Source organism: Diplotaxodon limnothrissa, linkage group LG9 (assembly GCF_057381915.1).
Source record: "Diplotaxodon limnothrissa isolate DT_005_m linkage group LG9, D_limnothrissa_male_GT1.1, whole genome shotgun sequence".
Classification (NCBI taxonomy): Eukaryota; Metazoa; Chordata; class Actinopteri; order Cichliformes; family Cichlidae; genus Diplotaxodon; species Diplotaxodon limnothrissa.
In genome coordinates, this window is record NC_140604.1 from 31923385 (window position 1) to 32211742 (window position 288358).

A 288358-nucleotide genomic window follows, 5' to 3' on the forward strand; every position below is an offset into this window, starting at 1 on the left:
GGTGAACACCAAGGTACCTGTAGATGTCCAGTCTCAATGTCCATACCTTGGACCTCAGTGGTTGCAGTGGGGGATGTTAGTGCCTGCGGAAGTCTACCAGCAGCTCTTTGGTTTTACTAGTGTTGATCTGGAGGTAGTTCTGCTGGCACCAGTCCACAAAGCCTTGAGTCACTCCTCTTTTATAATAATAATAATAATACATTTCATTTATAGGCGCCTTTCAGACCATCAAGGTCAACTTACAGTAACATGTAAACAATACCATAAAAAACATAAGAAAAATGTATATATAGCAAACATGGCAGATAAAATTTAGACATAAACAGTCATAAAAGTATAAAAGCAAATATAAGAACTGAGCAGATCAGGTGTATGCAATTCTAAATAGATGAGTTTTGAGTAGTGATTAGGGCCCCAGAGAGCAGCCAGTTGGCTTTTCTACCTTTAAAACCCTCCTACCAGCCAAATGGCTTTTAGCTAGGCTTTAGCTTCAGCCAAGTGGAAGCTAGGCTAGTCATTCATATGTAAATTAGGTTGTTACCTGGGAATTCTGGAGGGAGGGGAGTGGGGGTGTGTGAATGAGGGGGTGGGGGAGCTGCTAAAAGCTGTGAACTTCCTTTTGTGTTCACTTTGATGCATTCTCAATCATCCAGGGAAATAAATCTCCAAAAGTCACCAACTTGGAGTGTTTCAGTTTGCCATCTTAGGGAGAAATCAACACACATGGGTGTATTTCCTTTGTTGCTGCGATTTATTGATAAAAACAGTACAAAAAAACAACCATTTGTACACATATTTACAAATAATAATAAAAAGTGAGTGAGTACATTTCAACATTTTTAGCAATCACTCACAATTCTGGCACTGCCATGGTATCTGTAGTCTGCATTTACCACATGTGTATCTGTAGCAGTGAACACATCGCACAGTGGCATGATTGTTCTTGCATTTGTGTTTGACCTGACACATGGCTCTTTTTCAATTCAATTCAATTCAATTTTATTTATATAGCGCCAAATCACAACAAAAGTCGCCTCAAGGCGCTTCATAGATACAGAGAAAAACCCAACAATCATATGACCCCCTATGAGCAAGCACTTTGGCGACAGTGGGAAGGAAAAACTCCCTTTTAACAGGAAGAAACCTCCGGCAGAACCAGGCTCAAGGAGGGGCGGCCATCTGCTGCGACCGGTTGGGGTGAGAGAAGGAAGACAGGATAAAGACATGCTGTGGAAGAGAGACAGAGGTTAATAACAGATATGATTCAATGCAGAGAGGTCTATTAATACATAATGAGTGAGAAAGGTGACTGGAAAGGAAACACTCAATGCATCATGGGAATCCCCCGGCAGCCTACATCTATTGCAGCATAACTAAGGGAGGATTCAGGGTCACCAGGTCCAGCCCTAACTATATGCTTTAGCAAAAAGGAAAGTTTTAAGCCTAATCTTAAAAGTAGAGATAGAGATAGAGATAGTTTTTCCAAGGCTAGGTGTGGAGGGTTGTGTCCAAAGCAACTGTTCTTTTCTTGCCTTCTTCTCAGCTACATGAGAGTGAGCCAACTCTCTTGCAAGCTCCACCAGGAAGTCCACCCGTCTTTCCTTCGTCCCGGTGCATGCTTGATACAGCACATGTGCATTCAGTGCTGCCATGTCAATCATGTTATAAAACACGGCAACTGGCCAGCGCCGTGTTCCTCTGCGGACAGTGTACTCCCGAACCATCTGGTCCATCACATCCACGCCACACTTTGTTTTGTTGTAAAGGGTGACAGTGTTTGGCTTCCTTTTGGTAGTGTTATCAGTCTGAACCACGCTGTGCATGCTGCTAAGAATATAGACTGTCTTCTTCCGTTTGGCCGCATACGCCGTCAGCGTGGCAGCAGAGGTTGAAAACACCTAAGAAATAAGATAAATTGTTATTTCCATAGCCCTTTTACACACAATGAAACACATAAACATAGAACCACAAAAGACCTGCAACATACCTGAGTGGTAAATTCATTGCGATCTGTCTGTCTAGTGGATTGAGGAATTTCCCTGCGAATCTTGTTGACTGTGCCGAGGATGGTGGTTTTCCGTCTAAGAAGTTTTTGCGCAAGTGAAAGCGATGTGAAAAAATTGTCCGTGGTAACATTTCTGCCCTTGTCTAGGAATAGTTCCATCAGCCTCATTACTACATTTTCAGAAAGTCTCTCCCCAGTGGGACGATTGGGGTCCTTGCCAAGATATGGGAAGACATTGCAAATGTACTTGGATTTTAGGTCGCAAGCCACCCAAAACTTGATCCCAAACTTGTCAGGTTTACTTGCAATATACTGCAGGAAACAGCACCGAGTCTTTGATGGGAAAAGCTGTTCATCAACGGTGATATGTAGACCAGGGTTGTAGCACGTGATGCTGTTGGTGACAAATGATCCCCACACACTGGAAATTGCAGCGAACTTATCAGTCTTTGCTCGATCACTGCGGGTGGACTTGTCATCAAAGCGTAGGTGTTGCATGATGTCTTGGAAGTGGTTTCGTGCCATAGTTCCAATTATCTGTGGGTTTCCCAGGTTTGCTGACCAGCAGTCACGTAGAGATGGAACCCTGTTAACCCCCCGCAAGATGACAATTGCAATAAATGCCATTAGTTCAGGGAGGTCCATGAACCAATGAACATGCTCCGTTTGCTGTGCATGTTGAATAGTCCATTCTTGAATGCTATGAAGCATGTCAAGAGTGACGAAACACAGGAAGCTCTGAAGGCGACTCGAGATACTTCTCCTGGCCTTAGCCGTTGGCTCTCCATCTGCAGCGTACGCTTCTATTGGGGTGAAAGGGAGACAGGTCCCCACCTGTTCTTCACGCCACACTGTGCCATGTTTCGCTGTCTCAGTCCCCAAAAAAGCTCTCTTTTTAGGTGGAGAAGCAGTCTCCTCATCTGCAGTGTGAACAAATTCAAATTGTGAGCAATGGGAAGGTCAACCAAAATCACAAATGCATGCATAGATACTAGGGATGGGTATTGATAAGATTTTCACAATTCCGATTCCATTTTCGATTCTGTTTAACGATTCAGAATCAGAATCAGAATCAGAATACTTTATTGATCCCTGGGGGAAATTATTTTTTGTTACAGTGCTCCATTTTAAACCAACATTAAGACAAGACAGACAATACGCTAACTAAGAATAGTACAATATATACATATATATACATACATACATACATAAGTCACTTATAAATAAATATTTGGAAAAGAAACATGTGTAGTTGTAGCAGCAAACAGTGTGTTAAGTGGATGCGTTGTACAGGGAGATGGCCACAGGCAGGAATGATTTCCTGTGTCGTTCAGTGGTGCTTTTCGGTAATCTCAGTCTCTCACTGAACGAGCTCCTGTGACTGACCAACATGTCATGGAGTGGGTGGGAGGTGTTATCCAACATTGTCTTTATCTTGGACAGCATCCGCCTCTCCGACACCACCTTGAGGGAGTCCAGCTCCATCCCCACAACATTGCTGGCCTTACGGATCAGTTTATTAAGTCTGTTGGCATCTGCGACCCTCAGCCTGCTCCCCCAGCATGCAACAGCATAGAGGATCGCACTGGCCACCACAGACTCATAGAAAATCCTCAGCATTTTCTGGCAGATGTTGAAGGACCTCAGTCGCCTCAAAAAATAGAGACGACTCTGGCCCTTCCTGTAAAGTGCTGTGGTGTTTTTAGCCCAGTCCAGTTTATTGTCAATGTGTACTCCAAGGTATTTATAGTCCTCCACAATGTCAACACTGACCCCCTGGATTGAAACAGGGGTCAAGTGTTTCCTGGTCTTCCTGAAGTCCACGATCAGTTCCTTGGTCTTTGCCACGTTGAGCTGCAGATGATTCTGCTCACACCACGTGACAAAGGAGTCGACCACAGCCCGGTACTCTGTCTCATCATCCCTGCTGATGCATCCAACCACCGCAGAGTCATCAGAAAACTTCTGAAGATGGCAGGTCTCTGTGCAGTGGCTGAAGTCTGTGGTGTAGAGGGTGAAGAGGAAGGGGGAGAGGACAGTCCCCTGTGGTGCCCCTGTGTTGCTAATCACCTTGTCAGACACACACTGTGGGAGACGTACATATTGTGGTCTTCCTGTCAGGTAATCAACAATCCAGGACACCAGAGAAGCATCCACCTGCATCGCTGCTAACTTATCACCCAGGAGGGTCGGCCTGATGGTGTTGAAAGCACTGGAAAAGTCAAAAAACATGACCCTCACAGTGCTCGCCGGCTGGTCCAGATGGGTGTAGACACGATTGAGCAGGTAGATGATGGCGTCCTCTGTTCCGAGACGAGGCTGATAAGCGAACTGAAGGGGATCCAGATGTGGTCTTACTATGGGTCGCAGCTGGTCCAGGATGAGCCTTTCCAGGGTCTTCATGATGTGGGAGGTCAGTGCCACGGGCCTGTAATCCTGGGGGCCACTGGGACGAGGCGTCTTTGGTACAGGGACGAGGCATGATGTCTTCCACATCACCGGGACCCTCTGCAGACTCAGACTCAGCATAAACAGTTTATGAAAGACTCCACACAGCTGGGGGGCACAGGTCTTGAGGACAAGGGGACTCACTCCGTCTGGTCCAGCAGACTTGCCTGAGTGAAGTCTCCTCATTTGCATCTCAACCTGGTATTGAGTGAAGGTGATGGGTGGGGGAGGGGTGTCAGGAATCTCACAGGAGGCAACATGTGAAGAGAGAGGCTGGCACAGTGGTGTGGCTCTGGATTCCAGGCTGACTGCAGGTGAGGTTGTGGGGGTGGGAGCAGACACTGTGGTGTCGAATCTATTGAAAAACAGATTCAACTCGTCGGCTCTATTCTCACCTCCCTCAGCTCCCCTGCTGTTGGTTGGCCTGAATCCAGTGATGGTCTTCATGCCCCTCCACACCTCTCTCATGCTGTTCTGCTGGAGTTTCCACTCCAGCTTCCTCCTGTAATTGTCCTTAGCCTCTCTGATCTTGTCCTTTAGTAACACCTGGACCTTCCTCACCTCCTCTTTGTTGCCCCCTCTGAAAGCCCTCTTCTTGTTGTTGAGGAGGGCTTTGATGTCCTTAGTCACCCACGGCTTGTTATTTGGGTAACAATGAACAGTCTGAGCTGGAACAATGGAGTCGGTGCAGAAAGTTATGTAGTCTGTGATACACTCAGTAAGCCCATTGATGTCCTCGGCGTGAGGCTCACAGAGTGTTTCCCAGTCGGTCACCTCGAAACAGCCCTGTAGTTCCGCTATTGCCTCCTCTGACCACCTCCTAACAGTCCTGGTGGTCACAGGTTCCCTCCTCACAATTGGCACATAGCGGGGGGTGAGGTGAATCAGGTTATGATCTGACCTACCAAGTGGGGGGAGGGAGGAGGAGCTGTATGCATCCTTGACGTTAGCATACAGTAAGTCTAAAGTTTTCTCTCCCCTGGTGGGACAGTCCACATATTGTTTGAATGTTGGTAGTGTATTGTCCAGTGATACATGGTTGAAGTCACCCGAGATCACAATAAAGGCACTCGGGTGCTGAGTCTGTAGCCGAGCTATGGCAGAGTGGATAGTGTCACATGCAGCTGTGGGGTTAGCAGAGGGGGGAACATAAACAGCCACCAAGATGACGTGAGAGAATTCCCTGGGTAAATAATACGGCCTGAGTCCAACAGCACACAGTTCAGTGTCCGGGCAACAAATCCTTTCTTTGATTGTTATGTTGGCAGGGTTACACCACCGGTTGTTAACTAAAACAGCAAGCCCACCTCCTTTACGCTTACCGCTAGCGATGCTGTCCCTGTCCGCCCGAACAGTGTGGAAGCCTTCCACGGAAGCATTCTCATCGGGAATGACCTGGTGCAGCCATGATTCGGTGAAACACATCAGGCTACACTCTCGGTATTCCCTCTGACTCCGTACCAGTGCTGAGAGCTCGTCGATTTTACTTGCCAACGATCGCACATTTCCCATCACGATAGACGGCAGACACGGTTTAAACCTCCTCCTCGCTTCGAGCCTCCGCTGTCTCACCGTCACCTTTTTTCTTCTCTTCTGTCCTTGACCTCTGCATCCCCGATGTGTTTTCCTCCAAATTTCAGCTGGTACTTCTGCGGGCACTTCTGCGGGCCTGGCCAGCGAGCCGGCCGGCATCAGGGCGATCAGCTGATCTCTGGAGTAAACAGTCCGTGCGTGTAGGAGATGTGCCGCGGTCCCGTTCCATGATAAAAGTAACAGTTCCACGGCCACCAGAAGAACAAAAACTCTCTCAATCCACATGATTGAGTAAGAGATAGAAAACGGAGGAAAATACAAGTCAGAAAAAAAAAGAATACGTAAGAAAAAAGAGCTAAACTAAGAGAAAAGCAGGAGCGACTGTAACAGGCTGCACGCTGGTTGGCGCATGCGCACTTAACATTTATCGATTCTTTATCGATTCTCTTATCGATTCTTTTTTTTTAAAAAAAAAAGGAGAACACTAAGGTCGATTAGCTTAGAACTTTGTTTTATATCTTCTCTTTGAACAAGGTAGACATTTAGGAGTAACATGGCCTTACAAACCCAACAGTGAGATCTTAAGAGATCCAGCCTACGGCTCTTCAATGGGGTGTCACAGGGTCCCCAGGAAAAAAAATTGTAAATGTAAAATAATAAAATAAATATTCGTCTGCAGCAATAACAAAGTATAACATAAATTGTTCTGTGGCAATTACACAAGAATATCCAGTAATGTCCCTGCCTACAATTAAACACATTCACTTACCGATAATCGGGGGCATCTGCTGTGGCAAATGGGTTAAAGCCTTTTACCACAAACTTAGTCACTGCTCGGTGACATTCGTCTATCCTGGCCTGAAAGGAGACGCTACCGGTAGACTGCAGCGAGAACTGCCAGCATCTGAGCCAGACTCTGTCTGTCTCTCTCATCACGGTCACCTAAATGCACAGTAATGGCAGGTTTTGTAATAAGGCAGATCGCGCTAACATAATATGCACTGTTAGTTGATTATTTACCTGCCGCATTAACGGGAGAGGACGTGCAAACGTTACCGCTGCTGCTGGGTTGAGATTCACGAGTCCGGAGCGGAATTAAAAACACGACATTCATTTAAGGTCATCGCGTGTTTTGTGAGGAAATGCTTTTGCATATTCGTAGTGTTTCCTCCCTTAAATGAAATATCTACTTTGCAAGTATTGCAAGTTGCCCTGTTGTCATCCGTTCTCGTAAAGTATAATCAAACTTTTTAGCGTTTGAGCCGCCATGTTTCCTGCCAGGTAAATGACGCTCCGCAACGTGGTGACGTCATTCGGGGCGACTGGAATCATTAAGGAAATCGTTTGCAAAAATGGCAAACAATTCCAAGGAATTGAAACAGTGGGAACCGGTTCTCAACAAGAACCGGTTTTCGATACCCATCCCTAATAGATACTAATTATAATTCCAGTATCTCCTCCTCCTCTGTATCAGAATAATGTCTGAAATATCTTACTTACTAACTACATCCACTTACTTGTTTGAAATGTATTAGGAAATAACATGAAATGAAACTAACCGGAAGACTGATCAGACAGCTCTGAGTCCGAATCCGACTGAACTTCTAGGTCTTCTCCATCCGAGTCACAAGGGTCGACTTCCCTCAGGATCATTTCCAAGGCCTGCTGAGTGGTGAGTCTTCTCTGCATTTTCTTTCCTTGGAGAGGAGGTCCGTACACCACAGAATTCTTCAGGGCAATCCATTGTGGCATCAATCAGACCACTGGTATAATGTTGAAAATGTTGAAATGTACTCACTCACTTTTTATTATTATTTGTAAATATGTGTACAAATGGTTGTTTTTTTGTACTGTTTTTATCAATAAATCGCAGCAACAAAGGAAATACACCCATGTGTGTTGATTTCTCCCTAAGATGGCAAACTGAAACACTCCAAGTTGGTGACTTTTGGAGATTTATTTCCCTGGATGATTGAGAATGCATCAAAGTGAACACAAAAGGAAGTTCACAGCTTTTAGCAGCTCCCCCACCCCCTCAATCACACACCCCCACTCCCCTCCCTCCAGAATTCCCAGGTAACAACCTAATTTACATATGAATGACTAGCCAATTTAGCTTCCACTTGGCTGAAGCTAAAGCTTAGCTAAAAGCCTACCAGCCATTTGGCTGGAAGGCGGGTTTTAAAGGTAGAAAGGTAGAAGCCTGGGACTCCTAGTGATGGGGTGATGCACTTTTGTACTGTACTCCTTGTCGTCCCCATCAGTGATGAGGCCGACTATTGCAGAGTCGTCAGAGAACTTCTGCAGGAAGCACTGGGTGGAGTTGTGGGAGAAGTCTGCAGTGTAGATGGTGAAGAGGAACAGAGCCAGAACGGTTCCCTGTGGGGCCCCCGTACTGCAGACGACCCTCTCCGACACACAGCCCTGAGTTCTCACATACTGTGGTCGGTCAGTGAGGTAGTCCAAAATCCAGGTGACTGACGATATCATTGACACGAGACAAAATACTTTACAACCTTATTAGTGCAAAAAACCCCATCAATGTATTTTCACATAAACAAGCAGCTGTTTTTATGTGCATTACAGTTATATAAAAATTAACAGTGCAAATGCAAATTCCTTGCTGACAGTTTAACCAAAAGGCATTTCCAGTGGAAAATGGCCAACATATCTTCAGCATAACCATGTAGAATATCCACAAAACTTAAAAGGAGGTTATACACACACAATACGGTAATATTATGTTGAAGCACAGTTTTTATCACCCCGCGAGGCTCCTGCCTACGATAGCCGTAATGCTCCAACAATCCATCAAGCGGTGCGGATTCGTAGCTTAGAAAAGTCATACTAAAACCTTTTCGAGCGCCGTGTACTACATAAAATCGTTTCCAGGTCAGTAAACACAACCAGAATTCATACATAAGACACACAGGATTATAAGTGGCACTGTTGATTTTCAGAAAAATCAAAGGATTGATTTTAAGTGTGCCGTATTTTCCAAAAAAACACGGTAATAACGACGGCCCGCTAGCATGTGCTACCAAAAATAGTGCTTTGTTGTGTATCTGACGGAACAAAGCCACACCACTGAAGTTGCAGCCTTTTTGCAAACCAGTTTTTGCTGCTAGGCAAACTGAAGTGGGTCCAGTGATGAGCTCACCAGGCGCCGAAGCTGAGCCAGGACCAGCCGCTCCAGGGTCTTCATCAAGTGGGATGTCAGAGCCACCGGCCCATAGCTGTTGAGGTCTTTGGCACTGGTACAACACAGGAGGTTTTCCAGAGCTGCCTCAGGCTCTGGTTGAGGAGGTGCTCCATCACCCCACACAGTTGGTCTGCGCAGGACATGACAACCCTTGAGCTGATGCCATCTAGACCTGCAGCTTTCCTGGCTTTAATCCTCCTCACTTCCCTCCTAAGCTGGGTGGTTGAGAGAGGCAGGCTGGAGCCTTGTGTTAAGTGTGTATTGGATGCTGTTGTTGGGGGTGGGGAGGAGTGACCAGGGTGAGTAGAGGAGGTGTTAAGTATCTGAGGTGTCAGAGGTGGAACAGCAGCAGTGGGTGTGGGTGAGTCTGCAGCCGATGTTGGAGACTGCCTCATGGATGAATCAAACCTGTTGAAGAAATGATGCAGTTCATTTGCCCACCTCACATCCCTGCCAGGCAGAGAGTTCTGACGTTTGTACCCTGAGATGGTTCTGAGGCCTCTCCAGACTTTGCCAACATTGTTTTGTTGTAATGCATGTCCCCAGGCTGTCGATGTCCTCTCCGTGGTTTCACAGACCACCTCCCACACAGTAGACTCAAAACGGTCATTAAGAGCCTCCTCGCTTTCCTCTGACCATCTCTGCACTGTGCGGGTGGCTGGTGGCTCCCTGTGCACTAAGGGCTTATACACAGGGACAAGGTGCACCAGGTTGTGATCAGATCAACCTCACTTTCCTCAATTACTTTGTAAATAAGTTGATGGACTTGAGATCCAAAATCTCCTCAAGTGCCTCCCCTTATGAAGATGCCCCTTGTTGTCCCAGGTCATTTACTTCTTTTTCTCCAAACACACTCAATGACTTAATTGCAGTAATAGGTAAAATGAAATCCTCATCATGCTCCTTAGATATATTACCTCCCTCTGTCCTGTCTGGGACTCTCACCAGCAATGGTCCCACACTACTATCCATCATCAACAATTCACTGAGGCAAGGCTGTGTTCCGTCCTATTTTAAACATGCTGAGGTAACCCCTCTGTTAAAAACACAGAATCTAGATCCTACCTCCCCTAGTAGTTCCTACAGAGTCTAGTTATTATCGAGTATTTCCAAGCACATTTTGACGTTTTTTTGGTTTTTTTTGATATATCAACTGTTTTGTATAGTTCCGAGACAAGAATGTTTTTGCTTTTTGCGTTTAGAATGTCGCGTAAGGTTAATAAGAGCGCAAACACCTCTCAGTCAAACTTGCGGCTTGCTGCTAACACTGCATCCCCGCCTCATGGTAAAACTTCGCCACTGCCTGGGTCGCCCAACACGCTGCTCGTCGATACGGAGACGTTCACGAAGGCTGAACTCTTCTCTGAACTTCGTAAAGAAATTTCAGCACTGTTTAAAAAGGAACTGACGGCAGCATTTGCAGAGAATCTCACGTCTATCAGGTCCAACATACAGCAACTAAAAACTGACCTTTCCTCAGACATAATGACCATGCAGCAGGAATTCGCTGGCCTCAGAAGCACAGTTACGGAGATGGAACAGTCCCCGCGCTATGATTGTGAAGCTGCACTATTACGCGGACTGTGCTAGGATTCTCCAGAAGGCCAGGGAGCTGCAGACGGTTCAGATAAATAATATGACCATTTCTGTGTTCACCAACCACACTGCTAAGACAGCGCGGGCCCGTGTGGCTTTCAATGAGGTCCTTCGCCATCTTTTAATATTGGGTGGTTACTTAAACTGTGTTATTGATCCTGCCTTAGATCGCACGAATCCTCGGACCCTGACCCAATCCTCTATGTCCAAGTCTATTGGACTTCACACACAGGTGCCATCAAATATCTATCCCTAAATCCATCTACAATCTGGACACCACAGGTTCTGTACAGCATGAGGGTTAATAAACCGTACCCAAATCAATATGATGTGTAAATTGATTTATTCTTGTACCTCCATGCCACAGTGGCTGGATTCTTCACCCCAGTGAAGAGGTTATTGTTATTGCCTGATTTTAATAAATTGAGCCGTTTGCTCTTTGGTACCAAAGCATATCACAAAAAGGTTAATTCTAAAAATCTAAATCAGCTGTGTGTTAGCGGCAATACATGAAAAATCACAAGACCCACCATACAAGCGAGTCTACGAGCAGTTTTTACAAAGATTATATTAATTTTTTAAAAAAACCATATGCAAATGCCCAAAGTCTAACAACACAACCGCTACAAAAATGTAACTTTTATACGACCAGATTTTCGTATACTTCATTTAATAGTGTATTCCTCTCCAGCAGTAACTCCTACTTTGTCTGCTATTCTTATGAGGAAAAATTCTCCTGTATGACTCGCAGTGAATCCTGGGATATGGTGGGCCACAAAGGATACACCAGACCCATCCTTGAAATGTGTGGAAAAGTAGGACACGTTCGTCACCACATTCGGAGGACTCTTCGACTTTGGAAAGCCTTCATCGCATCACTGTGACATAATTGCCTACAAATACGGCATTTCAAGTATCAGTCCCCTGAATTTGGACACAGTCTTCCTCTCCTGGTGCATGCTCACTTTTTTTGACGGTTTGCAAATAAGGAGGTGGGGCATTGCCACCACTAACTAGTGTGGACCAGAATTCACTCTTACCAAATAATAAAAAATAGATGCTAAAAAAAACCCCAACCAGACAGAAAGATGATAAATTCCCCTCTCGCCCGTGCAGGTGGTTTATCATTCAAGCTCAGGTCCTCTACCAGAGGCCTGGGGGCTGGCATCAAAGAATACAGCCAGTCAAACCGGGGTAGCATTTGTGGTCCCTGAAAAGGATCAATGGTGGACCGTCAGTACACACTGGAGAAATGCTTCCAGTACTGTCAGCTGTTCAGTGGGTAGAAGACATGTGACCGTTACAATCAGGCATTTGTTCAGACTGAAGCTCTTCATTGGCCAGTTTACAGTGTAGCCACTCAGAAAGTAGAGCAGATGTACTAACAGAGGTTCAGCAAACATTTAACGAAATACACATGATGGGACTTATAGTTGGCTTTTTATGGATTCCAGCTCACTATGGAGTCAGAGGAAATGAAACGACAGAGTTGTGAAGAAAGCCACAAAACATGGGTTAACTGAACTGGCTATTAACTTCTGTCAGACAGAGATAATGAGTATAATAAGGCGAGAAATAAAGGAAACATGACAAAAACAGTGGGAGGGAGAAAGAAATTTAAGGAGGGTAGGAGAAATGAGAAGCACAGGAAGGAGTAGGAGAGAGGAGGTGGTCATATCTGGAATAAGATTTGGAAATATTGGTTTGATCACTAGTATTGGTGACTGTCAAACCTTTGAGTCGCCGAGAAGCTGAATAGGGGGATAATGTTGACGCGCCCGCTGTTCAAAATGTAAGTTTACTGCAAAAGGGTTCAAGAAGTGAAAGTTGTCAGGCCTTATTCCAGTTTTTAAAACAGAGTATACATTGAGGGAGGATTTGTGTGTCGACGTTCCACTCCACAGCAGTTGGTGGCGGTAATGCACCATTTTGTTGTTTAACAACCGCCAAACAACAAAATGGTGCAAACAATATAAAGAAGAAGAAGCCTGTTCCGGGATCATATGCCGTACACAGTTTGCACAGACGGAGCTACCGTTTCGTCCTAAGCGAGTAAAGTAGGGAATTTGGATGATAAAACAAACTAAACCACCGTTTGGATCGATATCTGCATCGATCTGCCCACCCTTGTCTCCTGGATCGTAGCTGAGATCAGCGTGAACCACGTGGGTCTCTGCTCCCTGATCTGTTTCCTGTGTTTGGAAAGAGTTGCAGCTTCATCACGGAGTTTCTCTCGGTTTGTGGGCTCATCTAAAGGTAAGCACCGAGCTAACTTTACTGTGAGTTCAGTTCATGTTGAGTTTAGCTCCTGAATGAGGTCTTCTGCTGCTCTCCTCGGTGTCTGTTCACAGTTTATTGTGAACACGTTGAGAGAAGAGTCCAGCTGCTGTGGATGAACACATGAGAGGAAGTGAACTCCTACAAAGTCTCATTTTAATGAGTCTGGCTGCTGTAAAGTGATGCACAGGAAGATGTTAACAAAAACTAATGAAACAGAGATGAAAGTAAACAGTGTTCATATTTGAAAGCACAGAGAATAAAAATATATTGTGTTGGTTAATGTGCAGCTCTTTGTGATTTGGGAGAATCATGTTTTTAATCATGTTGTGGATTGAATGTTGGGTTTGATTTCATTTTATCTACAGAAGTTTTTCCCACTTGTGATCGTTCAGATTGATTTGTTTCTGTTGACTTGAATCATGTGAAGGTTTAAAGCTGCACTTCCCTCAAAAAGAATAAAGTATAATCATGAAGAATGTAAAAATGTCTTCCTGTGTCAAACACAGCTGCAGTCAAAGCAGGAAGGAAAGCACTTAAACCACTGATCAAAGCTCATTAATCAATGGCCATGATTACCGTTCAGTGTTGTGGTTCGAATTTGAGAAGAGACATACGACTGAAAGTCCATAGTGGGTCAACACAAATGATTTTATTAAAACACATATATGTGGTGAAGATGGGCTCTGCAAAACATCAGCCTCGATCTCCCGCGAACAATAGGTGGGTGTGATATTTATACTTGTAATATGCGTCACCGCAGATGCATGTTCCAGTAACTCCAGCGAGGACATATTCTAAAAAAGAACAGCTACTTCCTCTGTTCCTCCAGATGCTGCCTGTTATTCCACTCCCTCTGCACTTCAAAACAGAACATGAGCATGCCGTTTACAAGCAACACAAGTCTACTATGTGTGCAGGCCGACTTATGTCTGTGTTTTAACCTCAGTACATGACCTCACTCAACAAACAAAGACATTTTAGAAGTATCCGGTTGTTCAGTGATGACGCGACGAATCCTACTTCCGGGCCTAAAGTAGTCTGCGTTTAATATGGCTTTTGTGTTGTTAACATGTTTAATGTTATGTATTTTCTTCTATTTGATCTCAAAAAGCTCCTAAAACAGTCAGTGATCCCTGTTGACCTCCCTCGGCTTTTATTACCGCTAATCATTTATTTAAGCTCAGTTTTTAAAACCTTAGGATTTAACTACAGCCCAGCCCATGCAGCAGTATATGAACGACTAACCTCGTATTGTGGATGGATTATCTCAGTTGTTCTCCTGGCTGAAGTTTGGTCCTTTTACAGCATCCTGCCATGTGATTACATTTGTTCCTGACCACCGAGAACACTCACGTTAACTTTTATCGAGTGGAAAAAAAGTTAGCTTGTTTATATTATGCTAACATAGCTGTGTCGCTAGCGGTCACGTAGCACGTCATTATGTACCAGCTAGCCAAACTTCAGTAATCCTACAAACGTCACTGCTGTTTAGTTTTCTGTCTTCATTTATGTTGGAAGTGATAACAGAGCTGTACGTTTTAATTTGTTTCCAAAACCCCGCAGTCAGGACATGCTATATTGTATTTAGATAGCAGGGACTTAGCTCGCTAGCTTCTAACTTCTAACTCCGTTAAATGTCATAAATTCCATTTTCATGGATGCCTGGATGTTAAACTCAATTGTTACACCTGGTAGAGCAGAACGCTGATCATTTTATTAAAGATGAAAGACTTTAGACAGTTTTTCAACTCTCAGTAATGCCATAGTGATCGTTTGATATATGGACCTGCAGCGGAGTTTAGGCCCAGACACGGCTAGTGACGTCAGACTGAACAACCGGATACTTCCTGACTCCGTTTGAGTCATCTATTACCAGGCAAACTTCAATGCAGCAGGCTGTTGAGCATACACACCAGCCTTCAATATGTGGTAAATTGTACTGTAAACATGTAGGGCAATTCTTTCAACTTGAACTTTGCTCCATAGATCAGTCGAACTCGCGCCAGCTGTAGCTTCAAACCATTAATTAACTTGACCGAGCTTATATGTGTATATAAGATTATAATGTAGTTATACTAACACCTGAAATACAGACTTTAACATAACATCAACAGTTTCAATAAATGTGTCAATGAAGTGATAATGATAAATCATAAATGATGCAACAATAATAATAATGGCCTGTAAATGGTAAATGGCCTGTATTTTTATATAGCGCTTTACTAATGATTATGAATAGTAACAGTAAATAATATTTCATCCCGACAACAGTGAGTGAGTCGCTGCAATCACAGCATTTGATCAATGAGCTTTAATCAGTGGTTGTTGGGGAATAGTGGAGGTGGTGGGACTGAAGGTGTGGAAAGTGTGGGGTGGGGGAGTAACAGGTCTGTCCCTGTTTGTGGAAACCACAGGAGGAGCTGTTCAGGCTGTTGCTGGGTGTGAATTGTTGATGGAGTCTTTAAACTTGTAGTTGCTGTTTTCCAGACTGAAGCAGAGTCGTTAGCTGAAAACTGGTTTTAGAGGTTCATTCAGGACACCTTCTCAGGCTCTTACAGCCTTACCTGTATCATAACAAAGTGTATAAACCCCAATCCACCTTTAACATGGTCCTTCTCCCAAACCTTCAAATAGGACTTTCTGGCCCTGTCATAGTAAAGGGCTGCTTAGAATATTAGAGCCAATGTCACAAAGTTCCTCCTGAAGTATAAGTGAGTGAGAGAGTTTCCTCACTTTGCAGCACAACACGTCTCACAAGATTTCTACAAGCAATCAGAGTGAAATTTGTACTTTGTGTTGTCAGATGAACATATGAGACACTTTGACTCTTCAGTGCAGTGTGGAGCCTAACAAAGATCTGTTTTGTGTCCCAGCTGATCAGCAGGAGGAGAAGAGTCTGACGGAGCAGCAGAGGAACATTTTCAGCCATCTGGACTCAGCTGAGTCACTACAGAGGAAACAATGAGCTCAACACAGGAGGTGAGGAAAATATCACAGTTTCACCAAATAATCAGTCACGTCTAAAACTCTCATCCTCCCAACCTGTTATATGACTGTGTTGTATATTATGTTGTTTTTTAGAGACCACAGCACATGTTAAAATAAGGAAGGTTTATTCATCAACATTATTAATAATCAAATGGACATTTGTCAGAGTTTTACCCCTGATACTGCTGGATAAACAGAAACTCACTCAGGAACGAGGTCACACAGAGCTCAAGTTTTCACTCGCGAGGGGGAAGCAGTTGTCTCCAACCCACTTCAACTTGCTTTTCCCCCTGCAGGTTGTTTTTATTGGTTACACACATGAATATTCATAAAGCTTGTTGCTGTATTACCTATGAGAAACTACTATAACTGGTTACGAAGTGATTGTGCTGTGCAAGTGTGATTATACATTGTGTGTGGTTATATGATGGGAGTGCAGCTCTCCCAGATTGTTGTTGGTAGAATCTGTTCTTCTCAAGGCTGCTTGTTCCCCTTATCAATGTCATGCACGTAGTCATATGCGTGGGTTACCTAGATAGCAAACAGAAGCATTCTAGCTTTCTAAATGGCATTGTGTAGCTTTTTAAATGGCAACCTACAACACATACATTAAACCTAACAGTTTTTTCATCACCCCAAAAAATACACGTTCAAAGCACCACAACAGCAGCCCGATATCAGACAGAAGCTGTCAGCTGAGCTCTGTAGAGTGGGCAATTATAATGAAGCTCTATATTATAATTTGTAGATTCAAGCTGCTCTTCATATTTTTGGCCAGCAGATGTCACCAAAGAGGACTGTGTTGAAAAGCTTCGAGTAATGAACCTTTTTCAATAAAAGCTTCAGTGTTTCAGAAAGCTTCATTTGGCCATCACTGATATAAATAATATTATAGAAATGATCAGAGGAGGCAAAAGTACATTTACTCTATACTTAAGTAGAAGTACAGATATTAGTGTTAAAAATACTTCAGTAAAAATATTCATTCACCTTCTTTACTTAAGTAACAGTGAAAAAGAAAAAATGCTCTGAAATGTAATCAGAGTAAAAAAGTAAAAGTAGCTCCTTGAAGAACTTTTTAACCACATGTTTTTATCCAAAGTTAACTGAACCTTGTGCTTTGTTAATGTAATAATAAAATAAGATTAGTAGATCAAATACAAACTATTTATTTCTAATAAAGGTTCTCTGTTTGAATCAGTTAATTAGAAAATGAAGGAAAATAAAACATGTGTGTATTTTCTGTTGCCTACACTGTAGAGCGTGACTTTGCCTCTAAACAGGAACATGAGCAGGGAAGAGGTTAAAGTGGGATTGAGCAGGTGGGAACCCTAAAATCAGCTGTAGTGGCTCAGCGTGGGGAAAAGAATCACAGCTCACAATAATTTCTGTTGAGAGCTCCAGTAGATTTTCTTAAAGTACAGGCTGTGATCAGCTGACCTGCTGCTCTCTGTGGATGTACACAACTGAATTCAACCAGATGTCAGCAGATGTTTCATGAGCTGTCCTGGCTGATTTCCATCCTCTACACTGACAGTACACTGTCGTTATATTAGACACTATACTGTTGGTATGAAGGTGGAACTCAGTGAATGAATGTCAGCATCATGAGCTTCAGTTTAAATGAATCTCTGCTACACTTGATGTAATCTAACTGTGACATGAGCACCACAGTCACTGTGCACCAGTCACACACTGTTCTTTACTTTAAATCCATCACAGTTCAGCAAACGAACCTGTTTATCCTGCACTAACCTGCAGAGGATCTTCATGCAGTCTTTAAATAACACAGTTAGTGATTAAATGGATGCTTCTCTGGTGTCCTGGATTGTTGATTACCTGACAGGAAGACCACAATATGTACGTCTCCCACAGTGTGTGTCTGACAAGGTGATCAGCAACACAGGGGCACCACAGGGGACTGTCCTCTCCCCCTTCCTCTTCACCCTCTACACCACAGACTTCAGCCACTGCACAGAGACCTGCCATCTTCAGAAGTCTTCTGATGACTCTGCGGTGGTTGGATGCATCAGCAGGGATGATGAGACAGAGTACCGGGCTGTGATCGACTCCTTTGTCACGTGGTGTGAGCAGAATCATCTGCAGCTCAACGTGGCAAAGACCAAGGAACTGATCGTGGACTTCAGGAAGACCAGGAAACACTTGACCCCTGTTTCAATCCAGGGGGTCAGTGTTGACATTGTGGAGGACTATAAATACCTTGGAGTAAACATTGACAATAAACTGGACTGGGCTAAAAACACCACAGCACTTTACAGGAAGGGCCAGAGTCGTCTCTAGTTTTTTGAGGCGACTGAGGTCCTTCAACATCTGCCAGAAAATGCTGAGGATTTTCTATGAGTCTGTTGTGGCCAGTGCGATCCTCTATGCTGTTGCATGCTGGGGGAGCAGGCTGAGGGTCGCAGATGCCAACAGACTTAATAAACTAATCCGTAAGGCCAGCAATGTTGTGGGGATGGAGCTGGACTCCCTCAAGGTGGTGTCGGAGAGGCGGATGCTGTCCAAGATAAAGACAATGTTGGATAACACCTCCCACCCACTCCATGACATGTTGGTCAGTCACAGGAGCTCGTTCAGTGAGAGACTGAGATTACCGAAAAGCACCACTGAACGACACAGGAAATCTTTCCTGCCTGTGGCCATCTCCCTGTACAACGCATCCACTTAACACACTGGTTACTGCTACAACTACACATGTTTCTTTTCCAGCTATTTATTTATGAGTGACTTATGTATGTATGTATGTATGTATGTATGTATGTATATGTATATATTGTACTATTCTTAGTTAGCATATTGTCTGTCTTGTCTTAATGTTGGTTTATAATGGAGCACTGTAACAAAAAATAATTTCCCCCAGGGATAAATAAAGTATTCTGATTCTGATTCTGAAATAACTCTCCTCAAATTCCTCCAACCAAAAGTAAAAAGACTGTTTTGAAAATACAATGAGTAGAAAGTCCTTTTTTTTTTTAATGTGGGGAGTAAAAGTAAGGAAAAAATTATTTTACTGTTTGAACAGTCATGAATTATTTTTAACACCAGGTTGGATGTAATGTGTTTCTACTACCAGCAGGTGGGGATAAGAGACCTTTAAGGTGTTTGGTGCCACACTCCACCTTCAGGTTTAAAACTAGTGTTAATGGAGGGAGTTTGAAGGTTGAGTTTGTTCCACGACTGCATTTCACTCACTGCCTCTGTTTGTATCTCTGTCACTGCAGGACCAACATGGAGCGAGAAGTCAGCGCTCTCAGGAGGCCGACAAACCTCACAGAAGAAAGAGAGAGAAAACATACAGCTGTGACAAGTGTGGGAAGAAGTTTACTCTGAAGGAGTCACTAAAATATCATCAGGTCATCCACACTGGAGAGAAACCGTTCAGCTGTGACTTGTGTGGAAAGACTTTTTCCTGGAAGGTTGCTCTAAAAAGACACCAACTCATCCACAGTGGAGTTAAAGCGTACAGCTGTGATCAGTGTGGCAGAGCTTTTACTCACAGTAGCAGCTTACAGAATCATCTAGTTACCCACTCTGGAATTAAGGCATACAGCTGTGACATCTGTGGGAAAACTTTCAGCCGGAAAGGGTACCGAAATATACACCTACGCATTCACACCAGAGAAAATGTGTACTGCTGTGATCAGTGTGGCAAACAGTTTACAACAGGCTCACAGTTACAACAACACATGTTTACCCACACCGAGGAGAGACCTTATAAATGTGACCTGTGTGAGAAGACTTTTAAATCTCCACATTACCTGAGACTACACCAACAGATCCACACCAGAAAGAGACTCTACAAGTGCAGTTACTGTGAGGTATGTATTTATATTGTTATCTTGTCATTTTAGCCTGACTGTTTGGAACAACTCTGCTCATTAAACTGTGTTAGCATGTTAGCAATTCTACTGCCTGGAAAAGGCTGCATCTGAGGCGGCACAGTTAATCTGCCTCAGATTGTTTTGCAGCATGTTTCATAATCTGAAAAAAAAGACATAATGACACATGTACAGACCCAAGATCTGATTTCAACACATGAGGACTTACATGCTTTTCTTTCTTATTCTCATTTAAAATGTCTATCTTTTAATAAATAATTATACGAAGCTTACACCCAAAGTTTTAATCTGATATAAAATGTATAGAAGTTCATTACTGTATATCGTAACTATCAAGTCTAATATACCCTAGTAAGCTATACTACTTTTTCCTTTGGGAAGGTCTCATCTGTGCAGTCTGCAAATCTGTTGAAGATGTTGAATCTATTTAAATATTCTTGAAAAATAATTGATTTCCTTGCAAGTATCATGAGGTGGAGGGTGGGTGGTTGCCTTTTGTTTTTGTTTTTTTTTGCTGGGAGTTTTAGAGCCCTATTAGTTAGGTTGCTTACTCTTTAAAATACCAGAATAGGGAGGATGGAGTAGGTTTACATTCATTAGATTGGTCAGTATTGCTGAACTATGAAATATTTTGGGTGCAGTGTATTTTTTGCATACAGGTATAACAGAATACGTTTAGTGTTTTTTTTTGTTTGTTTTTTTACTTGATCATGATATTAAAAAATGTAAATGGTAAATGGCCTGCATTTGTATAGCGCTTTTCTAGTCCATAGGACCCCAAAGCGCTTTACACTACATTCAGTCATTCACCCATTCACACACACATTCACACACTGGCGATGGCAGCTACATTGTAGCCACAGCCACCCTGGGGCGCACTGACAGAGGCGAGGCTGCCGGACACTGGCGCCACCGGGCCCTCTGACCACCAGTGGTGGTCAGTTTTATTGATTAAAAACACACAGTATCAGATTCATATTGGTATTGGCAGATATCCAAATTTATGATATTGGTATCGGACATAACAAAGTGGTATCGTGCCATCTCTAGTACAGACCCAATATCTGATTTCAACACATGAGGACTTACATGTAAGCTTTAATCTCCAGTTGATCAAATCCCACTGAGCAGTCCTTCCCTTTAAATCTAACCTCTCTTCTTCCTCTCCTGTCCTGTGTGTCTTATCTTTCTCCATCTCTGAGTGAAGTTAGCTCTCTTTCTTTTCTCTCCCTGTGATGTACAGCAGCTGGACCTTTAGCCAGCAACACACTGTGAGACAAACTGCACACAAACAGTTTGTGTGTTTGCTGATGTTTGTTGATAGAAACGCTGCATTTGAAATTACCTGTTTGTTCAGGTGCTGTGCAAAAAAGAAAGAAGAACAACGTCTCATAGGGCTGCACGATTTTGCATAAAATGAGAATCACAATTTTTTTGCTTAGAATTGAGATCACGATTCTCTCACGATTTTCTTTTCTAATATAAATATTTATTACACTTATTAACTGCACATCAACTTCGTAATAGTTGAGACTGAACATAAGAACAATTTAGTCTCCACCGTTGCTCGACACTGCGTGTATACAGCAGGTAGTGCAACATTTGAAAAATAGTTGCAGGATGGCACTGTGTAGCGTTTGTCTAGGGTAGGGGTCAGCAACCTTTAACACCCAAAGAGCCATTTGGACCCGGGTTCCACGCAAAAGAAAACGATGGGGGCGCAAATACTTTTTGACATCTCAAATGAAGATAACACTGTATATATTGTTTTTACCTTTATGCTTTGTGTGAACAACTAAGGTGTGTTGCTTATGAAGTCCATGAAGTGCTACAGAGAAAATTACATTTTATTTCTGTAATTAACACATTTTGAACTCTTAAAGAAATATAACAAAAGGAAAGACACCCAGCTGAACTAAAATGATCCATGTAGCAAAGAAAAACTGCTGTGAGCCGCCACCCTTATATCGCCTTTGGGCTTTTGGAGCCTTGACCTGACTTTAAAAAAAAAAAACTGGAAAAAAGCACTATGCTGCTAAAAGATGAAAAATAGATATTTGCAAAATTCTGCCTAAATATGTATTTTACCTGGTTAATGTGTGTGGCGGGGCGTGGTCTGCAGCGCTGCTGCAGGGGAGGCAGATGCATCTGAGCGGGACCCGCAATCACGCCTCGCCGCCTTAAAGTCTGTGCTCTCTATGCTGTTGTGTTGGTGTGTGTCGGGCTGTGAGCTGAAAAGCTACAGCCGGCTGTATACGTACAGCAACCGTGTGTGAAAAGTGGTCAATAAAGAGATGCTGAAAAGTATGTTCATACACTGAACAAAAATATAAACGCAACACCTTTGTTACTGCTCCCATTCCCCATGGGATGGACGTAGAGACCTAAAATTCATTCCAGATACACAATATAACCATCCCTCCCAAACAGTGGTCACAAATCAGTCCAAATGTGTGGTAGTGGGCACATCTGCTATATTGAGATAATCCATCCCACCTCACAGGTGGGATGGATTATCTGACATCATGAGTAGTGCACAGGTGTACCTCAGACTGCCCACAACAAAAGGCCACCCTGGAATGTGCAGTTTTGTCTCACAGCAAAATGCCACAGATGCCACAAGCAATGAGGGAGCGTGCAATTGGCATGCTGACAGCAGGAATGTCAACCAGATCTGTCGCCCGTGCATTGAATGTTCATTTCTCAACCATAAGCCATCTCCACAGGCGTTTCAGAGAATATGGCAGCACATCCAACCGGCCTCACAACCGCAGACCTCGTGTAACCACACCAGCCCAGGACCTCCACATCCAGCAGGTTCACCTCCAAGATCGTCTGAGACCAGCCACCCAGACAGCTGCTGGAACAATTGGTTTGCACAACCAAACAATTTCTGCACAAACTGTCAGAAACCGTCTCAGGGACGCTCAACTGCATGCCCGTCGTCCTCATCGGGGTCTTGACCTGACTCCAGCTCGTCGCCATAACAGACTTGTGTGGGCAAATGCTCACATCCGATGGCGTCTGGCACGTTGGAGAGGTGTGCGCTTCACGGATGAATCATGGTTCACATTGTTCAGGGCAGATGGCAGCTGAGAATGTCCCAGTTCTTGCATGGCCAGCATACTCACCGGACATGTCACCCATTGAGCATGTTCGGGATGTGCTTGACCGGCGTATACGACAGCGTGTACCAGTTCCCACGAATATCCAACAACCTCGCACAGCCATTGAAGTGGAGTGGACCAACATTCCACAGGCCACAATTGACAATCTGATAGACTCCATGCGACGATGTGTTGCACTGCATGAGGCAAATGGTGGTCACACCAGAGACTGACCGGTTCTGGGTCCCCAGACCCCCAATAGCTCAAAGAACTGCACATTCCAGGGTGGCCTTTTGTTGTGGGCAGTCTGAGGTACACCTGTGCGCTACTCATGATGTCAGATCAGCATCCTGATGTGGCACACCTGTGAGGTGGGATGGATTATCTCAATATGGCAGATGTGCCCACTACCACATATTTGGACTGATTTGTGACCACTGTTTGGGAGGGATGGTTATATTGTGTATCTGGAATGAATTTTAGGTCTCTACGTCCATCCCATGGGGAATGGGAGCAAAGACAAAAGTGTTGCGTTTATATTTTTGTTGAGTGTACAAACATCGTCGGGTCTGCCCTGATATGTTTACAATGGGACTTCTGCTCCTGAACCTCTGCGCACAGCGTCTGCAGATCGGGGTTGTACGAAGTCACTTTCATCTTCTCGCAGGACTATAAGCTGTCATCTGTGAGGCATGAGCGGTGTTTGTTTTTAACATAGTTCACGGTGGAGAACAGCTGCTGACATAATGTGGATCCGAAGATCCATAATTGTCCTACATGGGGTTGAAAGTCTCGATAAATTGCACGGCGTTTCGGGGGGTATATCGGCTTCCGCCAGTGTGACGCTTATTTTGAGCGGGAAAAAAAAATAGAATATAATTTTATTTTTATATTTCAATATCACAATAATCTTCCAATTTAGAACTACAAGTTAACAAAGAACTAACATAAATAAAATACACTTCAGCTAAATACTTCTAATTTATTTCCCAAACCACGCGGAGCCGCACTGTAAGGACTAAAGAGCCACATGCGGCTCCGGAGCCGCAGGTTGCCGACCCCTGGTCTAGGGTGTTGATCATTTTCCTAAATCCCTCGTTTTGCACAGTGTTGATGGGAGCCATATCTTTAGCCAGGTGATAAGTGAAAGCCTCCATAATTTCTTTGTGCCTGCGGGAGTTCGACAGCGCTGTATAAGGTTCCCGTTATTGATGTTTGGGTGGTTGACCGGGACGGATTTTCTCCTGTCACTTTCTTGGCCTTTACAGCTTCATCTCTCACGTGCTCTCCGTTGTTTTTTCCCCTGCCAATTTTATCAGCAAGCTGGCTTCTGTATCTCGTGGTATAAGGCTCCGCCCATGTCATTTGTTGAGCAGGAAGAGTGAGCGCTTGTTTTCATGTCCCGGATCAAAATGCGGTACAATCGTCATCTTTTGTTTCTTCTTTTTTTTTAATCGTTGTCATTTGTAAATGAGATCGCACATAAGTATGAATTGAGATCGCGATTTTCTAACGATTAATTGTGCAGCCCTAACGTCTCACTTTAACTCCTGACTATGACTCACAGTTTTGCCTCTTTCATCTCTTTTTATGTTTCATACCCTGGTGATTAGTACACGATCAGGATTGTCTTTCATGTGTTACTTTTCAGGCTCAAATTGGTTTGATGTTTGATGCCCTTAGTGATGAAATAACTCCCCTCAAATTTCTCAAACCAAAAGTAAAAAAGTCTGTTTTGAAAATACAATGAGTAGAAAGTCCTTTTTGTGTGGGGAGTAAAAGTAAGGAAAATAAGGAAAAAATATTTTAGAGTGTTTGAAAAGTCATGAATTATTTTTAACACCAGGTTGAATGTAATGTGTCAGAACTACCAGCAGGTGGGGATAAGAGACCTTTAATGTGTTTGGTGCCACGCTCCACCTTCAGGTTTAAAACTAGTGTTAATGGAGGGAGTTTGAAGGTTGAGTTTGTTCCACGACTGCATTTCACTCACTGCCTCTGTTTGTATCTCTGTCACTGCAGGACCAACATGGAGCGAGAAGTCAGCGCTCTCAGGAGGCCGACAAACCTCAACCAAGAAAGGGAGAGAAAACACACACCTGTGATGATTGTGGGAAGGATTTTCCTGCTAAGTCTACACTAAAATGTCATCAGGTCATCCACACTGGAGAGAAACCGTACAGCTGTGACTTGTGTGAAAAGACTTTTTCCTGGAAGCGTTCCCTAAAAACACACCAACTCATCCACAGTGGAGTTAAAGCGTACAGCTGTGATCAGTGTGACAAAGCTTTTACTCACAGTAGCAGCTTACAGAATCATCTAGTTACCCACTCTGGAATTAAGGCATACAGCTGTGACATCTGTGGGAAAACCTTCAGCCGGTTAGGGAACCGAAATACACACCTACGCATTCACACCGGACATGATGTGTACTGCTGTGATCAGTGTGGCAAACAGTTTGTCACAGACAGAGACTTACAACAACACATGTTTACCCACACTGAGGAGAGACCTTATAAATGTGACCTGTGTGAGAAGACTTTTAAATCTCCACGTTACCTGAGACGACACCAACAGATCCACACCAGAAAGAGACTCAACAAGTGCAGTTACTGTGAGGTATGTATTTATATTGTTATCTTGTCATTTTAGCCTGACTGTTTGGAACAACTCTGCTCATTAAATTGTCTCAGCTAGGGGTGGGTTTTGATAATCGATTTACGATTAAAATCGATTCTGGCTTGGATAACATGACATCAATTCATTAAAATCCTGAATCGAGTTTTTTAATATAATTTTATTTTGCTCGAAATGCCCGAATCTCAGCAGCTCTGAGTGATTATTCAGATTTTCATTTCAGTTATGATTTTGTTTGTTTTTTATTTGCTCTTTATTTCAGGCGACATTCAGGATAAAAATGGTGAAGGACTGACTTACACTGTCTTTGTGTCTTTGTTTAGAAGCAGAGCGACACAGATGGATCCAGTTCTCAACCCTGTCATCACTGTGGTGGTGGGAAAGACTTTCATTGTGACCTCTCTGGAAAAACTTTCAGTTGGAAAGCTGACCTAAAAACACATCAACGTAGACACACTGGAGAAGAACTGAAATACTGCAAAGAATGTGGGAGAAGCTTCACCACATTAAGGGGATTAAAACGACATGAACTCATTCACAGTGGGACAAAAAAGCACCTCTGTGATCAGTGTGGGTCATCTTTCATTACTGCAGGTGAGCTTAAAAGACACAAACGAGTCCACACAGGGGAGAAACCATACAAGTGCAGACACTGTGACAAAAGATTCTCACAATCAGCTAATCGTAACAAGCATGAATGTGCACACATGGAAGGAAACTACAGCTGTGACCAGTGTGACAAGAGCTTCAGGAATCTCAGTTCATACTCCAAACACAAACGATCCCACGTTACTAATAAACTGTTTCACTGTTACCAATGTCCCAAAACATTCACTAAATTATCTGCTCTGTGCAAACATCAGCGTGATCACTCAGGGCTGAAATCACTCCCATCACAGTGAATATGAAGAGACAGAAAGATCCTCTTCTGGTTTCAGGGTCAGACTCAAAACCCTTGAGATCAGGCTCCACAGAGTTCAGAGTGAATCTCCTATAAAGATCTGATGAGGCAACTATGAATGAAAATGGTTCCCTAGTCTCATTTTAAGCTTTCTAAACTGTTCTGCGTCAGTGTTCATGTCGAGTGGTTCGCTTTGTTCCAGCAGTTGGATGAAGAAGTTTGAGCTGTGATTTCATTTCCTGTATTTCAGAGTAAAGGCTGAAGTGACAAATGGAAACATGTTTACAGTCAAAGTCAGATGAACTATTTTCAGTGGCACAGATGGAGGTTTATCAGAGGAGGAGACTTGGCTGCTCTCCACTCACACTGAACAGGGTTCCTGCAGCTTATTAAAAATCTGACCTGAAAGTTATGAAGTTTCCTTGTAACACTGAGTTACAGTAGGGGGGCTGCTCCATAATCCAGTTCAATAACACATCTCCTGACATTAAACATAAGCTTATTTAATAATGTGGATCCCTTTTTGTCCAGATTTTTATTCAGAGGCAGCAACTGTGGTAAGAATTGACCCGGATGTTTATATATCTTAAAGTTTAGTATCAAGTTCATTTTCTTGTTGATGCAGAGCCAGAATTTAGATATTTTTAGACAATCCCATAGAAGATGCATGTAAGTTCCATCTGCTGTTTTATATTTGAGAAAAATTTGAAACATCTTTAAAATCTTTTATTTTTCCTTAAACTTGCTGTAGGTATTAAAACTTATGATTTTGTGTTTAAGATGTCGAAACAATTAATTTTGGGAGCTCATTTTTTTAAAGTTGTGGTTTCATTTGTTCAGAGTTCATCAACGTTTTCCTGATACAAGGTGTGATGGATCCATGCTTTTATGCTGTTTAAGACAAATTCTGAAAGCTGAACGTTGCAGAGATTATAGCAATTCTTGAACTTAAAGGTGCCATGATGAATTCAGCTTTATTATGTGATAAGAACAAGTAGTCTGATGTCCTGTTATCATGATGACACTAAAATTTGAGATACAATAAATAAAATAAGTTTTTGTACTAGGTATCGTCGATACCACCCTGAAGTTTACTTGGTATCGGATCCGAAAGTAAATCAGTGGTATTGCACATCACTAGTCATGATACATCAATACAATATGCATAAGAGGGCAAACCATGTTTAATTTATACATCATTCTACCAGTAATCTAGTTCATCAGTTTGTAGCTTCACAAAACTAAACAAAAAGGAATTTTTGCAACAGGTTTTTCAATCAATTTTGTTAATTTTGTTTCCAGATAAGAGAGGCCAGACCTTTCTTATCCTCTGTGTTTAATCTGGACGTTGGGACAGCTAAGAGCTTTTAAACCACAGACTTCAGTGATCTTGCAGGAGCGAACCAATTTAAAAGATCAGAAAGGTTTGAGGGTCCTAACCCATGCAACGCCTTAAAAACACATAATAAAATCTTAAAATGAATTCAAAACCTAACTCGCAGCCAGTGTAAGGATGCCAGTATGGGAGACTCGGTTGCATAAGATAAGATAACCTTTATTAGTCCCGAGCGTGGGAAATTTATTTTGTTACAGCAGTAGACAGTGCAAATGTATAAAAGGCTCTGGGGTTTTATGTCTATGTTCTGCAATATTGTGTGGCAATAAAACAGCTGGCGGTGACAATCCAGCAAAGTGGAAGCCTGTTGTTCTCCTGTATCCTGACCGATACACCATCTTGTTAGCTGCTGAACCTAAAAGAACTAGCCCTCACCAAGTACTCCTCAACAGCAAAGTTTCATAGAAAACTTTGAGAAAAAACACTGGAGTAATATATCCATAAGATACTGTACACCAGGGGTCGGCAACCCTAGGCACGCGTGCCACAGTTGGCAGGCTGAGAAAGAAGACGTAAGGGGAAAGGTGACTGTGATATGCCAGTCTGTTCTGCCAGAACAAAATCATAGGCTGCCTGACGTCATCGACACCGTACACCGACTCGGAGCCAAGAGACAAGGTAGCACCAGACCTAGAGGCATCATCGTGCAGTTCACCTCCCAAATCTACAGAGATGCTGTATGGAAAGCAGCCAAAACATCCTCCTACCTGCAGGACAATCATTTGAGGTTCGCTGAAGATCTGTCCAGGGAGGACAGAGAACGTCGTGACAAACTGTGGCCGATGATAGACAAAGCCCGTAAGGAGGGTAAGCCGGCTTATTTCGTGGGAGGCCGAGGATTCATCAGTGGATCAGAAGTTTTCCCTCCTTCATAGAGACGCTTATTCAGTCTCCGAAATGACATTTCTGTAAGCTTGTTTACATGGTGAACTTGATAGTTTCACCCTCAGGTTAAAGCTTTATTTTGTGTTGAAGAGTGTGTTTATTTATAAAAAGCTATATTTAAACCATAGTACAGTAGATAGTTAAATACTGTGTTTTTATAAGCTTAGTCACTCAGGGTTTTTACTGTTCTACTACCTAAATTGTGCAGCACCCGGTCCCCTTATCCTATAGATCTGTTCTTAGCTGTAGAAGTTTAGAACTTACTTTTTCTCTTTCTTTTTTCTAATAACTTTGTCTTTTTCATTTGTTTCTCTTAATACCAGGGGTTTAAGACAAACATGTAAACGCAAAGCTTTGTTTTATTTGCCAAACAATTTAAAACAGATTTTTGCTTTTTCCAAGAGAGTCATTCCACACCTGCTGATACAAATTTTTGGAAATCACAATGGGGTAATGAAGTCTGGTTGTCCCATGGCTCTGAGCGTTCTGCTGGAGTTGCCACGCTTAAAAATTATTTTTCTGGAGATGTGTTACACTCTGACTGTGACACCTTAGGACACTACCTCTGCTCACTAATCAGACACAATAACAGTACTTTCATTGCAGTAAATATATATGGTTACAATAATAAAACTGAAAATGATAAATTACTTGACTCCTTAGAAGAAAGAATTAATTTCTGGCTCTCCAAATACCCAAATTCAGTCCTCTTAATTGGTGGAGACTTTAACATTGCTTTAGACAATACGGTTGATAGGTGGCCTCCAGGGCAGCAGTCTTCATACAGTGCAAACTTTAATCTTGTGGATATTTGGAGAGAAAAATTTCCAGATGATAGACTCTTTACTTGGAGCAATAAGACAGGATCCAGGCAATCACGTGTTGACTTTTGGCTTGTTTCTGACTGTATTGATAAAGATAATATTACTGTTAATATACTTGCCACCCCCCTCACTGATCATAGACCAATTCACATTAACGTCCAAATGTTTACACTGGATACTATACCTCATAAATTCTCTTACTGGAAGCTAAATAATTCTTTACTAAAAGATAAAATAGTTAACATGCAGATTAATAAAGTAATTGTTTATTATTGGAACAAAGCTAACAGAGAGAAGTCCTTTTGTACCAATTGGGAACTTTTTAAATTTGAAGCATGCAAATTCTTGAGAAGATACGGGAGTCAAATTGCTAAATTAAGGAAAGCTGAAGAACAAGAAGTAATAAGCAGAATTGCCTCTTATTACTAGAAGTCCCCAGAAGAAATCTCAGAGGAAGATAAATTAAGTTTACTAGAACTTCAAAATAAACTGGACGGTTTATATCGACGCAAGGCTGAGGGTGCTTTCATAAGATCCAGGAAGAGGTGGCTGGAGGAGGGCGAACAAAATTCTGCTTACTTTTTCAGACTTGAAAAATACAGATCAAAAACAAACTCTATTCATCAACTAAATATTAATGGCATTGTCTCTGACAATCCTAGAGAAATTTCACATTTCTGTGCCGAATTCTATACTAAACTATACGACTCAAAATATAATGAGGCTGTCTCAACAGGATTTTTCAATAATATTAAAAACCTAAAATCTATTGTTGTGGAAGATAGAAGTTATTGTGACAGCCCTCTGACTGTGGAGGAAGTTTGTAATTCCATTTCTGCACTTAAGGCCAATAAATCTCCCGGCACAGATGGTTTGACTGCAGAGTTTTATAAATCATTTTCTAATCTCCTGGCTCCATTTTTACTGCAGGTTTTTACAGAAAGTATAGAGAATAACATCGTCCCTCCTTCTCTTACTCAGGGTCTCATAACACTTATTCCAAAACCAAACAAAGACTTACTCTTTATTGATAATTGGAGACCCATCTCCCTGCTTAATAATGACAAGGTTAATAAGGTTATGGCTTTAATACTTGCTAACAGAATTAAAGAGTTTTTGGACACAATTATCGATGAGACACAATCAGGCTTTATGAGAAACAGACACATTTCTAATAACATTAGACTGGTTTTGGATTTACTTGATTACTCTGATTTGGTACCTGACAATAGCTTCATTCTCTTCCTGGATTTTTATAAGGCTTTTGATACAATTGAACATCAATTTATTTTCCACTCTTTGGAAAAATTTGGCTTCGGCAAGTTTTTCTGTAAAGCTGTCAAAACCTTATACACAAATGGCAATAGTTCTATTAAAATGATTAACGGCTCCACCCCGAGATTTGACCTGAAACGTGGTATTCGCCAAGGATGTCCTATTTCACCATATTTATTTTTACTTTGTACACAAATTCTTGCAACTAATATTTCAAACAGTGTTGTACAAGGAATCACCATAGCTGATAAGGAGCTCGTCATCAGCCAGTTAGCCGATGACACCACACTCTTCTTGAAGAATGCAAACCAAATCCCACCAGCTCTTACTGTGATTAGTGATTTCTCTGAGGCCTCTGGTTTATGCCTAAATCTTAAAAAGTGTGAGTTACTAGCAATTAAAGACTGTCCTGCAAATACTATCTGTAATATCTCTGTTAAACAAGAAGTCACATACTTGGGACTGTTAATATCCAAAGACCAAAAATCAAGATGCTTGTCAAACTTCACTCCAATTAACCCTAAAAAGGTTCAACCAGTGGCTGCAAAGGGACTTGTCTTTGAAAGGTAGAGTGTTACTTACTAAAGCTGAAGGGATATCCCGATTAACATATGCTGCTCTCTCCTTACATCTGGATAAGAAAATTAGTAAAGATATTGACCGTATGCTCTTTAATTTTATATGGAAAAACCGTACGCACTATATTAGAAAAACTGTTGTGATGAATACGTACGAATCAGGTGGGCTTAACGTCTTAGACTTTTCTACTTTAAATAACACTTTCAAAATTAACTGGGCTAAACATTTTCTTAAAACCCTATCTCTATCTGGAACTTTATACCATATCATATTTTCTCTCGTTTTGGTGGCTTTAATTTTATTTTAAATTGTAATTACAATGTTGAGAAACTCCCTGTAAAGCTTTCATCCTTCCATAAGCAGGTCCTCTTAGCGTGGACCCTCATTTATAAACACAACTTCTCACCTCACAAATACCTCATCTGGAACAACAGAGATATTTTATAGAAAAATAAATCACTTTTCCTGGAAACTTGGATCCAAAATGGGATCCTATTGGTGGCTCAGCTGGTTAGTAAAGAGGGACAACTACTTACATACGACGACTTTCTTGCACTATATAATTTTCCAATCAGTGTTCAGGAATTCTCAATGGTGCTTGGTGCCATACCCTCAGGGACTTTAATGTTATATAAAAACACTGACAGCTCGATCTCTACCTCAGTCACTCTCCCTGATCCAGCTGAGTCACCAATAGGAAAAATCTGCTTTTCACAGGAACTTGGTAACAGCAATAAGAGAATACGTAGTTTATTCCAAGAAGATATCGTCTCTCTCCCATATATAATATCTTATTGGAACCGATTTGTTCCAGATATCAAGTGGAAGACAGTCTGGATGGTCCCCCATAAATATTTGATTGTAAATAAGGTGAAAGAAGTCTCATTTAAAATTCTACATAAATGTTATCCAGCCAGTCACTACATGGTAAAATTTAAAAGGGACATAAATACTAATTGTACTTCTGTGGGGATCATCCAGAAACTGTGACACATCTTTTTTGGTACTGTTCTTTTACACAGAGATTCTGGAAGGAATTTAGCAGCTTTGTTATTGTCCATATTTTAAGGGAGTTTTCTTTACGATGGGAAAATGTTTTATTCTGTTTCTTTAAGTTCCCCAAGAAGTATGATAAATGTTTTTTTTATGATAAATTTGTTAATACCTTTAGCGAAATTCTTTATCCATAAATGTAAGTTTACTAACAAAACACCATATTTCTGTCATTATTTTAAGGATGTGGAAATGTACATACAATCAATATCAGACTCCACCAACAAAAAGGCTCTCAAAACAATATATGTATGTGAATTTTTGCGTGTATTCTTATAATTGTTACCTTCGTCTTTTACCCCTGGCTTTGTGTGTTCATGTTCTGTTGTTTTGTATACTTCATCTGTTCGTATGTTGTATACTCATTGTTTGTTAAATAAAGTTTTAAAAAAAAGATACTCTGACCCGTAACTATCGTAAAACGCTTCGACCGGAAGTAGACACCTTTCGCGCATGCGGGGTACCGATCGGTAGTGATGGGCAGATGAAGCCCCATGAAGCACTGAAGCTTTTCATCCAATTGGTTCACCCCAACGCGAAGCTTCATGAAGCTTCATTTGCTCTAGCAGGACACCTACTGGACGTAAAAATAATAGCTGGCATGAATTTGAAGAGTGTGGCATTTTGCACACAGCCTGTAAATGTCAACAACAAAAGGAGTGTGTAAAACATGTATATTGTAGTGATGGCAGTATACTGTGTATATTTATAGTGGCAGTATGGAAAATGATTATTTGGAAATGCTTGAAATGGAAATGATCATTTACTGTGAGGTGAGGTGTGGTTGGGGTGTGGACAGTAGTTGTGCTTTTGTAACGTTGAGGTATGGACAGCTACACACTGAGGCTTTGAGCCTCGGTCCTGCCTGTTCACATTTTATTCTGTAAAAACTAAATTTTCACTGCTTTTACGACCTTTTTAGTGGGGAGAACATAGCTGGGATTTAATGATTTAACAAATCTTTTGAATCCTTTGTCCTCCACAATGCTAAATGGCTGTGAGTCCTCAATCACCATGCTGACCAGGTCTTCATCTATTTGAGATTGTTCTCCTGAGGAAAGACAATAAAGATAAAGCACAAATATAAATATCACACACGTAACTTATAACAGTTGTATAATATTGTTATATCATTTAGTAACATTACTGCATGCTATATTATCATTGCATTTGATGGCTCACCTGGTCTTGCTCCACAATCGGTGTTCCCCTTATTCTCATGCAAAGCTCTGTAGTGCCTAAGCATGGATGAGGTGTTGTTGTTATATCCCAGCTCCCTGGCACATAGCAAACACTTCACCTTGTACAAAAGTAAAGACAGCTTAACATAAATTGTATTGCACCATCAGTATCATGACAATACATCTTCTGTAGAAATTTACATACCTTGTTGGGAGGAATAAGATCAAAATGTTCCCACACAGGGGAGGACATCCTCCTCTTCTTAGCTGGCTCCATTCTCTCCTGACTTTCTCTCCTCACTCTCATAAACCTCCAAACGGTCTCCAAACTCTCACTAACCGCAACTCTCCATCAAACACCCACATTTTTGAATGAAGTCTGAGGGGTTTATATCGCTGTCATATCTCGCGGCAAAGTTCGAACCACTTCATGAACCAGTCACGTGGTACAGCCGGGCAGCGAGGCTTCGGACGTCATCATTTTCAGCTCCTCCCATAAATGAAGCAAGCCTCGATACGCGCTTCGCGGAAACGCCCCCTCCATTACTCGACACACGCTCCGAAGCCTCGATACAGAACGTCCCATCACTACCGATCGGGTTTCCGGTACGGATCGGGTAGTGATAACTCAGACGGAGCTACCGTTTCTTCCTAAGCGAGTAAAAGAGTGAATTTGGATGATAAAACAAACTAAACCAGCGTTTGGATCGATATCTGCATCGATCTGCCCACCCTTGTCTCCTGGATCGTAGCTGAGATCAGCGTGAACCACGTGGGTCTCTGCTCCCTGATCTGTTTCCTGTGTTTGGAAAGAGTTCCAGCTTCATCGCGGAGTTTCTCTCGGTTTGTGGGCTCATCTAAAGGTAAGCACCGAGCTAACTTTACTGTGAGTTCAGTTCATGTTGAGTTTAGCTCCTGAATGAGGTCTTCTGCTGCTCTCCTCGGTGTCTGTTCACAGTTTATTGTGAACACGTTGAGAGAAGAGTGAGAGAGTGTTTGGAGAAAAACACCAACTAATCATTAGCTCAGCATGCTGGGAGAAGTTGGAGCAGAAAAGTCTTTTCATTGTCCCTGCAGCTGTTTTTCTGCCTGCACCAAACCTCTACAGCCTCGTTTCTATTTGAAGTGATAACAGGAAATGGATGAGCGCGATCTGCTGCAGTATCAGGGTCACAATAAACTTTATTGTCCAGCTGCTGTGGATGAACACATGAGAGGAAGTGAACTCCTACAAAGTCTCATTTTAATGAGTCTGGCTGCTGTAAAGTGATGCACAGGAAGATGTTAACAAAAACTAATGAAACAGAGATGAAAGTAAACAGTGTTCATATTTGAAAGCACAGAGAATAAAAATATATTGTGGTGGTTAATGTGCAGGAGAGTGTGAAGAATGTAATAATGTCTTCCTGTGTCAAACACAGCTGCAGTCAAAGCAGGAAGGAAAGCACTGAAACCACTGATCAAAGCTCATTAATCAAAGACCGCTGATCAATGGCCATGAGTACCATTCAGAGAGTTGGGGAGTCGCTGCAATCACAGCATTTGATCAGTGGTTGTTGATCAATGATCATGAGAATTTGCATATTAATGCTCAATAACTGACCTCCCAGCCCATTGTTCCTTCAGTGGTGCTCGTTTCAGTCATTATGCAAATGCACTGTTGAAGATTGGGGAAAGCTGCAGTCAACTGAGACTGAAGAAGTCACTTGGATGAGGGCCGAAACGTTTTTCCTACTGCAAAAGCTACGTCAAGATGAACAGAATCAAAGTTTGGGGAATGGTGGAGGTGGTGGGACTGGGGGGCTGAAGGAGTTGAAAGTGTGGGGTGGGGGAGTGACAGGTCTGTCCCTGTTTGTGGAAACCACAGGAGGAGCTGTTCAGGCTGTTGCTGGGTGTGAATTGTTGATGGAGTCTTTAATCTTGTAGTTGCTGTTTTCCAGACTGAAGCAGAGTCGTTAGCTGAAAACTGGTTTTAGAGGTTCATTCAGGACACCTTCTCAGGCTCTTACAGCCTTACCTGTATCATAACAAAGTGTATAAACATGGTCCTTCTCCCAAACCTTCAAATAGGACTTTCTGGCCCTGTCATAGTAAAGGGCTGCTTAGAATATTAGAGCCAATGTCACAAAGTTCCTCCTGAAGTATAAGTGAGTGAGAGAGTTTCCTCACTTTGCAGCACAACACGTCTCACAAGATTTCTACAACCAATCAGAGTGAAATTTGTACTTTGTGTTGTCAGATGAACATATGAGACACTTTGACTCTTCAGTGCAGTGTGGAGCCTAACAAAGATCTGTTTTGTGTCCCAGCTGATCAGCAGGAGGAGAAGAGTCTGACGGAGCAGCAGAGGAACATTTTCAGCCATCTGGACTCAGCTGAGTCACTACAGAGGAAACAATGAGCTCAACACAGGAGGTGAGGAAAATATCACAGTTTCACCAAATAATCAGTCACGTCTAAAACTCTCATCCTCCCAACCTGTTATATGACTGTGTTGCATATTATGTTGTTTTTTAGAGACCACAGCACATGTTAAAATAAGGAAGGTTTATTCATCAAAATTATTAATAATCAAATAGACAAAACATTTTTTTCATCATCCCCAAAAATACACGTTCAAAGCACCACAACAGCAGCCCGATATCAGACAGAAGCTCTCAGCTGAGCTCTGTAGAGTGGGCAATTATAATGAAGCTCTATATTATAATTTGTAGATTCAAGCTGCTCTTCACATTTTTGGCCAGCAGATGTCACCAAAGAGGACTGTGTTGAAAAGCTTTGAGTAATGAACCTTTTTCAATACAAGCTTCAGTGTTTCAGAAAGCTTCATTTGGCCATCACTGATATAAATAATATTATAGAAATGATCAGAGGAGGCAAAAGTACATTTACTCTATACTTAAGTAGAAGTACAGATATTAGTGTTATAAATACTTCAGTAAAAGTATTCATTCAACTTCTTTACTTAAGTAACAGTGAAAAAGTACAGGCTCTGAAATGTAATCAGAGTAAAAAAGTAAAATTGCTCCTTGAAGAACTTTTTAACCACATGTTTTTTATCCAAAGTTAACTGAACCTTGTGCTTTATTAATGTAATAATAAAATAATATTAGTAAATGAAATAAGAACTATTTATTTCTAATAAAGGTTCTCTGTTTGAATCAGTTAAGTAGAAAATGAAGGAAAATAAAACATATGTGTATTTTCTGTTGCCTACACTGTAGAGGGTGACTTTGCCTCTAAACAGGAACATGAGCAGGGAAGAGGTTAAAGTGGGATTGAGCAGGTGGGAACCCTAAAATCAGCTGTAGTGGCTCAGCGTGGGGAAAAGAATCACAGCTCACAATAATTTCTGTTGAGAGCTCCAGTAGATTTTCTTAAAGTACAGGCTCTAGACTAACTTTTTGCCATGGGCGTACCGGTACGCCTAACTTTAAAAAGTTAGGCGTACGCCTAACTTTAAAAAGTTAGGCGTACCGGCACAAAAGTTAGGCGCACACAAATTATATAATAATTGACATAATATAATGTGTTTTTCTGGATACACTGTGCTTTTTCAGCTTTCAAAGATTGATGACACCGTGTCAGAGCACTGGCTATGAATTTCAGAAGGATCAGGCCTTAACTTAACAGAAAAGTTATCAATAGTTCTTTTCCTATTACAACTACATCCACTTCTGTCGTGCCTAGGCTGCTCACTATGGCTGGGTATCATCACTGATTTCTATAATCCGTTCGATTCCGGTTTTCAAAGTCCCGATTCGGTTCAACTTAGCCTCAGACAGTCAGAAATATTATAATTCTGATCATTTATCAGTACTGATACATGTGAGACTTCATCAGAATTGTGAACATCACAGCAGATGCCTTTGTGTCAAAGCAACTGAGAATAAAACACAGAAAAACATGAAGGAGATTTTTCTGGTCTGGCTTTTTATAGCAGATAACCTTAAAAACATTCTGCAATATTCTGCATATAAAGTTTAAATTACTTCAGTATTGAACAACAGAAAAATTAGGCTTTCTTGTCCGAGGTCATTTAAGTGAAAAAAAAAGAAAAAGACAGCGCTGTAAACAACGGTAGACTGCTGGGTAATAAACGAATGAATAATACAGAAAACAGAGATTGGAGACGGGAAACTGTTCTTGAAGTACAGAGAGAGAGAGAGAGCTAGCTGTGCATGAAGTGTGATTTTAATAGTCGTGGATAGGGATGGGTATCGAAAACCGGTTCTTGTTGAGAACCGGTTCCCACTGTTTCAATTCCTTGGAATCATTCGCCACTTTTATAAACGATTCCCTTATCGATTCCAGTCGCCCCGAATGACGTCATCACGTTGAGTAGCGTCTTTTACCCAGTAGGAAACACGGCGCCTGAGCGGCACAAACGCTCAAAAGTTTGGTTACACTTTATGAGAAAGGATGACAACAGGGCAACGTGCAATACTTGCAAAGTAGAGATTTCATCAAAGGGAGGAAACACTACGAACATGCAAAAGCATTTGCTCAAAAAACACGCGATTGCGTTCAACGAATGTCGTGTTTTTGATCCGCTCCGGACTAGCGAAGCTCAACCCAGCAGCAGCGGTAGCGTTTCCACGTCCTCTCCCGTTAATACTGCAGGTAACTAATCAATTAGCATTGCATATTATGTTAGCGCGATTTACCTTATTACAAAACCTGCTATTACTGTGCGTTGCATTTAGATAACCATTATGAGAGAGACAGAGTCTGGCTCAGATGCTGGCAGTTCTCGCTGCAGTCTACCGGTAGCGTCTCCTTTCAGGCCAGGATAGACGAATGTCACCGAGCAGTGTCTAAGTTTGTGGTCAAAGGCTTGCACCCATTTGCCACAGCAGATGCCCCCGATTTCACTTTGGTAAGTGAATGTGTTTAATTGTAGGCAGGGACATTACTGGATATTCTTGTGTAATTGCTACAGAATAATTTATGTTAAACTTTGTTATTGCTACAGGAGAATATTTATTTTATTATTTTACATATACATTTTTTTTTCCTGGGGACCCTGTGACACCCCATTGAAGAGCCGTAGGCTGTGGATCTCTTAAGATCTCACTGTTGGGTTTGTAAGGCCATGTTACTCCTAAATTTCTATCTTGTTCAAAGAGAACATATAAAACACAGTTCTAAGCTAATCGACCTTAGTGTTCTCCTTTTTTTTAAAAAGAATCGATAAGGAATCGAATCGTTAAACAGAATCGAAAATGGAATCGGAATCGTTAAAATCTTATCAATACCCATCCCTAGTCGTGGAAGCAAAACAGCAAAATTCATGACGACATTGATCAAATGTGAAGCGCAGTTTGCTGCTTCTTTTGCTGCTGGCTCGGTGAATTTTGGTTGGAGAGACAAAACCTGCAGCTCAGAATCGGCGCAAAAGACGTAAACACAGAGCTCTGACAGCGTGTCCATCTACGGGTCGTCGGGTGAGAAAGCTGAGAAAGACAAAGCTGATTCTGATGCGTCGGTCCGCTCTGTGTTTACGTCTTTGTGTGGAATCCGTGTACCTGCTCTCATTTGCTGTTTGGTTGTTGTTGAAATGGTTTTGTGAGCTTTAATCTGAGAATCTGGTGTTTCTGGCAAAACACAGTTATATTTAAAAGTCGATTCAGGATTTAATGAATTGATATCGCTTTATTCAAGCTACTCACCTCCCACTTCCACCTGCACTTTCAACTGGACCATGGCCAATCAGAGAGGTCCCGCCCCTTACTATCTCTGATTGGTTTAGTCCACGATAGGGGCATAATGTGTCTGTTGTTGACCACAGGGAAGGTTGCAGAGATTTTTATTTTATTTTTGTTACCCGAACAGTTGGTCGCACAGGTGCAACCAAATATTTTTTTTTTAGTCGCACCACTGAAAAATTTGGTCGCATTTGCGACCAAATTGGTCGCACTCTAGAGCCCTGTTAAAGTACAGGCTGCTGCTCTCTGTGGATGTACACAACTGAATTCAACCAGATGTCAGCAGATGTTTCATGAGCTGTCCTGGCTGATTTCCATCCTCTACACTGACAGTACACTGTCTTTATATTAGACACTATACTGTTGGTATGAAGGTGGAACTCAGTGAATGAATGTCAGCATCATGAGCTTCAGTTTAAATGAATCTCTGCTACACTTGATGTAATCTAACTGTGACATGAGCACCACAGTCACTGTGCACCAGTCACACACTGTTCTTTACTTTAAATCCATCACAGTTCAGCAAACTAACCTGTTTATCCTGCACTAACCTGCAGAGGATCTTCATGCAGTCTTTAAATAACACAGTTAATCTGCCTCAGATTGTTTTGCAGCATCTTTCACTATCTGGAAAAACACAATGTCACATGTACAGACCCAATATCTGATTTCAACACATGAGGACTTACATGTAAACTTTAATCTCCAGTTGATCAAATCCCACTGAGCAGTCCTTCCCTTTAAATCTAACTTCTCTTCTTCCTCTCCTGTCCTGTGTGTCTTATCTTTCTCCATCTCTGAGTGAAGTTAGCTCTCTTTCTTTTCTCTCCCTGTGATGTACAGCAGCTCGACCTTTAGCCAGCAACACACTGTGAGACAAACTGCACACAAACAGTTTGTGTGTTTGCTGATGTTTGTTGATAGAAACGCTGCATTTGAAATTACCTGTTTGTTCAGGTGCTGTGCAAAAAAGAAAGAAGAACAACGTCTCACTTTAACTCCTGACTATGACTCACAGTTTTGCCTCTTTCATCTCTTTTTATGTTTCAAACCCTGGTGATTAGTACACGATCAGGATTGTCTTTCATGTGTTACTTTTCAGGCTCAAATCGGTTTGATGTTCGATGCCTGCAGTGATGAAATAACTCCCCTCAAATTCCTCAAACCAAAAGTAAAAAGTCTGTTTTGAAAATGTAATGAGTAGAAAGTCTTTTTTTTCTGTGGGGAGTAAAAGTAAGGAAAAAAAGGAAAAATATTTTAGAGTGTTTGAACAGTCATGAATTATTTTTAACAGCAGGTTGGATGTAATGTGTTAGAACTACCAGCAGGTGGGGATAAGAGACCTTTAAGGTGCTTGGTGCCACACTCCACCTTCAGGTTTAAAACTAGTGTTAATGGAGGGAGTTTGAAGGTTGAGTTTGTTCCATGACTGCATTTCACTCACTGCCTCTGTTTGTATCTCTGTCACTGCAGGACCAACATGGAGCGAGAAGTCAGCGCTCTCAGGAGGCCGACAAACCTCACAGAAGAAAGGGAGAGAAAACATACACCTGTGACAAGTGTGGGAAGAAGTTTACTCTGAAGGAGTCACTAAAACATCATCAGGTCATCCACACTGGAGAGAGACCGTTCACCTGTGACTTGTGTGGAAAGTCTTTTTCCTGGAGGCTTTCCCTAAAAGCACACCAACTCATCCACAGTGGAGTTAAAGCGTACAGCTGTGATCAGTGTGGCAGAGCTTTTACTCACAGTAGCCACTTACAGAGTCATCTAGTTACCCACTCTGGAATTAAGGCATACAGCTGTGACATCTGTGGGAAAACTTTCAGCCGGATTGAGAGCAGAAATACACACCTACGCATTCACACCAGACATGATGTGTACTGCTGTGAACAGTGTGGCAAACAGTTTATAACCAACACGCAGTTACAACAACACATGTTTGCCCACACTGAGGAGAGACCTTATAAATGTGACCTGTGTGAGAAGACTTTTAAATCTCCATATCACCTGAGACGACACCAACAGATCCACACCAGAAAGAGACTCTCCAAGTGCAGTTACTGTGAGGTATGTTTTTATATTATATTTTTATCTTGTCATTTTAGCCTGACTGTTTGGAAGAACTCTGCTCATTAACCCTTTAGCGCCGATCGGAGCGGGAACGCTCTGTTATGCGTAACTATTTTTAAATCCCGGTAGCACTGCAACCACGTAAGCTAGCGCAAAAATTTTTTTTGCATATGAAACCGGAGGAGTTGTACTTACATCTGATGCCATCAGCTTGTCCTAGGTCACGGTTTCCTTCCACATAAAGCTTAGCAAAAACTGCATAAAAAGCGCTTGCAGGAACAAAAACATAATATTCCAGAAACACGCTTTGCCGGTCCGATCAGCTGTTCAAAACACTTCCTACGTTGGAATAGACGTCAGCGCGAACTTTTGCATTTCCGCCATTACCTGGCCGAAACCGGAAGTGACCTCATTTTCACGGAAATGTAGTCTTTTTTGCGATCAGGGCCTCAGGGCCTATACTGCTCTTTTTAAAAGTTATCTTTGACTTTATGACTTTCTGTGTCGTTTCTGGGATGCTTAGGACTCATATTGCACTGCTGGAAATAGTTTATTTTGATGCACATGCTGCTTTTTTGCAAATTTGCAGTATAATATTTATTTTCGTTTTTCCTGCAGTGTATAAAAATTGGTGTATTTCAAAAATAAAACTATGAAGACACTCAAAATAAATTTCCTGTGGTGGGAAACTATTTTGTGCAACTTTTTTGTATTTACAGTTTTGAGGGATAAGCCTCTTAAATTTCTCTAACTACAAATATATGTTAAAAAATCAAAAACGATTTTCAATTTTTTTGTAGTTTATTGCACTTTTTTGCAATTTATGTAATTACTATGCACTTAATGAATACATATTATTAAAATCTGGGCTATAATGGTTGTATTGATGTATAGCAACTTGAAATGCTCCCAAAAATGGCTCCACAGCATGAAAAATATAATATAAGCTCTGCCGGACTTGGTTCTATGGTAGGTCTTAAAGGGTTAAACTGTCTCAGCTAGAGGTGGGTTTTGATAATCGATTTACCGATTAAAATCGAGTCTGGCTTGGATAACGTGACATCAATTCATTAAAATCCTGAATTGAGTTTTTTAATATAATTTTATTTTTCCCAAAACGCCCGAATCTCAGGTGAAACCTCACAAAATTTTGACAACCACCAAACAGCTCAAACAGTAAACTAGAGGAGGTACACGGATTATGCACAAACCGCAGACCTGCGGATTAGAATCAGTGAGTTGTCGCCTTTCTCACCTGACAGCACGGACACAGTCGGGGCTGAAAGTTTGCAGCTCACTGATTCTGATGTTTCGGCAATTCTACTGCATGAAAAAGCAGCTCTGAGTGATTATTCAGATTTTCATTTCAGTTATGATTTTGTTTGTTTTTTATTTGCTCTTTATTTCAGGCGATGTTCAGGATAAAAATGTTGAAGGACTGACTTACACCGTCTTTGTGTCTTTGTTTAGAAGCAGAGCGACACAGATGGATCCAGTTCTCAACCCTGTCATCACTGTGGTGGTGGGAAAGACTTTCGTTGTGACCTTTGTGGAAAAACTTTCAGTCACCAATACACCCTAAAAACACATCAACGTAGACACACTGGAGAGGAACTGAAATACTGCAAAGAATGTGGGAGAAGCTTCCCCACATTAAGTGGATTAAAACAACATGAACGGATTCACAGTGGGACAAAAAAGCACCTCTGTGATCAGTGTGGGTCATCTTTCATTACTGCAGTCGACCTTAAAAGACACAAACGAGTCCACACAGGAGAGAAACCATACAAGTGCAGACACTGTGACAAAAGCTTCTCACAATCAGGTAATCAAAACAAGCATGAACGTACACACATGGAAGGAAACTACAGCTGTGACCAGTGTGACAAGAGCTTCAGGAATCTCAGTTCATACTCCGACCACAAACGATCCCACGTTACTAATAAACTGTTTCACTGTTACCAATGTGCCAAAACATTCACTTCATTGTCTGCTCTGTGCAAACATCAGCGTGATCACTCAGGGCTGAAATCACTCCCATCATAGTAAGATGCATGTCAGTGTCATCAGCTGTTTTATATTTGAGAAAAAAGGTTGAAAGATCTTTAAAATCTTTTATTTTTCCTTAAACTTGTTGTAGGTATTAAAACTTATGATTTTGTGTTTAAGATGTCGAAACAATTAATTTTGTGAATTCATTTTTTAAAGTTGTGGTTTCATTTGCTCAAAGTTCATCAACGTTTTCCTGATACAAGGTGGGATGGATCCATGCTTTTATGCTGTTTAAGACAAATTCTGAAAGCTGAACGTTGCAGAGATTGAGACCCATTAGACCAGGCAGCATTTTTCAATCTTCTATTGTCCTGAGCTGTGGCCTCAGTTTCACTGGAAGTTTAACCCAAGTACGGTGTCCAGCTGTGGACTGGTCCATGGACCCGCCTGTCCTCCAGGAACACAGGTACACATCCTGGACAGGGAGGAACGCCGGTTTGAGACCAGAGTCAAGGAGACCATTTACGTCAAAAGGGAAAGACTGAATCAAGGAGGGGGCCTAAGGGGACTGTTATTTCCTTTGCAACATCCATTTAAACACAGACAAGTAACTGGACTAAGCACAGTAGGAAATGGTTTTCCCCTTCTCATCAGCAACACCTGGACAGAATTACCCTTGACCTTAAATAACCCTGTACCTACCACTGCCATAACCAGTACATAAAATGAAATGCAACCTTCTAGTAGTGTTAAAGACAGGGAAATAAGAAAAATGGCTCCTACACACCAGCTCCTAATTACATGAGGCAGAGGACATAGTAATTACTGAACTTAAAGGAGCCATGATGAATTCAGCTTTATTATGTGATAAGAACAAGTAGTCTGATGTCCTGTAATCATGATGACGCTAAAATTTGAGATACAATAAAAAAAATATACGTTTTTCTACTAGGTATTGGTTCAGTATCGTCGATACCACCCTGAATTTTACTTGGTATTGGATCAGAAAGGAAATCAGTGGTATTGCACATCACTGGTCATGATACATCAATACAATATGCATAAGACGGCAAATCATGTTTTATTTATACATCATTCTACCAGTAATCTAGTTCATCAGTTTGTAGCTTCACAAAACAAAATAAAAAGGAATTTTTGCAACAGGTTTTTCAATCAATTTTGTTAATTTTGTTTCCAGATAAGAGAGGCCAGACCTTTCTTATCCTCTGTGTTTAATCTGGACCTTGGGACAGCTAAGAGCATCTGATCCACAGACTTCAGTGATCTTACAGGAGTGAACAAATTTAAAAGATCAGAAAGGTTTGAGGGTCCTAACCCATGCAACGCCTTAAAAACACATAATAAAATCTTAAAATGAATTCAAAACCTAACTCGCAGCCAGTGTAAGGATGCCAGTATGGGAGATATATAGTCTTGGTTGCATAAAATAAGATAACCTTTATTAGTCCCGAGCGTAGGAAATTTGTTTTGTTACAGCAGTGGACAGTGCAAAGTTGCATAGAAAATTTTAAGAAAAAACACTGGAATAATATATCCATGAGATACTGTACACAATAGAATAGAATGAAATACTACATGCAATTGAATAAAATAGAATACAAATACTATTTACAATTGAGTATAATACAACGATGCCAGAAAGAGTATTGCACATGTGTGGATGTGTGTGCTTAGTCAGTTGAAGTCTTTGTTGTGGAGTCTGACAGCAGTGGGGAGGAAAGACCTGCGAAATCTCTCCGTCCCACATCGTAGGTGCCGCAGCCACTGAAGGAGCTCCTCAGTGCCGTCAGTCTCTCCTGCATTGGGTGGGAGATGTTGTCCAACAGGGATGACAGCTTAGCCACCATTCTCCTGTCACTCACCACCTCCACTGGGTCCAGAGGGCATCCTAGAACAGAGCTGGCCCTTCTGATCAACCTGTTCAGTCTCTTCCTGTCCCCAGCAGAGATGCTGCCGCCCCAGCAGACCACACTGTAAAAGATGGCTGAGGCGACCATAGAGTCATAGAAGGTCTTCAGGAGTGGGCCCTTCACTAGGGCCCCGGAGAGCAGCCAGTTGGCTTTTCTACCTTTAAAACCCTCCTACCAGCCAAATGGCTTTTAGCTAGGCTTTAGCTTCAGCCAAGTGGAAGCTAAATTGGCTAGTCATTCATATGTAAATTAGGTTGTTACCTGGGAATTCTGGAGGGAGGGGAGTGGGGGTGTGTGAATGAGGGGGTGGGGGAGCTGCTAAAAGCTGTGAACTTCCTTTTGTGTTCACTTTGATGCATTCTCAATCATCCAGGGAAATAAATCTCCAAAAGTCACCAACTTGGAGTGTTTCAGTTTGCCATCTTAGGGAGAAATCAACACACATGGGTGTATTTCCTTTGTTGCTGCGATTTATTGATAAAAACTGTACAAAAAACCAACCATTTGTACACATATTTACAAATAATAATAAAAAGTGAGTGAGTACATTTCAACATTTTCAGCAATCACTCACAATTCTGGCACTGCCATGGTATCTGTAGTCTGCATTTACCACATGTGTATCTGTAGCAGTGAACACATTGCACAGTGGCATGACTGTTCTTGCATTTGTGTTTGACCTGACACATGGCTCTTTTTCAATTCAATTCAATTTTATTTATATAGCGCCAAATCACAACAAAAGTCGCCTCAAGGCGCTTCATAGATACAGAGAAAAACCCAAAAATCATATGACCCCCTATGAGCAAGCACTTTGGCGACAGTGGGAAGGAAAAACTCCCTTTTAACAGGAAGAAACCTCCGGCAGAACCAGGCTCAGGGAGGGGCGGGGCCATCTGCTGCGACCGGTTGGGGTGAGAGAAGGAAGACAGGATAAAGACATGCTGTGGAAGAGAGACAGAGGTTAATAACAGATATGATTCAATGCAGAGAGGTCTGTTAATACATAGTGAGTGAGAAAGGTGACTGGAAAGGAAACACTCAATGCATCATGGGAATCCCCCGGCAGCCTACATCTATTGCAGCATAACTAAGAGTGGATTCAGGGTCACCAGGTCCAGCCCTAACTATATGCTTTAGCAAAAAGGAAAGTTTTAAGCCTAATCTTAAAAGTAGAGATAGAGATAGTTTTTCCAGGGCTAGGTGTGGAGGGTTGTGTCCAAAGCAACTGTTCTTTTCTTGCCTTCTTCTCAGCTACATGAGAGTGAGCCAACTCTCTTGCAAGCTCCACCAGGAAGTCCACCCGTCTTTCCTTCGTCCCGGTGCATGCTTGATACAGCACATGTGCATTCAGTGCTGCCATGTCAATCATGTTATAAAACACGGCAACTGGCCAGCGCCGTGTTCCTCTGCGGACAGTGTACTCCCGAACCATCTGGTCCATCACATCCACGCCACACTTTGTTTTGTTGTAAAGGGTGACAGTGTTTGGCTTCCTTTTGGTAGTGTTATCAGTCTGAACCACGCTGTGCATGCTGCTAAGAATATAGACTGTCTTCTTCCGTTTGGCCGCATACGCCGTCAGCGTGGCAGCAGAGGTTGAAAACACCTAAGAAATAAGATAAATTGTTATTTCCATAGCCCTTTTACACACAATGAAACACATAAACATAGAACCACAAAAGACCTGCAACATACCTGAGTGGTGAATTCATTGCGATCTGTCTGTCTAGTGGATTGAGGAATTTCCCTGCGAATCTTGTTGACTGTGCCGAGGATGGTGGTTTTCCGTCTAAGAAGTTTTTGCGCAAGTGAAAGCGATGTGAAGAAATTGTGCGTGGTAACATTTCTGCCCTTGTCTAGGAATAGTTCCATCAGCCTCATTACTACATTTTCAGAAAGTCTCTCCCCAGTGGGACGATTGGGGTCCTTGCCAAGATATGGGAAGACATTGCAAATGTACTTGGATTTTAGGTCGCAAGCCACCCAAAACTTGATCCCAAACTTGTCAGGTTTACTTGCAATATACTGCAGGAAACAGCACTGAGTCTTTGATGGGAAAAGCTGTTCATCAACAGTGATATGTAGACCAGGGTTGCAGCACGTGATGCTGTTGGTGACAAATGATCCCCACACACTGGAAATTGCAGCGAACTTATCAGTCTTTGCTCGATCACTGCGGGTGGACTTGTCATCAAAGCGTAGGTGTTGCATGATCTCCTCCTCCTCTGTATCAGAATAATGTCTGAAATATCTTACTTACTAACTACATCCACTTACTTGTTTGAAATGTATTAGGAAATAACATGAAATGAAACTAACCGGAAGACTGATCAGACAGCTCTGAGTCCGAATCCGGCTGAACTTCTAGGTCTTCTCCATCCGAGTCACAAGGGTCGACTTCCCTCAGGATCATTTCCAAGGCCTGCTGAGTGGTGAGTCTTCTCTGCATTTTCTTTCCTTGGAGAGGAGGTCCGTACACCACAGAATTCTTCAGGGCAATCCATTGTGGCATCAATCAGACCACTGGTATAATGTTGAAAATGTTGAAATGTACTCACTCACTTTTTATTATTATTTGTAAATATGTGTACAAATGGTTGGCTTTTGGTACTGTTTTTATCAATAAATCTCAGCAACAAAGGACATACACCCATGTGTGTTGATTTCTCCCTAAGATGGCAAACTGAAACACTCCAAGTTGGGGACTTTTGGAGATTTATTTCCCTGGATGATTGAGAATGCATCAAAGCGAACACAAAAGGAAGTTCACAGCTTTTAGCAGCTCCCCCACCCCCTCAATCACATACCCCCACTCCCCTCCCTCCAGAATTCCCAGGTAACAACCTAATTTACATATGAATGACTAGCCAATTTAGCTTCCACTTGGCTGAAGCTAAAGCTTAGCTAAAAGCCTTCCAGCCATTTGGCTGGAAGGCAGGTTTTAAAGGTAGAAAGGTAGAAGCCTGGGACTCCTAGTGATGGGGTGATGCACTTTTGTACTGTACTCCTTGTCGTCCCCATCAGTGATGAGGCCGACTATTGCAGAGTCGTCAGAGAACTTCTGCAGGGTGGAGTTGTGGGAGAAGTCTGCAGTGTAGATGGTGAAGAGGAACAGAGCCAGAACGGTTCCCTGTGGGGCCCCCGTACTGCAGACGACCCTCTCCGACACACAGCCCTGAGTTCTCACATACTGTGGTCGGTCAGTGAGGTAGTCTAAAATCCAGGTGACTGACGATATCATTGACACGAGACAAAATACTTTACAACTTTATTAGTGCAAAAAACCCCATCAATGTATTTTCACATAAACAAGCAGCGGTTTTTATGTGCATTACAGTTATATAAAAATTAACAGTGCAAATGCTAATTCCTTGCTGACAGTTTAACCAAAAGGCATTTCCAGTGGAAAATGGCCAACATATCTTCAGCATAACCATGTAGAATATCCACAAAACTTAAAAGGAGGTTATACACACACAATACGGTAATATTATGTTGAAGCACAGTTTTTATCACCCCGCGAGGCTCCTGCCTACGATAGCCGTAATGCTCCAACAATCCATCAAGCGGTGCGGATTCGTAGCTTAGAAAAGTCATACTAAAACCTTTTCGAGCGCCGTGTACTACATAAAATCGTTTCCAGGTCAGTAAACACAACCAGAATTCATACATAAGACACACAGGATTATAAGTGGCACTGTTGATTTTCAGAAAAATCAAAGGATTGATTTTAAGTGTGCCGTATTTTCCAAAAAAACACGGTAATAACGACGGCCCGCTAGCATGTGCTACCAAAAATAGTGCTTTGTTGTGTATCTGACGGAACAAAGCCACACCACTGAAGTTGCAGCCTTTTTGCAAACCAGTTTTTGCTGCTAGGCAAACTGAAGTGGGTCCAGTGATGAGCTTATTAGGCGCCGAAGCTGAGCCAGGACCAGCCGCTCCAGGGTCTTCATCAAGTGGGATGTCAGAGCCACCGGCCCATAGCTGTTGAGGTCTTTGGCACTGGTACAACACAGGAGGTTTTCCAGAGCTGCCTCAGGCTCTGGTTGAGGAGGTGCTCCATCACCCCACACAGTTGGTCTGCGCAGGACATGACAACCCTTGAGCTGATGCCATCTAGACCTGCAGCTTTCCTGGCTTTAATCCTCCTCACTTCCCTCCTAAGCTGGGTGGTTGAGAGAGGCAGGCTGGAGCCTTGTGTTAAGTGTGTATTGGATGCTGTTGTTGGGGGTGGGGAGGAGTGACCAGGGTGAGTAGAGGAGGTGTTAAGTATCTGAGGTGTCAGAGGTGGAACAGCAGCAGTGGGTGTGGGTGAGTCTGCAGCCGATGTTGGAGACTGCCTCATGGATGAATCAAACCTGTTGAAGAAATGATGCAGTTCATTTGCCCACCTCACATCCCTGCCAGGCAGAGAGTTCTGACGTTTGTGCCCTTAGATGGTTCTGAGGCCTCTCCAGACTTCGCCAACATTGTTTTGTTGTAATGCATGTCCCCAGGCTGTCGATGTCAGTAGACTCAAAACAGTCATTAAGAGCCTCCTCGCTTTCCTCTGACCATCTCTGCACTGTGCGGGTGGCTGGTGGCTCCCTGTGCACTAAGGGCTCATACACAGGGACAAGGTGCACCAGGTTGTGATCAGATCTACCCAGGGAAGGGAGAAGTGATGAACTGTATGCCTCTTCTGCACTGACGTACAGTAAGTCCAGTGTTTTATTGTCTCTGGTTGAGCATGTCACATACTGTGTGAAGGTGGGCGGTGTGGAGTTCAGAGAGACATGATTAAAGTCTCCTGATATTAAACGGCTAAAGGCTCAATGTCTCTGCTGCAGAGTGGTTCTTTTACAGTGATGTGCCCGGGTTTACACCATCTGTCATTCACAAACACTGCCAGCCCCCGTCCTTTCCTCTTACCGTTGTCTCTTGTCCTGTCCACTCGCAGTAGCTGGAATCTCGGTAACGTCACGCTCGTGTCTGGAGTTAGCGGTGTTAGCCAAGAATCCATTAGAATCATGATACTACATTGCTGGTATCCCCTCTGTGACCAGGTTAGCGACGTGAACTCATCTATCTTATTGCGTGAAGATCTTATGTTTCCAATGATTACAGAAGGGAGAGATGGTCTATAGCGAGCTTAACTCACCCAAGTTTAGCCAAGTTGCTGTCATCAGAAGAAAATTAAAGCGACGAGTGGTGAAGAAGTCATTCAAAATAAAGGTTTTATATTTTTTAGCACCTCGCATTAACCAGAGCCAATCTAGCTAACACAGGGTTGCTGGCCAATTCCAATAGGTGCACCAATTCCAGGGATCGCCCGGAGATGAACAACTTCATGGGCAAATTTGTTCAGAAGAGCGTAAGGATTAGCCGTTGGTGAAGCAGCCATGAAATTTTTGAATTTTACCAATACACTGCCCCGTTTCTCTCGCCTTCTTTGGCATTTCTTCCTGGTGGGATGGCATTGTGGATCGCACCGGAGGAACAGTGGTACAGTCTCGAACACAGGTGGGATATGAAAATCTTCACGTCCTTGGGCCAGTCGGGATTGCTCTACAACAGTGGCTCTGATATTTAGTAGCGATTGGAAGTCATAAACCAGAAATGTAGAGACCTTTTTTAATTTTAAACCTTCTTCTGACGAGGTTGACATTCTTATTAATTATTTTAATGAACACTGTCTTGCCATTCTTAATCAGATTGCTCCTTTCAAAACTAGTCATTGCACTGTTAGTTCCTGCACACCATGGTTAAATAATCAAACCCGTGGTCTTCGATGCTCCTGTCGAAAAGCAGAGCGTCTCTGGAAGTCCACTGGGCTGGTTGTCCATCGGGAACACTTCAAAGAACTTCTTCACTTATATAATGAGTCAGTTAAAGAGGCCAGATCCACTTACTTCAATAATCTCATAAATCGTCATTAAAAATAACCCAAGAATTCTATTTGATACTATCAATTGTATTGTTTCTCCTCCAACTCAGCATGCTGTGTTTCTTTCTGACGAAGACTGTAGCACTTTCCTCAATTACTTTGTAAATAAGTTGATGGACTTGAGATCCAAAATCTCCTCAAGTGCCTCCCCTTATGAAGATGCCCCTTGTTGTCCCGGGTCATTTACTTCTTTTTCTCCAATCACACTCAATGACTTAATTGCAGTAATAGGTAAAATGAAATCCTCATCATGCTCCTTAGATATATTACCTCCCTCTGTCCTGTCTGGGACTCTCACCAGCAATGGTCCCACACTACTATCCATCATCAACAATTCACTGAGGCAAGGCTGTGTTCCGTCCTATTTTAAACATGCTGAGGTAACCCCTCTGTTAAAAACACAGAATCTAGATCCTACCTCCCCTAGTAGTTCCTACAGAGTCTAGTTATTAACGAGTATTTCCAAGCACATTTTTGACGTGTTTTTTTTTTTTTATATATCAACTGTTTTGTATATTTCCGAGACAAGAATGTTTTTGCTTTTTGCGTTTAGAATGTCGCGTAAGGTTAATAAGAGCGCAAACACCTCTCAGTCAAACTTGCGGCTTGCTGCTAACACTGCATCCCCGCCTCATGGTAAAACTTCGCCACTGCCTGGGTCGCCCAACACGCTGCCTACAAATACGGCATTTGAAGTATCAATCCCCTGAATTTGGACACAGTCTTCCTCTCCTGGTGCATGCTCACTTTTTTTGGTGGTTTGCAAATAAGGAGGTGGGGCATTGCCACCACTAACTAGTGTGGACCAGAATTCACTCTTACTAAATAATAAAAAACTAGATGCTAAAAAAAAAACCCAAACAGACAGAAAGATGATAAATTCCCCTCTCGCCCGTACAGGTGGTTTTTAATAATAATAGATTGGATTTATTTAGCGCTTTTCAAGGCATCCAAAGCGCTTTAAAATGCCACTATTCATTCACTCTCACATTCACACACTGGTGGAGGTAAGCTACGGTTGTAGCCACAGCTGCCCTGGGGCAGACTGACAGAAGCGAGGTTGCCATATTGCGCCATCAGCCCCTCTGGCCAACACCAGTAGGGTAGAGTGCCTTGCCCAAGGACACAACGACCAGGACAGAGAGCCCAGGGATCGAACCGGCGACCTTCCGGTTACAGATACGCTTCCCAACCCCCTGAGCCACGGTCATCATTCAAGCTCAGATCCTCTACCAGAGGCCTGGGGGCTGGCATCAAAGAATACAGCCAGTCAAACCGGGGTAGCATTTGTGGTCCCTGAAAAGGATCAATGGTGGACCGTCAGTACACACTGGAGAAATGCTTCCATCCAAATGAAACGACAGAGTTGTGAAGAAAGCCACAAAACATGGGTTAACCGAACTGGCTATTAACTTCTGTCAGACAGAGATAACGAGTATAATAAGGCAAGAAATAAAGGAAACATGACAAAAACAGTGGGAGGAAGAAAGGAGGGGACGATGGTTGTATAAAAATTTAAGGAGGGTAGGAGAAATGAGAAGCACAGGAAGGAGTAGGAGAGAGGAGGTGGTCATATCTGGAATAAGATTTGGAAATATTGGTTTGATCACTACTATTGGTGACTGTCAAACCTTTGAGTCGCCGAGAAGCTGAATAGGGGGATAATGTTGACGCGCCCGCTGTTCAAAACGTAAGTTTAATGCAAAAGGGTTCAAGAAGTGAAAGTTGTCAGGCCTTATTCCAGTTTTTAAAACAGAGTATACATTGAGGGAGGATTCTGGTGTCGACGTTTCACTCCACACCAGTTGGTGGCGGTAAGGCACCATTTTGTTGTTTGACAACCGCCAATAACCAATAAAAAGAAGAAGAAGTCTGTTCCGGGATCACATGCTGGACACAGTTTACGCAGACGGAGTTACCGTTTCATCCTAAGCGAGTAAAATCCTGATTTTGGATGATAAAACAAACTAAACCAACGTTTGGATCGATATCTGCATCGATCTGCCCACCCTTGTCTCCTGGATCGTAGCTGAGATCAGCGTGAACCACGTGGGTCTCTGCTCCCTGATCTGTTTCCTGTGTTTGGAAAGAGTTGCAGCTTCATCGCGGAGTTTCTCTCGGTTTGTGGGCTCATCTAAAGGTAAGCACCGAGCTAACTTTACTGTGAGTTCAGTTCATGTTGAGTTTAGCTCCTGAATGAGGTCTTCTGCTGCTCTCCTCGGTGTCTGTTCACAGTTTATTGTGAACACGTTGAGAGAAGAGTGAGAGAGTGTTTGGAGAAAAACACCAACTAATCATTAGCTCAGCATGCTGGGAGAAGTTGGAGCAGAAAAGTCTTTTCATTGTCCCTGCAGCTGTTTTTCTGCCTGCACCAAACCTCTACAGCCTCGTTTCTATTTGAAGTGATAACAGGAAATGGATGAGAGCGATCTGCTGCAGTATCAGGGTCACTATAAACTTTATTGTCCAGCTGCTGTGGATGAACACATGAGAGGAAGTGAACTCCTACAAAGTCTCATTTTAATGAGTGTGGCTGCTGTAAAGTGATGCACAGGAAGATGTTAACAAAACCTAATGAAACAGATGAAAGTAAACAGTGTTCATATTTGGAAGCACAGAGAATAAAATATATTGTGGTGGTTAATGTGCAGCTCCTGGTGATTTGGTAGAAGAATATGACTTTCTGGCCCTGTCATAGTAAAGGGCTGCTTAGAATATTAGAGCCAATGTCACAAAGTTCCTCCTGAAGTATAAGTGAGTGAGAGAGTTTCCTCACTTTGCAGCACAACACGTCTCACAAGATTTCTACAAGCAATCAGAGTGAAATTTGTACTTTGTGTTGTCAGATGAACATATGAGACACTTTGACTCTTCAGTGCAGTGTGGAGCCTAACAAAGATCTGTTTTGTGTCCCAGCTGATCAGCAGGAGGAGAAGAGTCTGACGGAGCAGCAGAGGAACATTTTCAGCCATCTGGACTCAGCTGAGTCACTACAGAGGAAACAATGAGCTCAACACAGGAGGTGAGGAATCTATGGCCCTTTCTCAAATCTCAAGTATGATTTGTACAATTGGAACACCAGTGTACTTGATGCGATTTTTACTGAGTTTTTACCATTATAGCAGTTACATAATAGGTCCCCTATTACATAATACATAATAATAGGTCCCCTATTATGTAACTGTGCTATAATATGTTATGAGGCTTAACTTTAATCTCAGCCAAACTGATTTACTCAGGAACAATAAAACAATGAAATAAATCTAGACACTTATATATTATGTTTAACCTGCGGGGGTCTGAAAATGGTTTGTGGGAGTCCGCTGTTCTTGCCGGGCTCAAATGATCCTCGTCTGCTATCGAGCTGGTGGGTAACAGACGTGTTCGAAAACATCTGAGCACTTTTGTAAATATGTGATGTCTTCTCGCCTAAAGAACACATATAAGTTTATTAGTAAAAGTTGAAGTACTGATTTAACTTCTTTACTCAAGATAAAGTGAAAAAGTACAGGCTCTGAAATGTAATCAGAGTAAGAAAGTAAAAGTAGCTCCTTGAAGAACATTTTTACCACCTGTTTTTCTCCAAAGCTAACTGAACCATGTGCTACATTAATGTAATAATAAAATAAGATTAGTAGATGAAATAAGAACTATTTATTTCTAATAAAGGTTCTCTGTTTGAATCAGTTAAGTGGAAAATAAAGGAAAATAAAACATATGTGTATTTTCTGTTGCCTACATTGTAGAGGGTGACTTTGCCTCTAAACAGGAACATGAGCAGGGAAGAGGTTAAAGTGGGATTGAGCAGGTGGGAACCCTAAAATCAGCTGTAGTGGCTCAGCGTGGGGAAAAGAATCACAGCCCCTCCCATGATTTTAATGAACAGCACACAGAAACACTACATATGAGTGGGTGGCGAGAGGTATGGGGTCTTCACACTCCTGTTCTCTGTTCACCATGAGGGGCCAGGAGGAGTCGCCCATCTAGTCGGGGTCTGGGATGCTGGGCCTCTCTGCTGCTGCAGGACTGGGGACGGTCTGCTTGTCTCCACCCCAGAGCACAGGGCAGCATCTCCTGGGTCTGGGAGCAGATTGCCCCTCCGTGGGTGATGGCACCTGGACCTGGGGATACAGAGTGGGGGAGTGTTAGTGTGTGCACAGTGTATATTTGTGTTTGTCTCCACGTTGGGCGAGTGCTGAGTATTTTTATGGGTGTGCATGAAGGTGGGGATGCATGATTGTGCCTGTTTGTCTATGCTTATATGTCAAGTCTGGTCTTAACTCCACCTCTCTGGGAACATCTCAGACCCCCCCCCAGGTGTGGCGGTTTAGGCGCTCAGCTGTGTACTGGCTCACTTCTGGTGGCTGCTTGGTGGTGCCTGGCACCTGTGGCTCAGTCGAGCCCCTTCCAAACATTTTCTTTGGCCTTCAGACAATAAATCTTATTGTTACGGTGCCAAACTGGACAGGGGGAAAAAACCCTCAGGAAATCACATGATAGGGTGGAGTTAAGTTTCATAATAGATTCACCTGAAACCTTGGCTGACTGTGACCCACACCTGTTTTTACACCATGGCTGGTGTGATCAGGTAGAGGATCAATAGGGGTCCATGACCCTTTTTGGGGGAAACTCCCATTAAGTTTAAAATCTGGGACTCTCCACCATTTGACCCTAGCACTGAAGAAGATTCTGGGATGAGAGATGAAACGTCTTCAAGCAAGCTTGAACATGCTTGCCTTCCAAGCTCCTTAGAGTACGGTGACCTGAATGACTAAGAACCTGTTAACTATTACAATGGATCTGTTGTCATTGAACAAACTAATATCAGGAACGGGAAATATTAAAAAAAAAGCATAGACCTGTAAACATTTTTTACTATTATGAGTGTTTTAGCATGTTAGCATTAATATTTGTGTATAAGTAGGAGGGATGGGCATGATTTTACTGTTTGAACAGTCATCCAACCTGGTCTTAATTATTTTTAACACCAGGTTGGATGTAATGTGTTAGAACTACCAGCAGGTGGGGATAAGATGCCTTTAAGGTGTTTGGTGCCACAGGTTTAAAACTAGTGTTAATGGAGGGAGTTTGAAGGTTGAGTTTGTTCCACGACTGCATTTCACTCACTGCCTCTGTTTGTATCTCTGTCACTGCAGGACCAACATGGAGCGAGAAGTCAGCGCTCTCAGGAGGCTGACAAACCTCACAGAAGAAAGGGAGAGAAAACACACACCTGTGACGAGTGTGGGAAGGAGTTTACTGTGAAGTATAAACTAGAACGTCATCAGGTCATCCACACTGGAGAGAAACCGTACAGTTGTGATGAGTGTGGAAAGACTTTTTCCTGGAAGCGTTCCCTAAAAGCACACCAACTCATCCACAGTGGAGTTAAAGCGTACAGCTGTGATCAGTGTGGCAGAGCTTTTTCTCGCAAGAGCAGCTTACAGCGGCATCTAGTTAGTCACTCTGGAATTAAGGCATACAGCTGTGAGATTTGTGGAAAAACCTTCAGCCGGCCGTTCAGCCGAACCATACACCTACGCATTCACACCAGACATGATGTGTACTGGTGTGATCAGTGTGGCAAACAGTTTACAACAGGCTCACAGTTACAACAACACATGTTGACCCACACTGAGGAGAGACCTCATAAATGTGACCTGTGTGCGAAGACTTTTAAAACTATACATTACCTGAGACGACACCAACAGATCCACACCAGAAAGAGACTCAACAAGTGCAGTTACTGTGAGGTATGTATTTATATTGTTATCTTGTCATTTTAGCCTGACTGTTTGGAACAACTCTGCTCATTAAACTGTGTTAGCATGTTAGCAATTCTACTGCATGGAAAAGCAGCTCTGAGTGATTATTCAGATTTTCATGTCAGTTATGATTTTTGTTTACACGATCATGAAAAACTAAAAGTGCTGAAAATAGATATGATGGCGTTATTTAATGTTCAGGTAGTTTCGTGCCTTATCGTGGCATTAGGGCGGGACAATATGGCCCAAAAATATTTTTCACGATATATATATATATATATATATATATATATATATATATATATATATATATTTGAAAATTTGCAATAGCAACTAGAGATGGCACGATACCACTTTTTTATGTCCGATACCGATATCATAAATTTGGATATCTGCCGATACCGATATGAATCCGATATAGTGTTTTTTTACTCAACAAAACTGTTTTTTAAATATCTTGCTGCATTTTGTATAAGTTCATACTCAAGTTTAAAACAACAACTACACTAAAGCTATTCTGTTATACCTGTATGCAAAAAAAAAATAATTTCATAGTTCAGCAATACTGATCAATCTAATAAACTTAAACCTACACCATCCTCCCTATTCTGGTATTTTAAAGAGTACTTAGCATAAATATTAAGCAACCTAACTAATAGGGTTCCAACTCCCAGCAACAACAAAAATAAATAAATAAAAAATAGGGAACCACCCCTCACGCTCCACCTCATGATGCTTAATCGACGTAATCAACCTTAATTTGATGCAGTGTGAAAAAAATGCACAGAAATCAATTATTTTTCAAGAAATATTAAATAGATTCAACATCTTTCTTCAACAAAATTGCAGACTGCACAGATGGTACCTTCCCAAAGGAAAAAGTACTATAGCTTACTAGAGTGTATATATATTAGACTTAATAGTTACTATATACAGTAATGGACTTCTATTCATTTTGCATCAAATTAAAACTTTGGGTGTCAGATAATTATTTATTAAAAGCTTGACATTTTAAATGAGAATAAGAAAGAAAAGTATGTCTTTGTGCCCCCTTTTCCCTGTTAATGCCCTATCGGCCCCCCTGGCTAAACTTTGCTAGATCCGCCCCTGCACAGTTACCAGCGTCAGCTACGTAGAAAAAGATCCTGGTGTAGAAAGTAATATTAAATACATTCAAAAAACAGCTGATCAAGCTTAAACGTGCTGCTGTTGTTCAGCCGCTGGTTTCCTCTTTCTGGTGCAAAGTAGGCCAAAAGCAAACTAGAGACACGGACTCGTGACAGAAAAGCCGATCAGCTGATCGTTAAGCAGTTTCATGATTGAAGTAGCAGCAAGAAGAGGCAGTCGCTTGTTAAGCTTAACGCAGGAATGCTTTACAAACATTCAGAGATGGACTTACACACTTGCTTTACTTCTCTCGGGATAACTTTGTCGGAGATGAAATGCCGGGTTGCTAGCGAAGCTCCAAATGCTATCCAGACCACCGACAGGTCCTGCATGCCACAGCCGCTCTATCACGTGATGCATACTGCTCCGACGTGCTAACGTTCTGAGGTGAGTTACGGCGTGTTGCAAGTTTTGTGAGGTGCTTTCGTGATATTTAATGGATCGGATTACATTTTTTATTTTTCTCCGATATCCGATCCAGTAATTTAGGTCAGTATTGGACCGATACGTAATATCGGATCGGTCCATCTCTAATAGCAACATAACTGATGATATAATTGACGTGAGACAAAATACTTTACAACTCCACAACATTATTAGTGAAAAAAAAGACATGAATTTATTTTGTATATAAAAATTTAACAGTGCAAATGCAAATTCCTTGCTAACATTTTAACCAAATGGCATTTCTAGTGGAAATTGGCTGACATATCCTCAGCATAACCATGTATAATATCCACAAAACTTTGTATCATAAAACTGAAGTGTCCCGTATTCTCTGGACCATAAGGTGCATTAAGCAAAACAAAACGGTCAGATAAGTCAAGCTTTACTCAACTCATTCTTCTTGCTTCCTCCACTTCCGTACCATTGATTCATTAATGTTGAATTCTCTTGCAGCTGCTCTATTCCCATGTTCTAATGCGTGGCTGACAGCCTTGACTTTGAAATCAGTTTCATAAGCATGTCTCTTAACAGGTGCCATTTTGGGGTCCTTATACACACAACATATGGCAATATTATGTTAAAGCACTGTACGTATCACTCTGCAAGGCTCCTGACTACAGTAGCCCGTAGTGCTCCAACAATCCATCAAGGATGTGGCTTCGTACTGACTTACACTGTCTTTGTGTCTTTGTTTAGAAGCAGAGCGACACAGGTGGATCCAGTTCTCAACCCTGTCATCACTGTGGTGGTGGGAAAGACTTCCTCTGTGACCTTTGTGGGAGAACTTTCATTCTTCAGGGAAGCCTAATACTACATCAACGTAGACACACTGGAGAAAAACTGAACTACTGCAAAGAATGTGGGAGAGGCTTCCCCAAACCAAGTGACTTAAAACAACATGAACTGATTCACAGTGGGGTTAAAAATCACCTCTGTGATCAGTGTGGGTCATCCTTCATTAGTGCCAGTAGCCTTAAAATACACAAACGTGTCCACACAGGAGAGAAACCATACAAGTGCAGACACTGTGACAGAAGCTTCTCATGTTCATCTGCTTGTAACCATCATGAACGTACACACATGGAAGGAAACTACAGCTGTGACCAGTGTGACAAGAGCTTCAGGAATCTCAGTTCATACTCCAAACACAAACGATCCCACGTTACTAATAAACTGTTTCACTGTTACCAATGTGCCCAAACATTCACCTCATTGTCTGCTCTGTGCAAACATCAGCGTGATCACTCAGGGCTGAAATCACTCCCATCACTGGATCACAATGAATCTGCAGAGACAGAAAGATCCTCTGGTTTCAGGGTCAGACTCAAAACCCTTGAGATCAGGCTCCACAGAGTTCAGATGGAATCTCCTGTAAAGATCTAATCAGGTAACTTTGAATGAAAATGTTCTGCTACTTAAATTTTAAGCTTTCTACACTGTTCTGCGTCAGTGTTCGTGGCGAATGGTTAGCTTTGTTCCAGCAGTTGGATGAACAAAACTGTTGTCATGTTATCAAGTTTTTATTGCATGTGTTTTAAAACATGTTCTGCAGATGTTTTCTTGTTCAGGCTGTGCTCTGAAATTCTGGAACGGTAAAATAAAAAATTAAAATAAACTGTTTGAGCCGTGATTTCACTTCCTGTATTTCAGAGTGAAGACTGAATTGACAAATGGAAACATGTTTACAGTCAGATGAACTGTTTTCACTAGCACAGATGGAGGTTTATTAGAGGAGACTTGGCTGTTCTCTACTCGCACTGAACAGGGTTCCTGCAGCTTATTAAAAATCTGACCTAAAATAAGATCTTTAAAATCATCACTTTTTTATTTAGTTTTAGACTATAGAACAAAGAAAAAAGGTAATGCTCATACACACCCAGCACACTGAGCAAACAAAATTTCAGTAACTTAATCTCTGATTTAACAGCTATACACTGTTGCAGTCAAATTGTTAAATGTTGCCATTATTGTACTTAAACTTGTAAGTCTTGGTTCAAACTAGAGATGGCACGATACCACTTTTTTATGTCCGATACCGATATCATAAATTTGGATATCTACCGATACCGATATGAATCCGATATAGTGTTTTTTAATCAACAAAACTGTTTTTTTAAATATCTTGCTGCATTTTGTATAAGTTCATACTCAAGTTTAAAACAACAACTACACTAAAGCTATTCTGTTATACCTGTATGCAAAAAAAAATATTTCATAGTTCAGCAATACTGATCAATCTAATAAACTTAAACCTGCACCATCCTCCCTATTCTGGTATTTTAAAGAGTACTTAGCATAAATATTAAGCAACCTAACTAATAGGGTTAAGCTTAACGCAGGAATGCTTTACAAACATTCAGAGATGAACTTACACACTTGCTTTACTTCTCTCGGGATAACTTTGTCGGAGATGAAATGCCGGGTTGCTAGCGAAGCTCCAAATGCTATCCAGACCACCGACAGGTCCCGCATGCCACAGCCGCTCTATCACGTGATGCATACTGCTCCGACGTGTTAACGTTCTGAGGTGAGTTACGGCGTGTTGCAAGTTTTGTGAGGTGCTTTCGTGATATTTAATGGATCGGATTACATTTTTTATTTTTCTCCGATATCCGATCCAGTAATTTAGGTCAGTATCGGACCGATACCGATACGTAATATCGGATCAGTCCATCTCTAATGCATACATTTGAATGCTTGTATACTCCATACATGCATGTATACATATGCATGTAGGAACATAATTTCTTTATAGTTTTCCATTACTTAACAGCATAAATTGATATTTTGTTGTTCATACCAGTTTTGTTTTGAGGTTCAAATCCTGAAAATTGGGCCTTCAATTGCATTTTAAAATCTTTGTAAGGTCGTCTCATTAAAAAGTGTTTCAGAGGCAAAGAAGCTAAAAAAAAATTGACAGCACCTTATAAAAACACATTAAATTACATTGTAAATGTAAGTAATTTATGTAGTTTGTAACTTCTAAATAAGTACAAACACTGGGTCACCCTCAGTACCATGCCATAACCTTACCATCTATTATAATAATTTACTATATTATAGAGTTGCTTGCATCATAACTGTGATTTATTTTGGTGTGCACAATGAATTTTCCACTGCTTAAATATCAAATAACAGAATTTGTAACATTTTCCACCACTATTATGAGCCTGAAGGATTAGATGCAAACAACTTCGTTACCTAACTCAGCATACCTGTTTTCAGTGACGCAGGGTGAGGTTTATCAAATGAGGCGACTTGGCTATTTTCCAGATTGAAATTCCTCTTCGTGCAGGTGTTCTATAGGAGTGGCAAAGTTAACTTGGCAAATGATCAAAAATCTCAAGTGTCAAAGAACCAGTTGAAAAGAGCAGAAAACTGAGGACATTTCTGATTTGGCTTTGGGATGTCGGAGGAGAAGCTGAAATCCAAACTACAACTGAGGGTAAGTGCTGACAATAGTGCAGTCAGAGCGGTATCACAGTGTGTTTGTGTAAAGTTTGCTTCCTGTGATTCTCTTCTTTATCAGGAACCATTTTTGAAAGAAGAATGAAACTGTTATTATTAGTTTTATTGCCAGATTTACTAAAACTCTATCATCAGCCACACTTCAAATCCCAGAAAGGCCCAAAAGCCTGAGCTCATAAGTATGTATGAGATGGTTTATGTTACACAATTTGAAACTGGCAAAGTTCAAACCTACTGAAACAGACTTTGGAGTATCAAAATGTTCTATAGTTAAATTACAGGATCAGAGATTCAAGATTTTTATTTGCCATTTGCGCAGAGCTCTCCGGGTCAAGTTACATTTTTACAAGATAAAAACAAAGCAACTAATGGATCAATCATATCAATCATCATGTTTACTATATACAAAAACACTGTACAGAGAGGATGGTAATGCACTTCTTAGTACTGCAAACATAACATTGCACATTTACACAAATCTGTTTCAGTGAGTATACTGCAACATCAGTCAGTGACTTAATCCCAATGTACATTTGAAGTGAGGTAGTGTTGTGTTATTTTAAGTGTTCAGTGTTTTTTGTTTTGCCATCAGTCGTACAGTGCCGGGGAGGAAGCTGAAAAACCTTGTTCTGTGTGTGACGATGCTGACCGATCTGTTGTGTCTCACGTTGTATGTGCCGTTTTTGTGTCGGAGCAGAGGGTGAGCTGGATGGTGTGAGGAAGAAAGAAAGTAATAATTTCTGCAAATCTCATGTTTTCCAGCTAAATCTGTGACTTTTAACATCTTACGCACTAATGTGCATCAGTTTCTGTGGTGCAACAAATGGGTGAAGTTTGTGAACCACAGTTTTGCTTTGTCTGTTTTGCCGTTATTTGTGTTGGGCATTGTGGATCAGCACCTGCCCTCTTTGCTTAAATAAGATCAAATCTCTTTATCTCTGGCTCTTTATAGCCTGATCCCACTTTCAGAGTCCAGAGTACAATGAAGCAAATTCAACTTTTCCAAGGTTTCTTTTAATAATAATAATGGATTGCATTTATATAGCACTTTTCGAGACCCTAAAAGCACTTTACAGTTGCACTATTCATTCACACACTGGTGGAGGTAAGTTACAGTTGCCACAGGACAAATTGACAGAAGCGAGGCTGCCATATCACACCATCAGCCCCTCTGGCCAACACCAGTGGGCAGTAGGTGAAATGTCTTGCCCAAGGACACAACAACCAAGACAAACACAGCTGGGGATCGAACCAGCAACATTCTGGTTACAAGAGGAGCATATCAACCCCTGAACCACTTTTCCATAGATGGCTTTACTGACCTACCTTAGTTTTGCTGTGCAGCTCCTTTTGTAATCTAGCTAACTCAGTTTTGTCTGCTGCTCAGTGGGAACACTAAATTACAGCAGTTCAACGAGCTTTTCGTGACCTGTGGTGCACTCCCACGCTTCTCTTATTTCTTTAAAAGTAAAACCTACACAGGTGCACATCCACTCAAAATTTGTACTTAGGAATAAAGTTGCTTCTAAGAGAGTTTTGTATCGGTGAAAGACAAAAACCTACAACCAGGCGTTCGTGTTACCTGTGCAAAAGATGGTGACGACAACTTTTTCCAGCAATGCGATTGGAAAATATAAATGCTGGGAAAAAAGTAGAAATTCTTGTGGCTATAGGAAAATCATTATTGATTTCTAAAGCTGGACAAACATGAGGAATTCAAATGAGAGCAGAGGAAAGAAAGGCAAGCTGCGCTTAATTGTTCAGCACCTTTCAGACACGAGCTCGACATTCTTTACATAACCTGAGGTGGAAAATAATGATCTTATCTAGAAGAAGCACGAATTGGATGGATGGAATTTATGTGAGAGTTTAGGCTTGAGTTTCCGTGACAGCCTTCGCTTTAAGAGTATTATTTGTTTTGTTTTGTTTTGTTCTTTTTTTTTACTTCTCTGTCTGGAAAGTGAAGTTAGGGGCGTGGCCAATTGGATTAACACTTGTCCTAACCAGACCTGGACTGGCACCTTTTTAATGTGATCTTTTAGTTTATTAGGGCCCGAGCAGTGAGAGTGCGAATTTTGCACACATGTCAGGTCTGGTGAAATATTTTGTATTTTAATGGTTTTACATATGAGCATTGGAAAATGGCTCTGGAGCGCCACCTATGCATTGTTAAATGCAGCCCTACGAAAACATTGATTGAGCTACATGAATGTATTTTGGCACACACGTGTATCATGCTGTGACGGACAAAAAGTCAGTGGGACCACTGACGCAAACACAACATGTTGGATTGAAGGTGACATTTTGGCTCCGTTTTTCCCATTTCCACGTCTCGTACTTTTGCGAACTCCTCCTTGGGATTTGATCGTATAAGCTTCATATTTGGTCAGTGTCAACTACACACCTGGGCCATGTTAAATTGCGGAGCTTTTGAGTTTTTGGGATACGGCGTGATCGTGGCGCCACAGCAAATTTCGATGATTTGCCATCAAAATCTTATTGCCTCTCATTCTTTCATACATTGTGCGATCTGGACCAAAGAGCACACATATGATAAGGCTCCAGCCCTGAACAAATTTCAACTGCCATATTTGACATCAAGTAGAGCGCCACCTATTGGGAACAGGAAGTGTCATGTTTTACACTTTGGGGTACAGTATATTGATGGGTAACATCTGCAGCCTCAAATTTTTCCAGGAAAGCCTTAAGGAGTTGGTCTTGGGTTACAATGAAAACTGTGAGTTTTTGTGAAAGGGTGTGAACCCTGCAGCATGGCGAACTTTGATGTCACGCCATGAAAAACAAATTAGTATAACTCAATAAAATCCAGGCTGATCAGTACCAGACTTTACAGGCATGATGTCAGACCCGCCCTGAACAGATTGATGTGCCCATTGTCAGGAATACGCAGAACGCCACCTAGTGGCAACAGGAAATATCATGTCTTTTATTTTGTTGCACTGATTTTTACAGGTTCATCAGGTCCACCTCAAAAGCGGTGGATATTAACATCAGTTCCTCGTGATGCTTCAGTGAGAAAATTGTGACTTTAAACTGAACAACGCACCCTGGTGGCAACGCGGTTCATGATGAAAGATGAAGTAGCTTTAGAGGGGCTTGGAAAGTTTAAAAGCTCTTGAAATTTGACGCACACCTCCAATGTGATGAAGTCTTCCTTGTTATGTGATCATTTTCATGGAATATTGGAAAATGGCTCCACAGCGCCCCTTACAAAATTTCAAAACATCAGCCCCTGCTCTGTGTTTCATCTATGAGTCTGAGACCTGGTAAGCTTATTGAAGATATCAAGATGTACAAAAAAGTCTCTTGGAGCAATATCCCAAATCCAACAGGAAGTCAGCCATTTTAAAATTAAAGTGTCATTTTCGCGACATTTTCCCCTCTTTTCAGGCCTCATACTTAGACGAACTCCTCCAAGGGATTTCATCAAAATGACGTGATCTCCGGTGCAGGGACTCTAAAGACCTTTGTGATATTAAATTGCGACGCTTTTTACGTTTAGGGAAACGGGGTGGTCATGGCGGCACGTGGAGTTTCAATCACTCGCCAAAGAGCAGTAATCTGCTGTCACTCAAAAACACAATGCCCAGTATCTCCCAGACATCGCAGGCTGATTTCTCGATTTCTCAGTAATAGTTAGAGCGCCACCTAGTGGGACGACTATAATCATCATTGAACAAGATGAAATTTTAGCTCGTGGTTCTACGCATGAATTCCATCAATGTGACATCAGATCAGACGTGATGGGTGTAGGTGTTGGGTGTGGCTCGATGCGCCGGGGTGCGAGGGCCCTCATAACGCCTCTTGCAGCTTTAATTATAAATGTAACGGAGAAAAATGGAGCATCTAAGAAATAACAATTTGCAACTGATGAAAATATAAAAGTATAAATATAAAAATATCAAATGAATATAAAATTGCTTTTGTATGGGCTCGTGTTTACTGACAGTCATGTTTCCGACCACCTGTTTAAATTTTGTGTCTGAAGAAAACGTTGTCCAGGGTGAAAGCAGGTGTGGGAACTTAATTGTGCTGTCAGTGAAAATGAAACAGTTTCTACTTGTTTCTACCTGATGCATGACCAAAGAACTCTGCTCTTCATTCATCTGTGTAAAATGAAACGGACATTTTGTGTGTTGACTTTTTTTTTTAATGTTTTTTTCGTTTGTTTGTTTAGTTTGCTTGTAGTCTCTCGTAGAGCAGTTCTGGCCTCCGCAGCCCATATTTAACACCCCTGCTCTGAATCATTGCAGTCAGTGAGTGTGACGCTATCAGTGTGAAGTACTTAGCTGCCTTTACTCAGTTACTCCTCTGTTTTTTTTCTATTTTTTACATTTAATATGTTAAATGCAAAAAATAGAAGAAGAAAAAAGAAGATAAAAAATACAGTTGTTGTTTCGGCAGGCAGCACGGTGCTGTGGTGGTTAGCACTGTTGTCTCACAGCAGGAATGTCCTGAGTGTGACTCCACTGGCTGGGTCCTCCTGTGTGGAGATGGCATGTTCTCCCCATGTGTCCAAAAACATGCATTTAGTGGGGTTAGGTTAATTGGTGATTCTAAATAATAATGAAAGGGCATGCATATAAAAAATATTATTAATAAACCAACAAAATGTATTTTTTTTTTAATGAATAACTACATGGATGAGAATGAATGGTTGTCTCTTTCTATGCGACGGACGCAGCTTTATCTCAGAAATACTTAGATGCTATGCTGTAACTATAATTATTCGTGGAGCTCATAAGATGTAATGAATGTTTGAAGTGGTTCCACATTCTTACAGACTAAACCATCTGCCTACTTTCTCTAACAGTGAACAGTTTTGCTCAGTTGTTTATCTTCCTGATCTCATTCAGGTGCTTTGAACCAGTCAAAATGGCGCCCCGTGAAGGATACCAGGATGGAAACATCGCAGAGAAGCACATAGCAGAGACTGGAGCGACCAGCTGGTCCACATTCACAAAGCGTCCCATCAGTCGGTGCTTCAGTTATTACCACAAACATACAGAGTGAGACAACATTTAACATTCAGCTGTTACAGTGACACGAGAAGCTGGCTGTTCCGAACGTGGATCCGTACATGTGTAAAATCACTTAATACCAACCAGTCTTGAGAATAAATGCACTAAATGTAAAGGATGATTAAGAGCTGGTGGTCACAGTGCCCGTGCACGATATTCTTGACTTTCTATTTGAAACTATCTGCAACTGACTATAGATTGATGCCAGCTGTATGTAGAAAATGTCCCAAAGAAGTAACATGGTGCAAACTGTTAAATATAGCTTATAACTTCTAAGTAATAAAACACAAACTTGTTTCAGTTCAGCACACTCCGAGGGCAGCTGCTAAATCCTCAACCCTCGAATGACTGACTTTATTGATCTTCTGTACTTTTACTGCAGCCAGGCTACATTTTTCTCTTTTAGCCAAAGTGACTGAGTGAATCTGTCTTTCAGTGATGAGCTACAGATGGACGCACCGAAGTTTCCCACAGCCAAGTTTCTGCTGATGAAACACAACTGCAACCAGGAGCTGATCGGATCTAAATTGGAGAATGAAAATGTGAAGTAAGCATGATTAAAGGTGCCTTAATTCCCTGTCTTTGTCTTGCTTTCTGATACCTTTATTAAGAAAATGCTAGCTGGTCTAAAATTAGAGGTAACTCCAAGTGTACAAAGTTCATGAAGCAAAACAACAACCAAACTCCAGCAAACACCAGGATCAAACAGGCACAAAGTCAAAGTAAAATAGGACGTGACCTAAAAAGGGTTTGAGGACAAGATTCAGTGTGACTCTGTGGGGAGACTAAAACATAATACAAAGAAAGAGATATAAATACAAATCTCAACCACTCTTAACTAATACAACAACTCAGTGCTGATGGCTGCTCCTCCCTGAGCCTGGTTCTATTGGAGGTTTCTTCCTGTTAAAAGGCAGTTTTTCCTTCCCCGCTGTCGCCAAGTGCTTGCTGTGATTTTCTTTAGGATAAATTACCTTTTAGTAGAAAGTCCTGTTGTGATTTAGCGCTGTATAAATAAACCTGTACTGAACTGAACTTTCTTCACTGTTTGCTTAGTTCACGTGTTTCCCTGTTGTTTTCAGATTTTGTGCAATGCTAAGCTAACCGGCTTCTAGCTGGAACGTCATATTGACAAACTGCGTTGTGTAACAGTTTCAGTGCACTGTTTATAAATGCATGACTTCTTCTTTTTACAGAACTCAGTGTGTGAGGACAAACAGTAGAGGTTTTCCCCCCGATTTATAGAGTCCAACCTGAACCTTTGAAAAGACACGTAAGTTTACTTCCTCCTGATCACATTAAACCATGTTGTCTTTTTAATCATATATGCATAATGGAAATATATTTCACAGGTCATGCCTAAGATGAGGAATGAAATCCTTGAGAAGCTCGATCGATTCTTGTAAATCTCCTGCCAAACTCAGAGGGGCATGAAAAGCGAGACTGCCGTTACAGTTGCTGTAAAAAGTAACTAGAAAAAGACGTAAATGCCAACAAAAACAGAGGTGATGCTGTTCAGTTTTGATTGTGTAGATTGTATTTTTCTACATCTGTATTCTCAAGTGTCAAACGTGCATTTGAAACACATCCAAGAATTGGGCCTTAAAGGTTTATTTAACACTGCGAATGCAAAGATAGAACTGGACCAACATGCAGATGACCTGTAGTTATTTAAAGCCTCTGTGGTTTATTTCCATAAAATATGTAAAAACCTGTGAAGTACTGCAGGTGTCTCTTTATGGTGGATAGTCTTTGATACCAGGGTCACGGTTTCCTACCAACAGATTGATTTCCATCATCTTTCCTTATAAGGCAGTGTTGGATGTTTGTTTGTTATGTGTTTTTCATTTCATGTCAACAAATTCCATAAGATTTCTTTAATACTTCAGGTGATTGCTGTGAGTTTTATCAAACAGGGAGAATTTGTCAGTGCTCACTTTCACATCTGGAGTAATCCACATCTGAGTTTTTTGACAATGATCAGCCCAGCGTCACAGAGGAGTGAGTGTTTATGGGCTTCTTATGGAATTTAAATTGTAGCCATCTGAACGTTTCCACTCGATTTCACTGATATGCCGTTTTTCTTTCATAGAGTTTGTTTGTTCTTGTTGTGGATTCAGTTCAACTGATGTTTGTATTGCGCATCACAGTTTTGTTCCATTTGACGGGAGATTTTTAAAAAGTAGTCATGTAAATAAAAACATTTAAACTGGTGTGTGTCACAGTAGATTTGAGTAAAAAGAAACTAAAGCATTGGTTTGTAACAGGGACTCAATCTTAAATGAGCTGTGGGTCCCTGCTGGCCACTTTAGTGCTAAAGTAGTACAAATAAATAAGAAAACATCCAGAAATCCAAAAATGTAGTGTTTGTTTTTTTTCTTTTCGCCGTTTCTTTCATTTTAAACTGCAAATGTAAACTTGTATTTTGCCTTCATATTAAATCATTTTTTGCTTTTTAAAGAAGAACAACAAACAAATCCCCCTAACAAAAAAAGCAGCTTCAAGGGCCAGATTGCATTGTATTCCTTCACATACACGAGCCACAAGTAGGGGTGATTTTCTTTAGGATAAATTACCTTTCAGTAGAAAGTCCTGTTGTGATTTAGTGCTGTATAAATAAACCTGTACTGAACTGAACTTGTGTGTTTTCCTGGTGCTTTCAAATTTTGTGCAATGCTAAGCTAACCGGCGTCTAGCTGGAGTTTCAGACCCCTGGTTTGAAAGAAAGGATTTTTTTTTTTTAAGTAACACTTCCATCATGTGACAAAAGAAAGGCAGGGAAACAGAATGAAATGATTAATATTTAAACAAGTTTCCAAACATTTACCAATAAATGAAGCCATAAAACTACTCACATTAATCACATTAATTTCAGCATTTCATGTTATGAATTTAGCATTTTTGTCAGTTTTAAAGACATTTGTGCATTTTATAACTTTGAGAAATAGATGATGAGAATTTAAAAATGTATACCATGTTATTAAGAAATAAAAGGTGTTTTTAAAATTTATTTAAAATGTATTTTTCTACAGTGGATTCTTAGCTGGACGTTCCTATTTCACAAACTTTAAACTTTCCATTTTAATTACAGGAAACATTTTTTAATCTTTTATGAATAAAAAGAAATTTTGAATTTCATTCAACAAAAAAGAACAATTGTGATATCATGAAAAAGTATGTATGTATTTCCATATAAGGGTTTAAATCCTAAAGAATTAGACTTTGATAATGAAAACATTTTAATATTTAACATCGTAGGTGCTGAACAGCCCATATAGATCCAGCACAGTGAGTGCTTGTGCCTCTGTGTAGATTGACAGAAAACTCTAAAGAAGATGCTACTGAGCGTCTCAGTATAAGTCTGAGTTGAACTGAACTAAGGAATCACTGAACAACACGATCAGATGCTTTTCAATGACTTGTTAACACCTCATTTATTTAATCCATCATTTCAAAAAGCAACACATGATGTGCAGATCACTTTAAGGGGCTGCCACAAAGAAACAAACTGTGCAAATAGTGCATTTTTATAGAGATACAGCAAAAACAAAGGCAGACGAGAGAAAAGCTGAGATTCAAAGAACACGAGCAAACAGTCAGATTTCAGATATATTTCTGTGTTTAAGTTGATTGATTTGAGCTCAGCCTTTTATATTTTAAGCTTCTGATTTAGATTTAATCTGATATCACAAAAGCTGAAAAGGTGAGGAGCTGAGAAAGCGCTGGACCAGGAGGTAGAAACACAGGGAGGTAGAGAGGAAGACTAAACAGAAAGAGCACACTTAAGGTCCAATTTCCAACAACATTAAAGTATCAGGTCTATCTTACAGACAGACACACGATTAGCTTCAACAATGGCTTTAAAGAAAACTGTTCAGCTTATAAAGTTCACACGTTTGTCCGTGACGGTTTAATGGCAACGAGCTGCTGTCATGCTGTCAGCTGCAGTCAGTAAAGATCCTTACATTTCAAATTTACAGCACAAAACAGCATCATGCAGAGGAACAGACCAACGAGCAAGACACTAATAGTGATGCTGCGTTCCAGATGTGTTAGAAGATCAGAAGATTCTGATGCATGAGGCTTCATGCATCAGAATCTGGTTAATCAGAAGGTATTTAACTGTAAATATTCCAAACCTGCAATAATATCTTTTGGCAACTTGAGGGGAGCAGAAACAAAGTACAAAGACAAAGCTGGTGTAATATCTTCTTGATAACGCACTTAAAGACATATTTTCCACAAGGTGAAGCCATGTTTGCATCCACAAAAGTCCTCTTTTAATCACCAGAAGTTAGGGCTGATTTGAGCAATAAAAAGGTTAAAACTGAAATTGTCTATTTTGACATGGACATGGTCACGGTGATATTTACCCAAATTTTGACATAAATCAGTCAAAGTCCACAAAGTCAATATGAAATCATGAAAGTCTTGTGGTCTGACTTCGTCGCACTTTACACCAAAGTGCAGTTCTGTTCCAAATAGGACCAACACTTAATCCAATTTCAAAGGAACGCCACAAGCATTGAAGGCTTTTGTTTGTTGGATTCTCCTCAACTCTACACAGACTATCCAAGTAGCCGATCAGTATAGTGTTACATGTAGCAGCTGAACTGTAAGAGGCAATTCTTAGAGTAGGTGGAGACCAAATATGCAGCTGAAAGAGTGAAAGTTTGACTTTTGGGGTGAATAGTTGATTCAGGATTGTGAAAATGTGACAGAAGCTACTCTTTTAGATCCCCCATGACTTAACACCGGATAATTTAAAATGACTAAAAGGCAGAATGCAAATAGTATCACAAGTATCACAGGCAGACGTCCTGATCTAAGATAAGAGAGCTTTGATTGACTTCATGGTAGCAAAAACATGTGACTGCAGTGTCTCATGGTAGCAACGCTGCACACACAAGTTCACCAAGGGGAGATCTATCCAAGCACCACAGTTCAATCGTTCAGTCAACCAAACATTGGGAATCACCATCTGGAACAGTGACAGACTTTGGCATCATAACTTTCCGAATTAGATTTGATGGATATTCAGCAGGTGAACGCAGTAATGGACAGTCACGTGTCTTTATTCCTGCTGCTTGTCTAAACTGGCAACAGTTTGCAGACACAGTCATCACAACAACTTACTAAAGTGGTAACATGTTGTTCTACCGCCCCCTGGTGGACATAAAACATCCATTATACCAGTGACAAACCAGTATTACCTTTTAATGCAAAGTTAGCCATTGTGGGAAATTTCCGCTTTCTGACACAAAAGGAAATGCAGCAATTTAATAAACTCTTCATGCATGCTTCTCCAAAATAAAATAGCTTTGTACAAGTCTATAATTTCCTAATAGTTTCCTGGAAATAGTGACACGTTGTATGAATTGATCTCAATAACTGGAGTCTTTCTAAAAGTCAACCAATGAAATAATTTATTACATCTAGAAAAATGTTCCCAATTACACACAAGTAATAAATAAATATTTATTATTATTTAAATCCCCCAATCACCAAGTTACAGTAGTGGTTTCCAGAAAATTATTATTAGGAAATTAGAAACCAGCAACATAGAGCTATATCAGTACAGCTGGTATAAACGTAGGTCACTTGAGGCTTAAGTCATGCAGAATCCACAGTATGAGGAATGTGTGTTAACATCAGCGTACAGTCCGTCATCTTTGGCACGTTTGATTTCCTGTTTGACATAAATATTAAAAGCAGCCACATGAGACAAGTTTAAAAGGAAAACATGTGCAGAGACGCCCGACAGCTCGATCCGGCTCTTCATCCCCGCCTCTGCTCTGCTGGATTTAACGATTTAGTGTCTTTTGAAAGCAGAAGAGTCAGAGCTGGACGTTGCATAGTGTTGTTAGAGAACGGAGGCTCAAGCTGTACTTAAAAAACAAACAAAAAAGGTAGAGTAATAGCTTCACGGTGACAGGGGAATTTCATTTTTTCCTGTAAACACGAGGCCTAGATTTTCAGGCACTGTAGAGTCCATCACTCCCTCTGTTGCTGGTTTGTACGCCCATGTCTGTTGCTTCTGTTCAGAAGCAACCTGTGTGCACATATGAGCTCTGGGAAGCTGTGGAGTCTCTCTCAGTCTTTGAACATTGTAAGGTTAGGTTCATAGATGTTACATCACAGCTGACGCCATGCTGGAGTTGACGTTTACAAGGCTGTAAACAAAACTGCTGTATGTCTGTAACAAAGAGTCAATTCTGGTTTTTGGAGCTACTAAACACAGAAAGTAACACACACCAAAGAGCCACAACATTTAGGTCTGTCCACCTTCTGTCATAAATCAGATGGTGGATAGTCATGTTAAACATGGCTGAGCCCAAAACTCACACTGCTCCAAACCCTCCGTTTATAAAAATGTTTCCACTATTGGCTCTGTATGATGTCACAAAGTGGGGACAGTCATGATGTGGTCACCCCAGGCTGTGAGAACAGAAGTCCTGGCAGTTTAAATGAATAACATTTGTAATTTTGATGCAATTAAAGATTCTGCCCCAGGGCCCTGGTATGTATCACGATTTCTGCAGACCAAGCTCATGCACATCTACATGCTACCACCCGTTGCAACAGCAGTGGTCTCCTCCACAAAGCAAAAACTGCCCAGGACTTGAGGTCCATGCCCGACCCTAATGACTGTCCTTTAATAATGTGGGCTGCATTGATTGCTCTGCCTGCTCTGGCTCATCCTGCTGATGGTCGACCAGATTTTAGTGGAGTTTAGAAGTTTTGGCCTCTAGGTGGAGATCGTGTTCCCGGGAAGGTTTTGCGTCATGTTTCATCATGCTGGGACGAGACCGCTGCTGTCAGGGAGTGTTGGTAACATAAAAGGGTGTATGCATTTAGTCTGCAACTATCTTTTGATGGGATGCCAGGACTCAAAGCTTCTCAGCAAAGCACTGTTTTTTCACAAGATGTGATTCACCTGTCAGAAGGTTTAATGTTGTGGCTGCTTGATGTATGTTCAGGTGTGGTCTCGTATATTCGTTTAGAAACTGGAGCTTATTAGAGTTTTTTCAGATTAGTGTAACTCAAACAAATGTGGGTTTGAACAAACACACAAAAGCCTGCTTGGACAAAATTTGGGGAACTGACCGCATTTTAGTTCCTGCTTTATTGACATGAGTATCCAGAAATATTTCTGCCTTAAGGGCAGACATTCCTCTAAAGCTGCAGCTTAAAGCTCATCACAGTAATTAGTAGGTGTTTCTAAATAATCTCCGATTTCTGTGATTTCCTTGTGTGACACAACCATTTTAAACGGTTTTGACCACACCTGTTTTCCTGTGGCACGCCTGTTGAGGCTGCCAGGTAATCTATTTAAATCACATAAATTGCCTGTTGTCAAATCATTTATTTATCATTTAAACTTCATGTATGATTTTATCTATGATTACTTCATTTTTCCAGTCTCTGCTCTCTGTGAACATGTCAGCATTTTTGACATCGGTCTGTGTGTTTGTGGAGAGTCTCAACTCAGGGAGATGCTGTCTTCTTAACATGCAATCATGAGCTATAATCTATGATGTGAAACAGAGATCATAACATTTAAAAAGCTCCAGCATGACCTCATCTGTTTTTGGTCAGAGCCCCGTCAGACCTCCAGAATGGCGTCAGAGTGTTTTCTATCCACCTTCCACTCAACGAACACAGACGTGCCCCCTCTGCCTCAGGTCCAGACCTCCATGGGCACCATAGCCTCCTTGGAGCCGATGGGTGGAAGCAGGTTTTGTTCAGACAGGAACTGAAGAGGAAACTGAACGAGGAAGCCACGGATCTTCTTCAGCTCCTCCTGAGCCCGAGCCGGGTCCTCCTTGTCCAGGCCGGCCTTGGCCAGGTAGCCCTCCAACTCCATTATGTTACGGACGTCGCTGGATGGCAGACAGCGGAAAACCTGGAGGAGCAGGAGAGAAACAGGAGCTTGGAGCAATTTTTTCATGTCATTATTCAGGATCTATGACTGATTATGTAGTTATAGTATTCCTCCATGACTGTGTGACAGCAAGTGGAAAAGTTCAGCTTTACCTTCAGCTGATATGCTTGTAGTTTTAATATTGACTAAATCATCCATTAAATAATAGAAAACTCATGTAAAAAATATACTTTAGAAAAAGAAAGAAAAAGTTGAGCTGAATACAAAGGAGTACACTCACTCGCTGGTAGATGGAGGCGTTGCGAGCGCTGGTGGACATCCAGACCTCCTTGTAGAAGTGATCGCTGATTGGATCCGAAACATCGATGGTGGGATCTGTGTAAGTGCCGAGGATCGTCCTGATGGACACAGGAGGAGGGTGAGACACACAAAGATATACTGAACAATATAATAAGTAAAAACAGAGCAACAACCTGCTTTAAAATCTTTACATTTCATCATAACATTAAACAACCGAGAGACTTAAAGGGTAGAAAATGAATATAATAGTCATACAAAAATTACACATTTACTTCGAGACAAACTTGAAAAGAATTTAAAAGGCAAATAAGGACTATGTATAAAAATGGATACAATATAGCATAACTTAAAGCTTAAAGGCTGCACTTCAGTCACATCTGGATTGTTTAATTTCATGGATTGAACCACATATTAAGAAGCAGTGACTGTGTGGATGTTTGCACTATCACACCTCTTTTTATCTGTTCTCTGGTTTCTTTTTTTCTTTTTGAAAGACAACAATGTAACTAACTAATCAGGATCTAGATGTCAGTATGGATGCAGAAACTCAAGTCGTGCGTGATGTGAAGGGAAATTTCCAAACTGGCAGAGGTGTGCAGTCTGAGAAGTTTGAAATCTGCACCCAGTGAGAGGTGGTGAAGAGCAGAATCCATGTCAGAAAACAAGGAGGTTAAGAGAGCAGTAATGCACTAATATTAAATTAATCTGAAAGAAGGGTTTTGCCTCAAACACGCTCCTTCAGGCTGGGACTGAACCTCCCATTCTTTCACCACGTTAGCGTTGGACAGCTGATTTGAGAATGTATGTTTCCAGTTATCATCATCATTAAATAATCAGTGTTTCTGTCAAATAAGCCTTTCTAATGTGTAATTGCACATTTTTCAGTACTTGAAGCACTCGAGCCGGAGCTGCAGGGCGTATTTTCCCGCCTTATACGGCTCTCCGTCCATCACCGAGTCCACCATCTCCGAGTCCTCCACGATCACCGCCACCTCGCTGTCCCGCTTTCCCAACATGCTCCGGTCGTTGATGTTGGCAGAACCTGAAGAAACCGAGGATCAAACCAGGCGTCAGGGGACAGAAAGCACCAGCAGGGGGCGCTGCAACACTGGATTTTAGACTGTTTAGGTTTCTGCTGTTCAGGCTGTTTGCAGCTCTCTCACAGCCAGTTTGAGTGTACTGGAGGTTTTCACTTCACTTTATGTTAGAATCACATCCTAATCATAAGACCTGCAGCTAAACAAATACATTTCACTAAAACTACCACGAGACACTAAAAGACTTAATTACAATTAATTCAACAGGAGAGTTTTTGTTAAATAAAAGTTTACTTTTACTTTCTTGTGCTAATTCAGCTTTTTAGGGAAATGTTTTTCTTTTAAACTTGTCTTTGTGGGTGTGGGCAAAATAAAAGCACCAACTTTCCATTTAAAAACAGAGAAAAACGCATTTATTCCTAAATTTACTTACGATGCAAACAGCAACAAAACAGTCAAGACATCAGCAACATATCCTGACAGTATTATAGGATGCTGACACTGTTCAGTGGTCAAGAGTTACTGCCAACTATCACCTAAGCTTAGAGATGATTCACAGAAAAGAGATCTTGAGATGAAGTTTGGAGGAGGAAGTTCTGCTCCCTCAGATTATCTCTTTATTCTGGCCGAGTATTTTTGTTATTTTAACCATCACTTCCCCACATTGTCAACCAATATTTATAATACTGATGTCACCACATTATCAGATAATTCTGCCTTTGAAATCTACTGTACTAACTCTCCTCCCCATCACCACCACATCCGTCCGGGTGTCAACGACTCTCAGATTATCCGTACACAACACTCTGGGCCTTTCTTATGAAAACATCTGAGAAACTCAATCATTGCCTCCCAAATTAACCCATCAGTCTCATTTTATATCTCGATATATAAAAAAGTGGCTTTAGATGACGCCACTTGTGGCCACAAGTGGTGCTCTCCCACAGTGGGTTTAAAACCTGAACTAAAACCTCGAGATTTTAATTCAAGCGCCTGAAACTCTGAAACTGTCCACAGTAAGAAGGTAACATTTTTAAACAGCATCATTTAATATTAAAACAAACAAACAAAAATGTAATACCCTGCGTTTGGTTGTTTACATGAAATGATCCTGATGATTTTATAACACACAAACCAAGAAGTCAAATCTAAGGAATCCACTTCAGTAATTTCCTTAGATTCACTCATTTTTGTCTTTTACTTCAAACATTTATTTGCAAAAATAAGAAAACTTATTGTCTTTTACAGCTACTATGTCATCAGTGATCAAAATAATGTATAAATTATACTATTTATTGGAAATTCTGTAATTCTGAATTAAATTATTAAAACTCTTATAGCAATTTCCAAATAAAACCAGAGTTGTGGAAGCACGCGTCTTTAAATGAACTTATAAACCGAATAGATCATCAGCTTCCTGTAAAGCACAGCATCTTCCACTAATCTGCACAAAAGACAAACTCTCATCAGAAACAGGTGTTTGATTTCATCTCTCTCCATCTTTGAAAACGGTCTTATCTTGTGGAAACTGAGTCGTGACTTTGTTTTGAACCATTTTAAAAACATCTAAAATCTTCTGACACGTCTCACTCTGCAGCTCTCATTTCTCGCTTCTCTATTATACATGTTCAGGGTGGAATTTAATTCCTATACTCAGTTGAAGCTGCTCACCGATGACGACGGTGTTGTCGTCCGCGATGAGCATCTTGCTGTGGACATAGATGAGCTCAGTGACGAGCTTCCCCTCCAGATCAGTGTGAGTCCTCAGACCAGCGATGGAGATGTAGTTTATCCAGTTATCTCCCACTGCAAGCAAACACCACACAGTTACAATCACATCAGTATTTTAGCAGTTTGGGGGTTTTGATCATTGAAATTGTATAGAAAGAGCAGAAAATCCACACCGTCACCTAGTGTTTGCTCATAAGGAACCGACTGATGCGCTTCTCTGGCTAATACTATCGATTATTTATCTTACAATATAAAAGTGTGAGTTGGTGATATACAAATGAAACCGAAGTGAGCGAGGGAACTACGAATAAAATGTTCAAACCGACTCAGGTAAGAGCTTCATTGCTACAACTACAATTTACAGGAAAACATTGCTGAAGTTACTGTAACTGTAACAATCTACACTGTAACTGGAATCCCATTTTAACACTGCGCTGCAATGACTTGAATGGCATGGACGGTGTCATTTTAGGGATAAAAGGAGTTTCTGGTTACTACACAAGTTAGGACGTAGATTTCCCGCAGAAGTATAAACCAAGCTTTAGGCATTACTGCACAAATATACACGATAAACAGGATTTGAGATTAAAAGTCTATCTAAGATTCAGCTGACTGTAAATAAACTGCTTTTTTCAGAACTAATTTATTAACTTAACCCTACATATGTTAAAGGCTGTGACACAATGATGGAAAATACAGTGCATACAGTGCAAAGAGAGCTCATAGTCCCAACCAGAGCGGCTACGTGACACCCTGTAACCATCAGGGTGTTGCAGTTAGTGCTGACTTACTCTCTTTCTTGAGCTGGGAAATGATGGAGTGGTCTCCTCTGTTCATGGTCCTGCAGGGACAGAGAGACAGAGGAGGATTAGCAGCAAGTCCACATTCCACACAACACAAGGCTCTGTGTGTGTCAGCATGTTTGAACAGGAAGCGCTGCCTGTTTACTCAAGAATGTGGGCGAGAAAAAAATGCTTCAACAAAAAAAGGAACGGAGTGAAGGCACACAGCACCCACACACACGGCAGATCTAACAGGTGTGTGTGTTAAAAGGTAAGGTGTGGCAGTGGTTTAACGTGGCTCATTCTTTGTTACTTACAAACACACACACACCTGTAGTTGAAGTGCATGACAGCCTGGATGGCGCTGCCGCCTCCAGTGTTGATGTCTCCTTCAAAGCCCGGCAACAGCGGCGTCACCACATAAACACGATACGTTTTACCCGCCCTAAAAATCACACATAGAAAATCACAACATTTCAGTGTATTTATGAAGCTTTTCACAATATTTTAGACTCGTTTGTCTTTATTTGATGACATCCAATGATTGGCAGCTTTTCCCTCAACTGCAGAGTTCGCTACCAGGCTTGACACTTCAGGTGGTGATTAAACATCCATCAACTGTCCATCCGTTTGGCAACCTTATCCAAGATGCCATCAAACAAAGATCAGTGCCTCCAGGACCAGAACATCCGAAATATCCAATAGTTTGGTAGAGGGTTATATTCGCGCTTCACTCATTAAAGGCTATTTTAACGAGCTCAGTAACTTGAGAGGAGGAAGAGGTACTTCAGTCCTTCTAAACATGACTATAAAATCAAAACAATCCTCTAAATAACTGTACAACAACAAGCAGTCCGTGAATTTTCCAGAATGGACATTGTTCTTGTGCACAACTTTGACTTTGAGCCCAGGAAGTTGGTGCAAAAACGGATGTGAAGCATAAACTCAGATAAAAACGTATCTATGCGGGTAAAAAAAACCCACATCTGCTATAGTGTAAATAAAAAGATTTGATTAAGAATTTGAACTTCAAAGTGTGGCCATTTTAAAGATCTTTAAATGAATTATGCATTAATTATGCTACACATGTTTTCCTGCGTATGCATCCACTAAAGCTGGAAGGTTCATCAAAAACCCATCCTGGACTGTTTATAAACTGAAGCCACAGAGACGTCGGGGCAGGTTTGTGTTTCTGCAGGATAGAATAAACTTCCCGCCAGCAAAACATCACAGAGAGGAGAACCAAAAGGAAAGTATCCAAAGAGCTCTTTGACTGTGTCAGACCGAGTTCATCTGTTAAACATGTGGAAGGTACACAGAGCAACACAAACACTGTGTTTCTAGGAAATAATGTCACAATAAACCAGAGCGAGTGTCGAGTCCATTGGAGTGTTTTTACTCTAAACACACAGCAGCCACACAAACATCGACAAACTGTGTGTTCTTTCAGCGTTACGCTGTGTGCGTGTGCATCTGTGTTTTACCTGTACGCACGAATGATGCGCTCTGCAATCGCGTCTCCTATCTGGTTGAAAACATATTTGTTGTCGGCACAGCTGATGAAGAACTGATTCTGGGAGATAAAAACAGAAACATTCTTATATCCTGTACAAAGGTCACAAATATTTTCTGCACAGTGAAGAAAAGCGAAGTGCTCCTATGGATATCAAAGCTTCATGCTGCATACGCAGACCTGATTCTGCAAGAACATGAAGCCAAAATAAGGCTGAAGCTTTAAAAATCAAGTTGGTATCTTTCTATGTTGCAGCGTTTAGAAACAATTTCTACTTTTGTTGTTATACTTCTACTACAGGAAGGTGTTATATGTGTAAAAATGAAAACCTCTATGTAGATGAAGTGCTGGCTGTTCTTGATGACGTGAACGTAGGCATTGTGGATGGACTCTTCATGGTATTTGATGCCAGCAGACCAATCTGAAGCTGAGCGCAGGATCTGAGGGAACACAGATTAGCGATGGGAATAAGTCACAGACTCTGTTTCCTGTCACTCAGAGGAAACTTCACAGACAAGATTTATTACCTTTTTATGTTTATTTCAGCTTTTACAAAAAAGTTGGAAACTGTTCCTTGTGAACATGTTTCTATATTTGGTTATCAGCTAGTTGGCATTCCCATTTATTCCCATATTTTGATTTTATTCTGCTCAATTTTTCCATGCTGAATAACCTGATGTGGGTTAGCAAATAAATTACAAACAAATAACTATGTAGAAAATTTATAACATTTTTAACATTCCTTTTTTATGTTTTGGGAACCTCTGAACTGTATCTCAGATGATGTTTTGTTGGTTTGATTTCAGTGTGATCTTCAGCAGGTATTTTGCAGTTGAACGTGAAGCAGCTGGAATGAGAGTCAGCACCTCCAAGTCTGACCTTGTACAGTTTCCAAGTACGAGGTCTTGGTTCTCTGCCAGAAAACAGTGGATTTCTACCTCTGAGTTGGGGAAGAACCCCAAGCAAGGACAATAAAGATCTTATTCACAACTGATGTGATCCTAAACTGACCACAAGACAATGCAGTCAAACTCTACGAAGGTTATTTGATATGAATCACTGAATATTATCTTCATGGAAATGAAAGGATGTGTGTGCAAAAGGAATCGTGTACAATTGTACGATCTACTGTACAATATGAAGCGCCTTGAGGCGACTGCTGTTGTGATTTGGCGCTATATACATAAAACTGAATTGACTTGAATAGAAACATAATTGGACCTAAGGCAGAGCTCTGGGGGACGCCACGTCAGTTCAAGTGGCAAAGTTCTGGCCTAATACCGTATTTTCACAACCATAAGGCGCACTTAAAAGTCTTAGATTTTCTTCAAAAAGTACGGCGCGCCCTATAGCGCAGTGCGCCCTATGTGTTGTAAGGAGGACGTAGTAGAGAACATCATGAGAACGCTAAAGGGTGAAGTGTGTGCGTTGACTTTATTGCACATACGTGTATAAAAGAACAGGTATGTGCGTTATGCAGCACATCGTTGTTTTAACAACCCTGAAAATGGCAAAGAGACACGCTTACGAAGCACAGTTTAAACTGAAGGCCATCAGCTACGCGGAGGAACATGGAAATCGAGCAGCGGCGAGAGAATTTAAGATTAATGAATCGATGGTTCGCAAGTGGAGGAAGCTGGAAAACAAGCTCCGACAGGTCAAGAAGACGCAGCTGAGTTTCCGCGGACATAAGGCGATCATCGAGCAAAGAACAAGCGGGAGAAGCGTTTCGACGGTCACCATTCGGCTAAAAGCAGTTTCACTTTCACTTTTTATGAAACGGTGCCATTTTTCCATCCGGACCAGGACTACGGTAGCGCAGCAACTTCCAGCGGATTATAAGGAAAAGCTGGCCATCTTCCGCTCCTACTGCAGCAAACACATCGGCGACAAACACATCCAGCGATGGATGACCGATGGAGACCAGTTTCACCAAGAGTGGAAGGCAGCGCCGGGCGAGTTACGCCACAATTTGCCAATGGATTGTAGATGCTTGGGCTAACATGTCTGCTGGCACTGTTGTTCGAGCTTTCGCAAAAGCCGGCATCATTTCCGAGGAGCCGCACGGCACGGAAAGTGACTCTGACAGTGAAGAAAGTGAACCTGGCATGTTTGATGGAGATTTAGCGCAGCTGTTCAATTCAGACACAGAGGATGAGGACTTCGATGGGTTTGATTGATGATAAAAATGTGAGTACCAAACTTTGTTTTGCTCCTGCTTTATTTTTAAATACGCACACTTGTATGCTTGTGTGTTGTTGATGATGACGATTACTGGTAATAAAAATGTGAGTAAGGTACCGAACTCAGGTTTGCTCCCGCTTTATTTTTAAATACGCATACGGTACTTGTATGCGCCCTATGATCCAGTGCGCCTTATGTGTGTGTTAAATACAGTAATGGCACACATAACTGAGACTGCGCCTTTTAGCACAGTGCGTCTTATGGTCGTGAAAATACGGTAATTATAAAGCTCCTGTCTGAAAAGTGAGAAACCGGCTGATCCGGACACAACAAACTACATAATAATGTATATTACAGTATATAAACCAATGTTTGTAGCTTCAACTTTTTACAATTAATGTAAAACTAATTAATTCACCGAAGATTAAGGCACATAACTGACACCAGATGACTATTAGCTAAGCCAGCAAAAATAACAACAACCCCAAAATAGCCTACTTGGGGGTTAGTACCTCTACTAACCTGTACTTTGGTGGGGATGCAGTTGGGGACTTGGTATCGCTGTTCTCCAGCAGTGGTGTGAGACTTGGGCAGCAGATATGGGTATGACAGGGAGCGGTACTTTGGCTTCACAAGCTGGTAATGCAACAGAAAAGAGATCTCATCAACTTTTTCTTCTACAGTCATGAAAATCAAGCAGACTTTGTTTAGTGCAAGTCAGTTCAACCAGGGATCACATAATTTTTGATCACAACTTTCCCAGTTCTGTCATTTTTATTCAGACTGAAGCAGCAGCAGCATGACCCCCAACCTTAGTGAAATTCCACCGCTGGATGAAGTGTCTGGCCACATCCCGAGCTGCTTTCCCATGAACCACTGAGGCGATGTCATGCCAAGGCATTCTGGGAGTTTTGTGCCTGTCTATGAAATCTAAAGAAGCAGAAACAGGAAGTTCAGACCTAAAGAAAAGCATCCTGCATCAAGAGTGAGACCATCAATGATGTGCTTACCATCGAAAGGCTTATCTAGCTGAATCCAGTCCTTGTGCACAAAGTTGCAGTAGTCTTTCCCGTGCCAGAATCGCGTGTTCCCATGCAACTCTCTGACCCCCGCAGGCTCATTTTGCACTGGGTCAGAGGCTAAAAAACAATTGATATTGATCAATTATCTATCATCAAAAGAAGACAATGAACTATTCTTATAAAAGCTATTTCAGTGAGTTCACCCAACCTGGGGAGTTCATTTTTGACCAGTTCTTATTATACTTATTTGAAACCATTATATGGTCAATATACAATGATAACAACGGTCTCTTCTTTGAGCATTTCAGTTTTCCTGATGTTGCACCTGTGCTGTTTAAACAACGCACCATTTTCATGGTGGGATTTTCAAAGATACTGCTGCTGACAAAAATACACATCCAAGCACACACCACAGTTAAACTGTATATCAGAGATGGATGGAGTCAGCACGGTACGTGAGATTTATTGTCCAAAGTGATACAAATAAGGACCATATTTTAATAGTGGCCGTGGATCAATAGAGGCCATGAACTGATCTGGAAAGTGTTTACTGAGGTCATAGATCAAATGAAAAGTACACTTTCATACAATCAAACAAAAAAAAAGCCTGCCATTTAAAAATAGTTTTAATACCTTTACATGAGCATTGGCTTTTTATTAAATTATTAAATGTTGTTTATGTAGCGCCAATTAACAACAACAGTTCTTTCCAAGCTCCTTAGACAACAGTCACCTGAAGTCGTTTTATACATTTTTATGTGGGATAAAGATCCCACAAGTTGGACATGGACTCTTTTAACAAGCATGTAATCATTACATTAAAAAATAAAACCACCTAATTTAACACACATATCTCTTTAGGCCTAAACTGACAGTGCCAATAACACACATTCAGACACAGCAATAGATGATGTTTTTAATACTAAATGTGTTAGTCTAATGTGGTTGTATGGGGTCTGCACAGCTATTAAGGATCAAATCAGCTTCTAAATGGTTTTTCTCCCTCTGCTTGCTTCTTACAGTCTTTGAGGCTCAGGACCAGCACAGCACACATTACATCAAACTCTTACTTATCAAACTGAGTCTAGAAAAGCAGCTGCTGGACAGAGAGACATAACCTGAGTGGGAAGTATTTTGGTTTTCCAATATATTAGTAATTGTCAGTGACAATTGCTAATAACTGCAACTGTAATTATACTGCAGATCAACCTGTTTTACTTCTTGTTTCATTTGATCTTTGCTTTGGGGAACTTGTTTCTTTATTGATCGTTTCCTGCCTTCTGATATTAGAGTTGCGTTATGACTGCACTATGCAGTCACTGATGAGTTAATTCCACAAGACATCCTGTGTAAGTAAATACAAACAACGACAGTTTAATCTGCATTTCTTGAAAAATCATATCGCACAAACTTAGTTTAGAGCAGAGGTGTCTACACCAGAGGCCTGATAATGAACTAATCACTGGATTCAGGTGTGTTGACTCTGGGTGAGATCTAAAACCTGCAGGACACTGGCCCTCGAGGCCTGGAGTTACCCAGCCCTGGTTTAGAGGGTCCACACTGTCTGCACAATATATAATGAAGTCTGCAAGTTTTTGAACAGTTAAATTTGCTTTGTGTCCAAATTATTATACAAATAATCACAATGAAAAGTTCTTGAACATAGCTCTTTTTAAAAATATGCTTTCCTGACATTAATGTGTGTTGGGTGGTGGTCAGGGCTATCCAGACTGACAGGTGGGACATTGAATGTCGCCTCTCCGGTGGGGAGGGAGCCTGAGATTGTCTACTTTGAGGTCTGTTCTACAGCAAATGCAGGAAAAAAATGTTTAAGAAAGCAAATGAGTTCTTTTTGAATGATACTTGTATTCAGTGTTATATTAATATAAATGCTGCACTAGAAATTTCAAGGATTGTAAAAAAATAGTGTGATTTTTTTTAAGTTGGCACAAATTATTTTTTAATTTAGTAGAACTTGAAATGATTATCAGAGGGTAAACATTTAGTATTGTGCCAGAAACACCTGGCTATTCTTAGTACTGTATACCTGCAATGAACGTTATCTTAAGTAAACTTCACTTTGTTTTTTGAGGCAATGAGTTTGCATAGTCTTTTTAAGTTCTGGGAACTAATTCAATTTTACAGTGCAGCTTATCTTAGAGAGCCATGGAGACTCTGTCAGTGATATATGGGTGTTGAAAATGCTTCAACAGCCATTTTAAAGACATGAAACAGCAGCTGGAAGGAGGACAGGACATAGAGGCTGCAAGCAGACTGAACTCCACTCACCCTGTTTGCACTACAATCACTTCACCTACCCGCCAGGCTGGAGGCTCATTTCAAAAACATATTCATACGGTCAACTGTATCAGATGTGCAAACAAAGAGAAGAAGCAACAGCAGGGGTGATTTTTCTGCCCTTATTGTTTAATTTGCATCACGTTCCCTGTGATATGACATCAGCAGGATTAACGTAGATGAACGTGGCAAACAAACAAAATGCCTCCTGCAGCTAAAAACACAAAGCCTGCAGCAGCTGTTTTACTGCAGGAACGAAACACGCTCAGAAACGTGTTTGTTTAAAAAAATAAATAAATGGAGTGAAAGTGATTATTAAAGGGAAAATCTGAAACAGGCCACAATCAGACTGAGCTGTGAGTTATTTAAGAGAAGGCTGGTTGATTCCTTATCATTAAACTCACAAATACACGTTTTCACCCTCTGTGTGTGCGTTTTTTCCCCTTACTCCCCCATTTCTTAGCTTTTTTTGACGTTTATGAATGTATTCATGCTCTCAGCTCACTGCGTGTGCAGGTGCAATGGACTAGATAACAGCACTGAGAACCTTTGGTCGTTTGATCAAAACGTGTTATTGCATGCCCTTGTATACAGCCCCACAATGTTTCTGTTTCAATGTCTCCAATGCATACACCATGTATATAGTTCACTCACATATATGTATATATGTACACATACATATTGCTTTTTATTTTTCCCTCGTTGTATATTGTTTTCTCTTTTTTTTTTTTTTTTTTACTTTTGCACCTTTGTAGTCCAGCTACCCAATTTCGCTGTGCAAGAAACTGCACAGTGACAATAAAAAGCTCCAAGTCTCTCTAAGTCAGTCGATCGGGAACATTAAACTGTGACTTTTGAGTGAGATTTTAGTTTTGTTTAGAAAATCAACGGGACTTATGGTTCACATAGAGGCCCGTTAGGTGGAAGCATTAAATCAGGTCTGTTAATGCTTGCTTGTTAGTGATAACTCATACAGTAGCGACTGCATTGGCACACAAAAATTTCTACTAATTGTTTTCCTGGTATAACATTTATTCTTTTGATTAAATGTCGTGTCTTAATTAAAGTTAAATAAAAAAATAGAAGCTTAGATTGACCTTTGACAAACAGAATCAAATGTCAGTCAAGCTGAAACCACAGCAAAGCACACTGCAAAACAGGCGATCTAGCAGCCACCCTGCCTCCAACTCACCAGCCTGGCACAGGCCGAGCGGTATGGCCACCCTCGGCTCTGACAGCCTGCCGGGGATCAGAGCCTGATGGCTGCTGATGCTGTCAGACCAACCTAAACGCAGCGCCCATGAAAACACACATCAAATCACCTTCTTCCCTCTAAGCAGGAGCATTTGAGTTCATGTTAATTAATAACACCTCATTAATTACAGGTTAATTTCAGCTGTTCTTGATGCAGTTCTGACGGCCACATAATACGAGAGACTGACGAGACCGAGGCAGATAAAAAAGCATCAGCACGAATGCCACCATCAAATATGATGAAAACAATGGAAGAAATGTTTTAATTTAACAAAAAGAGAGTAAAGAAATAGCTAACAAGAAAGAATGCATGTATTGATTTAATAAAGATAAACAGATAATAATAAATGTTCTTATTAAAGTAATAGAAAGAAAGGAAATAAAAAAATAAATAAAATAAAAGCAAGGAATAAATAAACCTAGTAAAAATTTACATTTTAAGATGAAATGTATTTAAAAGAGATTAACATAGAAAGACAAAAAACAACCTAAACTAATAGTTTTAGATTCATTTGTCTTTAATTCCTGTTTTCTATTTCATTAATCTTTGCAAAGTTTTATGGGGGCAAAGCTGATGCTTTGATTATTGATGATTACCTCACTCTGTCACCTATCATCTTCCATAGCACTGTCATTCCCAAAATGGCATGAATCGTACACCAGTAACACACAGTACTGTTTACCTAACCCATGTGTCGGCAACCTCCAACATCAAAAGAGCCACTTTAGATCATCCTATGAAACTACATTTAAAAAGAGCAGCATGTGATGGAGACATGGAGGCAGCAGATACCAATATCATTAGCCGATAGAGTCCCATGTGGCTCACAGTCTGTCTTACCATGCCTAAGCTAACGTAAACAAATTGCATCTGTTCCATCAAAACGTTGTGAAAATACTGAAGGCAAGGATGAAAACACAACATAATTTAAGCGCCGGTGAGCAAAAATCTTTTATTTTTGCAGAGACACACACTCTGCACATAAAGTCGACTAAGCAGTTTTTGTTTTTTTAAAGTGAAAGTACACCCATGCACCCTGACATAAGCGTGTTCTGTGCATCTGCTGTGTTGTGCATGCACTTTTGCGAAACTCACACTCTTCGTGCTCCAGGTCGCTGTCGCTATCGGGATGGGCCAGCCCGTGTTTCTGCAGGTGTCTTCTGATGCTCATCCTGGTCCTCCTCAACCTCCCGTGACTCTTTAGCCTTGGCTGGTCCATCGAGTCTGCCACAGTGAATACGCCTTCTCCGTTGCTCTGGGAAAACGTACCACTGCCGTTGGCTTGGGCAGCCATGCTGGGAGAGGCAGCTGCAGCCTAATAAACAGTAATAAAACAGATGTATTATCACTCTTGTGCTGCTTTCTTTAATGTAAGTCTGATCCAGTTAATTCAGTTAATTTATATTAATTATGACTATTAGGTTCATTTTTAGATCATTTTCCCTCTGTTCTTTTTGGGTTTTTAATATTTTTTACTAAGAAAAGTTTTTAAAAGGTTATTCAGTTGATAGAAAGCTTGGTTAGAAGAAGACTTTGAGCAGCAGATCACTCTATCAGAAACATAAAAGTTGGAGTAGGCATTTGTGATATTGTGGCTAAGAGTGTTATTAATTTGAGAGGCCCTAGAATGGTTCCCTGGGGAACACCCTTGGTTATAAGGAGGTTAATTAGCACCTAATATCAGAACATGGGAGGAGGGTTCTAAACACCTGTCTGGGTATGTTTCTGTGCAGGGTTTTCTCAATGTGAGCAGAGCATTAATTCCTTTAGTCTATTTGAAAGAAACGAGATAAGTATCTGTGGAGAGTGATGATGGGAAAATAGGTCTATAAAATGTTTTGATTCTTGCACAAAGTGACACTAAATTGAAGAAGTAACCTGCTCCAAGTGAGAGAGCGTCACACTCCCAACATCGGTGAGCCGGTGTTCCCTGTCATCCCAACGTCCATAAGCAAGGTCAATCCCACCCACAAAGGCCACCGACTGATCAATGACGATGATCTTCTCATGATGTGCCCACAGGTACACAGCGGAGGAGACGTGGTCTGGGTGGCGCATCACCTGGTGAACAAAATATCCCAAAATTTAGAGAAGAAATGCAACGTTTCAGCCATTATGAACCTGCAGAAGGCCTTTACACTTGTGTACTTGCCTTGATGTTGGGGTGGAGGCGCAGCAGTGTTCTCTTGCTGTATCCTGAGTTAATGCCCAGAGCTAACTCCACCTCCTTGTAGAGCATCACAAAGATTCGAACTCCTTGTTGCTGTGGAGGAGAGCAGGGAAACAATGAATCAGGACACAACCTTAAATTTAGCTTTCGGATGAAATAAGAGGGAAAAATACTTTGTATTATATCAATATGGAGAAATTGACATGACAGCTTTACTTTTGCTATAAAAACTAAGAAAAACGTCCTTCTTACCGCTTTGCGTTTTAGTATGCAGTCGAGACGCCATCGGTTTCCTTCAACAACTGGCCTTTTCAAAAAGATCTCTGGACTCAGCCTGCGGGACGAAACAGGCCAAAAAGGTTTTTCCCCTCAGTTCACTCTCACTGTTACGCTTCCTCCTCCTTTCCTTTCATTCATCTTTTCTGTTCCTTACTTTGCTTGTTTTCTGGTTTCCCTTTTCTCTTTCCCTTTACTTCCTCTCTAGCTAATCCAGAAGCATACCAGTAGACTTAAAACTGCGGACTCCGGCCTCCAGGATACTTGATTACACTTACACACACTTATTTTTTTATATACATATATATTAGGGGTGCAACGATACACAAAATTCACGGTTCGGTTCGGTTCGATACTTTGGTGTCACGGTTCGATATTTTTTCGATACAAAAAAAATGTTCATGCCTTTTTAATTTGTCATTTATTAAAATTATAAATATATATTTTAACTCAAAAGTACAGTTTTTAAATTTAACCCTAACCCTTGTGCGTGTTTTTTATTTTGACAGCGAATGCGCACCTGCGGACCACTTATGTGCAGCCCCGGTTATTTAGCTCGTCATATTGCAGCCACAGAAATTATTTTGTCCATGAAACCATAAAGCTGCACTTTCTTTTTGCCTTATAGTCTGATTTGTCATAACTTCTCCTGCTGCTTTTACACACGCACTCACATAAGCTCAGCGATTCTCTGCGCGATCAACCTCTCACATGTTTAAGCTTGCTGCGGGAGATTTCACTTGTCATGTTTGCATAGTAAGCTAACGATTAATAAGACGATGTCAGAGGAATTGGTGCACAAATTATCATCACTCACAGATCAGTGCTGTCGCTCTCTATACACAGTTCGCACGATTGCAAAGTGAAAGCAAAAAAACAAGCGCAAATTCAAACGCGATTTCAATATGTCACATATTGACAGTGGCTCACCGATGCCAATGACATAATTACCCAGCTACATTTCTGAAAGAATGCAAAAGCATTGACATATATTTTTCCTACAATAGCCCGACGGGCAGGGAAGAGATAGATTTTGGTAGCCCGACTGGAAAAATCGCTAGCTCCGGGACGTCGGGCTAACGATATTGCGAGCCCTGTATCTGATTGAGGAATCACTCATATTTGGAAAAGAGAGTTTATTACAGAGAAATGTCTCTTTCCAAAATAAAAGCTATACTATCCGCTTCTTCTGGGCTATATTCTCAGCAGCATAAGGAGAATCATGTGCTAACAGCTGTCTAAATGACTCGGCTAAAGTTAGTAGCATGCTTGTTGTTTTTGTCTTTGCACTAGGATGATGTCGGCGTAAATGTGCAGTCATATTCGTTGTGTTCCCACTAGTGCTTTCAGGTTAATCTCGTTGAAATGACCTTAACGCCACAACACGGCAAATCTCCGTTAACGAGCTACCGCCGATCGCCCCGTGCATGGGGCTAGACGGCCAACACGTTAACGAGCTAACTGCGCTAACACACTAGTTCACACCAATATAATTGAGCATTGCATGGCACATCCAACATACTGTTTTACTTTAGTCCATGACTCGCTTACCTTCAGGGTCATACGTCACATGAAAACCAAAATAATTCCAAACGCCAGATCTGAATGAGGGTGGGGGAGGTCCATGTTGTAAGGAGAGCTTAACTTCTGTCTCGCTAGCTTGCCCTGCGCTCTTCCTTCTGACTATGCTGTCTGTGTGGAGCGCTCAGTGGATCTGCGCTCGACAGTGCAGCCTAGGCGGAGTAGTCGAACACAGATTCACTGAGCGCTCAACACAGACAGCATCGTCAGAAGGAAAGTTGATAAAATAAATTACAAATGTTGTATTGTTCGATACATATGCGTACAGAACCGAAAGCACTGTATCGAACGGTTCAATATCGTTGCACCCCTAATATATATATATATATATATATATATATATATATATATATATATATATATATATATATATATATATATATATATATATATATATATATATATATATATATATATATACACACACACACACGTAAAATGTAGTATTTTTGTTTAGTGGTAAGACTGATTTATAAAAACAAATACTGTCTGTAGAGTTAGTGTGTGTGTGTGTGTGTGTGTGTGTGTGTGTGTGTGTGTGTGTAAGTAACAGTAGCTAGACTGTAACTGATCTATTTGACCAGAAACCTCTCTTAGAGGTGACCGCCACATGCACTCAGTGCACTATGAAACACACACACAGACACACTCACAGCTCTGTGTGCGCTGAACACTCACCACCAGTCGGTGATAAAGATTTCCTCCTTGGCTTCTTCGAGAGCATTGGCCACATCCTCCATGTATGTTTTCCCGTTCACGTACCTTCAGAAGAACCACAAACAAACCCACAAATTACACTTCAATCATCGCCTTCTCAAAATGGGAAAATCAGTCCAAAACAGTTTTTTTTTTTAAATTTCATATTAAAAAGTACAAAAAAAAAGAAATAATCGAAGGAGCACAAGACAAGACGTCCATGAAATCTGTTTTTTTTCTCCCATTCAACACTTTGTTTATTTTCTTTCCTACTGTGAACAACAACACAGAAGGCATCAGAACTAGTTCACCACATATAAAATTATAAAATATTCTGGATTCTTTTATTTTGAAGGTGTGCCCTTCATAAACGGAATTGTCCTTCCTTTACTTTGCACTCCAACTCATTCCAAACTGTCTCAGCTGATTTTAACCTGGGGGATTATGAGTTATGAGTCGAGCCTGGAGGGGTTTCTAATCAGGGTCCTGATGAAGGGTCCCACTTATCTATAACCTGACTGGTCATCATGTTGCTGTAGGACAGGGGTGGGGCAACTCCAGGCCTCGAGGGCCGGTGTCCTGCAGGTTTTAGATATCAGCCTGGGTCAGCACACCTGAATCAAATGATTAGTTCATTATCCGGCCTCTGGAGAACTTCAAGACATGGTGAAGAGGTAATTTAGCCATTTAGATCAGCTGTGTGGGATCAAGGACGCATCTAAAACCTACAGGACGCCGGCCCTCGAGGCCTGGAGTTCCCCACCCCTGCTGTAGGATGTTGTGGAAGCCATGCATGCTGAATTAAACTGCAACACTATCCTCACATCTCCTCCTGCATGTAATTACCATCTGTCCACCTTCTCTGACAAAGACACAGCTGCGGAGGTTGTGATGTGTCTGCTGCTTTAACTCGCTGAGATTGACTCTTATTTAAGTTGCTTTTATTTCTATTTGACTCGTGAGTGGAGTGCTAACTTTTTTATTTATGTAGGAGGAGTGAATCAGAGTAGGAATAGTTTTTTCTTGTGCTATTTGAATTATAACCTGCGACGTAGCCTGACGTGCACTTCTTGCCCTCCCTCCTCTTTGTTCCCTCTCCCTGTCACACCCTTCCTCATGTCCTTCCTCCAACTTCACTTCTTCGTTTTTCTCTCTCTCGTGCACCAGGTGGGAAAACTTGCTGATTGCTCTGTCTTCTGTTTAACAGAGAATGGGAGCGTGTTCTCATCCCTCCTCAAACCCAGCTGTTCCAGCTTTCCCTGACCTTTGATCCTGTCTAAGAGACAAAACAGTTTCTGCAGGAGGCTGTAAACATGTTTACTTCTGCTGTAAAATTAGGCATTTTAACATGGGAGTCTGTAGGGAACTGACTCACTTTTGAAGCCAGCCCCAGTGGACATTAGAGGACCTGCAGTTATTGGAACTTGAGCACTAGGTTCATTTTTCAGCCTCCGAGGTTTCAGCTTTAGCCGTCCTCTGGTTTCATTGCAGTGTTTGATGCTTTTTGCTCTTGTTTGGACAGAAAGAAAAATGAAACGAACACTTCTCCTCTCACTTTTCAATCTGTCCATTGCCTGTTGAATCCTTATGCTCTTGACAGCAGGCACACACTCACTCACAGTGTGTCTCACAGATGGTATAGGGTTCCCCAGCGGGAGGACAGGTGATGAGCAGGTGAGTCTCACTTTCCCTTGCTTTGTGTCGGGTTACTCCAGCGCGAGACACACATTTGTGCATCTACCTTGTGAGGATTGCCTCTTACATAATGCTTTTTCTTTGTGTAACCTCGCAGCTACAGTCTTTAAATCTCTAAAAGTGGCTCATCACTTTCTATAAATGTCCTCATGTTTAAAGTCTAAACCTCAAAGCAGTTCCCACAAAGGCAGAAGTACACAAACACACACTAACCTGCACACTGTGCCAGCTGGACCGGGTATTGTCTAGACTTTTTTTTAAAGTGATCCTGGGTCTGGTGATTGGCACTAAAGTGCTTCAGTTTAAGGTTAAGAGGAAGACGTGAGGCTGTTTTTTACTGCTTGTTAATAAATAAAAGAAGCTCAGTTCATACACAGATCAGCTCGTATCCATTTAAGTTTAAATCTCTAAGTTCCAACTGTGTCTGCTTGCTGCCGAGTTTTAAGTTGCCTGAAGCATCAGCGTCACAGCAGTGAAGAAAAAACTGACCTGTATCCACATCTTGTTCGCTTGCTTTTATGGAAACTGTACTGTAATGCTTTATAATGGCAGTGGATTTTACCCGCTGTTATCCAGAAGTTCAGTTTAAATGGTGATGTGTTCACTTGCAGCTGAACTTTGCAGCCTTCACTCACTCTTTCACTTGAGAGCATCATTAAATAGCATTTTAACAGCTCTGCATTCACTTTCTGTATCAGGCGCTGAGAGCTTTCCAGTTATGATGCATTTACCTATTGCAGCAGAATAGTGATGTGTGTTTTGGAGGTATCCATTACTGAGGTTCTCTTATATTGTTTTGCTGCTTTTAAACTGAAGTAAACACAGAACAACAAAGAACTGAAATAAAGAAATCGTCTAAGAGTCTGTCAACAAGATCGGCCCGATGCACAGTCCACAAATGTAGATCGGTGTATCCCTAACTCGGTCTAATGTGACTCAGGAACTGAAACTACTTTGACTAGAAGTGATCTGAATGTTAAATAACGGGTTTTAAGGTGTCAAATGTGAGTGTAACTACAGCAGAAAGAGTAAGTGTGGTTACCATTTGGCAGGGATGTTCACTTCCACTCTAGCGAAAGATCCAAAGCGGTGATCTTTGAGGAAGGCTGAGCCATTCTTCTGGACAAAGCCTTCAATGGACTGACCCCACCAGCGGGCATGTCTGTAGCTGTTGCACTTGAGCACCAAAGACCTGCACAAACACTACTTCAGTTTCTGATTTTCTTCAAGCCTTAAAATATTGAACATAAGCAGTAAAAATAGCCATCGCAGACCTGGAGAGACTGTCCACACGGACGCCGTGTTTGGTATCCGTGTCCTTGGAGTCCATCTTGATGCCAAACTCTTTGTCAAACAGCATTACAAAGGAGATGGCGCCTGAATCCATCTTCATGTACAGCAGAAACGAGTCCTTCACCACCAACCAGCTGCACACACACACACACAGGCAGTATTTTAAGTAAAACTTTTTTATTGTCATATACTTCCTTAAACACCATTTGGCTTATGTAAACATAATGGCTCCCCTTTAAAATAAATACATAAATAAATAAAGCTGACGAGCTTCTTAGATTCAAAATGTTTATCTGTTATGATGGATCACGGCATTTTAAAAAGGTTAAATACCCCATTTGGCGTGCCACATATTTAACTGGTTAAATGTCAACTCTTCCTACTTGTAATGAACCAAGCAGGATGGTTCAGGAAACCCCCTATGAAGCGCAACAAATACACAGAGCAATGTTTCTAATATTAATATTCTTCTGTTCACCATTTCACACCCAGGAGTTCATGCAATTAGTTCCTATCCTTGCGTGATTGAGTGTGGATTTGCATTTAACTTATGATGCACATCCTGGGAATAAGATGAAGGATTTAAATAAAAAGAATCAAAGGTGAATTCTACTGTTTGCTAAAGAAAATGAATCTAAAGCTAAATGGAAAGAACTTTACTGTTTTTGAGTCAGTCAGCTGTGGCAACACTGACGATCCTAATCAACGTTTCCTCTTGTTGTTTAGTGGACTTACCTGTTAACCCTTCTTTCCTGCCATTAATAAGAGGCTCTGTTAAAATGACGTGTCAGCATTTTACTCCGTATCCAAGGCGTTAACGATTCTGAACTGCAGTTGTACAATTTGCAGACCGTTACAGTGATTTTAACACTAATTTCAAGTATAAATCTAAGGAAGGTTTGTACAGATAAGGTTCCAGATAAGATAGCATAACATAAAACATTGCTTTAAATGCTTTATATTTAAATCTCATCTTCAGGACGTTTGGTTTGTCAGCTACATAGATAGATTCAAATGTTTTTCTTAAATCGAGTACTAACTTTTCACTTCAGAACCCCCAAGAATTGAACCCTTTCCTCAGATTAAACAGCCAATAAATACAGCATTGCATCTTCTGCATAGACGAGGTGATGCACCGGTAAGATGTCTCTAAGCTTCCCCATCATTTCCTGTTTTACCTAAGCTGCTGTGTATTTGTGACATATCACAAGCTCACATTGAAAATGACCAAGACTATTAAGGCTAAGCAAACATCCTGTAAGAATCCTGATTATTTACTGACCGTTTGGACCAGCGGTAGCACATTCTGCTGCGACCACAGCAGTTCATGCCGGGGATCCGATGGCCGCCGGATCTCTTCAGCACCATTCCCTCTCTAAAAGACAAAAGGACAGTTCATAATATAGAAAAATACTTAGAAAGGACTGGTTAGGAGAACCTTATTATACAAAGCAAGACAAGATTAAATATTTTGCCATCAACTTTAACCTGCACTCCCCACCTACACCATCTTTGAGTAGAAATTTCAGAATTTCACTGGATATATTTCTTAAAGTGCAAGATTTCAGTGAAAAATTGACACATTGATAACAAATGATTCTTACAGTCCTTTTGGTCCCAGGTCGTGAATGAAAGACAATTGACTAACATCAATGAACTCCATCTGAAAATCAAGCAAAAATATTTATAAACTCACTTTCACAAGATTGTTGTCTACTTATCATCTTCTAAGTTGACCTGAAAAGGTCGTCAGTGTTTTCCAAAATATATTGAAACCTTTCAAGGTTAACTGTTATGCTTTTCTCTATTATGTACAGTGTTACTACAGTGGATGTTCATATTAAGCATTGCCAAAGTTTTTAAAAATGAAGCTCTGATTCCAGAATACTCTAAACACTCAGTTTCTTTCTCTCTTTTTTAACCCGGTCATGTTAGATAAAGAAGCCCTGCCCACTTCTTACTTAAACCTGTTTGCAAGATGTAGCCAATCAGAAGTTGGCTTAGAGGGGGTTGGACCTAAAACTGAGGGGCCAAGTTTAAGGTAAGAAGGATTATTTGGAACTGTGAATTATGCAAAGTGACTCTGATAGAATCCAAAAACAAAAACATGGAGCTGAAAATGAGCAGAATGTAATTACTTTGTAACTTTTGTGTCCTTACCGTAGCGTGGTAGTTCCTATACATCTGCATCGCTAGCACAGTATTCAAGTAATCTTCCAGTTGTTTCTAGATCAAGGAAACAATGAGAAATATTCAGTACAATTTAATATACGTAGTACATAAATCTGGTACCATAAAATTAAATATCGGCCATCAGGAGCAATTTACCCTTCGACTGGAAACTCCTCTGTCCAGTTCGCCATCGCCTCCTCTGGGGAGTTCTGGGATCTGGCTCACCTCACTCCTCAACGGTATGTTCCTCTTCACCGTGTGACTGCAGAGAGAGAAATAAAATAAAGTTTTGTTAGGAGGCTGTGTGTTCAAATCCAAGAACATGCAGTGGAAATACAGGCAGAAAAATGAGCTCTGCAAAGCACAGTGAAGATAAAATATGAACTGTGAATAGGCACAGGAGGCACTGAGGTACCTGCGTGGAAGTGGAATCTTCATGAAGGTCTTGTATGTTCTCAGTTCTCTGTGGAGATCGATGAAGTGCTTCTCCTTCCTCTTCACCAACCATGTAAACTCTCCATGTTTCATCTCAATTTTATACACAGCTGGCATTGACTGCACACACAGCAGGGCCTCCAGTTATTTACATTCAGTGTTTATCATTTCAAAAAGCTCATCAAATAAATGGGATTAGAATAAAGTTTGGGATTTAGTCTAAAATTTTGACATCATTTCTTTTGTTTCTGGTTGATAAACTGCCAACTTTTACTACGTTGTTGGAATCTTTAAGTAATCGAGTCACCTGGTTTTCCTAAGCAGCTAAAAGTTTCCCTGGGACACTGGAATAATGACTTCTTCTGCTTTATCCATGACTGTAGATGCCATCTCAGCTGCTGCTACACCCAACCTCAGCTACATCAAGTTACTAAAATGGACCTTTTCAGTGCATTTTTACTGCTGGTGCTTTTAAGAGCATTTTAATGGACAGATATTCACCCATCACCTATGTTACAGTATTGGTAAGTAAAACTCTGGTACCCAGTTTCTTGCTTAGCCCTAATCAGCAGGTATCTGTGCCTGTGTTGCATCCACACAATATACAGATGCAGCTTGCTAACCATCTAGCTGCAGCTTAGCACACCATCCTCTTCTACAAATATAGTCCCTTCTGGCTCAAACTGTGACGTCACAGTGGCTACCTCCATGTTTCATGTATAGTGTACGGCTAAATGCATTTTCTTCCCTACAGTGACAAAAAGCTCTTCACCTTGTTGACGCTCCTCTGCGTGGTGAGGTTGAAGCGGTCCTGAACTGAGGTGAAACGCTCCACCTCCAGGATTTTGACAGTGATGGGAGAGGAAAGGTAGACTTTGGCCTCTGTCTCCTTGAAACCCACTGTGTTGTAAATCTCTTTAAAAGGCAAACCCTCTGCTATTGAAAAAATATAAACAGTTACACAAACAAATCGCTTACACAACAAGTAGAGAAACACCTGTACAGAGTGCAGTGATGGCAGGTACCAGGTGCATTGGTGTCTGTCGTGTCATAATCTCCATCGCCTAAATCGAGATCGCGGGTGTCCAGATTGTCCATGATGTCGCTCATATCACTGGCAACCAGCTGCAGGGTGCTGGACGATGGCTCAATCTGCTGCAGCATAGCTAGCACTCAGTCTGGAGCCCGGGGCTCACCTGGCAGGTAATGAGGGAATATGGTGGTTAAGTCAAAGATAAGGAACAAAACTGGATGTGGTCATCTAGAGTAAAACAGATCAGAATGTGCCAATTAAACTTTTAGATTTTAAAAGCAACCGTCTCTGTGGATAAAACTAGCTCTAAGAATCCTGTTCTGATGTGTTTTTAAAACTCTTTATCTGACATTAATTGCTTATTACAGACTTCAGGTTCAGTTGCTGTGGGGGGAAAATAATCAGGAAGCCTTGAGTCTGGTCTAAACCAACAGAGAAACATTTGATCTCAGAGTCAACATGTAACCACTCGCTGCTTGTGCACTGAAAAGAAATGTCAGGGTATCATTAACGGCAGCACAGCGACCAACATCAGAGCGCTCTAAACCCATTACAGTTCCTGTCTGACGGTCAGTTCAGTTCATTAAATGGATCATTTCATGTTGCCTGAAAAGAACTTCAGGTGAATTTCTTAATTGGAATTATGCAAAATTCCCGGTCCACATCCCAAATTTTGGATGAGTCATCCAGCCAACATGACAAGCTCACTGGTGTGTTTCACCCACGCACAGCATTTCTCTTCACATTCATGTTTCTGGGTCAGTTTGTGTGAAAATCCTCTCCAGTGAATCCTCTTCATTCATGAGTGCACACGTGAACACCACTGACCCCTTTTTGTTTGTTTTTCCTTTTTTTCCCCAACTCTTGCTCCGCATGCTAACACATACAATTGTACAGGGGAATATGTGCTTCCTGTGCTTCTCCTCTGTTAATCCTGATCTTTGGATTAGTGTCTTATGTGAGGTTAACTGCCGCTGCGGGAGAATAAAGGAGGAGGAGAATGGACCGGTAGGCTGTAGTACAAGAAAGGGGATTAAAGAGGAATCCAGGAAAAGAAAAGATGTGTATAGAGGTTAAAAAATGGATAAGAGCGCTTATAAGAAAGCACGAGAAAAGGTTTCTGAAGTAAAGCAATGCTTTACCGTGTGGCAATCCTGAAATCCTGACTGACATCACTGATATAAACATCCACATTATCATATCCAGGTTCCATCTATCTGCCGTTTGGAGCTGAGTAAAGCCCACTTAGATTAAAGCTGTAATGTTTAAAGATCTTTCAGGTGAAGTGTGAACTTTATTTTATCAGGTGATCAGCCTGTGGTCAGAGGATTGTTCCACAGTCTTGATGCATGCTCAATTATCCAGGGAAGGACATCCCGAAAAGTTGATTCTGTGCATTTGGATGTAATGCTACGTCCAGATGAACAGAATCAACCTTTTGGGATTGTCCCACAGATTTTTTTGCAAACATTTTAGCAATGATGACAGATTAACTGTTGGGTTTAGGTCACACGAATCAAAATCAGATATTTTCTCTCTTTTAGCTCAACTTTTGGTCTCCACCACATCCTCAGGCTGAACACTGACCCCCAACTCATGTTCCAACCGTGTCTGCTTGCTGCCTAAAATGAGATTTGTTCAATAAGAATGAAAAATAGTATCGTTGTGGGCTATAAAACTCAAACATTGAACTGAAAGATGCCGTAAATCTTTCAGCATGCTGTAATTCTATAAATATCTTGATGTGTGCTGAATTGTATACAGTTTTCATGTGAGCAAATAAGAATTAAACACTAGTTGACATTGACCTCCAGAACCACCACAGGAGCCCCTAATGAATTCTCACAGTCTCCATAGCTTTTAATATACCCAGCACCTTGCTTTACTATGATACATATGACATCCATCCATTTTCTGATGCTTAATGGGTCCAGGTTTTGGAGGCAGCAGTCCAAGCAGAGATGCCAAGACCTCCCTATTACCAGCATGAATAGTCGTCTCTGTGGTGGCCCTGTGACAGGCTACAGACGTGCCCAGGGTGCAGCCAACCTCTCACCCTGTTAAATGTGGCTGTTAAATAGATAACTTGAAGAAAATGGACGGCTTGATTTACTGTCCATCATTTTTATTGATCATCCTGAACCAGCTTCTACTTCAAACTCAATGCTGTACGTCATTACATTTTGTGGGCATCTCCAGGGTGATGCAGAGGAGGCTTAAAAGCAGGAAATAACTACACAGCTTCCTTGTTTTTAATGTGTTTTAATGGACAAGTTTGACGCCGACTCATCTGAAATAAGGTCTGGGGTTAAGACGAGCTTAAAAATATGAAGCTTAAGTAAAAATCTCAGCTGTCAATTATGAAGCTTTTATATTGTGAGACATTTTCAGTGTCATCACGCTAAAAATAGGAAGTTATTCGTGGTTATGCTGACATCATGCGGTGTAGTTTATAGTTTAACGTTAGTGCTTTGCTTTTAGGAAGATCTCAGTTAAGTTGCAAATAATATGTTACTGATAAACTTCTTTATTATTGCAAAAAAGGTATTTTCTTTCAATCAAAGGAACCAAGGCAATGCTAACCAACTTCCTGGCTGGCCTTCAAAAAAAAAACAAAAAAAACAAAAACCAAAACAAAACAAAACATTAAATAAACTGCAAAGAATTCCGGGTCCATGATTTCCTTCTTTTTTCTTTTTTCTCTGTTCATAAACAATAATTTTAATGTTCAAATCTAACAAAGATTGATCTTAGATTTACGATATGTTTATTAATTGGATACCTTCAGATTGCAGAGGACTTCCCCTTTTAAATTTAACCCAAAGAAAGAAAAATATTTTTAATTCACTTTCACCTCATCTCTGCTTATATTTTAACAGAAACATTAAACCAGTGATATCACACATTTAGGTCCGTCAAGGTCTCTGGTGTGAAGCTTATTTGTAAAACTGTCATCATGTTTGACTAAAAACACGTCTATCTAAAGGTAGCACATTCTAAGAGGCAGCAGAAATACAGTCGATAATAAGATTGTGCTTCATTACTGTTCTCTATTTAAAAAAATAAACCACGCAGGAGTCAGATTTCTGACATTATGATGCAATTCCTGCCGGACAAAGTCTAACAGCTCATTCTTAGGAAGAACATGGGTTATGTTTGGGTTTAGTCAGAACTGGTTTCACTGTGGTCTGTCTGCTTTCACTTCCTGCGCCAACAAAACACCAAGAACAACCACACAAGCAGGAAAACCGCACCCCGCTGAACCCCAAAGAGCATTTCTTTGCTTGCAATGTTTATTCACAGATAAAAAATCTGGCTAAATAACCGTTAATCCAACTCTCCCACAGCCACGCAAGCCATCACAGTTTACACACACACACACACACACCCACACACACAAATCATGCATTTTAAAATAAATGATTTAATCCAAATCCTTTTTTATTAAATTTGAGGATTTCACACAAAGCCCCCTATTAAACTATCCACAAATAAACAATAACAAAAAATAAACAGCAGCCAAGTACAGAACTAAAGCATGAAGGAGTTACATAATGATTTGCTATTCAAACTCCATCAGTACGTTGGAATTATCACTCCAGCCCTGACCTTTGCATTTTTAGTTAGAAAAACTGTCTGAACAGCTGCTTTGCAATATTAGGAGAAATATGAGCAAAGCTTCTTGTTTCATACTGAAAGTCTAGTAGGAAAGGGAAGGAAAGACGACGACTCACTGAAGTGTCATTTGCAGAATCAGAAGGAACACGAACACGAACACACACACACACACACACACACACACACACACACACAAACAGAAAAAACTGTACTGTCCGTCACTAAGCACTAACTTACTAAAGGAGAAGTGCAGATTAAGTAACCAACTTTGAAGTTACCAACTTGGGTCATGCATGAGCCTGGAGGGGTGCAACTATAAAGCTAGATTTATGGGTTAATGAGATATGTCCAGTTTACAGTCAGACTGGTTAGTGTCACAAAGTTGCTGGCTCTGTTTTATCGAGCTAGATCACTATGGTAACTTATGCTGTACACATATCCCAGACTGGAGCAGGTTTCATTTGATTTTGGTTTAAAAATCACCCCAAAGTGCCAAATTTGAGCGAAATCCTATTTTTTCTGCTTCCAGAGTATGTTTTGTAAATGCAACATGTTGAGCAGTAACTTACTAATATCGCTGAACAACAACCAGCTGCACAGTTAGAGCCGTCAAAACAGCTTAACTGACAGATATTAACCATTATTAATGAAACTGAGCAAATATAAAAAGAAATATTGTCAATAATGTTTGTTATAAACATGTCTCCAGTCGATCTCTGAGGTAAATAAAGATCCACTATTGGAGCATTTATGATCGCCCACATAAAGTTTTTAAGGACACTGAGATCATCGTGGATCATCAGTGCATTCTCAATGTGAAAATACCTTTTTTCTAATTACTAAGATTGAATGGAGTTTTGTGGGTGTTTATGGTCCTCTGCTGCTGTGAATTTCTACTGTAGTTGCAGATTTTTGTTTCTAATTTGTCGGTTTCATCCACCCAAACATTTCATCTCCAGTTTGAAAATATGTTGTAAAGAAAAAAATATTATAGCGTTATATAGTTATCAAACAATCCTGACTGATTCACGTCACACAAACACACCAACTTTGAGGTGGATGGAGTACAATAAAGTGCCGTGTCAGGTTTCTGAAACTGGAGGTTGTGAAGAGCATCGGTTCACTAAATCTGGACAGAAAAACTTCTAACAAAACTTCATTTATGCTGAGACTGCAGACAGCAGGGTCATTGGGCTTTAAAAAGATGACTCCATGCTGTTGCCAACAATACAGATAGACTGGGGAATGTTTTCTTGGCACACTTTGAACACTTAATTTACCAGTAAATCGTGGTTTGACTGCTACGACATGAGTGTTTCTGCTGACTCTGTACAGTTTTCTTTATTGCCACAGTTTACTATCGTCTAATGGCTTCCAACACGAAGTCAGAAGTCAAATTTTATGAACATGGAAATGCAATCAGTGACTTCCGTCTCAAGAGAAGACGTCTAATAAACTGTATGCATGTTGAGATATTATGTACTAATTATGTACTAATAAGTTAATTAGCTTTCCCTTTAGCAGTCATGTACAGAATCACCTCTCACTTGTCAAATCTCATTAAAAAGATGCTGAAAAACTTTGTTTACTCAGCCCCAAAATAAGTATTTAATTTTGCTCATTTAAAGCAATGGTTCTCAAATCTTTTGTTTACCCTTACCCCCCTGAAGCCCCACTTCAGGAGCCATAAAAAGCTCACGCACAGCTTGCACAGGCTGAAAAGCTTGGTTCATTTATAGGAATGGGTACCGGTATCCGTGCCGTCATTCTTCTCGGGCGAGTAGCTTAATGTTGTTCGTGTGTAATTTACGTTGAGTAGGCCAACTATGTTATTAAATTAATGCATGTAGGGTGAACTAGCAAACACCGTCGTAGTTATATGCGGCTGTCTTCATGTTTGATGGCAGATACATCCTTCACTCTGGCCAAAAAGGCTAAAATGACCAAAGAAAAAGTGGTCGAAATTCATAGGGCAGTGACAAAATTTAAAGTCAAAGATCTCCATCCATTTTCAACGGTGGAGTCAAAAAAAAAGACGGCTAAAAAAAAAAAAAACAAAAAAAAACAAAAAAAAAAAACAAACATAAGACGACAACGTTTGTGTTCTCCATTCGTTAAGCATGAGCACTGTTTCAAAAATACCGATTTGGCACCGGTATCGGATAAAACCTAAACGATACCCATCCCTATTCATTTAGCACCAGTCACACAGGCCTGGAGACTGGTCTGCAACCATTTGGCAACCATGGGTTAGTAGATTAAGTGTACCTTGGGGTTTAGCAGTCGCTGGGTTGCAAAAAGGTGCTGCCCCAAAAATCTTCTTACAATCTTTTTAAGTGGAAGATGCCGACAAGCAGACAAGTCAACATCTTCCAAGCAAACTACCAACCACAGGACCCTGCTAAATTCACCCAGCAGACTACAGCAACAACTTGTCAACTGCTTAGGGAATACCTACAGACAACAGAGGTTGCCAGAGGGTTGACAACCAATCAGTAGGCCTCTGAGCTGTTTGATAAACTGGTTTAAAACCAACGTAAACAAAACGTCCATATACAATGTTTCCTTGTCACCACTTATATTTAGCTATTAGATACTAACCTTTCACCCCAATAATTTAAAAAGCTTAAGAAGGTAGAGCATCATGATTCTACTAGTACATCCTGCATATTAGACTTTCCCCTTAGTACACTACTGAGTTAAAAAGTACACACTCTTAATTATATGTTCAGTTGCAAACTAAAAGCAAATTTCACGCAAATACTGTGGCCTTTACTGAACCATAACACCACAAACAAAGAAAGTTACACAGTCCTCACAGAAAGATAGACAAGCGCAGTACACTGCATGTATTATGCAAACTAGCTACGGAACAAAGATCGTGAGTGTTTCTGGGTTTTTTTCCTCCATCAGAGTCGGATTGAAAGTGTGTATCTGAGGTGTGTCTCAATAACAATAGCTGCTGGTGGAACCGGTGGTGCAGGGATGGAACAAGAGGGGAAGAAATAAAGGAGAGGTTAACTAAAGTGAGGAAAAGTGGCCTACAGTCAGATTAAATCAATAATCTGAGGTGTGATGGCATAAAAGAAAATTTTAGCCTAGAGTTTTTACACTTAATAAAATCAGAAATGGCTTCAGTTCTGCTAAATTTTTCATCCACTCTCATGTCTGTGCAGGAATAACACAATAAGAAATCTTCACTTCTAAAAATTAAAGAGGAGCTGAAACTTGTACTGTGTGCCATTTCTTTTCAGTTTCTATATGAACTGAATCTGACATGTTCTGGGTTTGAAATATCCAGTAAAACAATCAACATCTAATTAACTCGCTGCGCTGGTTTCAAGAATATTAAAACGTTTTATTTTATGATGTTTAAACCTTAATTTTTCCATATCAGAATTTTAAAAAGTTTTGGTTCAACTTTGACTATGGAGCCATTTAACAATCTTCATCTGAAAATAATACTCAGCACACAAGGAAAAAGTTACGGCAAATCTGTTGAAATATACTTGAAATAAACTTGAACAGGGGCAGCACGGTGGCACGGTGGTTAGCACTGGTGCCGCACAGCAAGAAGGTCCTGAGTTCAATTCCACCATCAGGCCGGGGTCTTTCTGTGTGGAGTTTGCATGTTCTCCCCGTGTTTGCGTGGGTTCTCTCCGGGTACTCCGGCTTCCTCCCACCATCCAAAGACATGCAGCTTGTGGGGATAGGTTAATTGATTAATCCAAATTGTCACTAGGTGTGAATGGTTGTCTGTCCCTGTGTGTTAGCCCTGCGACAGACTGGCGACCTGTCCAGGGTGTACCCCGCCTTTCGCCCTATGACAGCTGGGATAGGCTCCAGCGCCCCCCGCGACCCTGAAAAGGATAAGCGGAAGCGAATGGATGGATGGATGGATAAACTTGAACAGACAGTGAAACCCAGATTGTGCGGATTCATTTTTGTGTAATAGACTGACGTACCACCTGTTGTTGTACTGCTACCTATAGCACAGCATGTGTTACTTAATCACAGTAATATTATGTAGTTCAAAGGCTTATCACAGTTTCTCTTAAGTGGAAAATAAATGTCATAACACACATACAATATCACAATATGACTCATTCATGCTTTAAATACCTGCAGGTATTTGTGACAAATTGTCTACAAGCCGTGTGGTTTATTTCTGCCAACATGCCAATGTTGGTAACATCAATGTTAGCAGAAGTTAATTAAACTTAGAGGTTTGCAGTCACAGTGCAATTTAAAACCATGTTACACTGACATTTATCTGAAAGTGGCGGTAAATTTGAACAGTCCCAACTCCAAACCAAATAAAAAAAATATAACATTTCATATTCCTGTCTCAGGGTGCTGGATTTGGGGCAAAACCATCCATTATTTACAAGTTATTGTAAGGACTTGTCTTGATGTCAGTGGTTTTTTGTCATCATGTGTCATTATGTTTATAATTTTTTAGATATTAGATCATTTCTAAATTAAAGACAAGTATCAGATTACTTTTAATAATGATTCCTATGATATTAATATATCTAAGAAGATCCACCTTAACCTCTTTGTTTTTCATAAAGTTATTTTAATGTTTTAAATACAGTTTATTGAAGAAGTGACACATTACATTTTCTTTGTATTAATACTTTAAAAAGATCTGAGTATTTTATTTCATGCAAACATATTCAGCAGTTCGAGAGCAATCTTATCTTTAATATGTAGTGCTAGTTATGGCCATCTGACTATTATAATTCCTCAGTTTTTGCTCCAATTTTGGTCTCCTCCACCTCCTAAAAACAACATTACCAATAAGACTGGCTGCTTTCTTCCCCAGCTTGTCTGTACCTGCCTCCACCTGCAGATTTATAGGTTTTCTCTCTGTAGGTTAGAACTAAAAGTGAGCTCTGTGTTAATATAAGACTATAGATTAATGGGGCTTGCAGAATAAATCCTCTCCATTTAAGGCTGTTTTGTGAGGACATGCCCAGAGCTGCATTGTAATAAATCTCAGAATCAGGGGAGGAAACTGGGCTTGAAGGCCCACTGTTGACCTTGGAAATAACAAAAGAGTATTTTAAATTGATTAATGCAGACAGTGTGTGTGTGGATGTGTGTATACATTATGTCTGGCCCACTGAGCACTCACATTAATTGGGTACAGTGTGGCCCATTACCCCCACACAGCATCACTCGCCAGCCAGGTGGCAGGATGCTGAGCCCTCTCTCACACAAACACACTTTACTCAGATAATATAAGAGTGTTCTTTGTTATTTAAAATGATATTAGAATGTATCAGAGCTCTTATGCTAAAGAAAAAAATAATGTCAGGATTGCCTAAAATATTTGTTATCTGCACTCAGAAACTAGCCTGAACTTAAAGGAATTTCATAACAATTCAAATAAAGTTACTTTAAGTTGAATGAATACAAAGTTGGTAGACTGACAGCTTCAGACAGTGAGATGCATGATGTCTGTACAAAGGCAGGGACTGAGTTCAGTCCCAACCTTCATCACGGTTTGCATTAGGATGAAAATAAGCCATCGGACCAAATCTAAACAAACACAGCATGTTTCTGTTGTGCCAAGTCATGATAAACAATAGTCTCTGGGGAGTTTAAATGTGCTTTAATCCTGCTTTCACAAACTCAGTTTAATGAAACGAGTGATTGCTCACCTTATCTTAAAGTCAGAAGAGAAGAAAAACACTTAAATAATAATGAGAAAACGATTCAATAACTAAATAGTATAAAATAAGGACCTTAAATGTAAAATGAATGCAGGTAATTGGGGATGATATTATTTTTAGATTATATGTTGGAGAAGACAAGGAGTCAACTGCCTGTTCAGTAAGTGATGAGCTGGGTGGTCTGGATACACTAATTATCCACCAGAGTCACACTGCTGATCAAACTGGATTCAAACACCAACACGAACTTCACAGCTTTTCTCACTTTTCTATCACAAGTCCAGTCCCTCCACATTTTTTCTTTCTATTTAGATTGATGTCTCTGTCAGCCCAAAAAGCACAGCTGCACAGACTAAAGATAAACCCAAATATATCATCACACCGGTAGAAACATTTCAGAAGCTGCACCTGGTTTCCTCTTTGGACACAATTGTTTCAGCTTCTTCAGTCTGACTTTCTCCTGCTTGTGCAAGCTCATCACTACTTTCACTGCTTCACCTGGAAGTAAACGTGTCTCCTTAAATAGAGAAATGGAGCTGCAGAAGCCTGCTGGTTCATAAACCCAGTGGTAATTTTGCATACACACTTTAAGTTCACACACACATTCATACTGCACTTTATTCCCTGATTAAGCACCTTCTGTAACATTCACACACTCTAATGAATGCATTCAGTTCAGTATCTTGTTAAAGGATACATCTCCATGCAGACTAAAGAAGCCGAACACTGAACTGTTGACTTTCCGATTAGGAAACGACATTCTAAGAAGACTTTAGCCTCTGATATTAGTTAACAAAGCTTTATGAGCCAGTTATTGACATTCGGCCAACATGTGAGTGGATCTCTATGAAAAACTCTTGGATTGACTGTTTGGCAGCCTCTTACAGCGCAGATGCACACATACACTGGTGCCATTTAATCTCAGCTGCTACTCAACCAAATCTGGTGCACTAGAAGTGAAGTACAACACTGCTGCATCCGGGTGTAAAACTCATACAAAACATGCAACAAACAAAAAATGGAGAGGAAACTGGGAACCAGAAACAGGCTGTTTGTGACAATAGGAGGATCCTGAGGAGCACGCACACATAAATGCCACAAAACAGCTCTACAGAGTATCAGCATCCACTGACCTGAGCCCGCGGAGGTCGAGGGACACCCATCATCATCTTTAACGTCTTTATAACCATCATCATCATCATGTCTTTTCTTCCCAGCGAGAAAATACACTTCCTCTCAGAAGAAGAAAAAAGAAGCTGCCACTTCACTTCTAAATCTGTTCACACGTTCATGCACACGCTCGCTGCGGTGTGCAGTACACACACACACACACACACACACACACCTCCACACGATCCTGACAGCCAGTCTGCAGGTTGAGAGCAGAGTGCCACAACCAGGCAGACGGACAAGGGAGAGATTCAAGAGGGTGGGACAAAGGGGGGAGGGATGAGATCGTATTGGCCAGGGGGACACTTGGTAGCCAATGAGAGGGCTGCTCTTATTCCAGTTTGCATTAAAGGGCCAAACAGTTAACATGAGAACCAAATTACATAATTTTCACGTTTTGCCTTTTCAATTCAGGCTACAGCTGAAAAAGCCCATCAGTTTTTAATCAGAAAGTTTTAAATTGTTGACAATTAATTAATTGTTAGCTCTCTAAGCCTTTTTTAAAAGAAAAACAAAATTCAATCATAATTCAACAACGCAGCGTTTGATGAGAGCCAACTCTCTGTACTCTTCTCACAGGAGTGGGAATGAAAATGAACCAGTGCAGGTGTTGAACTCCAGGCCTCGAGAGCCGGTGTCCTGCAGGTTCTAGATGTGTCCTTGATCCATCACAGCTGATAAATGGCGAAATTACCTCCTCAACATTTCTTGAAGTTCTCCAGAGGCCTGGTAATGAACTAATCATTTGATTCAGGTGTGTTGAACCAGGGTGTCATCTAAAACCTGCAGGACACCGGCTCTCGAGGCCTGTAGTTCGACACCCCTGAACCAGGAAGGGTGCTTATGAAGGTTTTCTTTGTCATATGTAGTTCTTTAAAGTCTGAACGCCTAAAATCACCACACCTAAATCTGCACTGCACAGCCTATTATTGTGTTAAGACACACCTTGTTAACACAGGTTATAATATAACATCCAGCTCCACCCTTTTGACCTGAAAAACCCAGTTTATACCAGAACACTGAGCTTTCAGAGAAATGAACCAGTTTAGGTTGAAGCTGTAGTTCTGCTGCTTTACAAAGCATTAACTGTCATGTTAAAGGCGATGGCTACACAACACACGTGGATGTTTGTGCTGTAAATACATCTTAGGGTAGTGTGTGTGTCCTTTTCCAAAACCTCTGCCAGTCAATGAGCGTGCATTAGTAGGACATGCTAGTATTTTTTGGATGACACCAGCTTCACTGTATTCTTCCATTGTGAATGAAATACGTGTGTGGGTTTGTAAAAAAATCTGTTTTTTTGACATCTTCAGAAGATAGCACAGACACCTGCACGGTCACATTTTTCTCTGAGTGAATGAGAAATTGTTTCAGGCTAAAAAATAATAAAAATTCTTGAACTAAGTGAGAGTAAAGTTGAAAGCCGGAGCAGCTTTCAACCGGAACAAGCAGTGACTCATTTTTGACATTCCAGAAAAGGACCAAAACATTCAGACTCCCACCCACATGTGAGCCACTGCAACACACGCACGCACGCAGACGCACACACACACACAAAGCTGGGCAGGAAGATGTATGAAGCCTGAGCCTAAATTGCAGCATTTCTCTATGGAGTCTGGTGCCTGTCACTTCCACCCCCAAATGTACAAACTAGTCCTTAAAATTACGGTGCTTGTTATTCATTTCCTGCCCGCTGTATTTTATAATCTCACATCACTAATTAATATATTTTAGTCCTGAGTTTTTTTATGAGCTGATCAATATTTATTTAAGCCCGAATGAGAAACAATGTTTTATCCAGATTAAAGTTAATGATTAAGAGTTTATAACCCAAAAGACATTCATAGATTATCTTAAGAGAATTAGAGAATCAAGGGCACATAAAACATAGCTGACAGCAAACTAATGACTCAATGACACAATATTCTGAGTTTATACAGTGACATAGAGGTAATCTAAAAGTAGTGGTACTAGGGCTGGGCCATATCATACCATTCAGGTAATATCAGTATAATGTTAGGCAATGATAAGAGAATGAAATATCGCGAAAGAATGTGGGTAAAACGCGCATGCGCAGTGCCTTTGTTTTCATACGCACATGGTGGAAAAAGCATTTCGGTGACGCAGTATGAGAAGAGCGAAAGCAGATCGTTGAATGAAACAGATGAACCAGAACTGGTTTGTAAAAATGCTGCAACTTCAGTGATGTGGAGCCGGTTTAGCTTTCGTCCCTCAGATACACAACAAAGCACTATTTTTGGTAGAGCATGCAAGCGGCCGTCGTTATTACCAAACCGATTTTATGTGGCACACTGCGCTCAAAAATCTGCCAAAAAATGTTTTCGTACGACTTTGCTAAGCTACGAACCCGCACCGCTTGATGGATTGTTGAAACATTATGGCTGCCGTAGTCGGGAGCCTCGTGGAGTGATACGTGCTTCAACATAATATTACCGTACTGTGTGTGGATACGTTTTGTGGATATTCTACATGGTTATGTTGAGGATATGTCGGCCAGTTTCCACTGGAAATGCCTTTTGGTTAAACTGTCAGCGAGGAATTTGCACTGTTACGTTTTTATATAACTTTAATGAACATAAAAAAGCTGCTTGTTTAAGTGAAAATACATTGATGGGGTTTTTCTTGCACTAATAAAGTTGTGGAGTTGTAAAGCATTTTGTCTGGTCAATTATATCGTCAGTTATATCGTTATCGCAAATTTTCAAATGTACATCGTGATAAATATTTTTGGCCATATCGCCCTGCCCTAAGTGGTACTGCAACAAAATGATTCCTGTGCAGCCCGATAAGCATTTTCCGTCGCAGAATGATTATGAAGGACGCCACCAGCTGCACACAAGGTTGATTATTGCAGTCTCTAATTATTCTGTTTGTTTTTGGGGAGTATTTAAGTTACAACGCTATGAAAACACAGCTAACATGAATAACAAACGTGGTCCATATCCATGTTTGAATATCTCAGGTTGAACTCAGGGCAAGATGGACGCTACACTGACTCGCTGTACCATCTTGTGGATTAAAATGGTATTACATGAGATTACAGCCCCGTCCCAGTTCAACTTTAGTCGATATCTCAGCAACACATAACATCACAGCCGCTGTTTCTTCACACTCTAATGGTATTTTAGGTAATGTAGATTTAGCAAAGTATTTTAAACAGAAAATGTTGACTTTAAGCCCTGAATTAGTAAACCATGACTTCAAAGTCAAACCATCTGTTTTTCATGAATTGTAATTTTGGTGACAGATAAAAACATTCTTATGAAAGTAGCTTTGAAATTAATTTAAAAAAAAAAAAAGAAAATCAGCTGCAGTATTAATAGGATGATGTTGAACGCTGGAAAGCGTGCAGCTATTTTAATCTCGTCTTTTTAATAAGCATGTAGGGCGGCCGTTGCACTGAAACACTCTCTTGCAGAGGTGTCATGTCAGCTGCTGAAAAAAGAAGAAGAAGAAGAGAGTGAGAAAAGTCACAGGATCCTGTGAAATGATCTTGTGAAACCCAGGCCTCTGAAAACAGAAGAATGTTTGAATGTTTATGAACCAACTACAAGGTCCTAAAATAAGAAACCGACTGAACACAATCTGCCTTAAAAAGGTCATTAACAAGTTACATCAAAGGCAAACACCTGGCACGATAACAGGTCTGCGTGTAGAGCAGCCCCTGCACCGCATGCTGCTATTTTCTGATGCAGCTCAATGCTCTGACAGCTCGTCCTTGTAAAAGACGATCATTAGGCGACAACCGGCTCCACTATTCCTCTTAGCTGACACGGTGATGATGTTCCTGGCTGATCTTACAGGCCATTAAAGACACCCAGCTCCGCCCTGAAACACTTTGATGAAACACAGCCTTAACTTGTAGAGAGGCCAAAGCATACCTGAATTCATATCTGAGCAAAAACAGCCGCTTCTAATTTGACAGTTCAATTTGTTATTGCAAGATGAAAGAAATGTCAGCATGTGGGGTTTCCAGACAATAAGGCAGTTCTTGTTTGTTTTTTAGGTGGTGGACAGTCTGCACTGGTGGTTAGCTACACACAAGGAAGTTACACATTTTCCCCTTATTAACATGTTCACTGTCACATAGAGCCATTAATGTGTCACACTCTCATAATTCCCACCAGCAACTGTACGAACAGGCCGGGGTTAACTTTGACAGATATTAGGAAGCACAGAAGGCCATCAAGACTACCAACAGGCTATAATGACCCTACATTTTTTTTAAGGATCATATTATTTTAATTTAAAGACAATAAAATCTCTTTTATATCCAAAATCCGGAAAACTCATCACATATGCATGGGCATGTAATAATAATGATAATTCCAACGGGGCTTTAATAATTCACGGCTGTGTACCATGCAGGGTTTGGTTTGTCACTCCTTTTGAATTAACAATAAGACAATAACGGTATTTCATGTGCTGCAGCTGCCTTTGGTTTCTGTATTTCTCTCTTTGTTTTTTATTGCTTTTAATGGTTTTAAAGAACAAAATGTTGAAATAAGGCAGCGGTTCTTTCACTGACTTCCCAGCATGCATGTGGAAAGTTCCGTTTTAGGAATCAGAGCCTCTCAGCGGTCTAAAACAATGACCTGCTTAAGTGATTTCCTTCCACAATGCACATGTCATCCTGTAATTACTGGGTAGAGCTGTTGCAGGAAGCTCAGCTCCTCCATGACTCAGACACAAAACACACAAGGTAATAAAATCACACTGTTAACATACACAGACCCAGGACATGGTGATAATTACACTTTACTGAAAGCCTTTAAAGTGCAGGAGAAACATAACTGTTCACTAAATGCGATGACAATGAAGACAACACGACAGTGACACTTAGTGGTCAGCTCTGACAGCTGCATCACCTGTCACACCGATCAGGTCTGCACACACACTTGGGCAACATTTCCTTCTGGAAGGACAAAGAGGCAAAGATGGCATAAACACGGGGCCGCACATCATTGCTCACATGTCCAGGACTGCACTGCTCTGTTATTATCAGCATGTTCCAAACACGGCATGAAAACCCGTCAGTTGTTCTACAAAGCGTAAAGAGTATTAACAGGAACTACAAAGAGAGATCGAATTTCTTCCATATAAGCTTCTCTTCACTGCCTCCCATTAGACTCAGAACTGAATTTAAACTCTTCGTCAATCAGGAGACAGACACCTTTAAAGATTAGGTTTTCCTCTTCAAGTTAGGCCTGGGTCAGGTGACTTTAACCCTTAGTAATTCTCCTATAGGTTCAGACTGTTGATGAACTCTCATCAAGTCCCCCACTGAGCACTTCACTCATTTTTATCTGCCACCCATGCATGAGTTTCTATGCTCTTCTTTTTTGGTCTGAAAGGAACAACTCGGGATCCCTGGGAGGAGCTAGAAAACATCGCTGGGAAAAGAAACATGTCTTATTAGCCTGCAGCCAGCATGAAATAATGGATCTGAATTCTCCGATTATCTGAATGACCCTTAAATGTTGCAGCTTTTATCAGAATAACAGACTGTTTTAACCGGGCTTGACAGAATAGGAGGAAGTGATATTGTGGACGTTTGTCTCAAAGGAGGTCAGATTTAAAACCACAAACTATGCAGGTTACAGGTTATCTGTCCAATCTCTCTCTCTAGGTGAAGAGGGTCCTTTTTTTCTATCCGTCTGTAGTTTCCATCATTTTCCACAGATTTCTGTGGAAAATGATGGACTGTCTGCTGACTCAATTCCCCCTCTTAGGCAGCCAAAGACAGCGACATGTTAACCCTGCTTTCTTCACAGCCATCGGCTAAAAGCCAGACTTTAGAAACGTGTCAGTCCTGTCGTTCTTCTGTAAACTAAAGTCAATCAAATTGGACAAGGAAGACAACACTCACATATAAAGCAGGATAACCTGTTAATCTTCTGATAGAGTTGAGTTAAACAGCAGCACAGAGCCAGAGTCCATCAGTCGACTAGTTTTATTAACACGTCGCTCCCTTTTATTTATCACGGGTCGTCCTCTTTTCCTGCTAAACGCTAAAAAACGAGTGAACGTGCGCCTGTTTGAGCTGATTTAACAGAACACACTGGAAGGTGTGCACCATCTGATCACCATTATTACTTAAATAACTATCACTGTTTGATAAATGCTAAATGCTTAGAGCCAGAAAACAAACACACAAACAAACAGCAGACTGTCTGGTTTAGCGTTTCCTCTGGGCTGGTTTACGACCTCACTAAACTATTTCCTGGTGAGTTTATGATCGCTGTCACTAGATTTGAGTCTTATTAATCAGCGTGTTGTTTATTTTGCAAAATGTGGTCCCATTAGATGCAAAAAGCATGTTAAAGCAGGGCATGCTTCACAGCACGCAGCATCAGATCCAGCTCGCTCTACTGAAGTCTGATTTTTGAACATCTCCAACCGAGGACTTGATATATAGAAAGTGATTTCTCTTTCTTTATCTCCTACAAAGTTGGGAGCGTGGAACTGTCCAAATTGTCTTGATATGCTGAAGCATTAAGAGTTTGTTTGGCTGAATCTAAGGGGCTGAGCCCAACATGTGAAAACAAACCCCTCACGCTAAACTCCCCCCTCAACCAAACTTTACATGTACCGGTCTCCTGGCAACCGCCAAACCCAGACTCATCCATCAGACTGCCAGACAGAAAAGTGTGATTCATCACGTCAGAGAACGCGTCTCCGCTGCTCCAGAGTCCTGTAGCAGCATGTTTTACATCACTGCATCGGACACTTTGCGTTGCCGTTGGTGATGTAAGACTTGGGTGCAGCTGCTCGGTCGTGGAAACTCTTGAGCTAATTGTGAAGCTTGGAGGTCTGTAGTGGTTGACTGCAGAAAGTTGGCGACCTCGACCCCACTCTGTGATTTCACGTAGCCCAGCACTTCGTGACTTCTGTCCCAGATGTTTGTAGAAGCAGTCTGCACGCCTACATGCTGGCTTTTATACACCTGTGGCCATGAGAGTAATGGGAACACCTGAATTCAACTATTTGGATGGGTGGAGTAAATACTTTTTGAACTGTAGCATAGATTGTTTGAGCAACATTGGAGAGCTCAGATGAAGACGAACTGCATCTGGGCTCAAGGTTGCAACACACTTCCTTTTTCTCGCAGTAGAAATGTGTCGCTGAGAGTGTGTGTGTTTGTGTGTGTGTGAGTCTTATCGCTGAAGTAAGAACGAGTAGGAAAGACGCCCGATTTGTATCCGTCTCTTTCAGCATCAGAACACTCAGCATTTCGTTCTCGATAACATTTCTTGACGCCATCTTTCACCACTATCACATGATCATAATCTCCTGACACAGATCATGAGAGCTCACCAGCCAAACCAGTGGCACAACGGACTCTGTGTACAACTCGATTTACTAAGAGATGTCAGGCATCCAGCTGACACTCCCACAGCAAACTGAGTCACCGTCATGAAAAGGATTTTAAAAAAAAACACATTTCCAGTCAGAACTGAAGTGAAATAACTGGATTTCATCAGGATATCCAGCAAATGTATCCATTTGACAGAAAACTGCTCAGAAACTACAAGCCTGAGTAATTTTTTGAGGCCAGTGATTCTTTTTATGACACCACCAAACTTATTCTGCATTTTCTGTTGCACTGTTACAGATGCTCATATTAAAATGCCGGTTAAGAGCAGCGAGACTATAAAATCAGCAATAGAATAATAGTTAACAGATGCGTGTAACGTCTTCAAGCTTCTCCAGTTATTTTTAGTTAGCTATAGAAGGAGTGATGTCGAAGATAAAGGTCCAAAAATAGAAAGAAATCACCAGGCCAACAAAAAGCACCAGCTGAAACATGCATACTTTTCCTGTTTGCGCAATGAAAGGCTTGATGCATGTGCAGGTTCAGGAAACGTGTGCAGTTTCTGAGTTTGGCTTGATTCACAGGAGTTAAAGTCATGTTAGTAAAACACATGTAGCCCAAGCTCATCCTCTAACCCATCATTTTATAAATCAAAAGCCTAAAAGATCTCACAGTTTTGTCCCATTACAAAGAAATCCTGCTGCACCTTTCTTTCACCTCACACTCAGCAAAGAATCAATCAGTGAAATTAGAGAACAAGCACAGAACAAGTAAAAGCAGAAGTTATTTGTTGCACCACAGCAAATGTCTTGCATTATTTAAAAAAATGAAAATAAATAAATGGAGATTTAATGCTGCATCTGTAGATGGAAAAACAGGAACTTTTCAGTCAAGTAATTGAATACTGACGATGAAAATATATCTCACTTTGTTATTTAATGGTTTAAGCATTACTTCGTCCTTTCTGAAGAACAGAATACAGTGAAAAAAATGTTTTTAATCTAGTGGCTCAGATTGGACTCTTCAGCGAGCTGGTTCGGGCACATATGAAGAACTAGCTGCTTAGCATGGACCAGTTAGTTTGTGCGTCTTGTCTTTGTATAGGTAAATAGTCAGAGTGAGGTTTACTGTTACACCTGCAGATACAACATGAACACAAAATCAACAATCTGTTGGTCTGCCTGGGATGGAGTCAGATTCCCAGCTTGAGTTATTCTTTTAGTCAGCCAACAGCTACAGTTTCTAATAACGAGGTCAGTGCATGTACAAATACTCCCTGGGAGCCAAAAGCTCATTTTTCAGCATCCTCTGAAAACTTTTTCCTTGTCTGAGCTCTGAATGATGTCAGCGAGGGAGGTTATCCTGTATATGGTAAACTCAGGCTGAAACGCTCCACCCGTCTGTTGCTCAGACCTACGAGGAGCTAAAACAGCCTGTTTCACACAGATCATAAACTGCATCAAGGCTCAGTATTCGATTAGAAAGGTTTATTCTGAATGTGAATCATGCAAAGCTACTCTAGTAGAGTCCACGAATGTAAACAGGGACCAGAAAATGAGCACTGGAAGAATAAAATATGGTAAATGGCCTGTATTTGTATAGCGCTTTTCTAGTCCCTGAGGACCCCAAAGCGCTTTACACAACATCCAGGCATCCACACATTCACACTGGTGATGGCAGCTACATTGTAGCCACAGCTGCCCTGGGGCGCACTGACAGAGGCGAGGCTGCCGGACACTGGCGCCACGGGCCCTCTGTCTTGCCCAAGGACACAACAACCGAGCCGGGACTCGAGCCGGGACTCGAACCGGCAACCTTCCGATTACAAGACGAACTGCCGCCAATAACCCCAAATCTTTTATTTTCTGTATGATATGCATCTAAAATAAAAGTACTCATTAAGGAGTGAACCTTTTTAAAAGGAGATCCTCCGGGTGACCTTTGTGTTAACCTCCTCTCCCAGTCTAACTCAATGGTAGGTTAGAAGGTTTTCTGCATGTTCGTTGCTTACAGGCCAGAAGATTAAAAAAGGGTTCAATTGATTCTGAAATAAAGTCCCTTTAAATTAATCTGTTAAATATATGCTAGTGTAACTTATACTGCTTTTTTAAACTCATACGGCTTAAACACATTAATATAAAGAAGGGATTTTAAATGTTTTAATGGCCCTGTCCCACTTTCCTCTCGTTTCCAGAATCATAGACTGCTGCTGGTTTGTTTAACACCTTCAGCTTTACCGAAAAGCTCAGCAGCAGATTAATGTCAGGAGCTTCAGGCGAGTCTCTGATTTCTAACAGGTTTGCTCACGGCGTTGATTAAATCTTCCTCTGATGGCTGTCTCGACTGCAAACAGACACAGGCCACATTTTCCTTCACGGTGATTAGATTCTCCTGAAAACACCAAATAACTGCAGTTTGTGCGACTCCTGGCTATTCAGATTCGACTCGATGGCACTGATGGGAGCAGACTTAATTCAAGTCGACGTGCTCCTGAGGTGAAGCTCAAGCTTGCGACCTTTCAGCTACAAGATCATCTCTTTAACTCTGAGACACAGTCAAGTCACATTAATAAATCAGAATTTGTTTTGCTCCCGTCTCAGCAAATTCAGTGTGCTTTATTCAAAAAGAGACGTGACTAACTGTGACTTGACGGGCAGCTCTCCTTCAGGGATATCTTGACTGATCGCCAAGTCCCTCTAGATGAAAGTCTCAACACTTGTTTAAAACATCTCTGTGCGGCTATTTGAAGCTTCGATCTAAATGAATCGTCTTTCCTCATTATCATATCCGTAACAAAGACACAAAGACTAAACTAGCTCTACCTCAAACAGATGCAGCAGTACTGACATAAATCCGGGGATTTTAATACTTGAAGCATATTCACTTCTGTATTTGTTCAGGGCCTTTTGTTCCAGTGAAGAGACAACATGACGTTACTTGAGACAAGAGTGCTTCCAGCTCTGCATCGACAGTCTGCCCTGTGCGGCCATCAAGCGCACAGCCAGCTCCTTAAAGAAAGGCTTTGCCCAGTTTGGTGCGAAGGAGTGTAGTAGAGCTGTGACCAAAGACTGTATATAATAGATGGCTGCAGCCACTGTCACTTTACCCACCATCATATCTTATACTGAAGCCTTGGATCACTTTGAGCTTTGTCATGTGGTTGTTCTCAAACCAAATGTGCTGAGAAAGGGCTCACAGGGCAGCCACGCTGTAAATCACACCCCGCTTTATCCTGCTCCATAACTCTAAGGAGACCTTAACTACCAAAACAAGCATCACGATGTCTTAATAAGACTTTAAAATAGCAACTGAGGCCATAAACCCATAAGGAACATGTGTCCTGGTGTCATAAATCAAGTGAGAAGTCGGGTCATTTTATCATTGACTTCTATAGGATCTGACTTCTTTTTGCAAACAGAGGAGCCGACACGTTGCAGCAGCACAAACTCATTTTTTAATATCACTGATGGATTTTTCAAATATTTAAATTACACTCAAAGGTTTGTCAGCTATTTTGCAAGATATTTAAAGAAAAGCATAAAATTAAATTAAAATTATTTTAATTTATCTAAAAAAAATAATTAAAGACACAGAATTTTAAAAATAAATGTACATTTTTTCATTTAATTAGAAATAAATCAGAATATTGTTAAGTTGTGGGTTTCATTGAATAAACTAAAAAGAAAAACATAATACAAAGCCTCCCTTTAAAACACACCTGGGGGGTTGTATTAACAAAATAATACAAAACATTTAATAAACTGAAAAATGAGAAAGATTGTTTATTGGCTAATCAGCTGATCCATGTGTGTATATTTTGCTCCGTGTTATCAGTTGTTTTATGAGCCAGATGTATTTGAACTTCAGCAGCTGTATCTTACTGCACTTTACTGTATCGGTCTTCAGTTCTGCAAAGTCATGACATTTAGCTACTGATAATATTGATTAAAGGCTGGACCAAACCCACCGCTCCCAGTGCCCCTTGAGCTCTCTATCAGCATGTGTGTGTGTTGGCTGGAAAAGCACACACGCCCACGCCCACAAAGTCAATTAAGCACTCCCCACGCTGTGGCCTGTGTTTTGCTGGAAGCGCCAATAAACACAGCATATCCTACCTGCGTACAAGCCGGTCCTATTAATCAGCCTCGACAGTCTCCATGGAAGCGAGCGAGTCAACTCTGCTCCGTTTAAATCAGACCAACAAAAATAAAACCCTCCGACACACTGGAGAAGCAGGTCTGTGTGAAACAACACAAGAACAGACACCACGTGTCACTTTTCCCGCACTTGTCTTCAGACTTCCTGCTTACACTTCCTGTCCATCTCATCGCATCCTAGCAGTGTCTCAACAAACTTCATCACTGACCTGAACTGTAATTTTGTTGCCCCACAACAATCTTGCAGCAGCAGCGATGATGCAACTTTGTTAAAAGGAACTCTCTGCAGGCTTTCTGAACTGTGAAACCTTAAACACTGGAATCTTTTAAAAACAGGAAGGTGATGGTGAACTTAAACGTTGAATTAACTATTTTGATTACGAACTACAGGTACTGTTTAAATACGCTTAAATAACCAGGTGGAGTCATTTGTGACTTTTTGATGGTTCTGTTTGTTTAACACTGAAGGTCATTTATGCATCAGTCACGTTCTGCAGCAGTAAATCTTTCTATTCCAGGTCCATCATCCACAGCAGAGGTGGGACCAAGTCATTGTTTTGCAAGTCTCAAGTAAGTCTCAAGTCTTTATCCTCAAGTCTCAAGTCAAGTCTCAAGTAATGTCAGGCAAGTCAGAGTCGAGTCTCAAGTCACTGGTGTAAAAGTCCGAGTCAAGTCACAAGTCTGAAATTTTGAATTTCAAGTCCTTTCGAGTCATTAAAAAAAACGAAAAAAGCATGTTGCAGTTATGCTAAATGTAAATATTAGACCATGTAATTTTTAAATCTGTGTTTTTCTCAACACATGACAAAATAGTGAACTTAGAAAATATACACAAATTGTGAAATTGCACCTCTTTAAAATGCAGCTCAATTAAACTTAGCTCCAAGAATAATTTTCACCGACATTTCTGAGATAAGCTGCATGTTATTCTTGGATGCGCTTGTAGGACCGGCTTTAAAATCGCATGACAAAAATATCATACACATTAAAAAAAACTGTATCACCAACGTAGCCTGGACAACATTTGCTAGTTAGATGAAGTCAGCTATCTCATCTTAGCATATTTATATGCATATTTATAATCATACGGTTCTTGGAGTGAGTGCATACACTCATGAAGTTTAGTAACTTCCGGTCACTGCAACAAGCCCAGGTACAGTTTACCGCCGGATGGGTGCAGGACCTTGAAATGCACCGTGTAGAACGAAAGACCATCGTACGTATCATAAGTTTACCAGTCTCACAAATCGTCTTCATAAATACACATTCCTTAACCGTTTATTAATAGGACCTTTGAGCTCAACGGTAATTAATTAGTAGTGGAAATAATTTCTGGTACCCATCACAGAAATGTAGCAGTGACAATAATATTGTATGCTGTAATCATACTGGGCAATTAGTGATACAAAAAAACTGTTTTATCCTGTGAATAAAAGCATATGTTTTTGTCAATGTACCATAATAACAGAAGCGAAACGCAATATTGTGTCAGGACAATTCACTATTTATGCACAATAAATAAAGGAGCATAGCGCGATAATTTCTGTTCAGCGCCAGACTTGCTTGTAACCTATATCACCAGTTATGTTATGAAAATGACGCATTAACTACAACAGCAGACTGACCTTTGTGGAAATGCTTGGAGCAGACTAACCTGTGAGCTGGAGTGTTCTGGGACGTTATATTTGATCTTTGAATGGCTGCAATCCAGGCCATCCGTCGCCTGTTTGTCACTTCGGAAACATGGCTCGAACAATTTCTCTTAAACGTCGTAATCCGATAACAACCGATCTCTTTACCCGTCGGCTTCCCGTGGCTGTCATGCGACCGGCTATTGCAGTTAATAATACAACAGCTTCTTGACATTTTTGTGTTTCTTTTTATCGCTGTGTAACTGATTTTAATTGAAAGCCTGCGTGCGCTAGTACTTCTTGCCATGAGTTCCCAGAATCCTTTGCGGTTCTACCCGTGAATGACGTCACATTTTCAATCTCTATATAATATGCGTGTTAAATTTTATATTTGGGGTGAAATATCAAGTCTTTTCAAGTAAACCGGTTCAAGTCCAATTCAAGTCCCAAGTCATTGGTGTAAAAGTCCAAGTCAAGTCACAAGTCTTAGAACATTTTTTCAAGTCAAGTCTAAAGTCATAAAATTAATGACTCGAGTCTGACTCGAGTCCAAGTCATGTGACTCGAGTCCACACCTCTGATCCACAGGTCACAGCAAACTATCACAATGCAGTCGTGAAAAGTGGAAACTTTAAAGCAATCTGAGTGTATAATGTCAAACTTCTTTACATATAGATATTTTTGGAACACTAATGATCCAATTCCCTATAAAAGTACCTTACAGCTGGCCTCATATATTAACCCACTTGCAGGTTAAAGAGAAAAAAGCTTATTATCTCAACTCAAATGGTTTCACCTGATATTCTGCTTAGTTTAGATACTATACACTCACAATGCTGTGACACACTCACTCTGGACACAGCAACACTGCTGAAAAAGTGCGGACTATATCAGACATGCAATCTGTAAAGTGATGACGTATCGACCCCGTTTCCTGCTTTGGATGAGCCTTTCGTCGTGTGTCTCATTTTTCTGAGCAAACATGAACTTCCAAAACCTGTTTAGCTATTCTCTGTGTTTTAAGCATTTTTTATGATTATTATGGGATGGGATTATTTATGAGCAGGATGTCTTTAAGTTTCTAAAAACTCATCGTTTATATGACAGCATCAAATGTTTGAACGCTTTCAGTGTGGACATTAAGCTTAGGATCAGGACTTTTTCATAATTCAAATCATGCAGCAACATATTAATGTCTGAGCTCATGTTGCAGACACTCAGACACTCTCTTGACTCGAGTTTGGTCATTTTTCAGGGACCTTTAACCTCCTCTGCCTTAGCTGTGCTAATATGTTTATCTCAGCCTAAATGTAGCCCTGTTAGCTGCATCACGCACACATCATAATCTGCCAACTACCATACCCAGAGCCCTTCTGCCTCTGTGTCCATCCAGCGTTACATACTTCAGTCAGAACACAGCATATCATCTTTAAAATCGACCTTCTTGCTTAGCTAAAGCTCATAAATCCTCGTTTTCATGCATCTCTGGATGTTAAACACCAGGGAGCAAAGCCACACTCATTATTTTATTATAGCTGAACATTTTTAACGCTCAGGCACCTCAGCGTTTGATAGATTTTGAGGGCTAATTGAGCATTTGGACTGGAAATGGTTAAAATGTTAACAAGCAGATACTCACATTTAAGCAGGCGTTATCTAACACGACAGAGGCTGGCTCAACCCCAAAAAGAAAAAGAAATCTCTAAGTTTACACAACCTAACCGGTTTGATTTCTCTGAGCATGTGTGTTTAAAGTGTGGAAGCTGTCCCTTAGGGTACCTGAAGCACCGGCTGAGTGTGTGTGTAATGTTGTGTTACAGTGCCACATAAGCTGTGGAAACAGACACGCAAACAAGAAGCAGAGAGCGTAAACTTTCGCGCTTTAACCAGGAAAATTGGCCCTAAAGGCGACTGAAAGGTAATTTTGCTTATTACAAGGTGCTGGGTGAGGATGGTGAGTTGTGTTACACACTGACTGGTATGGAGGAAGTGTTTCGCTGCAAAATAGATCGACGGCTGAAAAAGGAAGAAGTGCGCAGTGACAGGTCGGCGGAGTGACGCACCGACACGCCGCAGCTGCAGCAGCTGAGTCGCTCCTCGGTACTGGTCTGACCCGTTCCCCGTGCTTCCCTGAGCCCTCCTCCGGGCCAACGTTACGCTCTGTGGATCTCCTCATTCGATTCAAGCGACACTGAGAGCAACACATGGCTCATAAGTGCTCGCTGCCTCCCAGGGCAAACTGCTGATGATGTGCACGGGCACTGCGGTGAGGAGGACGGATGCCAAGACATGCCAAAAAATCCCAAAACAAACAGCGCATCCACCCACGTCTACCCCGCGCTTCCACCACATCACATTTTACGCGCAAAGCCACGGTTCCACTCTTTACGCGTTTACGCACCTGCGCGACCACATCAGGAGTAAACTTTGCCGACAGTCACAGATTTAATCTTACACACAAACATCTGGATGAGCCACAAACGGCACAGCTGGACCCCAAAACGAAGGCTGAGTGTTCGTCTTACCTCCTGATGTGATGTGAAGCGACGGCAGCCGGAGATCTGCTGTGGTGCCGCGAGCCGGTGACCAAAAACCACCAAAGTGCAAAGACTTACAAGACTTCCTGTTCAGTTCCTGTCAAAATAAAATCCGCACAGGCAGGACGGTGAGCTTTCTTCCATGTATTTCCAACTTGGTGACATAAAGCTACTATGGTAGTTCTATTAAAAAATAAATACATCTAAAATAAAATACGAACTCACAGAATACAACTAAAGCTTGTTTTAATAACATTTCAAATAAATACAAATTAAAAAAAATAATTAGCAAAGCACAATTAAAAGACTATAATTAAATGAATAATCGATTATGTTTTATTAAAAATAAAATAAAATAAACAGTAACATGATCAAGCTGAGGGGTTTGTTTTGACTCATCACACATGAGTCTGACTGTTTGTCAGTCTGCATACTTTACAGCCGGTATTGAATGTAAAAAGGTAAGAAGGTAAATGTGAGTCCTGAGATGACCCACTGGCAGGAAAGAAGGACAAAACACCAGTGTGCTGTCATTTTGATTACTTTCTTTTCCTTTTAAAAGTAGTTAGTAATTAAGAATAATGTCATTTTATCTCCAATTGTTGAGTATTTTAAAAAGCTACACACAGTGTTGCCTTTCACTCAACTTCCAGTCTTCAGTTTGTCAGCACGTATTAAGATCTCTGAAGACACTGGAGTAAAACAGTGTAAACAGTAATAGACACAATTTAAAGTGCCACACTGAAGGTGTTTACAAGAACTTTACTTAATTTAAATCACTCTATTAAACTGAATTTACAAAGGTTACCTAAATATACTCAGACATATGTCTGCGTACTGATGAGTATGTTTGGGTCACATTCATCCATCCATCCATTCACTTCTATATTTCAGTTTGTGCTGTTTTAAAATGCCAGTCTGGTGTTTATGATTGAGAAATACATTTTTTGGCAACAGGAGTGACACAGACTCAGTCAGAGAGAGCATTAAAAGGGACTTCGGGTTTAGGTGGCTTGCAAGTGTGCACAAATTATAACAAAGGCTAAAGGAAATTAATTAGCATATCCTATATGAGATTTTCCTGCTTAAAATAAGAATATGTCGAGTTGTTCCCTTTTTTGTGTTTTCAGTTTTGTGGAATGACGTCAAGGAAACAACGTTCAAATTTATTTCTGACTTTACTTTGAAGAGCACACTGCGATACTTCCGGATCACACAGTTTTTCTGTCTTTACCTTGATGAAGTTGATAAGACACAGTGGCTTCCTCTGTGAAACCACGCCTGAAAACCTCTGTAGCTCATTGCACTCAAGAACAAAAGTTACTTGCCATGAATTTAGAAAAAAAACAGACAAACTTCATGTAAAGACTGAAATATAGAAACAATGAAGAGTTACTCACAAACTGAAATGCTGACTTATTCAGGCTGATTGCCACACATGCACTCTGCAGCTGGGCCACATGATCTGTGTTTATGTGGGAGAAGAGGAGGAGGATAGCACAGAAACACAGTACTCATTTCTGGGTAACTGTGTCGTTCCTTCCCTTTTTTGGTTACGTCCCTTTATCTGTAGGATATGGGAGAAGTTCGGTCTCTGATGGTAATCAAATATGCAAATACTCCCACGGGAAAGTGAGAGATTACTGCACCTAATTAGAGGGTTTGAGACCAGAGTTTCTGGGTAAAAAAGAAACTGATATCATCATTTTGTGGTGCAATGCCACATTTGTTGCACTCATATGTAGTTGGGGGCAAAGATTTGGACAGATGTTTACAGTTTTACTAAGTGTAGAACCAAATTAAAAGAATCATAAACATGTCTGTTTATACATGGCCACAGGGGGCAGAAGTCTAAGCAGAAACTGGCCTTTCCCTGACCACTTCCTCCAGCTCCTCCAGGGGAACTCCAAGCCAGCCGAGAGACGCACCCTCAGACCTGAGGGTGTCCCTGAAAACCCTCTCGTGCTCCCCTCAGCTTTCTGGCCAGCGGTATTATCTGACCAAAACATCTGATGTGTTTTGTTAATATGTCCAGACCACATCAGATGGTCCTCATTCTGGAGAAAGCCCTGGACCCCTTTATATTGCATAAGGGAAGAAAGCATTTAAGGGGCCACTGTTCCCCTGAAAGTGCTCCCATCCGACATGGGAGAGGCATAAAAATGTGTATACTGTAATTAAAAGTTGGACATGTATTCTTTCTAAAGCCCAGCTGTGGAAACTCTGCTGGATTCAAGTAAAAGTTAGATTTCACTCTATGGTGGGCTGGAGCTACTCTTCACCTGTTCTGTGATCTCAGTAAACTCTTCCATGGTGATGTCAAGGTGCCTACGTGCATCTGCACACGTCAAATCTTTCTACACATTCAGATGACAAATCTCATATTTATCATTCATCTTATATTTAACCTCATTGATTCTGTTTACAGATAATACCACAAACATAAAAGATCATTAACGGGCCACAAGACGAGGCCCCAAAACAAGGCAGGAGAAAAACCTCCAGAAACACGAACAAACAAAAAGTAAGAAAATTGGCAAACTTAAGGAAATGCCTGAAAACTCCCGTAGGTGTTTGGGGGGGGCAAACAGGGGCGTAGATATCATGGAAAGCGATTAACTGATTAACATCAGAAAACTGGAGTAAAATAACAAAGGGAGCGCAGGCTCAGCCAGAAACTGTTTATGAAGGAGGAGCTCGGGTGGAGGTGACTTAATAAATGGCTGAAATGTGTGGAGCAATGGTAGGTGTAGGCTAAAGCACCTGAAATATTGTACCCATATGAGATTTGGCTCGGCGATCGTGGCTCAAGAGTTGGGAGTTCGCCTTGTAATCGGAAGGTTGCCGGTTTGAGCCCCGGCTCCGACAGTCTGGGTCGTTGTGTCCAAGGCCCGGTGGCGCCAGTGTCCGGCAGCCTCGCCTCTGTCAGTGGGCCCCAGGGTGGCTACAATGTAGCTTCACCAGTGCGTGAATGGGTGGATGACTGGATGTGTAAAGCGCTTTGGGGTCCTTAGGGACTAGAAAAGTGCTATACAAATACAGACCATTTGCCCTCCTGACTAAGGCTATGCTGGATCCGTTCACAGTTTGGATGCTTCCTGCATTGTTTCTGTCATGAAGTTGACCTTTGTTACTCTTCATTTCCTGTTTTGTTTTTGCCTGCTTTTCCACCTCTGTTTCCCTGTCAGTCATCTCTGAGTATGTCAGTCGCTTCTGCACAGGGAGTTTGCTAATGAAATGTAGTATCTGCAGTCAAAATAGGAGCCGGTTGACTTCTCTAATTACTACAGATGGGCAGGTCAGTGCTTTTTTTATTACCTCCTTTAGCAGAGGACAGACTGGATCGACCCACACCTGATAAGTCACACGGATCAATAAAATGTTAATTAACCATCTGTTTCCCATTTCATGCATTGACCTGCTGCTGAACTTTAGATGGATGAACTTTGAAATCAGCTTCTCAGTGTTGTTTTGTGTGAATAAAGATTATTAGCTATTTTAAAAAATGCTTAAAGTAAGTCTCATATTTGGTTTGACCAATTTGGTTGTGAATTTATATTTTTCAGTGGTGCTCTGTGTTATGAACTGCATGAAATAACACAGCAAGAACTCACAACAACTGTGCCCACTGTACAGTTGTTTTCCATTTGTTTCCCTTTCTAAGCTGTTTTAATATATATCACAGTCTGACTAAAATAGATTTCATCTATCAACCTCATATTTCCGGGGGGAGGGGGGGGGGAATCATCATAATTAAGTTTTGGCATAAAGGTGTGACATTGCTTCAGTCACAGAAAAGAGCATAAGGACCTCAAGTGGTAGTGGGCTGCAAGCCACTTTGCATTAACTGAGCAAGCTAAGTCTCCTCTGTGTAGCCTCCTCTTCTTGAGCCAAGTTGGTAACATTCTTTAATTCTATTATTTATGCACATGACAATAATTCAAATTCATGTATCTCAAATGCAGGCTGCACAGCTTCTGATCAGGATATTTTCTGTCTCTGCTTTGATGTAGTTGAGTGGCTTCCTCTGCAAAACCACATCTGAACCTTTGCAGCTCTTTGCTCTGAAGAAGAAAAGTTGCCCAGCTTGAAAAACAATGACCATGTGACAGGAAAAAAAACTGTACGCAGCTTCAACCCTCCGTCACATTCTTAACCTTCTGAGGTCTGTGTGGTAGGTCCTAACCATGACTCTAACTAACATTACACTTTCATCCAAAACATCCTTTTGCTACTCTCCGAAATATAACAATGTAAGATTAACACCAGTGCTGATTTAGAGCTCGGGTGAATGAGGAGCCTGGTGTAAGAGGAGTCTGTCCTTGACCTCATGATGTGAGCTAAAGCGATTAGGAGGAGACCCAGGAGGTGATTTCTCGACTACTGACTGGAGCCGTTGTCTTAACGTTTCTTTGCCGGTCCTTGTGTGCCCATTTATTCTTTCCTCTGATTTCTAAACTGGTTTTCCAGCCTGTCAGACAGTTTGTCCCGTTGATGCCTGCGTATTTGTTAGTAATAGAGGAGTTTGGTAAAAGCTCACCTCTACATCTCTTTGGATTCATTTGCACTGGTTTGAGAGTAGGGTTGCAGTGAGCCAGTGGCTCTGGTGCTGTGCTTGGATCAGGATAACTGATGGCAGGTGTGTTTTATTGTGCTTCCTGCCTCTTCTGTTTATGCTCCAGACTGCAAACAATGCTGTTACATGATCTCGTTTCTGTGTGCAGGCGAGGACCGGCTTGTTCGGCAGTCTGTGCAGGGAGGTAGTCTTGTCCCTTCTGAAAAGATGCCGGGCTCCCCCTGAAAAGAAATTCCTCAGATCCTTATTTATTAGAAGACTCTGCAAGTTGGTCTTAGATCCCAATCTGATCTCCATAACAACAAACCCTGGAAACAATAGGCGTGTATCTATTTGCACTGTAATATTCAAACACTGCTTCCTCTTCCCACTGCAGCAGGATTCCCAGCCTCTGCGTCTATAAAATCCTGGTTCCAGCCCTGCGGTCTGTGGACAGACCTGCCACATGGCTCCACATCAGCAGCCTCCTGTCTCACACAAAGCCACTGTTATGGCTGCACTATAAACCCTGAGCTATCTCACATTCAAACTCTCCCTCTGTGTGCTCATTAATAACACACACATTGACCTGAAGGCGTTTATTTGCTGTGCTGTGCAAACACCGGGGCCTGTTATGCACAGGCTCATGCAAACACACAGTGAATTAAAGCACATTGGATTCTTCCTTCATAGCGAGCCTGTGCTGTGTTTATTTACCGGACAGTGTCATGATTTCTGGACCAGCTGCTGAAATATTTCTCTTTCGTGTCCAGCCTCACTCGAGTCCCTCGTTCGCATTTGCAACTCAAACACCGCAACTGCAGGGACTGATAACCCATCAAATAATGCAAATTACATTTTCCTACTCATGCTGTTATTTAAGTTGGTTACCTTCTAGGCACACTTACCTCCACTGTACATCGTGTGTAGCTGATAAATACATTTTGAGTGCTTTGCAGTGATGATACAAGAAAACTTTGAACTGAATTGTTAAGAGAGAAGCGTCAGTCAGATCAAAATGAGACTGACCGACTCGTCTATCTGCTGCACATAGAGATCAATAATTATCACTTATTCATTCCTCCAGTTGAGGAAATTGATTTTGCCAAATGGACACTCACCTGCTAGGCAACTATCATTTTCTAACTGCATTAACATTCACATCAAATGAAGAACATTATCTCTAAGACAGCCTGAATGTATCTTGTTACTGGAAAGACGTTTATTCTCCACCACGAGCAGTTTCTTCTTTTCCTTTTGCCTTTCATAAATATTTTGTCAATTACTTTATTGTTTACTTGAGTAGAGCTTTTAGGCATGTGTGCTTTGCTTGAGTCTTTCTTTTTCTGACGATCAATTTGAGGAGAGTTATTTCATATCACTGTTCACCTCCTGGACATCAAACTAATTTGAACATAAACTGGAGGCAACAGTAACACATAAAACAGGATGCTATCTCCTCCTGGACTATTGTGACTATTGTAAAGTGTAATATCTCCCATGCATGACTTTTCCTAACCTAGCGAGGTGATCTCGAGGACCTTTTTTAACTGAAGAGTTTACAATTTCTATCTTTCATATTCATATTTAAGTCAAAATAGAGATAGAGAATGATGTAAGAAAGGAAGGACAGGAGAGGAAGAGGAAGAAGATTTTATTCAAAGGTAAGGACTGCTCAGTGACGTCTGATTAACTAGAAATGTAAAGTTTGCATGTAATATCCTCATTCATTTTAATATCCCCACTTTTTTTAGAGTTGTTGTTTTCCTTACATTCGATCTATTGCTTACATGAACGTTCATATTGTGAAACGTCTTGCAAAGCAAATATTGTCATGGTTGGCTGTGTGGCAGGCAGGCAAGCAGGAGTGACGGACCCAAAATGCAGAACTCGGCTGTACCACGTGACTGGTTCAGGAAGTGGTTCGAACTTTGCCGCGAGCTATGACAGCGATATAAACCCCTCAGACTTCAGTCAAAATGTGGGTGTTTGATGGAGAGTTGCGGTTAGTGAGAGTTTGGAGACCGTTTGGAGGTTTATGAGAGTGAGGAGAGAAAGTCAGGAGAGAATGGAGCCAGCTAAGAAGAGGAGGATGTCCTCCCCTGTGTGGGAACATTTTGATCTTATTCCTCCCAACAAGGTATGTAAATTTCTACAGAAGATGTATTTTCATGATACTGATGGTGCAATACAATTTATGTTAAGCTGTCTTTACTTTTGTACAAGGTGAAGTGTTTGCTATGTGCCAGGGAGCTGGGATATAACAACAACACCTCATCCATGCTTAGGCACTACAGAGCTTTGCATGAGAATAAGGGGAACACCGATTCTGGAGCAAGACCAGGTGAGCTCTCCTCAGGAGAACAATCTCAAATAGATGAAGACCTGGTTAGCATGGTGATTGAGGACTCCCAGCCATTTAGCATTGTGGAGGACAAAGGATTCAAAAGAGTTGTTAAATCATTAAATCCCAGCTATGTTCTCCCCACTAAAGGTTATAAAAGCAGTGAAAATCTAGTTTTTACAGAATAAAATGTGAACAGGCAGGACTGAGGCCTCAGTGTGTAGCTGTCCACACCTCAACGTTACAAAAGCACAACTACTGTCCACACCCCAACCACACCTCACCTCACAGTAAATGATCATTTCCATTTTAAGCATTTCCAAATAATCATTTTCCATACTGCCACTATAAATATACACAGTATGCTGCCATCACTACAATATACATGTTTTACACACTCCTTTTGTTGGAGGCTGTGTGCAAAATGCCACACTCTTCAAATTCATGCCAACTAATATTTTTACGTCCAGTAAGTGTCCTACTAGAGCAAATGAAGCTTCAAGAAGCTTTGCACTGGGGTGAACCAATTGGATGAAAATTGGAATGGAAAACAGGAGGGAGACACAGCTGGGAGGGTTCAGGCTAACGAGACACGGGGAGCAACGCTAGACACACTGAGATGAGGCACAACCTTTCACAATAAAATGGGAAACAAGAAACAGACACAGACTTGACACTGAACTGAACTTGTACTAAACGAGAGACACAACCTAAGAACTAATCCCTCACAAAGAATAACTGAAACATAGAATAATACTAATAAACAAAGCATGACAAAGTGATCAGAATACAAACCATAATACAAAGGAATATAAGAACTGAAAATGCTGGGTCAAAATGACCCAGGACCGTGACAAATACAGGTATATTAACTTTGTGGTATTCAAAGGTTGCATTAAAAACTGGTGAGTTTAGTGCAGGATAAGCTGGTTACTGTGCAGTACTGTGATATAGTTTACGGTAATGTTGGGCTGGTGCAGAGCAGCTGTGCGGATCATGCTCAGTAGAAGCAGAAATCAAATGAAACTTAATGTGATGATGCTCATTCACTCACTGATTTCTGTCTTTAAACTAGCTTTCTACTGTCTGCAGGCAGCAGCTGTGACAGCTCGTGTCACTTCTGCTCATATTGAATTCAGTTGGCTAAATCCACAATGATCAAGGAAGGGAGCAGAAGCAGCTGCGCAGCTCAGCTGATCACAGCCTGTACACCACAGCTCCTACGACAGGAAAGGAATCGTTTTCCCTCAGAAGTCCCTGAACTTGCCATAGACTCAAAAAGATGCAGGAAGGGCCCAAAGAGTGCCAAGAAAATAATCCCACACCATTACACCTCCAACAGTCTGAACTGCTGATACAAGAAATGATGGATTCATGCTTTCATGCACCAAATTCTGACCCTAAAATCTGGACTTGCAGCAGAACTTGAGACTCATCAGTCCAGGAGACATTTTCCAGCCCTCTGTTGTGAACGTTTGGTGAACCCGTGTGAGCTGCAGCCTCAGCTCCTGTTCTCAGCTGACAGGAGTGGCACCCACTGTGGTCGTCTGCCGCTGCAGCATGTCTGCTTACAGTTTTCACATGTTGTTGACTGGATATCAAACACTTGTATATCGGTAGATTTCTTTTACTATATTTTATTAATATTTTGCTCTTTACTATTTTCTTTTCTACTGTAGCATTCTGCTGAGTGACTGTCTTCTGCTCGTCAAATACATTTCATTGCAATGCTGACCGTGTGCTAACCTGCATGTGACAAATACAACTGAAAACTGAAAGCTGATAAGATTGTTGCGTTGGGGTTGTATTGGAATAGCATGATGGCATGTTGAATTGATAAAAAAGAAAAGAGTACAGCTCATATCTTTGTGTTTGTGGGTTCTTTATGTGTTTATTGTGTGGATGCTTTAAGCATCCACACTATTGAGTTCCTGTTTCTCTTTATTCTTTATTATTGTGTGGATGCTTTAAGCATCCACACTATTGAGTTCCTGTTTCTCTTTATTCTTTATTATTATTATTCTAGTTGCTTCCGTACACTTTTTGGCACTTAACTACTTCCACAATTTTCAGCCGATTTTCACCGTTCAAATTTTAAACTATTCTGCTATTTCTGCTAATTTACGCTACGATTTTTGCTATTTTTAACTATTATACTTTTTAAAATATTAAGCTTTTTTCCTTTAATTTGTCCCATTGAAATGAATGGGAAACTTCTGCAATTCTGCTAAAATTTGCTTGTTTTTGAAACTTAACTACTTCCTCATATTTTCACCTAGAACAACCATTCAAACTTTAAAATGTTCACAAATTATTGGGCTATTCAGGTATGATTCAGCTTTTTCAAATGTTTTACTGTTTTACTTTTATGCCTCTTAAAGTTTTGAGTTGCAAAATTGTGATTTTTCACAAAATACATGCGTTGTTATGGTTGCTATGCTCTTGGCTTCCAGTGTGCCACTGAAGGTTTTGCAATTTTCACTTCATGTCCGAACAACTTCTTGCTACTTGCTCAATTTTCACTCAACTTCCACAAATTATACATCAAAACGTAGGTATTTTTGCTGGCTTTCAGAAAATGTCACTATCATTGTTGTGGGATTTATAGAATTTTTGCAAATCTCCTCAGACCAACACAAGGTCTCAAAACTCTCCATATAAAGTCAATGGAGAGCTTGTTCAAAATCATCGCTGGATTTCTGTAATGAGAGGCATATTCGAATCGTCATATCTCCTTAACGAAGCGACTTTAAGACATGAGGCTTGTCCCCGAATATCTTCAGACACCCCTGACGCTCACAATTCAAGAATTTCTTTCTCACCTATTACCGTTCTGAAATGAGTTGGACTTGTTTGAGGGTAGGAAATTCGTCCTTCGCTCAGATTTCTTCAGATTTAAAACTCTGGAAATGAACCACTTTTTTCTCTCGTCATAATTTTTTTTTGGATTTCCACAGAGACCTGAAAATTTCCATGACTGTTCACCAAAGCCTGCTGTCTCTTACGGTGAAAGAATGATATCGATACTCCAAATAGATTTCGAGTTACAAAGCGTTGTTTGAGGGCAAGTCAAGGCAGTTTTTGCTTCGCTCTACTCAGTTATGGTGCATTAGAAGTCAAATATCTTTAATAATTCATATTTTAATGATAAATTGTAAACACTGGAAGATTCCCCCATCTCTTCTGAACAAAACGGTGTAAGAATGACCGCTCTAGCCCCTACGGTTTGGGAATTATGGTCATTTGTTTGAGGGGAATCCTCACTATGAGAAATAGGCTGCAATAATCCTGTGCCTCTCTGTGCTGCGTGTGTAAAAAGAGGCACATGTTTTGGCGGGAAAAAGTACACAGGCTCTCTGATTGGTGGATTCAAATTCAGCAGCTCCCAGGCTGACCTAGAAACTTACTTCTCTCTCCCTGTGCATTTTTTTGCTGATTTTTTCATTTAACAAGTATATTTGAGGGACCCTCAGCATGTTCAGCATTTTTTCAGCTGTCCATTTTGCTTTTCCAATTTTTCTGTTTAACTGATTACTATTGTGCTAAATCATACTGTTTCTGCTATTTTATAAGATTTGTGCCTAATATAGTATTTCTGCTAAATTACAGTATTTCTGCTTTTTATACTATTTGTGCTAAAACATAGTATTTCTACTAAATGTAGTATTTATGCTTAATCATACTATTTCTGCTTTTTATGGGATTTGTGCCTAATATAGTATTTCTGCTTTTCATAGGATTTGTGCCTAATATAGTATTTCTGCTAAATATAGTATTTCTGCTTTTTATAGGATTTGTGCCTAACATAGTATTTCTGCTTTTTATATGATTTGTGCCTAATATAGTATTTCTGCTTTTTATAGGATTTGTGCCTAATATAGTATTTCTGCTTTTTATAGGATTTGTGCTTAATATAGTATTTCTACTAAATTATAGTATTTCTGCTTTTTATACTATTTGTGCTAAATTATAATATTTCTGCTTTTTATACTATTTGTGCTAAATTATAATATTTCTGCTTTTTATACTATTTGTGCTAAAACATAGTATTTCTACTAAATGTAGTATTTATGCTTAATCATAGTATTTCTATATATTTCTGCCAGGTCCCCAGGCAGCCAATCCTCTGTGAGGACTTAGACATTCAAATTTTCAAATCAGGTCCTGCACGGTTTCCCAGCCAATCATATATGTGTCCTGAGGCATTCAAATTTGCATATTGGGGCCTTCATGGCTTCTAAGCCAGCCAATCATATCTGAGGGCTGAGGAATTCAAATCCACAAATCAGGGCCTGCACGGCTTCCCAGGCAGCCAATCATATATGTGGCCTCAGGCATTCAAATTTGCATATTGGGGGAATTCGTGGCTTCTAAGTCAACAAGTCATCCATGTCGTATATCTCTAAAAATTCACATTTTAATGATAAATTGTTAACACTGGAAGATTCCCCCATCTCTTCTGAACAAAACGGTGTAAGAATGACCGCTCTAGCCCCTACGGTTAGGAAATTATGGTCATTTGTTTGAGGGGAGTCCTCACTATGAGAAATAGGCTGCAATAATCCTGTGCCTCTCTCTGCTGCGTGTGTAAAAAGATGCACCTGTTTTGGCGGGAAAAAGTACACAGGCTCTCTGATTGGTGGATTCAAATTCAGCAGCTCCCAGGCTGACCTAGAAACTTACTTCTCTCTCCCTGTGCATTTTTATGCTGATTTTTTCATTTAACAAGTATATTTGAGGGACCCTCAGCATGTTCAGCATTTTTTCAGCTGTCCATTTTGCTTTTCCAATTTTTCTGTTTAACTTATTACTATTGTGCTAAATCATACTGTTTCTGCTATTTCATAAGATTTGTGCTTAATATAGTATTTCTGCTTTTAATAGGATTTGTGCTTAATATAGTATTTCTGCTTTTTATAGAATTTGTGCTTAATATAGTATTTCTGCTTTTTATATGATTTGTGCTTAATATGGTATTTCTGCTAAATTATAGTATTTCTGCTTTTTATATGATTTGTGCTAAAACATAGTATTTCTACTAAATGTAGTATTTATGCTTAATCATACTATTTCTGCTTTTTATAGGATTTGTGCTTAATATAGTATTTCTGCTAAATTATAGTATTTCTGCTTTTTATACTATTTGTGCTAAAACATAGTATTTCTACTAAATGTAGTATTTATGCTTAATCATAGTATTTCTATATATTTCTGCCTGGTCCCCAGGCAGCCAATCCTCTGTGAGGACTTAGACATTCAAATTTTCAAATCAGGTCCTGCACGGTTTCCCAGCCAATCATATATGTGTCCTGAGGCATTCAAATTTGCATATTGGGGACTTCATGGCTTCTAAGCCAGCCAATCATATCTGAGGGCTGAGGAATTCAAATCCACAAATCAGGGCCTGCACAGCTTCCCAGCCAGCCAATCATGTATGTGGGCTCCAGGTATTCAAATTTGCATATTGGGGAATTCGTGGCTTCTAAGTCAACAAGTCATCCGTGTCATATATCTCTAAAAATTCATATTTTAATGATAAATTGTCAACACTTGAAGATTCCCCCATCTCTTCTGAACAAAACGGTGTAAGAATGACCGTTCTAGCTCCTACGGTTAGGAAATTATGGTCATTTGTTTGAGGGGAGTCGTCATTATGAGAAATAGACTGCAATGATCCTGTGTCTCTCTGTGCTGCGTGTGTAAAAAGGATGCACCTGTTTTGGAGGGAAAGAGTGCACAGGCTCTCTGATTGGTGGATTCAAATTCAGCAGCTCCCAGGCTGACCTAGAAACTCACTTTTCTCTCCCTGTGTGTGTGTGTGTGTGTGTGTGTGTGTGTGTGTGTGTGTGTGTGTGTGTGTGTGTGTGTGTGTGTGACAGAGAGAGAGAGAGAGAAAGGCTTTTAATGGGATGATCTCATTCTAAGATTCAAATTCAATATATTTAGACTGGTTGACTGAATTGGATCTTGTGTGTGTGTGTCTCTCTGTGCATGTGTGTTTTCTTATGTGTACATATTTGTGATTGTGTGGCTGTTATAGATTTTTTTGCTGATTTTTTTCATTTAACAAGTATAGTTGAGGGACCTTCAGCATGTTCATCATTTTTTCAGCTGTCCATTTTTGCTTTTCCAATTTTTCTGTTTAAGTTATTACTATTGTGCTAAATCATACTATTTCTGCTATTTTATAAGATTTGTGCCAAATACCGTATTTCTGCCAAATATAGTATTTCTGATTAATTATAGTTTTTTCTACCAAATCATAGTACAGTATTTCTGCTTTTTATAGGGTTTGTGCTTAATATAGTATTTCTGCTAAATTATAGTATTTCTGCTTTTTATAGTATTTGTGCTAAATTATAGTATTTCTGCCAAATTATAATATTTGTGCTAAAACATAGTCTTAATTTAAAATTACAATATTCATAGTTCATCACAGTGTCTCTGGTAAATCACAATATTTCTGCTCTGTTGTACTATTTTTCTAAATCATAGTGTTTCTGTAATGTTTAAGTATTTTTGGCTAAATATATTCTTTCTGTTATCTTATACTATTTCTCCTAAATTCTTGTATTTTTGAGAAGTTATCATGTTTCTGGTAAGTTACAATATTTCTGCTAAATTCTGCTATGCTATTGTATTTCTGCCAAGTATTATGTTTCTTCTAAGATATTGCAGTTCTGCTAAGTTATTCCATTTTAGCAAACTTCTTTTGCTTCTGCAAAGTTTTTACAATTTCTGCAACTTTTCAGCTTTTTCAGCTACTTTTTGCATACAGCTTCAGCTTTAAGCATCCACACTGCATTTTCGCAGGAAATGCAAATTTTTCTAGTTGTGTGGATGCTTTAAGCATCCACACTATTGAGTTCCTGTTTCTCTTTATTCTTTATTATTCTAGTTGCTTCCGTACACTTTTTGGCACTTAACTACTTCCACAATTTTCAGCCGATTTTCACCGTTCAAATTTTAAACTATTCTGCTATTTCTGCTAATGTGCGCTATGACTTTTGGTATTTTTTGCTATTATACTTTTTAAAATATTAAGCTTTTTTCCTTTAATTTGTCCCATTGAAATGAATGGGAAACTTCTGCAATTCTGCTAAAATTTGCTTGTTTTTGAAACTTAACTACTTCCTCATATTTTCACCTAGAACAACCATTCAAATTTTAAAATGTTCACAAATTATTGGGCTATTCAGGTATGATTCAGCTTTTTCAAATCTTCTACTGTTTTACTTTTATGCCTCTTAAAGTTTTGAGTTGCAAAATTGTGATTTTTCACAAAATACATGCGTTGTTATGGTTGCTATGCTCTTGGCTTCCAGTGTGTCACTGAAGGTTTTGCAGTCTTCTCTTCATGTCCGAACAACTGTTTGCTACTTGCTCAATTTTCACTCAACTTCCACAAATTATACATCAAAACGTAGGTATTTTTGCTGGCTTTCAGGAAATGTCACTATCATTGTTGTGGGATTTATAGAATTTTGGCAAATCTCCTCAGACCAACACAATGTCAGAAAACTCTCCATATAAAGTCAATGGAGAGCTTGTTCAAAATCACCGCTGGATTTCTGTAATGAGAGGCATATTCGAATCGTCATATCTCCTTAACAAAGCAAAGTTAAGACATGAGGCTTGTCCCCGAATATCTTCAGACACCCCTGACGCTCACAATTCAAGAATTTCTTTCTCACCTATTACCGTTCTGAAATGAGTTGGACTTGTTTGAGGGTAGGAAATTCGTCCTTCGCTCAGATTTCTTCAGATTTCAAACTGTGGAAATGAACCACTTTTTTCTCTCGTCATAACTTTTTGTTGGATTTCCACAGAGACCTGAAAATTTCCATGATTGTTCACCAAAGCCTGCTGTCTCTTACGGTGAAAGAATGATATCGATACTCCAAATAGATTTCAAGTCACAAAGCGTTGTTTGAGGGCAAGTCAAGGCAGTTTTTGCTTCGCTCTACTCAGTTATGGTGCATTAGAAGTCAAATATCTTTAATAATTCATATTTTAATGATAAATTGTAAACACTGGAAGATTCCCCCATCTCTTCTGAACAAAACGGCGTAAGAATGACCGCTCTAGCCCCTACGGTTTGGAAATTATGGTCATTTGTTTGAGGGGAGTCCTCACTATGAGAAATAGGCTGCAATAATCCTGTGCCTCTCTGTGCTGCGTGTGTAAAAAGAGGCACATGTTTTGGCGGGAAAAAGTACACAGGCTCTCTGATTGGTGGATTCAAATTCAGCAGCTCCCAGGCTGACCTAGAAACTTACTTCTCTCTCCCTGTGCATTTTTTTGCTGATTTTTTCATTTAACAAGTATATTTGAGGGACCCTCAGCATGTTCAGCATTTTTTCAGCTGTCCATTTTGCTTTTCCAATTTTTCTGTTTAACTTATTACTATTGTGCTAAATCATACTATTTCTGCTATTTTATAAGATTTGTGCCTAATATAGTATTTCTGCTAAATTACAGTATTTCTGCTTTTTATACTATTTGTGCTAAAACATAGTATTTCTACTAAATGTAGTATTTATGCTTAATCATACTATTTCTGCTTTTTATGGGATTTGTGCCTAATATAGTATTTCTGCTTTTTATAGGATTTTTGCTCAAACATAGTATTTCTACTAAATGTAGTGTTTATGCTTAATCATGCTATTTCTGCTTTTTATAGGATTTGTGCTTAATATAGTATTTCTGCTAAATTATAGTATTTCTGCTTTTTATAGTATTTGTGCTAAAACATAGTATTTCTACTAAATGTAGTATTTATGCTTAATCATAGTATTTCTATATATTATATCTGCCAGGTCCCCAGGCAGCCAATCCTCTCTGAGGACTGAGACATTCAAATTTTCAAATCAGGGCCTGCACGGCTTCCCAGCCAATCATATATGTGTCCTGAGGCATTCAAATTTGCATATTGGGGCCTTCATGGCTTCTAAGCCAGCCAATCATATCAGGGCTGAGGAATTCAAATCCACAAATCAGGGCCTGCATGGCTTCCCAGCCAGCCAATCATATATGTGGCCTGAGCCATTCAAATTTGCATATTGGGGAATTTGTGGCTTCTAAGTCAATAAGTCATCCATGTCATATATCTCTAAAAATTCATATTTTAATGATAAATTGTCAACACTTGAAGATTCCCCAATCACTTCTGAACAAAACGGTGTAAGAATGACCGCTCTAGCCCCTACGGTTAGGAAATTATGGTCATTTGTTTGTGGGGAGTCCTCACTATGAGAAATAGGCTGCAATAATCCTGTGCCTCTCTGTGCTGCGTGTGTAAAAAGATGCACCTGTTTTGGCGGGAAAACGTAAACAGCCACTCTGATTGGTGGATTTAAATTCGGCAGCTCTCTCCCTCTGTGTCTGTCTGTGTGTGTGTGTGTGTGTGTGTGTGTGTGTGTGTGTGTGTGTGTGTGTGTGTGTTTAGTGGGAGAGAGAGGACCCTGCCCTTATTTGGCAGCATGTCATTGTAGGATTTAAATTGAATATAGTTAGACTGGTTGACTGGATTAGAGCCTGTGTTTGTGTGTCCCTCTGTGCATTTCTGTTTCAATATGCCTCCATATTTGTAATTTTGTAAGTTATTACTATTCTGCTAAATCATAGTATTTCTGGTACTTTTCGGTACTTGTGCTAAATACAGTATTTCTGCTAAATCATACTATTTCTGCTTTTCATAAGATTTGTGACTAATATAGTATTTCTGCTAAATTATAGTATTTATTCTTTTTGTAAGATTTGTGCCTAACATAGTATTTCTGCTAAATTATAGTATTTCTGCTTTTTATACTATTTGTGCCTAATATAGTATTTCTGCTTTTTATAGGATTTGTGCCTAATATAGTATTTCTGCTTTTTATAGGATTTGTACCTAATATGGTATTTCTGCTTTTTATACTATTTGTGCCTAATATAGTATTTCTGCTAAATTATAGTATTTCTGCTTTTTATAGTATTTGTGCAAAAACATAGTATTTCTACTAAATGTAGTATTTATGCTTAATCATAGTATTTCTATATATTATATCTGCCAGGTCCCCAGGCAGCCAATCCTCTCTGAGGACTGAGACATTCAAATTTTCAAATCAGGGCCTGCACGGCTTCCCAGCCAATCATATATGTGTCCTGAGGCATTCAAATTTGCATATTGGGGCCTTCATGGCTTCTAAGCCAGCCAATCATATCAGGGCTGAGGAATTCAAATCCACAAATCAGGGCCTGCATGGCTTCCCAGCCAGCCAATCATATATGTGGCCTGAGCCATTCAAATTTGCATATTGGGGAATTCGTGGCTTCTAAGTCAATAAGTCATCCATGTCATATATCTCTAAAAATTCATATTTTAATGATAAATTGTCAACACTTGAAGATTCCCCAATCACTTCTGAACAAAACGGTGTAAGAATGACCGCTCTAGCCCCTACGGTTAGGAAATTATGGTCATTTGTTTGAGGGGAGTCCTCACTATGAGAAATAGGCTGCAATAATCCTGTGCCTCTCTGTGCTGCGTGTGTAAAAAGATGCACCTGTTTTGGCGGGAAAACGTAAACAGCCACTCTGATTGGTGGATTTAAATTCGGCAGCTCTCTCCCTCTGTGTGTGTGTGTGTGTGTGTGTGTGTGTGTGTGTGTGTGTGTTTAGTGGGAGAGAGAGGACCCTGCCCTTATTTGGCAGCATGTCATTGTAGGATTTAAATTGAATATAGTTAGACTGGTTGACTGAATTGGATCTTGTGTGTGTGTCTCTCTGTGCATGTGTGTTTCCTCATGTGTACATATTTGTAATTGTGTGGCTGTCATAAATTTTTTTTCAGATTTTTGTCATTTAACAAGTATATTTGAGGGACCCTCAGCATGTTCAGCATTTTTTCAGCTGTCCATTTTGCTTTTCCAATTTTTCTGTTTAACTTATTACTATTGTGCTAAATCATACTATTTCTGCTATTTTATAAGATTTGTGCTTAATATACTATTTCTGCTTTTATAGGATTTGTGCTTAATATAGTATTTCTGCTTTTTATAAGATTTGTGCTTAATATAGTATTTCTGCTAAATGTAGTATTTATGCTTAATCATATTATTTCTGCTTTTCATAGGATTTGTGCGCTAATATAGTATTTCTGCTAAATTTAGTATTTCTGATTAATTATAGTTTTTCTACTAAATCATAGTACAGTATTTCTGCTTTTTATGGGATTTGTGCTAAAACAAAGTATTTCTACTAAATGTAGTATTTATGCTTAATCATACCATTTCTGCTTTTTATAGGATTTGTGCTTAATATAGTATTTCTGCTAAATTATAGTATTTCTGCCAAATTATAATATTTGTGCTAAAACATAGTCTTAATTTAAAATTACAATATTCATAGTTCATCACAGTGTCTCTGGTAAATCACAATATTTCTGCTCTGTTGTACTATTTTTCTAAATCATAGTGTTTCTGTAATGTTTAAGTATTTTTGGCTAAATATATTCTTTCTGTTATCTTATACTATTTCTCCTAAATTCTTGTATTTTTGAGAAGTTATCATGTTTCTGGTAAGTTACAATATTTCTGCTAAATTCTGATATGCTATTGTATCTCTGCCAAGTATTATGTTTCCTCTAAGATATTGCAGTTCTGCTAAGTTATTCCATTTTAGCAAACTTCTTTTGCTTCTGCAAAGTTTTTACAATTTCTGCAACTTTTCAGCTTTTTCAGCTAGTTTTTGCATACAGCTTCAGCTTTAAGCATCCACACTGCATTTTCGCAGGAAATGCAAATTTTTCTAGTTATTATTCTAGTTGCTTCCGTACACTTTTTGGCACTTAACTACTTCCACAATTTTCAGCCGATTTTCACCGTTCAAATTTTAAACTATTCTGCTATTTCTGCTAATGTGCGCTATGACTTTTGGTATTTTTTGCTATTATACTTTTTAAAATATTAAGCTTTTTTCCTTTAATTTGTCCCATTGAAATGAATGGGAAACTTCAGCAATTCTGCTAAAATTTGCTTGTTTTTGAAACTTAACTACTTCCTCATATTTTCACCTAGAACAACCATTCAAATTTTAAAATGTTCACAAATTATTGGGCTATTCAGGTATGATTCAGCTTTTTCAAATCTTCTACTGTTTTACTTTTATGCCTCTTAAAGTTTTGAGTTGCAAAATTGTGATTTTTCACAAAATACATGCGTTGTTATGGTTGCTATGCTCTTGGCTTCCAGTGTGTCACTGAAGGTTTTGCAGTCTTCTCTTCATGTCCGAACAACTTCCTGCTACTTGCTCAATTTTCACTCAACTTCCACAAATTATACATCAAAACGTAGGTAGTTTTGCTGGCTTTCAGGAAATGTCACCATCATTGTTGTGGGATTTATAGAATTTTTGCAAATCTCCTCAGACTAACACAAGGTCAGAAAACTCTCCATATAAAGTGAATGGAGAGCTTGTTCAAAATCACCGCTGGATTTCTGTAATGAGAGGCATATTCGAATCGTCATATCTCCTTAACGAAGCAAAGTTAAGACATGAGGCTTGTCCCCGAATATCTTCAGACACCCCTGACGCTCACAATTCAAGAATTTCTTTCTCACCTATTACCGTTCTGAAATGAGTTGGACTTGTTTGAGGGTAGGAAATTCGTCCTTCGCTCAGATTTCTTCAGATTTCAAACTGTGGAAATGAACCACTTTTTTCTCTCGTCATAACTTTTTGTTGGATTTCCACAGAGACCTGAAAATTTCCATGATTGTTCACCAAAGCCTGCTGTCTCTTACGGTGAAAGAATGATATCGATACTCCAAATAGATTTCAAGTCACAAAGCGTTGTTTGAGGGCAAGTCAAGGCAGTTTTTGCTTCGCTCTACTCAGTTATGGTGCATTACAAGTCAAATATCTTTAATAATTCATATTTTAATGATAAATTGTAAACACTGGAAGATTCCCCCATCTCTTCTGAACAAAACGGTGTAAGAATGACCGCTCTAGCCCCTACGGTTTGGAAATTATGGTCATTTGTTTGAGGGGAGTCCTCACTATGAGAAATAGGCTGCAATAATCCTGTGCCTCTCTGTGCTGCGTGTGTAAAAAGAGGCACATGTTTTGGCGGGAAAAAGTACACAGGCTCTCTGATTGGTGGATTCAAATTCAGCAGCTCCCAGGCTGACCTAGAAACTTACTTCTCTCTCCCTGTGCAGTTTTTTTGCTGATTTTTTCATTTAACAAGTATATTTGAGGGACCCTCAGCATGTTCAGCATTTTTTCAGCTGTCCATTTTGCTTTTCCAATTTTTCTGTTTAACTTATTACTATTGTGCTAAATCATACTATTTCTGCTATTTTATAAGATTTGTGCCTAATATACTATTTCTGCTAAATTACAGTATTTCTGCTTTTTATACTATTTGTGCTAAAACATAGTATTTCTACTAAATGTAGTATTTATGCTTAATCATACTATTTCTGCTTTTTATGGGATTTGTGCCTAATATAGTATTTCTGCTTTTTATAGGATTTTTGCTCAAACATAGTATTTCTACTAAATGTAGTGTTTATGCTTAATCATGCTATTTCTGCTTTTTATAGGATTTGTGCCTAATATAGTATTTCTGCTTTTTATAGGATTTTTGCTCAAACATAGTATATCTACTAAATGTAGTATTTATGCTTAATCATAGTATTTCTATATATATCTGCCAGGTCCCCAGGCAGCCAATCCTCTCTGAGGACTGAGACATTCAAATTTTCAAATCAGGGCCTGCACGGCTTCCCAGCCAATCATATATGTGTCCTGAGGCATTCAAATTTGCATATTGGGGCCTTCATGGCTTCTAAGCCAGCCAATCATATCAGGGCTGAGGAATTCAAATCCACAAATCAGGGCCTGCACGGCTTCCCAGCCAGCCAATCATATATGTGGCCTCAGCCATTCAAATTTGCATATTGGGGAATTCGTGGCTTCTAAGTCAATAAGTCATCCATGTCATATATCTCTAAAAATTCATATTTGAATGATAAATTGTCAACACTTGAAGATTCCCCAATCACTTCTGAACAAAACGGTGTAAGAATGACCGCTCTAGCCCCTACGGTTAGGAAATTATGGTCATTTGTTTGAGGGGAGTCCTCACTATGAGAAATAATCCTGTGCCTCTCTGTGCTGCGTGTGTAAAAAGATGCACCTGTTTTGGCGGGAAAACGTAAACAGCCACTCTGATTGGTGGATTTAAATTCGGCAGCTCTCTCCCTCTGTGTCTGTCTGTGTGTGTGTGTGTGTGTGTGTGTGTGTGTGTGTGTGTGTGTTTAGTGGGAGAGAGAGGACCCTGCCCTTATTTGGCAGCATGTCATTGTAGGATTTAAATTGAATATAGTTAGACTGGTTGACTGAATTGGATCTTGTGTGTGTGTCTCTCTGTGCATGTGTGTTTCCTCATGTGTACATATTTGTAATTGTGTGGCTGTCATAAATTTTTTTTCAGATTTTTGTCATTTAACAAGTATATTTGAGGGACCCTCAGCATGTTCAGCATTTTTTCAGCTGTCCATTTTGCTTTTCCAATTTTTCTGTTTAACTTATTACTATTGTGCTAAATCATACTATTTCTGCTATTTTATAAGATTTGTGCTTAATATACTATTTCTGCTTTTATAGGATTTGTGCTTAATATAGTATTTCTGCTTTTTATAAGATTTGTGCTTAATATAGTATTTCTGCTAAATGTAGTATTTATGCTTAATCATAGTATTTCTGCTTTTCATAGGATTTGTGCTTAATATAGTATTTCTGCTAAATTTAGTATTTCTGATTAATTATAGTTTTTCTACTAAATCATAGTACAGTATTTCTGCTTTTTATGGGATTTGTGCTAAAACAAAGTATTTCTACTAAATGTAGTATTTATGCTTAATCATACCATTTCTGCTTTTTATAGGATTTGTGCTTAATATAGTATTTCTGCTAAATTATAGTATTTCTGCCAAATTATAATATTTGTGCTAAAACATAGTCTTAATTTAAAATTACAATATTCATAGTTCATCACAGTGTCTCTGGTAAATCACAATATTTCTGCTCTGTTGTACTATTTTTCTAAATCATAGTGTTTCTGTAATGTTTAAGTATTTTTGGCTAAATATATTCTTTCTGTTATCTTATACTATTTCTCCTAAATTCTTGTATTTTTGAGAAGTTATCATGTTTCTGGTAAGTTACAATATTTCTGCTAAATTCTGCTATGCTATTGTATCTCTGCCAAGTATTATGTTTCCTCTAAGATATTGCAGTTCTGCTAAGTTATTCCATTTTAGCAAACTTCTTTTGCTTCTGCAAAGTTTTTACAATTTCTGCAACTTTTCAGCTTTTTCAGCTACTTTTTGCATACAGCTTCAGCTTTAAGCATCCACACTGCATTTTCGCAGGAAATGCAAATTTTTCTAGTGTTTGTTTGTGTTCTGTATGTGTTTTTTAACTAAAAAGTGGCAACAGCTGTCAGATAACTGCAGAAAGAAAGTAGTAGAAAGTATAAAATGTTACACCAAGCTGTTTCTGTTATTGTGTCTGTCCTGTTTTACATGAATGACACAAGACAGAGAAAGATCTCTGCAGAGCTTATCATTCAACAACTTCCTGCTTCAGTGTCTTTTTTCAGCATCACTTATCACAGATGTTAGCGATCCCACGGCTCACGGACGCAGGTGGTGCGGGCGATGCAGGTGATGTCACATTCCAGGGAAGCCGAACGTTCCTGCAGATCCCGCATGAGGTGGAAGGAATGTTCATCTGTAATCCTCCAACATTTACATTAAACGTGTGGCGTAAAAATGTGGCTGCGCTCTTAAAGGAGAATGACACAGTACGTGGACTCAGACCCGCGTCTTTAGCGCACACTTAATGTTAACATGTATGTGTAGATGACATGTGTTAAGCATAAATTACTACGATATTGATTTAATACAGTGGTTCCATCAGGCCCTCCAACATGGGCTGGTAAAGTGGACTGGTACTTAACACTACTCTATTTGAGCACTCAAAGCACTTTCATACTGTAAGCTTCATTCAACCATCTACCTTCCAGGCATCAGGGGATAAAGCTGACCTTCCAATTAGTGGACAAGCTGCTCTACCTCCTGAGCCCCAGCAGCCCCAGCTGAGTAACAAAAATGACCACACAGGACCATCGTGGTGCAGTACAGAGACAAAGTACACACAAAAATAACTTTTAATAATAATGGATTTATATAGCGCTTTTCAAGGCACCCAAAGCGCTTTACAATGCCACTATTCATTCACTCCCACATTCATACACTGGTGGAGGCAAGCTACAGTTGTAGCCACAGCTGCCCTGGGGCAGAATGACAGAATGACAGGCTGCCATTTCACGCCATTGGCCCCTCTGGCCAACACCAGTAGGCGGTAGGGTAAAGTGTCTTGCCCAAGGACACAACGACCAGAACAGAGAGCCCAGGGATCGAACTGGCGACCTTCCGGTTACAGATACGCTTCCCAACCCCCTGAGCCACGGTCGCCCCGTAAAAAGTCCTTGACTGAATATTTAGAAGCTAACTGAGGAACAATTTTATTTTCTCTCTTTTTTACGAGTTGAATGATTGAGTGTGTCGTTACTGAAAGTGGATGTTTTATAGGTTTGGCATTTAAGTGTGTGACAACCTCAGCCCTCGCTTCTGTCCCTCACCCATTTTGGACTAAAATAAAAGGAAAATAGCTTTTTGATGTGTCAGTCTGAATTATTTTTTACATTTTAAAAGATGCACATTTCTGATAGCGTAAAGAAAGAGCAATCACTGACAGTGCTTTAGATGTGGTGCATTATATCAGTGCACAGGGTGCAGAGGTTAACACTGTCCTCTCACAGCGAGGTTTTTCTTTGGAACATCCTGGCGAGCCGGGGCCTTTCTGCATGGTTTGCATTTTCTGCCTGTCCCTGCGTGGATTCTCTCCGGACTTCCTCCCTCAATCCGGAGACATGCGTGCCAGGTTAAATGTTTCTAAACCGTGAGTGTGGGTGTGAGTGCACGATGGACTGGTGACCTGTCCGGGGTGTGACAGCTGGGAAAGGCTCCAGCTCTCTCTATGATCGAAAGGTGGATAAGCGGTTAAAGAAACAGAGCGATGCATTATATCCACTGCATGTGTTTTACAACGAAGTGAAGAAAATACAAAGAAACAGGATGTGAGCCCTGTTTCAAAGTGTGCACCATCTTTGATATATTTATCTTCCTGTATAGAAAAACATCCGAGGAAGCATCGATCCACCTCTCCGTCTTTGAATGGAAAGATTTTTAGGCGTTTTCATAAACATTAAAAAAAAACGTTTTCTTTTTTATTGCTCAGACATCGTGTTTTTACAGAGTCCGCTTTTTGGCACATTTAAGGGCCACATATTCTTGTAATGAACTTTCATCACTAACCATGATGTGGCCTCATGTGGACAGCCATGAGAGGAAGTTTGTGTGCCAGCAAGCGGTAAATAATAATGCAGTAAAACTCAGCTGTATTGCTATAAAATGTCTTCATCGAATGGTGCTTTCAAACGGTTTATGGGTGTAACTGTCGCCAGTACGAAAACATCAAGACCATAAAACAATGTTTCTGTCTTTCTTTCTTAACTACATGACTACTGCATTTATATTAAATCCATTTGTATAAGCTTTATTATTGTTGTCACAATAAATACATAAATTAATAAATACGTAAATAAATAAATAATGTTTTGAGTTCAAATCACCCTACTGTATGTCTGTGAAGGTTCTCAGTCATCCAGGTCATCGTAGTCAAAGGAGCTTGCAAACTCCTTTCACCCTACTGTAGTTGAGCCTGCAGCGCCCCCTGGTGTGGAGGCATTTTAATGCAGTGCAGAAAGGTCGGAAGTGCTACTGTAGCTTTGTTATTATCAATAAAAATATAAAATATAATCCAAACTTCCTCTATTTCCTTTTTTCTGTGCATGAACATCAGGAATCGGAGCCATGGTTTAACTTTAAAAATATTTATTCACTGTCCTCTGATGTCATTTAAATGAACGCATTTAATATTTGTATTTTACTACATGTGTCTGCCTCAGCTGTTGCTCTGTGAGGTTTATACACAAAGTTATTGCGCATTAGAGATGTGTAAAGATATGGATCTTTAGCTTTAGCTGCTGCTGAACAACCCACACACATAAAAAGATCATTTGAAAATCTATCTGAAAATATTTGCTGCCAAAAACAATCATGTTTGAGGTCAGACTCGTGGGGAAAACACTTCTCCACATTTAATACAGTCCACATTTGCCAGTTTGGGACATATTGCTTCAGGCTAGAATTTTTAATTAGCTGTCAACAAAAACAATAAACACACCTGCAGGATATTGTTTTAATCTTCTTCTTCTTTTTTTCTGAAGTGATCCCAAGAGCAGCAGTTTTCTCCTGTGAAGCTACAGAACAAATCTTCTGCTGCAGATGAATGAGTCTAATTATGGCTAAAAGCAAGAAGAATATCACACGTGAGCAGGATAATGTGCCATAATTACCCAAGCAGGATAACAGCTCACAGCAGCCTGTTGGGCTGAATGTGGGGCTGAAGGTGTTTTTCTCTGGAATAATCAGCTCCTTCACTCCATGCATGATGCATGATGAGTGCAAAACAGTGTTTTAGTGCCTGAGCTGCACACTGTTGCATACAGTTTATTATTTTCCTGCACATTATTATGGCCTCCAAATGTGATTAAGAGGAAATCTGAAGTAAGACTGTAGCTAAACATCAGTTTGATTATTTCCTAAACTATAAATTCAGTCAAAGATTTCTGAAATGACAGATTTCTTGAATAAACGTGAGTGCAAGCCAAACACTAAATAGCGCCAAACACTTGTATAAAACCAAATATCATATTGTTTTTATTTATTACTCTTATTATTTCACACCCTTCAGCCTCTCCAGCCACAAGACATAGCCAAGTCCACACCCACCCACACCCCACTTTCTGTGAAAAAGATGTGAGGCAACTCTTCAGGAGACAGAAGATCATGATGTTACCAGGCTGTGCTGATCAGCTGCCTCCCATCTTCACACTGATCTTCGACAGATCCCTGGAGCTGTGTGAAGTCCCCTGCTGTTTCAAACGATCCACAATTATCCCAGTCCCCAAGGAACCCTCTATCACTGGGTTAATGACTACAGGCCTGTGCCCCTCACGTCTGTAGTCATGAAATCCTTTGAGAGATTGATGTTGACCTACCTGCAAGACATCACATGTCCCCTGCTCCACTCCTTTAGTTTACCTACTGGTCAAATAGTTCAGTGGATGATGGTGTCAACATAGAGTGCACCTCAACACTGCAACACCTCGACATGTCCTGGAGTCCTCCGCTCCAAACTCACTCAGCTCATTGTCCCAGCCTCCGTCTGTCAGTGGATCACAAACTTTCTGAATGACAGGAAGCAGCAGGTGAGACTGGGGAGAATCACATTTCAGGACTGTGTCCTCCCTCCTCGTCTCTTCTATTCAGTTTAATTCGTTGTTATTTCTATAGCAACAAATCACAACAAGAGTTGCCTTTAAAATGCTTTATATTGTAAAGGCCCTACAATAATACAAAGAAAACCGAGAAAACCCCAACAATCATATGACCCCCTACGAGCAATCGCTTTGGTGATAGTGGGAAGGAAAAAATCACTTTTAACAGGAAGAAACCTGGAGCAGGACCAGGCTCAGGGAGGGGCGGGGCCATCTGCTGCGACCAGTTGGGGTGAGAGAAGGAAGACAGGACAAAAGACATGCTGTGGAAGAGAGACAGAGATTAATAACAAGTATGATTCACTGCAGAGAGGTCTGTTAACACATAGCAAGAAAGGTGACTGAAGGAGAAACACCCAGTGCATCATGGGAATCTCCCAGCAGCATGAGGAAGGATTCCCTTAGTTACGCTGCAATAACTCTTCTCCCTCTACACAAATGATGACACCTTAGAAGACCCATCTGTCAAAATTGTTAAGTTTCCAGATAGCAACCTGAAGCGGCCACCAGTATGGACACTATCATCAAAAGGAGAGGATTCACTTCCTGCTGCAGCTCAGGAGATGTTGATCCAGTTCTACTCTGCAATAATCCAGTCTGTTCTCTGCTCATCCATCGGCGTACGGTTTGGATCAGCCAGTAAACAGAAAAAGAGCAGACAACAACAGACAGTCAGGACTGCAGAAGAACCATTGCTCCCGACTTACCCTCGATTCACAATTTGTACAAAGCCAGAGCAAAGAAACTAGCAGACAACATCACTGCAGACCCATCACAACCTGGACACAACCTGTTCCAGCTCTTCCCTCCGGTAGGCGCTACAGAGCACTGTACACCAAAACAAGCAGACATCTGTGCAGTTTCTTTCCACAGGACATCTCTCTGACGAACACTTAAATCAGTCACACAGTGTCTGAACTTAAAAACTTCCACTATATCTAGTAGATATAGTGGAAGTCCATTATAGAAACATAAATTATTTTAGACATATTTTATATGAAAAAATCTAAAGTTAGTCAGACGTTGGTGTCTTCACTTTTTCCATTTAATAAAGTTTTTGTTCAGTATTTAATGAGTTTGAATTACTGTTATTTATTTATGGCTATTTCCTCGTGTGTTCCTTGGTCGACTGTTTAGATTAAAATGTTTCCCTCTTTGGGCTGTACACATCTGAACTTATATTTAAAATCCAAAATGAAAACATCATAAAAACGATGTTTTACGCTTGAATGTACATATAGTTGAGTCATAAATAGGCTGCACACAAAATAATGTCTTGCTCATGTTGTAAGTAAAGCAGGAAAAAGTCGAATATATTATTATATATTATCAGTGCATATTATTATTGCTATTACTACGACATAATAGTAATGATATAATATGAAATATAAAAATACATGTGCATGACTGTTGACAGATACATAGCCTACAGATACAGTCTACTTGGTAACACAGCTATGCTATTTATAAATATCAGCCAACAACAGCACTTTTGAACATTTCAAAATCAGTGTCGCTTAAAATTATTTTCTTATTTTCTAGGCAACATTTTTTTATTGGCTTCGTATGTGTATATTTCGTATTCTATAGATTAAAGGGTTAAATATAAATGAAATGAATTCTTTTATTTTTTGCTATTACTGTAATTCCGTATTAACGATAGTAACCCTCCCCAACTGTCGTCCTTTGTCAGGGAGCGACGGTGTCTATCTTGACCGAACCCAGTTTCTCTTTGAGCAATATTGTCGTCTCGCGAGAACTTCGATGTCACGTGGATTATGGCTGAAGATCGCGGATATTAGAAGGTACTTTTCTGCTTTTATTTACTTTGTTGTGGCGTAAAATCGCGCATTTACGCAATTTGTTTATTACAGCTCGAGACGTATGTGCATTAGCTGTCGCTAAAATAAGCATGTGCAGCTTTTTGTGGCCGCTTACGTCGGCACCGCCGGTACAAACCTTCGAAATAAGAGCACAATGTTTTGCGCGCTTTTTACCACTACGAAAACAGTTAGCTTCTGCTTCGTGAATGATCCGCTGTGGTTAAACACCCGTGGGCCTTGCTCTCCTGTTTGGAGGCTTCTACTACACCCAAAGTGCAGATAAGTCTGCGAAGAGACCTAAACGGCGAGCAGGAGTAAATTGAACCCAACGGCGACACCGCTGTTAGCCTTAGCCACAGCCCGAGGCCTGCTCAGGAAGCGGGCGGGAGCTTTTATTTTCCAAAACTGCTTCTTCATCTTACCTGCCAAGGCTGTAGATTCAGATCATTATACCTGTTCGCAAGCTTTTAATATTTATGTTAGACGTCCACAAGTCCGCGTTTGGATTTTGAGCTGTTAATTAGACAATTAATATGCACCGCGGTTCGTTCTCACACTCTTTGTCATTAACAGGAGAGAAATCTACAAACCGAGAGCAAAGAGGAGGCGAAGCTGTGACTCTTCAGCAGCTCTGACACACTACTCACAGTAAGTTTTCACTCTGTTATCAAGTTTTAGAAATCCACGAGAAATCTGTGTTTTTATGTGCATTGACGTTTTTTGTGATATGATTTAAATTTTGTGCAATTATTAAAAATATTAGAAACATTACACTGGATTTCCAGCAGGTGAGTCATTAATATAAACCTGCAGGGAAGGTTTATTACGTTTATGGGGTGTTTGTGGCTCTTTGTGGTGTCTTTAGTCGTTTTAGAGTAATTCAAGGCCTCACACAGGGAGATATTAAATTAAAGCTTATTTATAAAAGTGTTTTTCACAGACAAGCAGTCACAAAATACTGTACACAAAAAAACTAGGAATAAATACATTGCTATATAATTGAAATTTAACATTAAAATGAATCAAAGTCTACTGGGAGCTTCTGTAAAGAGTATAAAATAGAAAGAACTTGCTTAATAGAACTCGTTAATAGTCTGATCATCGGTTTTTGTTTTTTTATTTAATTATTCATTTTTGTTGTTGTTGTATAGCTCAGATTTATCTAAGCCAGTAAACAGGACATTACTGTAATCTAAAAAACACTGATTAATTTTCTCCAGTTCAGCCAAGGAGACCGCTTTTTTGTTACAATGTAGACATGTTCTTTATATAAAAGAAACTCTCAGGTAGAATTTGGTTAGTCTGATTTATCTCAAGAACAGTGCTGATTATTACTGATCAGAGGAGCTAGTGTGTAAAATTGTTGAAATAAATCTTGTGGTGTCAAAGTCACACCTGTGGCTCTGGTAGCAGATGTCTGTCATATGAAGCTGGATTCAGTTAGTGAGGTAACCTCAGGTTTATCTGCAATCCATCAGTTTTCAAATCAAATCACTTTTATTGTCACATCACATGTGCAGGTACACTGGTACAGTACATGTGAGTGAAATTCTTGTGCGAGCTTCACAAGCAACAGAGGTGTGCAAAGTACAATAACATAAGAACAAGCAAAATATAAGAATGGCTAAATCTGAGAGTTATATGAATAAATGTATGTACAATATAAGAGTGTATGCATATTACTGAATGTGAATACTACGTGTGTGTGTGTGTGTGTGTGTGTGTGTGCGCGTATATATGTGTGTGTGTGTGTGTGTATGTATGTATGTATGTATATATATATATATATATATATATATATATATTACAAAGTAAATAGAGTAAATAATAAAATAAAGGTTGGTAGTTGACATGTGCAAAACAGTGGCATTACTGTACAGTATGGAGTGCATAATGTTGAAGTTCCAGTAGTGAAGCTGAGGTGTCTATGACGTGTTCAGCAGTCTGATGGCCTGGTGGAAGAAGCTGTCTCTCAGTCTGCTGGTACGGGACCGGATGCTGCAGAACCTCCTTCCTGATGGAAGCAGTCTGAACAGTTTATGGCTGGGGTGACTGGAGTCCTTGATGATCCTCCCCGCTTTCCTCAGGCACCGCTTCCTGTAGATGTCTTGGAGGGAGGGAAGCTCACCTCCAATTATCCGTTCAGAGCACCGCACTACTCTCTGGAGAGCTTTGCGGTTGTAGGCGGTGCTGTTGCCATACCAGGTGGTGATGCATCCAGTGAGGATGCTCTCAATGGCACAGTGATAGAAGGTCCTGAGGATGCGGGGGCTCATGCCGAATCTTTTCAGTCTCCTGAGAAAGAAGAGGCGCTGCTGCGCCTTCTTCACTGTTTTGTTTGTGTGTACTGACCACGTAAGATCCTCAGCCAGGTGTACGCCAAGGAACCGGAAGCTGCTCACTCTCTCCACAGCAGCGCCGTTGATGGTGATGGGGGTGTGTACTTCTCTGCACCTCCGGAAGTCCACTATCAACTCCTTTGTCTTTGCGACGTTGAGGGTGAGATGGTTGTCTTGACACCTCCCTGTAAGCCGTCTCATCACCGTTGGTGATAAGACCCACCACTGTAGTGTCGTCCGCAAACTTCACAATGATGTTGGAGTTGTTAGTGGCTGTGCAGTCGTAGGTGTAGAGTGAGTACAGGAGAGGGCTCAGTACACACCCCTGTGGAGCACCAGTGTTCAGTGTGATGGGGGATGAGGTGATGCTGCCCAGTCTGACCACTTGGCGTCTGTCAGACAGGAAGCTAAGGATCCAGCTGCAGAGGGAGCTGCTCAGTCCTAGATCCTGCAGTTTCCTGTCCAGCTTCGAGGGAACGATGGTATTGAATGCTGAGCTGTAATCTACAAACAGCATTCTCACATACGTGTCTCTCTTCTCCAGGTGTGACAGGGCAGTGTGTAGTGTCAGGGCTATGGCATCATCAGTGGACCTGTTGTGGCGGTATGCGAACTGTAGAGGGTCCAGTGAGTCGGGTAGTGCAGAGCAGATGAAGTCCCTGACCAGCTTCTCGAAGCATTTGCTCACGATGGGGGTCAGGGCTACAGGTCGGCAGTCGTTTAATGAGGAGATGGTGGAGGATTTGGGTACAGGGACGATGGTGGCCATTTTGAAGCAGGCTGGGACTACAGACAGAGAGAGGGAAAGGTTGAAGATGTGTGTGAACACTCCAGCCAGCTGAGCCGCGCATGACTTGAGGACGCGGCCGGGAATCCCGTCCGGACCAGTAGCTTTGCGTGCGTTCACCTTCCTGAAGCACTTCCGCACATCCTCCTCAAACACAGTGTGCGCACTGACGTCATCCGCGGTGCGCACACTGTCCGGTCTCATGGTGTTCGCTGCGTCGAATCTAGCGTAGAATACGCTGGTGTCATCAGTGCTGGAAAAACCTATGTCCTCTGGAGTAGAAGGATCTGATGTTTTTGAAGACTGAAAGCTTTTTTCTTTCCCCAGTGAGCATAAATGTGATATTATTAGAAGTGTGTGTGTGTGGGGCGGGGGGGGGGGGATTCTAGCTTTTTTTTTTCCTGTATGTTACGAATGGATGAGCTAATATAACATCTAGCCTTACTGAAGTCGTCCCTTGATGTTCTCAGGTGTATGAGAATAATTCAAGGCCTCAAACAGGTAGTAAATACTATTCAGTCAATCTCTAAGGCAGGGGTAGGCAACGCCAGGCCTCGAGTGCCGGTGTCCTGCAGGTTTTAGATCTCACCCTGTGTCAACACACCTGAATCAAATGATTAGTTCATTACCAGGCCTCTGGAGAACTTCAAGACATGTTGAGGAGGTAATTTAGCCGTTTGAATCAGCTGTGTTTGATCAAGAACACATCTGAAACCTGCAGGACACCGACCCTCGAGGCCTGGAGTTGCCCACCCCTGCTCTAAGGTCTAATAATTCAAACAACATTGATTGCATTTACAAGCAACAGCTTTTTCCCCGCTTTGGCCTGTTTGATGGGTATTTAAGACACAGAAGCCACACCCACCGTACCAAGGCTCGCTTCATGTAAAGCTATAAAATAATTGGGCTTTTCATGGTTGACTCCACAAGTTTAGTCCATTTTGAGTGTTTATAATCATTTAGTAAAAATGCCTCGATGACCAAAGTTAGTTTTTGAAAAAATCTGTTATATTATATAAAAACAGGTTATTTTCCTTGGACTCGGTTAAAGCTATTTTTGGTGGACTGTGTGGGAAAAAACTCTGGATAAAAGTGTTGTAGCTGCAGTAATTTGTTTACATCGCTCCTGGAGCAGGAGAAACGTCTCCCTTCATGCAAAGTTGTATTTTCCCGTTGCTAATGCGTTAGTGATGAGGATGCCCTCGCCTGTTTTCCAGCAGCAGTGATGGCGCATGTCTTCAACCATGGGAAGCTGCTCCTGCAGCGCCTGCACCAGCAGCGGGAGATGGACTTTCTGTGTGACATCACCATAATGGTGAAGGACGTGGAGTTCAGGGCTCACCGTAACATCCTCGCTGCGTTCAGTGAGTATTTCTCCTCCCATGCTGAAAAGGGGGAAGAGATCACGACTTTGGACCCCGACAAGGTCAGCCGGTACTCGCTGGAGAAGCTCCTGGAGTTCGTCTACACGGGACACATGAACCTCAGCAGGTAAGCGTGAGGGTTTAGAAGCCAGCATCAGCCAAAACACGGATAGCATTTACGCAGGGTCATCCTGTACAGTTCTACATCTGTATACCCAACAACCTGAGTGTACAACATATGAACAGAATGACAGCAAAGTAGACTTGGATGTGATGAAGCCAACGTCAGATACATACACGTTATGGAAAGTAAATGTTAGTGAGACATCTTTGCTTTGTGCCTCTACGTGATTTACTGATGGCTAAAATGTGCTTATTATTAGTTGTTGTTGTGGTTCACATTAGCTCATTAAGCTTTTGTTTTTTTTAATTAAGAAAGGTAGCTAAATAGTTTTTCAGACAGTACAGGGTTAAAGTTGGCACACAAGATACAGTTAGCCTGCTAGCTGCGTGAATAAGTTCTTGGTTGTTTTGTGGCGTTAAAGGCTTCTTCATCGCTGCAAATCAAGATGGCGGCTTCGTAGTATGGTGGCTTACCTGTTCGCCAACAAGCCAAAGATCTCAGGAGGACACAAAAAACTATTTATGAAAGGTCTGCAAAATCAAACGTGTGGTGCTACACGCTGTGGAGATCTCTTTTGAAACAAGGACTGAAAGTAGCTTCTTCAAGACAGGATGTTGCTTTGTTAGCTAGGAGAGTTTTGCTAAGTGAGACGTTTGCAGTTTGGTCATTTGAGCAGAGATCTTAGTTTGGTTAATGTTGTCTGCTAATGTTGACTGTAGTTTTTTCCTGCAGTCACTCCTTTTGACCATATGTGTTAGCTAACGTTAGCTCACCTGCTTGTACAGGCAGACTGCTTGATTAAGCGCAGCACTGAGTTTGAGTTTTGCCTTGAGCCAGTTGTTTGATGATGTTGGTGATAAGTGGACTCCAGTGAGGGGCATCCGCACAGGAAGCGATCCGTTCGTCATCAGTTTGTTGCTGTTTCAGGCTCTCGTTGCTGAGTAGCACTCTGCTGCATTATCGCCTTGTCCCATGTCAGGTGTCCGTACTCACTCTCATCAGTTATTGTTTCAACCAGTTGCCTCTAAATTGACCAATTTTTCACTCCAGACTAGGGCTGCTCGATTATGGCAAAAATGATAATCACGATTATTTTCACTGAAATTGAGATCACGATTATTTGACGATATTTATTTCGTCCGCCAGAGCTTATATTATTTTTTTACATGTTGTAGTGCCATTTGTGGGAGCATTTCAAGTTGCTATACATCAATACAACTGTTATAGCCCATATTTTAAAAATGTGTATGCATTAAGTCCATAGTAACTACATTAATTGCAAAAAAGTGCAATAAACTACAAAAAAATTGAAAATCGTTTTTGTTTTTACATATATTTCTACTTGGAGAAATTGAAGAGGTTTATCCCTCAAAACTTTAAATACAAAAAAGTTGCAAAAAATAGTTTACAACAACAGGAAATTTATTTTGAGTGTCTTCATAGTTTTATTTTTGGAGATACAGCAATTTGTATATACTGCAGGAAAAACAAAAAAACAATCCTATGATGCAAATTTGCAAAGAATGTGCATGTGCATCAAAATAAACTATTTCCAGCAGTGCAATTCGAGTTCTAAGGCCTACAAGTAAAAAACTACATTTTCCGCAAAAATGACGTCACTTGCGATAGTTCACGTTGACGTCTTTTTCAATGTGGGAAGTGTTAAGAACAGCTGATCGGATCGGCAAAGCGTGTTTCTGGAATATTATGTTTTTGTTCCTGCAAGCTCTTTTTATGCAATTTTTGCAAAGCTATATGTGGAAGGAAACCGTGACCGAGGACAAGCTGATGGCATAAGATGTAAGTACAACTCCTCTGGTTTCATATGGAAAAAAATTGATTGTGCTAGCTTAGCGTTCAGGTTCTACAGGGATTTAAAAATAGTTACACAGAACGAGCATGCTGCTCTGACCGGCTTTAAAGGTTTAACAATAACAATGTATTGAATAATGACTTTAAAAAATAATATAAAATAGTGTGCAAATACTGATAACAGTGCAAATGTTTGCAATATAAGAAATAAATGAAAAATGTGAACTTTGCAGTGTTGCTCTGTGGTGCAGCTACGACACCATAGCAAAGTTTACACACTGTGTCTACTTGATCCACGTCTGACTCCGCGAAGCCATAATGTTTCCACACCACTTAAGTTTTTTTTTTTTTACCTCTCTTTTCAACCAACGGCAGTCCACTCCTCTCCAAATAACTTCTGCTTAGCTTTCCGAGCTTCCCTCGGGTCCTCTTAATTGTTGTGACGCGTGTTCGAAATGCAGAGCAGTGCGCTTGATTTGCCACATGGAGCAGCGCGAGAGTAAAGCATGAGGGAGGGGCTAATAATCGGCTCAGTCATTTTTAATGATCGTTGAAAGCCCAGATCGTAATCGTGATTAAAATTCGATTAATTGAGCAGCCCTACTCCAGACTGACTTTTTGTGGTCACTGGTTGCCATGGCACTGTTAGATACTTGTTCTGCGGACGCCCCTTTAAGGTATTCATACCTGACGTTTGGCTAGCTCTGTTGGGTGGTGCTGTTTCCATAACAACAACAAGCAATAACTTACAAGGCGAGTGTTTTAGGTTTATGTACAACGGGGGGAACAACTCCAGGCCTGGAGGGCCGGTGTCCTGCAGGTTTTAGACACACAGCTGATTTAAATGACCTCCTCAACATGTCTTAAGGTTCTTTAGAGCTCTGATAATGAACTAATCATTTGACTCAGGGGTGTTGACCCTGAGTGAGATCTAAAACCTGCAGGACACCGGCCCTTGAGGCCTGGAGTTGCCCACCGATTATTCTCTGGAGTGATCAACTTCTCCAACATTTTAGTGACATACTGCACAAGCAGCCACTTTAGTTTCTAAGGATATGTTTTTAGCGTGATTTCATTGGTTAATGCTGCAGTCAGTCCACATGATGTTAGATTATGAAAAGGTCATAGGCGTGGGACACTTGTGAACTGAATTTTGAGTTGGTACTTTGAGTAAAATGTTTTTCTTTCTGGTTCCAGCACCCGACAAGCGGCCGTACGGCGAGCTGCCATCTTCTTAGGAATGGCCGAGGCCACGAAATATCTGGAGGAGTTCCCTCACTGGTCTGAGCTCGGCGAAACGTCACAGTCGGAGGCAGATAAAGAGACGGGTCTCTCACCTCCCAGCCCCGCCTCCCCAAGCAGCCCCACCTCCCCAGTCCCACTATCCATAGTCTCTGTTGCGGGGGAATGGCACGAGGAAGGTAAGGGCAGCAGAGAGCAGGATGATGAGGGCAGAGATATGTTTGTGGAAGACGATGAAGAGTACACCCCAAGCACACCAAGGAGCACCGGGAGAGTAGGGGGCAGGAAGAGAGGTAGAAAGCCTAAAAGTTTTGGCGACGAGCAGATGGAGGCGAGCAGCTCGGCTGACGGCATGCCCAAAATCTACAGCTACAGAGGGAGAGGACGAGGGAGAGGCAGGGGCAGGGGGAGAGGAAGAGGAAGAGGAAGAGGGAGCTTAAAAAGTCAAGAACTCTATTTGGATGACTCTGATACGAGCGTGAAGGACTTTGGAGACACCTCAGCAGACTGGAGCCCCTCACAGGGGGAAGAAGATGAGGAGGAGCCTGGGATGAAGAGGCCGAGGCTGAGCACCGGAGAGGGGAGGAGAGGGCGAGGCCGCGGGAGAGGGAGAGGCCGCGGGAGAGGCAGGGGCCGAAACAGGGGACAGACCGATGAGGAGGAGGAGGAGGAGGAGGAGGCGGGGGATGACAGCATTGGCGGAGGCACAGAGGAGGAGGAGGCGGGGGAGGGAGTGGAAGAGGGCGAGATCGGGGAGATGGATGCGCTGGCTCTGGGCGAGATGTCGCTGTCGTGCACAGAGTGCAACAAACTGTTTAAAGACGTGAGCAGCCTGCGCCGCCACGAGAAGATCCACAAGGGGCTGAAGCCGTTCGCCTGCATCTTCTGCTCCAAAACCTTCAGGCAGGCCACGCAGCTGAAAACACACCTGCGCATACACACAGGTGAGCTCAGCACTGAGTGTCACGTGTTTTTGTTACTGGGTTTGTGAAGATGTGAGGCTGCTACACACCTTTTCATTTATAATTAAGTGTGTAAAGACAGGAAAATCCACCTGCAAGGTTCTTAGTCAGAATCAAACTTCAGTTACTTTGATTTGAATCTCATTAACTTTAACCCCTAATCAGCTAAAGGTTTTTTGTTTTGGTTTTGTTTGTTTCTTTGCAAAATAAAACAAAACCTCAGTCACTGCTTTCAGATACCATTAAAAGAAAAAACTTTTGAACCGTTCAGGCCTTTACAGTCGAAACATCTCCTGATGAGTTTCTGGGCTCAGATGCTACTTTGTAGTCTTACTTCCAACAGAGTCATGTTTATTGTTTTAAAAACAGGACTTCTTCCATCATTTATATACAGTCTGTAACCCTACTGCATTGTTTCTAATCAATTCTCTGTAATTTCCTGTCACCTGACTTCGAGTGTGGATGCCTGTGTGCTGGTTTTATTCATCATTTCAGTGAAAACTTTGGTTGAAATCAGCTTGATAAACAGAAGAAAAGTTTCTTACACGTATTAAACGTGTCAAACTGGCGCTCCGGTGCTTTTCTGTGACATTTAAATGCGTAAGACGTTTGCACATCCTCTGCAGCAGAATCCTCCCTCTGTGTCACAGAGCTGTCCCATACTTTCTGCTTCCTGAGCTGCAAAAACAAGCTCCGGAAGCAGGAAGACAAACATAGGATGTTGAGCACAAGCATGAGTTTAAGTTTGGAACAGAAATGCATCGTATCACTCAGCAAACCTTTGAGTTAAAATGAAAGTATGTGCAACGTGGATGTGAAGACCGGTGTCTGTCACCAGATAAGTGGAAAACCTTTTAACCCATCAGCTGGCAGTGATAATGTAACACACGTATAACAAGCGTCCTCCTTGTTTCTCTGTTGCAGGCGAGAAGCCGTTCAATTGTGCCGATTGTGACAAGTGTTTCGCTCAGAAGTGCCAGCTGGTCGCTCACCGCCGAATGCACCACGGCGAGGAGAAGCCGTACACCTGTGAGCGCTGCGGCTTCAAGTTTGCTACCTCGTCCAATTATAAAATACACATCAGGTACGTCAGTGTGGAAGGAGCTGAGGCCAGGAGGGCCAAGAGCTTGCGTATCTGCATGCAACCCACCTTTTATTACATATGACTGACGTAACGATTCAGCTGCTGCTCTGCTTCCACAGAGGAGCTAGTTAAAGATCTTTATTTTGCTCTCGCACACACGAGGGTGTTTACGAGTGGCAGAACTAATAACATTAACCTATTGTAGGTTAAACTACCCAGTAGTTTCTATAGTAACAGTTCTGCTGGTCTGAGGGCCACTGAAGAAAAATGTGGTTGCTGGGTGGCACACGTGTGTAGGTGGTTATTTAATAATAATAATAATGGATTGGATTTATATAGCGCTTTTCTAGGCACCCAAAGCGCTTTACAATACCACTATTCATTCACTCTCACATTCATACACTGGTGGAGGCAGCTACAGTTGTAGCCACAGCTGCCCTGGGGCAGACTGACAGAAGCGAGGCTGCCATATCGCGCCATCGGCCCCTCTGGCCAACACCAGTAGGCAAGTAGGGTAAAGTGTCTTGCCCAAGGACACAACGACCAGGACAGAGAGCCCAGGGATCGAACCGGCGACCTTCCGGTTACAGATGCGATTCCCAATCCCCTGAGCCACGGTCGCTGTGCTTCTATTTGCTTCTCACCTGTGACTTTTTTAAGCACTTGTTGTTTTGAGTTGTTGTTCTATAAATAAAGTTAAATTTTAACACGTTTCCCACAGACTGCACAGCGGGGAGAAACCGTACGTCTGTGACATCTGCGGCCAGGCGTTCGCTCAGTCCAGCACGCTGACGTACCACAAGCGACGACACACTGGGGAGAAACCGTACCAGTGCGACCTGTGTGGCATGTCCTTCTCTGTGTCTTCCTCTCTCATTGCCCACACACGTAAACACACTGGTGAGAGACGTGCAAATGAAAGGATGCGCTGCTCTGGTTTCCTGCCGCACTGGGCAAATAGACTTTACAGGCATTTTTCTGTATTTCTGTGCGTTTCAGGCGAGACTCCGTACAAATGTTCGCAGCCTAAATGCGACGCCAAATTTGTCACATCATCTGAACTGAAGAAACACATGCGGCGACTTCACCCAGGTGAGTTTAAAGCTTTGTTTGTTACGCCAAACATTTAAAGAGTGGTTAGATGGGACTGAAAGTCAGCAGTATCACACCAGGATCCTACTGCTAACTGCGGCTGTCTTTCAGGAGAGCTCATAACCTAAAATGTGCTTTATTGACATAATGAAACTATTTTAAAAATGTGCCTCAAACGGGTGTGGAAGAGATAATGAAGTGAGTTATAAAGAGCAAGCTCTCAGCTCCACACAGTTTCTGACCAATCAGGGTATAAACAGAGCCAGAAACCGATTGGCTGCAGTATTTAAATGTGTTCTCGTGGTGTTTGCAGAGGGGAACAGCGGCGTGCAGTGCCTGCTCTGTGGAAACAGATTTGCCAGCGTGAAGAACATGATCAAACACCAGGACAAAGCTCACGCCGACGAAGTGCGGCAACACAAGGAGAGAGCCCGAGCCGGTGAGCTGTCAGCCTGTTTATTAAAATCCACCGTGTCTTAAAGTGCTGTTAAAGTTTAATTGAATAAGAACCTGAAAGTGTTTTGGCACGTGTTGATCTTTTTGCAGCTTCAGTCAGAAAAACCACCCCTCAGTGTCACTGCATGATTCAGCCCTGAGGCTGGAAGCCCATCTCTGTGTTTACATGTGCATCAGTATCCTGGTTCACATTAGCTTTTTGAAGTTTCCATGGCCTGTGCAATAAAGCAGGATGCTGCAGCATGTAAGCATCCCATTGTCTGCAGTGTGCAGGCTACCTGCAGAGGCACCACTTAGACCAGCAGCAGAAACTTCCTCTCTGGCAACAGAGGAAGTGCCTAATAGAGGAAGTGAATTCAGTGTCTTTTTTGGGGGGCGGGGGTTGCTGACCAAGTCAACACATTAAAGGCGCCAGTTTCTGGAGATTTTACATCTCTGTGCCTGTACGCTTCAGATATGTGGGGTTATTCTCCATCTTTAAACCAACGTGGCAGACTTCAGTATGTAGAGTCAGTGGAGAGTTTGAGGTCGAGCTGTGATCCCAGTGAGAATGGAATAGTATTATTGATTGATTGATTTTTTTTTTTTTTTTTTTTAAGTGGGTGTTCCAGATTTATTAACTCAAAGCCCAGTCCACTGGTGATGGCAAAGTAAAACAGACACACCAGAACACAAGCTCAAAGTCAAACAGTGTTGTGAGCCAGGACTATAAATCAGGCTTAACATGGGAGTGTTGGATCTGCCTTTAACAAGTGTGCAGTGCTGCTGCTGCCTTAAAGGCACAACAGCAAAGCTCCCAATTCTGCTTGGGGGCCTTTTAAAGAACAGGCAGTAAAACTGTGTTGTTTCCATGTTGTCTTCTGGCTGTCTGACTGGGTTTTGTGTGTTTGAGCAGTGGTCCTGCTGTCCACCAGCCATCCCGTGGCCTTCGTCCAGAGCAAGCTCTCCCAGGAGAACAAAGGTTTGGGCTCCATCCCCGAGGGCGAGCCGGCCAACCCTGAACCGGCCACTCCCAACCCCAAAGCCACCGACCCCGCCGCGGCTGCCTCCGACGTCGCCACCACTGACTCTGCTGCAACCACCGCCAGCGTGACCGCTGACAGCATCACGGACGCCGCCGCCATCATCCAGGACTTCAAGGCGGAGCCCACGCACACCCCTCTCACCACCACAGAGCAGGTGACCTTCGACGCCGATCAGGAGCAGACCATCAACTCGGACACGCTGCACGCGCTGGTGGAGCAGCTGCGGCCGCCGCCTTCGCCCGCACAGACGCTGGAGCAGATTGTCATCATCAAGACGGTGGACAACATGGACAACATGCCCCCCCAGCAGTGAGGCCTGAGTAACACTGATCAGAACTAAACTTCAGTTTTAAACAGTCACTCGCTGATTGGCATAAAGTCAGTGCTCATGTTCAGGATAAAAAAATCAACATTTGTAAAGATAATCTACAATACAAAGACAATTTGGTCCAACTCGGGCTTTATTTTCATAGTTTTGACCATCATTTCAACCTGTGGTACAAACAGGAAATGCGAGCAGTCGAGTTAGAAACTAACATCAAGGTTAGACAAAATATTTTGGACGACGGACGGCAAAATATAATCCAAACTTTTTGTCGCCACATTCAGTTAAATCCAGTAGGACAGACAGTGATGGGAGCGTTTTCAGACTTTTTAGATAAATTAATCGCATTATGTGATTATTATTTGTCAAAAAAAGTCTCAAGCAGAATCCTCAGAAGTCTTTTTTTGTCTTCCATACTTCCCAAAACCCAAAGACTTTCAGCTCTCTGTGAGTTAAAATGGAGAAAAGCACCAAGTTCTGCATTTCAGAGGCTGAAACTAGAAACATGTGATGTGGTTTCCACAATTTGTACGTGGAAAAACCAGAATAATGATTCGCCGGCGTGCACACATTTAATATTTTGCAATAATAAAAAAACTTTCCAGTATTTTTTTTTTTTTTTTTAAATTGTGACGTATGAGAAACAGACGATCAGATTCACAGCTCATGGTCTGTATTTTGGTTTATTATCAAAATCACTTAGATTCTAACATATTTACAGACGAGCGTTTCCACCAAATTAACACTGATGCAAAAAGCATCAAATGAAGCTATAAACCTCCCTCCTCCTCCTCCCAAAACATAAACCCTTAAAGAAGCAGCGTGGCTTCAGTTGAGTTGGTTTACTGGTCAAAACTATAAGAATAAAACCTGACCCAGTCATCCTTTTAAAAATGCCCATATTTTTAGTAGAAGTGAAATGAAATTCATGATCCAGCAGGATGATTTACAGCTCCTCAAGGAGAACACGGGTCATATGGCAAACAAAATGCAGTTTAACAGTGTCAGTGGCCGATACTGTTGTGTGACGCCAGTCTTGAGCTTGAGGAAAAAAAGGAGTGTGATGGAGATCTGAAAGAGGCGAAAAACAGATCAGTTATTTTTCTAATGAAGATTTTTGTTTCCTTGGCAGAGAGGAGGAAAGAGCGGCAATAAAAGGCAGAATCAAATTATTATAACCTGAAGAATCCCAATAAGATTCTCTCTTTGTGTTCAGCAGTGACGTCATGATCAGCACTGATGATTTCATGCTGTTGTGCTTAAACCCGTTTCACTTCTTTGAATGACCTGCTAACTGTTCGTGTGAGTCACAGTTAAACTACATTCTTCCTGTAAAATCCACTGTTTGGGTTTACCAGATGTAACCAGTTTTCTCCCAGCATTAACCAGCTGTACACATAAAGATAACCAGTTTGATTACTTGTGCTGTCTTTTCAATCAGCAGATGTCAGAATCAGGAGGGAAGTGAGGGGGGAAAAAGCCCAATCAGCAGATCTGTACAATTTACCGTTGTTCAGATGTCTAACGTTCTGATCCAAGTTCCTCGTTTCACTTCCCAGCTTAATGGTGAAGTGTGTGAAAAAAGAAACTGATTCTACATTTTCTTCTACTGTAGAAAGTGAAGCTTTGATTCACAGCGACTGACCTGCTTCAAACCGCTTAAAGGTGCTTTTTGTAAAAACAGCCCGTTGTGTGAAGATGATTTCCAAGTCCAAAGACGAGCGTGTTGGGTTACTGTGAGCGTGAATTGTTGTATATCTGACCAGAAGAATGATTTCAAGGGTATAAGCAGCAATGAAAAAAGGAGTTTCCTCCTGTGGATTTCTGGGATCTCCATTAGAGAGAGGGCGATTAGCTCAGGGTAGGAGGAGTCAGTTTAGGTAGTTCAGCTTCCTCCTTTAGCGAGGTGTTTAGGACTGTCTGCTGGATTAAGTGGCTGGAAGAGGAAGGTCTCCTTAGACTGCAGACCCCACAACCGTGATCTGGATACACAGACGGATGGAAATCAACATCTTTGTATTTTGTGGCAGAGATGTCAGCTAAAGCAAGGCTGAGCTGTACTCCTGTAATACCACTTTGGACCACAAGGTGGAGCAGTGAGTCAGTATAGTGTCCTCTCTGTCACACTGACCTGGCTCGTTTGGTAGCTAAAAGACTGTAGTGTTTTTATAAAGCGAACAGAAACTTTAGATAAGCTAGAGGTCTGATCAGATATCATTTTAAACTTACACAGAAGAAGGTGGCGCTGTTTGGGGCGGATAACTGTGCTTCCTGGTGAAACACCACCTCCTGGTGGTGAACGTTTGCATTACACTTTTTGTTTCTTTTTCTTTTTTTACAAAAAGTACCTTTAAAGTCCTCTAACCTCACACAACATTTTCTCCGATGTGGATGTCGTGGCGGCAGTTTTTTGTTTGTTTGTTTGTTTTTTCTATTACAGCTTCCTTTTGTTTGATGGAGTAACGCTTGTAAAGAATAACTCTGATACAGTACAACTCCGTTTTAATAGTTAGCGTAGTGAATAGGAGCTTTGGTATCACAAGATGTAACATCTTTATTTATCAAGCAATAAATGTTCCACCCTGCAGTGACATGTGATAATGGTGGCTTCATTGATGTAATAGAGGCTCTTTTTATTCTTCTTTTTTCTTTTTTAAGTAAATCAGTTGTTTCAGTGTGAAAGAGTGAAAAATGCATTTCTATTAACATGACTGTAGCTGTTTGTTTATTTCATTTGGTTTTTTTGTTTTAGGTAAAATGTCTGCATTACTTGTACAAATTTGTGAATTACATATACAAGTTCACTACTGTATGAAAAATGTACAACAGCAGCAGGAAAATAAAGACCGACAAAAAAGGGACAATCGGACTGCTGTTTGTCAGTTTATTATGACATTTTTACTTTTTTGTTCTTTATGTCACTGCAGATGTTTTTGTTGTTTTTCTCAAGCAGAACCACCTGTTTAGAGGATGTAATTTGATTTATAATCTAATCAGTATGTTCTGAAAGCATCCACATTGCAATAAAACAGTTACTGAGCAAAGTGTCTAGAACTCAGTGGATACTATTTAAGGAACTGCAGTTTCTTGTCATAAATAAATGTAATACTTATGATTGGTAATATATAAATAACAAGTCTCCGATCAATTAAAAGTATTTTAGGAGTGAGGAAATAACTGGAATTGCTCAAAAATACTGTCTAGCAAAATAATGCAAATAATTTAGATTATACATTATATTCAGTGATGATTTTAAAATATTTCATGTAGCTTCTTAAAAACCACAGAACACTGACTTAAAGACAAACTGAGGACAATCCTTTAAAGGATTAATTATTTTAAAGTTTTATCGCAATATATTTCATATTTTAAAATACAAAAAATAGACTAAAGCTCAAAATTTGTTTCAATTCTTTTTGACTATTGACTTTTATTAATTTGTGTTCTTGTAAATGCATCCATTTTGTTTCCTAAAACAATTTATTTTCTTTTACATTTCACTAACTGATCATAAAGATAAAAGCTGTAATTAAGTGTTTTGCCATTGATATTTCTTCTTAAAACGTTTTCTCTTAAATTTGAATTTGTGTTCTCCTGAATTTAAAATTGAAACTAATAAATTGGAAATATTCTTTTCTCTTAGAATGTTTATTTCTTGTTAATTAGCCACTTTTTCTTTTGATTTTCTATTATTTTTATGATTTTAAACTCAAAAGCTGAAGTTTTTTTCTTTTAATTCCACTCACATTCACCCATAATCTTTTTTTTTTATTACATACTGTAATTGTTTACTGAGATGCAAACCTACACGTTCATTTATTGTATTTCTTTAATACATTAACGTTTATCTTCTGTCAAAAATCCACCTTACGTTAAAATTTCCCTCCCGTTACTTGTTTGTACCTCCGCGGCTGCCGTCCCTCGTGTTGCCATAGCGACTCAAACAGTATCTAGTGATGGCGGCCCAAAGCATGTCAGAGCTTTATAAAGCTGTGCGCGCTGAGAGAAAGGTAAAAGTGAATCCGTACGTTTCGCAGTCATTGAAGAAGACGCCGTTAACGGGGTAAGCGTTTACACTTTAAACTCCAATGTAACTTTAGGGCACCAAAAATGAAGATTTTAGTGGGTTAACGTTACCGATTAATACTACTGTGGACTTAAACACATTTAAATCTCTTGGAAAATTCACTCACTCACTTGGCACTTTTTAGAATTATTTTATTACCACTTGATCCCCATGAAGTGTTTCATATTTCATACTAAGCACACCCAGTATGAAAATAACCACGTGGTTAAAAAAATGTTTGACCAGTTACCTGGTTAAATGTTGTGAAAATTTTATATATATATATATATATATATATATATATATATATATATATATATATATATATATACAGTGTTGTAGAGTAACGGAATACATCTACCGCCGTTACGTATTTAAAATACAAAATATGAGTAACTGTATTCCGTTACAGTTACCGTTTTAAAAGGTGGTATTTAGAATACAGTGCCTTTGTTGAAATAAATGGATTACACTGAGGTACTTTCCTGTTTCATATTGTCGCAGGTCAGGACTGTTTAGGTTTTGTTTGACAGCTACGTTCTGTAGTTCCAGGCGGCAGCGTTACGGTTGCCATGGTTACAGGGTGACGCTCTCTCTCTGCGTGTTTCCTGGGTGAGAGAGCGCCTTTTTGTTGTTGTTGTGCTAAGCTAATAGGCAGAATGCAGAATGTAGCTTCATGGGCAGTGTAGTCCGTGCTGCTGGGAGAATGGACTGCCATACCCGTTATGTGTCTGTGAGCGAGGGAGGGAGAAAAAGGAAAAGTACGAGCTGTCATCGAGGAAAAACGGGAGCTGGAAGCATGTAAATATAATAATAACCACTGCTGCCAGGAAGAGTGCCTGACGAGCCCAGTTGTAAGTACGCTATTAAGACTCGACTGTACACTGTGTTCGTGTTTTCCTCCGAAACAATAAGTTCCGTTGGAGCAGTCTTTCAACGCCTCTCTCTGTCTCTGGCTAACAAAGTTCACCCACACAACAAAGTAAAGCTAGTTTTAGGCTACGAGCCCCACACGGACCCCGCCGTATTAGTCAGAGGTCCCTTTACTACGGATTCGGAGCCGCGGACCGTCAGTAACAGTAATAAATCACAGCAATAGTACATTCGCGTAGTTTTAAACAGCATATATTAAGTAATCCAAAGTATTCAGAATACGTTACTCTCATCGAGTAACGTAACGGATTACGTTACAGAATACATTTTGGGGCATGTATTCTGTAATCTGTAATGGAATACATTTTTAAAAGTAACCTTCCCAACACTGTATGTATGTATGTATATATACATATATATATATATATATATATATATATATATATATATATATATATAAAACACCCAGCACGCCCCTGCGGGCGGTTTATCCTTCAAGCTCGGGTCCTCTACCAGAGGCCTGGGAGCTTGAGGGTCCTGCGCAGTATCTTAGCTGTTCCCAGGACTGCGCTCTTCTGGACAGAGATCTCCGATGTTATTCCCAGGATCTGCTGGAGCCACTCGCCTAGCTTGGGAGTCACCGCACCTAGTGCTCCGATTACCACGGGGACCACCGTTACCTTCACCCTCCACATCCTCTCGAGCTCTTCTCTGAGCCCTTGGTATTTCTCCAGCTTCTCGTGTTCCTTCTTCCTGATATTGCTGTCATTCGGAACCGCTACATCGATCACTACGGCCGTCTTCTTCTGTTTGTCTACCACCACTATGTCCGGTTGGTTAGCCACCACCATTTTGTCCGTCTGTATCTGGAAGTCCCACAGGATCTTAGCTCGGTCATTCTCCACCACCCTTGGGGGCATCTCCCATTTTGACCTCGGGACTTCCAGGTTATACTCGGCACAGATGTTCCTGTACACTATGCCGGCCACTTGGTTGTGGCGTTCCATTTATGCCTTGCCTGCTAGCATCTTGCACCCTGCTGTTATGTGCTGGATTGTCTCTGGGGCATCTTTACACAGCCTGCACCTGGGGTCTTGCCTGGTGTGATAGACCCCAGCCTCTATGGATCTTGTACTCAGAGCTTGTTCTTGTGCTGCCATGATTAGTGCCTCTGTGCTGTCTTTCAGTCCAGCTTTGTCCAGCCACTGGTAGGATTTCTGGATATCAGCCACCTCCTCTATCTGCCGGTGGTACATACCGTGCAGGGGCCTGTCCTTCCATGATGGTTCCTCGTCTCCCTCCTCTTTCTTGGGTTTCTGCTGCCTGAGGTATTCACTGAGCACTCGGTCAGTTGGGGCCATCTTCCCAATGTATTCTTGGATGTTCGTTGTCTCATCCTGGACTGTGGTGCTGACACTCACCAGTCCCCGGCCCCCTTCCTTCCGCTTAGCGTACAGCCTCAGGGTGCTGGACTTGGGGTGAAACCCTCCATGCATGGTAAGGAGCTTTCTTGTCTTTATGTCAGTGGCTTCTATCTCCTCCTTTGGCCAGCCTATTACCCCAGCAGGGTACCTGATCACGGGCAGGGCGTACGTGTTGATGGCCCGGATCTTGTTCTTACCATTCAGCTGACTCCTCAGGACTTGCCTGACCCTCTGCAGGTACTTGGTGGTTGCAGCCTTTCTAGCGGCCTCTTCATGGTTCCCATTTGCCTGCGGGATCCCCAGGTACTTGTAACTGTCCTCTATGTCTGCAATGTTGCCTTCTGGTAGTTCAATCCCCTCAGTTCTGACTACCTTCCCTCTCTTTGTTACCATCCGACTACACTTCTCCAGTCCGAACGACATTCCAATGTCATTGCTGTATAGCCTGGTAGTGTGGATCAGTGAATCGATGTCTCGTTCACTCTTGGCATACAGCTTGATGTCATCCATGTACAGGAGGTGGCTGACAACTGCTCCGTTTCGTAGTCGGTATCCGTAGCCAGTCTTGTTAATGATCTCACTGAGGGGGTTCAGGCCTATGCAGAACAGCAGTGGGGACAGAGCATCTCCTTGGTAGATCCCGCACTTGATGGTGACTTGTGCTATGGGCTTGGAGTTGGCCTCTAGTGTTGTACGCCACATCCCCATTGAGTTCCTGATGAAGGCTCTTAGGGTCCCATTGATCTTGTACAATTCTAGGCATTCCAGTATCCAGCTGTGGGGCATTGAGTCATAGGCCTTCTTGTAATCAATCCAGGCAGTGCACAGGTTGGTCAGTCTGGTCTTGCAGTCTCAAGACTGCAAGACCAGACATATATATATATATATATATATATATATATATATATATATATATATATATATATATATAGGGAGAGAGAGAGAGAGATTTATAGATTTCAAATATCAGGTTTTTAGAGATCTATTTGGGCCTCACATGGCTGGTTAACTAAACTGAGTGTGACAACCCTGGTTTAATGATGTGTGTTTTTTCCAATGCATTTTCCATATAAACATTGATTCTCTGCTGGCATGGAAAACTTGTCTGTGTGGCAGGAAGTTCACCCTAAAACTTCCAGGAAATGTCAGACAGGTTCAGAGACTCAGTGACGACGACGTCCTCGCTCTCTGTAAATGTCTCCAACATAACAAGTGTGTTACAGGTGAGCTGGTGGATTCACGTCAACTGATTCAGACAAGGTGTGTTTAACTGTCTTTAACTACGTGTGTGTGTGTGTGAGTGACCAGGTCTTGATCTGAGGTACAACAACATAACAAATGAAGGAGTTGAACACCTTGCTAAGCTCCTGCAAGTAGGTAACAAAATGCAATGGGTGGATCATTTTCTGTAAGTAAAATGTTTCATGTTTGATGTATTTCGTGTTTGTTTTCTCTGAGCAGGAGGAGAAATCATCTCTGAGTTGTTTGGATTTAATGTTTAATGACATCCAGGCCAATGGAGCTCAAGTCCTCGCCAGCAGCCTGCAGGTTTAACACTTAATATGTTCTCATATAAACTTTATTCTTACTCTTCCTTTAGGAATTAGGTGCTTAACCCCCCACCCCCACGCCCCATGAACTAAAATGAGCTCGATCCTGGCCAGACTCCTCTTCACTCATGAGATCCTTTTAGATTTTAGCAGAATTCATTTACAGTTGGATTTTCATTCCTTTTAATGTGGCTCCAACGTTTCTAATGTGGAAGCCACGTCCCCGCCTGTCGTTCTCTCTGCAGGGTAACAGCACCCTGCTCTCTCTCAGGCTGTCAGGTAACAAGATCGGGAGAGGAGGAGGTTTGGAACTGGCCAGCATGCTGCAGGAGAACTGCGCGCTGCAGGAGCTGGAAGTGGCCGACTGCGACCTGGTAGATGGGCTTCAGTTTTTAAAAAGGTTTGGTGCTGACATCATTCTGTTTCTGAGAGTTTTCTCGATCCCTACAGGACACCAGCAGTATTATAGCGCTCATCATCATGCTGAAGAAAAACAAGGCTCTTTGCTCTGTCGATATCAGCCGCCCGCTGCTCTTCAGCCATCAGGTGCAAACACACACCAGGTATAAAACTCAATGGGAGGCAGACTGATCTGAGCCAGCTCTTTGTGTCTCAGGAGGAGTGGGCAGTGCACTGCTCTAAGATGCTGGCAGTGAATAGCAGCCTGATGGAGCTCCACCTGGGGAGGATGGGGATGACCGACACTGGGATAGAGCAGCTCACTGAAGGCCTGGGGCGGAACAACAGCCTGCGCTACCTGGACCTGTGCAGGTAGGAAACGAGTCGAGCAGCCAGCAGAGGGCACATTTCCTCCTCTTCATACCATACATTTGTCTTTCTTGGATTTCTGTAGCAACCGTGTGACCCGTGACGGTGCGTTTCATCTCGCCATGATGCTGAAGCAGAACAGGGCCCTGGAGATTTTAGATCTGTCATCCAATCAGATTGGAGATGGTGGAGCTGGGTACCTGAGCAAAGCCATCACCTGTCCGCGCAGCACCCTCAAAGAGTGAGTCCTGCATCAACCCCAGAATCAACCACACTCTTTTGGTAAAGAGGTTGCCCAGTTTTGATACACATGGAGGTTTGCAGCAGAGACAGAATCATGTTTTCTGCTTATTTTAATGACATTTTAATGACTTTAGAAACCAGAAGCCTGATTGTTTGTTTTTTACATTGAGACAAAGTTTACACAGAAGGACTATATAGGGTCTTTTTTAAAGTGACTTTCAGGGATTTAGGATCTCTGAAGAAAAACTATCAATTTTTATTACTTAGAGATTTTTCAACATCTAACAAGGACAGACGAGGACAAAGTTAAATTGACCTGATTTTTGCATAACTTTAAGAATTTGAATGTGAAGAGAAGAAAAGATCCATGAACGTAATGATTCAAAGGGTTCAAATATCTTTGAATGTTTGTGTTTCAATATATTTTTCGGACTGAGGAAAACAGAAAAAAGGTTAAGTATTCTGAAGAGCGTAAGATTATGAAAAAACTAGAGATATGAAATATCCAGATTTTAGAGGCCCAGAGAGGTGAAGAGCAAAGCAGCAAACAGAGAAAGCTTTGTAAAGTAAACAGTTTTAGCTTCATCCTTTTTTAATCCTTTAATCTTGACCTGTTGTCACCAACCTGCGCTCTGTGCAAGGCTGTCTGTGTGCAGAAACAACATCACATCAGAGGGTTTGCTGTTGTTGGCTCAGGCTGTGAAATCCAGCTCGACTCTGACTCACATGTACATCTGGGGAAACCACCTGGAGGACCCCGTATGCCAGGTACAGCCCTCAGATGTCTGTTTCATCTTCTCCTCTAACATCCCATCACCCCTCTGACAGATAGACGCTCCCTCCCTGCTTCAGGCCTTCAAGGAGCTGATATCCAGCGGCCGGCTGCATCCAGAACAGACAGATGTAAGCCCCTATGAGGTGGATGGTCACGTGTTCCTCGCTGAGGTCTTCCAGAGTTTGAGGAAACCAGTTTACAACATCGACTGTAATGGTACAGATGTGCCTACAAAGACTGCTGCAAGCCCTGATTCCACCGCACATCATGGACAACTAAAAGATTATTTAAACTGCAAAGATTTAAGTTTATGAAAGTATTTTGTTTGTTCATCACAAACACAATTAGTGGCAATCATTTCTAATATTTTAAGACATTGACTTCTACTACACCTCCTGAAATAATTACATCCATAAACAGACATGCTTGTTGCAGAAGAGAAATGTTCAATGTGTTGTGTGATCTTTCTCAGCAAGCAATATTTTATATTTTAATAAATCTGTTTGAGCAGAGTTTCTGTTGATGCTTAAAAAGCCTTAAAGAGTGCTGAAGTCATTCACAGCAAAAGATTCTTAACCCTCTACTCTACATGTCCATAAGAAACATGTCAGGTTGCTCGTTCAATGCAGTTCTGCCATAAAAGTAGGGATAGGGTCCTATTCATGTGTACATGGTGATCCTGTCAGGGTCCTTGGGGAGTATGAGGTCCCTGTACAGCCGGGGAGAAGTCGGACCTCTTCTTTCTTTGTCATAGATTCTGTTTCTGGTTTTTATGGACACATTCTAGCGATACCAGGTTGTTGAGGGTCTCCACTGTGGTTGTCTTTTTGCAGGCTTCGTGTCAGCTTCATCAGGTGGCGACCTCCAGGGTATACTGGGACAGTATCTGATCTATGTTCCTACCTTCACTTATGGTTACAAGCTCTGGGTACTGACCAAAACAATGACATCACATATAAAACAATGAAAATGGGTTTCCTCTGATGGGTAACTGGGCTCTTTCTTAAAGGTAGGGTGAGCAGCTTGATCGACCAGAGTGAATTCGAGTTACTGCTCTGCCACATTCAAAGGAACCAGTTCTTTGGTTCAAGCATCTGACAAAGGCTTCTGCTGGGAGGAGTGTTTTGGGCATGTCCTACCAGTTGGAGGCCCAGAACAGACTCGCAGGAGGGATTACATCTATTGGCTAGCATGAGAACGCCTTCGCGTTCCCCTGGGTAAGCTGGCAGATTGGGCCCAGACTGCTTGGCAAGAAAGAGAGGGAGAGAAATAGAGGGGGAAGGAGACGGTGAGAAAGGGAGGAAGAAAAAAAGAAAAACAAACAAAACACCTGGATCACCTGTATGGAGAAGAAAAAAAACAGAAGAGAAAACAAACAAAAAAGAGCAACATAATAAATACAGCACCATCACAATAAACTAGCTAACAGTAGATAACAGTAGATACTAAATATTAAATGTTATTGTGCAGCATGTAAGATTGACAGCGCACAATGTGCTTTGAGGCAGCAGCCAAGAAAGGTGTAGTTTGTGTCTGTGAACACCCGTGTGTACACCTGTGTGCATACCTGTGTGCATCAGTACGCATGTATTCCAAAAGTTTCTCCACATAATGATCTGCTAGGGAGTGTGGGGAGCCATAGCCCCGTCCCCCAGGGCATGAAGCGGGCATGGAGGAGATCCAGGCCAGACCCAAGGAGGACCACCGGGGGGTAACCGTGCCACCCTCCTGGGAAGAGCTGAGGAGAGGCCCAAACGAGGGGTCACCCAGCAGCCATGGAGCAGAGGCCAGAGTGGGTTACAGTGACGTGCCCGTGGGGTGCCCTGAGGCCTCTGGGCCTCAGGGCACCCCACCCCAGACCCTGGAGATGTAACCCTTCTCTCTGGGGTGGAGGCAAGCAGACCGCCCCCTTATCTGCAGTAGCAGGGAGGCTCTGCATCCCAGATTCAATGTTTATTCTGTCAATTTATAGTTTAAAGTCACCGAGTGTCAGACGCTGGTCCCACCTTTCATGGTGACATCACCAAAGACAGCCCCGCCTACCTCAGAGCCTCCCCTGTCATGTATTGATCGTGATGATTATGACACCAAGCGTAACGAAGAATGTAAAAGTCTACGACCAGAATGTTTAAATACTTTCTAATTATTAATGAATATAATATTATTATATTAATAATATAATGAATATAATGAATATTATATTCATTATTAATGAATATATTATTTTTTTTTTTTTTTTCCAGTGCAGAGGAATGGCAACAAAAGGAAAGACTTCACTGAGTGAAAAAGGATGAAGATCCAATGCAGCTGGTTTCAGGAGATAATGAAAAAGCCTGAACACCTTCTCTACAAAAACAGGGTGAGTTTAATGTTGTGATTGATTAAGTCTTTGAAGATTTGTGTGTTACTTTAATTATAAAGTACTTATATTTTAACTGAACTTACAGCTCCACCTTCAATACTGTCATCCCACACAAACTCACTCACAAGCTGTTAACACTCGGCCTGCACCCCACCCTCTGTGACTGGCTACATGACTTTTTGACTGGCAGGCCCCAGACCGTCAGGATCGGCAACAGGACTTCAGCCCGCATTAGGAAACAGACATCTGAGGGGTGTACCTGGCATACGGGCTCCTCCAGGTGATTTCCCCAGATGTACATGTGAGTCAGAGTCGAGCTGGATTTCTCAGCCTGAGCCAACAACAGCAGACCCTCTGATGTGATGTTGTTTCCGCACACAGACAGCCTTGTACAGAGCGCAGGTTGGTGACAGCAGGTCAAGATTAAAGGATTAAAAAAGGATGAAGCTAAAACTGTTTACTTTACAAAGCTTTCTCTGTTTGCTGCTTTGCTCTTCACCTCTAAAATCTGGATATTTCATATCTGTAGTTTTTAGTAATTATAATAATGTGGCTATATTTTCTTCTCTAGTGATGTAAACGTTACCAAACTGGATAAAATCTGCTCATTTTTGTTATCAGGGACCTAAAAATCCTTATTATAGGAGAAATTATTCCCACTTCCTGGTGCTTTGATTCTCTAAAGCAGTGGTGGGGACCTCCACAGACTTGCAGCTACAGCAAGTTTTTATTTTTCGATAAATCACAGAGTGATGGAGCTGTAAAGGCAGGTTTCATCACAGCAGAGGATTTCATTTAATGTGCATTCTTTAGGTTTATATCTGCAACCAGAACTACTCAGACTGCATTGTGAGGCGGCTGTGCACGACCTGCATTTATGTTAAATTAAAGTACTTCATGCGAGCGTGATTTCCCTGTGCGGATATGAATGAAACGCTGTACCGGTGTCCAGCACTGGGGGCCAGTTCCTGATGTCCATCGTGGCCATGGCCTCTTTGGAGCGCAGCAGCTTACAGATGACGGCGGTGGTCATCACACACGCCGAGTGACTCACCTGCACAATTAGAAAGAGAAAGACAGAAGAAGAAATTAAGCTCCCCTTTTTCCCCAGAGGAGATCAGAAGTCAGCCAGAGCCATACGAGTCTGCAATTAGCTGGGAGCGAGAGCTTGAGCCCTGGAGGTCTGACTGAAAGAGAAACCGCATCGGTTTAACAGACAAATTAAGAGTCTGACCTCTTAACAGTGGACAGGGTGGTGGAGATGTTCTGAGGGTGAGGCGGTCCTGTGTGGTCTGAGCTCTCCACTGCAAACCTCGGACAGGAACAGAAACTGCAAGACAGACATAAACACTTCTTTTACACACACTTTGATGGCCTAACCTCTGTGTTTTTTACATTCATGTGTTTACGTGTGATGTACATGACTATTGTGCATCTGGCTCAGTGTTTGATATTGTAAAGCAAAGTCAATAACAGCAAAAATTTAATATTTTACTTTTTATTTCTGTCGCCCTCCTGCATCAATCCCAGAATCACCCACACCCTTTACCACATTTGCTTACTTTAGAGACTCCAGACACCAGGAAGTGGGAGAAATTTCTCTTATAATAAGATACGGTAATCTTTCTGACAATAGGTGAGATTGCTTTTAAATATGGAAACGGGGATAGTCACAAGAAGTTTGAGAGGCACAACTCAGACAGAAGAGCAGACAGAGAAAAGCCATGTGGATAGGAGCTACTCTCCCGAGCTAAGGTTAGCCACAGAGGGCATGGATGCAGACGAGCCCAGCCTCCTGAACATCCCGAAAGAGCTTCGTGACTTTAGGAAACACAACAACAAACAATATGCACATATTAGACGAGGGTTAAGAAGAGTTGATGCTAGAATGGAAGAAGCAGAGGGGCGATTCGACGAGACTGAGACGGTGCTACAGTTGTTTATTTTATTCATAAACTTCACTATTTCATTAATTATTTCATGGTTTCTTTGCATCTTCATCTGTAGCAGCGGTCTCCAACCTTTTTTGCGCCACGGACCGGTTTATGCCCGACAATATTTTCACGGACCGGCCTTTAAGGTGTCACGGATAAATACAACAAAATAAAACTAGTACCGGTACCGAAAAAAAGAAGATTTATTCATAACACATGTGAAAAGACCCAGGAAAACCGAGTTAACGACCAAAACGATAACAAAATAACGCTGAAAAACGATAAAAACCTTGAAAACCATACATTTCACACCTGAGACTCTACTCTCGCGGCCCGGTACCAAACGACTCACGGACCGGTACTGGTCCGAGGCCCGGGGGTTGGGGACCGCTGATCTGTAGCACTTACACATCGGTGTATGTTCCTTGTGTTTGCTTACATTAAAATACCAGCACTAATGACCAGAGCATACAAATGCAGCTTTTCATATTTGACAATATATTTTGAAAGCACAAGACAAATCACAAACAGTTTTCAATGTAGGTTTGGTTTTTTATTTTGTTTTATTTTTCAGTTCTTGATTTGATGGTGATGTGATGCTATATTACATGTTTTTAAGATTCAGCTGAATTTAATATTTGTAATATAGCATCGAATCACAACCGTCTCCTCAAGTTGCTTTATACTGTAAGATAGAGACCCTACAGTAGCAGCAAGAAAACCCCAAATATTAATAATCCCTTATGAGCAAGCACTTGGCGACAGTGGGGAGGAAAAACTACCTGTAACAGGCAGAAACCTCCGGCAGAACCAGGCTCAGAAGGGACGGCCATCTGCCTCGGCCGGTGGGGGGTGATGGTAACGATAATACGAGGAGACACGATGAAGAATATTTCTCAGTCTAATTAAAGTCGAATGAAATAGTTTTAAAATAAAATATACCTCAGATGTTAACTCTGAGGCCAGACTGCTTTAAGATTTTAAAAGAGGTATTTGAAAAAAAATCAAGATGACAATTTAGTCATCAGTACTGCCTTTAAAGCAGCAGCTGAACGGCTTCTTCAAAGCTTTTAACACTGCTGAAAAAAACCTGGCAAGTTTGGATTTCTTTGGAGGATTCACGAAGCCACCGAGATTCATTGCTATGTGCATCAGAATAGTGTCGTCAAAAGATGAATCTTCTGATATCATTACATTGAAGAACTTGTCTGCAGATCCAAACTCCTCGATAAGGCCTTTAGCTGTGGCCTTGACTAATTTATTCATGTTATTATTAAGAATTTTTAGGTATTCGGTGCATCTATCTTCAGAAAGTACCAAATCTGTCAGATGGTTGACAACTAAGTCTATTTTTCCTCGATCCAGAAGATTTCTGGCATTTTTGTGCAATTTGTGTTTTATTCTCATGACCAGAGAAACGCTAAATTGATTTGAAATTAGCCAATCATCAGGTGACACTGATGTTTCTGACAGTTCTTCCTCTGGGTTTTCAGAGGTTGCTGGCTAACTTTGACCCTCTGTGGGTCCAGAGTGAGACACTAATGCCTGATCACCAATATTCATTGCTAGGTGCTTCAGAATAGTGTCGTCAAAAGATGAATCTTCTGACAACATTACATCGAAGAACTTGTCTGCAGATCCAAACTCCTTGATAAGACCTTCAGCTGTGGCCTTGACTAATTCAACCCTGTTCATTTTAAGAATTTCCAGGGATTCGGTGCATCTCATTTCAGAAAGTACCAAATCTGTCAGATGGTTGATAACTAACTCTAATTTTTCTGGATCCAGAAGATTTCTGGTATTTTTTTGCAAATTTTGTGCGATTCTTGTGGCTAGAAGAGTACTAAATTGATTGGCAATGAGCTTAGCATGAATTGACACTGATGTTTCTGACAGCTCTTCCTCTGGGTTTTCAGAGGTTGCTGGCTGACTTTGACCCTCTGTGGGTTCAGAGTGAGACACTAATGCCTGATCACCAATATTCATTGCTAGGTGCTTCAGAATAGTGTCGTCAAAAGATGAATCTTCTGATATTACATCGAAGAACTTGTCTGCAGATCCAAACTCCTTGATAAGGCCTTCAGCTGTGGCCTTGACTAATTCAACCCTGTTAATTTTAAGAATTTCCAGGGATTCGGTGCATCTCACTTCAGAAAGTACCAAATCTATCAGATGGTTTATAGCCAAGTCTAATTTTTTTGGATCCAGAAGATTTCTGGTATTTTTGTGCAAATTTTGTGCGATTCTTGTGGCTAGAAGAGTACTAAATTGATTGGCAACAAGTTTAGCATGAATTGACACTGATGTTTCTGACAGTTCTTCCTCTGGGTTTTCAGAGGTTGCTGGCTGACTTTGACCCTCTGTGGGTTCAGAGTGAGACACTAATGCCTGATCACCAATATTCATTGCTAGGTGCTTCAGAATAGTGTCGTCAAAAGATGAATCTTCTGATATTACATCGAAGAACTTGTCTGCAGATCCAAACTCCTTGATAAGACCTTCAGCTGTGGCCTTGACTAATTCAACCCTGTTCATTTTAAGAATTTCCAGGGATTCGGTGCATCTCATTTCAGAAAGTACCAAATCTGTCAGATGGTTGATAACTAACTCTAATTTTTCTGGATCCAGAAGATTTCTGGTATTTTTTTGCAAATTTTGTGCGATTCTTGTGGCTAGAAGAGTACTAAATTGATTGGCAATGAGCTTAGCATGAATTGACACTGATGTTTCTGACAGCTCTTCCTCTGGGTTTTCAGAGGCTGCTGGCTGACTTTGACCCTCTGTGGGTTCAGAGTGAGACACTAATGCCTGATCACCAATATTCATTGCTAGGTGCTTCAGAATAGTGTCGTCAAAAGATGAATCTTCTGACAACATTACATCGAAGAACTTGTCTGCAGATCCAAACTCCTTGATAAGACCTTCAGCTGTGGCCTTGACTAATTCAACCCTGTTCATTTTAAGAATTTCCAGGTTTTCTGTGCATCTCACTTCAGAAAGTACCAAATCTATCAGATGGTTGATAGCCAAGTCTAATTTTTTTGGATCCAGAAGATTTCTGGTATTTTTGTGCAAATTTTGTGCGATTCTTGTGGCTAGAAGAGTACTAAATTGATTGGCAATGAGCTTAGCGTGAATTGACACTGATGTTTCTGACAGCTCTTCCTCTGGGTTTTCAGAGGTTGCTGGCTGACTTTGACCCTCTGTGGGGTCAGTGTCAGAGACTGATGCCTGATCACTGCTTGTATTTGAAACCAGGTCCGGGTCTTCTGCACTCACACAAACTGGCTGATTGGTGAGATCAGTAACTGGACTTGACTGTGATGTAAACAGTCTGTCGCTTGTTTCACCAGCATCTGCTCCAATCATAACTTCTTCCTTTGATGGGGTCAGCACTCTTACTATATCTTCCACGGCACCAGAAATTTTGTCATTTATAATAGTTTGGGTTAAAGTTTCATTCTCCAACCAGAAAAGAAGGTTTTGTAAGAACCTTTCCACTGAATCTTCTACGAGCACATATGGCACCTCAGGAGCAGAGGGTACATTACAGTTACCCTGTGAAGTCTTAGAGAAGTCAGACTCTGAGAGACTTTTACCCATTTGCATCGTGGGGGCTGGATATGTTGACTCGACATGGTCGTACACATTTTCTGTCAACTCCCTTGAAAACATCTCCTTACTTGTCAGGTCAAGGTTTCCTGCCTGGGTTAATTTACTAAACAGTTTATTCAGAACCGGCACAACTGTTGTAAATTTGAGCGGAGAAGAACTTTTAACTGTGGTTTCTAAGGTTGGTGATTTTCTGGGAACTTCTGAGGGATTCATGTGTTCGCTTTTCCTGTAGTCAGCTCTTTCACTCTCAGGGGAGGTTGCCTGTTGTCTCTGAAAGGTCAAAAATCCTTTGCTTTTCTTCACCTGATCTTTCAGCTCACTGTTCATTTTTTGAAATTCCTTTTTAGCAAACCTGAAGAAGTGTTGTTTTACTTCATCTGGTTTTATAATTAGGGCGCATGATGCAAAAAAGTCTTTCACCTTTTTGATCACCAGGTCCACGTCAAAAGCAGGCTTGGGTGAGCTACACTTCTCACTTAATGTGATATCTTCTGCATCAGGATACTGAATGTTTGCAATTAACACATTTACAATGTCAACTGCAGCTTTATCTGCATGATCTTCATCATGTAAATAATTCAGATTGTTGAGGATTGTTTCAACATCACTTTGAGCTTTCTCCTCAGCTTCTGCAAACTCCTCACTTTCTTTTTCCTCCACAGGTTGCAGTTCTATGTGACAGTCCTGGTCATCTTTACTTATCTCTCTGTCTGTACTCCACCTCATGAAAGCCATACTTATTTCTTTAATTGTTCCCATCTCAGAGAGCTTGGATTCAAGACTCTCATCACTTGAACTAAAGGACGTGGGTAAAGCCCCCCTCATGCACAGGCCGCTCAGCTTACCTTTATATTTCTTCAGACATGAGAAAGCATGAGAAACCATGCATCTGAGGTTTTTTATGTTTGTTATTTTTCTGGTGACATAAATAGAATCCGGGTTTTCTGGGACTAGAACCCAACCCGAGTTGACTTTATTTGAGATCTCCTCCTCAATCATCTGTGTCAGCGCCACAGCGCTTTCACACTCCTCATGGGTGACATGAAGAGCAGCAGCAAAGCTGGTTGAGAGAGAGTCTCCCAATACGGGGCTTATTTTTGTCACGGCTATCCTAAGGTATGTCTGGGATGCATCATTTAATTGGTCCTGACCTCCTAGAAGTAACGTTTTTATGGTGCTTGCACTAACTGACTGAATGACATCAGTAATCATATCAGCCAGTGCTACTTGGACATCAGAGTCCCAGATCCCATTTTCTATCAAGCGCCACTGTAATCCAGAGAGCCTATCGAAACACCCGCTGATAGCAGGTGAAAAAGGCTCTGAATTAATGCGGGTAGGGGTTCTAACACTGGATACAGACATTGTCAATGACCTAATTTCGCTACAATTACTTTGGAAATCCGTTTTCAGAAAGCTTTCAGAAAGGGAAGATCGCGGTCTGTACATTTAACGCACGACAACTAAAATGCAAAATGCAAGATTCAGGTCCCGCTGTTTCACCCCTATTTATAGACTCGAGTGGAGGTCACGTGCTGCAAGATCAAAGGCACGTACTGTGACATCAAAGCAGAAAGGAACTGAGCTGTGTGACGTCATGCCGCGAGCGTTCACCTACATGCACGTGCACACGTGAGCGATCACTAATAAATCACAGACGCATCAACGTCGGTGTTGTCAAACTTTCAATCATACCTGCAGCCAGTTCTTTGAAGCTCTCAAATGGGTTGAATGGCGGCTGTTTTCCACCATCATCGCAGAGCATTCCTCCAGCAGGTCCAACGCCTGATTCAACAAAACCCGCGACTCCGGCAGCTGTGCTCCGAAGCAGTTTGCTAATGTGATGCTAACTAGCTAATGTGATGCTAACTAGCTAAAGAATCCTAACAGGTACTTAAAAAACAAAGGGGACGAAGGAGGAGGAGGAGAAGTGGAGACAGCGACCTGACTGACTGGTTCATCTGAGGCTCTCAGTGGTTCCCTGTCTCAGCGAGATTCACAACACTTCTTGCAACAAACTCCCGTAACCATGGTTACAGGAGGACGCTCTGTTTGTGGCAGTCATTATCACAGTATGACTCACAAAGAGACGTTAATAAATATTAATTCATGCAATTTAAACACATTTTTTATTTTACTAATGAGGTGTATAATGGTTTAATATGGCACGACACCCTCGCTGATGTTGATGCCTAGGAATCTGAAGCAGCTGACTCTCCACCTCTGCTACTGCTGCTCTCCTGTAACCCACGATGAGCTCCTTGGTTTTGTTGATGTTAAGCACCAGGTTGTTGTCACGGCACCGTGATGTCACGCCCCTCACCTCTGTCCTGCATGACGTCTCATCTCCATCAGAAATGCATTCAATGAGAAGATTAGACTTTATTGATCGACGGCAGGAAAATTTGTGTGTTACCTCAGCTCAGGTAGAGATAGCAGAAGAAAATCCAAAAATCCAAATAAAATATAAACAACTACAAAATAAATAAGATAATACACTATATACAACAGTAGCATACACAGTATGTGACTATGGATAGAGTGTTGTGGAAATGCAAGAAATACATTTAATTATTCTTACATTACTATTACTATTTAAGCAATAGATATCTAAAAGTATCTATAAGTATAGACATGTACTTGCACACACATCTACACACTAAATATACACATGTATACATATACATACACATATACCTGCACACCAGGTAAATGTCCAGTGACTCATGACAGCGTGATTGAGGAGTTATAGAGTCTAACTGCTGTTGGGATCAATGATCTGTGAAAGCGCTCCTTCCTGCAGTGAGGCTGTTTTGGTCTCTGACAAGGATCTGCTCAGCTCACAGACTCATGCAGAGGATGATGTGGGTTGTTCGTGATGGATGTCAGCTTTACTAGCATTTTTAGCACACGATCAAAGTTTCTGTGGATGCTTGAAAAATCTTGAAGAACGTTGAATTCACTGAAGGTTTTAAAAATAATGCTGTAATCAGTTTCGTTACAGTTGCAGTGTTGTCTTCTGCTACTGTAGGCCACAGCAGCAGACGACAACACAGGTTGAGTAAGTGGGAGTGGGTGTTTTCAGACACAGAAGAACAACTTTAGATTAAAGCTGCAAGCAGCGTTATGAGGGCCCTCGCACCCCCGGCGTGTCGAGCCATGCCCAACACCTGAAACCAGCACCTCTGATCTGATGTCACATTGATGGAATTCATGCATTTAACCACCAGTTAACATTTCATTTGGTTCAACCATGAGTATAGTCGTCCCACTAGGTGGCGCTCTAACCATTATAGACAAAGGGCATAACAAACATTTCCGAGCTCGAGTCTCATCACGCCTGCGACGTTTGGGAGAGATTGGACATTGTGTTTTTGAGTGACAGCATATTACTGCTTTTTGGCCAGTGATTGAAACTCCACGTGCCGCCATGACCACCCCGTTTCCTTGAACGTAAAAAGCTTCGCAATTTAACATCACAAAGGTCTTTAGATTCCACACACTGGAGAATGGTTCAATATGATGAAATCCCTTGGAGGAGTTCGTCAAAGAATGAAGCCTGAAAAGAGGGGAAAATGTCGCCAAAATTACACATTAATTTTAAAATGGCTGACTTCCTGTTGGATTTGGGATATTGCTCCAAGAGACTTTTTTGTACATCTTGATATTTTCCATAAGCTTACCAGGTTTCAGATTCATAGATGAAACACAGAGCAGGGGCTGATGTTTTGAAATTTTGTAGGGGGCGCTGTGGAGCAATTTCGCGCTATTCAATGAAAATGATCACATGACAACAAAGCCTACATCCATTTGGAGGTGTGTGCCAAATTTCAAGCCTCTATAAACTTTCCAAGCCCCTCAAAATTAACTTCATCTTTCATGGTGAAATGCGCTGCCACCAGGGTGCGCCATTCAGTTTAAAGTCACAATTTTTGCACTGAAGCATCACGAGGGACTGATGTTGATATTCACCGCTTTTGAGGTGGCCACGATGAACCTGTGAAAATCAGTACAACAAAATTAAAGCCATGACATTTCCTGTTGCCAGTAGGTGGCGCTGTCCGTATTTCCGACAATGGGCACATCAATCTGTTCAGGGCGCGTCTGGCATCATGCCTGTAAAGTCTGGTACTGATCAGACTGGATTTCATTGAGTTATACTAATTTGTTTCTTCATGGCGTGACATCAAAGTTCGCCATGCTGCTGGGGTCACACCCTTTCGCGAAAACTCACAGTTTTCACTGTAACCCAAGACCAACTCCTTAAGGCTTTCCTTGAGAAATTTGAGGCTGCAGATGTCACCCATCACTATACTGTACCCCAAAGTGTAAAACATGACATTTCCTGTTCCCACTAGGTGGCGCTGTCCTTGATGTCAAATATGGCAGTTGAAATATGTTCAGGGCTGGATCCTTATCATATGTGTTCACTTTGGTCAAGGTCAGAAAATGTATGACAAAATGAGAGGCAATAAGATTTTCATGGCGAGTCATCGAAATTCGCCATGGCGCCACGGCCTCATAGTATTGTGAAAACTCAAAAGCTCCGCAATTTAACATGGCACAAGGGTGTAGTTGGCACTGACCAAATATGAAGCTTATACGACCAAATCCCAAGGAGGAGTTCGTTAAAGTTCGAGGCATGGAAATGGCAAAATTAGAGCCAAAATGTCACCTTCACTTCCAAATGGCGGACTTCCTGTTGGGTTTGCGTCAATGGGCCCACAGACTTTTTTGTTCGTCTTGGCATGATACACATGTGTGCCAAATTTCATACATGTAGCTCAAACGATGTGGTCGTAGGGCTGAATTTAACAAGGCATAGGTGGCGCTGTAGAGCCATTTCCCAGTGCTCATATGTAAAACCATTAAAATACAAAATTTTTCACCAGACCTGGCATGTGTGCAAAATTTCATGAGTTTTTGAGCATGTTTAGGCCCTCAAAAAGGCCCTTGTTTGGGGTGAATAATAATAATAATAATTAAAGCTGCAAGCAGCGTTATGAGGGCCCTCGCACCCTGGCGTGTCGAGCCACGCCCAACACCTAAAACCAGCACGTCCAATGTGATGTCACATTGATGGAATTCATGCATTTAACCACCAGCTAACATTTCATCTCATTGAACCATGATTATAGTCGTCCCACTAGGTGGCGCTCTAACTATTACTGACAAATGGCATAACAAACATTTCCGAGCTCGAGTCTCATCACACCTGCGACGTTTGGGAGAGATTGGATATTGTGTTTTTGAGTGACAGCAGATTACTGCTTTTTGGCGAGTGATTGAAACTCTAAGTGCCGCCATGACCACCCCGTTTCCCTGAACGTAAAAAGCTTCGCAATTTAACATCACAAAGGTCTTTAGATTCCACAACCTTCAGATCGGTCCAATCTGATGAAATCCCTTGGAGGAGTTCGTCAAAGTATGAAGCCTGAAAAGAGGGGAAAATGTCGCCAAAATTACACATTAATTTTAAAATGGCTGACTTCCTGTTGGATTTGGGATATTGCTCCAAGAGACTTTTTTGTACATCTTAATATCTTCCATGAGCTTACCAAGTTTCAGACTCATAGATAAAACACAGAGCAGGGGCTGATATTTTGAAACTTTGTAGGGGGCGCTGTGGAGCAATTTCGCGCTATTCAATGAAAATGATCATATGACAACAAAGCCTTCATCCATTTGGGGGTGTGTGCCAAATTTAAAGCCTCTATAAACTTTCCAAGCCCCTCAAAAGCCACTTCATCTTTCATGTTGAACCGCGTTGCCACCAGGGTGCGCCGTTCAGTGTAAAGTCACAATTTTTGCACTGAAGCATCACGAGGGACTGATGGTGATATTCACCGCTTTTGAGGTGGCCACGATGAACCTGTGAAAATCAGTACAACAAAATTAAAGCCATGACATTTCCTGTGGCCACTAGGTGGCGCTGTCCGTATTTCCGACAATGGGCACGTCAATCTGTTCAGGGCGGGTCTGACATCATGCCTGTAAAGTCTGGTACTGATCAGACTGGATTTCATTGAGTTATACTAATTTGTTTCTTCATGGCGTGACATCAAAGTTCGCCATGCTGCTGGGGTCACACCCTTTTGCGAAAACTCACAGTTTTCACTGTAACCCAAGACCAACTCGTTAAGGCTTTCCTGGAGAAATTTGAGGCTGCAGGTGTCACCCATCACTATACTGTACCCCAAAGTGTAAAACATGACATTTCCTGTTCCCACTAGGTGGCGCTGTCCCTGGTGTCAAATATGGCAGTTGAAATATGTTCAGGGGTGGAGCCTTATCATATGTGTTCACTTTGGTCAAGGTCAGAAAACGTATGACAAAATGAGAGGCAATAAGATTTTCATGGCGAGTCATCGAAATTCGCCATGGCGCCACGGCCTCATAGTATTGTGAAAACTCAAAAGCTCCGCAATTTAACATGGCACAAGGGTGTAGTTGACACTGTCCAAATTTGAAGGTTATGAAATGAAACCCCAAGGAGGAGTTCGCAAAAGTTCGAGGCATGGAAATGGCAAAATTAGAGCCAAAATGTCACCTTCTCTTCCAAATGGCGGACTTCCTGTTGGGTTTGCGTCAATGGGCCCACAGACTTTTTTGTTCGTCTTGGCATGATACACATGTATGCCAAATTTCATACATGTAGCTCAAACGATGTGGTCGTAGGGCTGCATTTAACAAGGCATAGGTGGCGCTGTAGAGCCATTTCCCAGTGCTCATATGTAAAACCATTAAAATACAAAATTTTTCACCAGACCTGGCATGTGTGCAAAATTTCATGAGTTTTTGAGCATGTTTAGGCCCTCAAAAAGGCCCTTGTTTCGCCTGAATAATAATAATAATAATAATTAAAGCTGCAAGCAGCGTTATGAGGGCCCTCGCACCCCCGGCGCGTCGAGCCACGCCCAACACCTAAAACCAGCACGTCCGATCTGATGTCACATTGATGGAATTCATGCATTTAACCACCAGCTAACATTTCAACTCATTCATTCATGATTAGTTAGTCGTTCCACTAGGTGGCGCTCTAACCATTATGTACAAATGGCATAACAAACACTTCCGAGCTCGAGTCTAATCACACCTGAGACGTTTGGGAGAGATTGGACATTGTGTTTTTGAGTGACAGCAGATTACTGCTTTTTGGCGAGTGATTCAAACTCTAAGTGCCGCCATAACCACCCCGTTTCCCTGGACGTAAAAAGCTTCGCAATTTAACATCACAAAGGTCTTTAGATTCCACAAACTGCAGATCGGTCCAATCTGATGAAATCCCTTGGAGGAGTTCGTCAAAGAACGATGCCTGAAAAGAGGGGAAAATGTTGCCAAAATTGCACATTAATTTTAAAATGGCTGACTTCCTGTTGGATTTGGGATATTGCTCCAAGAGACTTTTTTGTACATCTTGATATCTCCTATAAGCCTACCAGGTTTCAGATTCATACATAAAACACAGAGCTGGGGCTGTGGTTTTGAAATTTTGTAGGGGGCGCTGTGGAGCCATTTTGGGATATTCAATGAAAATGATCACATGACAACAAAGCCATCGTCACATTGGAGGTGTGTGCCAAATTTCAAGCCTCTATACACTTGCCAAGACCCTCAAAAGCCACTTCATCTTTCATGGTGAACAGCGTTGCCACCAGGGTGCGCCGTTCAGTTTAAAGTCACAATTTTTGCACTGAAGCATCACGAGGGACTGATGGGGATATTCACCGCTTTTCAGGTGGCCACGATGAACCTGTGAAAATCAGTACAACAAAGTGTAAGACATGACATTTCCTGTTCCCACTAGGTGGCACTGTCCGTATTTCCGACAATGGGCACATCAATCTGTTCAGGGCGGGTCTGACATCATGCCTGTAAAGTCTGGTACTGATCAGACTGGATTTCATTGAGTTATACTAATTTGTTTCTTCATGGCGTGACATCAAAGTTCGCCATGCTGCTGGGGTCACACCCTTTCGCGAAAACTCACAGTTTTCACTGTAACCCAAGACCAACTCCTTAAGGCTTTCCTGGAGAAATTTGAGGCTGCAGATGTCACCCATCACTATACTGTACCCCAAAGTGTAAAACATGACATTTCCTGTTCCCACTAGGTGGCGCTGTCCTTGATGTCAAATATGGCAGTTGAAATATGTTCAGGGGTGGAGCCTTATCATATGTGTTCACTTTGGTCAAGGTCAGAAAATGTATGACAAAATGAGAGGCAATAAGATTTTCATGGCGAGTCATCGAAATTCGCCATGGCGCCACGGCCTCATAGTATTGTGAAAACTCAAAAGCTCCGCAATTTAACATGGCACAAGGGTGTAGTTGACACTGTCCAAATTTGAAGGTTATGAAATGAAACCCCAAGGAGGAGTTCGCAAAAGTTCGAGGCATGGAAATGGCAAAATTAGAGCCAAAATGTCACCTTCTCTTCCAAATGGCGGACTTCCTGTTGGGTTTGCGTCAATGGGCCCACAGACTTTTTTGTTCGTCTTGGCATGATACACATGTGTGCCAAATTTCATACATGTAGCTCAAACGATGTGGTCGTAGGGCTGCATTTAACAAGGCATAGGTGGCGCTGTAGAGCCATTTCCCAGTGCTCATATGTAAAACCATTAAAATACAAAATTTTTCACCAGACCTGGCATGTGTGCAAAATTTCATGAGTTTTTGAGCATGTTTAGGCCCTCAAAAAGGCCCTTGTTTGGGGTGAATAATAATAATAATAATAATAATAATAATAATAATAATAATAATAAGAAACGGAGCAGATACAATAGGGCCTTCGCACTCTCGGTGCTCGGGCCCTAATAATAAGAAACGGAGCAGATACAATAGGGCCTTCGCACTCTCGGTGCTCGGGCCCTAATAATTAAAGCTGCAAGCAGCGTTATGAGGGCCCTCGCACCCCATCGCGTCGAGCTACGCCCAACACCTACAACCAGCACCTCCGATCTGATGTCACATTGATGAAATTCATGCATTCAACCACCAGCTAACATTTCATCTCATTCAATCATGATTATAGTCGTCCCACTAGGTGGCGCTCTAACCATTATGTACAAATGGCATAACAAACATTTCCGAGCTCGAGTCTCATCACGCCTGCGACCTTTGGGACATATTGGACATTTTGATTTTGAGTGACAGCAGATTACTGCTTTTTGGCGAGTGACTGAAACTCCACATGCCGCCATGACCACCCCGTTTCCCTGAACGTAAAAAGCTTCGCAATTTAACATCACAAAGGTCTTTAGATTCCACACACTGGAGATTGGTTCAATATGATGAAATCCCTTGGAGGAGTTCGTCAAAGAACGGTGCCTGGAAAGAGTGGAAAATATCACAAAAATTACACATTAATTTTAAAATGGCTGACTTCCTGTTAGATTTGGGATATTGCTCCAAGAGACTTTTTTGTACATCTTGATATCTCCTATAAGCTTACCAGGTTTCAGACTCATAGATAAAACACAGAGCTGGGGCTGATGTTTTGAAATATTGTAGGGGGCGCTGTGGAGCCATTTTGCGCTATTCAATGAAAATGATCACATAACAACAAAGCCTTAAGGACAATGGAGGTGTGCGCCAAATTTCAAGCCTCTATAAACTTTCCAAGACCCTCAAAAGCCACTTCATTTTTCACGGTGAACAGCGTTGCCACCAGGGTGCGCCGTTCAGTTTAAAGTCACAATTTTTGCACTAAAGCATCATCAAGGACTGATGGTGATATTCACCGCTTTTGAGGTGGCCACGATGAACCTGTGAAAATCAGTACAACAAAATTAAAGCCATGACATTTCCTGTTGCCACTAGGTGGCGCTGTCCGTATTTCCGACAATGGGCACATCAATCTGTTCAGGGCGGGTCTGACATCATGCCTGTAAAGTCTGGTACTGATCAGACTGGATTTCATTGAGTTATACTAATTTGTTTCTTCATGGCGTGACATCAAAGTTCGCCATGCTGCTGGGGTCACACCCTTTCGCGAAAACTCACAGTTTTCACTGTAACCCAAGACCAACTCCTTAAGGCTTTCCTGGAGAAATTTGAGGCTGCAGATGTCACCCATCACTATACTGTACCCCAAAGTGTAAAACATGACATTTCCTGTTCCCACTAGGTGGCGCTGTCCTTGATGTCAAATATGGCAGTTGAAATATGTTCAGGGGTGGAGCCTTATCATATGTGTTCACTTTGGTCAAGGTCAGAAAATGTATGACAAAATGAGAGGCAATAAGATTTTCATGGCGAGTCATCGAAATTCGCCATGGCGCCACGGCCTCATAGTATTGTGAAAACTCAAAAGCTCCGCAATTTAACATGGCACAAGGGTGTAGTTGGCACTGACCAAATATGAAGGTTATGAAATCAAACCCCAAGGAGGAGTTCGTTAAAGTTCGAGGCATGGAAACGGTAAAATCAGAGCCAAAATGTCACCTTCAATCCAAAATGGCGGACTTCCTGTTGGGTTTAGGACATTGCCATAATAGACTTTTTTGTTCGACTCTCAACGTTATATAGGTGTACCGACTTTCAAATATGTAGGTCATACCCATACCGGGGGCTCGCATTTTTCATTTTTCTAGGTGGCGCTACTGAGCTAATTTTCCCTGGCCATGTCTGAGAACATTAAAATACGTAAATTTTCACCAGACCTGATGCGTGTGCAAAATTTCATGAGTTTTCGAGCATGTTTAGGCCCTCAAAAGGCCAATTCATTTGCCGGAATAATAATAATAATAATAATAATAATAATAATAATAATAATAATAATAAACAGAGCAATTACAATAGGGCCTTCGCACTGTCAGTGCTCGGGCCCTAATTAAAGCTGCAAGCAGCGTTATGAGGGCCCTCGCACCCCTGGCACGTCGAGCCACTGCCAACACCTCAAACCGGCACGTCTGATGTGATGTCACATTGATGGATTTCATGCTTTTAATCACCAGCTAACATTTCATCTTATTCAACTAGGATTATAGTCATGCCACTAGGTGGCGCTCTAACCATTATTGACAAATAGCATAACAAACATTTCCAAGCTCGAGTCTCATCACACCTGCGACCTTTGGGAGAGATTGGACATTGTGTTTTTTACTGACAGCAGATTACTGCTTTTTGCGAGTGATTGAAACTCTACGTGCCGCCATGACCACCCCGTTTCCCTGAACGGAAAAAGCTTCGCAATTTAACATCACAAAGGTCTTTAGATTCTACACACTGAAGAATGCTTCAATATGATGAAATCCCTTGGAGGAGTTCGTCAAAGTATGAGGCCTGAAAAGGGGGGAAAATGTCATCAAAATTACACATTAATTTTAAAATGGCTGACTTCCTGTTGGATTTGGGATATTGCTCCAAGAGACTTTTTTGTACATCTTGATATCTTACACAAGCTTACCAAGTGTCAGACTCATAGATGAAACACAGAGCAGGGGCTGATGTTTTGAAATATTGTAGGGGGCGCTGTGGAGCCATTTTGCGCTATTCAAGGAAAATGGTTACATAACAACAATGCCTTCATCCATTTGGAGGTGTGTGCCAAATTTCAAGCCTCTATAAACTTTCCAAGACCCTCAAAAGCCACTTCATCTTTCATGATGAACCGCGTTGCCACCAGGGTGCGCCGTTCAGTTTAAAGTCACAATTTTTGCACTGAAGCATCACGAGGGACTGATGGTGATATTCACCGCTTTTGAGGTGGCCACGATGAACCTGTGAAAATCAGTACAACAAAGTTAAAGCCATGACATTTCCTGTTGCCACTAGGTGGCGCTGTCCGTATTTCCGACAATGGGCACATCAATCTGTTCAGGGCGGGTCTGACATCATGCCTGTAAAGTCTGGTACTGATCAGACTGGATTTCATTGAGTTATACTAATTTGTTTCTTCATGGCGTGACATCAAAGTTCGCCATGCTGCTGGGGTCACACCCTTTCGCGAAAACTCACAGTTTTCACTGTAACCCAAGACCAACTCCTTAAGGCTTTCCTGGAGAAATTTGAGGCTGCAGATGTCACCCATCACTATACTGTACCCCAAAGTGTAAAACATGACATTTCCTGTTCCCACTAGGTGGCACTGTCCTTGATGTCAAATATGGCAGTTGAAATATGTTCAGGGGTGGAGCCTTATCATATGTGTTCACTTTGGTCAAGGTCAGAAAATGTATGACAAAATGAGAGGCAATAAGATTTTCATGGCGAGTCATCGAAATTCGCCATGGCGCCACGGCCTCATAGTATTGTGAAAACTCAAAAGCTCCGCAATTTAACATGGCACAAGGGTGTAGTTGACACTGTCCAAATTTGAAGGTTATGAAATGAAACCCCAAGGAGGAGTTCGCAAAAGTTCGAGGCATGGAAATGGCAAAATTAGAGCCAAAATGTCACCTTCTCTTCCAAATGGCGGACTTCCTGTTGGGTTTGCGTCAATGGGCCCACAGACTTTTTTGTTCGTCTTGGCATGATACACATGTGTGCCAAATTTCATACATGTAGCTCAAACCATGTGGTCGTAGGGCTGCATTTAACAAGGCATAGGTGGCGCTCTAGAGCCATTTCCCAGTGCTCATATGTAAAACCATTAAAATACAAAATTTTTCACCAGACCTGGCATGTGTGCAAAATTTCATGAGTTTTTGAGCATGTTTAGGCCCTCAAAAAGGCCCTTGTTTGGGGTGAATAATAATAATAATAATAATAATAATAATAATAATTAAAGCTGCAAGCAGCGTTATGAGGGCCCTCGCACCCCCGGCGCGTCGAGCCACGCCCAACACCTAAAACCAGCACGTCCGATCTGATGTCACATTGATGGAATTCATGCATTTAACCACCAGCTAACATTTCAACTCATTCATTCATGATTAGTTAGTCGTTCCACTAGGTGGGGCTCTAACCATTATGTACAAATGGCATAACAAACATTTCCGAGCTCGAGTCTCATCCCGCCTATGAGCTTTGGGAGAGATTGGACATTGTGTTTTTGAGTGACAGCAGATTACTCCTTTTTGGCGAGTGATTGAAACTCTACGTGCCGCCATGACCACCCCGTTTCCCTGAACGTAAAAAGCTTCGCAATTTAACATCACAAAGGTCTTTAGATTCCACACACTGGAGAATGGTTCAATATGATGAAATCCCTTGGAGGAGTTCGTCAAAGTATGAAGCCTGAAAAGAGGGGAAAATGTCGCCAAAATTACACATTAATTTTAAAATGGCTGACTTCCTGTTGGATTTGGGATATTGCTCCAAGAGACTTTTTTGTACATCTTGATATTTTCCATAAGCTTACCAGGTTTCAGACTCATAGATGAAACACAGAGCAGGGGCTGTTGTTTTGAAATTTTGTAGGGGGCGCTGTGGAGCCATTTTGGGATATTCAATGAAAATGATCAGATGACAACAAAGCCTTCGTCACATTGGAGGTGTGTGCCATATTTCAAGCCTCTATAAACTTGCCAAGACCCTCAAAAGCCACTTCATCTTTCATGGTGAACAGCGTTGCCACCAGGGTGCGCCGTTCAGTTTAAAGTCACAATTTTTGCACTGAAGCATCACGAGGGACTGATGTTGATATTCACCGCTTTTGAGGTGGCCACGATGAACCTGTGAAAATCAGTACAACAAAATTAAAGCCATGACATTTCCTGTTGCCACTAGGTGGCGTTGTCCGTATTTCCGACAATGGGCACATCAATCTGTTCAGGGCGGGTCTGACATCATGCCTGTAAAGTCTGGTACTGATCAGACTGGATTTCATTGAGTTATACTAATTTGTTTCTTCATGGCGTGACATCAAAGTTCGCCATGCTGCTGGGGTCACACCCTTTGGCGAAAAGTCACAGCTTTCACTGTAACCCAAGACCAACTCCTTAAGGCTTTCCTGGAGAAATTTGAGGCTGCAGATGTCACCCATCACTATACTGTACCCCAAAGTGTAAAACATGACATTTCCTGTTCCCACTAGGTGGCGCTGTCCTTGATGTCAAATATGGCAGTTGAAATATGTTCAGGGGTGGAGCCTTATCATATGTGTGCTCTTTGGTCCAGATCGGAACATGTATGACAGAATGAGAGGCAATAAGATTTTCATGGCGAGTCATCAAAATTCGCCATGGCGCCACGGCCTCATAGTATTGTGAAAACTCAAAAGCTCCGCAATTTAACATGGCACAAGGGTGTAGTTGACACTGTCCAAATTTGAAGTATATAGGACCAAATCCCAAGGAGGAGTTCGTTAAAGTACAAGGCATGGAAACGGTAAAATCAGAGCCAAAATGTCACCTTCAATCCAAAATGGCGGACTTCCTGTTGGGTTTAAGACATTGCCATAATAGACTTTTTTGTTCGACTCTGAACGTTATAACGGTGTACCGACTTTCAAACTTGTAGGCCATACCCATACCGGGGGCTCGCGTTTTTCAATTTTCTAGGTGGCGCTACTGAGCTAATTTTCCCTGGCCATGTCTGAGAACATTAAAATACGTAAATTTTCACCAGACCGGACGCGTGTGCAAAATTTCATGAGTTTTCGAGCATGTTTAGGCCCTCAAACGGCCAATTCATTTGCCGAAATAATAATAATAATAAACAGAGCAATTACAATAGGGCCTTCGCACTGTCAGTGCTCGGGCCCTAATTAAAGCTGCAAGCAGCGTTATGAGGGCCCTCGCACCCCCGGCACGTCGAGCCACTGCCAACACCTCAAACCGGCACGTCCGATGTGATGTCACATTGATGGATTTCATGCTTTTAATCACCAGCTAACATTTCATCTTATTCAACCAGGATTATAGTCATGCCACTAGGTGGCGCTCTAACCATTATTGACAAATAGCATAACAAACATTTCCAAGCTCGAGTCTCATCACACCTGCGACCTTTGGGAGAGATTGGACATTGTGTTTTTTAGTGACAGCAGATTACTGCTTTTTGCGAGTGATTGAAACTCTACGTGCCGCCATGACCACCCCGTTTCCCTGAACGGAAAAAGCTTCGCAATTTAACATCACAAAGGTCTTTAGATTCTACACACTGAAGAATGCTTCAATATGATGAAATCCCTTGGAGGAGTTCGTCAAAGTATGAGGCCTGAAAAGGGGGGAAAATGTCATCAAAATTACACATTAATTTTAAAATGGCTGACTTCCTGTTGGATTTGGGATATTGCTCCAAGAGACTTTTTTGTACATCTTGATATCTTACACAAGCTTACCAAGTGTCAGACTCATAGATGAAACACAGAGCAGGGGCTGATGTTTTGAAATATTGTAGGGGGCGCTGTGGAGCCATTTTGCGCTATTCAAGGAAAATGGTTACATAACAACAATGCCTTCATGCATTTGGAGGTGTGTGCCAAATTTCAAGCCTCTATAAACTTTCCAAGCCCCTCAAAAGCCACTTCATCTTTCATGATGAACCGCGTTGCCACCAGGGTGCGCCGTTCAGTTTAAAGTCACAATTTTTGCACTGAAGCATCACGAGGGACTGATGGTGATATTCACCGCTTTTGAGGTGGCCACGATCAACCTGTGAAAATCAGTACAACAAAGTTAAAGCCATGACATTTCCTGTTGCCACTAGGTGGCGCTGTCCGTATTTCCGACAATGGGCACATCAATCTGTTCAGGACGGGTCTGACATCATGCCTGTAAAGTCTGGTACTGATCAGACTGGATTTCATTGAGTTATACTAATTTGTTTCTTCATGGCGTGACATCAAAGTTCGCCATGCTGCTGGGGTCACACCCTTTGGCGAAAAGTCACAGCTTTCACTGTAACCCAAGACCAACTCCTTAAGGCTTTCCTGGAGAAATTTGAGGCTACAGATGTCACCCATCACTATACTGTACCCCAAAGTGTAAAACATGACATTTCCTGTTCCCACTAGGTGGCGCTGTCCTTGATGTCAAATATGGCAGTTGAAATATGTTCAGGGGTGGAGCCTTATCATATGTGTTCACTTTGGTCAAGGTCAGAAAATGTATGACAAAATGAGAGGCAATAAGATTTTCATGGCGAGTCATCGAAATTCGCCATGGCGCCACGGCCTCATAGTATTGTGAAAACTCAAAAGCTCCGCAATTTAACATGGCACAAGGGTGTAGTTGACACTGTCCAAATTTGAAGGTTATGAAATGAAACCCCAAGGAGGAGTTCGCAAAAGTTCGAGGCATGGAAATGGCAAAATTAGAGCCAAAATGTCACCTTCTCTTCCAAATGGCGGACTTCCTGTTGGGTTTGCGTCAATGGGCCCACAGACTTTTTTGTTCGTCTTGGCATGATACACATGTGTGCCAAATTTCATACATGTAGCTCAAACGATGTGGTCGTAGGGCTGCATTTAACAAGGCATAGGTGGCGCTCTAGAGCCATTTCCCAGTGCTCATATGTAAAACCATTAAAATACAAAATTTTTCACCAGACCTGGCATGTGTGCAAAATTTCATGAGTTTTTGAGCATGTTTAGGCCCTCAAAAAGGCCCTTGTTTGGGGTGAATAATAATAATAATAATAATAAGAAACGGAGCAGATACAATAGGGCCTTCGCACTCTCGGTGCTCGGGCCCTAATAATAATAATAATAATAATAATAATAAGAAACGGAGCAGATACAATAGGGCCTTCGCACTCTCGGTGCTCGGGCCCTAATTAAAGCTGCAAGCAGCGTTATGAGGGCCCTCGCACCCCCGGCGTGTCGAGCCATGCCCAACACCTGAAACCAGCACGTCCGATCTGATGTCACATTGATGGAATTCATGCATTTAACCACCAGTTAACATTTCATTTGGTTCAACCATGAGTATAGTCGTCCCACTAGGTGGCGCTCTAACCATTATAAACAAAGGGCATAACAAACATTTCCGAACTCGAGTCTCATCACGCCTATGAGCTTTGGGAGAGATTGGACATTGTGTTTTTGAGTGACAGCAGATTACTGCTTTTTGGCGAGTGATTGAAACTCTACGTGCCGCCATGACCACCCCGTTTCCCTGAATGTAAAAAGCTTCGCAATTTAACATCACAAAGGTCTTTAGATTCCACACACAGGAGATCGCATCAATCTGATGAAATCCCTTGGAGGAGTTCGTCAAAGAAGGGTGCCTGAAAAGAGGGGAAAATGTTGCCAAAATTACAGATTAATTTTAAAATGGCTGACTTCCTGTTGGATTTGCGATATTGCTCCAAGAGACTTTTTTGTACATCTTGATATTTTCCATAAGCTTACCAAGTTTCAGACTCATAGATGAAACACAGAGCTGGGGCTGATGTTTTGAAATTTTGTAGGGGGCGCTGTGGAGCAATTTCGCGCTATTCAATGAAAATGATCACATGACAACAAAGCCTACATCCATTTGGAGGTGTGTGCTAAATTTAAAGCCTCTATAAACTTTCCAAGCCCCTCAAAAGCCACTTCATCTTTCATGGTGAACCGCATTGCCACCAGGGTGCGCCGTTCAGTTTAAAGTCACAATTTTTGCACTGAAGCATCACGAGGGACTGATGTTGATATTCACCGCTTTTGAGGTGGCCACGATGAACCTGTGAAAATCAGTACAACAAAATTAAAGCCATGACATTTCCTGTGGCCACTAGGTGGCGCTGTCCGTATTTCCGACAATGGGCACATCAATCTGTTCAGGGCGGGTCTGACATCATGCCTGTAAAGTCTGGTACTGATCAGACTGGATTTCATTGAGTTATACTAATTTGTTTCTTCATGGCGTGACATCAAAGTTCGCCATGCTGCTGGGGTCACACCCTTTTGCGAAAAGTCACAGTTTTCACTGTAACCCAAGACCAACTCCTTAAGGCTTTTCTGGAGAAATTTGAGGCTGCAGATGTCACCCATCACTATACTGTACCCCAAAGTTTAAAACATGACATTTCCTGTTCCCACTAGGTGGCGCTGTCCTTGATGTCAAATATGGCAGTTGAAATATGTTCAGGGGTGGAGCCTTATCATATGTGTTCACTTTGGTCAAGGTCAGAAAATGTATGACAAAATGAGAGACAATAAGATTTTGATGGCGAGTCATCGAAATTCGCCATGGCGCCACGGCCTCATAGTATTGTGAAAACTCAAAAGCTCCGCAATTTAACATGGCAAAAGGGTGTAGTTGACACTGTCCAAATTTGAAGTTCATAGGACCAAATCCCAAGGAGGAGTTCGTTAAAGTACAAGGCATGGAAACGGTAAAATCAGAGCCAAAATGTCACCTTCAATCCAAAATGGCGGACTTCCTGTTGGGTTTAGGATATTGCCATAATAGACTTTTTTGTTCGACTCTGAACGTTATATAGGTGTACCGACTTTCAAACTTGTAGGCCATACCCATACCGGGGGCTCGCGTTTTTCATTTTTCTAGGTGGCGCTACTGAGCTAATTTTCCCTGGCCATGTCTGAGAACATTAAAATACGTAAATTTTCACCAGACCTGACGCGTGTGCAAAATTTCATGAGTTTTCGAGCATGTTTAGGCCCTCAAACGGCCAATTCATTTGCCGAAATAATAATAATAATAATAATAATTAAAGCTGCAAGCAGCGTTACGAGGGCCCTCGCACCCCCGGCGCGTCGAGCCAAGCCCAACACCTAAAACCAGCACCTCCGATCTGATGTCACATTGATGGAATTCATGCATTTAACCACCAGCTAACATTTCAACTCATTCATTCATGATTAGTTAGTTGTTCCACTAGGTGGCGCTCTAACCATTATGTACAAATGGCATAACAAACACTTCCGAGCTCGAGTCTTATCACACCTGAGACGTTTGGGAGAGATTGGACATTGTGTTTTTGAGTGACAGCAGATTACTGCTTTTTGGCGAGTGATTCAAACTCTAAGTGCCACCATAACCACCCCGTTTCACTGAACGTAAAAAGCTTCGCAATTTAACATCACAAAGGTCTTTAGATTCCACACACTGGAGATTGGTTCAATATGATGAAATCCCTTGGAGGAGTTCGTCAAAGAACGGTGCCTGGAAAGAGGGGAAAATGTTGCCAAAATTACACATTAATTTTAAAATGGCTGACTTCCTGTTGGATTTGGGATATTGCACCAAGAGACTTTTTTGTACATCTTGATATCTCCTATAAGCCTACCAGGTTTCAGACTCATACATAAAACACAGAGCAGGGGCTGTGGTTTTGAAATTTTGTAGGGGGCGCTGTGGAGCAATTTCGCGCTATTCAATGAAAATGATCACATGCCAACAAAGCCTTCATCCATTTGGAGGTGTGTGCCAAATTTCAAGCCTCTATAAACTTGCCAAGACCCTCAAAAGCCACTTCATCTTTCATGTTGAACAGCGTTGCCACCAGGGTGCGCCGTTCAGTTTAAACTCACAATTTTTGCACTGAAGCATCACGAGGGACTGATGGTGATATTCACCGCTTTTGAGGTGGCCAAGATGAACCTGTGAAAATCAGTACAACAAAATTAAAGCCATGACATTTCCTGTTGCCACTAGGTGGCGCTGTCCGTATTTCCGACAATGGGCACATCAATCTGTTCAGGGCGGGTCTGACATCATGCCTGTAAAGTCTGGTACTGATCAGCCTGGATTTCATTGAGTTATACTAATTTGTTTCTTCATGGCGTGACATCAAAGTTCGCCACGCCGCTGGGGTCACACCCTTTTGCGAAAAGTCACAGTTTTCACTGTAACCCAAGACCAACTCCTTAAGGCTTTCCTGGAGAAATTTGAGGCTGCAGATGTCACCCATCACTATACTGTACCCCAAAGTGTAAAACATGACATTTCCTGTTCCCACTAGGTGGCGCTGTCCTTGATGTCAAATATGGCAGTTGAAATATGTTCAGGGGTGGAGCCTTATCATATGTGTGCTCTTTGGTCCAGATCGGAACATGTATGACAGAATGAGAGGCAATAAGATTTTCATGGCGAGTCATCAAAATTCGCCATGGCGCCACGGCCTCATACTATTGTGAAAACTCAAAAGCTCCGCAATTTAACATGGCAGAAGGGTATAGTTGACACTGTCCAAATTTGAAGCTTATAGGACCAAATCCCAAGGAGGAGTTCGTTAAAGTACAAGGCATGGAAACGATAAAATCAGACCCAAAATGTCACCTTCAATCCAAAATGGCGGACTTCCTGTTGGGTTTAGGACATTGCCATAATAGACTTTTTTGTTCGACTCTCAATGTTATATAGGTGTACCGACTTTCAAACTTGTAGGTCATACCCATACCGGGGGCTCGCATTTTTCATTTTTCTAGGTGGCGCTACTGAGCTAATTTTCCCTGGCCATGTCTGAGAACATTAAAATACGTAAATTTTCACCAGACCTGACGCGTGTGCAAAATTTCATGAGTTTTCGAGCATGTTTAGGCCCTCAAAAGGCCAATTCATTTGCCGGAATAATAATAATAATAATAATAATTAAAGCTGCAAGCAGCGTTATGAGGGCCCTCGCACCCCCGGCACGTCGAGCCACGCCCAACACCTAAAACCAGCACGTCCGATCTGATGTCACATTGATGGAATTCATGCATTTAACCACCAGCTAACATTTCATCTCATTCAATCATCATTATAATCGTCCCACTAGGTGGCGCTCTAACCATTACTGACAAATGGCATAACAAACATTTCCTAGCTCGAGTCTCATCACGCCTGCGACCTTTGGGAGAGTTTGGACATTTTGATTTTGAGTGACAGCAGATTACTGCTTTTTGGCGAGTGATTGAAACTCCACGTGCCGCCATGACAACCCCGTTTCCCTGAACGGAAAAAGCTTCGCAATTTAACATCACAAAGGTCTTTAGATTACACACACTGGAGATTGGTTCAATCTGATGAAATCCCTTGGAAGAGTTCGTCAAAGAACGGTGCCTGGAAAGAGGGGAAAATGTTGCCAAAATTGCACATTAATTTTAAAATGGCTGACTTCCTGTTGGATTTGGGATATTGCTCCAAGAGACTTTTTTGTACATCTTGATATCTCCTATAAGCTTACCAGGTTTCAGACTCATACATAAAACACAGAGCTGGGGCTGTGGTTTTGAAATATTGTAGGGGGCGCTGTGGAGCCATTTTGGGATATTCAATGAAAATGATCACATAACAACAAAGCCTTAAGCACATTGGAGGTGTGGGCCAAATTTCAAGACTTTTTAAACTTTCCAAGCCCCTCAAAAACCACTTCATTTTTCATGGTGAACAGCGTTGCCACCAGGGTGCACCGTTCAGTATAAAGTCACAATTTTCGCACTGCAGCATCACAAGGGACTGATGGTGATATTCACCGCTTTTGAGGTGGCCACGATGAACCTGTGAAAATCAGTACAACAAAATTAAAGCCATGACATTTCCTGTTCCCACTAGGTGGCGCTGTCCGTATTCCCGACAATGGGCACATCAATCTGTTCAGGGCGGGTCTGACATCATGCCTGTAAAGTCTGGTACTGATCAGACTGGATTTCATTGAGTTATACTAATTTGTTTCTTCATGGCGTGACATCAAAGTTCGCCATGCTGCTGGGGTCACACCCTTTCGCGAAAACTCACAGTTTTCACTGTAACCCAAGACCAACTCCTTAAGGCTTTCCTGGAGAAATTTGAGGCTGCAGATGTCACCCATCACAATACTGTACCCCAAAGTGTAAAACATGACATTTCCTGTTCCCACTAGGTGGCGCTGTCCCTGGTGTCAAATATGGCAGTTGAAATATGTTCAGGGGTGGAGCCTTATCATATGTGTTCACTTTGGTCAAGGTCAGAAAATGTATGACAAAATGAGAGGCAATAAGATTTTCATGGCGAGTCATCGAAATTCGCCATGGCGCCACGGCCTCATAGTATTGTGAAAACTCAAAAGCTCCGCAATTTAACATGGCACAAGGGTGTAGTTGACACTGTCCAAATTTGAAGTATATAGGACCAAATCCCAAGGAGGAGTTCGTTAAAGTACAAGGCATGGAAATGGCAAAATTAGAGCCAAAATGTCACCTTCTCTTCCAAATGGCGGACTTCCTGTTGGGTTTGCGTCAATGGGCCCACAGACTTTTTTGTTCGTCTTGGCATGATACACATGTGTGCCAAATTTCATACATGTAGCTCAAACGATGTGGTCGTAGGGCTGCATTTAACAAGGCATAGGTGGCGCTCTAGAGCCATTTCCCAGTGCTCATATGTAAAACCATTAAAATACAAAATTTTTCACCAAACCTGGCATGTGTGCAAAATTTCATGAGTTTTTGAGCATGTTTAGGCCCTCAAAAAGGCCCTTGTTTGGGGTGAATAATAATAATAATAATTAAAGCTGCAAGCAGCGTTACGAGGGCCCTCGCACCCCCGGCGCGTCGAGCCACGCCCAACACCTAAAACCAGCACCTCCGATCTGATGTCACATTGATGGAATTCATGCATTTAACCACCAGCTAACATTTCAACTCATTCATTCATGATTAGTTAGTCGTTCCACTAGGTGGCGCTCTAACCATTATGTACAAATGGCATAACAAACACTTCCGAGCTCGAGTCTCATCACACCTGAGACGTTTGGGAGAGATTGGACATTGTGTTTTTGAGTGACAGCAGATTACTGCTTTTTGGCGAGTGATTCAAACTCTAAGTGCCACCATAACCACCCCGTTTCCCTGAACGTAAAAAGCTTCGCAATTTAACATCACAAAGGTCTTTAGATTCCACACACTGGAGAATGGTTCAATATGATGAAATCCCTTGGAGGAGTTCGTCAAAGTATGAAGCCTGAAAAGAGGGGAAAATGTCGCCAAAATTACACATTAATTTTAAAATGGCTGACTTCCTGTTGGATTTGGGATATTGCACCAAGAGACTTTTTTGTACATCTTGATATCTCCTATAAGCCTACCAGGTTTCAGACTCATACATAAAACACAGAGCAGGGGCTGTGGTTTTGAAATTTTGTAGGGGGCGCTGTGGAGCAATTTCGCGCTATTCAATGAAAATGATCACATGCCAACAAAGCCTTCATCCATTTGGAGGTGTGTGCCAAATTTCAAGCCTCTATAAACTTGCCAAGACCCTCAAAAGCCACTTCATCTTTCATGTTGAACAGCGTTGCCACCAGGGTGCGCCGTTCAGTTTAAACTCACAATTTTTGCACTGAAGCATCACGAGGGACTGATGGTGATATTCACCGCTTTTGAGGTGGCCAAGATGAACCTGTGAAAATCAGTACAACAAAATTAAAGCCATGACATTTCCTGTTGCCACTAGGTGGCGCTGTCCGTATTTCCGACAATGGGCACATCAATCTGTTCAGGGCGGGTCTGACATCATGCCTGTAAAGTCTGGTACTGATCAGCCTGGATTTCATTGAGTTATACTAATTTGTTTCTTCATGGCGTGACATCAAAGTTCGCCACGCCGCTGGGGTCACACCCTTTTGCGAAAAGTCACAGTTTTCACTGTAACCCAAGACCAACTCCTTAAGGCTTTCCTGGAGAAATTTGAGGCTGCAGATGTCACCCATCACTATACTGTACCCCAAAGTGTAAAACATGACATTTCCTGTTCCCACTAGGTGGCGCTGTCCTTGATGTCAAATATGGCAGTTGAAATATGTTCAGGGGTGGAGCCTTATCATATGTGTGCTCTTTGGTCCAGATCGGAACATGTATGACAGAATGAGAGGCAATAAGATTTTCATGGCGAGTCATCAAAATTCGCCATGGCGCCACGGCCTCATACTATTGTGAAAACTCAAAAGCTCCGCAATTTAACATGGCAGAAGGGTATAGTTGACACTGTCCAAATTTGAAGCTTATAGGACCAAATCCCAAGGAGGAGTTCGTTAAAGTACAAGGCATGGAAACGATAAAATCAGACCCAAAATGTCACCTTCAATCCAAAATGGCGGACTTCCTGTTGGGTTTAGGACATTGCCATAATAGACTTTTTTGTTCGACTCTCAATGTTATATAGGTGTACCGACTTTCAAACTTGTAGGTCATACCCATACCGGGGGCTCGCATTTTTCATTTTTCTAGGTGGCGCTACTGAGCTAATTTTCCCTGGCCATGTCTGAGAACATTAAAATACGTAAATTTTCACCAGACCTGACGCGTGTGCAAAATTTCATGAGTTTTCGAGCATGTTTAGGCCCTCAAAAGGCCAATTCATTTGCCGGAATAATAATAATAATAATAATAATTAAAGCTGCAAGCAGCGTTATGAGGGCCCTCGCACCCCCGGCACGTCGAGCCACGCCCAACACCTAAAACCAGCACGTCCGATCTGATGTCACATTGATGGAATTCATGCATTTAACCACCAGCTAACATTTCATCTCATTCAATCATCATTATAATCGTCCCACTAGGTGGCGCTCTAACCATTACTGACAAATGGCATAACAAACATTTCCTAGCTCGAGTCTCATCACGCCTGCGACCTTTGGGAGAGTTTGGACATTTTGATTTTGAGTGACAGCAGATTACTGCTTTTTGGCGAGTGATTGAAACTCCACGTGCCGCCATGACAACCCCGTTTCCCTGAACGGAAAAAGCTTCGCAATTTAACATCACAAAGGTCTTTAGATTACACACACTGGAGATTGGTTCAATCTGATGAAATCCCTTGGAAGAGTTCGTCAAAGAACGGTGCCTGGAAAGAGGGGAAAATGTTGCCAAAATTGCACATTAATTTTAAAATGGCTGACTTCCTGTTGGATTTGGGATATTGCTCCAAGAGACTTTTTTGTACATCTTGATATCTCCTATAAGCTTACCAGGTTTCAGACTCATACATAAAACACAGAGCTGGGGCTGTGGTTTTGAAATATTGTAGGGGGCGCTGTGGAGCCATTTTGGGATATTCAATGAAAATGATCACATAACAACAAAGCCTTAAGCACATTGGAGGTGTGGGCCAAATTTCAAGACTTTTTAAACTTTCCAAGCCCCTCAAAAACCACTTCATTTTTCATGGTGAACAGCGTTGCCACCAGGGTGCACCGTTCAGTATAAAGTCACAATTTTCGCACTGCAGCATCACAAGGGACTGATGGTGATATTCACCGCTTTTGAGGTGGCCACGATGAACCTGTGAAAATCAGTACAACAAAATTAAAGCCATGACATTTCCTGTTCCCACTAGGTGGCGCTGTCCGTATTCCCGACAATGGGCACATCAATCTGTTCAGGGCGGGTCTGACATCATGCCTGTAAAGTCTGGTACTGATCAGACTGGATTTCATTGAGTTATACTAATTTGTTTCTTCATGGCGTGACATCAAAGTTCGCCATGCTGCTGGGGTCACACCCTTTCGCGAAAACTCACAGTTTTCACTGTAACCCAAGACCAACTCCTTAAGGCTTTCCTGGAGAAATTTGAGGCTGCAGATGTCACCCATCACAATACTGTACCCCAAAGTGTAAAACATGACATTTCCTGTTCCCACTAGGTGGCGCTGTCCCTGGTGTCAAATATGGCAGTTGAAATATGTTCAGGGGTGGAGCCTTATCATATGTGTTCACTTTGGTCAAGGTCAGAAAATGTATGACAAAATGAGAGGCAATAAGATTTTCATGGCGAGTCATCGAAATTCGCCATGGCGCCACGGCCTCATAGTATTGTGAAAACTCAAAAGCTCCGCAATTTAACATGGCACAAGGGTGTAGTTGACACTGTCCAAATTTGAAGTATATAGGACCAAATCCCAAGGAGGAGTTCGTTAAAGTACAAGGCATGGAAATGGCAAAATTAGAGCCAAAATGTCACCTTCTCTTCCAAATGGCGGACTTCCTGTTGGGTTTGCGTCAATGGGCCCACAGACTTTTTTGTTCGTCTTGGCATGATACACATGTGTGCCAAATTTCATACATGTAGCTCAAACGATGTGGTCGTAGGGCTGCATTTAACAAGGCATAGGTGGCGCTCTAGAGCCATTTCCCAGTGCTCATATGTAAAACCATTAAAATACAAAATTTTTCACCAAACCTGGCATGTGTGCAAAATTTCATGAGTTTTTGAGCATGTTTAGGCCCTCAAAAAGGCCCTTGTTTGGGGTGAATAATAATAATAATAATTAAAGCTGCAAGCAGCGTTATGAGGGCCCTCGCACCCCCGGCGCGTCGAGCCACGCCCAACACCTAAAACCAGCACGTCCGATCTGATGTCACATTGATGGAATTCATGCATTTAACCACCAGCTAACATTTCAACTCATTCATTCATGATTAGTTAGTCGTTCCACTAGGTGGCGCTCTAACCATTATGTACAAATGGCATAACAAACACTTCCAAGCTCGAGTCTCATCACACCTGAGACGTTTGGGAGAGATTGGACATTGTGTTTTTGAGTGACAGCAGATTACTGCTTTTTGGCGAGTGATTGAAACTCCACGTGCCGCCATAACCACCCCGTTTCCCTGGACGTAAAAAGCTTCGCAATTTAACATCACAAAGGTCTTTAGATTCCACAAACTGCAGATCGGTCCAATCTGATGAAATCCCTTGGAGGAGTTCGTCAAAGAACGATGCCTGAAAAGAGGGGAAAATGTTGCCAAAATTGCACATTAATTTTAAAATGGCTGACTTCCTGTTGGATTTGGGATATTGCTCCAAGAGACTTTTTTGTACATCTTGATATCTCCTATAAGCTTACCAGGTTTCAGACTCATACATAAAACACAGAGCTGGGGCTGTGATTTTGAAATTTTGTAGGGGGCGCTGTGGAGCCATTTTGGGATATTCAATGAAAATGATCACATAACAACAAAGCCTTAAGCACATTGGAGGTGTGCGCCAAATTTCAAGACTTTTTAAACTTTCCAAGCCCCTCAAAAGCCACTTCATCTTTCATGGTGAACCGCGTTGCCACCAGGTTGCGGCGTTCAGTTTAAAGTCACAATTTTTGCACTGAAGCATCACAAGGGACTGATGGTGATATTCACCGCTTTTGAGGTGGCCACGATGAACCTGTGAAAATCAGTACAACAAAATTAAAGCCATGACATTTCCTGTTCCCACTAGGTGGCGCTGTCCGTATTCCCGACAATGGGCACATCAATCTGTTCAGGGCGGGTCTGTCATCATGCCTGTAAAGTCTGGTACTGATCAGACTGGATTTCATTGAGTTATACTAATTTGTTTCTTCATGGCGTGACATCAAAGTTCGCCATGCTGCTGGGGTCACACCCTTTTGCGAAAAGTCACAGTTTTCACTGTAACCCAAGACCAACTCCTTAAGGCTTTTCTGGAGAAATTTGAGGCTGCAGATGTCACCCATCACTATACTGTACCCCAAAGTGTAAAACATGACATTTCCTGTTCCCACTAGGTGGCGCTGTCCTTGATGTCAAATATGGCAGTTGAAATATGTTTAGGGGTGGAGCCTTATCATATGTGTTCACTTTGGTCAAGGTCAGAAAATGTATGACAAAATGAGAGGCAATAAGATTTTCATGGCGAGTCATCGAAATTCGCCATGGCGCCACGGCCTCATAGTATTGTGAAAACTCAAAAGCTCCGCAATTTAACATGGCACAAGGGTGTAGTTGACACTGACCAAATATGAAGGTTATGAAATCAAACCCCAAGGAGGAGTTCGCAAAAGTTCGAGGCATGGAAATGGCAAAATTAGAGCCAAAATGTCACCTTCTCTTCCAAATGGCGGACTTCCTGTTGGGTTTGCGTCAATGGGCCCACTGACTTTTTTGTTCGTCTTGGCATGATACACATGTGTGCCAAATTTCATACATGTAGCTCAAACGATGTGGTCGTAGGGCTGCATTTAACAAGGCATAGGTGGCGCTCTAGAGCCATTTCCCAGTGCTCATATGTAAAACCATTAAAATACAAAATTTTTCACCAGACCTGGCATGTGTGCAAAATTTCATGAGTTTTTGAGCATGTTTAGGCCCTCAAAAAGGCCCTTGTTTCGCCTGAATAATAATAATAATAATAATAATAATAAGAAACGGAGCAGATACAATAGGGCCTTCGCACTCTCGGTGCTCGGGCCCTAATTAAAGCTGCAAGCAGCGTTACGAGGGCCCTCGCACCCCCGGCGCGTCGAGCCACGCCCAACACCTAAAACCAGCACCTCCGATCTGATGTCACATTGATGGAATTCATGCATTTAACCACCAGCTAACATTTCAACTCATTCATTCATGATTAGTTAGTCGTTCCACTAGGTGGCGCTCTAACCATTATGTACAAATGGCATAACAAACACTTCCGAGCTCGAGTCTCATCACACCTGAGACGTTTGGGAGAGATTGGACATTGTGTTTTTGAGTGACAGCAGATTACTGCTTTTTGGCGAGTGATTCAAACTCTAAGTGCCACCATAACCACCCCGTTTCCCTGAACGTAAAAAGCTTCGCAATTTAACATCACAAAGGTCTTTAGATTCCACACACTGGAGATTGGTTCAATATGATGAAATCCCTTGGAGGAGTTCGTCAAAGAACGGTGCCTGGAAAGAGGGGAAAATGTTGCCAAAATTACACATTAATATTAAAATGGCTGACTTCCTGTTGGATTTGGGATATTGCACCAAGAGACTTTTTTGTACATCTTGATATCTCCTATAAGCTTACCAGGTTTCAGAATCATACATAGAACACAGAGCAGGGGCTGTGGTTTTGAAATTTTGTAGGGGGCGCTGTGGAGCAATTTCGCGCTATTCAATGAAAATGATCACATGCCAACAAAGCCTTCATCCATTTGGAGGTGTGTGCCAAATTTCAAGCCTCTATAAACTTGCCAAGACCCTCAAAAGCCACTTCATCTTTCATGTTGAACAGCGTTGCCACCAGGGTGCGCCGTTCAGTTTAAACTCACAATTTTTGCACTGAAGCATCACGAGGGACTGATGGTGATATTCACCGCTTTTGAGGTGGCCAAGATGAACCTGTGAAAATCAGTACAACAAAATTAAAGCCATGACATTTCCTGTTGCCACTAGGTGGCGCTGTCCGTATTTCCGACAATGGGCACATCAATCTGTTCAGGGCGGGTCTGACATCATGCCTGTAAAGTCTGGTACTGATCAGACTGGATTTCATTGAGTTATACTAATTTGTTTCTTCATGGCGTGACATCAAAGTTCGCCATGCTGCTGGGGTCACACCCTTTCGCGAAAAGTCACAGTTTTCACTGTAACCCAAGACCAACTCCTTAAGGCTTTCCTGGAGAAATTTGAGGCTGCAGATGTCACCCTTCACTATACTGTACCCCAAAGTGTAAAACATGACATTTCCTGTTCCCACTAGGTGGCGCTGTCCTTGAGGTCAAATATGGCAGTTGAAATATGTTCAGGGGTGGAGCCTTATCATATGTGTGCTCTTTGGTCCAGATCGGAACATGTATGACAGAATGAGAGGCAATAAGATTTTCATGGCGAGTCATCGAAATTCGCCATGGCGCCACGGCCTCATAGTATTGTGAAAACTCAAAAGCTCCGCAATTTAACATGGCACAAGGGTGTAGTTGACACTGTCCAAATTTGAAGCTTATACGACCAAATCCCAAGGAGGAGTTCGTTAAAGTACAAGGCATGGAAACGGTAAAATCAGAGCCAAAATGTCACCTTCAATCCAAAATGGCGGACTTCCTGTTGGGTTTGCGTCAATGGGCCCACAGACTTTTTTGTTCGTCTTGGCATGATACACATGTGTGCCAAATTTCATACATGTAGCTGAAACGATGTGGTCGTAGGGCTGCATTTAACAAGGCATAGGTGGCGCTCTAGAGCCATTTCCCAGTGCTCATATGTAAAACCATTAAAATACGTAAATTTTCACCAGACCTGACGCGTGCGCAAAATTTCAAGAGTTTTCGAGCATGTTTAGGCCCTCAAAAGGCCGATTCATTTGCCGGAATAATAATAATAATAATAATAAACAGAGCAATTACAATAGGGCCTTCGCACTGTCAGTGCTCGGGCCCTAATAATAATAATAATAATAAACAGAGCAATTACAATAGGGCCTTCGCACTGTCAGTGCTCGGGCCCTAATAATAATAATAATAATAATAATAATAATAATAAACAGAGCAATTACAATAGGGCCTTCGCACTATCAGTGCTCGGGCCCTAATTAAAGCTGCAAGCAGCGTTATGAGGGCCCTCGCACCCTGGCGTGTCGAGCCACGCCCAACACCTAAAACCAGCACGTCCGATGTGATGTCACATTGATGGAATTCATGCATTTAACCACCAGCTAACATTTCATCTCATTGAACCATGATTATAGTCGTTCCACTAGGTGGCACTCTAACTATTACCGACAAATGGCATAACAAACATTTCCGAGCTCGAGTCTCATCACACCTGCGACGTTTGGGAGAGATTGGATATTGTGTTTTTGAGTGACAGCAGATTACTGCTTTTTGGTGAGTGATTGAAACTCTAAGTGCCGCCATGACCACCCCGTTTCCCTGAATGTAAAAAGCTTCGCAATTTAACATCACAAAGGTCTTTAGATTCCACAAACTTCAGATCGGTCCAATCTGATGAAATCCCTTGGAGGAGTTCGTCAAAGTATGAAGCCTGAAAAGAGGGGAAAATGTCGCCAAAATTACACATTAATTTTAAAATGGCTGACTTCCTGTTGGATTTGGGATATTGCTCCAAGAGACTTTTTTGTACATCTTGATATCTCCTATAAGCCTACCAGGTTTCAGATTCATACATAAAACACAGAGCTGGGGCTGTGGTTTTGAAATTTTGTAGGGGGCGCTGTGGAGCCATTTTGGGATATTCAATGAAAATTATCACATGACAACAAAGCCTTCGTCACATTGGAGGTGTGTGCCAAATTTCAAGCCTCTATACACTTGCCAAGACCCTCAAAAGCCACTTCATCTTTCATGATGAACAGCGTTGCCACCAGGGTGCGCCGTTCAGTTTAAAGTCACAATTTTTGCACTGAAGCATCACGAGGGACTGATGGTGATATTCACCGCTTTTCAGGTGGCCACGATGAACCTGTGAAAATCAGTACAACAAAATGAAAGCCATGACATTTCCTGTTCCCACTAGGTGGCGCTGTCCGTATTTCCGACAATGGGCACATCAATCTGTTCAGGGCGGGTCTGACATCATGCCTGTAAAGTCTGGTACTGATCAGACTGGATTTCATTGAGTTATACTAATTTGTTTCTTCATGGCGTGACATCAAAGTTCGCCATGCTGCTGGGGTCACACCCTTTCGCAAAAACTCACAGTTTTCACTGTAACCCAAGACCAACTCCTTAAGGCTTTCCTGGAGAAATTTGAGGCTGCAGATGTCACCCATCACTATACTGTACCCCAAAGTGTAAAACATGACATTTCCTGTTCCCACTAGGTGGCGCTGTCCTTGATGTCAAATATGGCAGTTGAAATATGTTCAGGGGTGGAGCCTTATCATATGTCTTCACTTTGGTCAAGGTCAGAAAATGTATGACAAAATGAGAGGCAATAAGATTTTCATGGCGAGTCATCGAAATTCGCCATGGCGCCACGGCCTCATAGTATTGTGAAAACTCAAAAGCTCCGCAATTTAACATGGCACAAGGGTGTAGTTGACACTGTCCAAATTTGAAGGTTATGAAATGAAACCCCAAGGAGGAGTTCGCAAAAGTTCGAGGCATGGAAATGGCAAAATTAGAGCCAAAATGTCACCTTCTCTTCCAAATGGCGGACTTCCTGTTGGGTTTGCGTCAATGGGCCCACAGACTTTTTTGTTCGTCTTGGCATGATACACATGTGTGCCAAATTTCATACATGTAGCTCAAACGATGTGGTCGTAGGGCTGCATTTAACAAGGCATAGGTGGCGCTCTAGAGCCATTTCCCAGTGCTCATATGTAAAACCATTAAAATACAAAATTTTTCACCAGACCTGGCATGTGTGCAAAATTTCATGAGTTTTTGAGCATGTTTAGGCCCTCAAAAAGGCCCTTGTTTGGGGTGAATAATAATAATAATTAAAGCTGCAAGCAGCGTTATGAGGGCCCTCGCACCCCATCGCGTCGAGCTACGCCCAACACCTACAACCAGCACCTCCGATCTGATGTCACATTAATGACATTCATGCATTCAACCACCAGCTAACATTTCATCTCATTCAATCATGATTATAGTCGTCCCACTAGGTGGCGCTCTAACCATTACTGACAAATGGCATAACAAACATTTCCGAGCTCGAGTCTCATCACGCCTGCGACCTTTGGGACATATTGGACATTTTGATTTTGAGTGACAGCAGATTACTGCTTTTTGGCGAGTGACTGAAACTCCACATGCCGCCATGACCACCCCGTTTCCCTGAACGTAAAAACCTTCGCAATTTAACATCACAAAGGTCTTTAGATTCCACACACTGGAGATTGGTTCAATATGATGAAATCCCTTGGAGGAGTTCGTCAAAGAACGGTGCCTGGAAAGAGGGGAAAATGTCACAAAAATTACACATTAATTTTAAAATGGCTGACTTCCTGTTGGATTTGGGATATTGCTCCAAGAGACTTTTTTGTACATCTTGATATCTCCTATAAGCTTACCAGGTTTCAGACTCCTACATAAAACACAGAGCTGGGGCTGATGTTTTGAAATTTTGTAGGGGGCGCTGTGGAGCCATTTTGTGCTATTCAATGAAAATGATCACATAACAACAAAGCCTTAAGCACAATGGAGGTGTGCGCCAAATTTCAAGCCTCTATAAACTTTCCAAGCCCCTCAAAAGCCACTTCATTTTTCATGGTGAACAGCGTTGCCACCAGGGTGCGCCGTTCAGTTTAAAGTCACAATTTTTGCACTAAAGCATCACGAGGGACTGATGGTGATATTCACCGCTTTTGAGGTGGCCACTATGAACCTGTGAAAATCAGTACAACAAAGTGTAAGACATGACATTTCCTGTTCCCACTAGGTGGCGCTCTTCATATTCCTGACAATGGGCACATCAATCTGTTCAGGGCGGGTGTGACATCATGCCTGTAAAGTCTGGTACTAATCAGACTGGATTTCATGGAGTTATACTAATTTGTTTCTTCATGGCGAGATATCAAAGTTCGCCATGCTGCTGAGGTCACACCCTTTCGTGAAAAGCCACAGTTTTCACTGTACCCCAAGACCAACTCCTTAAGGCTTTCCTGGAGAAATTTGAGGCTGCAGATGTCACCCATCACTATACTGTACCCCAAAGTGTAAAACATGACATTTCCTGTTCCCACTAGGTGGCGCTGTCCTTGATGTCAAATATGGCAGTTGAAATATGTTCAGGGGTGGAGCCTTATCATATGTGTTCACTTTGGTCAAGGTCAGAAAATGTATGACAAAATGAGAGGCAATAAGATTTTCATGGCGAGTCATCGAAATTCGCCGTGGCGTCACGGCCTCATAGTATTGTGAAAACTCAAAAGCTCCGCAATTTAACATGGCACAAGGGTGTAGTTGGCACTGACCAAATATGAAGGTTATGAAATCAAACCCCAAGGAGGAGTTCGTTAAAGTTCGAGGCATGGAAACGGTAAAATCAGAGCCAAAATGTCACCTTCAATCCAAAATGGCGGACTTCCTGTTGGGTTTAGGACATTGCCATAATAGACTTTTTTGTTCGACTCTGAACGTTATATAGGTGTACCGACTTTCAAACATGTAGGTCATACCCATATCGGGGGCTCGCGTTTTTCATTTTTCTAGGTGGCGCTACTGAGCTAATTTTCCCTGGCCATGTCTGAGAACATTAAAATACGTAAATTTTCACCAGACCTGACGCGTGTGCAAAATTTCATGAGTTTTCGAGCATGTTTAGGCCCTCAAACGGCCAATTCATTTGCCGAAATAATAATAATAATAAACAGAGCAATTACAATAGGGCCTTCGCACTGTCAGTGCTCGGGCCCTAATAATAATAATAATAATAATAATAATAAGAAACGGAGCAGATACAATAGGGCCTTCGCACTCTCAGTGCTCGGGCCCTAATTAAAGCTGCAAGCAGCGTTATGAGGGCCCTCGCACCCCCGGCGTGTCGAGCCATGCCCAACACCTGAAACCAGCACGTCCGATCTGATGTCACATTGATGGAATTCATGCATTTAACCACCAGTTAACATTTCATTTGGTTCAACCATGAGTATAGTCGTCCCACTAGGTGGCGCTCTAACCATTATAGACAAAGGGCATAACAAACATTTCCGAGCTCGAGTCTCATCACGCCTGCGACCTTTGGGAGAGATTGGACTTTGTGTCTTTGAGTGACAGCATATTACTGCTTTTTGGCGAGTGATTGAAACTCCACGTGCCGCCATGACCACCCCGTTTCCTTGAACGTAAAAAGCTTCGCAATTTAACATCACAAAGGTCTTTAGATTCCACACACTGGAGAATGGTTCAATATGATGAAATCCCTTGGAGGAGTTCGTCAAAGTATGAAGCCTGAAAAGAGGGGAAAATGTCGCCAAAATTACACATTAATTTTAAAATGGCTGACTTCCTGTTGGATTTGGGATATTGCTCCAAGAGACTTTTTTGTACATCTTGATATTTTCCATAAGCTTACCAGGTTTCAGACTCATAGATGAAACACAGAGCTGGGGCTGATGTTTTGAAATTTTGTAGGGGGCGCTGTGGAGCAATTTCGCGCTATTCAATGAAAATGATCACATGACAACAAAGCCTACATCCATTTGGAGGTGTGTGCCAAATTTCAAGCCTCTATAAACTTTCCAAGCCCCTCAAAAGCCACTTCATCTTTCATGGTGGACCGCGTTGCCACCAGGGTGCGCCGTTCAGTTTAAAGTCACAATTTTTGCACTGAAGCATCACGAGGGACTGATGGTGATATTCACTGCTTTTGAGGTGGCCACGATCAACCTGTGAAAATCAGTACAACAAAGTTAAAGCCATGACATTTCCTGTTGCCACTAGGTGGCGCTGTCCGTATTTCCGACAATGGGCACATCAATCTGTTCAGGGCGGGTCTGACATCATGCCTGTAAAGTCTGGTACTGATCAGACTGGATTTCATTGAGTTATACTAATTTGTTTCTTCATGGCGTGACATCAAAGTTCGCCATGCTGCTGGGGTCACACCCTTTCGCGAAAACTCACAGTTTTCACTGTAACCCAAGACCAACTCCTTAAGGCTTTCCTGGAGAAATTTGAGGCTGCAGATGTCACCCATCACAATACTGTACCCCAAAGTGTAAAACATGACATTTCCTGTTCCCACTAGGTGGCGCTGTCCTTGATGTCAAATATGGCAGTTGAAATATGTTCAGGGGTGGAGCCTTATCATATGTGTTCACTTTGGTCAAGGTCAGAAAATGTATGACAAAATGAGAGGCAATAAGATTTTCATGGCGAGTCATCGAAATTCGCCATGGCGCCACGGCCTCATAGTATTGTGAAAACTCAAAAGCTCCGCAATTTAACATGGCACAAGGGTGTAGTTGACACTGTCCAAATTTGAAGGTTATGAAATGAAACCCCAAGGAGGAGTTCGCAAAAGTTCGAGGCATGGAAATGGCAAAATTAGAGCCAAAATGTCACCTTCTCTTCCAAATGGCGGACTTCCTGTTGGGTTTGCGTCAATGGGCCCACAGACTTTTTTGTTCGTCTTGGCATGATACACATGTGTGCCAAATTTCATACATGTAGCTCAAACGATGTGGTCGTAGGGCTGCATTTAACAAGGCATAGGTGGCGCTGTAGAGCCATTTCCCAGTGCTCATATGTAAAACCATTAAAATACAAAATTTTTCACCAGACCTGGCATGTGTGCAAAATTTCATGAGTTTTTGAGCATGTTTAGGCCCTCAAAAAGGCCCTTGTTTGGGGTGAATAATAATAATAATAATAATAATAATAATTAAAGCTGCAAGCAGCGTTATGAGGGCCCTCGCACCCCCGGAACGTCGAGCCACTGCCAACACCTCAAACCGGCACGTCCGATGTGATGTCACATTGATGGATTTCATGCTTTTAATCACCAGCTAACATTTCATCTTATTCAACCAGGATTATAGTCATGCCACTAGGTGGCGCTCTAACCATTATTGACAAATAGCATAACAAACATTTCCAAGCTCGAGTCTCATCACACCTGCGACCTTTGGGAGAGATTGGACATTGTGTTTTTTAGTGACAGCAGATTACTGCTTTTTGCGAGTGATTGAAACTCTACGTGCCGCCATGACCACCCCGTTTCCCTGAACGGAAAAAGCTTCGCAATTTAACATCACAAAGGTCTTTAGATTCTACACACTGAAGAATGCTTCAATATGATGAAATCCCTTGGAGGAGTTCGTCAAAGTATGAGGCCTGAAAAGGGGGGAAAATGTCATCAAAATTACACATTAATTTTAAAATGGCTGACTTCCTGTTGGATTTGGGATATTGCTCCAAGAGACTTTTTTGTACATCTTGATATCTTACACAAGCTTACCAAGTGTCAGACTCATAGATGAAACACAGAGCAGGGGCTGATGTTTTGAAATATTGTAGGGGGCGCTGTGGAGCCATTTTGCGCTATTCAAGGAAAATGGTTACATAACAACAATGCCTTCATCCATTTGGAGGTGTGTGCCAAATTTCAAGCCTCTATAAACTTTCCAAGCCCCTCAAAAGCCACTTCATCTTTCATGATGAACCGCGTTGCCACCAGGGTGCGCCGTTCAGTTTAAAGTCACAATTTTTGCACTGAAGCATCACGAGGGACTGATGGTGATATTCACCGCTTTTGAGGTGGCCACGATGAACCTGTGAAAATCAGTACAACAAAATTAAAGCCATGACATTTCCTGTTGCCACTAGGTGGCGCTGTCCGTATTTCCGACAATGGGCACATCAATCTGTTCAGGGCGGGTCTGACATCATGCCTGTAAAGTCTGGTACTGATCAGACTGGATTTCATTGAGTTATACTAATTTGTTTCTTCATGGCGTGACATCAAAGTTCGCCATGCTGCTGGGGTCACACCCTTTTGCGAAAAGTCACAGTTTTCACTGTAACCCAAGACCAACTCCTTAAGGCTTTTCTGGAGAAATTTGAGGCTGCAGATGTCACCCATCACTATACTGTACCCCAAAGTGTAAAACATGACATTTCCTGTTCCCACTAGGTGGCGCTGTCCTTGATGTCAAATATGGCAGTTGAAATATGTTCAGGGGTGGAGCCTTATCATATGTGTTCACTTTGGTCAAGGTCAGAAAATGTATGACAAAATGAGAGGCAATAAGATTTTGATGGCGAGTCATCGAAATTCGCCATGGCGCCACGGCCTCATAGTATTGTGAAAACTCAAAAGCTCCGCAATTTAACATGGCACAAGGGTGTAGTTGACACTGACCAAATATGAAGGTTATGAAATGAAACCCCAAGGAGGAGTTCGCAAAAGTTCGAGGCATGGAAATGGCAAAATTAGAGCCAAAATGTCACCTTCTCTTCCAAATGGCGGACTTCCTGTTGGGTTTGCGTCAATGGGCCCACAGACTTTTTTGTTCGTCTTGGCATGATACACATGTGTGCCAAATTTCATACATGTAGCTGAAACGATGTGGTCGTAGGGCTGCATTTAACAAGGCATAGGTGGCGCTGTAGAGCCATTTCCCAGTGCTCATATGTAAAACCATTAAAATACAAAATTTTTCACCAGACCTGGCATGTGTGCAAAATTTCATGAGTTTTTGAGCATGTTTAGGCCCTCAAAAAGGCCCTTGTTTGGGGTGAATAATAATAATAATAATAATAATAAGAAACGGAGCAGATACAATAGGGCCTTCGCACTCTCAGTGCTCGGGCCCTAATAATAATAAGAAACGGAGCAGATACAATAGGGCCTTCGCACTCTCGGTGCTCGGGCCCTAATAATAATAATAATAATAATAATAATAATAATAAGAAACGGAGCAGATACAATAGGGCCTTCGCACTCTCAGTGCTCGGGCCCTAATAATAATAATAAACAGAGCAATTACAATAGGGCCTTCGCACTGTCAGTGCTCGGGCCCTAATTAAAGCTGCAAGCAGCGTTATGAGGGCCCTCGCACCCCCGGCGCGTCGAGCCACGCCCAACACCTAAAACCAGCACGTCCGATGTGATGTCACATTGATGGAATTCATGCATTTAACCACCAGCTAACATTTCATCTCATTGAACCATGATTATAGTCGTCCCAATAGGTGGCGCTCTAACTATTACCGACAAATGGCATACCAAACATTTCCGAGCTCGAGTCTCATCACACCTGAGACGTTTGGGAGAGATTGGACATTGTGTTTTTGAGTGACAGCAGATTACTGCTTTTTGGAGAGTGATTCAAACTCCACGTGCCGCCATGACCACCCCGTTTCCCTGAACGTAAAAAGCTTCGCAATTTAACATCACAAAGGTCTTTAGATTCCACACACTGGAGATTGGTTCAATATGATGAAATCCCTTGGAGGAGTTCGTCAAAGAACAATGCCTGGAAAGAGGGGAAAATGTCGCCAAAATTACACATTAATTTTAAAATGGCTGACTTCCTGTTGGATTTGGGATATTGCTCCAGGAGACTTTTTTGTACATCTTGATATCTCCTATAAGCTTACCAGGTTTCAGACTCATACATAAAACACAGAGCTGGGGCTGATGTTTTGAAATTTTGTAGGGGGCACTGTGGAGCCATTTTGCGCTATTCAATGAAAATGACCACATAACAACAAAGCGTTATGCACATTGGAGGTGTGCGCCAAATTTCAAGACTTTTTAAACTTTCCAAGCCCCTCAAAAGCCACTTCATTTTTCATGGTGAACAGCGTTGCCACCAGGGTGCGCCGTTCAGTTTAAAGTCACAATTTTCGCACTGCAGCATCATGAAGGACTGATGGTGATATTCACCGCTTTTGAGGTGGCCACGATGAACCTGTGAAAATCAGTACAACAAAATTAAAGCCATGACATTTCCTGTTGCCACTAGGTGGCGCTGTCCGTATTTCCGACAATGGGCACATCAATCTGTTCAGGGTGGGTCTGACATCATGCGTGTAAAGTCTGGTACTGATCAGACTGGATTTCATTGAGTTATACTAATTTCTTTCTTCATGGCGTGACATCAAAGTTCGCCATGCTGCTGGGGTCACACCCTTTCGCGAAAACTCACAGTTTTCACTGTAACCCAAGACCAACTCCTTAAGGCTTTCCTGGAGAAATTTGAGGCTGCAGATGTCACCCATCACTATACTGTACCCCAAAGTGTAAAACATGACATTTCCTGTTCCCACTAGGTGGTGCTGTCCTTGATGTCAAATATGGCAGTTGAAATATGTTCAGGGGTGGAGCCTTATCATATGTGTTCACTTTGGTCAAGGTCAGGAAATGTATGACAAAATGAGAGGCAATAAGATTTTCATGGCGAGTCATCGAAATTCGCCATGGCGCCACGGCCTCATGGTATTGTGAAAACTCAAAAGCTCCGCAATTTAACATGGCACAAGGGTGTAGTTGACACTGTCCAAATTTGAAGTTTATAGGACCAAATCCCAAGGAGGAGTTCGTTAAAGTTCGAGGCATGGAAATGGCAAAATTAGAGCCAAAATGTCACCTTCTCTTCCAAATGGCGGACTTCCTGTTGGGTTTGCGTCAATGGGCCCACAGACTTTTTTGTTCGTCTTGGCATGATACACATGTGTGCCAAATTTCATACATGTAGCTCAAACGATGTGGTCGTAGGGCTGCATTTAACAAGGCATAGGTGGCGCTGTAGAGCCATTTCCCAGTGCTCATATGTAAAACCATTAAAATACAAAATTTTTCACCAAACCTGGCATGTGTGCAAAATTTCATGAGTTTTTGAGCATGTTTAGGCCCTCAAAAAGGCCCTTGTTTGGGGTGAATAATAATAATAATAATAATTAAAGCTGCAAGCAGCGTTATGAGGGCCCTCGCACCCCATCGCGTCGAGCTACGCCCAACACCTACAACCAGCACCTCCGATCTGATGTCACATTGATGAAATTCATGCATTCAACCACCAGCTAACATTTCATCTCATTCAATCATCATTATAGTCGTCCCACTAGGTGGCGCTCTAACCATTACTGACAAATGGCATAACAAACATTTCCGAGCTCGAGTCTCATCACGCCTGCGACCTTTGGGAGAGATTGAACATTTTGATTTTGAGTGACAGCAGATTACTGCGTTTTGGCGAGTGATTGAGAGTCTACGTGCCGCCATAACCACCCCGTTTCCCTGAACGTAAAAAGCTTCGCAATTTAACAACACAAAGGTCTTTGGATTCCACACACTGAAGAATAGTGCAATATGATGAAATCCCTTGGAGGAGTTCGTCAAAGAACGATGCCTGAAAAGAGGGGAAAATGTTGCCAAAATTGCACATTAATTTTAAAATGGCTGACTTCCTGTTGGATTTGGGTTATTGCTCCAAGAGACTTTTTTGTACATCTTGATATCTCCTATAAGCTTACCAGGTTTCAGACTCATACATAAAACACAGAGCAGGGGCTGTGATTTTGAAATTTTGTAGGGGGCGCTGTGGAGCCATTTTGGGATATTCAATGAAAATGATCACATGACAACAAAGCCTTAACCACATTGGAGGTTTGCGCCAAATTTCAAGACTTTTTAAACTTTCCAAGCCCCTCAAAAGCCACTTCATCTTTCATGGTGAACCGCGTTGCCACCAGGGTGCGGCGTTCAGTTTAAAGTCACAATTTTTGCACTGAAGCATCACAAGGGACTGATGGTGATATTCACCGCTTTTGAGGTGGCCACGATGAACCTGTGAAAATCAGTACAACAAAATTAAAGCCATGACATTTCCTGTTCCCACTAGGTGGCGCTGTCCGTATTCCCGACAATGGGCACATCAATCTGTTCAGGGCGGGTCTGACATCATGCCTGTAAAGTCTGGTACTGATCAGACTGGATTTCATTGAGTTATACTAATTTGTTTCTTCATGGCGTGACATCAAAGTTCGCCATGCTGCTGGGGTCACACCCTTTCGCGAAAAGTCACAGTTTTCACTGTAACCCAAGACCAACTCCTTAAGGCTTTCCTGGAGAAATTTGAGGCTGCAGATGTCACCCATCACAATACTGTACCCCAAAGTGTAAAACATGACATTTCCTGTTCCCACTAGGTGGCGCTGTCCCTGGTGTCAAATATGGCAGTTGAAATATGTTCAGGGGTGGAGCCTTATCATATGTGTTCACTTTGGTCAAGGTCAGAAAATGTATGACAAAATGAGAGGCAATAAGATTTTCATGGCGAGTCATCGAAATTCGCCGTGGCGCCACGGCCTCATGGTATTGTGAAAACTCAAAAGCTCCGCAATTTAACATGGCACAAGGGTGTAGTTGACACTGTCCAAATTTGAAGGTTATGAAATGAAACCCCAAGGAGGAGTTCGAAAAAGTTCGAGGCATGGAAATGGCAAAATTAGAGCCAAAATGTCACCTTCTCTTCCAAATGGCGGACTTCCTGTTGGGTTTGCGTCAATGGGCCCACAGACTTTTTTGTTCGTCTTGGCATGATACACATGTGTGCCAAATTTCATACATGTAGCTCAAACGATGTGGTCGTAGGGCTGCATTTAACAAGGCATAGGTGGCGCTGTAGAGCCATTTCCCAGTGCTCATATGTAAAACCATTAAAATACAAAATTTTTCACCAGACCTGGCATGTGTGCAAAATTTCATGAGTTTTTGAGCATGTTTAGGCCCTCAAAAAGGCCCTTGTTTGGGGTGAATAATAATAATAATAATAATAATAATAATAATAATAAGAAACGGAGCAGATACAATAGGGCCTTCGCACTCTCGGTGCTCGGGCCCTAATAATAATAATAATAATAATAATAATAATAATAAGAAACGGAGCAGATACAATAGGGCCTTCGCACTCTCAGTGCTCGGGCCCTAATAATAATAATAAACAGAGCAATTACAATAGGGCCTTCGCACTGTCAGTGCTCGGGCCCTAATTAAAGCTGCAAGCAGCGTTATGAGGGCCCTCGCACCCCCGGCGCGTCGAGCCACGCCCAACACCTAAAACCAGCACGTCCGATGTGATGTCACATTGATGGAATTCATGCATTTAACCACCAGCTAACATTTCATCTCATTGAACCATGATTATAGTCGTCCCAATAGGTGGCGCTCTAACTATTACCGACAAATGGCATACCAAACATTTCCGAGCTCGAGTCTCATCACACCTGAGACGTTTGGGAGAGATTGGACATTGTGTTTTTGAGTGACAGCAGATTACTGCTTTTTGGAGAGTGATTCAAACTCCACGTGCCGCCATGACCACCCCGTTTCCCTGAACGTAAAAAGCTTCGCAATTTAACATCACAAAGGTCTTTAGATTCCACACACTGGAGATTGGTTCAATATGATGAAATCCCTTGGAGGAGTTCGTCAAAGAACAATGCCTGGAAAGAGGGGAAAATGTCGCCAAAATTACACATTAATTTTAAAATGGCTGACTTCCTGTTGGATTTGGGATATTGCTCCAGGAGACTTTTTTGTACATCTTGATATCTCCTATAAGCTTACCAGGTTTCAGACTCATACATAAAACACAGAGCTGGGGCTGATGTTTTGAAATTTTGTAGGGGGCACTGTGGAGCCATTTTGCGCTATTCAATGAAAATGACCACATAACAACAAAGCGTTATGCACATTGGAGGTGTGCGCCAAATTTCAAGACTTTTTAAACTTTCCAAGCCCCTCAAAAGCCACTTCATTTTTCATGGTGAACAGCGTTGCCACCAGGGTGCGCCGTTCAGTTTAAAGTCACAATTTTCGCACTGCAGCATCATGAAGGACTGATGGTGATATTCACCGCTTTTGAGGTGGCCACGATGAACCTGTGAAAATCAGTACAACAAAATTAAAGCCATGACATTTCCTGTTGCCACTAGGTGGCGCTGTCCGTATTTCCGACAATGGGCACATCAATCTGTTCAGGGTGGGTCTGACATCATGCGTGTAAAGTCTGGTACTGATCAGACTGGATTTCATTGAGTTATACTAATTTCTTTCTTCATGGCGTGACATCAAAGTTCGCCATGCTGCTGGGGTCACACCCTTTCGCGAAAACTCACAGTTTTCACTGTAACCCAAGACCAACTCCTTAAGGCTTTCCTGGAGAAATTTGAGGCTGCAGATGTCACCCATCACTATACTGTACCCCAAAGTGTAAAACATGACATTTCCTGTTCCCACTAGGTGGTGCTGTCCTTGATGTCAAATATGGCAGTTGAAATATGTTCAGGGGTGGAGCCTTATCATATGTGTTCACTTTGGTCAAGGTCAGGAAATGTATGACAAAATGAGAGGCAATAAGATTTTCATGGCGAGTCATCGAAATTCGCCATGGCGCCACGGCCTCATGGTATTGTGAAAACTCAAAAGCTCCGCAATTTAACATGGCACAAGGGTGTAGTTGACACTGTCCAAATTTGAAGTTTATAGGACCAAATCCCAAGGAGGAGTTCGTTAAAGTTCGAGGCATGGAAATGGCAAAATTAGAGCCAAAATGTCACCTTCTCTTCCAAATGGCGGACTTCCTGTTGGGTTTGCGTCAATGGGCCCACAGACTTTTTTGTTCGTCTTGGCATGATACACATGTGTGCCAAATTTCATACATGTAGCTCAAACGATGTGGTCGTAGGGCTGCATTTAACAAGGCATAGGTGGCGCTGTAGAGCCATTTCCCAGTGCTCATATGTAAAACCATTAAAATACAAAATTTTTCACCAAACCTGGCATGTGTGCAAAATTTCATGAGTTTTTGAGCATGTTTAGGCCCTCAAAAAGGCCCTTGTTTGGGGTGAATAATAATAATAATAATAATTAAAGCTGCAAGCAGCGTTATGAGGGCCCTCGCACCCCCGGCGCGTCGAGCCACGCCCAACACCTAAAACCAGCACGTCCGATCTGATGTCACATTGATGGAATTCATGCATTTAACCACCAGCTAACATTTCAACTCATTCATTCATGATTAGTTAGTCGTTCCACTAGGTGGCGCTCTAACCATTATGTACAAATGGCATAACAAACACTTCCAAGCTCGAGTCTCATCACACCTGAGACGTTTGGGAGAGATTGGACATGGTGTTTTTGAGTGACAGCAGATTACTGCTTTTTGGCGAGTGATTCAAACTAAGTGCCGCCATAACCACCCCGTTTCCCTGGACGTAAAAAGCTTCGCAATTTAACATCACAAAGGTCTTTAGATTCCACACACAGAAGATTGGTTCAATATGATGAAATCCCTTGGAGGAGTACGTCAAAGCACGGTGCCTGAAAAGAGGGGAAAATGTTGCCAAAATTGCACATTAATTTTAAAATGGCTGACTTCCTGTTGGATTTGGGATATTTCACCAAGAGACTTTTTTGTACATCTTGATATCTCCTATAAGCTTACCAGGTTTCAGAATCATACATAGAACACAGAGCAGGGGCTGTGGTTTTGAAATTTTGTAGGGGGCGCTGTGGAGCAATTTCGCACTATTCAATGAAAATGATCACATGCCAACAAAGCCTTCATCCATTTGGAGGTGTGTGCCAAATTTCAAGCCTCTATAAACTTTCCAAGCCCCTCAAAAGCCACTTCATCTTTCATGGTGAACAGCGTTGCCACCAGGGTGCGCCGTTCAGTTTAAAGTCACAATCTTTGCACTGAAGCATCACGAGGGACTGATGGTGATATTCACCGCTTTTGAGGTGGCCAAGATGAACCTGTGAAAATCAGTACAACAAAATTAAAGCCATGACATTTCCTGTTGCCACTAGGTGGCGCTGTCCGTATTTCCGACAATGGGCATATCAATCTGTTCAGGGCGGGTCTGACATCATGCCTGTAAAGTCTGGTACTGATCAGACTGGATTTCATTGAGTTATACTAATTTGTTTCTTCATGGCGTGACATCAAAGTTCGCCATGCTGCTGGGGTCACACCCTTTCACGAAAAGTCACAGTTTTCACTGTAACCCAAGACCAACTCCTTAAGGCTTTCCTGGAGAAATTTGAGGCTGCAGATGTCACCCATCACTATACTGTACCCCAAAGTGTAAAACATGACATTTCCTGTTCCCACTAGGTGGCGCTGTCCTTGATGTCAAATATGGCAGTTGAAATATGTTCAGGGGTGGAGCCTTATCATATGTGTGCTCTTTGGTCCAGATCGGAACATGTATGACAGAATGAGAGGCAATAAGATTTTCATGGCGAGTCATCGAAATTCGCCATGGCGCCACGGCCTCATAGTATTGTGAAAACTCAAAAGCTCCGCAATTTAACATGGCACAAGGGTGTAGTTGACACTGTCCAAATTTGAAGTTTATAGGACCAAATCCCAAGGAGGAGTTCGTTAAAGTACAAGGCATGGAAACGATAAAATCAGACCCAAAATGTCACCTTCAATCCAAAATGGCGGACTTCCTGTTGGGTTTAGGACATTGCCATAATAGACTTTTTTGTTCGACTCTGAACGTTATATAGGTGTACCGACTTTCAAACGTGTAGGTCATACCCATACCGGGGGCTCGCGTTTTTCATTTTTCTAGGTGGCGCTACTGAGCTAATTTTCCCTGGCCATGTCTGGGAACATTAAAATACGTAAATTTTCACCAGACCTGACGCGTGTGCAAAATTTCATGAGTTTTCGAGCATGTTTAGGCCCTCAAACGGCCAATTCATTTGCCGGAATAATAATAATAATAATAATTAAAGCTGCAAGCAGCGTTATGAGGGCCCTCGCACCCCCGGCGCGTCGAGCCACGCCCAACACCTAAAACCAGCACCTCCGATCTGATGTCACATTGATGGAATTCATGCATTTAACCACCAGCTAACAATTCATCTCATTCAATCATGATTATAGTTGTCCCACTAGGTGGAGCTCTAACCATTACTGACAAATGGCATAACAAACATTTCCTAGCTCGAGTCTCATCACGCCTGTGACCTTTGGGAGAGATTGAACATTGTGTTTTTGAGTGACAGCAGATTACTGCTTTTTGGCGAGTGATTCAAACTCTAAGTGCCACCATAACCACCCCGTTTCACTGAACGTAAAAAGCTTCGCAATTTAACATCACAAAGGTCTTTAGATTCCACACACTGGAGATTGGTTCAATATGATGAAATCCCTTGGAGGAGTTCGTCAAAGAACGGTGCCTGGAAAGAGGGGAAAATGTTGCCAAAATTACACATTAATTTTAAAATGGCTGACTTCCTGTTGGATTTGGGATATTGCACCAAGAGACTTTTTTGTACATCTTGATATCTCCTATAAGCTTACCAGGTTTCAGAATCATACATAGAACACAGAGCAGGGGCTGTGGTTTTGAAATTTTGTAGGGGGCGCTGTGGAGCAATTTCGCGCTATTCAATGAAAATGATCACATGCCAACAAAGCCTTCATCCATTTGGAGGTGTGTGCCAAATTTCAAGCCTCTATAAACTTGCCAAGACCCTCAAAAGCCACTTCATCTTTCATGTTGAACAGCGTTGCCACCAGGGTGCGCCGTTCAGTTTAAACTCACAATTTTTGCACTGAAGCATCACGAGGGACTGATGGTGATATTCACCGCTTTTGAGGTGGCCAAGATGAACCTGTGAAAATCAGTACAACAAAATTAAAGCCATGACATTTCCTGTTGCCACTAGGTGGCGCTGTCCGTATTTCCGACAATGGGCACATCAATCTGTTCAGGGCGGGTCTGACATCATGCCTGTAAAGTCTGGTACTGATCAGACTGGATTTCATTGAGTTATACTAATTTGTTTCTTCATGGCGTGACATCAAAGTTCGCCACGCCGCTGGGGTCACACCCTTTTGCGAAAAGTCACAGTTTTCACTGTAACCCAAGACCAACTCCTTAAGGCTTTCCTGGAGAAATTTGAGGCTGCAGATGTCACCCATCACTATACTGTACCCCAAAGTGTAAAACATGACATTTCCTGTTTCCACTAGGTGGCGCTGTCCTTGATGTCAAATATGGCAGTTGAAATATGTTCAGGGGTGGAGCCTTATCATATGTGTGCTCTTTGGTCCAGATCGGAACATGTATGACAGAATGAGAGGCAATAAGATTTTCATGGCGAGTCATCAAAATTCGCCATGGCGCCACGGCCTCATACTATTGTGAAAACTCAAAAGCTCCGCAATTTAACATGGCACAAGGGTGTAGTTGACACTGTCCAAATTTGAAGTTTATAGGACCAAATCCCAAGGAGGAGTTCGTTAAAGTACAAGGCATGGAAACGGTAAAATCAGACCCAAAATGTCACCTTCAATCCAAAATGGCGGACTTCCTGTTGGGTTTAGGACATTGCCATAATAGACTTTTTTGTTCGACTCTGAACGTTATATAGGTGTACCGACTTTCAAACATGTAGGTCATACCCATACCGGGGGCTCGCGTTTTTCATTTTTCTAGGTGGCGCTACTGAGCTAATTTTCCCTGGCCATGTCTGAGAACATTAAAATACGTAAATTTTCACCAGACCTGACGCGTGTGCAAAATTTCATGAGTTTTCGAGCATGTTTAGGCCCTCAAACGGCCAATTCATTTGCCGGAATAATAATAATAATAATAATAATAATAATAATAATAATAATAATAATAAACAGAGCAATTACAATAGGGCCTTCGCACTGTCAGTGCTCGGGCCCTAATAATAAACAGAGCAATTACAATAGGGCCTTCGCACTGTCAGTGCTCGGGCCCTAATTAAAGCTGCAAGCAGCGTTATGAGGGCCCTCGCACCCCATCGCGTCGAGCTACGCCCAACACCTACAACCAGCACCTCCGATCTGATGTCACATTGATGAAATTCATGCATTCAACCACCAGCTAACATTTCATCTCATTCAATCATCATTATAGTCGTCCCACTAGGTGGCGCTCTAACCATTACTGACAAATGGCATAACAAACATTTCCGAGCTCGAGTCTCATCACGCCTGCGACCTTTGGGAGAGATTGAACATTTTGATTTTGAGTGACAGCAGATTACTGCGTTTTGGCGAGTGATTGAGAGTCTACGTGCCGCCATAACCACCCCGTTTCCCTGAACGTAAAAAGCTTCGCAATTTAACAACACAAAGGTCTTTGGATTCCACACACTGAAGAATAGTGCAATATGATGAAATCCCTTGGAGGAGTTCGTCAAAGAACGATGCCTGAAAAGAGGGGAAAATGTTGCCAAAATTGCACATTAATTTTAAAATGGCTGACTTCCTGTTGGATTTGGGTTATTGCTCCAAGAGACTTTTTTGTACATCTTGATATCTCCTATAAGCTTACCAGGTTTCAGACTCATACATAAAACACAGAGCAGGGGCTGTGATTTTGAAATTTTGTAGGGGGCGCTGTGGAGCCATTTTGGGATATTCAATGAAAATGATCACATGACAACAAAGCCTTAACCACATTGGAGGTTTGCGCCAAATTTCAAGACTTTTTAAACTTTCCAAGCCCCTCAAAAGCCACTTCATCTTTCATGGTGAACCGCGTTGCCACCAGGGTGCGGCGTTCAGTTTAAAGTCACAATTTTTGCACTGAAGCATCACGAGGGACTGATGTTGATATTCACCGCTTTTGAGGTGGCCACGATGAACCTGTGAAAATCAGTACAACAAAATTAAAGCCATGACATTTCCTGTTGCCACTAGGTGGCGCTGTACGTATTTCCGACAATGGGCACATCAATCTGTTCAGGGCGGGTCTGACATCATGCCTGTAAAGTCTGGTACTGATCAGACTGGATTTCATTGAGTTATACTAATTTGTTTCTTCATGGCGTGACATTAAAGTTCGCCATGCTGCTGGGGTCACACCCTTTTGCGAAAAGTCACAGTTTTCACTGTAACCCAAGACCAACTCCTTAAGGCTTTCCTGGAGAAATTTGAGGCTGCAGGTGTCACCCATCACTATACTGTACCCCAAAGTGTAAAACATGACATTTCCTGTTCCCACTAGGTGGCGCTGTCCCTGGTGTCAAATATGGCAGTTGAAATATGTTCAGGGGTGGAGCCTTATCATATGTGTTCACTTTGGTCAAGGTCAGAAAATGTATGACAAAATGAGAGGCAATAAGATTTTCATGGCGAGTCATCGAAATTCGCCATGGCGCCACGGCCTCATAGTATTGTGAAAACTCAAAAGCTCCGCAATTTAACATGGCCCAGGTGTGTAGTTGACACTGACCAAAGATGAAGCTTATACAACCAAATCCCAAGGAGGAGTTCGCAAAAGTTCGAGGCATGGAAATGGCAAAATTAGAGCCAAAATGTCACCTTCTCTTCCAAATGGCGGACTTCCTGTTGGGTTTGCATCAATGGGCCCACAGACTTTTTTGTTCGACTCGGCATGATACACATGTGTGCCAAATTTCATACATGTAGCTGAAACGATGTGGTCGTAGGGCTGCATTTAACAAGGCATAGGTGGCGCTGTAGAGCCATTTCCCAGTGCTCATATGTAAAACCATTAAAATACAAAATTTTTCACCAGACCTGGCATGTGTGCAAAATTTCATGAGTTTTTGAGCATGTTTAGGCCCTCAAAAAGGCCCTTGTTTGGGGTGAATAATAATAATAATAATAATAATAATAATAATAATAATAATAATAAGAAGAAACGGAGCAGATACAATAGGGCCTTCGCACTCTCGGTGCTCGGGCCCTAATTAAAGCTGCAAGCAGCGTTATGAGGGCCCTCGCACCCCCGGCACGTCGAGCCACGCCCAACACCTAAAACCAGCACCTCCGATCTGATGTCACATTGATGGAATTCATGCATTTAACCACCAGCTAACATTTCAACTCATTCATTTATGATTAGTTAGTCGTTCCACTAGGTGGCGCTCTAACCATTATGTACAAATGGCATAACAAACATTTCCGAGCTCGAGTCTCATCACGCCTATGAGCTTTGGGAGAGATTGGACATTGTGTTTTTGAGTGACAGCAGATTACTGCTTTTTGGCGAGTGATTGAAACTCCACGTGCCGCCATGACCACCCCGTTTCCCTGAATGTAAAAAGCTTCGCAATTTAACATCACAAAGGTCTTTAGATTCCACACACAGGAGATTGGTTCAATATGATGAAATCCCTTGGAGGAGTTCGTCAAAGAACGGTGCCTGGAAAGAGGGGAAAATGTTGCCAAAATTGCACATTAATTTTAAAATGGCTGACTTCCTGTTGGAATTGGGATATTGCTCCAAGAGACTTTTTTGTACATCTTGATATCTCCTATAAGCTTACCAGGTTTCAGACTCATACATAAAACACAGAGCTGGGGCTGTGGTTTTGAAATTTTGTAGGGGGCGCTGTGGAGCAATTTCGCGCTATTCAATGAAAATGATCACATGACAACAAAGCTTTCCTCCATTTGGGGGTGTGTGCCAAATTCCAAGACTCTATAAACTTTCCAAGCCCCTCAAAAGCCACTTCATCTTTCATGTTGAACCGTGTTGCCACCAGGGTGCGCCGTTCAGTTTAAAGTCACAATTTTTGCACTGAAGCATCACGAGGGACTGATGGTGATATTCACCGCTTTTGAGGTGGCCACGATGAACCTGTGAAAATCAGTACAACAAAATTAAAGCCATGACATTTCCTGTTGCCACTAGGTGGCGCTGTCCGTATTTCCGACAATGGGCACATCAATCTGTTCAGGGCGGGTCTGACATCATGCCTGTAAAGTCTGGTACTGATCAGACTGGATTTCATTGAGTTATACTAATTTGTTTCTTCATGGCGTGACATCAAAGTTCGCCATGCTGCTGGGGTCACACCCTTTTGCAAAAACTCACAGTTTTCACTGTAACCCAAGACCAACTCCTTAAGGCTTTTCTGGAGAAATTTGAGGCTGCAGATGTCACCCATCACAATACTGTACCCCAAAGTGTAAAACATGACATTTCCTGTTCCCACTAGGTGGCGCTGTCCTTGATGTCAAATATGGCAGTTGAAATATGTTCAGGGCTGGATCCTTATCATATGTGTTCACTTTGGTCAAGGTCAGAAAATGTATGACAAAATGAGAGGCAATAAGATTTTCATGGCGAGTCATCGAAATTCGCCATGGCGCCACGGCCTCATAGTATTGTGAAAACTCAAAAGCTCCGCAATTTAACATGGCACAAGGGTGTAGTTGACACTGTCCAAATTTGAAGCTTATAGGACCAAATCCCAAGGAGGAGTTCGTTAAAGTTCGAGGCATGGAAATGGCAAAATTAGAGCCAAAATGTCACCTTCTCTTCCAAATGGCGGACTTCCTGTTGGGTTTGCGTCAATGGGCCCACAGACTTTTTTGTTCGTCTTGGAATGATACACATGTGTGCCAAATTTCATACATGTAGCTCAAACCATGTGGTCGTAGGGCTGCATTTAGCAAGGCATAGGTGGCGCTCTAGAGCCATTTCCCAGTGCTCATAAGTAAAACCATTAAAATACAAAATTTTTCACCAGACCTGGCATGTGTGCAAAATTTCATGAGTTTTTGAGCATGTTTAGGCCCTCAAAAAGGCCCTTGTTTGGGGTGAATAATAATAATAATAATAATAATTAAAGCTGCAAGCAGCGTTATGAGGGCCCTCGCACCCCCGGCGCGTCGAGCCACGCCCAACACCTAAAACCAGCACGTCCGATCTGATGTCACATTGATGGAATTCATGCATTTAACCACCAGCTAACATTTCAACTCATTCATTCATGATTAGTTAGTCGTTCCACTAGGTGGCGCTCTAACCATTATGTACAAATGGCATAACAAACACTTCCGAGCTCAAGTCTAATCACACCTGAGACGTTTGGGAGAGATTGGACATTGTGTTTTTGAGTGACAGCAGATTACTGCTTTTTGGCGAGTGATTCAAACTCTAAGTGCCGCCATAACCACCCCGTTTCCCTGGACGTAAAAAGCTTCGCAATTTAACATCACAAAGGTCTTTAGATTCCACAAACTGCAGATCGGTCCAATCTGATGAAATCCCTTGGAGGAGTTCGTCAAAGAACGATGCCTGAAAAGAGGGGAAAATGTTGCCAAAATTGCACATTAATTTTAAAATGGCTGACTTCCTGTTGGATTTGGGATATTGCTCCAAGAGACTTTTTTGTACATCTTGATATCTCCTATAAGCCTACCAGGTTTCAGATTCATACATAAAACACAGAGCTGGGGCTGTGGTTTTGAAATTTTGTAGGGGGCGCTGTGGAGCCATTTTGGGATATTCAATGAAAATGATCACATGACAACAAAGCCATCGTCACATTGGAGGTGTGTGCCAAATTTCAAGCCTCTATAAACTTGCCAAGACCCTCAAAAGCCACTTCATCTTTCATGGTGAACAGCGTTGCCACCAGGGTGCGCCGTTCAGTTTAAAGTCACAATTTTTGCACTAAAGCATCATCAAGGACTGATGGTGATATTCACCGCTTTTGAGGTGGCCACTATGAACCTGTGAAAATCAGTACAACAAAGTGTAAGACATGACATTTCCTCTTCCCACTAGGTGGCGCTCTTCATATTCCTGACAATGGGCACATCAATCTGTTCAGGGCGGGTGTGACATCATGCCTGTAAAGTCTGGTACTAATCAGACTGGATTTCATTGAGTTATACTAATTTGTTTCTTCATGGCGTGACATCAAAGTTCGCCATGCTGCTGGGGTCACACCCTTTCGCGAAAAGTCACAGTTTTCACTGTAACCCAAGACCAACTCCTTAAGGCTTTCCTGGAGAAATTTGAGGCTGCAGATGTCACCCATCACAATACTGTACCCCAAAGTGTAAAACATGACATTTCCTGTTCCCACTAGGTGGCGCTGTCCTTGATGTCAAATATGGCAGTTGAAATATGTTCAGGGGTGGAGCCTTATCATATGTGTTCACTTTGGTCAAGGTCAGAAAATGTATGACAAAATGAGAGGCAATAAGATTTTCATGGCGAGTCATCGAAATTCGCCATGGCGCCACGGCCTCATAGTATTGTGAAAACTCAAAAGCTCCGCAATTTAACATGGCACAAGGGTGTAGTTGACACTGACCAAAGATGAAGCTTATACAACCAAATCCCAAGGAGGAGTTCGCAAAAGTTCGAGGCATGGAAATGGCAAAATTAGAGCCAAAATGTCACCTTCTCTTCCAAATGGCGGACTTCCTGTTGGGTTTGCATCAATGGGCCCACAGACTTTTTTGTTCGACTCGGCATGATACACATGTGTGCCAAATTTCATACATGTAGCTCAAACGATGTGGTCGTAGGGCTGCATTTAACAAGGCATAGGTGGCGCTGTAGAGCCATTTCCCAGTGCTCATATGTAAAACCATTAAAATACAAAATTTTTCACCAGACCTGGCATGTGTGCAAAATTTCATGAGTTTTTGAGCATGTTTAGGCCCTCAAAAAGGCCCTTGTTTTGCCTGAATAATAATAATAATAATAATTAAAGCTGCAAGCAGCGTTATGAGGGCCCTCGCACCCCCGGCGCGTCGAGCCACGCCCAACACCTAAAACCAGCACGTCCGATCTCATGTCACATTGATGGAATTCATGCATTTAACCACCAGTTAACATTTCATTTGGTTCAACCATGAGTATAGTCGTCCCACTAGGTGGCGCTCTAACCATTATAGACAAAGGGCATAACAAACATTTCCGAGCTCGAGTCTCATCACGCCTGCGACCTTTGGGAGAGATTGGACTTTGTGTCTTTGAGTGACAGCATATTATTGCTTTTTGGCGAGTGATTGAAACTCCACGTGCCGCCATGACCACCCCGTTTCCTTGAACGTAAAAAGCTTCGCAATTTAACATCACAAAGGTCTTTAGATTCCACACACTGGAGAATGGTTCAATATGATGAAATCCCTTGGAGGAGTTCGTCAAAGTATGAAGCCTGAAAAGAGGGGAAAATGTCGCCAAAATTACACATTAATTTTAAAATGGCTGACTTCCTGTTGGATTTGGGATATTGCTCCAAGAGACTTTTTTGTACATCTTGATATTTTCCATAAGCTTACCAGGTTTCAGACTCATAGATGAAACACAGAGCTGGGGCTGATGTTTTGAAATTTTGTAGGGGGCGCTGTGGAGCAATTTCGCGCTATTCAATGAAAATGATCACATGACAACAAAGCCTACATCCATTTGGAGGTGTGTGCCAAATTTCAAGCCTCTATAAACTTTCCAAGCCCCTCAAAAGCCACTTCATCTTTCATGGTGGACCGCGTTGCCACCAGGGTGCGCCGTTCAGTTTAAAGTCACAATGTTTGCACTGAAGCATCACGAGGGACTGATGGTGATATTCACCGCTTTTGAGGTGGCCACGATCAACCTGTGAAAATCAGTACAACAAAGTTAAAGCCATGACATTTCCTGTTGCCACTAGGTGGCGCTGTCCGTATTTCCGACAATGGGCACATCAATCTGTTCAGGGCGGGTCTGACATCATGCCTGTAAAGTCTGGTACTGATCAGACTGGATTTCATTGAGTTATACTAATTTGTTTCTTCATGGCGTGACATCAAAGTTCGCCATGCTGCTGGGGTCACACCCTTTCGCGAAAACTCACAGTTTTCACTGTAACCCAAGACCAACTCCTTAAGGCTTTCCTGGAGAAATTTGAGGCTGCAGATGTCACCCATCACTATACTGTACCCCAAAGTGTAAAACATGACATTTCCTGTTCCCACTAGGTGGCGCTGTCCTTGATGTCAAATATGGCAGTTGAAATATGTTCAGGGGTGGAGCCTTATCATATGTGTTCACTTTGGTCAAGGTCAGAAAATGTATGACAAAATGAGAGGCAATAAGATTTTCATGGCGAGTCATCGAAATTCGCCATGGCGCCACGGCCTCATAGTATTGTGAAAACTCAAAAGCTCCGCAATTTAACATGGCACAAGGGTGTAGTTGACACTGTCCAAATTTGAAGGTTATGAAATGAAACCCCAAGGAGGAGTTCGCAAAAGTTCGAGGCATGGAAATGGCAAAATTAGAGCCAAAATGTCACCTTCTCTTCCAAATGGCGGACTTCCTGTTGGGTTTGCGTCAATGGGCCCACAGACTTTTTTGTTCGTCTTGGCATGATACACATGTGTGCCAAATTTCATACATGTAGCTCAAACGATGTGGTCGTAGGGCTGCATTTAACAAGGCATAGGTGGCGCTGTAGAGCCATTTCCCAGTGCTCATATGTAAAACCATTAAAATACAAAATTTTTCACCAGACCTGGCATGTGTGCAAAATTTCATGAGTTTTTGAGCATGTTTAGGCCCTCAAAAAGGCCCTTGTTTGGGGTGAATAATAATAATAATAATAATAATAATAATAATAATAATAATAATAATAATAAGAAACAGAGCAGATACAATAGGGCCTTCGCACAGTCAGTGCTCGGGCCCTAATAATTAAAGCTGCAAGCAGCGTTATGAGGGCCCTCGCACCCCCGGCACGTCGAGCCACGCCCAACACCTAAAACCAGCACCTCCGATCTGATGTCACATTGATGGAATTCATGCATTTAACCACCAGCTAACATTTCAACTCATTCATTCATGATTAGTTAGTCGTTCCACTAGGTGGCGCTCTAACCATTATGTACAAATGGCATAACAAACATTTCCGAGCTCGAATCTCATCACGCCTGCGACCTTTGGGAGAGATTGGATATTGTGTTTTTGAGTGACAGCAGATTACTGCTTTTTGGCGAGTGATTCAAACTCTAAGTGCCGCCATAACCACCCCTTTTCCCTGAACGTAAAAAGCTTCGCAATTTAACATCACAAAGGTCTTTAGATTCCACACACTGGAGAATGGTTCAATATGATGAAATCCCTTGGAGGAGTTCGTCAAAGTATGAAGCCTGAAAAGAGGGGAAAATGTCGCCAAAATTACACATTAATTTTAAAATGGCTGACTTCCTGTTGGATTTGGGATATTGCTCCAAGAGACTTTTTTGTACATCTTGATATTTTCCATAAGCTTACCAGGTTTCAGACTCATAGATGAAACACAGAGCTGGGGCTGATGTTTTGAAATTTTGTAGGGGGCGCTGTGGAGCAATTTCGCGCTATTCAATGAAAATGATCACATGACAACAAAGCCTACATCCATTTGGAGGTGTGTGCCAAATTTCAAGCCTCTATAAACTTTCCAAGCCCCTCAAAAGCCACTTCATCTTTCATGGTGGACCGCGTTGCCACCAGGGTGCGCCGTTCAGTTTAAAGTCACAATTTTTGCACTGAAGCATCACGAGGGACTGATGGTGATATTCACCGCTTTTGAGGTGGCCACGATGAACCTGTGAAAATCAGTACAACAAAATTAAAGCCATGACATTTCCTGTTGCCACTAGGTGGCGCTGTCCGTATTTCCGACAATGGGCACATCAATCTGTTCAGGGCGGGTCTGACATCATGCCTGTAAAGTCTGGTACTGATCAGACTGGATTTCATTGAGTTATACTAATTTGTTTCTTCATGGCGTGACATCAAAGTTCGCCATGCTGCTGGGGTCACACCCTTTCGCGAAAACTCACAGTTTTCACTGTAACCCAAGACCAACTCCTTAAGGCTTTCCTGGAGAAATTTGAGGCTGCAGATGTCACCCATCACTATACTGTACCCCAAAGTGTAAAACATGACATTTCCTGTTCCCACTAGGTGGCGCTGTCCTTGATGTCAAATATGGCAGTTGAAATATGTTCAGGGGTGGAGCCTTATCATATGTGTTCACTTTGGTCAAGGTCAGAAAATGTATGACAAAATGAGAGGCAATAAGATTTTCATGGCGAGTCATCGAAATTCGCCATGGCGCCACGGCCTCATAGTATTGTGAAAACTCAAAAGCTCCGCAATTTAACATGGCACAAGGGTGTAGTTGACACTGTCCAAATTTGAAGCTTATACGACCAAATCCCAAGGAGGAGTTCGAAAAAGTTCGAGGCATGGAAATGGCAAAATTAGAGCCAAAATGTCACCTTCTCTTCCAAATGGCGGACTTCCTGTTGGGTTTGCGTCAATGGGCCCACAGACTTTTTTGTTCGTCTTGGCATGATACACATGTGTGCCAAATTTCATACATGTAGCTCAAACGATGTGGTCGTAGGGCTGCATTTAACAAGGCATAGGTGGCGCTCTAGAGCCATTTCCCAGTGCTCATATGTAAAACCATTAAAATACGTAAATTTTCACCAGACCTGACGCGTGCGCAAAATTTCAAGAGTTTTCGAGCATGTTTAGGCCCTCAAAAGGCCGATTCATTTGCCGGAATAATAATAATAATAATAATAAACAGAGCAATTACAATAGGGCCTTCGCACTGTCAGTGCTCGGGCCCTAATTAAAGCTGCAAGCAGCGTTATGAGGGCCCTCGCACCCCCGGCGTGTCGAGCCATGCCCAACACCTGAAACCAGCACGTCCGATCTCATGTCACATTGATGGAATTCATGCATTTAACCACCAGTTAACATTTCATTTGGTTCAACCATGAGTATAGTCGTCCCACTAGGTGGCGCTCTAACCATTATAGACAAAGGGCATAACAAACATTTCCGAGCTCGAGTCTCATCACGCCTGCGACCTTTGGGAGAGATTGGACTTTGTGTCTTTGAGTGACAGCATATTACTGCTTTTTGGCGAGTGATTGAAACTCCACGTGCCGCCATGACCACCCCGTTTCCTTGAACGTAAAAAGCTTCGCAATTTAACATCACAAAGGTCTTTAGATTCCACACACTGGAGAATGGTTCAATATGATGAAATCCCTTGGAGGAGTTCGTCAAAGTATGAAGCCTGAAAAGAGGGGAAAATGTCGCCAAAATTACACATTAATTTTAAAATGGCTGACTTCCTGTTGGATTTGGGATATTGCTCCAAGAGACTTTTTTGTACATCTTGATATTTTCCATAAGCTTACCAGGTTTCAGACTCATAGATGAAACACAGAGCTGGGGCTGATGTTTTGAAATTTTGTAGGGGGCGCTGTGGAGCAATTTCGCGCTATTCAATGAAAATGATCACATGACAACAAAGCCTACATCCATTTGGAGGTGTGTGCCAAATTTCAAGCCTCTATAAACTTTCCAAGCCCCTCAAAAGCCACTTCATCTTTCATGGTGAACCACGTTGCCACCAGGGTGCGCCGTTCAGTTTAAAGTCACAATTTTTGCACTGAAGCATCACGAGGGACTGATGTTGATATTCACCGCTTTTGAGGTGGCCACGATGAACCTGTGAAAATCAGTACAACAAAATTAAAGCCATGACATTTCCTGTTGCCACTAGGTGGCGCTGTCCGTATTTCCGACAATGGGCACATCAATCTGTTCAGGGCGGGTCTGACATCATGCCTGTAAAGTCTGGTACTGATCAGACTGGATTTCATTGAGTTATACTAATTTGTTTCTTCATGGCGTGACATCAAAGTTCGCCATGCTGCTGGGGTCACACCCTTTTGCGAAAAGTCACAGTTTTCACTGTAACCCAAGACCAACTCCTTAAGGCTTTTCTGGAGAAATTTGAGGCTGCAGATGTTACCCATCACTATACTGTACCCCAAAGTGTAAAACATGACATTTCCTGTTCCCACTAGGTGGCGCTGTCCTTGATGTCAAATATGGCAGTTGAAATATGTTCAGGGGTGGAGCCTTATCATATGTGTTCACTTTGGTCAAGGTCAGAAAATGTATGACAAAATGAGAGGCAATAAGATTTTGATGGCGAGTCATCGAAATTCGCCATGGCGCCACGGCCTCATAGTATTGTGAAAACTCAAAAGCTCCGCAATTTAACATGGCACAAGGGTGTAGTTGACACTGTCCAAATTTGAAGTACATAGGACCAAATCCCAAGGAGGAGTTCGTTAAAGTACAAGGCATGGAAACGGTAAAATCAGAGCCAAAATGTCACCTTCAATCCAAAATGGCGGACTTCCTGTTGGGTTTAGGACATTGCCATAATAGACTTTTTTGTTCGACTCTGAACGTTATATAGGTGTACCGACTTTCAAACTTGTAGGCCATACCCATACCGGGGGCTCGCGTTTTTCATTTTTCTAGGTGGCGCTACTGAGCTAATTTTCCCTGGCCATGTCTGAGAACATTAAAATACGTAAATTTTCACCAGACCTGACGCGTGTGCAAAATTTCATGAGTTTTCGAGCATGTTTAGGCCCTCAAACGGCCAATTCATTTGCCGAAATAATAATAATAATAATAATAATAATAATAATAATAATAATAATAATTAAAGCTGCAAGCAGCGTTATGAGGGCCCTCGCACCCCCGGCGCGTCGAGCCACGCCCAACACCTAAAACCAGCACGTCCGATCTGATGTCACATTGATGGAATTCATGCATTCAACCACCAGCTAACATTTCATCTCATTCAATCATGATTATAGTCGTCCCACTAGGTGGCGCTCTAACCATTACTGACAAATGGCATAACAAACATTTCCGAGCTCGAGTCTCATCACGCCTGCGACCTTTGGGACATATTGGACATTTTGATTTTGAGTGACAGCAGATTACTGCTTTTTGGCGAGTGACTGAAACTCCACGTGCCGCCATGACCACCCCGTTTCCCTGAACGTAAAAACCTTCGCAATTTAACATCACAAAGGTCTTTAGATTCCACACACTGGAGATTGGTTCAATATGATGAAATCCCTTGGAGGAGTTCGTCAAAGAACGGTGCCTGAAAAGAGGGGAAAATGTTGCCAAAATTGCACATTAATTTTAAAATGGCTGACTTCCTGTTGGATTTGGGATATTGCTCCAAGAGACTTTTTTGTACATCTTGATATCTCCTATAAGCTTACCAGGTTTCAGACTCATACATAAACCACAGAGCAGGGGCTGATATTTTGAAATATTGTAGGGGGCGCTGTGGAGCCATTTTGCGCTATTCAATGAAAATGATGACATGACAACAAAGTCTTCATCACATTGGAGGTGTGTGCCAAATTTCAAGCCTCTATAAACTTTCCAAGCCCCTCAAAAGCCACTTCATCTTTCATGGTGAACCGCGTTGCCACCAGGGTGCGCCGTTCAGTTTAAAGTCACAATTTTTGCACTGAAGTATCATGAGGGACTGATGGTGATATTCACCGCTTTTGAGGTGGCCACGATGAACCTGTGAAAATCAGTACAACAAAATTAAAGCCATGACATTTCCTGTTGCCACTAGGTGGCGCTGTGCGTATTCCCGACAATGGGCACATCAATCTGTTCAGGGCGGGTCTGACATCATCCCTGTAAAGTCTGGTACTAATCAGACTGGATTTCATTGAGTTATACTAATTTGTTTCTTCATGGCGTGACATCAAAGTTCGCCATGCCGCTGGGGTCACACCCTTTTGCGAAAAGTCACAGCTTTCACTGTAACCCAAGACCAACTCCTTAAGGCTTTCCTGGAGAAATTTGAGGCTGCAGATGTCACCCATCACAATACTGTACCCCAGAGTGTAAAACATGACATTTCCTGTTCCCACTAGGTGGCGCTCTCCCTGATGTCAAATATGGCAGTTGAAATATGTTCAGGGATGGAGCCTTATCATATGTGTTCACTTTGGTCAAGGTCAGAAAATCTATGACAGAATGAGAGGAAATAAGATTTTCATGGCGAGTCATCGAAATTCGCCATGGCGCCACGGCCTCATAGTATTGTGAAAACTCAAAAGCTCCGCAATTTAACATGGCATAAGGGTGTAGTTGGCACTGACCAAATATGAAGGTTATGAAATCAAACCCCAAGGAGGAGTTCGTTAAAGTTCGAGGCATGGAAATGGTAAAATCAGAGCCAAAATGTCACCTTCAATCCAAAATGGCGGACTTCCTGTTGGGTTTAGGACATTGCCATAATAGACTTTTTTGTTCGACTCTGAACGTTATATAGGTGTACCGACTTTCAAACATGTAGGTCATACCCATACCGGGGGCTCGCGTTTTTCATTTTTCTAGGTGGCGCTACTGAGCTAATTTTCCCTGGCCATGTCTGAGAACATTAAAATACGTAAATTTTCACCAGACCTGACGCGTGTGCAAAATTTCATGAGTTTTCGAGCATGTTTAGGCCCTCAAACGGCCAATTCATTTGCCGAAATAATAATAATAATAATAATAATTAAAGCTGCAAGCAGCGTTATGAGGGCCCTCGCACCCCCGGCGCGTCGAGCCACGCCCAACACCTAAAACCAGCACGTCCGATCTGATGTCACATTGATGGAATTCATGCATTTAACCACCAGCTAACATTTCAACTCATTCATTCATGATTAGTTAGTCGTTCCACTAGGTGGCGCTCAAACCATTATGTACAAATGGCATAACAAACACTTCCAAGCTCGAGTCTCATCACACCTGAGACCTTTGGGAGAGATTGGACATTGTGTTTTTGAGTGACAGCAGATTACTGCTTTTTGGCGAGTGATTCAAACTCTAAGTGCCGCCATAACCACCCCGTTTCCCTGGACGTAAAAAGCTTCGCAATTTAACATCACGAAGGTCTTTAGATTCCACAAACTGCAGATCGGTCCAATCTGATGAAATCCCTTGGAGGAGTTCGTCAAAGTACGGTGCCTGAAAAGATGGGAAAATGTCGCCAAAATTACACATTAACTTTAAAATGGCTGACTTCCTGTTGGATTTGGGATATTGCTCCAAGAGACTTTTTTGTACATCTTAAGATCTTCCATAAGCTTACCAAGTTTCAGACTCATAGATAAAACACAGAGCAGGGGCTGATATTTTGGAATTTTGTAGGGGGCGCTGTGGAGCCATTTTGCGCTATTCAAGGAAAATGGTTACATAACAACAAAGCCTTCATCACATTGGAGGCGTGGGCCAAGTTTAAAGCCTCTATAAACTTTCCAAGCCCCTCAAAAGCCACTTCATTTTTCATGGTGAACAGCGTTGCCACCAGGGTGCGCCATTCAGTTTAAAGTCACATTTTTTGCACTGAAGCATCACGAGGGACTGATGGTGATATTCACCGCTTTTGAGGTGGCCACGATGAACCTGTGAAAATCAGTACAACAAAATTAAAGCCATGACATTTCCTGTTGCCACTAGGTGGCGCTGTCCGTATTCCCGACAATGGGCACATCAATCTGTTCAGGGCGGGTCTGACATCATGCCTGTAAAGTCTGGTACTGATCAGACTGGATTTCATTGAGTTATACTAATTTGTTTCTTCATGGCGTGACATCAAAGTTCGCCATTCTGCTGGGGTCACACCCTTTCGCGAAAACTCACAGTTTTCACTGTAACCCAAGACCAACTCCTTAAGGCTTTCCTGGAGAAATTTGAGGCTGCAGATGTCACCCATCACTATACTGTACCCCAAAGTGTAAAACATGACATTTCCTGTTCCCACTAGGTGGCGCTGTCCTTGATGTCAAATATGGCAGTTGAAATATGTTCAGGGGTGGAGCCTTATCATATGTGTTCACTTTGGTCAAGGTCAGAAAATGTATGACAAAATGAGAGGCAATAAGATTTTCATGGCGAGTCATCGAAATTCGCCATGGCGCCACGGCCTCATAGTATTGTGAAAACTCAAAAGCTCCGCAATTTAACATGGCACAAGGGTGTAGTTGACACTGTCCAAATTTGAAGTTTATAGGACCAAATCCCAAGGAGGAGTTCGTTAAAGTTCGAGGCATGGAAATGGCAAAATCAGAGCCAAAATGTCACCTTCAATCCAAAATGGCGGACTTCCTGTTGGGTTTGCGTCAATGGGCCCACAGACTTTTTTGTTCGTCTTGGAATGATACACATGTGTGCCAAATTTCATACATGTAGCTCAAACCATGTGGTCGTAGGGCTGCATTTAACAAGGCATAGGTGGCGCTCTAGAGCCATTTCCCAGTGCTCATAAGTAAAACCATTAAAATACAAAATTTTTCACCAGACCTGGCATGTGTGCAAAATTTCATGAGTTTTTGAGCATGTTTAGGCCCTCAAAAAGGCCCTTGTTTGGGGTGAATAATAATAATAATAATAATAATTAAAGCTGCAAGCAGCGTTATGAGGGCCCTCGCACCCCCGGCGCGTCGAGCCACGCCCAACACCTAAAACCAGCACGTCCGATCTGATGTCACATTGATGGAATTCATGCATTTAACCACCAGCTAACATTTCAACTCATTCATTCATGATTAGTTAGTCGTTCCACTAGGTGGCGCTCTAACCATTATGTACAAATGGCATAACAAACACTTCCAAGCTCGAGTCTCATCACACCTGAGACGTTTGGGAGAGATTGGACATTGTGTTTTTGAGTGACAGCAGATTACTGCTTTTTGGCGAGTGATTCAAACTCTAAGTGCCGCCATAACCACCCCGTTTCCCTGGACGTAAAAAGCTTCGCAATTTAACAACACAAAGGTCTTTGGATTCCACACACTGAAGAATGCTTCAATATGATGAAATCCCTTGGAGGAGTTCGTCAAAGTATGAGGCCTGAAAAGAGGGGAAAATGTCATCAAAATTGCACATTAATTTTAAAATGGCTGACTTCCTGTTGGATTTGGGATATTGCTCCAAGAGACTTTTTTGTACATCTTGATATCTTACACAAGCTTACCAAGTGTCAGACTCATAGATGAAACACAGAGCAGGGGCTGATGTTTTTAAATATTGTAGGGGGCGCTGTGGAGCAATTTCGCGCTATTCAATGAAAATGATGACATGCCAACAAAGCCTTCATCCATTTGGAGGTGTGTGCCAAATTTCAAGCCTCTATAAACTTGCCAAGACCCTCAAAAGCCACTTCATCTTTCATGTTGAACAGCGTTGCCACCAGGGTGCGCCGTTCAGTTTAAACTCACAATTTTTGCACTGAAGCATCACGAGGGACTGATGGTGATATTCACCGCTTTTGAGGTGGCCAAGATGAACCTGTGAAAATCAGTACAACAAAATTAAAGCCATGACATTTCCTGTTGCCACTAGGTGGCGCTGTCCGTATTTCCGACAATGGGCACATCAATCTGTTCAGGGCGGGTCTGACATCATGCCTGTAAAGTCTGGTACTGATCAGACTGGATTTCATTGAGTTATACTAATTTGTTTCTTCATGGCGTGACATCAAAGTTCGCCACGCTGCTGGGGTCACACCCTTTCGCGAAAACTCACAGTTTTCACTGTAACCCAAGACCAACTCCTTAAGGCTTTCCTGGAGAAATTTGAGGCTGCAGATGTCACCCATCACTATACTGTACCCCAAAGTGTAAAACATGACATTTCCTGTTCCCGCTAGGTGGCGCTGTCCTTGAGGTCAAATATGGCAGTTTAAATATGTTCAGGGGTGGAGCCTTATCATATGTCTTGACTTTGGTCAAGGTCAGAAAATGTATGACAAAATGAGAGGCAATAAGATTTTCATGGCGAGTCATCGAAATTCGCCATGGCGCCACGGCCTCATAGTATTGTGAAAACTCAAAAGCTCCGCAATTTAACATGGCACAAGGGTGTAGTTGACACTGTCCAAATTTGAAGTTTATAGGACCAAATCCCAAGGAGGAGTTCGTTAAAGTACAAGGCATGGAAACGGTAAAATCAGACCCAAAATGTCACCTTCAATCCAAAATGGCGGACTTCCTGTTGGGTTTAGGACATTGCCATAATAGACTTTTTTGTTCGACTCTGAACGTTATATAGGTGTACCGACTTTCAAACATGTAGGTCATACCCATACCGGGGGCTCGCGTTTTTCATTTTTCTAGGTGGCGCTACTGAGCTAATTTTCCCTGGCCATGTCTGAGAACATTAAAATACGTAAATTTTCACCAGACCTGACGCGTGTGCAAAATTTCATGAGTTTTCGAGCATGTTTAGGCCCTCAAAAGGCCGATTCATTTGCCGGAATAATAATAATAATAATAATTAAAGCTGCAAGCAGCGTTATGAGGGCCCTCGCACCCCCGGCGCGTCGAGCCACGCCCAACACCTAAAACCAGCACCTCCGATCTGATGTCACATTGATGGAATTCATGCATTTAACCACCAGCTAACATTTCAACTCATTCATTCGTGATTAGTTAGTCGTTCCACTAGGTGGCGCTCTAACCCTTATGCACAAATGGCATAACAAACATTTCCTAGCTCGAGTCTCATCACGTCTGCGACCTTTGGGAGAGATTGAACATTTTGATTTTGAGTGACAGCAGATTACTGCTTTTTGGCGAGTGATTGAAACTCATTTCCTGTTGCCACTAGGTGGCGCTGTCCGTGTTCCCGACAATGGGCACATCAATCTGTTCAGGGCGGGTATGACATCATGCCTGTAAAGTCTGGTACTGATCAGACAGACAGATCATACATTCTCACGTGATGGTAAGTCTTAATGTATTGTTTGGATGGTATAAACAGTGAATGTTGGCTTCAGTGTCTTATTTTAAGAAATGGGACTTAGAAAAAATACTCTATGAATTACTATTGAACGACTGTCTACATACAAATAAACATGAATGCGAATTATTTATTTTAGTTTATGATAAATCATTTGGAGAAAATATTAAATCCATGATTAGTATCATGTTTTGTTTTCTTCATTTGTGATTTTATAAGGATTAGATATATGCAAATGTCTGTTTTACCCATGTATATTTGTTAAAGTTGTTTATAAATACTAACTGTCAAAAAATATTATTTGTTTTTGTTTTGTTCAGATGTGACAGAGGCCACCACTCAGACAGACGAAGACTTGTGACAGATGTTTTATAATAATGCTAAGTTTTCTTAGATTAATATATTTTTTCACATTTGACCCAAAGTGGCATGTTTTAGGTCACTTTGGGTAATTTTTAATTCAGAAATAGGTGTGGTGAGACAGTTAGTGGTAGAGACTATCAATGGCTGTCTTTTGTTTTCATGTGTGAAGGGGAAGCGGGGGGGGGGGGGGGGCAAACTTGAGGTCACACTGTTGAAATGAATAAGTTGTAAGGCTGTGAAACCAAGGTGAGACTGAGTCTGAGACAAAAGATTGGATTGTGTCTTTTGGCAAGGCCAAGGGTGTGGACAACAGCTATGGAAATTAGTGTACTGCTGAATAAAGATTTTAACTACTCAATTTTTTTACAATTGCTTTATAAATACTGTGAATACTCAACTGTGAAAAATATTGTTTTGGTTTGTTTTGTACATATGTGACAGAGGACTCCAGTCAGACAGACAAAGAGTTGTGACAGATGTGTAAATATTTTATAATAAATGTTCCTGTTTTAAATTTTGGTTTTCTTTGACTGTTTATTCATCCTTATGGTATATGTGTTATTAGTTTAAATTCTACAACTCTACAAGTTTAAAAAAAGAGATGTATGAAGACTAAGAGGAGGATGAAACTTTTTCACATTAAATGTTTAATAATAACAAGTATTGTGAATAGGAAATAAGTTTCTAACATAATTGTTTATGAATCAAGATTTATAAAACACTAGTGGTGTCACTGGTGTCATTTTGGCTTTAAAATAAAAAAAAGCGAACTTATGTTTTATGAACAATTTGATGTTTTGATAATAACTAATAACTCCTTTCAATGTCACTGATAGTTTTAAAGACATTACTATTAAAATGTATAAATTACACTTGAAAGCTGTACACTAGTTGATTGTCAGTGTTTGTAAGTTTTTCAAGCTTTCTCTTTCTTGAAAGCTACTTCCTTTTCCATGGTGAATGGCTATGTTGCAACACAACAGAGAGGAGAAGCTGAAATATATTTTTTCATATTTATGTATTCTTCTCATTCTCTAGTTGTTCTATTAAGATTCCTGTATTTTGTTGATATAAACCTAAACACTATGCTATTGCACTGCCAATGTATTAAACAGAAGCTCAATATGAACAGTAAGGAACAAGACTTGCCGTTAATCCTTAGAGCTATGGAAGATTTGTGTAGATAACTCGTGCTGGTTTTTCACCAGAATGAACTATTCTTCTTTGTTTGTCATTGACATCAATGAAGATGCTAAATAACAGTCTTTTGCTACCAAATTGATTTAACCTTCGTTGTGTCTATTCGTTGTGGGCCTTTCAATGATCTAGCAGTTTGGCAGATTCAGCCTGATTAACTGACAGAAAAACACAGAGACCACACGATAAAATCCACTGCCAATTATTCCAACAGTCTTTCACCATTCTCTGATACTGTACTTCTGAAGGAACTTTGGCTTATGCTGCTTTTTCATTTGACTGTTTTGGTTTTACGATATTTCTGCTAATTTCTTATGATTTGACAGCATCAGGTACTTGCTAAGCTTTCTTACTTTTATATGCTGTCACCCACTGGGACTGTGACCTAAAGTGACCCAAAAGTTTTAGGTCACTTTGGGTAATTGTTAATTCAGAATTAGGTGTGGTGAGACAGTTGGTGGCAGAGACTATCAATGGCTGTCTTTTGTTTTCATGTGTGAAGGGCAAGCAAGGGGGGGGGGCAAGTGACACTGTTGAAAAGGTTAGACTGAGACAAAAGATCATTTGAATTTTTTCGAATGTCCCTCATGATTTCAATAAATACCTGTGCCACTGGTTTTTAAGCCACCTTGCTTTTAGCAAACGAGAAGAGGAGAGCTTTGGATTTTAACATTCTGAGGATTCGAGGACATTATTTTAGACCACTATAACAAACATCACAAGAGATTATTTTTGAAAAACCCTGCCCTTGTGCAATTCTTGGTAAGTTTTATTTGTTGTAAATTGAATTTTATTTTTGGTGTAAAACCACATTTTAAATTTCAGTAACAGAATTTACTTTGTATTTAAGTTATTTTTTTATTGTTTGTGGGAGGGGTACCGGTGAAAAGTCTTTGGTTTGGTTTTCTGTTTTAGTGAATTTGGGCCATTAAGCCATTTTGTGGTCTTTTTTGAAAGACTGAAATCTGTGAAAGCTAGGCCGGGTAATTAGCCACTGATTTCTTATTACAAGTAAAGCACAACATGAATATAATGAAATACATGAAGTGTGGAACATTTTTGGCTGGTTTATGTGTGTTTAGCAGATTTTAAGCAGTTTAGTAACTGCTATTTCAATCATGCTTGTTTCTGCTGTCTTTGGTAGTTTTAGAAATGGTTTATATGACCATTTAGCTAAAATTATAAGGCTTCTGTGGATACTACGTGATATTTGCATGGAGGTTTTTGCATAACTCTTGAGCCACAGTACTGGTGGCTATAGAGCGTAAGAGGATAATTGTAATTTTTCACATAGCTGTGATTTGTTGTGCGTTCAATCCTTTTCTTTAAGCAAATTTGAGCAGCAGACAGCAAGAGTTGGTGAGCATTATCTTAATGTCATACATTGACTAATTTACACCTTCATTCTGGATGTGTAAAGCGCTTTGGGGTCCTTAGGGACTAGTAAAGCGATATAGAAATACAGGCCATTTACCATTTATATATATGTTTTGTGTTTTTTGAATGAATGTAATTGCATTACTGATCATTATTGTGAACTAACTACATGTTTATGTGTAAGTAAAGTCTCTTTGATGCTCTCATGTTTGTATATTGTTTGAATGTTGTGTAAAATGTAACTAATTAACCTCATACTTTATCATAAATAGAGAATGGCATATGCTTCCCCAACGAAGTTTGCTGGGATTAATGATCCTGAAGTTGAATCATTGCGTCAAGAATTTCAACTATCAACTGTAAGTAACAAATATTTCTTAAATTTTATTTATAGTGTAGAAAAATTTGTTTTTACGCTACATTACCTGTTACAGAGCTGGGCAGGATGCTGTGTTTAGTGTTTCTTGTGTTTGTTTGTTTGTTTGTTTGCTCTTTCATATAAGTCACTGTTAACCCTTGTGCCATACTGGGGCCTTTTTGGGTCCCCAGGGTGATCAACGTAAGTTTTTTAAAGGATGGCACAAGGTTAAGCTGAGACTTTTATACAGCTGTTGTTGTGATCTGGCACTACAAACATTACATTGTAGCGGCAGCATAGATTGAAGCGAATAACTGTTTTCTAATTTTGTTATGATCCAAAATATTTTGTAATTTCAGTATGCCTGCTTGGACCCAGGGGTCAGCAGAGAGGATCTATATACAAGGTGCTTGCAACTTCATGCCAAGGCAATGGACCTCTTGGTTCGGCAGGTGCGGCTCAGGCGTGCAGCCGAAAGAAAGATTTCTGTTTTGAAAGAACAGCTGGATGCTGAAAAAGAAATGCTGAATAACACTGCCCAGGAGCTGGATGCATTGCAAGCTTCGATTACATTCGCACGTGATGGTAAGTCTTAATGTATTGTTTGGATGGTATAAACAGTGAATGTTGGCTTCAGTGTCTTATTTTAAGAAATGGGACTTAGAAAAAATACTCTATGAATTACTATTGAACGACTGTCTACATACAAATAAACATGAATGCGAATTATTTATTTTAGTTTATGATAAATCATTTGGAGAAAATATTAAATCCATGATTAGTATCATGTTTTGTTTTCTTCATTTGTGATTTTATAAGGATTAGATATATGCAAATGTCTGTTTTACCCATGTATATTTGTTAAAGTTGTTTATAAATACTAACTGTCAAAAAATATTATTTGTTTTTGTTTTGTTCAGATGTGACAGAGGCCACCACTCAGACAGACGAAGACTTGTGACAGATGTTTTATAATAATGCTAAGTTTTCTTAGATTAATATATTTTTTCACATTTGACCCAAAGTGGCATGTTTTAGGTCACTTTGGGTAATTTTTTAATTCAGAAATAGGTGTGGTGAGACAGTTAGTGGTAGAGACTATCAATGGCTGTCTTTTGTTTTCATGTGTGAAGGGGAAGCGGGGGGGGGGGGGGGGGGGGGGGCAAACTTGAGGTCACACTGTTGAAATGAATAAGTTGTAAGGCTGTGAAACCAAGGTGAGACTGAGTCTGAGACAAAAGATTGGATTGTGTCTTTTGGCAAGGCCAAGGGTGTGGACAACAGCTATGGAAATTAGTGTACTGCTGAATAAAGATTTTAACTACTCAATTTTTTTACAATTGCTTTATAAATACTGTGAATACTCAACTGTGAAAAATATTGTTTTGGTTTGTTTTGTACATATGTGACAGAGGACTCCAGTCAGACAGACAAAGAGTTGTGACAGATGTGTAAATATTTTATAATAAATGTTCCTGTTTTAAATTTTGGTTTTCTTTGACTGTTTATTCATCCTTATGGTATATGTGTTATTAGTTTAAATTCTACAACTCTACAAGTTTAAAAAAAGAGATGTATGAAGACTAAGAGGAGGATGAAACTTTTTCACATTAAATGTTTAATAATAACAAGTATTGTGAATAGGAAATAAGTTTCTAACATAATTGTTTATGAATCAAGATTTATAAAACACTAGTGGTGTCACTGGTGTCATTTTGGCTTTAAAATAAAAAAAAGCGAACTTATGTTTTATGAACAATTTGATGTTTTGATAATAACTAATAACTCCTTTCAATGTCACTGATAGTTTTAAAGACATTACTATTAAAATGTATAAATTACACTTGAAAGCTGTACACTAGTTGATTGTCAGTGTTTGTAAGTTTTTCAAGCTTTCTCTTTCTTGAAAGCTACTTCCTTTTCCATGGTGAATGGCTATGTTGCAACACAACAGAGAGGAGAAGCTGAAATATATTTTTTCATATTTATGTATTCTTCTCATTCTCTAGTTGTTCTATTAAGATTCCTGTATTTTGTTGATATAAACCTAAACACTATGCTATTGCACTGCCAATGTATTAAACAGAAGCTCAATATGAACAGTAAGGAACAAGACTTGCCGTTAATCCTTAGAGCTATGGAAGATTTGTGTAGATAACTCGTGCTGGTTTTTCACCAGAATGAACTATTCTTCTTTGTTTGTCATTGACATCAATGAAGATGCTAAATAACAGTCTTTTGCTACCAAATTGATTTAACCTTCGTTGTGTCTATTCGTTGTGGGCCTTTCAATGATCTAGCAGTTTGGCAGATTCAGCCTGATTAACTGACAGAAAAACACAGAGACCACACGATAAAATCCACTGCCAATTATTCCAACAGTCTTTCACCATTCTCTGATACTGTACTTCTGAAGGAACTTTGGCTTATGCTGCTTTTTCATTTGACTGTTTTGGTTTTACGATATTTCTGCTAATTTCTTATGATTTGACAGCATCAGGTACTTGCTAAGCTTTCTTACTTTTATATGCTGTCACCCACTGGGACTGTGACCTAAAGTGACCCAAAAGTTTTAGGTCACTTTGGGTAATTGTTAATTCAGAATTAGGTGTGGTGAGACAGTTGGTGGCAGAGACTATCAATGGCTGTCTTTTGTTTTCATGTGTGAAGGGCAAGCAAGGGGGGGGCAAGTGACACTGTTGAAAAGGTTAGACTGAGACAAAAGATTGAATTGTGTCTTTTGGCAAAGCCAAGGGTGTGGACAACAGCTATGAAAATTAGTGTACTGCTGAATAAAGGTTTTAACTACTCAAGGGAAAAAAGGTGTTGAGTACTGTTTATTGCATTGTAACTTCACTGGTTACTTTGTGACAGTCCCTCCCCTGTTGGCTTCTGTGATTGGATCATTTGAAGTTTTTTGAATGTCCCTCATGATTTCAATAAATACCTGTGCCACTGGTTTGTAAGCCACTTTGTTTTTAGCAAACGAGAAGAGGAGAGCTTTGGATTTTAACATTCTGAGGATTCGAGGACATTATTTTAGACCACTATAACAAACATCACAAGAGATTATTTTTGAAAAACCCTGCCCTTGTGCAATTCTTGGTAAGTTTTATTTGTTGTAAATTGAATTTTATTTTTGGTGTAAAACCACATTTTAAATTTCAGTAACAGAATTTACTTTGTATTTAAGTTATTTTTTTATTGTTTGTGGGAGGGGTACCGGTGAAAAGTCTTTGGTTTGGTTTTCTGTTTTAGTGAATTTGGGCCATTAAGCCATTTTGTGGTCTTTTTTGAAAGACTGAAATCTGTGAAAGCTAGGCCGGGTAATTAGCCACTGATTTCTTATTACAAGTAAAGCACAACATGAATATAATGAAATACATGAAGTGTGGAACATTTTTGGCTGGTTTATGTGTGTTTAGCAGATTTTAAGCAGTTTAGTAACTGCTATTTCAATCATGCTTGTTTCTGCTGTCTTTGGTAGTTTTAGAAATGGTTTATATGACCATTTAGCTAAAATTATAAGGCTTCTGTGGATACTACGTGATATTTGCATGGAGGTTTTTGCATAACTCTTGAGCCACAGTACTGGTGGCTATAGAGCGTAAGAGGATAATTGTAATTTTTCACATAGCTGTGATTTGTTGTGCGTTCATTGTGAGTTGTTAAATTTGCATCATGCTAATTATGCAGGTATTGAGAAAATTTTGTTATTGTCTCACATTTATTTTAGCCTTGTGAATCTGATGTTTAATTATTTTTGGTAGGTGCACAGGTATAGATTTTAACCTGAGCATAACTGGTCATTAAAAAAACCATGCCATTTATGGGTGGGGTTTTGTCTTTGTCACAATTTTAATTGCTAGGGTTAAGGTTTCTTTATTTCTGTTTCAGTCTGAAAATGACCTTTTTCTGATCTTATGTCAATAATGTTTAATTGTACAATATCTTTTTTGTATTAGGAGATCAAACTTCCTAAGGGACATCACGTACAGATACTTCAGAAGGCTTGCTGTGAACTTTCAGCAGAACAGCTGGATTTGGTGTGAACCAAGGTAAGTTATTAAAAATGCTGACTATAGCCTTACATGCTTGAGGTTTTAACAAGGGTTTTTTGACGTTTTTTGATGCTTCCTGTTAAGAGCAAAAAGTGGAAAGAGAAGGTTTAAAAAATGTTCTCCAGTATTGTTCAGTGGGTCGTTAAGTAGTCGTTCAGTGGGCTATTCAGTCGTTTGTTCAGTCAATGGCAGGGGGGGTGAGATTCTAATCTCAATGCACCCCCCCCCCCCCCCCCCCACATCACTTGTATAAGTTAATAGTGTGGAGAATCTCATAAAGCCTTTAGGCAATCAAATGTAAATGACAATATTTATGAGTGTCTTAAGTTTTAAAATGGTCAGGTTTGATTTGAACATGACTGGAAGGTCATGTTCCACCCCCTTACTTTAGTGTTCGTAGTCATAATAGAGATTGACAGACCACATGACTTTCATGCATTGCATGCCGGGCACTAGTGGCAAAACAATTAAAGCAATGCATCAAATGCAAGCATTTGCAGCACCGCAAAACGTTCATTCTCCGGTTCTAATACCTTCTTGCTTTTACTTTGCCCCCCCAAAAGAGGTATGTACAAAAACGAAGGAGAACAATACCGCTCCGTACAAAGACAAACTTGATGAAAAGTCAAAGAAAAGATACGAGGAAAAAAATCAAAAGAGTGAAAGGGTTAGACCCTTACGAGCACACAGAGTGGACAAAAGAGTTAGCGAGAGCCCAACTTTCACCACGCTCAAATTGATAATCATACGGTTCTTGGAGTGAGTGCATACACTCATGAAGTTTTTAGTAACTTCAGGTCACTTTAACAAGCCCAGGTCTAGTTTACCGACAGATGGGTACAGGACCTTGAAATGCACCGTGTAGAATGAAAGACCATCGTACCTATCATAAGTTTACCAGTCTCACAAATCGTCTTCATAAATACACATTCGTTAACCATTTATTAATAGGACCTTTAAGCTCAACGGTAATTAATTAGTAGTGGAAATATTTTCTGGTTCATTACAGAAATGTAGCAGTGACAATAATATTGTATGCTGTAATCGTACTGGGCAATTAGTGATACAAAAAAAAAGTTTTATCCTGTGAATAAAAGTATATGTTTTTGTTAATGTACCATGGTAATAAAAGAAACGAAACGCAATATTGTGTCAGGACAATTCAGTATTTATGCACAATAAACACAGGCGCATAGCGCGACAATTTCTGTTCAGCGCCAGACTTGCTTGTAACCTATATCAACAATTCTGTTATGAAGAATGACATATTAGCTACTACAAAACACTGACCTTTGTGTAAATGCTTGGAGCAAACTAACATGTGAGCTGGAGTGTGGATGTTTGTTTAATATATTTTTTTTCTCTTTTTATTGTAGATGCCAAGAAAAAAGGGTTTTCGCATGCGGCGCACACCAAGAATCACCTCTGGTAAGTCCAATGCTAACCCAAATGTTTGCATTTGTGCAGAGAAGTTGCAAGCATCCATTGTTGCTGGGACTGCTGTTCAATGTGCACCATCCACTTCAGATGTGAATGCCTTAATTGCCTGCAGTGTTGTGGCTGCAATCAAGCATATGATAGCTCCAGTGTGTACATGGAAACCAGAGGATGTTGATGATATATGTGTAGAGGGGTGCCAGTTAGGTAGGTATATAGCTAAGGCAAGACAGGACATTGGCAGCAAGCATAGCGTTTGCAGGCTGATTGGGCAGCACACTGTGTTTGGCCAAAGATGGAAAGTTGATATTGGCCCGCCAGTTTACATAGATCTTGGGCTGTCGGAAGGGGAAGCTGTGTTGTATGAAAAGCTGCAGGAACATCTGTTGAGGGATGGCATGTGTCTGTTGGATCTTCACACTGCAGTTAGTGTCATCATTCATCACAAGAATTATTTTGTTGTTGTTGATTGTGGCACACGTAATGCAGCTGGGCTGGCATCTGAGATTGGCACAGCTGTGGCTGTTTTTAACACATGCCTTGACGACCTGATGCTTCACATCAGAAATTTACAGACGTCTTTAGATGCACAATGGTATGCTGTTAGCAGCATTTCTGTGCAGGCAGGTCAAGTTGATGTTGACGTGGAGAGCAGTGCAGTGTTTGTGGACAGGGATGTTGACACGAATCTTACAGCTAAAGTTGATAACACTTCTGTCAACCTTGAAACTGTTAATGCTGTCACAGGAGTTGGAGCAGAGGATAGCTGTTGCATTATAAAGAGTGTGAGAGGATCATTTCACCAGGCTGATGATCGATTTAAATATGGAGGAGTTCAGTGTATGGCTATAGGTCTGGTTAGCCTGGCAAAACATAAAGTTGATAGCGTCTTTTCATGGGAGACAAAAGTTCTTGACAGAGTTGTAGTTTTAGGTGACCTTTTGTACACCAATTTGAGAGACTGCAACATGATAAGCAACTCATCCAGTGTGTTGTGTGTCCCTGATTTGCCTAAAAAGTATTGTATTGATGGGCAAAACTTTGAGTTTGAGTATGGAGATTTTGTCAGTGGGGATATTGATGTGCTTGAAGGGGAACTCATTGAGAGTGGTGTCTACACTACCCTGCAGACTGGGCTGCAAAAGATCTGTGCCATGTATAATACATGTCTTCTGACATTGTGTGGCAGTACATGTGCAGTCATTTCTGAGAATGGACAATATGCACTAGTTGATTCTCATGCACGCAGTGCTGTGGGTTTGGTCAGTGAGCAGGGAAGAAGTGTTGTTTTGTGCTTCAGGTCACTTGAAGATGTGGTCAGACACATCTGCCAGCTGGCAACGGGCCTGAGTCAGAAGCAAAAGCCTTTTGAAGTAGCTGGTGTTTGTGTTAGGTACCTTATGGTGTCTGATAGTGCCACACCCAAAGACAGTTGTGAAAAAACGTGCAAAACCTTTACACCAGAATCAAGTTGTGATTCAATCCAGAATGAACCAAACATCAGAGATGTTATCATCGTGGAGTCTTTAATAGAGGCAGAGAGTTGCAAAATGTCTGGAAAGACCTTGAGTTGTTCTGAGTATAATTTGGGGTTATTATGTAATGATGCAACAAGAAAGCGCAAGATTTCAGTGGGTCACAGTGAAGCTAAGAAGTTAAAACAGTATGATGTGTCTCAGGTGAATTCAGATGTTGAATTTGTTAGTGAAGTGACAAACAACAAGCTGGTGTTTAGTCCCATTTCTGAGTGGGTTTGTCAGGCTTTGTGCACACAGTTAAATGTGGAGTTTGAAAAAATTAGTGTACCAGCGTCTACATGTGTTGGTTTGTTAGGTGTTCCATGCAAAAATGAAAGTATAGTGGCTGATGGGAACTGTTTCTTCAGAGCTATTTCTCAGGTTGTGACTGGCACACAAAAGCACCATCGCAAGATAAGACTTGCCATTGTGAAAGAGTTGGAGAGGAATGCTGCAATATATAGAAATATTTTAAGATCAGAGTATTCAACAGTTGCAGACTACATTCAGAAATCTAAAATGAGAAATGTTAACAGCTGGGCTACAGAAGTTGAAATCCAAGCAACTGCTAATTGTTTAGGAGTTGATGTATTTACATTTCATGATGAGCGTTGGCTAAAATATGGCTGTAATGGCAAGCTTTTGTCAGAAAAGGGAATCTATTTAGAAAATCGTCATGGGAATCATTATGAGACGGTGGTCTGTGTTCATAAGCCTCAACTGCAGACCTGTTATGGCTACTGCAAAATCAGTGCATCTGTTATCAAAGGATACAGCACTAGGTTAAAGAGTAAGGATAGTTTTTTTTTTGACAAAACACAGGATCACACATTTTGTGCAGATGAAGTAGTGTTAGATACACATGCTGATGGTGAGGTTTTGAATGACGCAAGTCAGTTTAGCTTCAGTCCCATTTCCAATGGAGTTGCACAAAGTTTATGCTATAAATTTAATGTTGACTTTCAGAAGCAGGATAACAAAGTTCACACTGTTTATGGTCATTTAGGTGTTGTTTGTAAAACAAATAAGGTTATAGAGGACAGCAATAGTTTCTTTAGGGCTTTATCTGAAGTAATCAGTGGTTCTGAGAAAAGTCATAGAAAAATAAGGCTTGCTGTTTTGAAGTATATGGAAAACAATGGTGAAGAGCACATGAAGTTCGTGGTAAAAGATTATGTTTCAATATCTGAGTATATTTCAAAGTCACAAATGAAGTATGTTGGGAATCCTGCTACTGACACAGAATTTCAGGCTGCAGCAAATGCTTTTGGATTGGACATATTTATGTTTAATGGAGATAAATGGCACAAGTATAGCTGCACAAGTACAGATACCACAAATGAAGGGATATACTTGAAATGTGAAAATAGTCATTTTGTGCCAGTAATTTGTGTGCAACATTTTAATAAGGAGGGTTGTTTTGGTTTATGCAGAGCGACTAATTTATCTACACCACAGCACATGTGTAGAGGAAAAACAAAAGAAGCAATGAAGGATACATTAAATATATGTAGTTCATCAACTAAACATATGGTTTCTAAGCATTCAAAAAAGAAAAAGTATTTTAAAAATCAAATTGCATACCAAGTAAATGCATTACATAAGGAAAAGGTGAAGGCAAGGAGCATAAAAAAATATCAAAAAGATTTGTTGCATAGGCAAAAGGTAAAAGAAATAAGCACCTGGAAATATAAGCAAAATGTATCTCATAAAGAAAAGGTTAAAGAAAATAGCATCAGGAAATACAAGCAAAATGTATCTCATAAAGAAAAGGTTAAAGAAATGAGCATCAGGAAATACAAGAAAAATGTATCTCACAAAGAAAAGGTTAAAGAAAATAGCATCAGGAAATACAAGAAAAATGTATCTCACAAAGAAAAGGTTAAAGAAATGAGCATCAGGAAATACAAGCAAAATGTATCTCATAAAGAAAAGGTTAAAGAAATGAGCATCAGGAAATACAAGCAAAATGTATCTCATAAAGAAAAGGTTAAAGAAATGAGCATCAGGAAATACAAGAAAAATGTATCTCACAAAGAAAAGGTTAAAGAAAATAGCATCAGGAAATACAAGAAAAATGTATCTCACAAAGAAAAGGTTAAAGAAAATAGCATCAGGAAATACAAGCAAAATGTATCTCATAAAGAAAAGGTTAAAGAAATGAGCATCAGGAAATACAAGCAAAATGTATCTCATAAAGAAAAGGTTAAAGAAATGAGCATCAGGAAATACAAGCAAAATGTATCTCATAAAGAAAAGGTTAAAGAAATGAGCATCAGGAAATACAAGCAAAATGTATCTCATAAAGAAAAGGTTAAAGAAATGAGCATCAGGAAATACAAGCAAAATGTATCTCATAGAGAAAAGGTTAAAGAAATGAGCATCGGGAAATACAAGCAAAATGTATCTCATAAAGAAAAGCTAAAAGAAATCAGTATAAGGAAATACAAATTAAATGAGTTGCATAGGCAAAATTTAAAAGCAGTAAGTTTTAAAAAGTATCATGGAAATCTAGAATATAAAAGGCGTGCTATTGCTGGTGTCAGCTTGAAAAGGCAGCAAAGGAAAGAAAAGGGAGAGCAGTTTGATTTTGTGATGACAAATTTTTTAGATAAAATAAAAGATGGACCAGATTTTGTTTGCTGTGTCTGCCATAGGTTGTTATTTAGACATCAGGTGTTACATTGTCAAAAAAACTATTATAACAAAACTAAAACTGCAGCACTGATTGCAGAAAAATGTTTAACTGAAGACTATTTACACAAATGTAATAAAGATTGTACAAATCCATGTCACTGGTTGGAGACAGTTAAAGCTAAACTATGGATCTGTTATACATGCCATTATAAAATTAATAAAAATGAAGTTCCTCCAGAGTCTGTAAAAAACCATTTAGAAGTTCATCCCATTCCACCTGAATTGGCATGTTTAAATAGCTTAGAACAACATTTAATAGCTTTACATATACCATTTATGAAAATGCTAGCCTTACCTAAGGGTGGACAAAATGGAGTACATGGACCAGTGACATGTGTACCAGCAAACATTGTGGAAACCACCAATGTCTTACCCCGTTCTAGCATGGAAGGATCTTTATTACCAGTAAAGCTAAAGCGCAAGTTAACTTACAAAGGCCACTATCAATACCAGTTTGTTGACACTATCCACATAAGACAGGCTTTACAATATTTAAAAGAGTCAAATGTGCATTATAAAGATGTAGAATTCAATGAAAGTTGGCAAAATCAGTTTTGTATGCATCAAGAGGAAGCTGTGGAAGAGGAGAGTGATAAAAATGCAGTAAGCGGTGTTATATCTTCAAATGTTGATGACGAGCTTTTACATGACAGACAGCAGCACTGTATGTTTCAGGACACATGTCTCATGCCTGTTGATATTGGTCAGGAAGCACTAGATCAATATTTTACTAACATATTAAATCTAGCTCCAGCAGAAGGGAATAATCCTGTAAAATTACTTTCTGATCATGCAAATGAAGCCAAATGTTTCCCAGTGTTATTTCCAAAGGGGGTGAATACATATCATGAAAACAGAGAGAAGCGTTTGACACTGTCCCGTTATTTTAATAACCGGATTTTACATGCTGATGGCAGGTTTGCACAAAATGTTGAATATATCTTTTTTGCTCAGTATATGTCTGAGATTGAACAGGTTATCTCTAATGTGTCAATAGCATTGCGAAAAGGAAAAGGTGATTGTACATATCAGAATGTTAGCCATGAGTTGTTGAAAGATGAAGAGTCTTTGAAGAAGTTGTTGGAGTTTGATGATGGGTACCGTTTTCTTAAACCTATTAGAGGTACTCCAGCTTTTTGGCAGGCAGCACAGCGTGACCTCTTAGCTTGTGTTCGTCAGCTTGGTATACCCACTTGGTTTTGTTCATTTTCGTCAGCTGACATGCGATGGACAAATCTTCTTTATAGTATTTTGAAACAGCAAGGTAGAACAGAAACAGTTGAACAGTTAGAGTGGGCAGACAGGTGTGATCTGCTGCGTCGAAATCCTGTGACTGCAGCAAGGATGTTTGACTTTCGGTGGCATTGTTTTTTGAAGGAGGTACTCATGTCTCCATTGCATCCGATTGGTAAAATTAAGGATTACTTTTACAGAGTGGAATTTCAACAGCGAGGTTCACCTCATGTGCACTGTCTGTTTTGGATTGAGAATGCTCCACAGATTGATAAAAATACAGATGAAGAGGTGATTCAGTTTATTGATGAATATGTAACTTGTGAATTGCCTTCACAAGATGAGACTTTATTGGACATTGTCTCATCTGTACAACAGCATTCAAAGCGGCATTCTAAAACTTGCAAAAAAAAAAACACAGTTTGCCGGTTTAATTTTCCCAGGCCACCATCCAGTCGAACATTTATATGTCATAGGAAAAGTGATATTTCCGAGCAAATATGCAAGTGTCAAGTGGATAAGAGAGAAGATGATTTACAACAATGTGCCTGTGAAAGTCAGCGTCAGCAAGACTCTTTTAAGATGAGAAGAAAGCAGGCAAGTGATATCTTAACAACAATCAAGAAAGCTCTTTCAGATGAGAGTAGGAGTTTTGAAAGTGTGGAGCATTTGTTTCAGAGTTTAGGTATGAATCAGGCAACTTTTGAGGAGGCATACAAATGCTTTAGTCGAAATACACATGTTGTGTTGAAAAGGCAGGTAAACGAGGTTTGGATAAATCAATACAGTAAGCCACTGTTGAAATGTTACAATGCTAATTTGGATATTCAATTTGTAATTGATGCTTATGCCTGCTGTGTTTACATAATTTCTTACATGTCAAAATCTGAAAAAGAGATGGGTTTGTTGTTAGGTAATGCTCAGAAGGAAGCATATAAAGATGGAAATGTTAGTGCAAGGGAGGCTTTGAAGTCATTAGGCAGTGTATACCTTCATAACAGAGATGTTAGTGCTCAGGAGGCTGTGTATAGGCTAACAAATATGCATCTAAAAGAATGTTCAAGGAAAGTTGTGTTTGTGCCAACAGGGGACAATGTAGTTAAAATGAGTTTGCCCTTAAAAGTGTTAAGACAAAAAGCAACATCACAGGATTTAACAGCAGAGGACATGTGGATGACTAGTATTGTAGACCGGTATACGAATAGACCAAAAAGCAGTGATTTTAATGATATGTGTATGGCCACATTTGCCTCCGAATATCGTGTTTTGAGTAAAAATGAAAAATCCACTAAGCCAATACAGTTGAACAATAGATGTGGTTTTGTTACTAAGAGAACACGGTCACAACCTGCAGTTGTTCGTTATGCACGATTTTCAGAGACTAAAAATACTGAATTGTTTTATCAGAGTATTATGCAGTTGTTTTTGCCATATCGTGTAGATCAGGAACTAAAGCCTTCAAACTATACAACATTTGAACAGTTTTACAAGAATGGCGTTGTGAAGTTTAGCGATGGATTTCTGCATTCAGTGAAATCAGTTGTTGATGCAAATAGACATAAGTTTGAAATAAACGCAGATAAACTGGATAACGTTCAAAATACAATTGATTTGGATGGTGTAACAGAAGATGCCTGGTGTGAGCTTTGTCCAGAACAGGAGTTGGAGCGTTTAGAGTGTGAGCAGGAATGGAAAGATAAAGAGCAAATAGGGGAAGAAGACAATGAGAATATTCCAGATTTAGCTGTGTGCAGCCAACAGGTTTCACATTTAGAAAAGAGAAATGACATTATGCCCAGAAGAGACGGTTTGGCTTTAATTAGATCTCTAAATGAGACACAGCTTTCAGTCTTTTATCAGATTAGGCAGTGGTGCTTGGATAAAACAGTAGGCAAAAACCCAGATCCATTGCATGTATTTATTACTGGAGGTGCAGGAACAGGGAAAAGCCATTTGATTAAAGCAATTCACTATGAAGCAGCAAGGTTATTGTCACCAATGTGTCGTCATCCTGAAAATGTTTGTGTTTTATTAACTGCGCCTACTGGGATTGCTGCATATAACTTACATGCAACAACAATCCACAACACATTTAGCATTGGTAAAGATGTCCGCTTACCTTACACCCCTCTGGGTGAGGAAAAGTTAAATTGCCTACGTGCTAAATATTGTGATCTGCAGATCCTGATAATTGATGAAATCTCCATGGTTGATCAGAGACTAATGGCTTACATCCATGGTAGATTAAGACAGATTAAACAAATTGGAGATTTTTCACCTTTTGGAAATGTTAGTGTTATTACTGTTGGAGACTTTTTTCAGTTGCCTCCAGTAAAAGGAAAACCCCTGTATGTTGAGGATGTTGGTATGAACTTGTGGTCTAGTCTATTTAGGGTTGTTGAACTAAATAAAATAGTAAGGCAGAGCGATGTTGGGTTTGCAGAATTATTAAACAGGTTAAGAACTCACATTAAAGGGGCTCCATTATTAGAAAAGGACATTAAAAGCTTAAAGCATTGTGAAACTGGTGAAGTTAGCTCAGCTTTACACATTTTTCCAACAAACAAACAAGTAAATGAGCATAATATGCAGCAGTTGTTTAAGATGTGTCCTGATTATGTTGAGATACCTGCTCAGGATTTTGTCAATAGTAGGAAAACAGGGAAACTGGAGTTAAAAACTGGACATCATGCCAAAACATATAACACATGTTTGAATGAAAAGCTTCTCTTGGGGAAAGGTGCCCGCGTAATGTTGTGTAAAAATGTAGATGTAATGGATGGTCTTGTTAATGGTGTATGTGGTACGGTAACACACATAGTTTATCTTACTGAGGACAAGAAGCTTCCCAAAACCATTTACGTAAAATTCGATGACAATCATATAGGTGCACAAAGGAGGAAAAACTGTGTGTATTACCCAGCACTTGAAATAGGCTCTACAGGTATTGAAGCAGAAGAAGAAAAGGTAACTGAGAAAGGTGGATTGCGGCGGCAATTTCCACTGAAACTTGCATGGGCTTGTACAGTACATAAGGTACAAGGAGTTACTGTTGATGATGCAGTAGTGTCTCTTAAAAATGTGTTTGCTCCAGGACAGGCATATGTTGCCTTAAGTCGTGTTAGGAGTTTGTCAGGTTTAATAATTCAAGATTTCAATGAAAAAGCTATTTACTCTAAAGGTGGTGTAAAGGATGTAATCGAAAGAATGCCCCAATTTTTGTCTGAAAATACAGCATGTACTAAGACACACGATTTCACAGTAGTGTTAATGAATGTGCAGAATTTAACTCTACATGTAGCTGATCTGGTATTGTCCACACAGCATTTGCAGCCTAACTGTATTGCTGTTACAGAGACATGGATGTCTGCCGATTCTTCATTAGACACTGTAAAAATTGATGGTTATGGGTTTCAGCATAATCCACGAAGTGCATCTTACACTAGAAGTAACCCAACATTTATTGAAATACAAAGCCAACAGCATGGTGGCGTTGGCATGTATACTGCAGACAGTTTGACATCTGAAATTATAGCTATACCAGATGCCAATTTAGAATGTTTACTTTGCAACTATTGTACAGGGAACATTTTAATAGCAGTTATTTATCGGCCTCCTTCTTATACCATGGCACTGTTTAAACAAAACCTAGGAAAGTTACTTGATTGGCTAGATAAAAAAAGTAATACAGTAGTAGTAATGGGAGATTTTAATGACAATGTTCTAAAATCTTCAAGTATTTGCAAGTTTGTCACAGACAAAGGATTCATTCAACATGTAACACAGCCCACCACAGAGAAGGGCACATTAATTGATCATGTGTATGTTAAAACAACACATTATGATGTAAAAGCTGTAGTCTTTCCAACATATTTTAGTGACCATGAAGGGATTTTTTGTACGTTTAAATCCAAGACTCCTACATGACAAAAGGGCAGTGAGCAGCAGTGTGTGTGTGTGTGTGTAAATTTATGTAAATAATGACCTAAAAGTACAAAAAGCACAGCTAACCATGAGAGAAAAGAAATATTCCGCTCTTCTCCTCTCTACTCTTCTTCCCTTTTCTGGGACGCAGTGGGGAGGTAGAGCGTACAGCCTAAACCGGCGGGGAGGTGTGGGAAGCCAGACCAGGCGCCCCCCTTCTAGCTCTCCTCTCTGCTCTCTGCTATCTTGTCCCTTTTGTCTTACTTCTCTCTATCACCTATTCTATCCCGTTGAAGAAGTTATCCTCCGTAAATGCTAAAGAGAAAAGAAATATTCCGCTCTTCTCCTCTCTACTCTTCTTCCCTTTTCTGGAACGCAGTGGGGAGGTAGAGCGTACAGCCTAAACCGGCGGGGAGGTGTGGGAAGCCAGACCAGGCGCCCCCCTTCTAGCTCTCCTCTCTGCTCTCTCCTATCTTGTCCCTTTTGTCTTACTTCTCTCTATCACCTATTCTATCCCGTTGAAGAAGTTATCCTCCGTAAATCCTCCGTAAATCATGAAGCAGATGTGAGGAAGCAGTTTAAGAGTCTGAATGCTCGGAAAGCTCCCGGCCCAGACGGTGTGTCTCCTGCCACCCTCAGACACTGTGCAAACGAGCTGGCCCCAGTGTTTTCTGGCATCTTCAACTCCTCACTGCAGGCATGTCATGTGCCTGCCTGCTTCAAGTCCTCTACCATAATCCCTGTCCCCAAGAAACCTAGGATCACTGGACTAAATGACTACAGACCCGTGGCTCTGACATCTGTGGTCATGAAGTCATTTGAGCGCCTAGTTCTCTCCCATCTCAAGACCCTCACGGCCCCCCTCCTGGACCCCCTGCAGTTTGCATATAGAGCCAACAGGTCTGTAGACGACCCATCAACATGGCCCTACACTTCATCCTGCAGCATCTGGACTCCCCAGGAACCTACGCCAGGATCCTGTTTGTGGACTTCAGCTCTGCCTTCAACACCATCCTTCCAGACCATCTCCGAGACAAGCTTTCCCAGATGAATGTGCCTGATCCCATCTGCCGGTGGATCACTGACTTCCTGACGGACAGGAAGCAGCATGTGAGGCTGGGAAAGAATGTCTCGGACTCCCGGACCATCAGCACCGGCTCCCCTCAGGGCTGTGTTCTTTCTCCTCTGCTCTTCTCCCTGTACACCAACTGCTGCACCTCCACCCACCAGTCTGTCAAGCTAATCAAGTTTGCAGATGACACCACCGTTATTGGACTCATCTCGGACGGGGACGAGTCTGCCTACAGGAGGGAGGTTGAACGTCTGGTGTCTTGGTGCAGCCACAACAACCTGGTGCTGAATGCCCAGAAGACAGTGGAGATTATTGTGGACTTCAGGAAGCACACAGCCCCACTCCCCCCCATCATCCTGACTGACACCCCCATCACCTCTGTGGACTCATGGCATCTTCAACTCCTCACTGCAGGCATGTCATGTGCCTGCCTGCTTCAAGTCCTCCACCATAATCCCTGTCCCCAAGAAACCTAGGATCACTGGACTAAATGACTACAGACCCGTGGCTCTGACATCTGTGGTCATGAAGTCATTTGAGCGCCTAGTTCTCTCCCATCTCAAGACCCTCACGGCCCCCCTCCTGGACCCCCTGCAGTTTGCATATAGAGCCAACAGGTCTGTAGACGACGCCATCAACATGGCCCTACACTTCATCCTGCAGCATCTGGACTCCCCAGGAACCTACGCCAGGATCCTGTTTGTGGACTTCAGCTCTGCCTTCAACACCATCCTTCCAGACCATCTCCGAGACAAGCTTTCCCAGATGAATGTGCCTGATCCCATCTGCCGGTGGATCACTGACTTCCTGACGGACAGGAAGCAGCATGTGAGGCTGGGAAAGAATGTCTCGGACTCCCGGACCATCAGCACCGGCTCCCCTCAGGGCTGTGTTCTTTCTCCTCTGCTCTTCTCCCTGTACACCAACTGCTGCACCTCCACCCACCAATCTGTCAAGCTAATCAAGTTTGCAGATGACACCACCGTTATTGGACTCATCTCGGACGGGGACGAGTCTGCCTACAGGAGGGAGGTTGAACGTCTGGTGTCTTGGTGCAGCCCCCCTTCTAGCTCTCCTCTCTGCTCTCTCCTATCCTAAAGCAATGCATTATCAGGGACTGTAATATCTAGTCCTTTAACTGAATCACAATGGCTGAGTAAGGGAGGGAAGTGGAAAGGTTACACCTCACTTCTAGCTATGCTTTATATGTTAGTCAGCCCAATTCTGTGCACACTCATTCTTAATGACTAACCTCAGCCAATTGCTATTACAGTGGTTTTTTTTTCCTGCATTAAGTGACTTTACCATTAATTAATAAACGCAATATTTTAAAGTTTTTTGTAGATATCTTTGGGTATTTCACAATAATTTACTGGGTTCTTGTGCACATGAGGAAATTCTGTCCATAGACTTCTAAATAACTGTAACTGTTTTTTCATTCATCTTTCAGATACAATGTATGCATCACACATAGAAAAATAAAATGTACAATTTGCTAAAGATAGCAGTAAGTATTCACTTTTAAATAGCACATAGTACAGTTGTGCTATCAAACAGAGTAGTCATGCTCACATGTTGTTAATGCAGGTTTTGCTTTATCCACTTAGCCTTAAAAAGCAAAAAGACACTGGTAATGGTACTCCTGGTTTACTGGGATAGGGTTCGACTCCCTGTGGTGTCCTTGCTTATGGCTATAACGGACTAATACATGCTATTGACCATTACATTTACATTAAAGTAATAAACAGCCATGTCGATCCAGTTACATCTATATCGAGGGTGCTTCTGATTGATGATTAATGCTTCGAGTTTGGTTTGAAGCTTGTAATTAGCTTTCTGGTCTGGGCAAATAAAGTCTAATAGCAAAGTGTAAAGTAGGGTTAAGTGATATGTAAAAATTTTAAGTCCAACAATCAACAATATAAGATATATATACATGCATGTGCATACTTTTTGATGGGCGGGGCAATGTAATCATGCACAGACGGATTTGAACGTTTACAACAAAGAAGTCCAAACTAATTGCCATAAAAAATAAAGTCACCAATTAAGGATTTTATTTGACTACCAAAACAGTGTGCTACTTGTGCAGATGTATAATGCAAGCAAAGGAATCAAACACGACTAACTTGCATGAGCATGTATGTGTCCACCATCCAAACATTTTTTCTAACATAGGCTCGTGCCTTTCTTTGTGTCTGTTTTGAATTTCAGTAATTGAATTGCTGCACTTCGGCACACTCTGAGGAGAGTGCAAAAAAGGTGGTGTTCAAACAGTGCTGTAATTTCTATCCTGTTAACTGCTTCTATTAGCTCCATCATTGTTAGCAAACTTACTTATGGGCAAATAAATAAATCGCCCATATCATCGAATTGCGAAACCTTAGCAGACAGATGGAGAGGGATGACGTAAGAATGCACCAGCAGAACTTTATTCCTGTGGAGGCAGTGAACACAATATACAGCTGAACACTAATATTTCACCCAAAACGGGCTCTTGAGAAACTCTACAGTAACTTTTCTTTTTGTCACTCTCTGTAAACTTTAACTTCAAACTCTCACTCACTAATGTGCAAACACCACACAAAGAGAGGTTGTCCTTGTCTTCTCTACCACATTGAACCTGTGGCACAGATTATATTATGTTTCAAGGCTATTAATTAATTTGTTTTTTATTTCTTTTTATGTTTTTCACCCAATTCTTGTAGAAGCCACAGCTGAAAGGGAAAGGAACTCCATGTGACTCGCAGACCTCTACAATGAGTATAAAAGTATACAATCTGGAAATTGCAAAAATGTGTCATAATGACCAAAAAAATTCCAAATGGAACACTAAATTCTGGTTGAGGGCACATTTCTAACACAATTTTGTATATGTGTTAGGATGTTACATGAGGGAAATTACAAGGCCTAAAATGTGAAACAGAATGCTGCAAGAATCACATTTTAAAGTCAAAAACATGCAAAAATGTTTGCATTGATCCATGACACTGACCATAAAACATGAATAAAATAGGAAAACAGATAATTTTTATGGCAATATATCAAACCTCACTGTGGCACCATGGCGAAACAACTAGCTAACATTTAATCTCATTCAACAATCATTATTTTTGTCCCACTAGGTGGCGCTCTAACATTACTGATAAATGGCATATCAAAAATTTCTGAGCTTGACTCTCGACTCATGCCTGCGATGTTTGGGAGAGATTGGACATTGTGTTTTTGAGTGACAGCAGATTACTGCTTTTTGGCGAGTGATTGAAACTCTACGTGCCGCCATGACCACCCCGTTTCCCTGAATGTAAAAAGCTTCGCAATTTAACATCACAAAGGTCTTTAGATTCCACAAACTTCAGATCGGTCCAATCTGATGAAATCCCTTGGAGGAGTTCGTCAAAGTACGGTGCCTGAAAAGAGGGGAAAATGTCGCCAAAATTACACATTAATTTTAAAATGGCTGACTTCCTGTTGGATTTGGGATATTGCTCCAAGAGACTTTTTTGTACATCTTGGGATCCCACATAAGCTTACCAGGTTTCAGACTCATACATAAAACACAGAGCTGGGGCTGTGGTTTTGAAATTTTGTAGGGGGCGCTGTGGAGCCATTTCGCGCTATTCAATGAAAATGATCACATGCCAACAAAGCCTTCATCCATTTGGAGGAGTGTGCTAAATTTAAGGCCTCTATAAACTTTCCAAGCCCCTCAAAAGCCACTTCATCTTTCATGGTGGACCGCGTTGCCACCAGGGTGCGCCATTCAGTTTAAAGTCACAATTTTTGCACTGAAGCATCACGAGGGACTGATGTTGATATTCACCGCTTTTGAGGTGGGCACGATGAACCTGTGAAAATCAGTACAACAAAGTGTAAGACATGACATTTCCTGTTCCCACTAGGTGGCGCTCTTCATATTCCTGACAATGGGCACATCAATCTGTTCAGGGCGGGTCTGACATCATGCCTGTAAAGTCTGGTACTGATCAGACTGGATTTCATTGAGTTATACTAATTTGTTTCTTCATGGCGTGACATCAAAGTTCGCCATGCTGCTGGGGTCACACCCTTTTGTGAAAAGTCACAGTTTTCACTGTAACCCAAGACCAACTCCTTAAGGCTTTCCTGGAGAAATTTGAGGCTGCAGATGTCACCCATCACAATACTGTACCCCAAAGTGTAAAACATGACATTTCCTGTTCCCACTAGGTGGCGCTGTCCTTGATGTGAAATATGGCAGTTGAAATATGTTCAGGGGTGGAGCCTTATCATATGTGTTCACTTTGGTCAAGGTCAGATAATCTATGACAAAATGAGAGGCAATAAGATTTTCATGGCGAGTCATCGAAATTCGCCATGGCGCCACGGCCTCACCGTATTGTGAAAACTCAAAAGCTCCGCAATTTAACATGGCCCAGGTGTGTAGTTGAAACTGACCAAAGATGAAGCTTATACAACCAAATCCCAAGGAGGAGTTCGTTAAAGTTCGAGGCATGGAAATGGCAAAATTAGAGCCAAAATGTCTCCTTCTCTTCCAAATGGCGGACTTCCTGTTGGGTTTGCGTCAATGGGCCCACAGACTTTTTTGTTCGTCTTGGCATGGTACAGATGTGTGCCAAATTTCATACATGTAGCTCAAACGATGTGGTCGTAGGGCTGCATTTAACAAGGCATAGGTGGCGCTCTAGAGCCATTTCCCAGTGCTCATAAGTAAAACCATTAAAATACAAAATTTTTCACCAGACCTGGCATGTGTGCAAAATTTCATGAGTTTTTGAGCATGTTTAGGCCCTCAAAAAAGCCCTTGTTTTGCCTGAATAATAATAATAATAATAATAATAATAATTAAAGCTGCAAGCAGCGTTATGAGGGCCCTCGCACCCCCGGCGCGTCGAGCCACGCCCAACACCTAAAACCAGCACGTCCGATCTGATGTCACATTGATGGAATTCATGCATTTAACCACCAGCTAACATTTCAACTCATTCATTCATGATTAGTTAGTCGTTCCACTAGGTGGCGCTCTAACCATTATGTACAAATGGCATAACAAACACTTCCAAGCTCGAGTCTCATCACACCTGAGACGTTTGGGAGAGATTGGACATTGTGTTTTTGAGTGACAGCAGATTACTGCTTTTTAGCGAGTGATTCAAACTCTAAGTGCCGCCATAACCACCCCGTTTCCCTGAACGTAAAAAGCTTCGCAATTTAACATCACAAAGGTCTTTAGATTCCACACACTGGAGATTGGTTCAATATGATGAAATCCCTTGGAGGAGTTCGTCAAAGAACGGTGCCTGGAAAGAGGGGAAAATGTTGCCAAAATTGCACATTAATTTTAAAATGGCTGACTTCCTGTTGGATTTTGGATATTGCTCCAAGAGACTTTTTTGTACATCTTGATATCTCCTATAAGCTTACCAGGTTTCAGACTCATACATAAAACACAGAGCAGGGGCTGTGGTTTTGAAATTTTGTAGGGGGCGCTGTGGAGCAATTTCGCGCTATTCAATGAAAATGATCACATGCCAACAAAGCCTTCATCCATTTGGAGGTGTGTGCCAAATTTCAAGCCTCTATAAACTTGCCAAGACCCTCAAAAGCCACTTCATCTTTCATGTTGAACAGCGTTGCCACCAGGGTGCGCCGTTCAGTTTAAAGTCACAATTTTTGCACTGAAGCATCACGAGGGACTGATGGTGATATTCACCGCTTTTGAGGTGGCCAAGATGAACCTGTGAAAATCAGTACAACAAAATTAAAGCCATGACATTTCCTGTTGCCACTAGGTGGCGCTGTCCGTATTTCCGACAATGGGCACATCAATCTGTTCAGGGCGGGTCTGACATCATGCCTGTAAAGTCTGGTACTGATCAGACTGGATTTCATTGAGTTATACTAATTTGTTTCTTCATGGCGGGACATCAAAGTTCGCCATGCTGCTGGGGTCACACCCTTTCGCGAAAACTCACAGTTTTCACTGTACCCCAAGACCAACTCCTTACGCCTTTCCTGGAGAAATTTGAGGCTGCAGGTGTCACCCATCACTATACTGTACCCCAAAGTGTAAAACATGACATTTCCTGTTCCCACTAGGTGGCGCTGTCCCTGGTGTCAAATATGGCAGTTGAAATATGTTCAGGGGTGGAGCCTTATCATATGTGTTCACTTTGGTCAAGGTCAGAAAATGTATGACAAAATGAGAGGCAATAAGATTTTCATGGCGAGTCATCGAAATTCGCCATGGCGCCACGGCCTCATAGTATTGTGAAAACTCAAAAGCTCCGCAATTTAACATGGCACAAGGGTGTAGTTGACACTGTCCAAATTTGAAGGTTATGAAATGAATCCCCAAGGAGGAGTTCGCAAAAGTTCGAGGCATGGAAATGGCAAAATTAGAGCCAAAATGTCACCTTCTCTTCCAAATGGCGGACTTCCTGTTGGGTTTGCGTCAATGGGCCCACAGACTTTTTTGTTCGTCTTAGCATGATACACATGTGTGCCAAATTTCATACATGTAGCTCAAACCATGTGGTCGTAGGGCTGCATTTAACAAGGCATAGGTGGCGCTCTAGAGCCATTTCCCAGTGCTCATATGTAAAACCATTAAAATACAAAATTTTTCACCAGACCTGGCATGTGTGCAAAATTTCATGAGTTTTTGAGCATGTTTAGGCCCTCAAAAAGGCCCTTGTTTGGGGTGAATAATAATAATAATAATAATAATAATAAGAAACGGAGCAGATACAATAGGGCCTTCGCACTCTCGGTGCTCGGGCCCTAATAATAATAATAATAATAATAAGAAACGGAGCAGATACAATAGGGCCTTCGCACTCTCGGTGCTCGGGCCCTAATTAAAGCTGCAAGCAGCGTTATGAGGGCCCTCGCACCCTGGCGTGTCGAGCCACGCCCAACACCTAAAACCAGCACCTCCGATCTGATGTCACATTGATGGAATTCATGCATTTAACCACCAGCTAACATTTCATCTCATTGAACCATGATTATAGTCGTCCCACTAGGTGGCGCTCTAACTATTACTGACAAATGGCATAACAAACATTTCCGAGCTCGAGTCTCATCACACCTGCGACGTTTGGGAGAGATTGGATATTGTGTTTTTGAGTGACAGCAGATTACTGCTTTTTGGCGAGTGATTGAAACTCTAAGTGCCGCCATGACCACCCCGTTTCCCTGAATGTAAAAAGCTTCGCAATTTAACATCACAAAGGTCTTTAGATTCCACAAACTTCAGATCGGTCCAATCTGATGAAATCCCTTGGAGGAGTTCGTCAAAGTATGAAGCCTGAAAAGAGGGGAAAATGTCGCCAAAATTACACATTAATTTTAAAATGGCTGACTTCCTGTTGGATTTGGGATATTGCTCCAAGAGACTTTTTTGTACATCTTAATATCTCCTATAAGCTTACCAGGTTTCAGACTCATACATAAAACACAGAGCTGGGGCTGATGTTTTGAAATTTTGTAGGGGGCGCTGTGGAGCCATTTTGCGCTATTCAATGAAAATGATCACATAACAACAAAGCCTTAAGCACATTGGAGGTGTGCGCCAAATTTCAAGACTTTTTAAACTTTCCAAGCCCCTCAAAAGCCACTTCATTTTTCATGGAGAACAGCGTTGCCACCAGGGTGCGCCGTTCAGTTTAAAGTCACAATTTTCGCACTGCAGCATCATGAAGGACTGATGGTGATATTCACCGCTTTTGAGGTGGCCACGATGAACCTGTGAAAATCAGTACAACAAAATTAAAGCCATGACATTTCCTGTTGCCACTAGGTGGCGCTGTCCGTATTTCCGACAATGGGCACATCAATCTGTTCAGGGCGGGTCTGACATCATGCCTGTAAAGTCTGGTACTGATCAGACTGGATTTCATTGAGTTATACTAATTTGTTTTTTCATGGCGAGACATCAAAGTTCGCCATGCTGCTGGGGTCACACCCTTTCGCGAAAACTCACAGTTTTCACTGTAACCCAAGACCAACTCCTTAAGGCTTTCCTGGAGAAATTTGAGGCTGCAGATGTCACCCATCACTATACTGTACCCCAAAGTGTAAAACATGACATTTCCTGTTTCCACTAGGTGGCGCTGTCCTTCATGTCAAATATGGCAGTTGAAATATGTTCAGGGGTGGAGCCTTATCATATGTGTTCACTTTGGTCAAGGTCAGAAAATGTATGACAAAATGAGAGGCAATACGATTTTCATGGCGAGTCATCGAAATTCGCCATGGCGCCACGGCGTCACTGTATTGTGAAAACTCAAAAGCTCCGCAATTTAACATGGCCCAGGTGTGTAGTTGACACTGTCCAAATTTGAAGTTTATAGGACCAAATCCCAAGGAGGAGTTCGTTAAAGTACAAGGCATGGAAATGGCAAAATTAGAGCCAAAATGTCACCTTCTCTTCCAAATGGCGGACTTCCTGTTGGGTTTGCGTCAATGGGCCCACAGACTTTTTTGTTCATCTTGGAATGATACACATGTGTGCCAAATTTCATACATGTAGCTCAAACCATGTGGTCGTAGGGCTGCATTTAACAAGGCATAGGTGGCGCTCTAGAGCCATTTCCCAGTGCTCATATGTAAAACCATTAAAATACAAAATTTTTCACCAAACCTGGCATGTGTGCAAAATTTCATGAGTTTTTGAGCATGTTTAGGCCCTCAAAAAGGCCCTTGTTTGGGGTGAATAATAATAATAATAATAATAATAAGAAACGGAGCAGATACAATAGGGCCTTCGCACTCTCAGTGCTCGGGCCCTAATAATAAACAGAGCAATTACAATAGGGCCTTCGCACTGTCAGTGCTCGGGCCCTAATAAGAAACGGAGCAGATACAATAGGGCCTTCGCACTCTCAGTGCTCGGGCCCTAATAATAATAATTAAAGCTGCAAGCAGCGTTATGAGGGCCCTCGCACCCCCGGCGCGTCGAGCCACGCCCAACACCTACAACCAGCACGTCCGATCTGATGTCACATTGATGGAATTCATGCATTTGACCACCAGCTAACATTTCAACTCATTCATTCATGATTAGTTAGTCGTTCCACTAGGTGGCGCTCTAACCATTATGTACAAATGGCATAACAAACATTTCCGAGCTCGAGTCTCATCACACCTTAGACGTTTGGGAGAGATTGGACATTGTGTTTTTGAGTGACAGCAGATTACTGCTTTTTGGCGAGTGATTCAAACTCTAAGTGCCGCCATAACCACCCTGTTTCCCTGGACGTAAAAAGCTTCGCAATTTAACATCACAAAGGTCTTTAGATTCCACACACTGGAGATTGGTTCAATATGATGAAATCCCTTGGAGGAGTTCGTCAAAGAACAATGCCTGGAAAGAGGAGAAAATGTCGCCAAAATTACACATTAATTTTAAAATAGCTGACTTCCTGTTGGATTTGGGATATTGCACCAAGAGACTTTTTTGTACATCTTGATATCTCCTATAAGCTTACCAGGTTTCAGAATCATACATAGAACACAGAGCAGGGGCTGTGGTTTTGAAATTTTGTAGGGGGCGCTGTGGAGCAATTTCGCACTATTCAATGAAAATGATCACATGCCAACAAAGCCTTCATCCATTTGGAGGTGTGTGCCAAATTTCAAGCCTCTATAAACTTGCCAAGACCCTCAAAAGCCACTTCATCTTTCACGTTGAACAGCGTTGCCACCAGGGTGCGCCGTTCAGTTTAAAGTCACAATTTTTGCACTGAAGCATCACGAGGGACTGATGGTGATATTCACCGCTTTTGAGGTGGCCACAATCAACCTGTGAAAATCAGTACAACAAAGTGTAAGACATGACATTTCCTGTTGCCACTAGGTGGCGCTCTTCATATTCCTGACAATGGGCACATCAATCTGTTCAGGGCGGGTCTGACATCATGCCTGTAAAGTCTGGTACTAATCAGACTGGATTTCATGGAGTTATACTAATTTGTTTCTTCATGGCGTGACATCAAAGTTCGCCATGCTGCTGGGGTCACACCCTTTCGCGAAAAGTCACAGTTTTCACTGTAACCCAAGACCAACTCCTTAAGGCTTTCCTGGAGAAATTTGAGGCTGCAGGTGTCACCCATCACTATACTGTACCCCAAAGTGTAAAACATGACATTTCCTGTTCCCACTAGGTGGCGCTGTCCCTGATGTCAAATGTGGCAGTTGAAATATGTTCAGGGGTGGAGCCTTATCATATGTGTTCACTTTGGTCAAGGTCAGAAAATGTATGACAAAATGAGAGGCAATAAGATTTTCATGGCGAGTCATCGAAATTCGCCATGGCGCCACGGCCTCATAGTATTGTGAAAACTCAAAAGCTCCGCAATTTAACATGGCACAAGGGTGTAGTTGACACTGACCAAATATGAAGGTTATGAAATGAAACCCCAAGGAGGAGTTCGCAAAAGTTCGAGGCATGGAAATGGCAAAATTAGAGCCAAAATGTCACCTTCTCTTCCAAATGGCGGACTTCCTGTTGGGTTTGCGTCAATGGGCCCACAGACTTTTTTGTTCGTCTTGGCATGATACACATGTGTGCCAAATTTCATACATGTAGCTCAAACGATGTGGTCGTAGGGCTGCATTTAACAAGGCATAGGTGGCGCTCTAGAGCCATTTCCCAGTGCTCATATGTAAAACCATTAAAATACAAAATTTTTCACCAGACCTGGCATGTGTGCAAAATTTCATGAGTTTTTGAGCATGTTTAGGCCCTCAAAAAGGCCCTTGTTTGGGGTGAATAATAATAATAATAATAATAATAATAATAATAATAAGAAACGGAGCAGATACAATAGGGCCTTCGCACTCTCAGTGCTCGGGCCCTAATAATTAAAGCTGCAAGCAGCGTTATGAGGGCCCTCGCACCCCATCGCGTCGAGCCACGCCCAACACCTACAACCAGCACCTCCGATCTGATGTCACATTGATGGAATTCATGCATTTAACCACCAGCTAACATTTCATCTCATTCAATCATCATTATAGTCGTCCCACTAGGTGGCGCTCTAACCATTACTGACAAATGGCATAACAAACATTTCCTAGCTCGAGTCTCATCACGCCTGCGACCTTTGGGAGAGTTTGGACATTTTGATTTTGAGTGACAGCAGATTACTGCTTTTTGGCGAGTGATTGAAACTCCACGTGCCGCCATGACAACCCCGTTTCCCTGAACGTAAAAAGCTTCGCAATTTAACATCACAAAGGTCTTTAGATTCCACACACTGGAGATTGGTTCAATATGATGAAATCCCTTGGAGGAGTTCGTCAAAGAACGGTGCCTGAAAAGAGGGGAAAATGTTGCCAAAATTGCACATTCATTTTAAAATGGCTGACTTCCTGTTGTATTTGGGATATTGCTCCAAGATACTTTTTTGTACATCTTGATATCTCCTATAAGCCTACCAGGTTTCAGACTCATACATAAAACACAGAGCTGGGGCTGTGGTTTTGAAATTTTGTAGGGGGCGCTGTGGAGCCATTTTGGGATATTCAATGAAAATGATCACATAACAACAAAGCCTTAAGCACATTGGAGGTGTGGGCCAAATTTCAAGACTTTTTAAACTTTCCAAGCCCCTCAAAAACCACTTCATTTTTCATGGTGAACAGCGTTGCCACCAGGGTGCACCGTTCAGTATAAAGTCACAATTTTCGCACTGCAGCATCATGAAGGACTGACGGTGACATTCACCGCTTTTGAGGTATCCACAATGAACCTGTGAAAATCAGTACAACAAAGTGTAAGACATGACATTTCCTGTTCCCACTAGGTGGCGCTCTTCATATTCCTGACAATGGGCACATCAATTTGTTCAGGGCGGGTCTGATATCATGCCTGTAAAGTCTGGTACTAATCAGACTGGATTTCATGGAGTTATACTAATTTGTTTCTTCATGGCGAGATATCAAAGTTCGCCATGCTGCTGAGGTCACACCCTTTCGTGAAAAGTCACAGTTTTCACTGTACCCCAAGACCAACTCCTTACGCCTTTCCGGGAGAAATTTGAGGCTGCAGATGTCACCCATCACAATACTGTACCCCAAAGTGTAAAACATGACATTTCCTGTTCCCACTAGGTGGCGCTGTCGCTGACGTCAAATATGGCAGTTGAAATATGTTCAGGGCTGGAGCCTTATCATATGTGTGCTCTTTGGTCCAGATCGGACAATGTATGACAGAATGAGAGGCAATAAGATTTTCATGGCGAGTCATCGAAATTCGCCGTGGCGCCACGGCCTCATGGTATTGTGAAAACTCAAAAGCTCCGCAATTTAACATGGCACAAGGGTGTAGTTGGCACTGACCAAATATGAAGCTTATACGACCAATTTCCAAGGAGGAGTTCGTTAAAGTTCGAGGCATGGAAACGACAAAATTAGAGCCAAAATGTCACCTTCACTTCTAAATTGCGGACTTCCTGTTGGGTTTGCATCAATGGGCCCACAGACTTTTTTGTTCGGCTCGTCATGATACACATGTGTGCCAAATTTCATACATGTAGCTCAAACTATGTGGTCGTAGGGCTGCATTTTACAAGGCATAGGTGGCGCTGTAGAGCCATTTCCCAGTGCTCATAAGTAAAACCATTAAAATACAAAATTTTTCACCAGACCTGGCATGTCTGCAAAATTTCATGAGTTTTTGAGCATGTTTAGGCCCTCAAAAAGGCCCTTGTTTGGGGTGAATAATAATAATAATAAGAAACGGAGCAGATACAATAGGGCCTTCGCACTCTCAGTGCTCGGGCCCTAATAATAATAATAATAATAATTAAAGCTGCAAGCAGCGTTATGAGGGCCCTCGCACCCCCGGCGCGTCGAGCCACGCCCAACACCTAAAACCAGCACGTCCAATCTGATGTCACATTGATGGAATTCATGCATTTAACCAACAGCTAACCTTTCATCTCATTCAATCATGATTATAGTCGTCCCACTAGGTGGCGCTCTAACCATTAATGACAAATGGCATATCAAACATTTCCGAGCTTGAGTCTCATCATGCCTGCGACCTTTGGGAGAGATTGGATATTGTGTTTTTGAGTGACAGCAGATTACTGCTTTTTGGCGAGTGATTGAAACTCAACGTGGCGCCATAACCATCCCGTTTCCCTGAATGTAAAAAGCTTCGCAATTTAACATCACAAAGGTCTTTAGATTCCACACACAGGAGATTGCAACAATCTGATGAAATCCCTTGGAGGAGTTCGTCAAAGAATTGTGCCTGAAAAGAGGGGAAAATGTTGCCAAAATTGCACATTAATTTTAAAATGGCTGACTTCCTGTTGGATTTGGGATATTGCTCCAAGAGACTTTTTTGTACATCTTGATATCTCCTATAGGCTTACCAGGTTTCAGACTCATACATAAAACACAGAGCTGGGGCTGATGTTTTGAAATTTCGTAGGGGGCGCTGTGGAGCCATTTTGGGATATTCAATGAAAATGATCACATAACAAAAAAGCCCGCATTACATTGGAGGTATGCACCAAATTTCAAGACTTTTTAAACTTGCCAAGCCCCTGAAAAGGAACTTCATCTTTCATGGTGAACCGCGTTGCCATCAGGGTGCGCCATTCAGTTTAAACTCACAATTTTCGCACTAAAGCATCATCAAGGACTGATGGTGATATTCACCGCGTTTGAGGTGGCCACGATGAACCTGTGAAAATCAGTACAACAAAATTAAAGCCATGACATTTCCTGTTGCCACTAGGTGGCGCTGTGCGTATTCCCGACAATGGGCACATCAATCTGTTCAGAGCGGGTCTGACATCATGCCTGTAAAGTCTGGTACTAATCAGACTGGATTTCATTGAGTTATACTAATTTGTTTCTTCATGGCGTGACATCAAAGTTCGCCATGCTGCTGGGGTCACAACCTTTCGCGAAAAGTCACAGTTTTCACTGTAACCCAAGACCAACTCCTTAAGGCTTTCCTGGAGAAATTTGAGGCTGCAGATGTCACCCATCACTATACTGTACCCCAAAGTGTAAAACATGACATTTCCTGTTCCCACTAGGTGGCGCTCTCCCTGATGTCAAATATGGCAGTTGAAATATGTTCAGGGGTGGAGCCTTATCATATGTGTTCACTTTGGTCAAGGTCAGAAAATGTATGACAAAATGAGAGGCAATAAGATTTTCATGGCGAGTCATCGAAATTCGCCGTGGCGCCACGGCCTCATGGTATTGTGAAAACTCAAAAGCTCCGCAATTTAACATGGCATAAGGGTGTAGTTGGCACTGACCAAATATGAAGGTTATGAAATCAAACCCCAAGGAGGAGTTCGTTAAAGTTCGAGGCATGGAAATGGTAAAATCAGAGCCAAAATGTCACCTTCAATCCAAAATGGCGGACTTCCTGTTGGGTTTAGGACATTGCCATAATAGACTTTTTTGTTCGACTCTGAACGTTATATAGGTGTACCGACTTTCAAACATGTAGGTCATACCCATACCGGGGGCTCGCGTTTTTCATTTTTCTAGGTGGCGCTACTGAGCTAATTTTCCCAGGCCATGTCTGAGAACATTAAAATACGTAAATTTTCACCAGACCTGACGCGTGTGCAAAATTTCATGAGTTTTCGAGTATGTTTAGGCCCTCAAACGGCCAATTCATTTGCCGAAATAATAATAATAATAATAATTAAAGCTGCAAGCAGCGTTATGAGGGCCCTCGCACCCCGGCGTGTCGAGCCACGCCCAACACCTAAAACCAGCACCTCCGATCTGATGTCACATTGATGGAATTCATGCATTTAACCACCAGCTAACATTTCAACTCATTCATTTATGATTAGTTAGTCGTTCCACTAGGTGGCGCTCTAACCATTATGCACAAATGGCATAACAAACATTTCCGATCTCGAGTCTCATCACGCCTATGAGCTTTGGGAGAGATTGGACATTGTGTTTTTGAGTGACAGCAGATTACTGCTTTTTGGCGAGTGATTGAAACTCTATGTGCCGCCATGACCACCCCGTTTCCCTGAATGTAAAAAGCTTCGCAATTTAACATCACAAAGGTCTTTAGATTCCACACACAGGAGATCGCATCAATGTGATGAAATCCCTTGGAGGAGTTCGTCAAAGAACGGTGCCTGAAAAGCGGGGAAAATGTTGCCAAAATTGCACATTAATTTTAAAATGGCTGACTTCCTGTTGGATTTGGGATATTGCTCCAAGAGACTTTTTTGTACATCTTGATATCTCCTATAAGCTTACCAGGTTTCAGACTCATACATAAAACACAGAGCTGGGGCTGTGGTTTTGAAATTTTGTAGGGGGCGCTGTGGAGCAATTTCGCGCTATTCAATGAAAATGATCACATGACAACAAAGCTTTCCTCCATTTGGGGGTGTGTGCCAAATTCCAAGCCTCTATAAACTTTCCAAGCCCCTCAAAAGCCACTTCATCTTTCATGTTGAACCGTGTTGCCACCAGGGTGCGCCGTTCAGTTTAAAGTCACAATTTTTGCACTGAAGCATCACGAGGGACTGATGGTGATATTCACCGCTTTTGAGGTGGCCACGATGAACCTGTGAAAATCAGTACAACAAAATTAAAGCCATGACATTTCCTGTTGCCACTAGGTGGCGCTGTCCGTATTTCTGACAATGGGCACATCAATCTGTTCAGGGCGGGTCTGATATCATGCCTGTAAAGTCTGGTACTAATCAGACTGGATTTCATGGAGTTATACTAATTTGTTTCTTCATGGCGAGATATCAAAGTTCGCCATGCTGCTGAGGTCACACCCTTTCATGAAAAGTCACAGTTTTCACTGTACCCCAAGACCAACTCCTTACGCCTTTCCTGGAGAAATTTGAGGCTGCAGATGTCACCCATCACAATACTGTACCCCAAAGTGTAAAACATGACATTTCCTGTTCCCACTAGGTGGCGCTGTCGCTGACGTCAAATATGGCAGTTGAAATATGTTCAGGGCTGGAGCCTTATCATATGTGTGCTCTTTGGTCCAGATCGGACAATGTATGACAGAATGAGAGGCAATAAGATTTTCATGGCGAGTCATCGAAATTCGCCATGGCGCCACGGCCTCATAGTATTGTGAAAACTCAAAAGCTCCGCAATTTAACATGGCACAAGGGTGTAGTTGGCACTGACCAAATATGAAGCTTATACGACCAATTTCCAAGGAGGAGTTCGTTAAAGTTCGAGGCATGGAAACGACAAAATTAGAGCCAAAATGTCACCTTCACTTCTAAATTGCGGACTTCCTGTTGGGTTTGCATCAATGGGCCCACTGACTTTTTTGTTCGGCTCGTCATGATAGACATGTGTGCCAAATTTCATACATGTAGCTCAAACTATGTGGTCGTAGGGCTGCATTTAACAAGGCATAGGTGGCGCTCTAGAGCCATTTCCCAGTGCTCATAAGTAAAACCATTAAAATACAAAATTTTTCACCAGACCTGGCATGTCTGCAAAATTTCATGAGTTTTTGAGCATGTTTAGGCCCTCAAAAAGGCCCTTGTTTGGGGTGAATAATAATAATAATTAAAGCTGCAAGCAGCGTTATGAGGGCCCTCGCACCCCCGGCGTGTCGAGCCATGCCCAACACCTGAAACCAGCACGTCCGATCTGATGTCACATTGATGGAATTCATGCATTTAACCACCAGTTAACATTTCATTTGGTTCAACCATGAGTATAGTCGTCCCACTAGGTGGCGCTCTAACCATTATAGACAAAGGGCATAACAAACATTTCCGAGCTCGAGTCTCATCACGCCTGCGACCTTTGGGAGAGATTGGACTTTGTGTCTTTGAGTGACAGCATATTACTGCTTTTTGGCGAGTGATTGAAACTCCACGTGCCGCCATGACCACCCCGTTTCCTTGAACGTAAAAAGCTTCGCAATTTAACATCACAAAGGTCTTTAGATTCCACACACTGGAGAATGGTTCAATATGATGAAATCCCTTGGAGGAGTTCGTCAAAGTATGAAGCCTGAAAAGAGGGGAAAATGTCGCCAAAATTACACATTAATTTTAAAATGGCTGACTTCCTGTTGGATTTGGGATATTGCTCCAAGAGACTTTTTTGTACATCTTGATATCTCCTATAAGCCTACCAGGTTTCAGATTCATACATAAAACACAGAGCTGGGGCTGTGGTTTTGAAATTTTGTAGGGGGCGCTGTGGAGCCATTTTGGGATATTCAATGAAAATGATCACATGACAACAAAGCCTTCGTCACATTGGAGGTGTGTGCCAAATTTCAAGCCGCTATACACTTGCCAAGACCCTCAAAAGTCACTTCATCTTTCATGGTGAACAGCGTTGCCACCAGGGTGCGCCGTTCAGTTTAAAGTCACAATTTTTGCACTGAAGCATCACGAGGGACTGATGGTGATATTCACCGCTTTTCAGGTGGCCACGATGAACCTGTGAAAATCAGTACAACAAAATGAAAGCCATGACATTTCCTGTTCCCACTAGGTGGCGCTGTCCGTATTTCCGACAATGGGCACATCAATCTGTTCAGGGCGGGTCTGACATCATGCCTGTAAAGTCTGGTACTGATCAGACTGGATTTCATTGAGTTATACTAATTTGTTTCTTCATGGCGTGACATCAAAGTTCGCCATGCTGCTGGGGTCACACCCTTTCGCGAAAACTCACAGTTTTCACTGTAACCCAAGACCAACTCCTTAAGGCTTTCCTGGAGAAATTTGAGGCTGCAGATGTCACCCATCACTATACTGTACCCCAAAGTGTAAAACATGACATTTCCTGTTCCCACTAGGTGGCGCTGTCCTTGATGTCAAATATGGCAGTTGAAATATGTTCAGGGGTGGAGCCTTATCATATGTGTTCACTTTGGTCAAGGTCAGAAAATGTATGACAAAATGAGAGGCAATAAGATTTTCATGGCGAGTCATCGAAATTCGCCATGGCGCCACGGCCTCATAGTATTGTGAAAACTCAAAAGCTCCGCAATTTAACATGGCCCAGGTGTGTAGTTGACACTGACCAAAGATGAAGCTTATACATCCAAATCCCAAGGAGGAGTTCGCAAAAGTTCGAGGCATGGAAATGGCAAAATTAGAGCCAAAATGTCACCTTCTCTTCCAAATGGCGGACTTCCTGTTGGGTTTGCATCAATGGGCCCACAGACTTTTTTGTTCGACTCGGCATGATACACATGTGTGCCAAATTTCATACATGTAGCTGAAACGATGTGGTCGTAGGGCTGCATTTAACAAGGCATAGGTGGCGCTGTAGAGCCATTTCCCAGTGCTCATATGTAAAACCATTAAAATACAAAATTTTTCACCAGACCTGGCATGTGTGGAAAATTTCATGAGTTTTTGAGCATGTTTAGGCCCTCAAAAAGGCCCTTGTTTGGGGTGAATAATAATAATAATAATAATAATAATAAGAAACGGAGCAGATACAATAGGGCCTTCGCACTCTCAGTGCTCGGGCCCTAATTAAAGCTGCAAGCAGCGTTATGAGGGCCCTCGCACCCCTGGCGCGTCGAGCCACGCCCAACACCTAAAACCAGCACCTCCGATCTGATGTCACATTGATGGAATTCATGCATTTAACCACCAGCTAACATTTCATCTCATTCAATCATGATTATAGTTGTCCCACTAGGTGGCGCTCTAACCATTACTGACAAATGGCATAACAAACATTTCCTAGCTCGAGTCTCATCACGCCTGCGACCTTTGGGAGAGATTGAACATTTTGATTTTGAGTGACAGCAGATTACTGCTTTTTGGCGAGTGATTGAAACTCCACGTGCCGCCATGACCACCCCATTTCCCTGAATGTAAAAAGCTTCGCAATTTAACATCACAAAGGTCTTTAGATTCCACACACAGGAGATTGCATCAATCTGATGAAATCCCTTGGAGGAGTACGTCAAAGCACGGTGCCTGAAAAGAGGGGAAAATGTTGCCAAAATTGCACATTAATTTTAAAATGGCTGACTTCCTGTTGGATTTGGGATATTGCTCCAAGAGACTTTTTTGTACATGTTGATATCTCCTATAAGCCTACCAGGTTTCAGATTCATACATAAAACACAGAGCTGGGGCTGTGGTTTTGAAATTTTGTAGGGGGCGCTGTGGAGCCATTTTGGGATATTCAATGAAAATGATCACATAACAACAAAGCCTTCGTCACATTGGAGGTGTGTGCCAAATTTCAAGCCTCTATAAACTTGCCAAGACCCTAAAAAGCCACTTCATCTTTCATCGTGAACAGCGTTGCCACCAGGGTGCGCCGTTCAGTTTAAAGTCACAATTTTTGCACTGAAGCATCACGAGGGACTGATGGTGATATTCACCGCTTTTGAGGTGGCCACGATGAACCTGTGAAAATCAGTACAACAAAATTAAAGCCATGACATTTCCTGTTGCCACTAGGTGGCGCTGTCCGTATTTCCGACAATGGGCACATCAATCTGTTCAGGGCGCGTCTGACATCATGCCTGTAAAGTCTGGTACTGATCAGACTGGATTTCATTGAGTTATACTAATTTGTTTCTTCATGGCGTGACATCAAAGTTCGCCATGCTGCTGGGGTCACACCCTTTCGCGAAAACTCACAGTTTTCACTGTAACCCAAGACCAACTCCTTAAGGCTTTCCTGGAGAAATTTGAGGCTGCAGATGTCACCCATCACTATACTGTACCCCAAAGTGTAAAACATGACATTTCCTGTTCCCACTAGGTGGCGCTGTCCCTGGTGTCAAATATGGCAGTTGAAATATGTTCAGGGGTGGAGCCTTATCATATGTGTGCTCTTTGGTCAAGGTCAGAAAATGTATGACAAAATGAGAGGCAATAAGATTTTCATGGCGAGTCATCGAAATTCGCCGTGGCGCCACGGCCTCATGGTATTGTGAAAACTCAAAAGCTCCGCAATTTAACATGGCACAAGGGTGTAGTTGACACTGACCAAAGATGAAGCTTATACGACCAAATCCCAAGGAGGAGTTCGAAAAAGTTCGAGGCATGGAAATGGCAAAATTAGAGCCAAAATGTCACCTTCACGTCCAAATGGCGGACTTCCTGTTGGGTTTGCGTCAATGAGCCCACTGACTTTTTTGTTCGTCTTGGAATGATACACATGTGTGCCAAATTTCATACATGTAGCCCAAACGATGTGGTCGTAGGGCTGCATTTTACAAGGCATAGGTGGCGCTGTAGAGCCATTTCCCAGTGCTCATATGTAAAACCATTAAAATACAAAATTTTTCACCAGACCTGGCATGTGTGCAAAATTTCATGAGTTTTTGAGCATGTTTAGGCCCTCAAAAAGGCCCTTGTTTTGCCTGAATAATAATAATAATAAGAAACGGAGCAGATACAATAGGGCCTTCGCACAGTCAGTGCTCGGGCCCTAATAATTAAAGCTGCAAGCAGCGTTATGAGGGCCCTCGCACCCCCGGCACGTCGAGCCACTGCCAACACCTCAAACCGGCACG

General features: G+C 41.5%; 5 protein-coding genes across 5 annotated transcripts; 4 read left to right on the forward strand and 1 right to left on the reverse strand.

Annotated features, from left to right (window-relative positions):
* The first annotated feature begins 16025 nt into the window (after positions 1–16025).
* Positions 16026–26558, forward strand: LOC146625878 (uncharacterized). The gene is made up of 4 exons (XM_085362525.1): positions 16026–16043; positions 19295–19891; positions 25042–25638; positions 25980–26558. The coding sequence occupies exons 1-4, from the start codon at positions 16026–16028 to the stop codon at positions 26556–26558; spliced, it is 1791 nt and encodes a 596-aa protein (XP_085218651.1).
* Positions 26559–34536: 7978 nt separating this feature from the next.
* LOC146625879 (uncharacterized) lies at positions 34537–60148 on the forward strand. Its single transcript, XM_085362524.1, has 5 exons — positions 34537–34613; positions 36060–36165; positions 40932–41528; positions 56543–57139; positions 59462–60148. The coding sequence occupies exons 2-5, from the start codon at positions 36148–36150 to the stop codon at positions 60146–60148; spliced, it is 1899 nt and encodes a 632-aa protein (XP_085218650.1). The 5' UTR covers positions 34537–34613; positions 36060–36147.
* A 14802-nt stretch (positions 60149–74950) lies between these two features.
* LOC146625880 (phospholipase D1-like) lies at positions 74951–124809 on the reverse strand. The gene is made up of 27 exons (XM_085362526.1): positions 124752–124809; positions 98626–98796; positions 98373–98533; positions 97581–97720; positions 97322–97427; positions 97154–97219; positions 96598–96656; positions 96276–96368; positions 94975–95127; positions 94743–94892; positions 91988–92071; positions 89705–89786; positions 89435–89545; positions 89161–89343; positions 88378–88597; positions 87220–87312; positions 83718–83846; positions 83519–83637; positions 83230–83343; positions 80853–80963; positions 80495–80583; positions 79342–79455; positions 79020–79069; positions 78169–78303; positions 76349–76502; positions 75441–75558; positions 74951–75181 (listed from the first exon to the last, which is right to left on the reverse strand). Exons 2-27 carry the CDS (start codon positions 98762–98764, stop codon positions 74957–74959), a joined length of 3198 nt encoding a protein of 1065 aa, XP_085218652.1. The 5' UTR covers positions 98765–98796; positions 124752–124809; the 3' UTR covers positions 74951–74956.
* Positions 124810–152965: 28156 nt separating this feature from the next.
* LOC146625881 (uncharacterized) lies at positions 152966–165971 on the forward strand. Its single transcript, XM_085363013.1, has 9 exons — positions 152966–152989; positions 153581–153655; positions 157351–157624; positions 160631–161619; positions 162562–162721; positions 163443–163621; positions 163721–163813; positions 164127–164252; positions 165165–165971. Exons 3-9 carry the CDS (start codon positions 157359–157361, stop codon positions 165605–165607), a joined length of 2256 nt encoding a protein of 751 aa, XP_085219139.1. The 5' UTR covers positions 152966–152989; positions 153581–153655; positions 157351–157358; the 3' UTR covers positions 165608–165971.
* Positions 165972–169575: 3604 nt separating this feature from the next.
* Positions 169576–175632, forward strand: lrrc34 (leucine rich repeat containing 34). Its single transcript, XM_085363051.1, has 10 exons — positions 169576–169682; positions 173099–173205; positions 173291–173355; positions 173444–173530; positions 173778–173906; positions 173983–174078; positions 174149–174303; positions 174386–174541; positions 175185–175311; positions 175372–175632. The coding sequence occupies exons 1-10, from the start codon at positions 169576–169578 to the stop codon at positions 175630–175632; spliced, it is 1290 nt and encodes a 429-aa protein (XP_085219177.1).
* The last annotated feature ends 112726 nt before the right edge of the window (positions 175633–288358 follow it).

Coding starts and splice junctions, on each gene's coding strand:
- LOC146625881 (XM_085363013.1), top strand. CDS start 157,359: ATGGCGCATGTCTTCAACCATGGGAAGCTGCTCCTGCAGCGCCTGCAC. Junction 161,620..162,561: donor ACACCTGCGCATACACACAG/GTGAGCTCAGCA, acceptor TCTCTGTTGCAG/GCGAGAAGCCGTTCAATTGT. Junction 163,814..164,126: donor CATGCGGCGACTTCACCCAG/GTGAGTTTAAAG, acceptor TGGTGTTTGCAG/AGGGGAACAGCGGCGTGCAG.
- LOC146625880 (XM_085362526.1), bottom strand. CDS start 98,764: ATGCTGCAGCAGATTGAGCCATCGTCCAGCACCCTGCAGCTGGTTGCC. Junction 87,313..88,377: donor CGACCTGGAGCACGAAGAGT/GTGAGTTTCGCA, acceptor CGCTGCGTTTAG/GTTGGTCTGACAGCATCAGC. Junction 83,847..87,219: donor GCTCGGCCTGTGCCAGGCTG/GTGAGTTGGAGG, acceptor ATTGTTTTTTAG/CCTCTGACCCAGTGCAAAAT.
- LOC146625878 (XM_085362525.1), top strand. Junction 19,892..25,041: donor ACAAGTGCAGTTACTGTGAG/GTATGTATTTAT, acceptor CTGTCACTGCAG/GACCAACATGGAGCGAGAAG. Junction 25,639..25,979: donor ACAAGTGCAGTTACTGTGAG/GTATGTATTTAT, acceptor GTCTTTGTTTAG/AAGCAGAGCGACACAGATGG.
- LOC146625879 (XM_085362524.1), top strand. Junction 41,529..56,542: donor CCAAGTGCAGTTACTGTGAG/GTATGTTTTTAT, acceptor CTGTCACTGCAG/GACCAACATGGAGCGAGAAG. Junction 57,140..59,461: donor ACAAGTGCAGTTACTGTGAG/GTATGTATTTAT, acceptor GTCTTTGTTTAG/AAGCAGAGCGACACAGGTGG.
- lrrc34 (XM_085363051.1), top strand. CDS start 169,576: ATGGCGGCCCAAAGCATGTCAGAGCTTTATAAAGCTGTGCGCGCTGAG. Junction 173,907..173,982: donor AAGTGGCCGACTGCGACCTG/GTAGATGGGCTT, acceptor CGATCCCTACAG/GACACCAGCAGTATTATAGC. Junction 174,542..175,184: donor CCGCGCAGCACCCTCAAAGA/GTGAGTCCTGCA, acceptor GCTCTGTGCAAG/GCTGTCTGTGTGCAGAAACA.